Source organism: Chamaea fasciata, unplaced genomic scaffold (assembly GCF_029207755.1).
Source record: "Chamaea fasciata isolate MVZ Bird 193981 ecotype frontalis unplaced genomic scaffold, bChaFas1.0.hap1 SCAF_2, whole genome shotgun sequence".
Classification (NCBI taxonomy): Eukaryota; Metazoa; Chordata; class Aves; order Passeriformes; family Sylviidae; genus Chamaea; species Chamaea fasciata.
In genome coordinates, this window is record NW_027094087.1 from 2,516,810 (window position 1) to 2,805,167 (window position 288,358).

The window sequence follows — 288,358 nt, forward strand, 5'->3', positions numbered from 1 at the left end:
TCCGATTCTGCACTTTTCCTTTTGAAATACATTGTAGGAATTCGTTAGGAAATCTATAACAACCCCATTCAGGGATGAATGGCTTATTCTGCTTCTTATCTTGTTAATCAATATTGTTAACTAGCTGTGATGGACATAATTAATGGAATGACCCTAGCCCCTCCTAATTAGAGATAACTGCCTTGTTCAGTCACATTCACTCTCCAAAATATAAGTGTGTGAGCATAAATGTCATAATTTATTTTAGACTCTGCCATGATCACTGTGTATTCTATTTTCTTGTTAACAACCCATTTTAATTCTCGCTCACCCAACAAAGTTGAAAGCCATGAAAGGGCCCTCTTACCCCTCTGAGCTGGATGGCCAAATAACACATTATTACCTTGCACCCTTACAGTCAGGAGGGTAGAATGAGAACTCCACTACTTGGCTCTGCCTTCAATCCATTGCCCAACAGCTTCTCAGGATGAGAGATGTCTTAGCTTGAAGTTAAAAGGCGCTTGCATCAGAAAAAAACCTGGGGTTTGGTATGCATTTCATGTATCCTTTTATCAGCTTTATTATTTGTTGTGCTTTTGCTGAGCTTCCTTGAAGAAGAACAAAAGGGTACACTTATTATGCAGCTATTTCATGAGAGCTATTTAAAATAACATTTGAGGAGGAAAAAACAAATCAAAATGAATAAAAGCCTGGCAAACACATGATGAAACGGAATGAATATCAGCGCTATTAAATTAATAAGCTTGCAAAGCATTATTTATGGTATCTCAATGGAAGTTTTGAAATTGATAGTGACTTCTCCAAATTAATTGAGTACCTTTGTTGTGTTTCAGGAATACAGATCCAAACTCACCGTGCCTGCTTCGCGTGGGGAAAATTGCTCCACCTGCCAAAAACCTCAGGAGTTTCATCTGATTTTCATCTTCTCTAGGTAAACAGTGGAGGTATTGACTCAGGACGGCATTCATTCATCCAGCAAAGCTGTGCAGTCTGAGATTGCCTGCAGACACTTGTCCTTGCTGTCACAAGCTGCCCATTAAAAGAGTGCTTGAAGCAGGTTTGACCTCTCCACGGCCAAATCTGCAGAAGGGCGGATGCAGGATTTGGTGTTGAGGACTGACATGCTCAGGATGGGCTCAAACCTCCTGCCAGCTCCAAGGCCTGAGGTGTTACTCCTGTGAGGAGCATCTCACGTGCTTGGGGCTGGGGGACATCCCTCAGCTGTGTCCCCAGAGACCTGCAGAGAGGCACAGGATCAGCCACATCTGCACACCGGGTGATAGGACTGGAGGGGCAGAGGATGGAATGGAGCCTCCAAAACCAGATTTTTTGGATATTACCTTTGCTGCATTGACTAATACTCGCTGGTGCAAATCAGATGGAGATAGAGGTGTCCACTTCTCCAAAAATGGAGTGTCAACAGAACCAGAGCTGTCTCCTCAGAGCGAGCTGGCTGCTTCCTGATGGCTTTGAATTGTGGTGAGTGGCTGACATTCCAGTCCTTTTTGCTATGGCTGGGAAATCTCCCTGAGTGCCCACATTTCACCATTACAAGTACATCTGCTAATTCTTCCAGGATAAACTATTTCTGTACGACACTAGTTGGCTCCAGATGCACTAAATTTGGTTATTTCTGTTGTAGCTTCTCGTGCAGGAATGACAGCTGGAGAGACCCACTGAGAAGTGAACAAGGAAGATGGAAGAGCACTGACAGAAACAATCCCACCCCTGACATTGTTTCGCTTTGCTGTTCCATTTCTCTTCCCTCATTTGTGCTTCCCCTTTCCTCTGATCAAGTTTTTTCTGGAATTTATTTTTTTTAGTGAGAGCTCTTCTCTTTTTCTTTATAAGAACAATTCCCTTGTGTTAAAAAAATTGTCTAAGTGATGATTTCCAAGTCTCTAACTGCTCAAATTTTACAGTAAAAATGAAAATCTCGTGTATAATGTGGTGAAGGTTTTAACTTTGTAGTGTTTGGCTTATTATAAGGGTCCTTCTCTTGTAGCATTCAGCTTGCAATGGGTGTGATTTTGCAGAGAGCCAGGTTCCCCCAATGTGAGCTTTAAACAAGATATTGCACGAGAACTCATGATTTCCAGAAAACATTCAGTGATATGTACAAGAAGCAATAGATTGGATTGAATAACAGAACAGGAACAGCCAGTTCTGTGTTAAGTCTTTCTCGCATATCTACTTCTGCAAGCAGATTTTCAATTCTGCCACTTACTGCAAATGTTGTTTGTCAGTACCACGCACCAGTTCATGGTAAGCAGTAAAAGTCTTGTTTATCAAGCTGGTTCTTTTTCCCCTCATTGTTCCACTTAGAATGCTGGTATCCTTAAAAAAATAGGAAAATTTCCAACCAGAATTTCCAAGTTTTGCTCCTTCGACTGGCAGTCATCACCTGGAAGGTGTTACACACCACACAGTGAGCCAGGCCATCTCCCCATGTCCTCCCTGCAGAACCTTGTGGGAGCCCGCTATAGATAACTATCAAAGCTTTGTGCCTCATTCCTTTCTTCTGAGGTGTTATCAAAGCAGCATTTCCCCTTTTCATATTGTCTATCTTGACATTTTTGCTTCCATTGAAATGTTCCTAACTTGAGCTTCTGAGATGAGCAAGTGTTTCATCTGCTGAGGGTTGTTCTCAGTAAGGGTGAAAGACCCAGGGATTTTTTGGACTGAAAGAGGCAGAGAAAGAACTTTTCCCGATCCAGTTTCTATCTGGTACATTAGGTTTTGTTTCTCTTTAATTCCTTGCATATTTTATTGGGTTAATACAATGACTTGGTGGCTCAGGACTGTATTCTCATAGAGCTTTAAATGACATTGTTCTTGGCTGGTATTTCCAGACACTGCTATAATGCAAAAATAAAAACAAAAAAAAAAGAAAAGCAAAGAAGAAAAGATAAGATTATACGTGCTGTTTATTTTCATGTTTGTACCTGTAGGGATGTGTTGGTGGGGAGGGTGTGGTGAGATGATAAAAAGGTTATGAAAGGCAGTTATTCCTTCCTGTGAAATCAGGAACTCCTAACGGCACCTAATTCGATTCTGAGACTGCAGTGAAAAGGACCAGGACGACGTAAAGGTAGCACAATAAAAAACAAAACAAAACAAAACAAAACAAAACAAAAAAAATAATTGAAAAATTATAATGGAAAAATCTATATTTCAAGCACTGGCAGGAATATATTTATGCATGGACAGTATTCTGTGATTGATCTGCAATAAAACTGAGTGAGACACAGAACCAACACAGAGGTGTTTGTGTCACTCTGCAACATCCACTGGAGATAAATATGAAATACACTCATATTTCTTGGGAGATCTGTTTTAAGCCTTCGTCCTTACAACGTGCCCTTAACTCTTGTAGTGGATTTGTAACAAATTCCTTGCTTCTGATGGAGTCTTGTTCATCTTTTTCACCCATGAAATGGCTTCGGAATTCTGTCCTCAATATTTAAATGGTTGCCTTAAACCAAAGAGCCTACAGTTCCCAAAACACGTGATGAGAGACAAGAGCCCTGATTTCTCTCAGTCAAATCTCTTTATCCCCCATTTTCTGTTACACAAAGAAAACCATCTGTCACGTTGTCATTAAACTTATTTTTCTATTAACCACAAAGTAGAAAAATGTCTGGTAAGTTGAAGTTGCCTCAGTCTTTCACTGGGTTTATTATTATTTTTTTTTTTTTTTAATAATTGGACTCGGTGATGTTAAAGGTACTTTCCAACCTTAATGATTCTTTGAGTGCTGGGCAGGAGGGGGTGAAGAGGATTTATAATTTCTCATTATTAATATACTTTGATTTGAATGCACAAAGAATCGACTGGAAAGAACTACAGGAAAATGCACTAAGCAAAACCACAAGGTTTTCTGAAGTGCAGAAACCAACAGCCAAAACCACCATCGTGTCTCCTGAGTTTGAAACACCGAAGTCACACTGCTGGCATCAAATTTTACATCACCTACCTTGAACTTGACATCCTATGTTTCTTTAGGGAACTCTTTAAATATTACATTTCTTGATATGGGCTTGAACTCAATATAGTTACAGTTGTTCTGATTTGTTGCCAAAAAAAAGAAAAAAAAAAGTTTGAAGATATTATTTTCCTAAATTGGATTGTCTGCTCAGGCTAAGGTGGATAAGGTCCAGAAAAGAGACAAAAGTCAAAGATAGCTTTGCATGTCTTAATTTTCAGGGCCTTACAGAATTCTTTAATGGGAAGAAATTAGGATAATTTTCAAACATGGAAGGGAGAAGAGACTAAAAATGAGGAAAAAAATCTTTTCCTCCCATTTTGTGGATATCTGATATCAATTCAGTAATACCAGAATTTTTGTTTTCATTTCAGAGCCTATAAAAAATTAATTAAAAAAAAAAGAAAAACAACCGACAGAAGTGGCCAGGGGAGTTCAAGTGAGACTTGATATTTACACTCAAGATTGAAAGTCCAAGATGAAGAGCTGTGTAAGGCAGTAAATTGTGTCCTTGATTCTTTGCCCAAAATAACACCTTGAAAAGGAGATGATGTCTGAGATCCCCCAGAGATAAAAGGAAAATCTTTTGTGATACGACTGGCCTCTGCCTCCAGAAAACAGTGTGATTTATAAAGTATTTTTTGCATTAAGGCAAGTGATAGAAGAATCAGGTGAAACAGTGGCGAGGCTTTATGATAGAAATCTTATTTTCTGTCCCGGCTTTCAAGATTAAGCCTCAAATTTTGTACCACTTGTGTCACAGCACCACATAACTTTCAGAGGAGACTGAGTATTTGGCAATGCAGAAGGCAAACTGAATTCCCTTCTGAGAATACGCAGAAGTCACTGGGGTGTCTGCAGGCTGATAGACACAGTGAGGAGACTCTCCAGAATGAAGTATTAGTTGAAAACCTTACATTTATTGCATCATATTCTCTAATATTTATGGATTTGTTCGGCGTTTGAAGGGGAAAAAAAATCGCAAATGAGACAATTGTCCTGCAATTATTGACAGAATGGGATGCTCAGCAGTAAGAAAACTAATCTGGAATTCAAGCCAGGGTAAGGGAAAGTCATTAGCTATGCTGTGTAAAGCAGACATATACAATCAATGTGTGAATGTCACGTTTGTCAGGCCAAAGTGATGGGAAAAGACTTCTACTAAAAGAGAGAAAATTGAACACATCTATAACAGTGCAGGATAGTTCATATCCTGTTGTAATTGCAGTGCACTTTGAGCAGAATGAGAATAGCAAAGGGGGGGAAAAACCCTCTCCTGAGCTTTACAGCAGCACTGGAATGTGTGACAAAGGTAAAGGCTTGGAAGGTGATGTTGGGAAGAGACCTGAGGCCAAGCAAAGAAGATCAGGAAGACGGTGTGGGGGGAAAAAAGCCAAAAAAAGAAGCAAAAAACCAAAGCTGAATTGAGCTTTAGGCAGCCAGGGAGAAAGTATCTGTAAAAGAACCCCAGATGGTGCCAGAAAGAACTGATGGTTCTGTTCCTTCTGTCTGTTAAAATGTGTCAAGTGTGCAAGATCAAAGTGCACATGGTGATTTGATGGCAAACAGAGACATGTTAAAAAATGAAACTACTGTGGGGGTTTGGATATGCATTATTGATAGGTGTGTATTGGGTAAGACACTGAAATGTTGCTTATTAAGCATTGCTGCTCGGTCTGGTGGTGTGAGGTGACTGATGTGCCACCAAGGGCAATCCTTCGTGGAGGAAAAAGCTGAAAAAAACCCCAAACTGAAAATGGAAATAATATTACCTCATCACCAAGCCACGAATCCCAGATTTATTTCTGGCTGTGTCAGGTAAAAAGTCCAAAAGCTTCTGAGTGTGCACAGAAGAAAGGAAGTTTGAAAGTATGAAATAGTTCTTGCTTGAATTCCTGAGGTATTCTAGGTGCTATAGTCAAAGATCCCATTATTCAGTAATAATAATGATGATAAATAAAAATGGTGAATTAAAACTCCAAAGCACCAGATTACTTCATATAAAGCAAGGGAAATAACAGGTACAAACCTGTCAGTTCTGTCCAGTACTTTGTGAGGGGACAGAGGAGGGGACAGTTTGCTCCAGGGCTACATTTGAGGCTCCTGTTCCACGTCTCTGCTGCTGCTGTGGGTTAATCTAAACGCTAAAGGAGCTGAGAAGTGGTGCAAGGGAGAAGAGAATTCTGTGTTCCCGCGGTCAGTTTGGGGAAAACCTCTCCCTTCCATCTCGCAGGGTACTCCAGAAACACAGAAGCAGCTTCAGTGTGTGTTAAGGGATTGAAACAGTAAATTTTACAGCACAATTCATCAGTGGCGTCAGTCAGATTTAAGAGAGAGAGAGCAGGTTTTAGCAAAGCTGCACAGATTGCTGTAGCCGAGGTCAACAGCAAGCTCCTGGTGCTTTTAAAAATTGATTTTACTGAAATCTTACTCAATTTTCTTAGTAATAAAGGCCTCCAAGGATTTAAACTGCTGTAAGTAAGAGCAATGTTTGGCCCTGTTCTCTAAGTAGGTGTGGCTTAGCTCCATTACAACTCCAACTCAAGTAATAACATCCTTTAAAAACGGAGTGCCCTTCCTAACATTTTAGTGAGCTATTTTTTTGTTTTCCCTTGTAAAAGCTGGGAGGTCAAAACCTTAAACTCCTAAAGTCTCCAAGAAACCTGTTTACCTCCTTTGCAAAAAGGCTAACATGAAATCAGACAACATATGTGGAAGGAATATAAATATATTTGCTTATCTGACAAACCCAGTGCAGATTGCTTAATAAGAACAAAAACCAAAACAATAACAACAAAAAAAAAAACTTGGTAAAATCAGCATGGCTTAGTTTTTTGATTATAGACAAAACATTTGAGACTGTATAAAAATAATAGAAAATGCTCTCTTTATTATTCTAGAGCTCACGAGAATCTTTTGCAGTCTTCTTAAGGAAAACTAAAGGGCAGGTGGCCCAGCATGTGTAGGTCTGAAGTTGATATAACAGCAAATTCTTTAGAAGTAGGTGATGTCATAACTTGGATTTTAATTTTAAAAAAATAAAAACTAACCCCCCACCCCTCAAAAAACCAACAACCAAAAAAAAAAAAAAACAAAAAAAAAACACCCCACCAAAATCAAAACCCAAAAAATCAAATCAAAACAAAACCACAGAACTCCCAAGCAAACAACCAACCAACCCAACAATCAGGACCCAGAGTATAAAAGATCTGACCCCTGCGCGTGTCCCCTCTGGGTCAGGCTTTTGCACTTTGCTGGAGGTGTTCGCAAGGTTCTCCATGCTGAAGCAGAGATGGAGGTTCCATCCCTCCTTCCACTCTCTGTGATTTTTCTCTGGGGTTCTCACTTCTGTAAATGCTGCAGTTTTTGCTCTCTCCTGGGGAACGGTAATAATTCACTCAGCTGCCATCTTAAAGCAAAGTAGTTAAAACCAAGTCCCATTAAAGGGAGCGCATCCGTAAACCCAGCAGAGTACACTGGCTTTGCACAGACTGGGCTTCAGCAAAACCTTTCCTTCCACACATCTGACAAGTCCCTGAATTTTTTTCACAGATCCACTGCAAGGCATCTTTTTTTACCTTTTTTTTTTTCTTTTTTTTTTTTTTTTTTAATTTTATGTAAGGCTCTCATTTTATGTCACTTTTGATGAGTGTCCTCTTTTCTCAAGAAATGCTCTTTGGTTCTAGTGGGTTTTGGATTTTTAGTTTTGCAGCTTGGCATGCCATTAGCGTAGATTCAGATTAGGAACTGAATGGGGACTATTTTCTGCTAATTGTCTCCAGCTTTTCCAACGGTTTGGTTTTTGTTTTGTTTTGGTTTTGTTTTTTTTTTTTTTTCCCCTATGCATTTTCTACAGCTGCCTTTTGAGCTAGATCATTGCATTCATTTAGGAAAACCCTGCAACTCTATGTACTAAATTTCCTCCACCATACTGTACAAATTATTTGTTACTTCTTTCTTTTAATCTTGCTGCTACTTCCCAGTTACAAAGCTGATGCATCCAAAGGAAATGATTGAGTACTCACTGGCTTATTTCTCTCATTAAAATCTCTAGAGAGATGACTAATTTCAGTGCTGGTAAACCTTTTCCAGTAACTTTAGTTTGGTAACACAAATGACAGAGGCTTTCTCCATTTCTAGTACTGAAAAAGTAACTCACACATTCTTCCAGGTCTTGGTGACAGCTCAAAGAAATGAGGGAATCTCTTTAATCAAATGTTAAAGCCAACATTTAAGTCATGGGCTGTCTGCCTCATGAAAAATAACCCTGATGAATAAAGGGGTTTTAAAGATTGAAAATCTAGTTCAGATAAACCAAATCTGATATTGTGGTGGGAAAAGATTTTTTTTTTTCACGTTCAAGAAGACAAGAAATCTTTGTAATACATTGTCCTGACATAGACAGCACATCTCCAGCTCAGAATAAGAAATGTTTGCATTTCCAACCCTCTTTGGTGAGTTAGAAAGATTAAGGAGCCCCCATCCTTCACTACAGAACTGCAACTGGCTGCAGGACTGGGGAGGAAAGCCTAAAATATCATAAAATATCCCATTTAATGGATAAGGGCTGCTTGTCTCAAGGTTGACAGACTGTCCTGCTATGGGTCATTTGGGCTGGGAGAATACTAATGAGGTATAATTATTTATTGCATGTGTTGTCTAATAATTATGAAGAATAATATTTAGATAATATTAGCTTAGCCTTCTGCAGAAACTGCAATTCTTCATTGCCCAAGTGGCCGAGGAGATTAATAAAAAGCTACCTCGTGCTTTCTGGCAAAGTAATTAACTCATTATAATCAAGAAGAAAACACTGGAAGACTTGAGAACTTCTCAGCACGCACGGGGTGAGCCGGGGTGATGGGTCAGGAGGATGGGGATGTCTCAGAGAAGCTGAAGTCATCCAGCAGCACAGGTGTGACTGCTGAGAACGTGTTCTGCACCCAGCTGAGGGCTGAGTGCACCCAGCAGCGGGGGGAAGGATGGTTTGGGGGGCTGTGCTCAGGGGCTATCTCAGCTTTTCCCGTTTATTTTTGCTGTATTATGGTTGGAGGCTGAGAAATGTTGGTACAAGGTACAAGCCAGGCAGGTGAGGAACTTGCCCATGGAGGAACTTCTGAAGGGCCTGTGTACCCTGACAAATTCTGAGCTTATATAGCTCCTAATCATTACATATGATGCTGTTCTCACTTTCCAAGTCGATTAATCTCTCCCCAAAGTCCTGAACGAAGCAGCTTTTGAAGCAAACAGGAACTCTCTGTCTCCATGCAGGCATTAGAATTGGGAACAAGCCTTTGGAAAATGGCAGTCCCCTTTTGGTTTCTGATTTTCCTCTTGGGTGGTAGCATTTAGCTGGGAATTAATAACCGTATGTACAGCGTGCAATCAAATACCCACCCTGCCACTGAGCAAAGGTATGACATGATTTCACGCTTTGATGCTGGATGTGAAGTCGAGGGTTCTAAGATAATTCCACTTTATGGTCTTTTCCCCATCTTATTCCATCCCCTGATGCTTCCTTGGATGTGGACAGAAGTCCACGAGTGCCAGTTCCATGAAATAGAAAAGGAGGAAACTTTGACTACCAGGAGGAAAGGAAGGAGGTGAGGTGATCTGAGAAAAAAAGCCAGCAAATGACCAGAAAATGTAGAAGTACCTTAATCATCTGCAGAATCTCAGGTATTCTTTACTGAGGGAAAAACAACAACAACAACAAACTAAGCAAATCAATTGTTAAATGCAAAAAGTTCCCCGTGGAAATGAAAACTGTTAGGGGTTTCTCACATGTTGTGAATACAGACTCTTCAGAGTATTTGCATTCTGCTGTGTAAAATTGCAGTTGGCCATGGGTGTTTCTCTCTGCTTTTTAGCTGGCAAAAATAGACGACCTATTTTGCTGTCAGTGTGCAAGCCTGGCTCTGCAAAAACAAGGGAATTCTTCCAATCCAGCTCAGCCAGATTACGGAATTTTGCCTTTGCACTCTCCAAGTGCATTCCCCAGATTGGATGTTGATCCCTAGTATTAGAAGTACTGTCATATTTATTTTAAAATAAATGTCTGCCTATTTTTTGTCCAACACTGCCTTGTACTTTCTTCTGGAAAAAAAAAAAAAAGTCAGTGAGGTGAAATACATGAGAATAAATAATTTCATTTCTTGGTTGTCTTTTTTTTTTTTTTTTTTTTGGCCTTAGAGCAGAAATTTCTGAACATTCTTTGTGACCTGCAAGAAAGAAAAACAAACTGATCAAACTTATCATTAGGCACCTTATTGGAGGTCTGCCAGTGTCTCCATAATACAGTCTGGTTTTACAGGATTCATGGATTTCTGCTGTAAGTGCTCCATCCTAGAGCCAAAATTTGGCAAGCTCTTTCATGGTAGCAATACTCTCCCCTGCACATAAATGTTGCTTTTCTCTGAAAACTGGCAGTAACGCTGGTGGTGCTTTTCTTTTATGGCTTCTATAGATTTTTGTTTACAGATAGGTAAATTCAGTCTAAGTGCTTGGACTGTCACCTTTTTATTGCATATTTAACAAACGATTCAGACTTTATGGGGGAAACTTGCAGCTAAACTGCATTTGCATTTTGCTTTTCTACCCTTTTCCATCTCCATACTCTTTTTCATTATGGGATTGGTGTGCAGTTGTTTTGTAATTACAAGTTCAGCTTTGTTGCTGCTCAAAGCTGAGTTTTTTATGCTGCCTTGTTAATCCATTTGTCTGGATTTTCACATAATTATGATGTAAGTATTGATTGGAAAGGGCTATAGCTTAGCTTTACATGACTTATTTAAAGTAACTTTTCACACTTCATTATCATTTGTTTTTATTGCATCCTGCCTTTTACTCTTCCACATCCTGCATTTCCTCATCTGCTTGCATTTTCAGGGCGACACTGTGCATTAGGAGACCTTTGAGTTATGCTGTAAAACCTCTCCCAAAGAATATTTAAGCCAAGTTAAGCTACTTGGTGGCTCGTGGGAGGGTATTTCCTCCTTGGTCACCATCTCCAAGACTAGCTTCTGTCAAACTTGGGGTGATCTCAAGGAGCAGTGCTTCCATTTATAATATTTCCTACCTGAACACTAAATAGTTAATATTAAAACAGATGCATACAGACACACACACACACACACACACACACACACACACACATATATATATATATATATATATATATATATATATATATATATATATATATATATATATATATAAAATAAATACTGAGGTGGTTATTTGGGGGCCTAACTGAGAACTGAATAATTCAAAAAAGCTGTCCCTGTTATGATTTACATGGAAAAGTTCTGCAGGTCTGTGTGAAGGGAGGTGTATCCACATGACAAACAAGAACCTGCATAAATAAATCCCAGAAATTGAGGGGGAAATGTTCTCACGCCTCCCAACAATCCCATGGAGGCACAGGCGAGGCATCACTTGGGGACCATTGTTCTGCCTCCTCCTTGAATAAATGGGGGATTGTCCAGCCACCTTTCTTGATGAGTAGTGAACCTGTCATTAATTCTTTTTGTTTGTTTTTAAGGAAAATACTTTAAATCTCTAAGATTAGAAGTTTCGTGTCATTCAATTAATTAAACGACGCCACTCAAGAGCCATAAACATTAAAAAGCTTCTTGGAAGCAGGCTGTGGCCCAGTCCATTGGATAAATTGATTGATTACTTCTGTGGCTATTCCTAATAATCTGTAGCATTTTTTCATTAGGCAGAAAGTTGTTTTCCTGTTTAGTATGCAAACGTGGGATCCGGAGCATTCTGCCCATGTGTTCTGATTTCTTTTTTCCATTATACAATCACAGAATGTGTCACCTCCCTGTTTACAAAAGAAAAATGTAAGAGATAAAATTTGTGTTTAGTAAGGATTTTGATCTCCAATATATTAGAGAAATTAAAGCCCAGGCTTGGCAGAAAATCATAAATCATAGTTATGCGTTTCTCCAGAAGGATTTTATGGATGCTAGGGCAAAGATATTACCATGTGCACTCTGGTTATGTAGAAATGCCACTAGAGGCTATTTTCTTTCTTCAAAGGTGCCCTTTAAGCTCACAGAAAATTACTCTTAATAGAGTAAACATGCAATTTGCACAAAACTAACACAACGTGCGTCACAGAGAAAAAAGCCTAGTGAGAAATTTGAAATGAATTTAATCTTCCTTTCCTGCTGAGAATTTTCCCAGGTTTTTGGTTGGTTTTTGTGGTTTTTTTTTTTTTTTAAGTTTTTAAAAAAATGCATTCTTTATTTCAAATTTTTCCAAGTATTTCTGCTATTCATTTTTTTTTTTATTTGAGAGGTTTTCTTTCTTAAAAGTTTGATACTAAAAATTTGCATTATATGGATTGTGTTGTTCAATATCCTCTTTTTCCTGCATAAGACGACTCCGCTGGTGCTGAGATATTTACAAATTGAGAATGTGATTGCTCTGGGTAACCTCAAAAACCCTCTTCTCTGGAAATTTTTTTTCCCTAATGGAAACCATAATTTTGTTGGGTCTTGAGTTGACCGTCGTCTTTGTTCTTCCCCACTCCCAACCCCTCAGATTTATTATCTTTCTTCACCCTTTTTCTTTCATCTTTCTCACACCTTAAAAAAAAAAAAAAAAAAAGTATTTACCTGAAATCATGAAAGGAAGATGCGGCTTCAGTGAGACCAGAACTAGTAGAGCTGAGAACTTTATTAGGGTTTTAAAGATGTATCTCTGTTGTATGACAGAACTCAATGAAAACTGTTGTGTATTCCAAAAAAGCTGAGGAAAATGGCAAAACCCCCCTTCAAACTAAAGCAAAATAGTTTTTATTGCTAGGGAAAATTTTGAGGAATGTGAATTTCTGGCCTTTTTGCTGTGGAAAAGCATCTTTGACCAATGAATGGAAAGGTGTGGTGAAATGAGACTTGAGAAGGACAAAGGAGGACAGATGTTTTTCTCTGGGCCATCCATAGTCAATTTCATGACCAGACCACCCTGCTCCTCCCTCTGCCCTTGGAGGTTTCCTGCTCAAGAGCTCTGGGCATTTTTTCCATCTTTTGGAAGTTTGACCGCAGAGGAAATGGGGTAGATGGTAAATATGAGTGAAAGGAAGGGTTGGAAATATGAAACAAATGGAATTAAATTTGACGATTCTTTAATTTGGTTGATTGAATAATCAAGCCTGGAAAAAGAAAAGGAGATTAATATGTTAATTTTTAGTGCTTATGTCCTCCCCTGTGCTCTCCCGAAACAGGAACCTGTCTGAGATGACTTCTCACAGCCTTGTCTCTCCTTTTCTTTGGCTTCCATACCTTTCCAACCCCTTCAGTGCAGTGTACCCCTGGCAGAGTTAAACCAGATGTTTGGGGGGTGCCAACACTGTGCAGGAGAGACCCTGGCACAGGTCTTGGCTTGCAACCAGTCCAGCACCTCATTTTCTGCTGCTGGGGGCAGGGAGATGGCGATTCTGTGTTGTTTGATAAAGCTGGAGCTCAGGTGCTGCCGGCAGCAGTTCCCAGCTGTCCTGCTGGCCCTGGTGACCCTGAGGACACAAGGACACACAGAGCAAGGGAGAAGGAGGTTGTTCAGACGTTTACCACACTGGTTTGAGAAACACTGGGGATCGGTTTCTCTGCTGTCAAAGGCTTTTGATGTTAATTCTGCCGCGTAGTTCCACATCTGTTGCCAAAGGCTCCTCTCCTCCCATCCTGTTGCTTGCTGCGTGTGCAGACGGCACATGCATTCGGAGCTAGACTCTGCGCTACGAGGATGCATAACTTTGGTTTGGAGTGAAGTATTTATTCGACCTCAGTATTATTCAGATATTTCCCCATTTTCCACAGAACCACGCTGGGTGGCTCTGGAGACCTGAGACGAGTCACTTGGGAAGGAAGTTGTCTATATTCTGAAAAAAAAAAAAAAAGATCTGCAGAAGGGGAAGCTTGGGAAGCGCTGCTCTGCAGTGATTCCCCCTGAGAGCAGTGGAATAGCAGCATCGCACGCCTGCTTCTCTGCTCTGTGCTCTGACAGGTACTCTGGGGCCTCTGATGGGCTGCAAGGACTGAAGGAAAGGTGCAAGCACGAAGAGAACGCTTCTAAAAAAATACTCATTTCACATGGCAGCTTCTAGAGTAGAGCTACACACTCCCACAGAGAGCAGCTCTTGGGGGGAGGCCCCTGCCCCAGTTTGCTTTAGTGACGGCCAACTCAGTCTGTTCTCGGGGCCGGAGTTGCGGCGCAGGCTGCACCGGAGTCCCCGCGGGCATCCGAGGGACGAGCGATGTAACTGGCGTTTCTCCGGCATCCAGCTACGGCTGCAGCCTGAAACTCCCGAGGTTTTACCGCTACTTTGCCGCCGCATTCCGCCCGGGAGAGCCCGGTAATTGGACACGACCGGATCGTAGCTGGCTGCAACACCCACCCGAGGCTCCCGAGTTACGTGACTCGTGTCAGCCCCTATTGCAGAGCGCCCGCTCCGTGTGACGGGGCATCTCCTGGGGCCGGGCTCGGGATACCTCCCGGGGCTAGAACCGGGCTCCGCGGTATCTCCCGGGGCTGGGGGCATCTCCGCGGGTTGGGGCGGGCTCCGGGGCATCTCCCGGGGCTGGGCTCGGGGCATCTCCCGGGGCTTGCGCTGGGCTCGGGGTATCTCCCGGGGCCGGGACCGTCTCCAGGGCATCTCCCGGGTCCGGTCTCGGGGCATCTCCCGGGGCTGGGGGCGGTCTCCGGGACACCTCCCGCGGCCGGGGGCAGGCTCGGCGCCCGGCGGCGAGCGGGGCGGGGCGGTGGGCGGGGCGCGGAGCGGGGCGGGGGCTGCGCGGCGGCGGCGGCGGCGGGGCCGGGCGGGGGCGGCCCCTCCCGGGCGCATCGCGGAGGCGGGCGCGGGGCATGGTCCCGGCGCCGGGGCCGGTGGCGGCGGCGCGGAGCGGGCGCGGAGCGGTGGCATGCGGCGCGGAGACATGCGGCTGTGCCTGCGCTCTGCCCCGCCGACATGGACCGCCGCTGCCGCCTGCCGCCACCGCCGCCGCCGCTGCCGCTGCTGCTGCTGCTGCTGCTGCTGCTGCTCCGCGCCGCGCTCGGCGCTGCCGGCCGTCTGAGCGCCCGCCCCGGCAACGAAGGTGAGCCGCGGCACGGCCGGGTGACCCGTTTCTTCCCCGTTCTTCCTTTCCGCTATTCCCCTTTTTCTATTTATTTTTTCTTCTGCTTCTATTTTTTTTTTTTCTTCCACTCTCGTTATTCCTCCCCCACCCCGCTCCCCCTTAAGGTGGTCCCGTGCGGCAGCGGCTCCTTGCCCAGGGAGCGCGGGGCTCGCTCTGGCGCTCATCGCCGTGCGGGGGATGGAGGGATGGAGGGATGGAAGGATGGATGGATGGATGGATGGATGGATGGACGGATGGATGGACGGACGGATGGATGGGGCGGGCAGCCGCCCTACCCTCCCCCGAGCAAAGTTGGCGGGGGCAGCGCAGCCTGTGCCCCCCGGCCCTCCGGCAGTGCTGGGCAGCCGGGAGCCGCAGCGCCGGGGCGGGGACGGGCAGGGGCAGCGCCGGGACCCGCAGCCCCAGCCCCGGCAGGTGCCCGGGGCCAGCAGCCTCTGCCCCCGATGCCACCGCCGCCCTCAGCCCGGGGATAACTCCGATCCCGTTCTCGTCTGCACGGGTGATGGTCGCGTTAGTCGTCCTGTCTTTCAAAACTTTTAATTAATACGCAGAAGAGGCTTGTTCCCCTGTAAAACCTCCTCCTGGTTTCCCTAGCGGATTTGTATCGGATCGTGTTGTTTGTGTCGGATGTATGTATCAATGTGTTAAAGTTGTGTGTTTGTGTATGTGAATGTGTGTGATTTTCCGGAAATAAAGAGCGAGCGGTTTATTTTCTTTTGCTGCGTTAATTTTTAAGATGACATTTGCTGAAAACCCGTGCTAGGTTTCAGGGGAAAAAAAAAAAAATAGCGACAACCGGACGCTGAGAAAGTGATTGAAATACTTGGGAAAAAAAAGAAAAAAGAAAAAAAGAAAACCACCTAGAAGAGCCCTGTTCTTTCCCTATTAAGAAAAAAAAAAAAAAAAAAAAAAGAAATGGAGCTTCTGCTTGCTTGCACATTGAAGGCACTCGGTATGACCAGGATGTCCAGTGTAATTATCTTTAGGGATAAAATCTAGAGGGCAAAGGTTGTGAAGAACTTCTAGCACCCAACAACCGTGTAAAACTCTCACCTGCTTGAGTTGGATGGTTTTGCAGAGAAGCTCTGAAACCTGTCAGAGCAATTATTTCTCCCTTACAAATAATGCTGATGTACTTATTGATATTCTGGATGCTTGTGCGATAAGGCAGCGAGGTAACAACTTTAAATGATTTCTACAAGGAAAAAGAAATATAGTGAAAAATAAATAAGGAAAGATGCAAACTTTACATGTCCTGGGTCATCTTTGATCAGCTGGTTTCATTGCTAGGAAAGAATTACAGTACCATTATACAAGAAGAGCAGTACGTCATCTGTTTGTATGTTTTATGTAAATTTGTTTTGTATGCAGTGTTTTATTGATTTTTTTTAAAATGAGTGTGCATTCAACAATCCCTTTTAAACCTCCAGACAGAAGCTATTTTGTAGATATTGTCCTCTCTCAGAAATGATTTTCAGAAATGAAAGCGAGAGTGTGAGTAGGGGTTACTTGTTGTCTTATTAAGAGCTCTCAGGGAATGGTTGTGGTTCTGTCAGTCAGCGGAGGCGGCTCTGCCTCCATGGCAGTGGCAGGCAGGCACATCCTGCAAACCGAGACTGACTCTGCCAGAGAGATACTGGAGCATTCCAGTTTGCAAAAAAAAAAAAAACAAACACCAAAAAAAAACCAAACACCAAAAAAAAACAAACAAAAAAAAAGCAAACCAAAAAAACCCAACCCACTTTTTGTGTCTTTGTTTCGAGTCGCTGGCGCTGAGGATTGAGAGAGGAGGGAAAATATGGGTATCATACGGAACGCATGCTAAGTACACTTGTCCAAGTCAGCTTCAGCAAATGCTGCCTCCCTTCTCTCTCCTCTCAGCTTCAAGAGCTTGTACAGGATGAGCAATGTTTACAAAACTGGTAGTGAAAACAACACTGAAAATGCAGTTACTGGAGAGTGACCTGCTTTTGAGTGGTTTGTTTTTTTTATTTTTTTTAAGTGTACGTTTCGCTGTGCTTTTCAAAAGCAGGAATACTGACAGTTTCTTTTAAAAAAAGAGATCAGCTCTAAAGGGCTTTTAAAATTTTTTTAAACCCCCGTTTAGGAAAGCTCAGTAATTTTTTTTTTTTTTCAACTTACACTATATAGATTGTGTGAGTTTAGAAATCTTAATTCTTATAATTTGCTGATCCACTAATTTGATGAATGAGTGTTAGCATGCAGCTTTAAATCATGTCAGAAGATGATGTTTTTCTCTCTCAAATAATCTTTTTCTAACCACTTCATTTGCGTTGCTGCTGTTGTTTCCATGAATTTCTTCCCAAAACTAGAGATAGATGGCTCTACATTTCTCCAGAGTATTTAGAAAAGTTTCTTTTTCCACCACTGAGAATAAAAAAAGATACTTTTTGGACAGCATTTGTTGATGTAGGCATGTAGATAAAAAATGTCTACCTTTTCCCTTGCATTTTATATCAAAGCTACTGTTGAAATTCTCCCCATAAATCGTTTTAACAATGAATGGAACTAATTTTTGGTGTGTTTGTACAGCTTAGTCTAACTTCTAGGGGATGTAAATGTTGCAGTGGGCACGTAACAAGAGTGTGGGCAGAGCTACCAGAGAAATAGCTCCTAAATTTATTTGACATGAAATAATTATTTTTCTTGTTTTAAATCCAACTTCACTTAACATTTGCAATTAATAATAAAACTGATGACTGTTGGTGGTAGTACTGGTGGAAGTCGATGGGATGAAGGGAGAAAAGGGTGAAAGAGGGGCTGAAGACAAGCTGCTGGCTTACTGCACTTTGTGGTGCTCAATACATTCCTTTTTGGTCTTTTTCTTGGAGAGCTTGAGATTTTCTGAATTTGCTTCATCCCAGAGAAGTTTTTTTTAGGGTTTTTTCTGGATAGGAAGTAAAACTTGCCTCAAAGTTTGTTTTCAAACTCTCGGCCGTGAGAAATCTACCTGCATTTTCCCTACAGAATCACGGGAGCTCAAGGAGGTTCTCTGAAGCTCAGATTTATCTGTGTTCACTGGTAAAAGGTGTGTGCTGTTTTCTGCGGGGCAGAAAAGTGTCAGGGAGATTTAACATCCAACTTTTCCAGCCTGGAGTTTGCAGACTGAGCCCCGTAGGTGCGCAGAAACCCCAGGTTCTCCTGTTCCACTCTGTCGGATATTCCCTGCTTGGTGAGAATTGTGTTTCTTTTTTCTTAGAAGGATGCAATTCTCTTTCGGGATAATTCCTGTGGTGTCACGAAATTGAATGAGTTCTGTCATTTTCTAATTTAATAATTTCTCCTCAGTCTCTTCTGTAACTATATTGCCTGCCTGAGGGTACCAGCCACCTTAATTTCACTGTTTTATAACCCACAACAGTTAACACTTGACCTAGGTCATTAACAGGATTATCAGCAAATTTGTTTAAGCTTTTACTGACAACCTGAATTGCTTCAATAATATTTTGACTGTGCAGACAGGAAACTTCTTGTAACCTCTCAATCTAGCATAAAATTAATTTCTTGTGAACACAGCTACCAAAAGATCAATATGGGAAATGTGCTTACAGTACTTGGCTTCAAACAAGTGCCTGTTTTTGGGTTTACAGTAAGAAGGCTCCAACCAGCCTCTCTTTTCAGTCTGTATTGGATTTAGGGCTGCAGTTTCATCTTTCGAGCATTGATCACCCTCTCAGAACTTTGCAGAACCGCTCAATTAAATGCACCATTTTATTCTGAGCTGGTCTCTGTTAACACTTAAAATTGCGAAAGACAATTTACTGTGCCTTTGTAGGAGTGACAGCTCTTGGTGTGGTTTTGAAAAATGTGCTGCTTGCACGTGGAACAGAATTCTTGCCCAAGTCTTGCATGTGATTTTGGGAAAGGCGGACAATACTGGGAACTTCTCAGTAGAATCAGAAGAGGGAAATGCTTTTTACAAATCTTAATTTGCTCTATGCCATGTATCGTTAGGTCAGGGTAAGTCTTCATTTCTCATGACACTGTTCCTGCTGCTGCTCCTGGGTTGCAACTGAGTGTTCATCTGCAGAAGAAGTTAAAAATAGGTTTAGAAGTCTGAATGTGATTCAGACTTCTAAATGTGAACCTTTTAAAATTTAGTTTCCAAAAGCTCAGAGTCATGGGGGGGCTAGAGGACTGTTTTTCATACAGCTGTTATTCAAAGCTTCTGTGTTTAATCCTGAGCTGTATGATTGGACAAATAATAAACTTGTTCTAAAATTCACACCGTGATGGTTTTAAAACCAGGAGAGGTTGGGTAAATGCGTCATTTTCTGACAACATTTTTGAAAGCAAACTGTCGCAATGTGGAACAACTTATTTTCTTTACTTGTTGTCACTGGGCTTTTTCTTGACTTACTACTGTTTCAGCATAGTGTACTGAAAAGAAAAAAACCCTCTCCATTGGCCACAGCAAACTTTAAGCAGGCGTTTGAAACACAGAGATGTGCAAATTGGACACAGCAATTAATTCCTGTTGCAGTTAATTTGGACACAACGTATTTGCTGCCCAGTGAAGCACTCAGGGCAGAGAAATGGGTCAGAACTCTTCTGTACCCTCAGCACCACCAGATGGGCAGGCATGAAACAGATAATAGGCACACCAAGTTTACAGTTGTTTGCACAAAAGCTTTGCAAATCGGGAGTGCATTCTGACTGAACTGAAATTTTTCATTCCCAGCTGGGAGGATGTACAAATTAGTTAGAATTTTTTTTTTTTTTTAAATTTAAATTATTCTCTGCTGGAGTTAGGTAAATTGCTATTAGTATACTTTCTTTTTGATTCTGCTGGAGAACTTGCAAGTTTTCCTTTAGGAGAATGTCTATAATTGCTCTTGTTCTTGTAATCCCCACTTGATGAAAGTTTAGAAATACAGATGCAGGTGTTCATTTTCTCGTTTTCAGAGCTCTGGATTTTATCACCAGTGAGGGTCACTGCAGAGCTGTTACCAAATACCACAGTCCTGTTTGTGGAGTTTTACACAGAGCCTGAGTTAGTGCCATAAGATACCTGTAACTCGTGTAGCTTTGTAGCTGCTCTTTGATTTTTTTTTTTTCCGTGAAAGAAAATAAAAATAAATAAGTAAGCGGAGCAATAATCATGCCTTTACTTATGGTGAAGTTCAAAGCTCTGCTCAGTGGAGCTGCTGTTGAAACCCAGGAGGTAATTTTGATACTCTAAGGTGCAAAATTGGATGTTTCCAGAGTTGTTAGATAAATCTCCAGAGGTGGGGCAGAGGGCTCTCCCTAACCCCCTGCCTTTCTAAAACATAATTCCAGCATCCAGAGTGCTTTTTCTGAAATGAAATATTTCCTTTCTGTTGCATTGTTAGATTTGTTGAAGCATTGCTGAAAATATATTTGTGAGGAGGAAAAAGCTGCCCTTAAGAAATGATAGAGTGAAGTAGAAGAGTTTTTTTGTTTTCTACTGTAAAAGGGATTTTGACTTCTGTTAAATGATCTTTTTTCCTAAAAATTCACCACAGTGGGGTAACCCTTATTTCTGTAAACACTTTAGAGCAGTAGCTTTTTTTTAAAAAAAGATACCCCATATTTAAACTGTTCTAAACAAGAACTAAAACTTTTAAACAAAAATAGGTTAATTCAGAAGATTAGATATGAACTCCCAGGGGTGTCATTTTGGAAACAGAGTGTGGTAGCAATTTGTGGGCTTAGGATTGTATTCCCCAGCAGCAGTCTTGTGTTTTTTTAGTTTCTTAGGCGCTCGCTAAATCCAATCTGCAGTTCTCATTTTGCAGTGTGAAACAGATGCAAGATTAAAATTCAGTCCCTCAAACTGAAAAGTTCCTTTCGAATTTCTGCGGTGAATGAACGAAAGAAATAAAGATGTAGAAATAAAGATAATCCTGCCTTGAAAGAAACCTTGGGATGGTGACAGAAAAGTTCCAGTCTGCCAGAGTGACGGGGAGCCAGAGCGAAACACCAGCACTTAAAGCCTGAAATTTGCAGAGATGTTATTAAATCAGACACGTTGTAAGCAGAAACGTTTGTACCGCTCTCCTTTTTTCTTCTCCTTTTTTTTTTTTGTTCATTTAACTACCACGTCCTGCTGTTTCAGGCAAAATATGGAGGAAAATCCCATTAGTCTACTGGAAAAATATTGATGAAAGAAGAATAGCAGACCAAACGAACAGTGGTTGAAACTTGCTAGCAATTAAGAGAACAATAGGTTGAATGTTGAGGTTCAGTCAGTGCAGTTTAGTGTAATATGGTGTAGGAATGTGTTTTTTTTGTTTTTTTTTTTTTTTTTAATTTCCAGCTGGTTTCTCATAATGTTTTTATATCTATATTTGGATAGGAAGATTTGCATGACTTTTTTTTTTTCAAACAATAATTAAACCTGCTAAAGTACAGCTGCCTCACATAAGGGGACAGTAATTAAAAACTGAAACTTTTAAACTGGTGCCTAGGTATGGAAAGGTTTGTAGGAAATCTAGAGCGACAAGTTACTCTTTAAATAAATCACAATTAAAATACTAAAATATATTTTGCTCTGTGGTAGTCTTCCCACAAACTTTGTGAAGTAACAAATAACAACAATTGACACGGGATTGCTTAATTTAGTTGCTGAGAAGTTAGAAGGCAGCTAGAGGGGGTTTGTTCTTGATTTTTTTTTTAAGTGGCAAGGCTTTTTCAGAGATCCATTTTGGAGGGGGAGAGAAGGATTAAAGGAAGAGAATAAGAAGGCAGAGATGAAGCAAATTGGATCTGAATATTGAAAAAAACCCCCAAACTTCCTCTGATTACTGACGTTCGGAACCCAGAGCTCAGCCCTGACAGAGATCCTAACAGTGAGCAAAGCACAAATTAAGGAATTCCGTGCCTCCCTGGAAGTCTGAGCTTTGTTTACATTCGTAAGCTTCGTGACTCTGATTTACCAGTGGTGAATTTCCACAGAGGCTGCAGTTAAGAAAGGGTAGAGGCATTTTTACCATTCCATTTAATCTTGCTCTGACGGCGCTTTCCTAAAAAAAGAAAAAGGAAGAAAAAAAGAAAAGCAAGGCAAGTTATGTCTGCCCAGCCTTAATGTTCATGGAGAAAACTGCCTTGAGGCCTTTATCATGGGACAGGTTCTGAGGTGGTGAAGGCCTTACCCGGCAAAAACTTTTTTCCCCCATGATTTACCTCAGAGAACAAATGTCCCAGCAATGCTGGAGTGTTCAGCGTTCCTGGAGTACGTGGTTGCGGCTGTGGGAAACGTTCTGTGCTCGCCCAAACTCTCCAAAGAAAACCCAGCTGTGGGGAAAGCTCGTCAGGTTCTTTATTCCCAGCCCACCTTGCCACCCTTCCTCTCATGGCCTGTGCCATTTCTTCTGTCCCTTCCCTTCCAGAGATCAACATTCAGCCAGAAAGAACAGAAGGCAAAGATCATCTTTTTCTGATTTTAAGGGCTGTGCGCCCAGTCTTCTTTTTACGAAAAGCTGTTTACCAGAGGGGGAGATGCTTTGACCCTGGAGATGCCCAGAAGAAAAGACAACAGCGAACTGAATGTTTGATGGCGTTGCTTTTCCTGAAAGATGGGCCAGAGCTAGACAGAGGGTGTTCATGAAATTAAAACAGAAGTTTTCCATGCAAACCGAGGAAAGGAACGCTGGAGGAGAGGCGTGAGGAACACGCTTAGTTTGTGGAATAGAATGGAAACCCGAGCCCTTTGTGGTGAGGTGGTGGAAGCAGGAGAATAAGCGGAAGACTTGAATATGAAAGTGTCTGGTGGGTAGATGGGAATAGAGCAGTCATTTAGTCATTTACCTTTGTTATAAATATTTGTGCTTCTCACATATGGAAATAGTGAAAAAAGATGTTAGTGGGGTTTTGGTCGCAAAGGCAGCAAATGAAGTCGGGGCAATTCCATTTTTCATACGGATAGCTCAGCACACATGTTCTGCATTAATTACCTCCATAAATTCTGTTAACCTGGCAAACAATGAAAATATCATGTTGGTGACATCACTGTATTGGAAAATAAAAATGGGTTCTGCATCTTGGTTTTCTCAGCGTGACATTTGAGGAGATTTCTTCTACTATTGGCATTTTACTCCTGCAATTTGCACCGTGGCGTGGAGTCATTTGCTCTGTGGGTTTATTTTATCTCTGGGGCGGCCAAGTAAGGACCCAAGCCTTCCATGCAAGCTGGAGATCTTTATTCACGGAGGCAGAGATGAAAAGCTCAACAAAATTATCAGGGCACTCTTGAGTATGGGGCTTTCCAAATGCAGTGCTTCAGGATTCTCAGAATTGTTGTACGATTCTTGACTTCTGTGCTTTAAACTTAGGAAAAAGAAAACTCAACGAAGCCCAACCCAACTCTCTTTATTTTTGTTTTTCTGTGCCCCATGCAAGGAGTTCCTTAAGAGCAAACTTTTTTTCTGAGTTGTGGCCTGCTGCCAGTTGATTCACTTGGGGGATATCACAGCCTTTTTAACAAATGAACAGTCATTTCCTGGACTTATGCTCTGGTCCCTGTCTCAAAAATTTCTGTCCTCCAAAGGGATATTGATCATTTGCTGTGGATTTTGTTGGTTCCAGGACCTTGAATACATTTGAACAGCAGTAAAATTTGTGGGAACCTTGGAACTTTTAGCTGTGGGTGTGTTGCGTGCCCAGGAGTTTTTTCTGTGACACTTTTTGGTGTCTAAAATTCTAGAAACTGAGCGTGTCACAGTAGGTTTGGACTTCTCAGCTTACCTTAAGTGAACTTGGACACTGACTCAACATTTATTTTCCCCTTTAAGCTGCTAAAAGTCTTCCCAAGAGGGATCTTTGTCACGCTCCAAATCTACCAGACCTTCAGAGAACTCAGTTCTGTAAAACTAGTGAATACTGGAAATTACTTTTTTTTTTTTTTCTTTCCCCCAAGGGAGTGTAGAAGTAAAAAGAGGTGTGCAGTGTGGTTAAACCTTTCTGAGAAGTGCTTTGGAAGTTACTAAAATGATTTCAGCAATGTTTGCTGTTCAGTTTTGGCTAGACATAGCATGTGGTGCCATTTTATGTGCCTCAGGGTTTGGGCACCCGGTGGGACTGACAAATATGACACATCCTACAAGAGAGCCACTTCTATTCTGGGCTGATAAAAGGCAGGGATTGGCAGGGTTTAGGTAACTCAGTCTCATCCACAGTTTCTGGGATTATTTTTTTTTTTTTCCCCTCTGAGAGGGGGAAGAAACCTTGGGTTTTAAAGGGAATTTAAACTCCCTTTCAACACAGTAGCCCCCATTTTGCATTTGCATATTTAACGTGGTGCCTCAGTGATATCAGATTTAATGCCAGAGTGGTGGAATGGAATGAGATCTGTAGGATTTGTGTTTGAATGCGAGTTCAGCTAAGCTCTAATTCAGGTATCCTGAAGCTTTCTGCCTCTTGCTTTTTGTAGGAGGTAATGGGAAAGGACCAGTTGGAACTGTTTAAAAAAAGAAAATGCAAAGAAGCGAAGGCGACACAGTAATTTGGAACCCATTACGTTAATCCATTTTTAATTTTTATATCCTTGTCTTAATGAAAAGGACTGGCACATATCAACTTACAGGAAATAACCTAATAAAACTGAAACCTTATTAGGCCCCTTTGATAAACAGTGCATTCCAGCCCACCACCAGTCATATGTTTTTGCATACTTGGAAATTGAGCTTTGTGCCACTTTAACAATATCAAGAGAACGCTCATGTTTCAAAGCAATAAAAAAGAAATCAGAATCCGTTTTGCCTGTGTTCATCACTGAGAATGGGTGGATGGTTGTCCCTTTTCCACAGGCAGGCTCCATACTTAGCAAAAGGAGGAAGTTTAGCATGGAGTGCAGGTGATGTTTTAATTTATAGGCATTCCTGCACTGCTGATTGCTGTCCTGCATTTCCTCCTCCATGGCAGCCTTTGGAGAGAAACCTGCAGTGAGGGGTCGCTGCTTTGGCTGCTTCTTATTTTTCAGCTGTAGGAAAAGCTGAGGTATCTAAATCTGGCCTCAGACGCTTTTGGGGACTGTGTGTGATCAGAAAAGTAAAATCTGGGAGGAGGAAAATTAAATTCTTCCTCTTCAAAAACTGCGGGAAGCTGCCATAATATTAGAATTTGCCAAATCATCTGAATTGGTGGTGGAAGCTCTTATGTTCTGCAGAAGCAATAGTCTCTAGGGTAATTTGACATATTTTGCTAGTTTTTTGTCTTTTCATCAGATATTTGTAACAAAATCTCTCAGTGTTGGAGAGTTTTTACTGAATATTTAAATGAAAATAATGGAGGCTTGGTCTTTCCAGTCTTTTCTGAAGAATCCTGCGGTCAGTATTGCAGCAACTGTTTTTTTAGTTCACGTTGGTTTCTGTTTGCTTGTTCATCCCTTGCCCCCACCCCGGTGGAGTCCTTCAGTCAGCAGTTTGACCACAGATTGAACATGACAGTTGCCAAATTTGGAGCGTTCTGCACAAAGTCATATTTGTGTGTTGTGCAGTGTCACAGCGCAGGCAGGGAGGGTTGAAAGGGCAGACCTCACAGGGCTGTGCCTCTCCCAGGACTGCAGCCCAAAGCCAGGCTGCAGAACCAGAAATCTCAGGCTTGGGAAACAGCTTTTGAGTAAATGGGCCAAATTGTTTTCTTCTGAGCAGTTGCTAACATCTTCACTAAAATACTCAAGGGGAAATGCAGGACCGTAAAATCACAGAAGGCTTGACTTTTATTATTGAGCAAGCAGCAAATCAGGCTATTTAAAACCAGGCTTCACTGTTGAACACCCTTTTTTTATTTGTTGTCCCTTCCCAAAGGTTTCTTGCTCTGCCTTAGCTGGTTTCAGCATGGTTTTGGCAACGTCAGTGCGATAGGTGATCCTAGCTGGAAGTTCAAATTGCATCAAGGTGCGACTTTGGCCTTGCCTGAGTTCTGCTTGTCTGTCTGTAAATGTTGGTTCTAGCTCCAGAATAATCCAAGACACGAAGGTGATCTGCTGCCACTGCTGGGCCAGTGGAGAGTTGGGAAGACTCAGATCTGTGTTGATAGGTGGATGAAAATACAGGTGCGAGCCCCCTTTGCCGGGAAGGGTTCACCATTCCAAAACTGTACCTCAGGCTTTGCGCTGACTCCGCTCTGTCCCACCCCAAAACCAAGCTCTGGCTGACTTTCTACCGCAGAGTATTTTCTTTGCTGCTTGGGGTTATATGACGCATTTCAATTAGACATTCACCATTTTTAAATTTCTTTTTTTTTTTTTTTTTGGTGGCATAGCGAATTTAATTTTTCCCATTTGTTGGCACTTTTAAAATAAGTAACCAGGGTATTTCTGAAGCTCAAAGTTTGTTGCCAAACAAGAGAAGGCAACATAGTGGTGCGAGGTTTCTTTATGCATTTTTTTAATGTTAATGGAAAAGGTTAATTAGCTCAAGAAAAAATATTTTACATCTTTTGACATTGGCTGTTGCTCTGTATTTTCTTTGTAAAGAAGACAATTTGGAAATGCTTTCCACCGGTGAAGTTGTTGGTAGGTGGTTCTCTAAAAATTGCAAGTTGCAGGATCGTGTCTCCTAGCTGGCTTCCCTCATTTCTTCAGCAGTGAGGGGAGTCTCAGAGTGATTCTACCTGGTACAAGATTTGTTTGTTTATTTTCATTCTTGTGGGAGGCATTTATACTGTATTCAGTTCACAGTAGCAGTTATTGCTCCATGTGTTTCTGGAAATGCTGCAGCTTTCAGACTGTGTTCAGGATTCACTTTAGTTTTAGGGTTCTTTTCTTGCCCTGACATCACTCCTGATGAAACGTGCTGTTAGTGTGCCCTGGATCATCAGTCCCAAATCTGGAAGCAGTTTCTGGTAGCACAAGTGTCATATTCCACCCAAGCCCCCATGCATCTTCTGCTTGATGCCGTGCGAGGGAGCTTTGGGTTTCACATCCACATCCCTACTCCATGTCTGGAAAGAGATTCGTTTTACCCCCTGGGAATCCACATAGAGGGAGCTGATAATGCTTTCTCTTGTGCCTGTACTTGGGGAAGGTCAAGAGAATCAGGCAGGAGAGAGACTCTAGAAAGAGAACATGTTCTGATTTGGCATTTTAGGGGTGTGCAGCATTGGCAGAAATACTGCATTGTAGTGTGGTGAGCAGGGCTGTTGTACAGGAGGACCAGATCACTGATTGTCAGAGTCAGAAGTCATGGCCGCTCATCTTAATACCAGTAAATTCTCCTTTAGAGTTGCCACTAGCTTTAAATCAAGTTAATTACTTGATGGGAACAATGCAGGACACTGAGACAGTTAGACAGCACTTTCTTTATTTACTTAAAGTTGCTTTATGAGAGAGCTCCTCTGTGTCTCCTCAGCACAACCAGGAATCCTTTCCAAGGCATTCTGTTGGAAAGAATCACCAATAGCAATGAAACTGTTCAGCTTTTTAAGAGTTACCCCTGGTAACTGGCTGGTCAACCTCAGAGATTTTTGTAGGAATCAGCTGAGTGATGGTCACACAGTTCTGCAGGAGGAGTTGGTACAAGGAGAGCAAATGAGTTGTGTGAGAAACTCATAAACTTCTTTCATCTAGTAAATACGTGGCTGTAGGCATTTGTGGGATATTTAAGTATTGGCTTTCATTTAACTTTAATAGTATGTGGGAAAACAAATGAGGATGGCACTGAAAACTGCCTGCCAGTGAGGATCTGACTGAGTACATCTTCATGAAACACTTCATGAATTGGTTCCCAAAATGGACCTGAGCAAGTGGTGTATTTTGTTACACTAAAGGATCTATCAGTATTAAAAGAAGTTGCAATGAGTTAACGTAGGACTCAAGTGCTTGAGTGAAGTTTTGCATTTTTACTTTTTACCTAACCATCCAAATCCATGGAAAAAAAAAATCGGACAATGAATTTCTAACCCATTCTTTATGTATTTCTTATGTCTTAGTGTAAGGAAATGCTATTTTCTCCTCCAGTTTCCAGATTAATGTGTAGTGTTAGGACATACAATGACAAAATGTGCTCTTGCTTCTCCCAGTCATTTTTGTCTAGAGACCAGGATTGCATCTTCTAAGTTCTGAATTATTGCTTCCTCTCTGTCGAGGTGTGCAGCTCCTTAAAGTCACAGGGAAAATGAGTGCCCTGGAAACTTTTTATCAGGAAGAGGAAGGTGTTTTTTTTCAGGTTACTGCTTCAAAGGAAATAAGTTTTTTACATTTTAGATACTATTAAAGAACAGCACAACACACATCTGAACTAGAAGCCTCCTGTAGCCAGTGTGAAAAGCTCCCTTGTAAGGACTTCTAAAACGTAGTGGGACAGGTTTGAGCATGGAAAAGTAGTGGTTCTAGTCTGAAGGAGATGAGGAAAGTGGAATGAAGGAGAGGAGCTGAAAAATTATTCTTAACTTCATGGATTTGATCCTGATGATGTCGAGTTGCCCCATGGTGGAGGCACCTGCCTGTGATGTGGACCCTGAATATTTAATTGCCACCCATGCCCTGTTGTGATGCTTGTGAGGACAAGCTGGACCTGCTGGGCAGATCTAGAGAGGGGAAACTACCACCCGGCTGTGGGTGGGTCCATTGCCTGGTGATGTTTTGCAGACGAAACTGAAGAGTTTGGATTGAGTTCAATAATTTCAGAGTGGCTGCAATCATGTTTTCAAGAAGCTCGTTCTGAAAGAATAAATATATCACTTAAGTTTGCTCCTGAGTGGTTTGCCTCAGCCACTTCTTGCCAAGTGATTTTCCTCAGGAGTCGCTCTTCCCTCAGCACCGTGCAGTGCAGATGCACAGATCTGTCCCATCCTGGGAGATGCAGAATCTGTGGGAATTTCCACTAACAAAAAACGAGAAGTGTGCTTTTTTCCTTCTGAATTTTGATTGCTGTTTCCTTTTTACGGATGCAAACCTTGCCTGCCTCGGGCCCTGTGCGCTCAATAAAGGACTGACTGGTTTTTCTTTGTGCTCGTGATTGAGGACTCGATTCAGAGCTAAGAAATATGTAGCACTGGATTAGGTTCTTTCTGTAAGATTAGTGAAGATATTTTGTTCATTGATGTAGATAAAACAATGCTGTTGTTTTCTTTTAAAGGGGAGCATAACTGCAGGAGGAAACAGTTCTCCCACATGGATGGCAGAGCAGCTCAGTCATGGCAGCGTAGCAGTGCACATATATCCATACAGAACACAAATATGTCCGCACACAAATGTAGGAAATATCTTTATCTATGGTTCTTTATAGCACAGTCTTATTTCTAATACTGTACACCTGGGTCTCCTTCTGTACATCCTAATTAGCAGTAAAAATAATGTCTTCAGAGCTCTGGTTTTTTGTTGTTTTTTTTTTTTTTTTAAAGTGGTGTCCAAAATTAAACAGCAGTTAAAAGGAGAATGATGAAACAATACAAGTAGCTTAACTCAGCTGATTTGTAGATATTCTCCCTGATTATTTTTTTTTCTTCTTCCTATTCTTCTGTTTACTTGGAGCGCCAATGCTCAGGCCATCTGGTTCTGGGGACAGTGACAACCCTTCAGGTTGACAAACAGAAGATGAAGTTTCTCCAGTGGCCACCTCTAATAAATCTGTCACTGTCAGGTGTTAAAATGTCCGAGCATATGCTGGGATTTATTTCGTTTCTCATTATCATTAATTTCCATGCTGAAGGGGAAAAAAAAATGAAGAGGATGTGGGGGGTGGTGAACACATCCAACAAAAGTAAGCCCAGATTGCAGGTAATAAATGTTACAGTGTTGCCATGCTGAGTGTTAATACTTCATTAGTTTATATAGAGGCTTATATTAGTTTATATATTGTTTTGTACAATATTTTGTATAAGTTCACCCATTCTGCCTCATGTTGATAAACAAGTGATTACTTAGGGAAGTGTGTGATCAAGCACTTGGAGACTGTATGGCCAAGATGAGGAAAAGAATTTATTTCTGTACTCTTAGGAAACAAATAATTAAATGCCAAAGAAGAATATCCTTTAATTTGGGTGTATGTATTTATTTTAAATGCCCATTGTGTCTAAAAATAGGTGTAAACCCACTGAGATTTGATTGACTGGAAAATGCCTGTCAGACTGTTTACAAATAAAATCTTCCTTCTCGTGCTGAAAATTATTGCGTGGCTCAAAAAAAAAAAAAGGTAACAGCAAGATTAGCAATCAATTGATGGCCCTCTTTAAAAGCAGGTTTGTCTGAACTTGTAACGTTGTAAATAATTACTTTTGTAGCTAATGTGTTACACATGACATTTAGAAAACACTACTGCAAGACAATTTGAGAACAAATTAGATCAGAAGCAAGAAAGAACTGCGGGAAAGACTTTAATCAGCTTTCATTATTTATCCCCGTATTCTGAGAAAATTATAGATGCCAAATGCACGCCTTTAATCGAATAATGATTTAAATATTCAGATCTCACCGTTTCAGTTAGATGCAGTGACCCAAATTTGAGGCATCCGAGGGGAAAACGCTGTGGTTTGTGCAGCTGATTGAAGAGTTCTGTTCCCACCCCCTGCTGCAATTAATTTAGCCAGCGATCCATTGTTTGTTTTTTGTCACTTTCCTGGTTTTCAGAAGTTGCCCTGTCTGCTGTGCATAGTGTTTTAAGCTAAACAAGACGATCCTTCTCATTTGTCTGTCTTTTTCTTCTGTGCGGCTCCACTGCCAGGCCACCTGAACAAATCAACTGCTCACGGGGTCCCCGAATAAACACAGCTCTGGGCGTGGGTAGCTGAGGTTAACTGGGCAGAGGCAAACGAAACTCATTCCTCTTCCTTGTGTCTTCTTTTGTAGTTAATCTGCTGGATTCAAAAACAATTCAAGGGGAGCTGGGCTGGATCTCCTACCCGTCACATGGGGTGAGTTCACTAGAGTGTGAAATGCAAAAGTGCTGCTGCAGACCAATGTGCTATTTAACCATTGTTTCCTCTTCAGAGGACACCGTGCGATAAGGCTTTGGAGCTTCAAAAATAATCCGCTCTCAACTTGCAAAATGTGGCTTTACACAGCTGTGGGGCCTTCTCTTTAGAACACGCATCCCACTGCAGGTAAACCCCGGGAAGAGCTCATTCCGAGGGGAGAAACATGAAAGCAAGAGGTGCACTGAACAACAGCAGCAACAAGTTCTCTTTAGGTGCTGCTCCTTCTCTGTGGTAAAGTGTATTTCTAAAAGAGATCCTGGCTCTGCTTCATGGTGTCGCTTGCTAATTTGTTCAGATGGAAGTAGTGGAAGGTGAAAAATGTGGCTGATGTAAGTACTTGTTTGGAACTTTTGTGCTGAATTGTGGCTGAACCGTTCCAGTTAGGAGTTAAAGTATTACTACAGAAACGTCTAAATAATGTTCTGGAGGTGGTTGGTGGTTGTTCTGTTTACCTTGTACCCAGATCTGATGAAACTAGAGGTTCTATTGGGAGATTCAGAAGTGCAGTCTCAAAGCACCTGTGCTTTGCTATCTCCATCATTTGTAGTTTTTGCCGGCAGACTCTTTAAAAAAAAATTCTTGGTAACATAATATTGATGACTAAATAGTGCGTATCTGTCTGGTGCTGCTGATCTGTGCTCACTCCCCACCTCCATGTCTCTGTGGAATGTGTGTTTGTGTGTGGGAACATCCCATTGCTCTTTCTGCATTACATCGTGCAGATATGCAGGGTGACTCTTGCATTCCCGCATTCTGTTTCCCCAAACACAAAAAAAAACCCACTTGGCAAGTCGAACCCCCATGTCCAGAGCTACCCTTGCTCTCAGAGAAGGCTGAGCCATCAAGTTTTTGCTGAAAGAAAGCACCTGTGAGAACTTTCTTCTGCTGTTCTTTCATTTGTTTTTGTAGCTTTGGGCAAGCTGTTGATTCACCTTGATCACTTTTACAGAATCGGTGTTAACAGTGCCTTTGCATCTCTGCCTCATGGGATTGCTTTGCTAATGTTTAAGTTGTGCCTTCTTGATATTAAGCATTATGCAGGTGTTTAGCAGTATTTAAGGATGAAGGCTTGGTTCCATTTTCTGAGTTTATGCATGGATCTCTCTCTGTGTCTCTGGATAAAATTGTTCCATTCTCATGGGAAAGATGTGGGAAGAGGGGTCACGTTTCTTCCTAGAGGCTTTTTCTGCTGTCTTTTCCCAACAAGAAATGTCTCTAAACAGGATGTCCAAGAGGGAACTCTCCAGCAATCATCAGGGTGGGGTTTTGTTTTTTTTTTTTTCTGTTTTCACTTGCTTTTTTTTTTTTTTGTGAAGCCTTTCTCTCCCAGCTCCCGCTGCTCCTCTGCTTTGCTCTCCTGCTCTGTTCAGCTCCTTGCAGCTGTGCAGATCTGCTGCTCTGCTCCCTGCAGCTGTGTCTCCCCTGCCTTGGATGCCTAAAACAGTTGGTAGGGAATGATGCAGGGTATCATGGGGGCTATAAGGAAAACAGATGTGCTGCATTACCCCACCAAAAAGGGCCCCCGGATCTGTCAAGGCCAATTTTATTGGCTTCTGCAAATTTTTGTCAGGTAAATCCAGCTCAACTTGTTGTTTGCGTGTGTTTGTACATGCTGTTCCTATTTACTGCCATATCCACGGATCTCGAAGCCAAAGTAAATCATGGGATTTCACTGATGTTCTTACAAGTTAATGAAATTCTTAGTTAAAAATCGCATGGCAGCAAATTAATGTAGATCATATGCTGTGACTGTTTTTGGAAGAGAACTGAGGCTCTAGACTGAAGTCTTCAAAATACCTTGAAATTTTAAGCTTGCACATTGAAATATAAATGTAAAGCACAGAAATAACAATGTTTATCCTATCCCAATTGGCATTTTGCTGTAAAATGGTGACAACTTGAACAGCGTGTGAGAGAGGCGCCGCCTTCTTACAGCCCTTTATTTATAGTCAATTAATTAAACCTGGTAAATATGGCTGTGTCTGTCTCCGAGCTAACTAAAATATGAACTTAAACTTCAGTGGAAAAACATTATAATAAAGATGTCACATCGTATTGAAAGATTGCTAATAGCAGAGCAGTGATTTACAAGGCAAAGCTGATAGAGCTGCACTGGAGGCTGTGACTCACAAATGAGAATATTGGTGCTGTGCCAATTCCTCTCGAGCGTGCAGCAGCGTTCACCTAAATGTCAGTGCACCAAAAGCTGGTGACTTACAGAGTTTTTAGAAATAGTTTAACTGAAGTGTTTAACGAACCTCTTACTAGGTTAAGAATTTTATCCTGTTGATGCATGATATTGATTGATTGATTGACTTCTGGCAAAATGACCCAAACTGATCGGCTCTTGTTTCCAGCATTCAAGGGTTCTTCTTTATTCCTTTAAATAGGACTTGGGCATATGTAATAATAGCTTTCCAGAAATTCCTGAATATTCATGTTAAGGTTTGTAGCTCATTTGTATTCAGGGGTTTGTGTGTCCCACATGAGCACACTGTAATGGCAGTGGTTTAGACTCTGGTGAGTAATATCACCCTGGAAGAATGTGATCTCTCCTTGAACCATCCCACACAGCCACAGCCTTGGCTCCAGGAACACTGGTCTGGTCAAGCTCATTAAAACCCCCTCAGCACAAAGCGTTGGCCCCTCCAGATAGCAAGGCACAAGAATTAAAAAATATAATAGCAGGTTTTGCTGATGCTTGAGCATGATTGGCAGCAGGCACAAGGCCTCTGTCCTGTGCCACCATCCCCAGCACCTGCCCAGGCAACCTTTTTGTGATGCCAATCAGTCAAACCCCAGCTCCATTTCTATAGGTTTCATTAAAAGGGAAAGAAAGAAGAGCTACTCACTCTGTGCAGAGTATATTATTGATATGCTGATTAAGCATAATGCAAATGATCATTAACCGTAATTCACATAAATTACCGCAGCACAGATGTGGGGGTTGGGAGGATAAAGCAAGTCACTTTAATAACATACAAGAGAAATGTGATGGATAATTCATACAGGACAAAAGGAGTACAGTCTAAAACCCTGCTCTGCATATTCATGGGAGGAATTGTATTGGTTTCAGCATAATTTTTTTTAGGGAGAAAGATGTATCTGACTCCTGCTCCATGGTTGTTTTGGTGAAGTTTGAAAAAATAAATACATTAGTGACATAATCTCAATCCATCGTTCTGCAGTCACGCAGCTTGTGACTCAGTTTTTATGTGTTTATTAGTCAAGTTTATGGACTTGAAATTTTTTTGGTCGTGTTTTATTTCATTTAGTCAGTAGAAAAGTAACAGAGAAATTGCTCTCATCTTGTTTTGTTTGTAGCTAGAGAAGGGAATGCTGTGGCATTTTTTTACTGTCACGTAAAAGATAATTGTTAAAAAAGAAACCAAACCAAGTCAGGAAAAACAAACCACAACAGAAACAGCTCTAACCAAAAAACCCCGGAACCTCAATGAGTTCTATACATGGCTAAAGTTAGTAAAACGCAGGAAAAAATTAAAAGGCTGATTGGAAAAATGATGATTCTGTCTTTAATCATGACATCTTTCTAAATCCCTGAGTTTCTTCAGGAACATTACATTTCTTTTGAGAGCTGGCCATACTCTATATCTTAAACTTCTGGGCACGTAGTTGGAAATCTGGGGTGGATAACTTGGCTTTTTCTTAGTGGTCACTCTGATGGTCATTTGAACAACTCAAACTGTTCATTTCAGTAATGGAAACTGCTTCATCAGTATTTGAGGAGAGAAGGGTAACGTTCCCTGCTCCCCTAATAGCTGGTGGTGTGCTGGGCAAGCTAGAGCCTGTGTGACTGAGATTAATGAGAGTTTTTCCATCAACCAAAAATTGGGTTAGAATCAAAAAAAAATCCAAGTGAAAGTGAGGAAAATGCCTCCTTTTCTTATATTTCAAAAGCCTGAAAGTAGTTTGTCACAGTAGCCTGCACTGCTGCCTACCCAGGCTGCTGGCAGCCTCCTTGGTTTCGTTTGTTCTGCTTTCAGTTGTTGGCTAATGTGTGGCACTATAAAAACTTTCGGGTCTTTTCTCTTTGTGGGGGATCATGGACAGAGTGACTGCAGAAGAGCCTGACTTACAGAAGCATTTGGATGTCCCTTGTGGCTAGGTGAAGGTAGAGGAGAATCCGTGCAGGGAACATCCTGGCTCTGGTGAAGGTGCACTCAAAGAAATGTCATTCAAGAATCAGTTTCTCAGGCCACTGTGGCTGGAAAGTTTCTCTGTTGATGCAGAAGACGTTTTGAAGATTAATAAGTATTTCCATGAGGTTTGTCTTCCTGCAGCTTTGTGTCTTGCTGTTAATTGCATCCTGCTCTGTGGATGGTTTGGGTTTGTTTTGTTTTTTTTTTTAGTAGGTCCTTCATGCCAGTGGGTTTCCTTGTGTCATGCTTCAGCCTTCCTCTCAGCTGGGCAGAGTTTTTCTTCTTTGCACAAATCTCGTATTTTCACACCACTGCAGAACCTCAGGGCAGCTCAGCTGCCAAAACCCCTCGAAACTGGCAAAAGTACAAAAATTTATCAAACGCCTCATTTTAGGGGTTTTTTTTGATGCTGATTGACATCTTAGCCTGTGTTCATTTTGTGTCTGACACTGAACTTGACAACTTCTAAGCAGTACTGTGTATGAAGTGGGCAGTGTTGCTGAAATCACTAAGTGGTTGTGAAAATGAGTTTCAAAGTGGACCCAGTGATATCAAACAATTGGGACGAGACAGAAGACTGAAACTTAAAGATATCTTTGTAAAATGAAAAGCTAAGTCCTTGTTTTAAAAATGAAAACAATCATGTTATGCTATATACTTTCCTTTTCCTATCCATTAGCAGTGGAATTTCCTCAGTACTTCTTAAAACAATGTGTTCTGTTAAAATCAAGATTTATCTGTTTTGCCTGAGCTCTGGTCTCCTTTCAACCTCATACTGTTACCCTGCCTTCCAAAATTTGTGTATCATGTCTGAAACGCAGGCAGACTGTTGTGACGATTGCAAGTCAAATGAACCACTTGGGACTGGGATTCTGGTTTTGTGATTCATAGACTTTGCTTCATCTTACAGTGAGTGGCTGACCGGAAAAATATATTTTTGTTGTTAATATGCTCAATTTTTTTCCATTTCAGTATGTGCTTTTGGGGTGCACTGAAAGTGTTATTTGTTTCACTTGATTCTCCTTGTTTCAAAATAGTGAAAATTAATGCAGTGGTGGTTTCTTCAGTTTGTGGGTGCTGCTTTTACACAAAATCTGAATTAGGAGAAAGAAAATGATTTGTATTGTAATTTTTCCCCTTTCTGATAGATCTTTCTTGTAGCAATATAAAGCTATGAGATAGGCCAGATAAATATGTTAATTCTGTGAACACTGAAGTTGATCTAAAGTAGAAACTCTGCTAGTTTCAATGATTATTAAGGGAGGGAGGCTTTTCTTTTTTTTCTGCTTTTGTTACTATGTTACTTCAAATGATGGGATTTCTATTAACAAATAATTATAACAACAAGAAGAAAAAGTACAAAAAGGGCATTGTCCTTTTGTAATAGTTTATAATTAAAAATATGGACACACTCCCTGTATTTCATTAGCCTCATCAGTCCCTTTATTTACTGGTAATAAGGTTGCTGAAGGTCGGATATCAGTTTTCTGTGGTTTCAAATAAAAAGGAAAAAAAAGGAAAGAGCAAGTTTCGGCTTTTGTTCCGAGAGTTAAATAAAGACCTTATTTAAAATTGGAAATGCAGATACTTCAGCTTCTAATTTTCCCTTTTAACTTACAAAGCTTAGAAGCAACATCATTCTCCTCGTGGGCAGAATTTTATTTCTGTCAGAACAGATCCAGGCCATTTGTGAAAACTTCTCTCAAATGGTCTCATCGCCATGAGGTATTTTTCATTTTGTAAAGAAACGCTTACTTCGTAATTTTATTTTTTTGTGCTGGATTTATTTGCATAAACCAGAACAGAACAAAGTAAACACAGGAACTGTCATGAAATGCAGTATTATTTATCACAGGGGCACACTGCAGTCGGTTTTAAGGCTGTTTTTATAACATCAGGTCCACCAAGACAAGCAACTCCCGTCTCCAGTTAAAAATGCCAATAAAGGTTTTCTCCTGATAGCTTTGCTGTGGTTGTACTTATGGTCTCAATAGTTTGGGTAGGTAGTTTGTTCTGGATTTTCTTTCTTTCTTTTCCCCCCAAACATCTGTAGGCATTGAGTGTGAGCTGACTGCAGTCCTAGAGGAGTATTTTCTGCGCTATGAAGAAGCGCTTTTAAAAGGAAACCGGGGAGTGGGCACCAAGGGCGCTGGTGGCTGTGCAGGGTGAAGGGGAGAGACTCGCAGGGTGTTTCAAGGCAGGAGACACGCCTTGCTTCATTTCCCTCTTCCCCCAGTCTTTTAGAGCTGTCAGTGAAAACAGCCTGAGGGTTGTGTGTTAATTAATTTCCTAATTTCGGCCGGGTTCCCTTGCCCGGAGTGGCTGGCCAGGCGGGGCAGGAGCGGCGGTGCCGGAGGGACAAAGGGACGTGTCCTGTCCTTTCCTCCCTGCTCCGGACACCCTCAGCCCAGCCTGGGGCATCGCCAGCCCTGGGGACACTGCGGCGCACACCGGGACGGGCTGCAGCTCGGGCGGAGCAGCGTGCGGTGATGATGATGATGATGAGGAGGAGGAGGAGTGTGGTGGCAGCATGAACCGCCTCGCTGTTCTCCTCCCAGCCCCCCGGCGTCCCCCTGCGGGAGGGTGACAGGCGTGGCGGGGAGCTGGGACAGCGTCCCGATGGCGGGGATGCTGGTGTCCCGCACCAGCGGGGAGCGGCGGGGCTCAGTCCGCGCAGCGCAGCCCGGCTGGCTCCGAGCGCAGCATCCCCGCTTCCCGAGCCCCATCCCGCCTCCCGAGCCCCATCCCGCCTCCCGAGCCCCATCCCGCCTCCCATCCCCGCTCTGTGTCCCGGCAGGTGGCGATGTCCCTGCGGCGGGGACCGGGATGCTATCCCGCACCTCCCACCTCCGATTTAGGCAGCTACTTTGGGTCCCTTGGGATAAAAACCATCTGGGTCCCTTGGGATAAAAACCATCTGGGTCCCTTGGGATGAGCCATCTGGGTCCCTCGGGATGAGCCATCTGGGTCCCTCGGGATGAGCCATCCAGCTGCAGCCCTCAGCCAGCAGCCGGTGTTGCGGTTCTCGGTGCCCTCGGTTTGGTGTTTGGAGCAGGAGGAGTCACAAAACTCGCGTGTTGTGCTCATATTCTGGTTTTAATCAGCGGCGGAGCTCAGTGAGGGCTGTGTGGGGCTGAGGGCTCTCTGCGCCGTGCGCAGGCACCACCTTATCTCATAATAAGGTGATGAAATCTCAGTTTTTGCTCGGTGACATCTGGCCGCTTCATCCGTGGGCTGGTTTCTTCTGCCTAACTGCGATTACTGGAACTTTATTTCCAGCTGTTGGGTTTCCAGAGGCCCCGGAGGGCAGCTGGGACACACAGAGTGATTTGGAGGACGTGTGGATGAGTGCTGTGGTTTGTGTGCTCTTGCAGTCGACAAGGAGGAGCAGTCAACACCATCCTTCCTCAAGAGCCTGACAATTGATTTTAGTTGGACTCCGGGGGGAAGAAAAAAAAATTGAATTGCTCCGTGTTGGTGTTTTTAAACAAAATAAAAGCCCAACCCCAAAGTGAATCTCTTAAATCTAGAGGAAAGTTTCTGTTTGCAGTAGCCGAAACTTGGTTCCTAAATTGGATGTCTAGGTTTCTATGCTGCACTTTCTGAGTAGGAAGGTAGGAATTAGTATCCCGTATCAATTGTTTATCTTGGAATGTTGAAGGTAGATTTTGACCACTAATCCTTTAATTAGGGCCTGTTCAGACTTCACTGATATCAACAAAAGCATTACAGTGAATTAAGTTGGTGTAAGTTGATTCACCCACAAGTTAGGACTGATGGGAGAGGGTGATAGTGTTGGTTATGAGTCAGGCTGCAGAGTGGCGTAAGTCAGAACCTACTTTTCACTTGGAATCTTCATCAAAATGTTGTACTGAAATGGGTCTTATTTTCAGAGATGTAGATTACCAGAGGCAAATTAAAGTGTTGTTTAGGAGAGTTGCCAGGAGGCCATTTACTCCATCCAGTCTCCTGCTCCGTGCAGGAATACTGCAAAGGTTCTATCAGGGCAGCAGCTTTGGTTTTGGACGGTGGAGTCTGAGGTTGGAGATATACCAGCCCCTCCAGGCAGCCTGTTTCAGTGCTGCTAGTGGGTAGAATTCTGCCAGATACCTAACCTGAATTTCTCAAGATGCATTCTCAAGGCTGTTTTCTCTTCTGACACCATCTGCTGTTACTGAGGAGAGTTTAACTCCCTTTCAAGTTGTTGCAGTCTGTAATGAGATCATTCCTTAGCTCTTTTCTTTTTACAAGACTGAACAATCCCTGTGTCTTTGCAACTTCTCTGTCTTCTAACTTGGTATTGAACAATCCTATTAGGTGTGATGCCATACTCACTGCTATCCTGGCTTCCTTAATGGGGAGGTTTATATGGAAAACCTCTAGTAGGATGGTGGAAAAATATCCAAGAGTGGGATGAAGTAAGGACGTAGGTGCTTTATCTGTGTAACTGATCGAGTGTTTCAGTCTAGAAACACCTCACAGCAACACTGCAGTTTAGTTTACATTCCTTTGACAACCCGGGGATTTAACAAGTATAAGCTAAATGGGTTCTGGAGGGATTTCTTGAAAAGAAAGATAACAGCGCAGTGTGGCTTATTTCTTCACAGCTCCTAAAAATGAGAAGTCTGGCCTTAAACTCACTTGTGATCGAAAAGCTCTTATAATAGGAGACATGTTTCTCTAAAATCTGAATGTTTTCAAGACCTTTTCCAGTCTTAATAGCTCTTTCCATGATAGTAAAAAAAGATTGCATTTTCTGCTCAGAGGGCAGATTTTGTCTGTTTAGGATTCAGGAACAGAAGTGCTTTTTGGAAATTGAGTGTTTTGGGGTTTCTTTGTTTGGGTTGGGGTGGGTTTGTTTGTTTGGATTTTTGTTTGTAGGGGTTTTCTTGGTTAAAAAAACCCAAATGTTTTCTGTGGGTAAACAGGATACAGAAATAAAAAGGAGCTGAGGAAATAATGGCAGCTGAACTGAAGGTGAGAGCTCTGGGTATAGTGGCATTAAACATTCAGGTCTGCCTGGAGAGATGTCAGGTGTGAGGGTGAGTGAAGAATCAAAGAGCAGAGTGAAATCTCCAGAAAGCAACCTGGATTTAAATTGCTTATGGAGCTGTTTCTGCTGCCTTCCATCTGGAAGGCAAGGAGCTTCTTTCCCATGTGACAGTGGGGAATAAAGATGCCACAGCAACCTTCATGTTCCAGAGAAAAGACAGGACTCTGGCTTTTTTGAGAGGGAGAGAGCTTGGGTTAACTCCTGGTTTCCCTGAGACTCTGACTTCATATTTCAGAGATTGATTCAGTGACATTTGTGCCTGTCACCTGTTCAAAACTCTGCCTTTGTGCACCTCTGTAAACACTCACTCGGAGCCCAAACAACCAGGATTCTCACTTTTCTGCTTCTCACCGGAATTAAAATCCCAACCAGACCTTCGTAAGTTAATTTTCTTCCTGACTGTGTAGTTTGATACATGGTGTGCAGTGCATTCCATCAGACTTATGGGATGTGTAACCTGGCAAAGCCAGCCCTGCTACTGGAACTTGGGCGTTTATGTTCCCTGATATCCTTGTGTTGTTACCTGTTTGACTTTCACTAATATTTCTGTGACACTTTATTAATAAACATAATGTATCCGTGATGGTAATTTAATTTTACTTTGAAACCTGGTAATAAATGTTTGAACTGCAGAGCATTTTCTGTGGAAGTGTTTTAGCCTGAAGAAATGTTTAGAGGAGAAGCTGAGCTGCTGCTTCTGCTGATGGCACCGTAATTCAGCGGTGTGTATTCAGAAGTAAATGGTTTTCAGATTAGAACATCCTCTTACAATGAAAACATCCAGAGGGTGAATGTTAATCAGATCTTGTAGGAAAGTGCTGTGTGGATGAAGGACAGGCTGAGCTGGTGAGGTAATGCACCAAGTAAATGTGCAGCCCAGGTGGAAACTTTCCCTTGACCACGGGGTTGATTTGCCAGAACCGCAGCAGCCCTGAATTGTTACCACTGTAGACTGGGAACTAACTGGAGTATCTAAAGAATACTAAAAGCAGGTGTTGGTTTTGAAGCGCAGAGAGTGGGGTGGGATGGACAGATCTGGGAACGAACCCCTTACTGAACATCAGCACTGTCGCATTTTTAATTTAAATAGTGTTTTAACAGAAAGTTGCGCGGTGTCTGTCTTGTGCTGCAGCAAAGAGGGTGCATTGTGAGCTACGCCTCTGACTTCCTGAGGAGTTTGGGATTTTTTGTATTAAAGTATTGATAAAGAAAATGGAGGCAGAAACTCAGAGAATGGAAAACATTTTGAAGATACTAAATGCTGAATGTTGGTGTTCTTAAGGTTTTAGGAAAACTGACGTATCTTGCAGGCTACATTTTGCAAATTCAGTTGTTGCATGTGACTGCACTATTGCAATGTCTTGATTTAGAAGGTGGAGGGCAGCATTAAACCCATAGAGCTAATTTGCTGGGGTACACCACTGTTAATAGAGACACAAAGTGAAAGGTCTGCGATCTGCGTTGTATAGACTGAAATGTGATGACTTTGAAGTCAGACCAAAGAAAACACAAAGAAGTTTTACTTGACTCAGAGTTGTGTTTTAATCTGAAGAATGGCAGCTTTCTCTATAGAAGTGTAAAAGTGCAATATAATCTGTTATTAAGTGCATAATTTGCATTAAATATGTAATTGTTTGTGTTTATGTCCTTTGAAAAATACAGAGGATTCAACAGTGGAGCAAAGAAGTGTCTGAACTGAAGGTTCATGGATTCTTGTAGTGCAGAAATCTTGCAGGGTTGTATCTGCCACCCTGTTTTGTATTTAACATAACATGTATATTTAATTGCCTCTGACATGTTTGGAAGTGGACTTTTTTTAAACCATATGCCTTGTAACTGGTGCATGGTAGAGGTATTTACAAACACTGGCCAAATATGATGTAGGTTTGTTTAACCTGCTTCCCTCTCTGAGTTCAAGGCAGTGCTGTGACCAAATGTAAACAGGTTTCCTCATGGCCACTCGCAGTGTGTTGTATTTAGGAATCAAGTCCATTTAGTAACTTATGGCAGGGTTTTGTTTTGCTTTGTCTATGCCTTGTTCATATTCAAACTGGAATTGTGCTGAATTTCCATTGTAACTAAGGGTAAAATACGACTTCATGTAGGTAATGCTCCTGCACTGAACATATCAGAGACAAGCTAATGGAAAGGTTTTGTGTTTTGGGTTTGTTTTTTTTTCCTTCCTCTGGCATCCTAAATGTGAGTAATATTTTGTAAATACATGAACCAGAATGAGTATAAATTATATTTTGGCATCACGTTCTGTGCCAGACATTGTGGAACAAAGTCACGTCTGGAAAGGACAGAGGTGGAGTGAGTGTCTGAAGAGGAATCATTGGTTCAGTGTGACTGCAAATGCCTTTGTTGTGAAGAGAAAATGAATGCAGAATTGTAATAAGTAACCACTGATGGCTGGTGTGAGCAATGGATATGGGATTCTGGGCAACTGGAAAGGTTAGGGAATGGCTAATGGCATTATTAAAATGAAAATAAAGTATGCATGCCAAAAGGTCAAAATAAATAATGAAGACCTATTGTATTATCTGAGAAAGAATGGGCAAATAAAAAGAAGAAAAAGTGAAGAATCTTAGAAGTAACCCAGAATAATTTGATTAATGTGGAGTTTGCATAAAACCAAAATTAGGTTAAAAACATTGTTTCAGTGTCCACAAATCTCTAAAAATTTGTAAACAAAGAATAATGTAAGAAAGATGGCGTTGGGATAACTGACAGAGAATAGTTTAGAATTACATTTTTTGGTGCCACTTGACATTTTGTTCACTGAAATGAACAGGGATATAGGGGAAAACAGGGGATCACCATATAATAGTTATTAAAATGGAGCAAAGAAGATGGAACTGAGGAAGAGACCAAGAGGAAATTCAGGAAGAAGGGGAAGAAAAGAAAAATGAAAGATTCAATCTTTAAAATACAAAGTCATGCATGAACAAGCTGCAAACTGAGAAAGAAACAGGCATGGTTTCTAGGTTAATTTTTTCCCTCTTGTTTATTAAAACAAGAAGTGAATCCATTTTTGCTTCATGCTCTGGGGTCTGTAGGGTAGCATGGTCCGTTCTCTCCTGAGGGCTGTGTGTTTCTGAAGCAGTGACTCCTTCCATTGCAGCATTTCCCCCTATTTTCTTTTCTTTTCAGGTCTTTTTTTCCATGGTTCAGCAGATACCTTAATGGGTAAAATAAACACAGAGTCCTGGTCAAAGATATTACAGTATAAAGCAAAATTCTAATAATTCTTTGCCTACAATTTTAGGGACAGAGTGGAAGTTCTCTCTGGCCTTTTTTTTTTTTATATGAGGGTCACACAAATGCAAGTATCTTTATAGCCATACACACACTCACTCTTGCCCGATAAAGAAGTTGAAAAACAAAAAGCTCTACAAATTTATATACATTTAATACTGTATGCAGCCTTTGCTGTGCATAAATCATATTTCATAGCCTTACAGTAGATACTTATTATCTGTGAGTTGCATTAGGTCCTGACAGTTCAAGGTTTTTTATCAGTCCTGCTGTACAAATCTTGTCTTCTCTTCATGCAAACAAGTTGGGTTTTTTTTTAGTGTTTGCATGACAATTTCAAAAGGCTCATCCAAAAGAAATTTATATTTATTAAACTAGAGCTTCTGCTGCTGGTGGATCAGAGCAGCCAAATGCAGTGTATGTAAACTGAGAGAAACACTTGGGGAAATCAGATTTTTATTTTTTTGGAAGTTAAAGAAACCCCAACCACCCACAAATCAAAGAAGCCTTCCCAGTCCCAAAGAAAGCAGCCAGTATGAAAAGAATTCAGTTTGATTCAAATGAAGGCTGTAGACCAGATCATTGTATTGATATCAAGTTCTTTTGTGATTGATGGTACTAGAGTGAATAAGAAATGAATTTGATAGTCATTGATTTTGTACTGCAGTGTATTGACAACGTGCAATGTGATATCTGCCTTACAGAACTTGAGTACTTTCTTATTGCTCTTAAAGGTTATTCTGTATTTCTCTACTTCCTACCTTTTTAATAATATGAAGAAATGAACATTCCAACCTTTCTGTTTTGAGCAACTCGTTTGATTTCACTGGCATGGAGTGGTTTGGCCTGGAGCACTTCCCTCCTTTTGAGAAGTTAAGTCTTCATTAAGTCTCTTGCTTCTGAAGTTTTCATAATAAAATAAGATTTAATGGATGGCTACGTGTGCAAAGGTTTTAATGGGGATGCAGAGTTAAAGTCTAGGGGATAATTTCTTCTACCTTCAACCACTTTATTTTTTCCTATGTCTTCTTTAAACTCTATTGCCTTTATTCCACAACTCTGAATAGTTTCAGATGGTTTGAGAAGTCATCAAACCACATGAATACAATTTATTGTTTAAACTTTGGAACTTGGAAAGCATTTGGACATTATAACTGAGGGCAATCTCAGTTTTTGATGATATTAGCTCTGGCTTTTTGTACTTGTAGGCATAGGAGATTTAAGAGGGTATTGGACCTACAGTTGCAGAAGACTTTTGTGTAGGGTATGTCATTAGACCTCTCCAAAGGTCTGTCAGAAGGGTAACTTCCAGTAAAAAAAATCCACATGTTTAAGGTTTTGTGGCAAATTGGGATCATTAGCCTGCTTTGCATAAGAGTGTGCCATAGAATTTGTGTAGAGTGGAGTACTGGGACTGGTGGAAGCTGTGAAACATGAAAAATAAAAAGTCAAAAGGCACCACACTACCTGAGCGGCTGGAATTGACCCAAGCCAGAGTTTCAGTTTAGCAAATGCAATTGTTTGAGTTTGGTGGAATAATCTGAGGAAAGAGCTGGAAAAAGGAGCAAAAATCAAACATTTCAGTCAGTGAGCTGGATTATTTTAGAAAGAGCTGCATTTTATCATGGAGGATTACTGTGCTTTTAAAAATGTTATTCTGTAACACCTCAACAAAACCCAATTTAAGTTTCATTCTTATTTGTGGCATAGGATCTATGGGCCATGTGCATGATGTGTTTATGGCTGATATATTTATCAGCTGTAACAATGTCACATCACATTTTTGAGTTTTAGCATTTTAATTAAACATATTTGACTCGAATTGCTTATGCACCTCCTTTAATGATCAAGTAATGTATATCATAAATCAGAGGAAATCAGACAAAGAATCATCTTTGGTGTTAGGTCTTTTATGACTTAGAGGTTGAGAGTAAAATAATTTTATTCTGTTTTTAAATTTGCATGACCCAGATGTTACTTCTGTGTCAAGAACAAGAGTGAGCCTCCCTAGAATATTTTTGTCAGAACAAAATAGTTAACGTCGTATTTCAATCATTTCCAGAGCTGGGAAAGTTCGTATCATTTGAAAAATTTATGGGCAATATATTACAGGGGAGGACTGCAGCCTGATAAGAGAGCACAGGATATTAAAAGAGATTATACATCCCAAAAAAAAAAAAAACAACCCAGGAGAGATTTACTGTACTCAGGAACTGCAGTGTGGATGGGGGAAAATGAGAATGGAAAATTAGCTCGCAGATTTAAAAAAAAACAAAAAAACAACCCAAACAGCTGAAGGTCAAACAGTGACAAATTTTGCATTTGAGTGGGGCTTTGTCCTTTGCCCGGATTCTCCTGCCCTGTGCTTCCTGCTCAGGATAAACTCCCTCTGGAGCTGCCTTGGTCTGGGCCATGGCTGGTGGAGGCGGCAGAGCCATGCAGAACTGGAATGCGATTTCCACCCTTTCCTAGAGAAGAGGATCACAGTCTGCTGTCCTGCTATGAAATAAAACACCCGGGTGCTTGTTTCTTTCTTTTCACCCCGAGTTGTGAGTGTTTGGCCGTGTGTAATCCACACCGAAGCTCACAGCCTCTCTGAATTTGTTCCACTTTGTCGCGAATACCTGATACTTCATTGTCCTGTGGTTCTTAGCCTCCTCCTGCAACTGCAGGGAATAGGATTTTATCTTTTTTTTTTTCCTCTAGATGCTGTTTTGCTCAAAGCAGATGTTTTATGGCAAGTAGTTTGAGGGTGTAACATGGAAGAGACGTGAAATAAGGCTGCTTGAGTCTGGAAAAAAAAAATATAGAGGCCTGTGGAAGAAAAATAATGCAAGAGCATCACTGCAGGTGTAGTTGGAAAAATTTATTTTGATGAAATTTGCTGAGAGAAATTTATCCAAGATGACTGATGTTATAGTGCAGTTTGTGGTATAATTCATTATATTAATTTGTTTTGTGGTAAGATTTCATTAGTTTCTAAGCAATACCTGGATGTTGTTTACCTCTCAGTTTAAGTTGTTGTGAAAACTTCGCTCATAACAAAGCTTTTGAGTTGTTGATAATAAAAATACTTCTGCTTTGAGGAGCATTGAGCAGTACATACCTCACGTAGGAGGCGGGTGTGATGGGCAGAAAAGAGCTGAAAGATGAGTCTGTGCTTTGTTTTCTCCTTGTGGAAGACAGAAGTGGAAGAAGTCACTTGAATTCCAGAACTTATTTTGCCGTGGTTGTATTAATTCAGTCCTGAAGGATCTGGAGATACCTATTCCACAAATTGCAAAGCACTTTCTTACTCTTTATGACAAACACAAGCAGATGGGTAAATAACAAACCTCAGTGGTAGAAGGTCCGTAACAGTGAAGTGACCACAAAGAAGTTGGACACAGGATTGGGATGAGGCTTTGCTGTCATTTTTCCTTCTCCTGTTTAGGAAACATAGTGAACACCAATTTAGGACGTGTTAGCTTCCTTTGTCTTCTGCCAGAAGTCTGGTGCTGATGCAGAACTGTGTGTGTCAGTTTTAGAGTGTGTAATTCATTAATATTTTAAGAACACCTGATTTTAATAGCAGAGCTATTTTGCGACTAAGGTTTTACCAAGCTATCAAGTCAAGATAGCTTGACTTCATCTTCTCCTGTGTGTGTTTTCTTTTTAATAACATCTTACAGTTTAACTTCACTTTTTTTTAAAAAATCTCTGCTCTGATATTTTTTGTTGTCTGGATTAAGGAAAGTCACAAAAGATCACATAAACATATCCCAAAGGGTTCAGAACTTGTCTGGTCTGGTTCCTTCATGTCTTGCCCTGTTTGCTGAACCGTGGAATATTTTTGTCCCTGAGAGGGCTGATGTTTGGGTGCCTGAATGGAGGAATTTGTAGATGGTTTTTCATGAGTAAGCAGGACTTGTAATTTTTCATTAATGTCTCTGGCTACTGTTACACATTTTCTGTTGTCTCAAAATGCAGTGTGTGCTGTTCCCAAACTGGAGAGTGCTTAGGAATTATCAGTGGTACATACCCTTTTTTTTTTTTTTTTTTTTTTTCCTATGAGATACATGTATCTTCCACTGGAAATATTCAGGGTGGGTTTTCCCTTTTTTTTTTTTTTTTTTTTTTTTTCTCCCAGCTTTTTCTATTTTAAACCTGTAATTTGAATAGTTAAAGCAGCACAAGAACATAGGAGGTACATTCATTACAGTGAATGGAATAAGGCTCTGGTCCTGCAAAAGCATTTACATTGTGGATCCCATTGGAATTAATGAGTTTGCTATCTGTAAAATTACACAGACGCTTCTGAATTTGGGGGAGCAAGTGTTTTTTATCAATTTCTTCTGGTTGTTAGAAGAAGAAATCTTTTTCTTTTTTGTCTTTTCTGTCAGAAAAGTCGGTGCTGTGAAAGTTCTCTTCTTGCCTTAAGAAGGAGTCAGAACTGTAATAGGGAAAGTTTTAGGGACTGAAACAGCTTTAGTTTTAGAGCATCAGGATTTACTTTGAGGTTGAGGAATTGTGCTTTTCTAAGAACCTTTTCCAGCAGTGTCTTAAAGTGAGGTTGCTGACCTTGTCTCTGAAGTTTTTCCTGTTAGCAAACTTCTTGTCAGGCTGTGAAATACAAAGGCATTGTTAAAAAAGAGGGAACCTTGTTGACATTTTATTGGGAATTTTTAAAGCATCAGAAAACTTTTAATAGGTAGGTTAAATGTGGGCATTGTATTAGGGAAAAAAAAAAGAGTAATCTTGAACTAATTTGAAGTCCACAATTAGTTGGGATCACAGGTGGCAAGAAGAAGTTTTAATGATAGCCTGGCCCAGGCCTTGAGGTAAATTATGCATAATTATTCATAACTGCTATTTTTGGCTTGCTTGCATTTGTCCTAGACCTCTGCCTGAGGAAACAATTTGAAATAATTAGTGTGCTAGTGCACTGACAATGATGAATGAATCAAATGCATCTGGTGCCAAACACAGATCTTGATAAGAAGCAGATAACTCTGGCAACTGTGGATTTTTTGTTTTTAGATTTCTGAGACTGGGAGCAGTTTGTTCTTGTTGGTTTTTTCTAATTTTGAAGACTGACATGTTCAACACAGTAAAATTACCACTCGCCGGGCCGTGATCAAAGCGCCGCCGGGAATTCCAGCACTGCGAACACGAAACAGGTCTGCACGCTGTGTGTGCAGCCATTCAGGGCTCACAAAATGAAAGGGGGTATTAAGGTGGGACGTTTTGAAAACTCAGGTCAGCAGAGCCAAAAGTTAATGTTAAACCAGCCCAGATGCATTGCTTATCTTACACAGGTTGCAAGGCACGTTTTACGTCGATATTCAGCAGCGTAAATACAGCTGTGGGTCATTTTTGGAGCAAAGCTAAAGCAGAAACAGAAGGATTGTGTTCAGATTCCTGCATTGCAGCTTAGTCAATGCTTCTGAAGTCCTCAGAGGTGTTTTCTTTCTCTGGCTTGAATGCTCATTTCTATCTGTGTAATTCACTTTATATGGGTTTGGGTTTAGGTGTAGGTGGACGTGAGGCTCTATTGAAATTAGATGTGCTCAGTGAAGAGGGGACAAGTTAATTTTAATTAATGTGCCCTTATCTTCTGGGCTTCTACACACTTTTATCTTGTGGGACCTAGCGAACCAATGTTGAGTAGTTTTGAATTTGTTCCTAATAACGTGATTAAAACAGGGCACAAAGCAGTGCTCAGGTCAGCGACTCTGAGCTGTGAGCAGCAGTCTCTCAATCCAGACATTATTCGGCTTCTACTCACAACCTTGAAATTAGAACATCGCGAGTAAAGTTCTGCAACAAATGTGGCTCTAAAGAAAGGTTTTTCAGACTGTAATGCAAGGTATAAATTTAGTGGGAGAGCTGACAGCCTGAGAGTTGATCTGTTTATTCACTTTTGCATGTGCTTCAGGTAAAATTGTTACGACGAGGATTTAAATTTCTGAGCTTGTCGACTGCTGCTGCACGTGTTGTGTTTTAAAGGAGTTGCTCGGTGACAGGCATTTTATGGCTTTGATTTGACCTTAAACTCTGTGCAAACTTCAGTAGAATGCATATAATAAGTTTTCCAACTTCTAGCTAGTCTTTAACCTTCTGCTTCTATATGTAATTAATGTTTTTCTAGTCATTTTTCCAATGCCAATCCTAATATTGCACCAGAAACTTACACCTCTTTGGGCAGCGAACTCTGATATGTTGAGGATGCCTTGGCAGAATATGGATCTAGAGGAGTTTTTAGCCTATCCAAGCAAAATCTCTGTTCCTAAGACAAGTTCTGGTGTGATCAGATATTTTTTCTTGTAAGCATCTCTCAGGGCTGTGTCCAAATTGCCTAAAAAGTTTTTTGTTTGTTTGTTGTTTCATCTCAGTGGTCTCTGGATTTTCTGCTTGGTATTCTTGTGGGAGGAGGCTGGGGAAAGAAAACATGGGGAATAACTGTATGTTCAGAGCCTTTAGTCCAGAAACTTTAAAAAAAAAAAGTAAATTCAAGTATTAAATGCTGACTCACTGCCTATGCACCTTGCAGGTTGCTCACTCAGGCAAAATATTTAACTAGCATGGGTTATTTTCATCTTAAGTGCCAAAGATGCCAGAAGTAAAATGCAAAATGAATGAACAAATGCCTGAGCAAGTCACAGTCTCTTGAACTGCTGTCACAGTCAGACTGCTCAGAGCTTCTCTTGTTGTCTTCTTCATTCTGGATTCTGCCTTTTCCCAGGACTGCTGAGCTCCTGCAGCTGCCCCAGGTGTTCTCTCTGCAGAACAGGTGTCCCAAGAGAGATCTAAGAGGATGCTGCATTCCACTCTACAGAATCATGGGGACCTTTGACCTGTGGCCAGAATCTGGAGTACAATTTTAAAACTCTCTCTCTCTCTCTCCAGAAGTACCAGAATCCAGACCAGATCTTGCCATTCATCAGGATTTCCCACTCTTCTTGCACTTGAAGCTCCTGTAGGAAAGAAGATGTAAAATCACTGATTTAGGTGGTAGCACCCATGTGTGTGCACCCTGGAGCAGAGCTGGATTTCCACACCTCAGAGGCCATGCAGTTGTTTGACATCTCAGTAGCTTTGTGGCAAATTATGTTATTTTTCTTCATTCCCATCTATTTTTTTGAGGATCTGGGGCGGGAGGGGGGGGGGGTGGTTCCTTACTGTAGGTGCTCCAAACTTTTCAGTGAAGAGTTTGCGGCTCTGGAATCATCCTAACATTTGTTTTCCACCATGTCAAGAGCTTTTGACCTGTAGGGTAAACCCGGCCCCTTGACTTGTCCCTGCTTCCCATTTCTGCCGGATGTTCCATGGGAGATGGGGCAAGGGCAGTGTTTGCTGGGAGCTGGAGGTGTTAGCTGATAGTGCAGTAATTTCTGAATGATGATGATTATTGGAGCACTGGAGGAATGCCCCTCTTTCAAACTGAAAGGAGTAAAATAATTTAAAAAATAAGTTGTGAGCTCTTCTAAGTTGTTCAGGCTTGCAGAGAATCACAAAGCCTGTTCCACAAGTGGCAGAAATAAGTGATTTTTATTTTCTCTAGACTGACATACCAACTACAGGTTGCCCCCAAATGTCCTGTGGCTTCTTGCCCTCAAAGCAGTGCCATCCAAAAATATGCTAAAATATGGTTTGTTCTATTAGCTTTGGGTTTGTAGCGGTTCAGTTCTGCTGTTCTTTACCCCAGCCCATGAAAAAGGAATTTTTAAGAGATTTTTGATCATAGTCAGGTTGCTCTGTGCATGGTGTCCATAGCAGGCTCACTTGCCACCCAAAGAGGTGAGTCTTGGTGAATATGGAACTTCCATAGCTGAGGGTTCGTTCTTGAGTATTCTTTCTTTGGTTTTTGGGGTTTTTTCTCCCTCCCAGAAGCAGTGATGCTGCAATGATTTGAGAGCTTGGAGCTCTGTAGGTCTAACTTGCTTTCTGGAGAAAAGAACTGAATCCTGAGCTCAGGGGAGAGAACTGTTTCTGTTTTGAAGCCATTTTGGAAAAATGTAGAATTTCCAATGTAATGAAATGGGAAGCTTACCTGACTTAAATAAGTAAATAATTTACCCTGGAAAGACTCTTCAATGGTCCCGAAACTGACTGGATTTTTAGGTGGCCATAGGAACGAGAGTAATTTACTCTTTACATATAAAATTCTTCTTCACACATCCCTTCAATATATTTGATGTGGGGTTGCTTGGTTGGTTTTTTTTTTTATATATAAACTAATCAGGATGAAAGATGTTTTCTGAGGTAAAGAAGTGAGTGCTCTTACGATGAGTAAGAAGAGGAAGAATGTTTGTTTGGTTGTTTTTGTATGTTTTTGAACAGTATTTCATGTGGGTTTTGTTTTACGATGGGAAAATACTTTGTGGTAGATTTTCATGTAATTTGGAGTTACTGCTTTTTAAATTTTTCTTTTGTTGTTGTTTTGCAGTGTACTCCTTTCCCATAAAAAGCAAACTGAAAATGATAATTTCTCTGAGGCAGCAGGATTGAACAATGTACTGGTTTTTCCCAGATGGACGCAGGGTGCAAATAAGCAGCTTTTTTGAGGAGAAGAACATGTTCTTTGTAGTGGATAAACTTATTTATTGTTAGTATCTGAAGCTGTCACAGTCAGTCTATGGACTGAGCATGATAATAGCTGCCTCAAAGGTTATCTCCTTGTGCATTCCAACATTTGCACAGAGGGTGGGGTGTGTGTGGGGGGATTAGATTTCGTTTTGGTTTGGCTTTTTTGTTTTCTGCATTGTTTGTTTGGTTTTTTGGTTTGGTGGTTTGTGGGGTTTTTTTGGTTGTTTTTGTGGGGGGGCTTTTGCAGTGAGGTTTTTGGGTGTTTTTTAATGTTTTCATATGACTTTAAGCAGAAAAAACAGGTCGTTCATCCGGTCTCCCTCCTGTTCAGTGCTGTGCCAGGAGCTCCTTCTGGGGTTGCCCATCCTCAGCTCTTTTGAGTTTCCATGGCCAAATTTCCTGCTGGGCAGGAGGGGACACTGGCAGAGCCATTCAGGTGCTGTTGGCACCCAGGTAAATAAAATGGAAATTATTTAATCCAACTCAGTGCTGATCCTCAAGCCTGGACAACAAAAATCACTCCTGTGTCCTTCCTAAAGTTTCCTTAACAGAACAGAGAATACAACTTTGACACGTTAATTAGTTGCCATGCTTTCTTTTTCTCCGAGTTAACCTTGCCTTTGGTGACTTGATTGAAATTGCTGATAATTGCAGGGCTGTTAGGGGTCTGTTTGTGCAGAGTGGACTCGAAGGGGCTTTGCTATCCAAGAATGGAGCAGGAAAATGGTTCCCATCACCTGGGAGCTGCTGGGTGGTTGTGCTTGTCCAACACTGCTCCCCTTAAAAAAAAAAAAAGGGGGCAACCAAGCAGAAAAAAAAGCAAAGACAAACCCAACAGAATACCACAAGAAGTTACTTTTGAGGAAACCAGTTCTTCCACATTGGAAAAGAAATGGGACAGTGAGAGTGGGCTGAGACGAAATTAGCATAGGGAATGTTTCTTTGCTTATTTCCTGCATTATGTTACAATGTGCTGTGCTCAGTTACCGACTTTCAGGAGGATCAACACATTTTTAAATTTTTTTAAAATGACTGCTGAATAATGTACTGTACTCCTGCAGGAAAAGAGTAAGAGTTGGGATTGTTTGAAACTTTCTGGCTAAGTAAAACCAAAAAATTGCACAGGTTAACTTAAAACTGGTACAGCTTCCTGCATCTCAGGGGTTTTTGTGTAGGTGTTTAACATTGTGCTGTATTTAATATTTTCCTTTTTGGGGGTAAGACACAGAACCTCCCCAAATTTATTTTTTTCCCTGAAGCCAACAATGCTTTCCTCTAAATGTTATCATGACACTTCGTTTCAACTTTTCTCCACTACTTCAGGCAAAGGCCGGAATTTCTGTGTAGTTTTGGTTGCCCTTTTCTCAGCCAAGGTCTCTATTTTCAGAAAATAATGTCATTAAAGGATGACTCAGTCCTTTTGTGTGCTCAGACATTTGTATTCGAGTGTTACAGAAAAGCCCACTTGAATGCTCTGATTTGTAGTTATTTTAAACCAGGACATTACAGATACTGTTTAGTCTGATCAAACATGAACTTCTGTTTTGAGAAATGTTGTGTTCTTTCTGCTGTGATAATTCACTGTGGGGAGGCATGGGGGCCTCTCTCTCAAATCTGTGTTACAAAATAGCATCTACCATTCAAACAAAACTTTTTATGGGCAGAGATGAGTCATTCTCACAGATTCCTATTATGCCTTTCACAATGGAAATGGTCCTTCTCAGTACTACCACTTTTCAGCTAATAAAGGGAGCAGTAAAAATACTTTCCTGAACTTGTCTGTTACAAAAAAAAAAAGTGCCATTACCTCACTTTGAGGAACATTAAACTTCTTTTTTTTTTTTTTTTTCCCCCTCTTCAGGTGACCTACTTTGTGGGGTAGATATTTCTGAGAGCTCTTCCTTTTTCCACAGCTAATCTGCCTTTATTTTGTAACTCTCAGTTTATTTGTCATTTAATGCATCCTAAATAATTTGAATGCTACCTAAATCTTCAATTTTAAGTTAGTGCTGTATTTTGTGATCGTAAACCAGAAACACTTGCGTGGATTTTAGGCGGTTTCTGTGACATGGGTTTGTTTGATCCCTCCTTGGATCACACAATGTGCACACACACCCCAGAATTGCTGTCATGATTGAATTAACATTATTTCAGTAAGTGGCTGCTAAGTGTAGCCTGGAAATAAGTAACAGAAATGGTGTTCCTGCAGTGGAGTGAGGATGCCTTCCCTGCTGATGGAGGAGACAGGTTAACTTAAAACTGGTACAGCTTCCTGCATCTCAGGGGTTTTTGTATAGGTGTTTAACATTGTGCTGTATTTAATATTTTCCTTTCTGGGTGTAAGACACAGAACCTCCCCGAATTTATTTTTTTCCCTAATTTTTTTTCCCTATTTTTTTTCCCTTTCCTTTGATTTTTTGTTTCTTAGCCAGTGAAAGCCAGTGGAAAAGCTTTCCGCTGAATGTTCTTTGTTTCAACTTTTCTCCGCTGCTGATGCTGATGGAGCAGACAGGGCCCTTAGGGTACAGGCTCGAGGAGCAGAACGTCTTGGTCGGGGCCGAGGAATCACAGAAGGTGTCTGGGAAAGTGCTTTTATGTCGGAACAAAAGGCCTTGCACAGGTATTCGGGGCACCCTCTGCTTTCTCATGCTTGGCTGGAAAGGGAGTTCTCTCATCATAATTTAAAGGAGCCACTCCGTGACCTGCGTGCAGGCACCGACGCTGCCGAGTGCAGCTACCGGGCTTCCTGATTTAACCTTAAATCACCTGCGGGGCAGCATTGGCTCTGCTGCGCTTGCTGCTGAGATGGACAATTTCACCGGCATGGTCGAATGGTTGGTGCCAGACACGGGGTGCTCTCCTGAGAATCACAGCGCGGTGCCTGTAAATTATGCAGCAAAGCAGCAGCGCTGGATGTGCTGCCGCTCCTTGCTGCGGTGTATTGAGTGATCCCCCTCTGCTCTGGGAGGGGAAGCAGGCTGGAAAGACAGCAGTTATGCGTCCTTAGATGTCTCTTCACCGAAGTGATCATCTTTTGTTTGGTGAGTTGATGATGTGGCACAGGAATCCAGTTTTGCCAAGGAAAAGTTCTGAGTGTTTCTGTGTTGTTCTGAGTGTGCTGTTCCTCCCACACTTCAGGACTTTGCCTTGCTGAACCTCTTGCAGTTCCTCTGAGCCCCTTTCTCCAGCCTGTCCAGGTCCCCCTGAGCAGCGGCACGACCCTCTGGCATATTGGCCACCCCTCCCAGCTTTGTGTCGCCAGCAGACTGCTCAGGGTGTCTCAGCCCCATCACCCGGACCATGGGTGAGGATGTTGAACAGGACTGGGCTCTTGGGGTGCCTCCAGGAGCCAGATTTTGTGATCACAACCTTCTGAACTTGGCTGTGGAGTTTCAGTTCATCTCCCTGTCTGCTCAGCTTGTCTGTGTTTTAGCAGATTCTCTGTCAGCATGTTATGGGAGAAAGTGGTGAAACTGTGCTGACTCTTCTTCCTAATGGTTTTGTCATCCTTTGTGTGCTTGGAAGTAAATTCCCAGGATTCCTTTTTCAGGTATCTTCACAGGGATGGAGGCAGAGCAGACTCTGGTTCCTCAGGATTTCCCTGCTCCCCATCCCTCTCTTCCTGTCCCAGCCTTGGAGCTGGCATTAACACTTCATGATTGTTGATCACAGCAGCCACTGCTGTTTCTGTACCTGAGGCTGTTTGTTTGGGTGGCTTGTTTCCCTTTGCTCTGTTTTTAGTGTGTTTTTGCCACCCAAAATTTTTTGGTATTTTTGGTATTTTTAGTTCGTTTTTGACATGCAGATGGATTTTTTTTTCCTGGTATCAGCTCCCAGTACGGGCACTTTAAAGCTGCTGCAGGGAGCAGAAGAGAAGGAGTAGGACAGAGCAGAATCAGCAATTAAGCTATTGTCGGGCCACGACTTCCCTTTCTGTGCAAGTTCGGTCTTCTGTGTGGTGCTTAGAGGTCAGATGCACATTTCTGTACTCTTCGCAAGAAAAAGACATCAGAGAGGGTATTTCAGCCAAGTATTTTGTTTGTGCTGTTTTAATTTGCCCTACCCAGACAGTAGTTGTTTCTTAAGGGCGGTGGATTTTAATTTGTGCTTTAGAACATCGTATTGGACCATCTTGAGAAAGACAAGCTCGTATCCAAAATGTCCCATCTTGAATGTTGCAAATTGTCACTCTTACTTAAATTGTCGTGCTCTGCCTGTGGAGGAATCCAGTGTGCTGTCGTCAGGCTGCAGCTTGGCTCCGGCATGATGATGTTGCCTCTATATCCTGTCACCTTCACAGCCTTCTGATTTAATTAGGAGTTGCCTTCCTAGCTTCTGGAAAGCTGCAGGAATTTTCCCCTCTTTCTCTCTCTCTCTCTGTCTTTCTCTTTGTTTGGCCTCTGCTATATCTACTTGCTGATCCAGACCTCGATATTTCTGGTTCTTCCCCACATTTCCAAGGAAATAGTTCTGGTACACACCTTAATGTTTACAGTGCCGGCTTTTTCCATTCTTTCTTTGTATCTACGTCTCTCACTTGATTGAATTTCTTTCTTTCCTTGACTCAGTTGTCCACAATAGTTTCTGAATCATAACCACTTTTATATTGGATTCTGGGTAATTTTTTATTCCTTTTTCTGATTGCAGGAGCAGTTTTATTCAGTTCTTGCTTGTCTCACTATCCTCTTATTTCCTGGTCTTGGAAGTCTCACGTCATTTTGTCCCTACTTTTCCTCTCCCTCTGATGTATCTGATACTTTAAACTTTTTTTTTTCCTGCTTTATATTTCCCTAAAAGCTGTATTTTTGTTTTCTTTCTACTTGGAAAAATATCCTTGCCTTTTGAGAACGAGAAATATTTTTTATAGAGGTCAAAACTGCTTAAATTAAAGACAGAAATTATAATACAAAATAAGTATATGTTGTATATAGAGTATTGCCTTTATAACAAAAAGTTGTGTCTTATTATTAAAAAAAATTAGTTCTTATATTTTTAACTTCTTGGACTCTGCCCACATAATTGTATTTAGCAGAAGTTCTAAGTCTAAGCAATTTCTTCTAAAGCTGTGGTATCAGTAGGCATTTAAATAGTATTTTATTATTTTCTTTCCCAAATCCCTGTATATAGTGAATGAAATGTTGAATGTGTTTAAATTATATCTAGGCATGTGAAATGTGATTTTTCAGGTTTTTCACTGACTTTTTGTATTCAATTTAAGTAAATAATTGCTGTCTTATCAATAATGGCAAAAAATGATTTTTTTTATTGGAAACGTTCTTATTTATGGAGTGCAGTGTAATTACAGTAGACACAATTTCTCATTTAGCAGCAAATAATATTGCATCTAAAATTAGCAGACTGGAATATTCCAGAACGTTTAATGCATAAATTATAAAACTCCTGGGCATAGAGTGTGTATTTAGCATCACCTGCATGAAATACTCGAGTGAGTTCAAAGGTATGTTATGGGTTTTTTAGTTTGTTTGGGTTTTGGTGTGTTTGTTTTCCCTGACAATTGAAACGGAAACAAATTTGCAATTTCGGTATGTTTGGGGGACAAATTGCTGCTTTCATGACAGAAATGTTAGTCTTTGCACTTGGAATTCTGGTATATGGAATATGAGGCTTGGTGGTGTCAAAGATAACGTTCATTTAATGGTTTATTTGTTTGCCTCACTCCTTTGCTTTTGGATGCAGCACCACTGAGGTTTATCAGCAATAGTTTTGTTCAGCATCTTTTCAAAAATGGAACTTCCCTTGTTAGGGTTGTCAGCTTCCCATGTTCTCCATCTCTTTTTCTGCTGCTCTAAGTGGCCTGTGGGTTCAGTTCAAGCTGGAGTTCTCATCTCCCAAAACATTCTCAGTTGGGATGTTGGCTCTGGGACATGAGAGTATGAAACAACTCTGCAATGCACTTCTGCACTTCATTGCCTATCAGTGAATCTGTGTTACTGGCTGTGTTTCATGGGCTATAAATCAGCAGTGACACTCGATTTTCCCCGTTTCCTGTGGCTTGAAGCACATTCCAAGTGTTTTTTCATGTCCTGGGTTTCTCACTAGGTCCCATCCATCTTCTAGGGGGGAATCCTGATTGCAGCAATGGGGAGGATTCCTGACAGCTCAGGTTCTTTGTGGGCTTTGAACTTCACTGTCACAACGTGGGCCCTGAAGCTGAAGATCTGGAAGTGTGTTGCATACACATGGGTGGCTTTTCTAACCAAGTATATTAAAATGGAAATTTTATCTCTGGTTTGTGGGACTTCAGAGACTTAATTCACCCAGAAAGGCTGTGACAGCCTTGTCTCAGAGTCTTGAAATTGAGTCTTTATCAGAGACATAAATAATTTGACACAGTCCCTGACCTTGGGGCAGGAACAGACCAGAGATAGGGTGAAGGTTGGTTTGTCTGTGCTCCTTTGGGTTGTGATTCACCCATTCCTGTGGAGATCATTGTCAGGACATCCTGGAAGAAGGACCGTGTGGTTACTTCTGCAAGGCTACCTGGATGGCAAATACAGGGGCTCGTTGTTTTCTGGTTCTGTGTAAACTTCCACCTCTGGAGCCACAATTCAGCAAAATAAACAGAACACTGGAATCCTTGTCTGATTTTATTTTTTTTTTCTCTCTCTCTGCAGTCCCAAAAGCAGAGAACCGAGTCAAACACACATTTATTGATGCACATTCCCAGCGGGCTTCCATTTATATTTAGTGTGTTTTGTGTTAAAAAATAACAAACCTCTCTCCTGTGCAGTTGTTTTGATTTTGAGCTTTTCACGTGCATGTAATCAGTGTCTCACTGAGAGCAGAGCAAGCTTAACTTTCTGTTTTTAAACCACAGGACCCTTAGAAGCGAGGCAATTTTGAGTGTTTAAATACAAAACTTGCAGTGCAGTACTATTGAGTGTGTTTATATCCAACACTATGACTAAGAAATGAAGTTGAGTAAATAAAAGAAATATATGGAAGTGTTTTTGGCATGAACTCTTTAGGGTAATTCTCTGAACCATGTTTAATCTCTGCATTAAGCTACTGATACCACTGATAATAATTAGTGTGGTGGATTTCTGGAAGCACTTTGTGCTCCACTGTACCATAGTAAGCTAGAAAATGAAATTTCAGCCTGATATTTACGTGCAAGGCCTGATGGAGGAATTAGGTGAGTAGGATTGTAGGTCAGGACTTTCTGTTCCTGTTGATGTCTCTCACCTCCCACGGAGCAAGTGCACAGAGACACCTATTTAATGAGATGTGAATTTGAGGTTCTTTGTGAGCCTTCTCTAAAATATGACAATGCCTTTTAATATTGGATGTATCTTATTCCAAGAGACATTTGGCTCTTCCTCGGGCTTTCCATGACCTGTGACTGTTTTTTTTTATTTTTTTCAGGTGTTTGTTTGTGTGTTTGTCAGCTTGTTTTATCTAATGAGCATCTGTTTACGCAAGATTGCAATTGAATGAACCTGAAAGCTGTAAAAGTATGATTAACTCTTTGGGGTTTTTTATGGTTGGTTGATTTTTTGTTCGTTTATTTCTAAAGGTAAAACTACAGTTTTGTGGCATACTCTTTCGTAGTTCCCAGTGTGTACAATTTATCAAGTAACAAACAGAATTTTTAGAAAACAATGTATCTCCAATTCACTGCTACACGATAGAATTGAAAATCAGCTCATTGCTCCTCAAGAATCTGGTTCAAATCCTGGTTGAGTTACTTCTGTTTATTTATCTCATATTAAATTAGAGTTCTTCTTTCATCCCTAGCCTGACACAGGAAAAGGAATTGTTTAATAATGTTTTAGAGCCTCGAGAAATCAAGAGGGTATCAGCCAGAGGTTGAGAAGATATCTGGACTACCTCCAGAATTCCCAGTCTAATTACTTTCTTCTTGTTCAACTGAAACAAATTTATCTTTAGAAAATATGAAATGCCAATGAAATATGAGTTCCTGTATTAAACATATTTTTCAATTAGAACAACTGGAAATACGTGTACGGAACTAACTTTTCCTAATTGTAGGGCGAGGCAATTAATTTCCATAGAGTTACAGTAAAAAATATAATAATTACCATTTCTCTTTTGACTCAGCAGCTGACAAAAGAATAATCACCTTTTCGGAGGTATTTTTAACTTACCCTTTTAAGCACAATGCCTCTTGTCTGATTTTAGCATGTGCTTAATTTTCAAGACCCTATACGATAGCTATATTTAAAAAGTAGTACGTGTGCTATTTTTATTTATTGCCTTTTTTTGGCAGCGTTTCCCAAGCAAGGGATTGGAGGAAACAATATGAATATTATGCTTTTCAGGTATATTCATGATTATTTTTGACTTGTCCTCATTAAAGGGGAGGTACGATGGCTGAGACGGGATTTCAGATGCTGTTTTCCTTAAGGTGTGTTGCCTTCTACAGGAATAAAAAGGCAGTCTCAGGAGGAAAAATGTGTTTTATTGACAACTTAGAAGACTATCATAGTGTAATTTAAATACCTCTAGTGAAGAATGCAGTTTTCAATGAAAGCATGAAGTAATGAATGAAAAGGAAGCCTCTACAAGTTATTATTAAGGAATGATTTTAAAGATGGAAATATGGGGATATGTGAGTGTGTAACTGCCCAGCTAAAGGATATAAAAAGAGAACATTGCCACATGAACAAAGTTAAAGCCAAAACAACCCAAATACCTTTAAATTATGGTAATTACTCTGAGCAGCCTTTTATGGGACTGCTTGTGGGCTCCAGCTGTCATGGAAGTTGTTTGAGTTTTCAAATTAAATGGTTGCCTCACCTGAAGTTACCAAGCGTTAGCCATGTGCCACTCACCCAAATTAAAGGTTTCCATTTCCAGATTAGCTCCCCATCTGGCTTCTGCCAGGGATGAGAAGATTTCCGTGGAATCGAGGCCTTTCAGAAGGGGCAGAGTCACAGTTCTTGCCTCTATGTGCAGGATTTACATCCGGTGTTGAAATCTTAAAGGTTTTGCTGTGTTGGAAGCCAGGGATGCTGGAGTTTTTCCTTAGAATTGGTGACCCTCTGGAGCTGGAGGGATACTGCTGCATTCAGGGTCACTTTGGTAACGCTGTGGTGGCTTTGCCATCAATCATCAAATCTGCTGCAAAGCTGGAAGTGGGGGCACAAACTTTACAGCATGTCCACAGGGCAGCTCTTACATTTCCATTGCTCTTTAACTAAAAACCAAACTGTGTTAACCCATAACAGTTGTGCTCAGTTTGGGGTTAATCTGCTCCTGAGGGGTAAAGTTGTCCCACACAAAATTGGGATTAAGTCTCACCTCTGGACTGGCTGGTGTGGTGGGACTCTTTTCTGGATCCAGCATTGCTGTTTCTTATCTTTCTACCTTGCCAATTTATCTTTATTCATGACCCGTGCAAGGCAATGGTTGAAGGACACATTGCTCCAGGAGCAGCTGGGGTAAGGATGCCTGGTTTCCTTTTCTTTTTTTTTTTTTTTCCTGTTCAGTTTTGCACTCTAGAAAACAAGCAAATATTGTTTGGATTAAAGAAGAAGAAGAAAAAAAAAAAGTCTGCTGTGTAAAATTTGCTCCGAACTCTGTATCCCTTTTTGGTTTAATCATCTAAGAACAAATGAGATTTTCTGTAGGGAAGTAGTTTTATATGTATTTGTGTTCCTTGCCCTTGTGCAGTAGTACTGCCAATTATATTTATTAGCCCTAAATATTAAACAGCTGGAAGGATTCCATTGTATATAAATAAGACATTTGAGACCTGGAAGGATGCCATTTCTAATACAGCCAGCTGGTGCTTTTTACAGTTACTCTCAGCACAACACTACTGAATATCACTGTACATTGAGCGTTGTGTTAATGACAATAGGAGAACGTGGAGCGGCTTGGGATTTCTCTAGGAAATGCCATTGTGTAAAAACACATTGTTCTGAAAGACGGGCTAGCAGGGAAATGCTATATTATGCACCTGTTTTGTGCATTTTGATGTAAATACTTTTTTTTTGTTTATGTGTTTTGCTGGCAAACGCAAAACAACAAACTGCAGGGGCCTTTCAAATGTGAATTTTTAAGTGTTCTTGTGCCACGGATGTTTTTCACTTTCTCTGTTGTGGTGCTGTTTTCCCATTTAAGTAATGCTTTCATTTTTTAAAAATCCTGCTTGCTGATGCTTCTGAAAGCATTTGCTCATTTTTTTTTCTTTTTTTTTTTAATGAAGGCATCATTGTTATGGTGCAAGAAATAAATAAAATAGGGACAGAAACCATTGCCCCACTATTAATTTGTTCCGAATCTATTTGTTAGAAAACTGAGGCATAAAGTTAGGTAGCCAGCAAACAGTTTGGAGAAGTGGATTCTTGCCACTTTCGATTGACTGTGTCCTGATTATTTCTTTGTAAAAGTTTGCCATCACCTCCAGTTTTAGGTGCTAGGTAGAGCTTGAGGTGAAGCAGAGGATGGTGCTGGGCAACCTGATACTTTTTATTTGTGTTATTATTGAAAATATTTACAGGAGCTGATTTTTATGAGCTAAGTGTCATGTTTAACATTGTGTGAAATAACTTCTGATTATAATTATTTGAAGACACTTTTTTTTTTTTTTTCACCAGATTGCCACATCCACAGCCTTGTGTGAGAAGTTTATCTTGGGTAAAGTTTTATCTCTGAAACAGCAACACTTAAAGGCTGAATCTTACCTAGTTTATTCAATGCTTGTGGAGAAAGGTGCTTTTATAAAAATTAGTGTTCAGCACAGATTTCAACCATGGGGGCTGTGGCGTTGAGAACTTCCCAGAGAATCTGCTTAACCCGTGAGATAAATAAGATTGAAACCTGCTTCTCCAGGAGATAGATAGCCTAGGAAAAAAAAAAAGAAAGAAAAAAAAAGAAGATGAATCTGTAAATGCTTTGCTTGTCCAAGCTCTGGAGGAGTGTTTGAATGCTGAATTCAGATGTCTGTTAGGAAGTCAGATGTTTTCCTCTTTGTGGTGACCTTTTTACCTCACTGTGATTAAGAGGCTTTTGCCTGCTGAAGGGTGAGAATCAGCTGTCCTTACAGATCTGATGATGAAATACTCAATTGTCTGCCAGTTAGAGATGGGAGGAAAAAAGATGCCTTTGCTTGTCTTTCTGCATTTTGGTTTAATTATTAGTTTAGTATTCCCATGATCAGGTGTGTGCTCTTGCTTTCTCAATATTGTTTATGTGTGCTTTGCTTCTGTAAGAGTTATTTATTACAATATTTATTTTATTTTACTTCACAGTTCTTTAAAAGCTCAGAAGCATAACTGCACGGAGCACAGATCTGACTGGTTTGGATAATTTGGGATAGATCTGGGGCTAGTTGTATGGTAAAATGCAAGACCTCAGGTTTTTCTGGGAAAGTTTAGTATCTGGATACTCTTAATGTGTTTCTCATCTCACCCGAGCACTCAGCAGACAAGATATTAATATTTTGTCTTGGTTGTAATTCTGAAACTGTTTTGCTTAGCTGAGAAGAACCCCAAGTTTTAGGTTGAAGCTATGAGTGTACCCAAGTTTGTGTCTTATGAAGGCTTTTGTGATGGAAATGATAACTTCACTGTGTGTATAACTTAATCAGAAAACTCCTTCAATGCGACTTATTCTTTCCTTTACAACTTAGAACAAACTAAAAAAACTCTGGCTTGAGCCAGTGGCATGAGGTAATTTCATTGATTTTTGGATTTCAAATGTAGAAAAAAAAAATGGTACTTCTAAACTTTCTTAAAATCCCAAATCCGATCATTTTCTGTCCTCTGATCTCAGCTGGTTGGTATTTATGGGCCTTGAATCATCATCTTTGGTGATGTTATGAGGAAAGTTTTCATGACGAGCTGCCCTGGAATGCCTTCCCCTGTAATATGGTCATTACAGGGTTTTTGCTAATAGCAACCTTTCAGGGCTCTTGTGTCCTGTGCTACTTTTTAGTTAAGCTTTTAAACAGTATGTGGGGAGGTTAGGTTTTTATTTGTTTGTTTGTTTTTTATTTAGACTTGAATTATTTTAATGCTCATCTGAAGTTGGAATTTTATGCTTGGTACTTTAAGAGCTTTACAGCAATGTGCTGCTGACAGAAAAAATGGGGTTTTTTCTTGCAATCACACAGTTGCATATGTGTTGTATTGTAAATCACAAAATATCCCTCTGTTTCTTACTGTAATTCAGAGTTGGTTTTTTCTTATTATGATGGATAAAAACACACAAAAAGTGATGTCACAGGCAGGATGAAAGAATTGAGATCATTCATGTCCTAGATTCCCACATTGAGAGGGAGCTTGTCCTTGAGACTGCTCATGACATCCTAGAAACATCCCACATTCACTTCTGTACATTTCCTTTTGTGAAGGAATTGCAAGAAATAAACCAAAGCCATGAGTCCAGCCCAGTGCCAGATCTTGGATAAGAAAATCCTTTTTGGCCCAATTTTGTCACTCAGAGACATGAGTTAGACCCTCTCACTGGGGTTCTGGAGATTTTTCTACACCACTGAAAGCAATCTCTTGTTTCCTGCCATTAACAGCATGCAAAAATAGATTTTAAAAAGTGAAAAGCAAACAAAAGAACATTTTCCAAAAGCCAAATTACACGCTGGGAAGGGAGTGGTGCTGTGGCACTTCTGGACATGCTTCAAAAGTACTGAAAGTGCCTGGAGGCATCAGGGGAATACGATATAAATACTGTGTAATAATATGAATTCAGAAATTGTGCCCCACATCCTTCTGTCATAGAGTCCCTGACACTTTTTTATGGACATCTTCCTAAAAAAAATTTGAATTCATCATTCCTATTGGACTTGGAGGAGGGATAGTCCTGTCATTTCATCATTCCAGAATTTAGGACTTGCCTATTAATTTCCTCTCTAACAATAGCCAAGACTGATAAATATCCACTAGTTTTGTGCAGTATTGAGAGAAAGAAATTCCAGCTGGGACACCTCTGCAGTGTAATGCTCAATGGACCAGAGCTACCCAAGATTTAGTTTTCATTTGTCACTACCTTGATCTCATTTGATTAGTAATAAATTAGACCAGTGTCCCCAGGTTGGGTCTGTTTTGTCCATGGTGAGTGATCTCTCCCTCCTTATCACCACCCACAAGGCTTTTGTTGTATTTTCTCTCTCCTGTCCATCTGTTTTATTATTTTCCCTGCCTGATTTCCTCCCTGGGATAAGAAATTCTCTCTATTTATTATTTTAAAAGAAATTTTGTGACGATTGTAACTTTACAGAACAAGATGAACACGTGAATTGCAAGTAGCAAAACAAAAATTAAAACAAGTACGAATACAGGTGTTTGAGAAACCTTACTTAATAGAAAAAACTCAATGTTCTCTATTATCTGTGTGTCATTAAGATCCCTTTAAATGGCAATACAAAGGCTTGCTGGGAAGACTCGTAATGTATGAGCAATGCAAACGTACTGCTTGCTTTCAACTTTAATCGTAATAATAATAATTGAATTCTCAAATGTAGTTGAATCTGGTACATGTTGTGATTTGAATGCTCTTCCTGTAGTTTTGGTGACTTCTTTCATCTTTTTCTAATGAAATAGCTGTAATCTCCACAGTTTTGTAACTGTTAAAGTGTTTTAGTCAAATTAGCACCCAGTGTGTGTGAGTGGCGTTTCCCTTCAGCAATGCTTCAGCATTAAGTGGTGGATTTAAAATTTTGTTGTTCATGCAAGTGGACTAACACGGACTTCCAGGCAGTTCGATCTTCACTGAAAATGACTGAAATTATAATTGCATGAAGTTATTAATTGAAACTTCTGGCTGAAGAACATAGTAGTGATGCTGCCTTTGTTATGCAAGTCCTGTATCTACCTTCAAAAGTCTGTGTAAACATGTTGGATAAGAAACTTATGTCAAAAAAAAAAATATACCATGAGATTTGTTCAGAGAACTAACATCTTGCTGTGGAGATGTTTTAAACTCTGCCAGTTCCTGGTTTTGTCTCTGTCTTCCACTGGACATTTAGAATAGAACTGATTAGAAATTACATGGAGATGATAATCACTAGATGACTTCTGAATGAGTGTGAGCTGCTTAAAATGTCTGTAAAATTTGGTTTCATTAAATAATCCAGACTAGTTCCGTCCAGGTGTTGTCACTCAGTGTTTATTTGTCCAGGTAAGAGCTGCAGATAAATCAGTGCCTCCCGTTTCACTGGAGGCAATTCCAGCTCTTGGGGGCAGGGTTGGATTATTGGCTCAGGGCCTGTGCTTGTGCAAGGACATCTGTCAGAGGAGAGCCCTTCACTCAGTTTTGGGAGGCTGGCAGAGGCTGGGAGCCAGGGTCCAGCTGCCTCTTCATCCTCGGATGGCTGGTGCCAAACTCTCAAGTGGCCGTGAGCTCCAGTGTGGTAATATTGTCTCAAAAAGTCTCTGCGCTGCTGGCTCTTTTTGGAAATAGACTCTGTTATGGCATGCTGCAGCGTATCAGCCGCTGTAGACACATCCAAGATTGGGTTTTAAACTCTGTTGAGCTAGTCAGGAAGAGATAAAACTTGTGTATAGTCAGGTCTGTAAAGTGAACTGCAGTAAACTTGGTTTCAATTAGTGGAAAGAGTATTTACACTGTTTTTATCTGCTGGTTTAATAACGTGGTTTAAAATCACATCTTCAGTGGTGTGTGGACGCTTTCATTGTGCAGACCAGCTCTTAGTCAGATCAAAACTCCCTTAAATTAGTATGTTGGGACTGAGAACTCTCAGATGCTGCTCTGATATGTCAATGTTGGTTTTTTTTCCCTTTCTTTGTATATGTCTGCGATATTCATGCATTGTAAACCCAAGAAACTGTATGAACTTCTGCACCACGATTGTTGTCTTTATAGTGGGAATAGTTCTTTTTTCTCCTCTCCTACTGTCTGCACTACACTAAAGTCCTGTAACAAAAGGTGCTTATGTAAAACAAGTAATTGTTAGACCGAGATCTTAAATAGGAAATTGATGCGACTTGAGTTTTGAGGGAAGATGTTCTTCTGGTAGAAATTCTTCTTTGTCTTCCTTCCTCAGGAGTGGCAGTGACTTCTGATAACATACTTGATTCTCCAGTTTTTGTTGTGGTGTTTGTTTGTTTGTTTTTTGTTTTCCTGTGATTAGTAAATAATATTCCTCTTTGGTAAGCGTGACTTTGGAAACCAGGTAGGACAGGTATGTGAGTAATTCTCAAGTAGGAAGCCCCTTCCTTCATGTTTTGGGTCAGGAGAGTCTATCAGCTGATGACTGCTGTAAAAACAAATCATGAGCCTGTGTTTTTCAAAAACCATTCCAGTGTCACAGCCTACGCAGTCCACAGAAGAACCAACTAATCAAGGTATGGTAAATTGGTAGTAATTCTTAGTCCAGCTCAACCCAGTTTCCGGAGTTATTGTTTGTCAGGAGTACATATATCCCAAGGAAAATCAATTGTCATGCTTTGAATAAATGTAACATTTTATTGTGACTGTGTGGAATTTCAGTTGGAGCCGTGGGCTTTTTGTTTAATCTTAGAAATAAAACTGGTTCTAACAGTGCAAATGTGTGTTGTCTTGGAGGATGTCTTCCATTTGAGGTGAGTGTAGTTGTTGTAAGGACATGGAATCGTGAGTGAGAGGACAGCACTGCTTATTGTTTAGGAAATCACAGGTACTTATTTCTTTCATCCACCTTGAAGTAACCTGGTAAAATCTGACTTATTAGGGGTGAATTCTGTGTTCATTTAAGATGTTTCTGTTCTTTAATAAGAAAAAAGTAAGAGGAGGTTCAACCAGGCTTCACTGTTTATTGTATCGTGATGTCCAAGCAAAGTTATTTTTGCTTTTTCGCAGCTTTTGGTCTAAACATCATCTTTCTTGGTATAATAATTAATCTTAAAACATTTTCTCCCTTTTCATTTTTTTAATCCAGTGGGAAGAGATTAGTGGTGTTGACGAGCATTACACTCCAATCAGAACCTACCAAGTGTGCAATGTCATGGATCACAGCCAGAACAACTGGCTGCGGACAAACTGGATCCCGCGCAACTCGGCCCAGAAGATCTACGTGGAGCTCAAGTTCACCCTGAGGGACTGCAACAGCATCCCCCTGGTGCTGGGCACCTGCAAGGAGACCTTCAACCTCTACTACATGGAGTCCGACGACGACCACTCGGTCAAGTTCAAGGAGCACCAGTTCACCAAGATCGACACCATCGCGGCCGACGAGAGCTTCACCCAGATGGACCTGGGCGACCGGATCCTCAAGCTGAACACGGAGGTCCGTGAGGTGGGGCCCATCAGCAGGAAAGGCTTCTACCTGGCCTTCCAGGATGTGGGCGCCTGCGTGGCCTTGGTGTCCGTGCGGGTCTACTTCAAGAAGTGCCCTTTCACCGTCAAGAACCTGGCCATGTTCCCGGACACGGTGCCCATGGACTCCCAGTCGCTGGTGGAGGTGCGGGGCTCCTGTGTCAACCACTCCAAGGAGGAGGAGCCCCCCAAGATGTACTGCAGCACGGAGGGGGAGTGGCTGGTGCCCATTGGGAAGTGCTTGTGCAACGCCGGCTACGAGGAGAGAGGCTTTGCGTGCCAAGGTAACGGTGCCCTCCGTGCCCGTGGTTCTGTGTCCCTGCTCCCTGTGTTGGGCATTTTCTCCAGGCTCTGGAGGGAAATCAGTTAGGTGCTAAAATTGCCGTGGAAATGGGGGTTTGTTTAAGCTGCGTGAATAATGTGATTTGCTAAAAATATTTGGTAAGAGCCAAAAAACTGATTTTTCGTACCACGTTGTGTAGCAAATCTAGCCTCTCTTACCACTCCTGGACCTTCTTCCAATTCACAGTGGTTTTCTTAAATGTTTGTGTCAAAAAAAGTGATTTTTTTGGAAGTGCTTGTGCAACTCCAGCTACGAGGAGAGAGGCTTTGTGTGCCAAGGTAACGGTGCCCTCTGTGCCCATGGTTCTGTGCCCCTGCTCCCTGGGTTGGGCATTTTCTCCAGGCTCTGGAGGGAAATCAATTAGGTGGTAAAATTGCCGTGGAAATGGGGGTTTGTTTAAGCTGTGTCAATAACGTGATTTGCTCTTTGATAAGAGTCAATTGATTTTTCGTACCACGTTGTGTAGCAAATCTAGCCCCTCTTACCACTCTTGGACTTCTTCCAGTTTACAATGGTTTTCTTAAATGTTTGTGTCAAAAAAGTGATTTTTTTTAAATTTTTTTTCGGTGTCTTTTTTTTGTCTTTTAAACTTTGTGTCTCGATACACGACTTTTGCCACTGAGCTGTGTTGATTAATTGGGATTGGTTGGTAAAAAACATGTGGTATTGCCCCTGTAGCATAATTACTGAATGCAGATACATTTGGAAGATTAATAGTTGAAGTTTATTCAGAAATACTCATGTGTTTTAACTCAGTTTTCTCCAAACTTTTGATTTCTGCAAACTGTGGCTACGTGAATGCTCCCAAGAACAGGAGTGCTCTGGGGATTTGGATTTTTTACAGAAACGGTCTTTTAAATCTTAGAGAAATGCATATTGTATTTACTAGTTTTCATATCAACCAAGATGATAGCAGGGAACATTTTTATGCTTTTTATAAAACTGCATTTTGGAGTTTTGTGCTGATTCAATCTTTTCACAGAGTGCCCTGAAGGGTGCTGGCTGTGGCAAAGGGTCTTTCATTAAATATCTAAGTAAAAATTAAAATCTGGAAATCTCACGGTTGGAAGCAGCATAGCTGAGATGTTTACTGAGGGGTGTGTGTATGTGTAGAACAGAAATTTAAAGTATTCTGAACCTGGTTGGGACAGTGCCTACTCCTTTTTAATCATCCCTACAGCAAAACTTAAGTCAAACAAGTAACTCCTGGGGAGCTACTGAGGACCCAACAAACCATAGCCATGACTTTTTCTCAAAAAATGACAGGGAAACGTCTGGGGGAAGGTGTAAGAGCGTTCTTGCTCTGATTTTTCTTTTAAGTAGATTTTAAACAATTTTTTGCCCCTGAATAAATTGAGTAGCCAGATCTGAGGATGCTTTTCTGAGGGCAGATACTGTTATTTATAAAAAAAAAAAAACAATGTAAACTCTTCTGTTAAGGGCTGAATTCAAGGGAGGATGTTTTATTGTTCAGAAATGCTTTATCCAGGGCCTCCTATAGCTGCACTTGGAAATGCTAAGACATGAGTGAATCTTTTATCCACTGTGTATATCCTTGCTTGCTGCAGAGCCTGTGTTCCTGTAAATGGTTGAAAGCTGTTGGTTTAGAGTTTCAGTTACACGTGAGCACAGAGAGACAAGCACTCCAGAAAGTGACAGACTACTACTGAGCAAAAGTAAAGCTAAGTAAATCAGACTAAACTTTTATTAAAAACAAGTTCTCAAATGCTTGGGGCAGGCAAGGCAGCTCCTACTGAGTTCTGCAGAGAAAATCAGACCATAGAATGAAAATGTTTTTATATTTTGCTTTTTTTTTTTTCCTATCATGCCTTTTATTTTATTTTTTTTCTTCCTCACTCACTGTTGATCAAGGGGCTTATATATGATGAAGCCGTTAACGATAGCAAAAGGTCCTTCTGGTTTATTCTGATTTAATGTAGAATGTTCTGCTGTCTTTTATTGGAAGTCACATTGATCAGATTCTTTCAGTGTGCTGTGATTGAAGTGGCTCTTTAAAAGCAGGAACTCAGAACCTCACATTTGCCAGCACTGGTGGCGCAGCAGGAGTTGGAAAACCAGTTGGAGAACCAGTTCGGTTTTGACCTCAGTCTCAAGGCTGCTCCTGCATCTTTCCTCTTCTTTTTCTTCTCTCCTTCTCTCACTCCATCTTTTAGGGTGTTTATGGATTTTTATGTGGTTTTTAAAATTTTTTTCTGTGGTCACCAGAAGAGCAGTGGAATCAGGATTGTACCAATGTAACCCCCAAAATGGTGTTACAGGCATGGGCTGGAATCAAGGCATAGCTTAGGAACAGTAAGTTTCAGTTGCAGTCTGAAGGAGTAATTAGAAGCAGAGGTTCTTGTCTCCCCAGTAGTTGAAAACATTTAAGAGCTTAGTGTCCATCACTGCTTGATTCTGCGTTCAGACTGTTTCTGATTTTGTTTGTTTCCATAATGCTGTTTTCATAAACAATGTCATTTTGCATTAGCGCGAGATTGTTACTGAGGATTAAAATGAAGGACCTTAGTGGTATAAGATCAGCCTGTTTAAACTTCATTCAGAACAGCTTTTCTTTGTACTGGGAGAATTAGGCACAGTCATGGCCTCCCAAATAACACAAATTTCACCAGTTTCCTTGACTGTTTTTTTTTTCTCTGCATAGCCAGGAAAAGTCAACATCATCTCAGACCGTTTTTTGTTATTGGTGCATGTTTTTTCAACGCATTGGTATGTAAGCTGTGAAAAGCCAGCTCAGCTCGGCTGATGGGTTCTTGCTGGGTGGAATATTGTTCTGATTTTTACACGTACAGCAGCGACATCCCTACCTGTCAGTCAGTGAAAGAATTTCACTGTGACCATCCTTGTGCTCTTTATTGCGTGTGTGTGGAGCAGAGGTTTCCCAAAAATGGTACACTGGAGGTTAACAGCTTAAGATTTAATTCATCCTCTAGCAAAGGCTTGTGCACCTGCTCAGTGTTTTGGAGGGATTAGGGTTTGTCTCAAGTAAAAAGTAAGATGTGTAGGGGAGCAAGTTGGAAAAACCACCCTTTTAATTAATTTTTCACCTTAATTAATACATGTGTTAGTTAATTAAAATGGTATATACCATACACTATAGGCTGTTTGTCACTGCAGCTTTTTTAGCATCACATTGATCCTGTCTATTTAATCTTACTTTAATATTCGTGGTTGAACAGGACTTCTTCCTCACAATGTCTTTTATAAATTGTATTTTCCTGCCACTCTGACCAAACCACATCTCTGTGGCATCTTCTCTCTTAGTGTGTTTTAATTAGGGGGAAATCCCCCGGCTGGCTGGAACTACACCCTAAGCTTAATGCTTTCTAATAATCTCCATCCTGCTCCTCAGTCAACAAGTTAAAAATCATCTTTTCAATTTGTTCCATATCAAAAAGACAGAGTAGATCAGGTCAGATCTGTCTTAATATTCTTTCTCTGACAGCGACTAATGGAATCCTTCTAAGGAAACTAAGGGAAAATATAAGAAACTATATAAAAGGGCTGGTTTCCTGGGTAAAGCTTCTGGCAATCTACTGACTTTTAAAGACATATTTTGTAAGAAAGACTTACAATAGGAATCAGTGACCAGTCTCTTGGTAACTTGTCTATATTTTGACTCATTTATATTTTTAGTCTCTTAATTTTTATGGTAATGAAGCCATATCTTGCCTTCTGTGGAGAACATAACTTCTTGCTGTGTTTAACCCCTCTCTTTTAGTCACTGGGGTAAGGTTTTCCATGTCCCTGCGTAGTGAGGAAATAACTGCCCCTTTTCAGCTTCCATATTAAAAAAACCCCAAGATCTCTTTCATGTCTAATATCTCACCTCTAATACCTCTTTTCTGGACTTTTCCTTCTTTTTTAAAGGACAGACTAATTGCTCCATACCTCATCCTTTTTGACTGCCTCTGTGCATATTCAAAGTGAACAATGTGATTTTTATGGAAAAGGCAATGCGTCTTGGGTGCACTGTTTAAGTTTCAAGTGCAGGAAGGGATTGGACAGCGGCTCAGAGTTTGGAACAGCCCAGAGACTGAGTTTAGAAAAGGAGCATTCACCTGCCCGGTGAGAGGGGTCTGTACATGGAAAAGCTTGACTCAGTTTTACTTTGATCACGATAGAAGAAATAGATCTCACTATCTGAAGGTTGGTTAGTTGGGGTATTGATACCAAAATAAATGGGGAAATGTAGGTTAAATGGCAGAAAATCTGTCTGTCGTTCTGTAATGATCTAGAAGGCTCCTCAGGGGAAAAAAACTCCTCATTTCAGGAGTTTTTTTAAAAAATTGCAGTGACCAGATGATAAAGGAAATCCCTCACTGGCTGGTTTGGACTTAGAAATCTTTTCCATCCTGAATGTTTCTATTCTGTTGTTGGTTATTTTGTGCACATTTCAGAAAGACCAGTTGGACACGGAGAAGGTTGTTTTTCATTACAATAAACTTAATTACCAGTGTGCAGTGGGCAATTGTTTATACATGAGGGACTATGGGTGAGCTTGAATGCTCTTTTGAAGGTTTCCAACAGGTGACCCTCTAGACCAAAACCAAATTTTCTGCCTCTGGTTATCAAATGAAAAATTTAAATTGGTGGGCCTGAACAGAATGACCCAAAAAGCACAGAGTAACATTTTCTGCATGGTGTTGTTTCAGGGTACAGTTCTGAATTCTAGTTGCTGGAATTGAGTAAGTCTGAACTGTAAATTTCCTATGTAATGCTATGTAATAAAGTTGTAAGTTTTAACCATGAGTGACTGATACGTTTTTTATAACAAAACCAGAAGGAAAAAGAATGTAACCCACCAGTTCTTCCTTATGTGTTTAATTTTAGCTATTAATCAGGTGGATTGAATGGGAGAAAAGGGAGTGAGGGGTAAAGGAGGGAGAGGCTAAGTTCACCCGCTGGGCCTGGTTATTGCAAAAATGACTTCACAAAATTTCCCCCAGCACTAAATTTTTCAGTGCTTCAAGTTGTGCAGTGAGCATCTCCTTAATCATATTTCTCTCTCTGAGTTTCTGGAGATATGAAAGGAATGCCATCTGTGGCTGCTAAATCTGAGCCATCACATACATTGCTTAATTCTTTGAGTGGAATGGCTGCTGCACTTGAGGTAAAAATATGTAAAACATCATTAATACCAAGGAAGCAAGGCATTTCTCCAGACTTCTTTTTTTTCCCCCCTCTATGCTTTGAATAACCATTTTGTCTCTGCATAAGTAAATCTAATTTTTACTTTTCTAGATCAATAGGAAAAAAATATGACTTTACATGTAAAGGGAAAAAGATACTGTGAGGAACTACTCAACTTTTGTGCAAATGAAAACAGAAAAGGCACAAATGCTTTTTGCAACTGCAGAGTTTTCCTTGGAATTAATTGAGTGGCTTGGACATGTTAAACTGCAAAAAATGTGTGGCCTTAACTCTCAGACTCTGCACAAGAGCAATTATATTTAATAAAATGTAGGCACTGATCAAATGGAGATCATGCAATATAATAATGGAGCTATCAAGAGAGTTTCCTTTTACATGAAATCTGCAAAAGCTGGGGATTCACATTTTTTAAAGCAGAGGTCTGAGGTGTGTTTTTCATTCCTTTGGTTTGTACTGTTTTGATTTTAAAAAGCAGGAGAGATGCTTTTTAAAGGGACTCCTAATCTTTCAAGCTGGTAAACTAAAATGACAGCAGCCATAAATTATGAATCACTTTATTTGTAAAATATTCATTGTTTTTATCCACTTTATATTCTGTAAGCACATAAACAGAGCACAATAGTGAAGGATTTACCTTCCTGCTTAGAATTTATATAACTCTTACGAAAGTTATGTTGAAGATGTCCAGATGATTTTAATGGGAGAAGAATTATGTTGCGTTCAATACTTCCTAAAGATCCCCAGCCAACTTTTTATGTAACATTTTCTGACTGTTACAAATTTGGAAAATGTTCTCCAATTTGTTCATCATAAGCACTAGATATAAAAATGCAAGTTTTGAAGGCAAAATTTATTGGGCACAATGTCGTGGGGTTTTGACCACTTTTGTCACACATCCTGGAGAAAAAAAAAAAATTCCAAAATTATTAAGTGTTCTTAGAAAACTTAGCAATACATCTCTCTGAGTTGTTCAGTACTACAGTGTCAATACATGGCAGGAGTAGATAATTTAAAACGGAATTTTTGTATTTAAAACCAGGTGGGAAATGGAAAGGTTCACTCAGAAATAATGGAAATATTTGCAAAAATGTTAATGACTCACAAAATGCAACTTAATACAGGTGTATGTTTGTTTAATCCGCTTTCTAAGTGTGTTTGTTCTGTCACTTTGGGGGTGCGTTGACAATTTTTTTCCTTGCCTCCCTTATCTGCTTTTCAAGCAACAAAATGACCACCCCACTCCAAACCCTGACAAAAAACCTCCTCAAACACACCACATCCCACTGCCTGGAACCCAGACTCTCTCCAGTTTAACAAGTTTGTGGAACATTTACTGGCTCTTCTCAACACAGAAATATTTGCCTTAATTCTCTGACACTCACATGTTCGAGAGCACGACCACTGAATTTGTGTGCAGGATTTTCCTGCAGGAATCCTCTGGATTTCTGTCACTGGGAATCCTGAGGGATCTTTCTGGCATTTCCTTAACCTTTTCACTGTAGTGGGTTCCCTTCTTTGGAGGCTTTCGAAAGATTAAAGCCTAAATAATGAGTATCATCCCCAGCAGGTTTCTCTCACCATGCCTTGGGTGGTTTTTCGGTCTTGGAGCTGCACAAAGATTGCATTGTCAGTGGGAATTCAGGGAACTTTTCCCATTGGTTTCTCTGCCACTGGGCAGGGTTTATAGAGCCATTTGACAATCCCTTATTAGTTCCAGAGTGGGACTTGTAAAGGCTAACAGGGGTTTGCCTTACCACTAGCAGCTGGCAGCGGGCTTTATTTAAAGAGAGAGCAATTGCGGCAAGAGCTGTGAGTTGCGATAACACACAGCTCTGAAAACGCTCTCCGACTAAGGACCATCTTGAACGATGAGTACGAGACGAGGAGAATCTTCTCTTCAGTCTGCTGCTCCTCAGTGTGAAGCACAAGATGTTGTCAAAACACGCTGTTGGCAGACATCTAAATAACCAGCAATTGATAGCAGACTCTACTGAGGCACTCAGGCTGCGGGAGAAGGATCAGCATTTGCTGTTCCTTGGATGACAAACTGAATAACGTTCACTTCATTCGCGTGTCTCCTTGCGTTTGAAATCGCAGCGTTATTCTTTGTGGCACGCCAAGAAAATAATAACTTGGACTTCACACAGCCTGTTTAGGGAGAGAAAATGCAAAGTTCACCGCCCTGAATTTGTTTGTAGCTTCAGCTTTTAAGTACCTGCATCAGATAACCCTGGCAGTTAGTGTAGGTGGTGTTCTGAGGCAGAGGGAGACCCAAACAATGACAAATCCTTCCCAGGTCAAGGAGGTGAAATATTTCGCCCTCATGGCTCTGTGGGTTCAGTGGTTGTCTACTGGAAGGTTCAAATTTGATGTGATAATTTAGAACAGCTGCTCTTTGACAGGAAGATTCACTTTCAGCAAGGGAAGAAAAAGCCATATGGTAAAAGCTGATGCTGTGCCAGGTCTGAATAGCTGCAGAAGTGATACAGGACAGTCCTCTTCAACAATATGCTTGAAGTAATGCATTTTACTTGCCATTGGTGTTTTCCATCTGTGTGCCTTTTTGAATCATGATTTCACTGATGTACAAGTACTTTTTACTGGCTACTTTTATATAATACTTTTTTTAAACAATGATCATCAATTGACAGAAAAGGATGGGGGGGGGGGGGGCTTTAACAATACACACTTTTATTCATGGCCAAATCCAGACCACTCTTTGTGCTCTAAAAACATATCAAAGTTTTATAGAATGACTGCTTCACAATTTTCAGGTAAATTGAGGTTTGTTTGTAGAGGGTGTGTCCCACACTTGATTTCAGATGCTTTTAGCAGAATAATTCACTTAAGTGACACTGCCTTTATTCAAATACTTAAATTTTTTTTTAGTGAATTGAACAAATGAAATACTGTGAAACCTCATGAAATTAGTAATTTCCAGTGCTCATCCTGAACAGCAGCGGTCAATAGGAGTAAGGTGGTCATCAGGAGTTCAAAATCTTATGGAGATTCAAAATCTGTCCTCCAGTTTGGAGGAGGGGAATAATTTCTCACAAAAAGTAGTTCTATATTAAAAAAACCCCACTGATTCTTTTTGATGTGGCAGAGATTTTTAAGAATAAATTTTTAAGAATAAATTGCTTAGAGTGCCCAGCTCTTACCTTTAAAAACTGCCACTAAACAAGTGACCAAAAACCTTCCACCAGCAGTGCACTCCCATCTAGAAATACATATTTTTGGTGTGTCCCATTCCCCTGTCTCCCCCCGTGATGAGGATGGGACAAAAAAAGGTGTTGTTTAAAGAAGAAAAAAATTGTCTTTCCTTCTCCTAGGAAAGAAAGAAAAGAGAAAAATCTCTGAAGTGGTTATGGTAAAGCAGTAAAATATGTTGAAATGGTCATCTGTTACCCAGCTGAGCTAAGAAAAGACCTAAAGTGTGGCAAACGTATTAAAGTCAAATATTAAACATGTTCTTTGATGTTTTGCAACCCTATACTGAGGTCACTTATGCAGAATTTGACCTGACCTGACCAGCCCCTTTATCTCTGTAAGAGGCAATTCTGAGATCTAGGTACGCACTTGTTTATTTATAGATATCTTCTGTAGCAACTATTTGGTGCCACATTAATATTAGGTGGTGTAGAAACCAGTAAGTAAAAATTCCCTCCTTTGTTTTCCTAATGAATGGCATAATGTAGTCATTATTATTATTATTATTAAAAGAAATACAAGCAAATCATTTAATATTGTATAATTCAGATCTAACACGAGCATCTCCAGTTGCTGTAATGTGCCTCTTTAGATGCCAGAACAACTTGAACTTTCTGATGGTCTAAAAGGATTTTTTTTCTTCCTGATTTTGGTAATGTGATCCTGAGATGACAGCTCTGGGCAGTTTATTTTAAGAAGCTACTCTTCAAATCTGTTCTAGGAATTTTCAGGTTTTGCTCCCAAAAGGATCAAATGGAAAACTGAAACAGAGCTGAGGGACTGTGACTTGAAGTGGAGTCAAGGTGTATTAGCCACGAGCATGAGATCACTGTTGCAGCTGCAAAACTGGAGTTATCCTGGGGAGGAGGAGGAGGAGGAGGAGGCTGGGTGGGAACCAGGACATTTTGGCTGAAGAAGTAGCTGGTTAGAAATCTCAGCTAACCACAGCTAATGAACCTTCATCTTCATTAATTAATAAACCATTCCTTTGATGCAGTGTATAACGTCCCTGACTTTTTTGACTTTGAGTGTCCAGAGCTTTCACCTCGAGCTCATACGAATATTTGTGAATGCAGAGGGTGGAATTAGGAAAACATGAAATTTTTTAGATGTGTGTGGCATTTAATAAGCAATGCCAGTCTTGTTTCTCACGCTGTGTTGGGGATGAACTGGCAGAGAAATTAACAGTAAAAGGGGAATCAGCTTCTGTGTCTTTTCTCTGCCCACACCAACCACAGCAGATGGTGGAAGAAAGCTAAAAGCCTTTTTATAAGAGGGTCAGAATAAGAAAGAGAACGAGAAGAAAGAGACTAGAGGGAAAAAAAATATCACCATAAGAAATAAAATATACTTATTTCACTGAAAGCTAAATGCTGCAGTTAGTATTCTCAAAAAAAAAAGTTCTGTGATTCCGTTAACTTGAAAGCCAAAAGACTGCATCTTGTTCTAAACCTAGTGGGCTGGAGGTGTTTTTTGGGGTTTGAAAAGCCTTCTGTCCAGTGGATTTAGCCCTGCTCTGCAGCATCCTTAGTAGAGGGACATGAAATAAAGCTCTGGTCAGTGATGTGACATAGAACCCGTGGTCACATCCATGGTTTCCCTTTGTAGGGATGACTCAGAGGTGCAGTTCATCACCCTCACCCTTTGGGAACAGCTGCTCCGTGCCATATTCATGGGCAAGCAGCTGCTGTGGCCAGGGAGGAGGTGTGTGTGCAGCAGAACTGAGTGTCCTCCTCTCCCCGCTTTCTTCAGCCACTTACAGAAGGTGAGAGGAGGGTGTCAGGGGATGGATCCCTCAGAGGCTTGGAGGGAGAAGGTAGCAGAGCTTTTTGGGCTGGGGAAAAGTTAATCCTTGTTTGCCCTCACACTGCAGCCGTGCTGCTGATCCGTTCTAATCCACAGCGAATCTGAAATGTGATGACAATAATACAGCTGGCAGGAGCTTTCGCTCAATTGGATTTCGAGTTTTGCCTCTGATCCACATCTGCAGTGTGATAACAACCTAACCTTTTAATTTTTAATCTCTTCCCTGAGCAAGTAGGCCCTGCTTCCCCCCAAAAGTTAAATACTAGTCTTTAATTGAAAAATACACAAAGCACTGCCAAATCCTGTGGTAAAAGCAGGTGTTCAGGCACAAGCCTGTTTAGTAAAGAGCTTATTTAAACATGGATTAGAGGCTTCTTTGGAATTGAACGCGTTGGGTTTTTTTCTGTGCAATAATTACTTTCCAGAGCCTGTGCGTTTAAATGACTGCCTTAAAACCGAGCATGCCCTCTATCCCAAATTCTCTCATAATTAGGGATTCTCTTATAGCTTGTCAGTTATCCATCAGCTGGGAAGCTTCCTTGTCTGACTTGCCCTTGGCATCAGATCCCCAGATGTACGTCCACAGATTGCACATCCGCGAGGCTGAAGCAGTCATTCAACCTACAGGTGTTTCCTTGGTTTTGTGTGGTTCGGAGTGAGGAATGCTCAGGGGAGACCTTTACCTGAAAGGAGGCTGTGGCCAGGTGTGGAGCAGCCTTTTCTCCCAGGGGTCTGCACCAGGACAAGAGGACGCAGCCCCAGGCTGTGCCAGGGTAGACTTTTTTCCCTGGAAGGGTGAGCGGGCATTGGACTGGGCTGCCCTGGATGGTGGTGGAGTCCCCATCCCTGGCAGTGTTCCAGAAACACCTGGACATCTGTGCCGTGGTTTGGTTGGACTGGATGATGTTGGAGTTCTTCTCCAGCCTTAGTGATTCTGTGCTCCCCTAAGTTATTTTTTTTCTTAGGCCCGCTGGATTCTGTGTTGTGGTCCTGCCTTCTGCATTCATCGTTTTGCTAGATTTGAGGTTTGAAGGCAGGAAGGGGATTTTATCCTGGATCACTTTGGTCAAGTCTGTCAGATTCCCAAACCCCCTGCCCAAACTCATGTGAACACAAGGTCATGCATTCATAACCCTGCTGTGGGATTCCACTGATTTTGTGGGATTTTGTGGGACAAAAAGTTTCTGGGAGTTGGGACTTAAAGAAATTCTCTTGACATCTTAGAGGTGACGTGTTTTGATGCAGTTAAGACTTTTGGTCTTTCCTTGCAGGTTGTAAATCTGCTTTGGGGCATTTCACTTTGTTTTGTGGTGTTTGATGATGTGTTTGTTGACTTTCTATAGACTGTTTCCATTACTTGAAAATCTGTCTGTGTCCAAAGGTTGACTTAAAAACAACTGAAGGAATAAACAGTGTTATATAGTCTCTCTGCAAACAATTTAGAAACACTTACTGGTTTTGGATAACAGTCACGTCCTGCAGTAATTTGAGAAGGTTTCTAGCTGAGGGAAAAAAGAAAATGTATCATTTTTCCTTCCTTTCCTTACTTCCCCTCTAGTAATTGTGAAGATTTTTGGAGTGAGATGTACTGTTATGTACTGGAGATTCTGGGATGTGAGCAGAATCATCCTCAACACCTCCCATTAGGAGTTCCCTTTATGTCAAGTTGAACACACGAAGAGATGGGACACCTGTGATTTTGTGTAAAGACTGGGGGGAAAAAAGTATTTATGAAGACTACTATTGATGGAGGAATTCAACATTCCTATCGGAGAGTTATCAAAAGCATGTTTGCAAGGCTTTTGTAACTTCCAGCAGAAATCTTCCCAACAAATAAAGGCTTGTTCACTCTTGGGGAGTTCAGTGGAAGAGAAATGAGTAAAACTGACCAGTGGCTCTGGGAGTCCTTTTCCCTGAGGAGCCAGGAGCACCTTCTGCACCAGCAGCCATCCGTGAGGTCAGAGCATTCAATTCCTCCCTTTGTGGATGTTAACATAACTTTCCACTCCGCCTCCTCCCGCTGTGGTGGACCTGCAGAGCTCTGCACGGGCTGCTTTTCCTGCCCCTGTGCTGGCTCCCTGTTTTGGTTAGAGGCAGTGGGTAGGCAGGAGAAGGCGGCTTCCCCACCTCAGAGCTGGCAAGCCCTGGCTCAGGATTGATGCTGGTGGCTGGCTCGCAGTGGGAGCCACTGGAACCAGTGACAGAGACAGATGATGGCACCGGAGCCTGAAAATGGCAGGGGCCAGAGTGAGGAGGAATGCTTTCCTCATCAGCAAAGCTCGATTTTTGCCTCCTGTGAAGGTGGGGCACTGGGGGATGGCTGCCTGCTGGAGGATGTATTTTCTTTTTGTCTTTGCATTTTAGATGCCAAGTCTCTAACCACGTGTCAGGGTTGTTGCTTGTGCTGTCACTGAAATCAGTTATGAAGTTATTGATCTAATGGGAAGAAGTCAAGAATTTCAATCAATTAGCTCTTGGACGGATGGGAATGTGTGGCTTTTTGATAAAATGCTGATCTTCTTAAACAACAACATATCTCTCTACAGTCAGGAAAGCAGTGCAATTCATTAGTGAACAAAGTTTTGTGCGTGTGAAATACAAAATCAAAATACGAATCAGATCACGGAATTTGCAAAACTACGAATTATTCGTTTAACTGATTCACCAAGAGAAGATCTTTAGCTTCGTCAGCCACTCAAAATCACTTCTTTGCATTATGATTTAAAGTACATGACAGTTGGTGTGCTAATAATATTGATCAAGTGGCATTCTTTTAGATTCCAGCCTCTGTAACTGACATCAACATAAACTTTGAATTATTTCAATGAAATGTGTACCATTTGTGTGCTGTTAATTCTGGTGCATGTTACCCAATTAGAAAACAAAAGCATTTGGCTGTGTGACTTTACTAATAGATGGAGTCCAGCTTTCAAATGATCAGTTTAAGAAACAAATACGTCATTAAAGAGATTCTTTAGCTCATATTTAATCTAAAAATATCCCAAAACAATAAAAAGGCAGCAGCTGAGCTTCACCAGCACAAGTATTTGCAATAATTTCGTGTGTTTAAATGTAATTTTGTCCAGCTGAAACTTAGGTTAGACTGTAGAAAGCTACATACACCCTGGTGTTTTTACAGCTCTCATTATTCAGGATCCAGCCCTGCCACTGAGAAACTTAATGCCATGCTTGTACATCAAGGCTTTATAAAATAAATAAATAAATAAATGGTTTTTTATCAGTTACAAAAAACATCACCAGTGGCCCACACGTGTTTTGTTACAGGAGAATTATGATAACCCGAAGGCTTTGTTTTTATTGCTTTTGGGTTTGCATTTTACAGAGTCCTCGTGGTCCCAGTTTCATTACAGCTGAACGCATGAAAAATGCTCCAATTAGCAATATATGGAAATGGTTTGCAAATGGTTTGCTCGTTCCCTGTAATTTAGGAGTTTGCATAAATTACTCCATTCACAGGACTGAACTTCCAGCATGCCTGAGGGCTTTGGGTCTGGGCTTCTGGTTCAAATCAGTCGATGCAATACCTTCAGAGAAAACCTGTCTTTTTCTGCCCTTTTATTTTGGATTTTTTTTTTTTTTTTGTTTGTTTGTTTTTGGGTTTTTTTGGTCTCGATATATATTTTCTTTCTGTCATACCTGTATCTCTATACATACATATATATATATATATATACATATATATATATATAAAGGGATAGATACACCCCACAAAGAGAAGAACTGAGAGTCTGTTCTCTTTGCACGCCTTGAGAGAGCAATTTGCAGAACGCAGAACAGGGAGATTTATTTGGGAACATATGGAAACCATGGGGGTGAAGCCTGAAGAGGCCACTTGGCCCAGCATGGGATGCTCCACCTTAACCTGAACAGAAGCTGCTGGATCAGGCTGGGTGACCCCATGCTGGGGCTGGCAGCCTGCGGGAGCTCAGCTTAGTGACCAGGGAAATCTGCCTCTCAGTCCACTGTCCATAAAGCCAAAACTTGCCAGGACATAGAAGAATTTTGCCTAATGCAAGTTACGTAATCGCTAAAAAATGAAAACAAAAAGCATTGCATGTTTCAACTGAAAAAAATAGTATTAAAGGAAAAAAGAATAAACGGCGTGTACGTGAATTTGATTGAATTGATTTGTTGGCGTAAATAACAATTGATGCTTTTAAATGTAGGAGGTCTGTTTTAAAACTCTGTTTTAAAGAACAGGCTACCAAGGCGTCTGCAGTGAAAAGAAAGCTTGGTGCAGAAATAAAGTATTGGAATGATGTAAAGGCCCTAGAGGCTCTTGTGTCTGTAGCCAAAAAAATGTTTATTTGCTGGGCTCGAGCTGAAATGTGATTGGAATACTTAAGTTTTAGCTTTTTTGGGCTGGTTTTCCATGAGTAAAGCTCATAATTCATTTAGGGCTTAAAAGTAATTACTCAAATAATGCGGTAAATTATTATGATCTGAATGGGTGTTTTTTCTGAGTACTTTATAGTTTGTGTCGTCTCAGCTTTGTTCACAAGTGTTATGTATTTTTTATGAGAGCTGAAATGTTGTCTCTTCAAGTGGCAGTCTCTTGCTCACTCTCTTTAATTCTGAGTTATGGGTTGTTTTAATCAGATGCCATTTCCTGGCGGATTTGTTGAGCTGAGGTGGTGTCAGTTGTGTTTGGAGCTGTCTCCCTCCACTCCCCATCCCTGTTTTCTTTTCTCAGTGTCCAGTGGTTGCACAGCTCGCCCACACTCCTGCTTTTTCTTCACCCTTGATAGAATCTTTTCTTATCCCCTGGATTCAGCCGAGCTCAGGACCTGTCTGGGTGTAGCTCATGCTCCTCACTCAGGACAATCCCAACTTCTAGAATTTCTGATAAATACCCCTCAGGGGCTTTTCTAGGGGAAGGTGACTCTCTGAGAATGGTATTGATTGTTACTTCTTGACCTTCTTCACCATGACCTGTTCTTGCTTTAAGTGTGCTGAAAGGATCACTGCTACAGGATCTGCTGTTTCACACCTGATGGCTGCAGACTGGAGAAGTCACTTCCCAGTTTTGGGAGCTCTCTTTTTGATGTGTTGCCCTCCTGGCCTCTCTGAGTTGAGCGTGCCTTAGTCCCAGGCCTGCTGGGGACAGGGCTGGGGACTGTGGTGACACCAGTGTGACCACAGGACAAGGAGAGGCAGCAGTGGCACTGCACAGGTGCTGCCAAAGCAAAGCCATCTGTGACCTCAAAGGATTTGGGGTAGCTGGCTACTCAAGGGGTGGGCACAGTGCCCCCCAAAAGGGTTGTGAGAGGTTAAATTCCTGTGAGGGCTCAAGTTATTTCTGCGTCTTCTCTTTTGTTTCTCTGTTTTGTAAAATTTGCCTGCCATATAAGGTCCACAAAATCTGGTGGTTGTAGGGAAATGTATTTTTAGTGAAGATGGACCAAGCCGCAGCTTTGTGTTATGGAAATACTTTAGCTTTGTTAAATGAGAGGTTTCCTGCTTCCCCTGCCTCTCAGCGGATAGCGTCTCATTCATATTTCATCCTGCTGATGATTATGTTTGCAAAGAAGCCTCTTTGTTTAATGATCAATCAGGGAATTTAATTCATTAATCTGAAAGCACTCTGCAGCACAATAAAACATCACCTACATTTTACAAATAGAGTGCTAAAATAGGAAAAGATGCAGTTGCTCGGTCACATAAATCTGTCAACCCAGCGAGCAGCAGAACCCAGATTTCTTGAGTCTCATCTCTCTGCTTGCTTCATGAACCGTGGCCACCTCATCACTGTTTGGGAATGATAAATGCCTCCCATTTATAGGCACATATGCATGTTCTGGTCATGCAGTAAACAAAGGGGCCTTTCAGTATTAATGAAAGTATTCACAAGGGGCCAAGCCTGTGGTCCTCATGCAGACAAAACTCTTGTGGGCTTGTGTCAGAATTCTGCTTTGAATGATTGCTGGACCAAGCTCATAATGTGTGCTTAAAGCTTCTCAGGGGAGGAAAAGAGCTAGCATGAAACAAATCAGAAGTGAGGGCTTGGTTGGGTTTTTTTTCTTTTAGAATGAAAAGGAATAAATGTAGTATCACTATGGATGAGATCATATGAGAAAGGCCCTTGCAAGAGAAGCGAGGTGACTTTTGCTGTTCCTAAAATGTCTTTCCTTTAGGTCACTTAATAAGTTTTCACTTCCATAACTCATTTAGGGCTCTCACATTCTGTGTTTCTGCAGACGCATTAACTGTGCTTCGGTTTTGAAATCTAGGCGTCAAATCAGGTTTCTCAAAGATCTTTTCCAACCTAAATGATTCTCTGTTGCTGTGATTAATTCAGCTGCTGTGTTCTCCAGGATGAAATAAAGGGCTGTGGACAGTTTTGAAAAACAACCACACGAAACTCTCAGACTTTACCAGGAAATCATTCTGGAGGTGAAGGTACCTCAGAGTGCTTTGATAATACAGAATTTAAGAATAATTATGTTCATCTCAAGTGGACATTGCATTCTAAGGTGAAATAATCTCTTCCTAAAGGTAGGTTCATAGCTTCTTGAAAGAAACCAGGGTGTGTTCACCTATCTGTGTTTTCTTTTGGCAGTATCAGCTGTCTTTCATTTCTATAATCTTGTCTTTAACCATTCTGGGTTTATCTTTAGACACTTTGCACAACGTAAAATGAGCTAGTCAAGAGGAAATGGAATAAAATAAAATAAATTTGAAAATAAAATAATTAGGCCATGTATCATACAGTACGTTCAAAGAGGATACAGGAAAAGTTTATTCCTGACCTCTAAATTTTGGGTTTAGTTTGATTTGTTGGTTCGTTGGGGTAATTTAAACACACTCCAAAAAATTAGTGTTTTTGAAATACCAGGTGGTAAGGTTCCAGTAACCTGATTTTTTAGGATGACATTTTTGGATTTGTATGCTCCAGCATAGGTAGTTCATTGACTTTCTCAGTCACCCAAATATTTATGCACATGCACACATCCTGTCAATTTTGAGGAGGGATTTCAGACTTGATGGACCACTATTTTTGAGCAGAAAATTGTTTGGTGAAGGATTTTCCAATCAGCTCTAATCTGAGTAGCTTTGAAGTCATTCTGGAAAAGAAATACCTGTCCTGCTTCAAATACTGAATGTTCCTAATGAAACCAGCTCTGTCCAAAAAGGAATGGAAGCCAAATTCAACCAGGGAAGACTTCCCTGTTCCTAAAGGGATCATAGCTTTAAATTGGCATCACCGGTACCATTAGTAAAGGTGTCAACTTTTAAATTAACTACTGGTGCCAACAAAGTTTGATTTAAGAGTTTTATCTCCTGGGAAAGAGAAAATTCCCACCTTTCCATTCCCATTTCTATTTCTATCCTAAGAGCACCAGGATTAAGGATGCACTCCCTCAACTTCCTACAGTTCCAACTAATGTAAATTATCCACAATATGTTGGGGTGTGAGGTAATGGTTTTATCCTCACATTTCTAGAGGACACCTGTTGTTATTTCCTTACTCAAACCTGTTTAATTGTTGTCTAACTGCACTTTCAGCTGTAGTGCTGGTAGCCTTGAGACGCTGAGGATGCTGAAAATGCTGTCAAAAGTTATTAAATACAAAGGCACCTTCTCTGGCTCAGGAGGTCCCTTTACCACAAATACCTGGAGTGTAGGAGAATATTCTGAGCAGGCATCAAAACCCATTTGTCTTCTTGCTGTACCCTTTGCAGGCAGAGGCAGTTACAAAAATAGTCTCAGGTAACCAACAGAATCTCTGTGGATGTCTGGTCTTATTTTATGAAATACTTTTCGCAGTAGTTCTTACACTTGTAAAAGTATTGGCTATGAAATATTATCCTTAAAGAAGAAAAATAGCTTTGCTGCAAAGTGGCAGTGAGAGTAAGCAGATGTAAATGCAAAATGGGTGTTGAGTAGGGAAAGAAAAGTAGCTCCAGAGGTGTCAAGTCCCAGTTTGTCTCTTAAAATTAACTGGTGTTTTACGTGTTCAGTGCCATGTTTCTTATGCTTTCCACCGGTGGTGCCCAATATATGGATATTAATAGAGTAATACTGAACCGATATATATGGTGTGAGTTACTCTTCCATTTACACCAGTGGGGAACAACCCAGGTGTGAATTCATACTTCCAACAAAATAAATCTGAACTTCAAAACCTGGAGGGAGACCAAGGGGTCTCCTCCTATCCCCATCTTTTTGGATGACAGAAAGTTGTGGATCTCGCATGAGGCATAATTTTGGTGGAGCTGAAACCTGCTCCTGTTGTATAAATGTATTTGATGAACGACTCTCATGCTAATAAAGCACCAGGAGGCAGGAAGGAGGATGTCAAGTGAGTCTTTATCAAACCTGCCAGTACCTCAAAGTAAGATTATTTGCTTTTCCCTGGAGCTATAGCAGAGGAGTCTGAGGACAGTGAGAGAAACATCTGTGAGGAGCCCAGATATTGCTTTCATAGATACAGATACGGTAATATTTTATATAATTTTTCATTGTTTTTATTGTGTAAAATGAGTTTTATTCCTTCATTTGTGAGCAAAAACCCCGAAATGGTTAAATAAAATAAGAAATGGATTTTCCAGACGACTGGACCATTCAACTAGGTGGAATACCAGACCCAGACTTACGGAGCTCAGTCCTGGTGTAACATCTTTTTCTTTTTGTGCCCTTTCTGAAACAGCAAAATTAATCAAGGCACTATTTTCTAATAATTCCTCTGCAAAGCAATTTGCTTTGTTCTTGTCTCTCAAGTGACAGATTGCTGAAGTTGAACCTCTGCTCAGGCGCCTCTTCCACAGACAGTTTCATATTTCAGTGAACATTTCCCTGGCCTGGTTGACTTGATTTATAATAGCTGAGGTTAGTGGGAAATTAAAAATTAATTAATTTCAATGAATGTGTAATCAAGCAGAGTGGCCTGAGCTGTGGAGGTGCTAATAGGTCTCTCCTGGGTGTCCCTCTCCAAACCAGCTCAGCCTTTAGGGTGTGGAACTTCCCAACGTAGCAGAGGGTCAGGGTTTTGGGGTTGGCTCTCCTCCTGGTGCTGCAGGGTAAGGAAAGAAGTTGGACAGCTTTTTAAACACTTTGGTGGGACAGGGACATCTCAGTGAGTCATTGGGGTTAATTTTTGGTACCTGCTTTTGGTCTCTGGGATGCTGTGGAGTGCTCACTTTTATCCCCTGCAAGTTATGACCTCTTGCATGGGAGAGAAGTTAAGAGCAGCTCATTCAAGAGTTCAAAGGATCCCTAAATGCTCAGGGATCTGAAGTATTTGCAGAGGAATACATGATAAATTTGAATCCATTATCTAAAAAAAAATAAATAAAAGTCCCCTTCATATCAGTTTTTGTGTGGTAGGGAGATCATTTTCTGTTAACTGCTCCTTTCAAATGGGAACATGGGAGAAATTAAACACTGGTTCTTCTCCCTGTTTTTCCTGAGAGGGAAGAAGAAATTGATAGAAACAATAACCTCGATGCATTACTACTAATATGAGACTAATTTTAACCCTTTCCCAACCTTAATAATGCAATGACTGAGTGATTCTAGCAGCACAGAGTTCCAGACTGTATTTGTGATCCAAATTGAAGTGGGGAGAGTAGCTCTCACTCACAGTGATGCTGAGCTTTCACTATTGGAGCTGTGGCTGGTGGGAATTCAAGCACAGCCCCACCTGATCAGCTTTGAAGGTCACTGAGCCTTTGAAGGCTCAGAACAAATGGATGCATTATTAAATATCTCTCCTGTCCTCACACTACACTGCATTTGTTTATTTATTTAACAATCTGGCCAGAGTGAGAAAAGCAGGGGAACAGTCTCATGTAGCATCCCTTCAGAGTTCTCTTAGTTGCCAAAATAGGATTTCTGTGTGCATGTGTGTGTGACTGCACATATGTGAATATTTATATGTAAGCGCACAAAACATTTCTCTAAAACAGTTGAGGGGCTTCCTTTCTGCTGAAGGAAGGTAGGTTAGTTGGAGCAAAGCTGTGAACAAAGATGTTTTACCTTTGCCAGAGCTGTTGCATAAAAGCCATAAATAGCACTTTCTAAAATATCAGTGTGAAGTGCTTTCTAGCATGTTGTACCCTAAACTCTATTTCAGCTATAATAAAACACGACAGATATAAATGTGTGCATTTGAAATTTTACGGGAACTAAATACCCAGTATGTAAATTTCACAGAGCACCTTAGAAGTGGTCCAAGAACTATAGTTTGAAAACAAAATGCATAAAATATATAATGGTTTGGGGGGGTTTTTTTGACCCTTCTTTCCAAAGGTTGGTGGCTGACACTTAGATTGTGACACCCTTCAATTTTGACTGGATGTTTGTCATATATTCCTGAAAACAGAAAGTGTATTATGTTTTAAATAAAATGTGCTACGGAGTGAGAGGGATTTAAATAACCAGGATTTTTGCAATGATTTCTCCATATATGGTGACAAGTGAAATATTCAGTCTATATTAATTACAATACCATGGTTGTTAACTGCAGGGCAGGGACACAACTTTATCTCTTATTCCACTTCAAGAATGCTCTGAACATAAAATGAGTATATTTAACATGAACCTGGCCGTAATAGTTTGGATAAACCTCTCAGATTCATCTGTTTTGAGGAAATGTGGGAGTCTTTAGGGTGTTTTTTCATCTCCAGTGCTGTTCCCAGGTGTCATTCAGTTATTCCCAGCGATAATGAAAGATTTATGCATCGACAAGTGTGGAGGTGAAACTGTGGTTAAAGCAGTGCTGCAAGTGATACTCCTGATCCCAGCAGGAGCTGCTGCCATGCTTGCATTTTTTGGAAGGTTTTGCAAAGTTTCCCCTCGTGAATAACCATAAATTATTGCAGTGAGACTTTTCTTGTGGAAGCTGAAGTCACCTCTTCTGGCCTGGAGATTCCTGAGCTGCATAATAGAAGTTAATCCAGTACATTTTTGCTCAGAGGATCGAGAGGCTTTTATTGTATAGAAAGAAAGAGGATTTGCAGGCTTATGAAATAAGAACAATTATCACCAATTAATAGTTTGAGTGCTTCTTAGTCCTTTCTCCTGCAACTTTGTTAACAAAGAAAGGAATGAAAAAAAAACCCTGCCCAAACAAAGAAAGAGAGGCAAAAAAAAAAACCCCAAAACTTTTTCGGGAGTCAAAGTAAGCCCTAGTTGCTGTGATTGTGCTGTAACAGCAGTTAATCTCTTGAGAGCTGTAACATGGATTGAATTCATGAAAAAGAGAATGTGTGTCAGAAATGACCCCGTGGATAATGGGCAGAGATCAGGTCCTGGTTTCATGGTGTATTAAAACCTAAAGTCCCACAGTTTCAGGTCCCACTTATAAAGAAAAGAGGGGAGATTACTGAGTCAAGCAGGGATGTTATAAATAAGCACTCGCCTTGATTAGCCCAGCACAGGCTGCACTTCCAAATATTTGGGGCTTCAAAAGCCTTTGCTGATAGCAGGGAGATTCTCAGAAGGAAAAAAAAAAAAAAAGCCCCAAAACATAAAGTGCAACTCATAAAAGTTTGGTCTGTCTTTGCAGGGAATGAGGATATAGTGGTGGCTTTAGGAAATAGTTGAATTTCAGCTGGCTTTTTCAGTAGCACTTAAAACCCAATTGCTATCGTCCTACACTGCATCCCGGTTGTTTCCAAGGTAAGACTGTCCTCAAAGAGTGTCTGCACGCTGTGCATGTATCTTTGGTTTTAACAGGTGGGGGAATTGGATTTATGATCGTCTGAACCGCATGGGGACTTTGATCCGCAGATTACGCTGACACAAACAAACAAACAAACAAAAAATCCTCCCCCAAAACGGGAATTTTTTTGATTGTGTGCAAGGGTGGTTAAGATGCATTCAGGATGTCTCTGAGGTATCAAAGTAGTTTGTAAATGTGATTGTAAATGAGATTTTTATTTTTTCTTAACCTGTCACTGGCCTGTATACAAAGCTGTACACACAGCACTTTTCTTGCTACAAAACAGAAATAAGACCAAAGTCAGTCAATATTTGATCCTCTGTGAGTCTTTTTGGGGAAATTTTGAGTCCAACCCTGATTTACTCTTGGCTCTTTCTCCTTTGGGGACGTGAAGGGCACAGCAGAGGACGCACTTTGTAAAAAGCAGACAAGTTAACAATGGAGGTGCTCCTTTTGGGAATCATCCTAAGAGGAATGTTGGGGGTGAGGCCTTTTCCCAACATTACAGGAGCTGGTCCCTGAACCTACAGTCAGCCACCCTACTGTTGTTTTCCCCCTTGATTTTGTTTTACACTAATTTTATCTCGTGGGGATTGAAGAGTTCATAGATGGAAGAGATTGGTGTTTGGTGTTGAACAGAGAATGAAAGATGCCTTCTCCAGAGCATTCTGCTTACTTGTGGAGTCCCTCAGGGTGCTGGACCATGAGGAGCTTCCCTGGCATCTTCATCCTCATTTCCTCAGAAGATGACCCGCAGGCTGAAATGATGAGGTTAATTAAATCTTTATACTCTTTCACATCCTTCACTTTACCTACTTGCTTTTCCTGCCGCCTGAGAGTTGGGTTTGGGATACTGGTGTGGAGGCAAAGACTGTCAGAGGAAATTGTGGAAGAGAGACAAGGAGTGGAATGATAACTGTGGGTTCCCCGTTAACTGCTGCGATTAACAGCTCAAGGTCAGCCCTAATGAATGTTTCCCCAAGGCTGGAATGAAAATCGCCCAAACCACTAAAAAGCTGCTCTATGGCCACAAGCAGGGCCTGGGCACCTGTGGTTGGGCATGGAAGAATTCTTCAGTGCAGCTTGAGTCTTCTGGGGTCACCAGATAGTGCCTTCAGTGAGCACAGCCTGCCGAAATCGCAGGGCACAGGTAGGGGTTTGCTGGTTTGCCTCCTTTTCCGGTTGTTCTGTCGTACCTTTGAGAGGAAAAGTTGCCTCTTTCGAGAAAGTTGGGGGGATACCTTTGGCAGACAAAAATACACTGTGGCTTTGGCGTTCCTGTTGCGTGGGGCGGGGGGAGACTGCACGTGGAGCAGCAGCACAGACATGAGAAAAGTTGTGTGCTTTTTGTGATCTGGAGTGTAAATAGCAAGTGCAAAAAAGAAGGAGGTGGAGGACAATGATTACTGAGCTTGTAATTTGTCAAACTCCCCCATCCATAACATTTTTGCACTGCTTTATGGATATTATATTTTGTCCGGATACGGAGATCTTCCTGCTCAACCTTTAAAGCCCTTCAAGAGTAGCTGACCTTTAAAAAAATAATATTTAAAACAAAATGCCAGATGAGAATTTTCTTAAGTGAAACTCTTGCCTGCATCCTTTTCCTCCGATATTATTCATTGCTTAGATGTATTTTATGCTCTCTTGCTATTGCAACACAGCCCGGTTTGTTGGTAGAAGCTGAAGAGAAGAAGGGAAAAAAAATACAGTCCAGACCCCAAGACTACTCTTTTTCTGTGGTAACTAAATTACAAATGGAACTGAGTAAAACATGTAGCAGAAAATTAGTAGAAATCAGGCTGGATCAGTGGGAAAAAGTAACCTTATCCTCAGAATGCCAAACTCTGAGTTACAGAAAATGTTTCAAGGCCTCCAGAAGTAATTTAAGGAGCTGGTGAGCAGCATTATTGTTTGCTTTGTAAATGAATTCAGTCGGCTGGTTGCTGGTGTGGGAGCTGGGGTTCTGGGTAGGCAGTGTGCTGTGCGCTCGCTGAAAACATGAAATTAATTCTCTGCGCTGATTTCATGCTGTGGATAAATCAGACATTACCGGGCCAGCAAGCAGGGAAGAAATACGTTGAAGGAAACAATCACATACTGGACAAATGGGGAGGAGAAAGAGGGAGGGGAAGCAATGGCGTGGATGACCTAGGTCTTTTGCACCTCCCATCTAGGAAACAGGGTTGCTGGGGCCTTGGGATTTTCACATAAAAAAAGAAAAAGAGGAGTCAGCAAGTCCTCCTTGAGCAACCACACTGAAGTTCCCAGTGGAAATCATGGAGGAGGAATGATGGAGGAGGAAATAAGTGTTCTACGAAATATTTCCTAAGAAATAAGGAGATAAGGGGGCTGCTGGGCTCCGGCCTTGGTGTGCCAGCTACAAGGAGGGGATCAGCAGGATAACACTGCTTGACCTGAGCTGGTTAAATTCAGGCCACTTCCAAAGGTTTCTGTGGCAAATAATGGGAAAATACACTGCACTAGTGATGTGGTGCCACAGCCTGAAGATCTGTTTTGGGACTGACATCTGTGTCCAGCAGGAATATCCTGGTCTGTTTGCCTCTGCCTGTTTTCCTGGGCTCTGGTTCATCTCCTAGCAGCTTTGGTGAAACTCTCCTTGCTGTTACCTCAGGCCTTACATGGGTACCTTACGTTTTTAGTCGCTGTTTTAGCTTCTTAGATCTGACCTGTGACGTGGGTTTCGTACCCGTTCCTGACCAGGGAATGCTCTAAAACAGGGGAAAGCAAAGCAGGTACCACGCTGTGCTGGGGTGCTTGTAGTCCTTTCTGTCCCTTTTGCCTCAGCCTTGGCTGCCTTCGGTCTGCCTCCCTTTTCTGGGACACGGAGTCATCCTGAGCCCTCTTTCTATCCCTCTGGGGGCCTCCTGGCTGCAGGGAGAAGGAGGCATCCTGCCTTTCCACAGGCAGCCTCCGGGCTACCTGTTGGACTGTGGCGCCTGTGGATAAGGAAGGAGGGACTTAAGTGCAAAACCCCGGGGGTTTTCTGGCTGCCAGCTGGTTTCTTTTTACAGATAAACTGGATTGCCCAAAGCCCCGTCAGCCAGGAATGGGAAAAATCAAAGCGTTCAGGTTTCACTGCTCGTGCACATCGATTCTGCACCTCTTCTTGGTCTTTCAGTGGTTCGCGGGAGCGTCGGTGAGAATGTAAGGGCATAATTCTGGTATGAAGTCATTGGTTACACCAGTTTCAAGATATTTTATGAGACCGGTCCAAATCTTTGAATAAAACCAGAAATGAGGTTGGAGAAAATCCCTGATGGCTTGAGAGTTATGTGGTCTGCATTTTGACAGAATTTCACCCCCCACCACCACCCCCTTATCTCTCACAGCTACTCGGGGCCGAATCCAGACCCTCCTGTCTTTGTTAAAATAGGTGAGGAACGTTCTTCAACCGGATTTATTTATTTTACTCTGCAAAGAATTTTCCTAAAGAACCACTCCCAATATTTTATTTTGGTCGTGTGCATCTGTAGAGGCTGTTTAGACATTTTCCTGATTTCCTGCATGGAATGAAGCTATGGAGTCCATTCAAAAGCAGAACAGTGTGGCATTAAGTGTTTCACTTTCAATTGCTTCATAATCATTCTAATAATAAAATTTAAAAAAAAAAAGAAGAAAGGAAATCCATAGCACAAAATTTCTAATGACAAATTTAGAAATGTCTAAGCTAGGGATGAAATAAGACCTATTTTGTCTTTCTCAGTGTTGATTGCCCTGACTTCCATTATGTGTAATTCATCCACCTGAGGCTGGAATGGGGCGGCTTTAAGGCAGGAAATTGTCTTCCTCTGCCTTTCTCTGCGTCTGGAGCTTGGCAAAAATGCCAACATTTCTGCCAGCAGGATCACTGGAAGGAAAACACTTGAATCCCTTCCCACTGCTGGTATTAACTAGGCTGAGTCAGAAAAAGCTGTGCCAAGCCCTGCTCTCTTTCACTCCCAGAATGGCACGGAATTACGCCGTTTTTGCTTGTGCTGAAATGCTAATGGCCAAGCTGCTGTTGTTTCAGAAGAAAAGTGCTTTATTGTCAAGGGTTTGAGCAACTCCACCAAATCCCCTTCCCATATTCCACAGATGGTTTTGGTGACTGTTTTTTGGCCCTCAGTATTCCATCCCCACAAAGGAGCTAATGTTCCCTATTGTGGTGAGAGCACTGCAGTTGCAATTTAGCTCCTCTTTGTGATGCCCAGAAACACGATGGGCTCACATATTGGTAGAAAGAGGAAGGAGCTCTATCAGGCCTCTCAGTGAGGATGCTGTGCCTTGCATCATAACTTTTGCTGGTCCCTTTTGCAGCTGTTCTCTCCCTGGTTCATGGAATCTCTGTCTGCTGATCCTTTTCCCTTTTCTTTTCCCTGTACAAATATTTAGATGTTAAGCGTATCCGTAGGTTAATAATGACTGAGATAACAGAGGAAAGCTGTGTAATGTTCCTGGGCTTTGAATTCAAGAGGGGAAACCTATTTTTAATATTTTTGCAGGTGATCCCTTTAATTTTTACCAGTAAACCTTCCCCTGGAAAGAGTTATCTTGCTGAAAATGATGTTTTTCAAAAGGATCAACAAAGCTCATGAATAGGCTTTGGCTGTGGCTATCTGTGGGTAGTAACTCACTGATATTTTCTTTGTTCACACAGCCACATTTCCTATTCCTAAAAACACTGTAATCTGTCCTGGGGGGGCGTGTGAGCTGGGGGAAAGTGTGGAATAAATAATCAGGATCCTTCTTTGGGAGCACGATGTTCTAAAGTAAAAGTTGTGCAGTCATGGGTACTGAACAATGAAAGCTTTGGCTCTGTCCAGGGTTTTCAGGAAACCTTTTAAGGAGTGAGAAGAAAAATAAATAAACAAATGTTTAACATAAACAAATGAATTGAATTTGCTTTGCTGGTTTTCTCCACAGTTTTCATAGAACAATCTTTCCTGAGTTAGAACAATATTACTGAGTTAATGCTGAGTGAAATGGGAATATGAAAATCGTGGAATATGACAATTCTTCCAGGTAGCTTTAGCCTTTGCGCAGTGATGCTTGCATGGAACTCCAAAATCTGCTGTGTGAAGTCCCAACGGGACTTCCCGAGGGCTAACAGGATACTTTGACTATTGTAAATGGGATGTAGTCTTACATGTAGTCACATGGAAATTCCCTTGAGAACCATTGGGCGTGGGGAGGAAATGTCTCTTTCTTTCTTTTCACCCCCCTCTCTTTGTTCTGTGTATTGTTCATAATGAGTTCTAGATTACCTTTTTATTGAAGGGACTTGGGAAGCGCAGCAAGCCCACAAACTCTGCTTCATGCCTAATTTAGAGAGGATTAAACCTGGCGCTGGAAATTTGTTCTTGTGCATCTCTTGCAGCGCTGAGCCGTGTTCAGGGGGCTGCCATCATGGGCCCTGTCATTGTTTTAAGGAAAATCAAGGTGAACCCTTTGGCAGGAAAACAGTTCTCTGACGCTCTCTCACGATTTCTCTGCTCGCACTGCGGTGTGCTTTTCAATTGTTGAACAGCGCTCTGAGCTGCCTGCCATGAATTTCTCTCCTAATCCAGCCTCACTCCTGCAAATTCACTTGTTACAAGTGAGGAACAATGGGGTTTTGTCATGGTGATGCTGACCCCAGCCGACCTGCAGCCATGAGCATCCTGTGCTGCTGGAAGGGCTCTTGGACGAGGCTCAGCTGAGCTCCCGGTGCCAGCAGAGCCACGTGCTGCCCATCCTTCCTGGATTATCGATCCATTATTGATCATCCTACCTGCCCCAGGGTGGTGCTCGCATCTTGCATCACTAGAGGGGAATGAATGGAAGAGTTCTTTTGGTTTGTTTTTGTTTTTTTGATGGTCGCCTGCCACTGCTGTTGCATTTCTTTTACACCATGCGATGGAAGCCTGAGTCACGCGAAGGTAACTTGTGCTCTTCTGTTTTTGACACAGTGGTTTCACATGTAAATTTTTTGAAAAAAGCAAGAGCTGAAAGCAGCAGTGAAGGGTAGACACCCAGCTGAGCTGCTTGGACGTTGTTTTAAAAAAGCCTTGTTTCGTGAGTTTGATTAAGTAAGAGTGAATTTTCCTGCGCTTTCTGCGTTTGGTAGGAAGATTTATGAGAATAAGCTAAATGGTGCTCTCAGGAAGCCAAAGTTCCCACAGAATTCAGGAAATCGTGTATTTTTTTTTTTTTCTGCAACACTAAAGAGAGCATTCTGCATTAAAAGGCATATCTGTAAGTCACTGATGTTCTGAGGGAGTGCAGCTGTGGTACTAATCCAGACCACTGTAATTTTACTCCCTGTTCGAGAAATAAAATGATCAAAGATGGATTTACATATATCTGGAAAACACTTTGCAATAAATAATTTTATTTATTTGAAACTGAAGAGTCAATCAAGACAGTTAATTTCAATCTGTAATCTTTAAATACTCCCCCTGTTGCTTCCCCACATATTGTTTCCCAAATAAGGGTTACAGTTCACATCCACTATGGATACTTCAAAAGCCTTGTTCTTCTCTCCTGTCATCTGCAGGTTTTTGGGGTTTTTTTGGGGTTTTTTTTTTGGTTTTTTGTTTTTTTTTGTTTTTTTTTTTTTTTTTTTCCTAAAGCAAAGTTTTGGGTCTGAAATTTATTTCTTTCCTCAAGCAGTTAGGGCTGAGTTTTTACTGGGTGCACTTGTGATGTTGCTGCAGTTAATGGCCACGCTCTGTCCCCCACGTTTAACAAAGTGCCAGCACTTCAGTGAAATGGAAACTCTGATTTAAGATATGTTATTTCAAGCTTGTTTTCATAGTTACTGTTTAATTTGCAAAATGTGAACGCGGGTTGTTGCAGGGATTCCAGGAGATCATGTTTTAGCTAAAGCTGTAACAGCAGCTTTTTTTCCACTATGTGCGCTCTCCCTGCTTATATTTAGTGAGCATTGCATTGAAGGATTAAACTTGCAGCTTTCAAGGCAGTAACATTTTTTAACTGATTGTCCTATGAACTGACCTTTCTTCCTCTGGAATTTTACGGACTGGAATTGGTTGTACATCAGGATATCAGCAGGCTTGGCAGCTGAGGGTCACCTCTTCCTGGGAAAAGCAGCCCCTTGTGTTAAAGGGAAGGTCCCACTGTGGATTTTCTAGCCGAGGTATTTTTGTCATTGAATGGAAGGCTAAAAATTGAAATAATCTCCTTAGAAAGTGGATAGGAAAAAAATCAGAGGTGACTTTGTGAGCCACAAACCTGGGCTGCATTTTATTCCAGACAGCTATGAAAGTAATGTTTGTACACAAAAAAAACCCCAAGCCAAACCAAAACAAAAACAACCCCCACACACAAACCTTTTCAAAGTTTCAGGTCGCTTATTTTTGAGCAAATAAGCAACACTTATTTAATTAAGAAAGACACAGAAATCAACATCTTAAAAACATGCAGACTCATTTGTGAATGAGTATCCCTGAGTTCAGCAGGAGTAAGCTGTTTAAAGTGGAACTGTTTAAAGTGGCATTGAACTCACATTAGAGGACCAAAGCACTTGTCTGGGAGTTTGGATTTTCCTTAGCAGTGAGGTAATGATTAGATGATGAAATAAGAGTATAAGCCAACAATTTCTCAAAGCAAGTGTTTGCATTAATGTGCCTGTCAGGATAACGGCCCCCAGACTGTGCTTACATCTCAGAAAGTGATAATATTGCTAGTAAATAGTTGCATTTAAAATTATCGCCTTAAATTATGGAAACGTTTCCACGTACCTTGTAGCTTTTCACACTGAGCTTTTTACTGTTTTGCAGTAATGAGCTGTCAGCTTTTTACAATTTCTTACCACTTCACATTTCAAACGTGGATCTTTATTTCTCCAGATTCTAAGGGCCTAATATCAAAAGGGGCTTCCTTTTTAATTTTACTCCTTTAACAGAAGCAGTTCAGTGCTGTTTGCCTTTTTTTTTTTTTTCCCAACTGTGTAAGACCAGAAATTAAATACCTGTTTCGTTCATCTACGTTTAGTACTAATTTGCAGTAACAACATGATAAAAGACAGAAGTTTTTAAGCAGCAGGGGGTTTAGAATTGTCTTGATCCTGTCTGAATAAACCCTAAATTAGTGGGATTAACACAATTGGATCTGTGTTTTACCTGGTAAAGACACTCTAGGGGATAAAAATGGCAGAGAGGAGGGGAAAAAGGCATTCATCTAGAATAGCACTTAAATATATGCCTTGCCCCTTAGGATGTAGGTACGTGCTTAAAATAAAGTATATTTTAAACACACTTCCTGAATCAGAGCTGTAGAGAGCAAGAGCTCCTGGAGTACATAAAATAAAGGTTGAAAAATAGGGAGTCAATGAAGTCAGGCAAGAAAGAGAGGAGAATTTAGCATTTTTTGAAGCTATGAATAGTATCTGTTATGGAAAGAACAACCAGTCATGCCAGTTCATATTTTCAGAGCTTTGATCTAATTTCAGGGCATGACGCTTCTGTCTGTCCTTTTCTAATGGGGAAGAAAGTGACTTGTCAGTGAAAAATGGTTTGGCTTTGAGGAGAAGGTTGCAAACCTGAACTGGTGATGAATCTAAACATGAACTGGAGAAAGAAATTCTCAGCGTCATTATTTTTTTTTTTTTTGCTAGCCAAATACAATTGATGTTCAAACACTGATATTCTGGAAGTTTCAGCTCAGTTCGCAAAGTTTTTAATCTTTATGTGAAGAGTAGCACAGTAGCAATCTTTATGTGAAAGTAGTTTATGCTTCACTGTACAAACAACAACAAGAAAGATATTCACAAAGGGTACTAGCTTTTGCTTTTAGAAGCTCCATGCTGGGTTTATACTTTTTATGGCGTGTCTCTGTAGCAGCACCCTTTAATTTCCCTGAAGCCTTTTAAACTGGGCTTTGTCAGCTTTGCTGCCGAATGAAGATCACCCTGAGGACAGATTTGTGGTAACTTTTCTTGACCACCTTTCCCCTTTTTTCAAGGTGTGTTTCTAATCCCGAGCACACTGGAGCACGATTCAAGACATATTGCCTGATTTTCTTCCAGCGCTCTGCTGGTTCCCCAGCAGTATCCAGGCATGCCATATCTCTGGAATAAAGGCAGCAGTGAGCCTGTGCTTGGCTCTGTAGGTGGTTTCAGGTTGGAGAAGCTGCCTTCTTTCAGGTGGGGAGTCAGCCTGTCAGGCTGAGTTATGGGAACATGATTAGTGTACCCAGTTCATTAAATGAAAACCTTTGCAGCTCTGGGTTCCCATTGCTGCCTGCGTTTGTTCCAGTGAAACAATCCAGTTTTTCATTCACTGAGTGGATTGCCATGTGTAGGCCCAGCAGGAGGACATTCCAGATTCCCCATCGATTCCCCCATGCCAGAAAGTTGTTTTGTGATTGTGGCTGGTGTCACGTTCAGTATCTGTATTGTCTGTTGTCTTTTGCCATGGTGGGTATGAGCAAACTTGTGTTTGGATAGAATGTGGAAGAACAACAGCACGTAGTGACATGGGTATCTCATGTAATGACATGAATATCTCATGTAATGACATGGATATCTCGACCAAAACTATTACAGTTGCCCGTAAAATATTCTGCTCAGTACATTTAAATATGGTACATTTGCAACCCAAAAGGTTTGAGCCCCATCAGGTAATCTTTTAGCACAGAACATGGTGCAGGATTTGATAAAGAAGGGATGCCCTAACTACAGATGTTGCTGTCATTTGCTCTTTTGAGCTGCTAAGGAGCTTCCCAGGTGAGACACAGAGGTAAATTTCACTCTACTGCCAGCAAGGAACTGAAACGTGGTACCTGTTCACTTTATCATTGCTATTTGCTGCCTTCATTCACAAATGATTTTTTCCTCAGCGATTGCAGCCACTGAGGGATAGGAAGGGCTGCAGGATTTGGCATCAGCCTTTGTGGGGCTCTGAGATCCAGAGAACGTGGTCTGAGAGGTCATTCCTCCCACAAGTGCAGTCTTGTGTAGTTTTCAGTTTTCCTTTTATTTTTTTTTAATAAGCAGTTTTATTAGAACTAAAACCAAACTAAGTGAAACTATTTATGCAGGCTTTCAAGGGCACTTTGAAGATGTTTATCTGGCATCAATATTCATTAGGAGTGAGTTGCCTTCAGTCCATTTTGCCTTTCTTAAAAGTCAAAGCCTAAAAGGTTTTTGACGAGGGGCAAGATGCTTTCTGTTGTTATTTATTTACATGTTTGTAACTGGGAAGAGTGACCTTCTTCCTAATGAAATGTATCCTTTTCTGTTCAGATAAAAGTGGCCATTTCTGACTAAAAAGCAAACTGTTATCAGTCAGGTATAGATTCTTCTCCAAGCAGTGAGCAATATCCTTAAAAGGTTGTTCAGACCTCTCTGCTAACAGCAGCTACACTCTGCTGGTCTTTCAGGGACAAGATGGAAAAGGTCAATGAGGTACAATTGCTGTACTGTAATATTTACAGATAAAGTACCAGATATGCCTAATTTAGAAAAGAAACTTCGTGAGCTTTCCATCATTAATTCATTTTATACTCTCCTTTTAAGCAGATCTCCACAGATGATTGGTGGAGGGCTTAGAGATTAGTTTAATAAATGCCTAGGCTAAATGGAGCTGAAAATTCAGAGGAATGGCTCAATTTGCTCAGTGTTCAGTGGAATAAGCTGGTGTGTCAGGCAGCTGTACACACAGGATTTTTGTTAATTGATCACAAGTCACATCCCACTGTTTCTCAAATGAGCGTATTCATCTTCACGGGTGTCCTGCAGAAGTGCAGAGCTTTATGTGCAAAAGGAACCTCCTCTACAGCATACCTGAGGGGTGTGCTTTGCCTTTTAGGTGTCCTCATTCATTTTTAGCTTGAGGTAAAGTTAAAGCCTTTTAAAACCAGATAAGATGCCCACGCACAAGTACTGAGTACAAACAGAGAAATCTAAAAGGTCCCCGTGATCTGTAAGTGCATGAAGTGGCATTAAATGCATCAGTAAATAGCATTAATCATGCTATTTATTATTCAATCTCTGAAAAATGCTTCTGGAATTCTTTCAGTACGACATTTTATTTCACAAAAATTTCTATGTAGAAAGTTGAGACCTTTGTAGAATGTTGCATTAGACAGCAGGTCTGCATCCTCACAACAGCAGTGCAGGGAGGGCTGCTCGGATTTGATTCCAGATCAATGTGAAGGCTGCCGGGGTCTGGTGAAGCAGACCAGGGACACATTGTCATCTTGTCTGTGCTGCCTGTTGTACAGCTCGCACAAATCAAAGCGCTTCAGCAGAGACAAGCCATGTTTCCATCCCGATCGATGCCGGCTGAGGAGCTGTCCTGGAGGCAGTGGCTGTTTTCCAGAGTGTCAGGTGTCTGTGGTTTGGTTTGCAGATGGATTCCCATCAGAGCAGCTCTTAGGAATGGCTGGAGATCAGGTCAATACCTCCCTGCCTTGCAGGAGTGAGAGTGGTGGAATGCTCGCTGCGTGGTTTTGATCCTTTTGATCAACAATCTGAAAGGGGAACCGTGTAAAATTATGTGGGAATTAATGGAAACCACAGATGTCTTTGCAGTGTCGGTGAACCTGACCCATTGGTTCTTCTTCGTGCCATGGGCATCCAGCAGAACAAAATTTTTTGAGTTTAGCCTCAAAAGCAGCACATGCAAGCTGAGGGCAAGAATTAGAGGTGGGGAACAGTGAAGCTGTGTTGGTTTTGGAAGTAAGCGTGCTGGCTGGTCGTTCCAGCACATGCTGCTGTTTCAGCAGAGGTTTTCTGACTTACCATGGTCTTCCACACCAGTTAAAAGACCCTTTGAGATCTTAAATAAGTGAGTACACCTCCTCCAGAACTTCTCCTAGAAGGAGGATGCCTGGCAGGAGATCAGCCCTCAGGGCTAAGCTGTTTCAGGAATTCAGGCATAATTCTTTTTTTTTTCCCCCCAACTATGAAATAGCAAACCTAACCAAAAATCACTTCAGATAATTTTTCTCTCAATATAAGTTGAATTAAAGCAGCTTGAGTAAAGTGGAGGTTAAATAACTAAGGCAATCTTCAACGCACAATAAGGGCAGCTAGGCCTTCACCTTGAGTTCCATCAGTGAGTTTCTAACTCAGAGAATAAAAGAAGTCTGTAACTGAACATTTGCCTGCTGTCTTAATATTTTTCGTGTTCGAATTACGACCTGCTATATTGATGTTCAGTTTCTGGTGTTTCGACTAAGAAAAGTATTGACTGTTGTGATGTGCTGGTAAGGGAAAAAAATATTATGAACTATAGAGATCTAGGTGGGACTGTGATGTTCACATGCTATGCATTTCATGTCACTGTAAACCCCAGGAAGGAGAGAGAGGAGTGTGACACTGGTAATATTTTATAAACTGCTTTGCATTCATTTTGCACTGTTTTCAATAGCTGCATGTCAAAGAGCACAAGGAATCCAGCTGAGACCCCAGCAGCACGAGGCAGGAACGGTCCTGCAGCCTGGAGTTTGGGAACTGATCTCTGGGAAGCTGATATTCATATGCTGGACAAGTTTTACAATAGCTGGAACGCAGGGTTTGATTGACACTGTTTCTTCTTCACTCCTGATCGTTGGAATTGCATGTAGGAACTGTTGGATTTTGAAGTGTGCGAGGACATCTGTCATGGCAAATCTATTTTTGAACAAAGCCTCTGTGCCAAAACTGTGCGAAAATCTGTCAAAAGTATATACTTCTCATAAGTTATGTGGGCTCTACCATTAATAAGGAGTATTTGGATGGGCAAATGTTGCCTACAGACACTAAAGCCTTCATTGTTTGGGGGTGTTTATTTGGGATTTTTTTGGATTTGTTTGTCTGGGGTTTTTGTACTGCCTGCCAAGGTCAGTGTGTTACAATTCCAGCCAGAATGAGGAGACATTCCTTTTCTCATTTACTCATTTGCTGATTTTCTGCTAGCAGTTACATTTTTCTGGAGTCTGGTATTAAATATTCCTTGGGCATTTCCTATTTGCAGCCAGCTGATTCCTGTGAGCTTTTCAAACATCTGAAGCTGGGCTGCTGGCAGTGGTTAGTGCAGCCAGCTTTGAGTGCCTCCAGGAACTCAGTTTTAGCTCCAAGAAGTGATAAGAAGTAGGAGGTGGTGAAAGGAGAAGTTGCAGCTGGCAAGTGGAAATAGAGGCTTCTTGGATCCTTTGCTCCATCTTTGAATGCATAACCTTAAAAGCGTTTTTCGTCCATGTGGTGCCTCGGCTGCCACAGGTACACAACAAAGCGAGTGGCCTCTTGCACAGATGTCTCTAAAAGAGTGACGGAAAATGCAAAGTGGCCTTGCTGCAGGTTTTAAAGCCTCACCCCAGCAGCAGAGCTCTCAGCATCCGAGCAGTCTTGCTGCTGCCTTGGTGAGCAGGTTGTCTTTGGCGCTGAAGTGTTCATGTTCATGCTCTTCTCTACCCACAGGGTATGAAAAATATCCCTTCTCCCCTGTAATCACAACTCAAGTAATTCTATCTCAGCCCCTCAGGTACACTTGTTTGCCTTCGGATGTCTGTGGAGACAGTGGAACTGTTGGTTTTTCAAATGCTGAAGATAAAAATGGCTCTGTTGACACAGATTTGAGAGGACCAGGCTTTTACAGCATGTCCTGCATGGCGCAGACTCAGAGTGCTTTAGAAGGAGCAGGGAGGATTCCAGGGAGCTGGAGATGCCCAGGGCTGCTGCTGGCAGTGTTCAAACCTTGTCTCCTGGGTGTTGCCACAGTCCCATACGTCTGAACATCACTCTCTTGCAGGTGGTCGTAACCATGTGTTACAGATGCTGAGAAGGTGACATTTAGGCATTGAAATGCACTGGTTTATCTTTCTGAAGTAAAGAAAAGAGCATGAAAAACTTCTTTACAGTGTAAGTGACACTGGAACAGGTTGCCCAGAGAGGCCGTGGAGAGTCCCTCACTGGGGATATTCCAGAAGCCTCTGGATGCAATCCTGTGCCCTGTGCTCTGGGATGGCTGGAACCAATGACCCACTGTGGTCCCCTCCAACCTGACCCACTCTGGGATTAATTGAGTAGGAAATGGAGCTCCTAAAATTATGACACCTTTTTAAAATTTTTATTTTAACAGAAAATATCTACTCCAAAATTATACATTAAACCCAGTACTCCTATAAGTTATTTATTTGAAGTTCTTTCCAGATTTATTTCTTACGCAATAAGATGCATTAGGATTTCAATATCCTAATAAATTTTTTCACTGATGTCTTGTGAAGAGCTAATTAGACTGACAAGTAATTGATGCTTCATTTTAAAATTAGAAGCTTTAAAAGCTTAATTTGAGGACAATTTCCATTTTTGTGTCCAGCATATTGTTTTGGGAGAGATGTTTCTAGATGGAGTGTCAGTCTGACTTTGGTAGGTTTTTTTTTGCCTTTTATAGAGAGGGTGGTTGCATTGGCTTGTGTTGTCTTGCATCAGAGTTGTTCTGCCTTAGAGGAGGTTTGATGACTGCGAAAACTCAGGAGAAAGAGAGAGAGAGGAAACAGAATTGTTGCTTTTTATGGGTGGCTTGTAACTTGGTGTGCCAAGTTTAGCGTTATTTTTGTGTTCTATTTTCCAGATTACCAATAAAAGGGAAGTTTCTTGTTCCTAAATCTCTAATTAGGCTTGATTTTACAAATTATGTTCTTTTGATTAAAGCTGTGAGATGACTCACATGGACATGAGAAGAATTGTTATGGACATGAGATAATCCACAGTCTACTCCTCAGGAATTTCTGATTACCCAGTGTATCTCCTTTAGAGATAGTCCTTCCAGGACCTTCTCCTGTGATGTTAAGCAGGCTGTGATGGTTTGAAATGCTATAAAAATGTTTTTTAAAGTCACAACTGTATTTGTAAACGAGAACATCTGAAACTAGTTGGGAAATTTAATCTCTGGTTCTTGAGAAACTTTCCTGTTATCAGTGAGTCATAACAGTGACAAAATACTCCAGAAGAGTGAAGAATGGTGTTTATTTTCTGATCAAGTCCTGGTTTTAGTTTTAGTCCTGGCTAAACCACTGCAATTGCAAATAACTTGAGTTGAACAATAATAATTTTTGATTGTATGGAAGGCCTCAATATAGTTTATTTTCCACATGCATCCATCCCAGAGTCTTCTCAATTTAGTTCCCATGTTATCCTGCAGGAGAGCAAAAGGGAAGGCTTAGCAGAAAGCAGTTTTTTGCTGTTGGCTAATTGTAAAATTCTTAATGCATTTCTTGGTATGTGGGAAAGTTTTTTAACATCTCCCTAGGCATTTTTATGATCGATTTAAATATTTGGTTCTGGCATCTTGCTTGATGAGCATCCTTTGTAATTTAATATGGTTGAGATGAGGACCTTCCACTCACCAAGGAGTAAAATCTTTTGTGTTTTGTTTCTCTGAAGTGGGGAGTGCAAGTTTCTAATGTGAAGTGTGTCATAAGGGATTTTTTTTGGGGAAAAAAAATATTTCTTTTTATTATGAATATCTATAATGACTTCAGAATATTTTTCTTTTCTTTATTTTAGTTTTCCTTTAAAAGGTGAGGAGTAGTAGTCTCATGGATAAATCTTTTGTGTGGTTGAGTTTCTGGCTCCCTGGGATCCTTTGGAGAGCTGAGTCCCTCTGGCTCTTTCCCAGTTCCCCGACTGTGGTACCAAGCTCATATGTGGGTGGATAGCAATGGCTTGGACATTAATAGTGGTGTGACTGAATGCCGTTTAATGTGATCTGTACTGATGAGTTGTTTCTTTTCTCTATTTCTGGTGTGGTTTTTTATTTTTTAGATGCATGAGCATATTCTTAGCACAAGTAATTTGTATGAAAATGCAAATGTGCCAGTTGTCCTGGCACTGGTTACCTTACATAACTCCACCAAATGGCCATGATTCAAGAAAAAGCTCTGTTTGTGCAGGTGCTAAGTGCATTTTCAGAAGCCAAAATGTGAAAGTGTTTGTTGTACTGTCAAGAAATCATTCTTTTCCCTCGCAACTGAGATGAATTATAGATTTCCAAACTCTTCTTGTGCTATTTGTGATGCACCGCCTGTATTCTTTAGAGCCAGTGTACCAGGACTCTGGTCCTGGTTAATAGAGGTTAAAAGGCTCTACCTGTGATAGCTGGGCTTCAAACAGGGATGATTTTTGTGGGCCTTACAAGATTTCAGCATCTTGAATTGACAGCGTCCATGCTTTGGCTCTGACAGGAGTAGCTGAGCAGGTTTTCTTTTTTTTTCCTAGACCTGATGAGTAGAAGATGTCAGATTACAGGTGAAGGACGGACACCTCAGATGAAATAATTTGGTTTTAGTTTTAACACGACGGGAATTGTGTGGAGCAGGGTTGATGGCTTGCTGGGGATGATGTGCTGGAGTTCATGCCCAAACCAGAGCTCTGTGACACCAGGAGAGCATCTTTCTCAAGCCTTGGTCAGAAACCAGAGTGGGGCACGCCAGGATCCTTCCCTTTGCTCCCTGAGCTGAGAAACAACAGAGACAGAGAAACAACAGAGAATCTCTGGGCCTCAAGGGGAAAACCCCCAATATTGATGTGGTTTTGTAGGTTGCCATCCTCACGAAGGAGATAATACTCAAGAGCTGGCCAAAGAGCCCAGACATTCCCTGTGTAATTTCCAGTGCTCAAACACCTTTCTAAGCCACCTCTAACCATAAATATGATGATAACCTCTGCAGCACGCCCGTATGCTTGCAGGAATGCAAAGGGGCTTACAAAAGCAGTATTTAGCGGCCAACCGTGGGGACATGATTTCAGACCTGTGACACTGGAGCTTTGTTCCAGTCTTTGCCACTGCAACTGCACCAATGCAAGGTTTTGTCTCTCAGCTCCCTGCAGAATAAATGTTGCTGGTGCAGGCATTCAGGAATATAATTGTGAAAAAATGAGGCTCATCACACAAAGATCACAGTGTGTTTGCCTGCTCTGTATATTACATTTCATCTTTTCTCTGCAGCTTTTTTTAAGGTGGCCCATGGAAAGGGCTGTAAATGCCAACAGGGCACAGCACCACCGTGCCTCATTTCTGTCACAGGAGGCATTTTATCAGTTAAGTACTGAACATACCCAGAATTGTGTTTGGCATGCGTTTAGGCAGATGTTCGGAATGAAAAGCATGTTATGAATGAGATGCCTCTCACTCCATGGCTGGCTATGAAAAACCTGTTAGTCATTAATGGAGAAAAAAAAAAAAAGAGCTATTTTTTTAAATAAATCAGACAAACTTGGGATGTTGTTTAGGTATTAGGGGATGTGCATGTCACTCTGTGTGTGTGCATGGTATAATTTTAAGACCTGTGGTAATAGAGACCCGAGGGGGAAAAAAAGAAAAAAAAATCCAGAAACTTTTTGGGTGATCTTATTTTTTTTTTCCAATATACATTTTGTCATTCCTTTCAGCATTAAAGCCTTTTTTCCTTTTCCCTCAGTGTCAGAGGCTGAAACCTCACTCCAGTGTTTGATTTATTGAACTGGCAGCTCTTGCTGCTGTCACAGGTACAGGAGTGGCAGTGACTGTACTACATCAATATAGAATGCTTGTCTTCAGGTTTTCAGTTTAGTATGATTCCCTCAGAGTGGTCTGACTGGGTGAAAACTCTGTTTTAATAGCTGAGAATTAGTTGGAACATTCAAGCGTTTTCCATGAGGTTGTCACCTTCTCCCGGGAAGATGATCTTTATGAAGAAAATTAGTTCCCAAAAAAAAGGCAGCATGCCATGCAATAGGTGGTTTTTAAAGCAATGTTTCTGCAGCCTCCATCAGGGGAAGAGAGAGTTGTTGATCTCTCCGTGGACACTCAGAACACCCCACAACCACGCACAGGAGTGGTATCACACCCCAAGGCAGAGCTGTGAATGTTTCTTCACTCAAAAATGTGACGTTCCAGAAGCCTTTCAATGTGTGTTTTACGTGGCTTTGCTCAGGCTGACCCTTCAGAGAACCACAGGATCTTTCTGGTGTAAATACTTGGTGGAAAATTAAGACCTCAGCTTCAGCATCAGAAAACTTGTCATTATGTCAGATGTAAAATATGTGGTGTCAGGGGGTCTGTGGGCGTTTCTGCCATTGGCTATGAACTGGGGAAAAGCTTTTAACCTCCTCTTTTATTTTCAGCCTTTTACAAAAATGTGGTGACAGCTCGCAGCCATCATCTTGGGAAGGTCCTTAGAAAGAATTTTTAAGGGTTTTGATCAGTTCTTTTTGTAAAGACATAACAAAATATAAAAAGCTGTGCCTGTGCTGAAGTGTGAGTCTTGCTGAGTTTGCTGGTAGAGGTTTGTGTTTTAATATGGAAAAGCTCTGCCTTATCCCCAAAGCAAAGCTGAATTCTGGAGTTGGATGAACTGGTCCTGTCACTTTTGAAGTTAGTTCTTGGGGGAAAAGGTGGTAGGTTTTCTTTTTTTGTACTTGAGTCTCATTTACAACATTTTATCTGTAATTTTTAAAAAATACTTTTTTGGAGTATGTGTATGATGGAGTGCTTTTCGATAGAATTATTTTTATAAGAGGATAAATGACTTCTCCTGGCCACATGAAGTTTATAATGCTTTTATAATGCTTTTTTGGTGCAGTTTGGAGCAAACCAACCCCTCGGGTCCTGCGTTTTGAGGAGATACCTTTAGCATTTATCTCCAGTGTTTAATTATTTGGCACTTGTCACTTCTGGGGACTCCAATCCTCACCTTTCCCCAAGGACAGAGCATTTGCAAACATCCCAGTTCCACGACAAACTCTTTCCTTTAGCATTCCCGAGGCGCTCGAGGGATGCCCGGCATGGAGAAAAACCATGATTCTCTAAACCCACTTCTCCTGATGAATTTCTCGTTGTTTCACAAGGGCTTTGATGTGTTTTGAGCAGGTTTACAGCCTGCCCTGTGGCAGCTTCAGTGCCCAGTCAGTGGAGATAAACTGGGGGAGGACTGGCAGTGAAATCTTAAAAAATGTGCTGACATCCCAGGTGAATCACAGACATAGGATTTGACTGATTTTGTTTTGGGGTGGTGGGGTTTTTCCTTTTTTTTTTTTTCTTTTTTTTCCCCCCTCCTTTTTCTTCCTTCTTTCCCCCTTTTTTCCTTTTTTTCCCTTTTTTTTTTCTTTTCCCCCCTTTTCCCCCCTTTTCCCCCCTTTTCCCCCCTTTTCCCCCCTTTTCCCCCCTTTTCCCCCCTTTTCCCCCCTTTTCCCCCCTTTTCCCCCCTTTTCCCCTTTTTTCCTTTTTTTCTCTTCCCTTTTTTCCCCTTTTTTCCCTTTCTTCTTTTTTCTTTTTTCTTTCTTATTTTTTTTTACTTTTTCCCCTTTTTTTTCCTTTTTTTTTTTTTTTTTTTTTTTTCTTTTTTGGTTCCTGATTGGGATGTAGAGAGTTGCTGTCACTTGCGGTCCCTCTGCTCCATTTGCCTCAGGAGATGGGGGGGTTTGAATTGCAGCATGCAGAGATAAATCAGAGCCCCCTTTTCACTCAGCACTGATGCTTCTGTTACAAAGTTTGCTGTCTTTCTCTCGCTGGGCAGCTCTTTTGGGGTGGTGTGATCTCAGATGCTGGAATATGCAGTCAGCACTTTCTCATCTGTCTCTCTCTGGTGTTAATTACAAAGCCTTTGCAGCCTGCACCATTGCTTCTTTTCAACTGTGTTTAGTCAGGCTTATTTCTGAAACTAAATAAAGGAGAAGGAGCTGAAGAATTAATACTGGCACCTGCCAGTGCTTGAGTTAATGAGCTATATGAAGGAAAGCCTTGAGAAATTTCCCCCTTTTTTTTTTTTTTTTTTTTTTTTCTGTTTTAATTACTCTGGTTGTCCTGTAGCACCAGTCAGCACTCCAAGTAGCGTTAATTTCTTTGCCACAAGAAATCCCATTAAAAAGAGCTACTTCCCTGTGTAGTTTTAACCCTTATATTTATCGTAACCTCTGATACAAAGAAGGAGAAAACCTCAGCATTTCTGCCTCTTAAAAATGCAAGGTTTCACTGTGAAATGTTCTTCCACTGCATGCTGAGCTGGGATCCGTGAAGGCACGAACTTACCTTTCACTTTTTAACTGAGTTTTGCAATTCAGAGTTGTGTTTTTTTTTTTTTTTTTTTGGTTTTGGTCATTTTTAACCGATATATTTGAAATATAAAAATGGTTAAATGACACACGGCAAGTTGAGCTGCGTTCCTGTCTTGCTGGTCACTCACACTGAGTTTTTGTGCGGGCTGGGCAGGAATAGACAGCAACTCATTGCTGCTTCCTGCAAGTGAGGGTCTCCCTTCAAAATATCTCCCTTCAAAATATCACGGAAGCAGCTTTTCGAAAGCCAGAGCCCAGCACTGTGTGTGTGAAGCCTCTGATCTTAGATTAAAATAATGCTCAGCGTGGGAGGGTGAAACTCAGAGTGGTGGTCAGAGTTTGGGAAAGGTGACACGGGAAACAGGAAATAGCCAACGAGTATTTGGGCCGGATATTCACCAAACAGTGGTTTCATCAACCCAAAGGCCATAAAGGCTGTGAAGCAGCAGTCACAAGAGGATGCTGCTTAGGAGAAAACCCCCTAATTAATGAAAGGTATCAGTATATCGGAGTGCCAAAATGGCTGTTTATCTGAATTGCCAGCAGCTCCCTGCCAACTCTTCATAAACGTAAAAAAAAAAAATTTCCCTTGCCATTGTAGAATTTTTTCCCAATATTCCCTTTATAGAGGCAGAAAGTACAACTTCCAGACTCTGTTTCTAAAGGTTTAGTATAACCAGGGTATGAGTAGAGTAAGGTGTTCCTTTCCCCATGCCTAAAAAGTAAAATGCCTCCAATTTATGGAACATTCATTTATTTTTTAGTGCCACAAAAAACTGCATAATTTCACAGGAAAAAAGATTTTTTTAACGCTGTGTTTTTAAAACGGGAATTGCATCTTCTGCTTTCTTATAATTGGTTTTTATTTAATTACTGAAGGTTGCCCTTCTCTCCTTTGGGAATATTTGAGGTTTTATCTTCTTGTTTTGTTTTGTTTTGTTTTGTTTTGTTTTGTTTTGTTTTGTTTTGTTTTGTTTTGTTTTGTTTTGTTTTGTTTTGCTTGACACTGTTTCTTCTCCTATTTATGAGAATTTGACACAACATTCTTCTACATTAATAGTTCAAAAGTAAACCTAATTTAGTAGTGTCATCATGGCAGCCTCTTTCTGAAGTACGGTGGCAATGTAATAAGGAGTCACTGAATCAAAAGGGAAATTAATTTTCTGTGTCCTTACTGAGAGTGGCTAATTGAAAGGAAGGTATTTAACTGATGAAGGTTGGATTGTTTGTGGTATAGCTCTAAATCAAGGGTTTGGGGTTGCCTGTGCTGCTACCTTGACAGCTTTCTTTAGGATAGCCAAACACACACAAAATAAATAATCAGAGGAAGGAAGAGAATTTCTCCTAACTGTCCACAGCCAGGTAAAGTATTTCTGCTATAATTCACCTGACTCTATCACAGCATTTCTTTGTTTCATTCTTGTTACTTTTTTTTTCCCCCTCTTGTTTTTCTCTAATTTAATATTGGTAGTTTAGAGTGAAGCATGTCACTGTCCTCTCTGAATATAAGAATAGTGGATTAGGGATAGAAATCGGATAGGATGTAGATCTGAAATCTACTTTTAACATCTTCCTCTTTTTTTCTACGCTTTAATTTTTTCTTTTTTTACAAGGATCCAAAGTATCTTATTTATGACAATATTAGGATTAAAGGACATAATTAAAGGCTATTAGCTGTCAGTGGAGTTGCATCACTTGGGCAAAAGCAGGGCCCCTTATCTCCGTGTGGATGCATGAATGGCACCAGTTCAGCATCTGCCACGTCTGTTTAAAATAATAATGAATTTAGTCCTTAGGAAAGCAAAAGATTAACAACAACAGCAGCTCCTGCCAGGATTAGAGTAGGGAAGTGCTGCAGCAGCGTTTCTCAGCCACTCTGCCAAGACACTTGAGTTGTAGCTGGTAAGAACAAGGCTGTTTGAGCCATTTAAATCCCACTTTTCCAGAGGAGCCCCCCAGGTCCCAGCACACGTGTGCTCAAGATGTGGGTCCTCACCCACCGTGGCTCGGTGCTCACGCCCGCGGCTGACAGGCAGCAAAGTCTTCGTGCTTCTTTGTTTGTAATAAATTCGTGTCGTGGCAAGGGTTGAAAGTAAGGTTCGGAGATATTAAAGGCTTAAAAAGAGCTTCTGGAGTAATTTTGCACTTCGGTTTGTGTTACTGCATGACAGTGCTGCTGGTTTGCCACAGTGGTTCTTTGTCACATGCAGCCCTGAGCCCTCTGCTTGCAATGATCTCAGAACCTCCTTTGCCAACTCATTACACTATTTGTTTTTAGTAGCCGCCTTTTCATCTTTTAAGATGTTAGCTTTAATTTCTTGACTACAGGCATTTTTCTCTTGCACTTGCCTCACTTTTTTATGAACACTAAATTTCAGCAGTGTGTTTCATCCGGGTAGCTGTTGGGACCACTTTTAAAAGTGGAGACTTTCTACACAGATACAGCATTTGGCTTAGTGGCACTTTCTGGAGGCTGTTCTGGACAGAGTTGGTGGCATTTTTAATATAAACACAAGCACTTCACCACCAGGTGCTGGGTAGGGGGACCAGATTCTCCCACCAGATGAAAGATTGGACATGTCTGACAACAGTAGTCTTCAACTCAAAACCAGAAATGTCACCATCTTATCCCTAAGACAGTGGTGTTCTTTAAAGTTTGGAAAGGAATGTAAGATGTTCTGGTTGTATGAAGCAATTTGTAATTTTATTATAACTGATCATCTTTCTCTCTCTTGTTCCTTGCTTTTTTTTATTATTTTTTTTTTTAATATTCTCATCCATTATGAAGCCCAAAGTTCAACAGCAAAATAAACCAGAGAATGTTGTTAGTGTCTTTCTTTCGTGCTGGATTTTTAATTTTGGAGGCAGAAAATTAGCAATAAAGATAATGAAGAGATTTCACTGCTTCTTTAGCTTAATTAAACAGCAGATAGCTGAAGGAAATCAACAGACTAATGCTGACAAAGATTGTGTTAACTTTCTCACAGTTAATGTTTAGGATTATAAAACAGTAAATAATGGAATATGTGCATTTGGTTTTCTCCCTAATAAATTCCCACAACTGATGTTAGTGCATTAATTTATTAGTTTTTATACATTTCTCCCTACATATATATATATATATATATGTATATATGTGTGTGTGTGTGTGTGGTTAATAAGTCTTTAAGAAATCACAGAAAGTTGTTCTGGAAATGTAATTGCAGAGGGAAAGTGAAAAGAGGAGCACAATGAGAACACAAATGTGATTTTTTTGGTGTGGGTTATTCTGCACTCTAAGGTGTCCGGCTAGGAGAGACCAAATGTGGGAAAGCTGTCACAGGAGAAGAACACTCAGCGCTCAGCTAAGAAAGCAAAGTGAAAAGATAAAGAAGTCCTGGGGCTCTACCGTGGAAAGACAATGAGAATGGAAAAACAGGACAAGATGGGACTCAACAGTGCTGTCCTAAAATTTAGAAACTAAATAATCAACCTACTTCTGTAGAGTTTGTGTGGTTTTGGCCTCTTTCCAGGGTGTGTTGGGCTTTCCCCCCCCCCCCCCCGAAATGTTCGAAATGCCAGAATCAGTCATTTTGCTGCACATGTTTCAGCACAGATTTTTTATCTGTGTTTATCAGGAAATCACGTTGGCTCGTGTCAGTTTTTCTCCCGGACATGCTGAGGTCCCTGTTAGTGAGAACAGCTTCATTAGATAATTGCAAACACACAGGGGGACATTATTCTGATTTAAGATACTCTTGTTTGGATTCAGTGCTTATATCCTTGTTTAGCACATCAGCAAGCTGTCCAGCTTCAGATGAGGTTGTTGTTTGATATTGATTTATTTAAGTCAGTGCTACTCTCGTATAGATCCTGGCTTAATTTCAGACTAATTTGGTTTTAACTGAAATGGATGAAGCAGCTATTTAACAAAAGCTGATAGAAATGACTGCTAAGCTAAAGATGTGCAAAACCCCAAATAAAACCTCCAAGAAACAAAGGAAAAGCTCAGAAATCTTCCTATTATGTGTGCCTTAGAAGTAATCTTTTGAGCTGCTGCAAAGGGGGGGGTGATTTGACCTTATTGCCAGCTGTAAAAATACAGAGCTTCAGATTAAATTGTGAAGTATAGCTAGGAAAATATCAATACACAGAAGATGTTTTGCTGAAAGATAAAAATAGACTTTATCTAGTTGTTTTGGTGTAATTCTGGGAAATGTAGGGACTCCTACAGATGGGGGATCCTACCAGGGGTAGGATGGGGACAGAGTGGTTTTTCTAGTCCTGTGTTCTCTTTCTGACAGTGAAGAATCCCAGGTGCTTGTTGGCTGTGGTCTGCTTTTCTATTTGTGAATATTTAATAATTCAAAAGAATATTTTATGGGTTTTAAAGGTCCATCCAAGAAGCTCCTGGCCCTTGAGGTGGCCCTTCAGGAAGGACCTCACTGCAGAGCTACTGCAGGTCAAGGATCTGGAGGGCTCTCCCCAGAGCCAAGTTCAACTTTAACTACTTTTCTCTTGCTGCCTGGTTATTTTTTTTATCATTTATAATCTGCTCATGCTCCCTTTGGTTGGTGTCACCCCTGGAGACAACCCTTTAAATGTTCCAGAGGAGTAAGTTTTTATTTCCGTCACTTCTTCTTTTATAGTTTCTGTTCTCTTTACCCCTGAACTTAATCGCTGCTTCAGTAGCTGAGGATCTCTTGGAGTTGAATCCTGTTCTCCATATGTGGGCAACAAAAATGGCCTGTACAGCAACTTTTTAATAACTTTTTCCATTATTCCGTGTACTCATTTTACCAGTCTCAAATATATAATTAGAGAGATAAAGTCTACAGATAAAGCCAAGCCCCTGCTAATCTCTTTTCGCCGCTCAAAATTCCTGCAGTCAAAAGCAGGCTGCGTGGAAGCAAACGCAATTCCAATTTATTTTAATGGGAATTCAGGATTTTCAGATCGGGGCTGATTAAAACTGCTCCTGATACCAATTCGTTGTAAATTGTTCTTGTTTTGCATAACCCCCCAAACATATTAATTTGCTGCTTAAAACTGCTGCTGCCTGCTGCTAACAATTAGATAACCAGGCTGTCACTCCAGGTTTGTTTTTTTTTTTTCCCCACTGAACTTGGCAGGGTTTAAGTGGCCCTTTTCTGCCTCACCTCTGGGAGTCCATCCCCAAAGAGCCAATATTAAATTTAGCCCTAAATGAAGACTGAATAATCACGTGGATTCTGAACTGCTCGTCCAGGCCAACTCTTCTCCTGCCTAAGCTGGAACTGTTTCAGCAGCACTTATGAAACTGAGTTATTTTAGTAAGCTGGAGTTCACGGAATATTTGGCTGTGAAAACAACACAGTAATTTTTTCCTCTATATTGAGAAGGACATTACTTAAGCTATTGCACACAGCTTCTACTTTTTACTTAGAAAGGGGTATCTTAGTGCAAATGAATGTTGAAGTAGGAGACTTATTTGAAAATAAAAGGAATTCGATGACAAAATGCTGATTAAAATTTTTTAGACTCTCCTCCTGTTGCTGTTTCATGATTTTCTACTCTTTTCTTTATATCCTTAAATATTTTCTTGATGGTCCTGTAGTTAAATCAACTTGGCACTTGTTTGCAGGCTTAATTTACAAATTGTTTTGGTTGTACAAAGCTTTTCTGGGACAGACATTACCTAATCAAAAGTAGCCCTTGAAAGGGCCATAAGTTCCTTTTTTAGACCTTTTTCAGAGAAAGTTCTCTGTAAAAAAACCTCAAGAAGTCAAAGGGTAGGGAAAAAATGGAGAAAGGAACTCCACTGTATCCTTTCCCGTATTTCAGATGCAAGGGGAAAATGGGTTGGGTTTATTTGGTGATTGCTGCCATTGCAGCTTCCTTAAAATGCTTGATTATTAGCTATACACAAGGAATCCACCAGGGATAAGCATTCCTAATTTCTGAGAGATTTATTTTCCTTCCTCTGCTACTTTGGAGGTTTTGGGATGCAGTTGCAGAACTTGGGATCGTGTTGCCTTAACCTTGTGAGGCGATCCCTTTGTAAACCAGAAGTTTTAAAAGAAAGGAGGTTTTCTGAATAGAAAGAAGTTTGTTTGTTTTTTTTTTAATAGAACACTGTCCTTTGCTACTACATAAGCTCTAACTCCTATTCTGATTTTGTTGTGCATTCTGTTATAAGAATGAGGTAAAAAAATATCCATATCTTACTGGGACTTTGGAGAGTGCAGGGCGAGCTTTTCGGTATTAAATGCCAATCTAGGATTTTATAATGTGATATAAAAACCTGATATTTTCAAGAGGGCTGAAAGAAATGCTGACAGCAGTTTCAGTTCTTCAAGAAGTCATGTCTGTAAAACCAACTTTCTTTTCAGAGCTGACAAAGACTGATAGGTATAAATCATCCTAAAAGCCACAAGTCTGGAATTTCTGCCCCTGGCTGCTAAGCAGCTTAATATGAAAGGTGAATTTCTGTAATCATTTTGGCCCCTGCAGATTCAGAGTGAGAGATTTGTAGGGCGCACAGGAAGTGCTCCACGGGTCCCTCTGGGAATCACTCTGGGAATCATCCACTGAGTTTAGAACTGACCTGTGCACTTTGGAAGTGGACACCTGTGAAACTGGGTGTGAGTCTCACACTGAACCCATCACAGTTGTGTCACTTCTGGAATAGCTTCTGAGGGAGTTCCCACTCCCACAGGTGAAGCACAAGGAGGGTGCCACCAAGCAGGCAGGGCAGTAACACCTCCCCGCTTGCAGGGGAACAGGGAGGACTGATCTGATTCAAGCCAAATTTACAAGCATTGCCTCACTCTTTTCTAAACTGGGGCTGTTGGCAGCTGTTAAATCAATTGTAAGCATTACAGCTCTTAAGTTACATTATTCATCAAGAATAACAAGCCTGCTTGCTGCTTGCCTCTTTCAAACGCACACATATTTAACCCAGTCCTCACTGCAGCCAAGAGAAGAAGTGGAAAAAGACCAAAAATGTTCTTTAAGAGGGAATCCTAATGCAGAAGGAAAGCTTTCCCTGTTAGGGGACAGTTAAAAAGTGCAAATAAGTGTCGCAGTTCTCAGCTGGACCTGAACACAGCGGCTCAGGATTCCTGTCCCAGGCGGCGCAGAGCAGCAGACAAACTGGTGATGGGACTTGGAGGAAGGTCCCTGTCCCCAGCCCTGCCCTTGCGCTGCCCAGACAGAGGTATTTAGGATTTATTTAGCAGTGCTGAAAGCAGCCCATAGGAGGTTCAGTGTGCAGTTAATTTATAAGGAGGGAGCAAGATGAAGGGAAGGGCTGTGCGTGCCTTTTCCTTGGCACCAGGTGGGGACGTGAGGCATTAATCGGCTGTTGTGGTGCAGGATCTGCAGTGCCAGGTTTGTGACTCACTTCAGGATGTCAGGGCAGCGGACCACAGCACTGATGACATTCATGTTAACGGGAGATCATTTCAGATTACTTGGGCTCTAATTTTGCTAATGCATTTTGACAGTCCCTTCAAAATACAGCTACACTTGCCCATCGTAATCACTTGTTGCGTATTTCTAATCTGACACACAGCAAGGCAGCAAGGAGAGGAGGAAGGAAAAAAAAAGTGCAAAAGCTTTAGTGACTTACATGGACATTATTACTACTACACTTTAACTGGATGCCTGTCTGAAGCACAGAGCCTTTTATAGAAGAAAAACTGCACAGGGGTTGCTCAGAGCTGACACACACCCTTACTCTGTGGGTTTGGTGGGGAAATGAGGACTCATGGTCATGGCTTTGCAGAAAGACACAGTTTAAGGAGCTTTGTTTAGGGTTATTTCTAGTCCAGGGTTATCCCCGGCCGAATCCTTGTCCACCTGTGGTACACGTTCCCTCCCAGCACAGGGCTGGGAGCTCCAGCTGTGGCTGGAAAGCTCATACGGGATGTCACCAATCTGCAGAGCTTTTGTGCCAGGTGGAGAGATTGATCCATCAGCCCTGGGCTCTCAGAAATACACCGGGTTAGTAGAGAATGTGAGATGTGTAACCACTTAGTCAAGGACAAACCTTTTTCCTATTCTCCTCTCTGTATTGGCTTTTAAAATTTAATATATAGTGAAAAAAAAAAAAAGTCTGGATGACATGTGTGCTGGAAGCCAGTTGTCCCAGTAAAAGTTATATCAATAAGCAGGAAATTATTTCTGTTATAACTTTGGTTTTCAAGAACAGATTTTCTTGACTTGATTGCTTAAAATTGTTTGGGTTTATGTGCTGTTTTGTGTCATTTGCACCAGTCTAATGTGCGCAGCATTCTTTTTTTCTGGATTCTTGTTCTTGAAACAGCCTACAAAGAGGAAAGTCTTTTTTTATTGTCTTGAGATTTGTTCAGAAAAAGTAAAATTGATCTTTTAGAAACAGACCTGTGATCAGAGTTTTGCTAAGCAAAGTGACCAGATGGAATTTGACTTCCCCATTTCCAGGATAAAGCACAAAATTTATTTCAGCTCAACTGCAGAAATAACTGGCTTAAACCTCTTAGTAAACTTCAAAGAATTCTAGTGGGAGTAGTTTGGAATATTCCTAGTAGGGAAAAAAAATCCCACCTTATCCTGCATCAGTTGGTCCTGATAGACACAGACTGTCAAACCTCTTCGTGGATTCCCTAAATGCTTTTTGAGGGTTTTGAGGGATGTCCTTTCAGCCTCTTTGGTTTCTGCTTTTGACTGTTAAAATAAGAAGTGGGAAAAAATTAATATAAAACCAATGTGGTAGTTAAATCCATGGTGCTTGCAATATTGTTCCTTCACTCAGAAAATGGCGTGATGCCTATGTAGTAAAACCTTTCAAATAACACGATGCAGAGTCATGAAAGGCATTGTAATGCTGCTTTCTGGTTCTTTTCCCCATGAAGTCCAGTGGAATTGCAAACTGTTAATTGAACGTGTGGCAATATTATCTGTTAGGGAAAGCACTGAGCAGAACAAGGCAAACTTAGTTCCCTGTGCCTTCTGATGAATTTTCTGCATTGAGAATGAATGCCGTTGGTATCGAGTTCTTGTTTCTGTTACTGATTGTAAGGATTTCATTCTGTAGCAAATACCCTGTAAAATGCAACACATCACATTCTTTGTTTTCTAAACAGCTGAGATTCTGCCCCCCCCTTGGATTCACACAGGTACCGAGCAAGTGAATAAAAATGCTGAACTGTGGGATTTTTTTACAAATTTACATTTAATTGGGTTTTTGTTCAGCAGATAATTGCTTGCCCTGCAAACCCAGACATTTTTAATACACACATACAAAATCCATGTTAGGTAATTAAGAAATTTCTTTTTAAAAAGGGAAAAAAAAACCCCAAGGAAGAAGAGGAAAAAGCTAAAGCACGCAATGTAGAAATGCACTTGAGTGTTCAGATAGTTTTGTGAAAGCCTTTCTTTTCAGCTGTGAGGAGACTGTCAGCTCACAGATGTCCCCAGGGGCTGGAACTGTTTAATTTTCAGGCTTTCTGCTGGAAGGATGAAAATACAGTCGGTGAAAAAGGAACATGAAGAGAGGAGGAGGTTGTGACAATGATGAAGCCGTAATGTTTTGGGTCTTCTGTTTAAAGCTTTTCTTTAGCAATCACTGAACCTCTCTGCACATGACAATATCTGTTCATCTGTTTAATGGCTTTAGATAAAGTCATCTTCCTTTTGGTGGTAGGGGCAAAAGGAGGATGATTTTATCTAAAGATGGTCTTTTTCCATCTTCGTTCTTACGGAAGCATCCACCAAATTTAATAATTCTGACATCATTTGAGATATTTGAAGGCTGGTGCTCATGGCTTAAAGTCTGCATGAGCAAGGAGTGTGGCCAAAGAGGAGCAGATCACTGCATTCAGCAGCTGGAATTAAGAACTCTGTGGAGCACCATGACAATTTAAGCATTTTAAGTTCAGAAAACCTCTATCAGGTCCTATAGACTTCCTGTAGCAGGAAAAACATCTTCCAGTATACCTGGAATATATACATTTGTGCTGTCTGGACACACTTTATGCTGTGAATCATATGACAAGAAAGAGGGGGAGAAATGGGATTTTGCTTTAAAAGTGTGGCTAAAATACTTGTATAGATGCAGCCATTAAGTGACATTAACAGCATCACTAGCAAAGCAATGGCTGTTTCCTGTACACTGCTCACAAATTACAGCCATTTTTGATACCCTAAATTATATCCCAGATTTAATGGCAGCGGTTTAAACCTTAGGGATTTTTTCCTACAGGTTTAAGTGCCTGCCACTGCAGCACCATTTCTCTTCTTAAGAGCTTCCCTTTCCCAGCACCAGGCTCTCAGTGAATTCAAGAAGTAATAAGTCAGTGGCTGGCGGTGAAAGTAGCACCGAATTGTGTGCATAAGCACACAATTTTAGCTTCAATTTTAGCTTTTCAGCTCCTGTTCACATCAGTGGCTCAAAATGTGAACTTTGGTTTTGCTTTGGGGGTTTTTGTTTGTTGGTTGGTTGCGTTTTGGAAGGGAGGACAGTAAAATATCTCCAGTGTTTGCTTCCTAAACTTCATGTGCCTCTGGCCATGTCTTGCCTCCAGTGGTTGAATTCAAAAGTATGTTAAAATTGGAAAAAAGAAGCAACTTTGAGGTATGAGAAAGTGAGAATTTGTGTTCAGCCATCCCCAGGAAAGGTGGGATGGAAAGTCTCTTTGGCCAAACTAGGCCAGCTGTCCCAGATGTGTCCCCTCCCAAATCCTTGTGCACCCCCAGCCCGCTCAGAAAAGACCTTGACACTGTGGGAGCTCTGCTTAACAGAAAAAAAATAAAAGCTTTGGTGAGTTATCAACACTGCTTTCAGCACAAATCCAAAACGCAGCCCCAAAGCAGCTACTATGAAGAAAATTAATCCTCCCCTAGCCAAAAGCAGCATTAGAAATAGATTGTGTTTTTTATGTCAGTGGGCTGCTAGTGACAGGTACCGAATTAACAACACACAAAACCAAAGTCCTCTCTTTTTTACCAACAAAATAAATAAGTTCAGCAAAGGGTGTGAGGAACACAAGCTTCCCCCACACTGCTCGAGCAATGTGCCTCAACCCTGACCCGAGAGCAAATCTCCGAGGGAGAAGGCGTTTGTTAAATTTCTTTTCCAATTAATTTGACAGCTCTGCTGAGACTCCTAACAAAAGTACTAATTCATGCAAATTGCAGTAGTGGACCTGTGTCACTGGGGAGCTGGGCTGAGCTCCCTGCAACATCACACAAGCCACCAGGCAGCATTTTGATTAGAAGGTGACACTGGCTTTGGAGCCTATTCTGCATTAATTTTCTCACAGGGACAGCAGCAGACTCCTGGATGTGCTAACAGAGGTGGAAAGTTGCAAAAGAATATTCAGCCTCAGTAAATGATCTTCCCTCCATCCCTGGGAGAAAATTTATACCTTTTATATGTCTGAATTAACTGGTTTGACTTGGGATCTGTGCATTGACACGGACGACGGGGGGAGATGTTCCATGGATTGCTCAAAATAAAAAACCAAGGCCCAAATGTGTTCGAGAGCAAGATATAGTCTGTAGTCCGATCTGTGAATCAATTGGTTTCATCAGACATGTTATGGAAAAAATAAGGATATTTTCCACTGGATAAATGACAGTGTAGGAACACAGATGGGTATGATCAAAGGATCAGAAGATATTCCTGTAAGAGCTGATTGCAAAGTTTGTGTTTGTTCATCACAGAGAAGATAAGCTCGTGATAGATCCTTGTAAGATGAGGAATGGCTTCGAGAGGACACGTCAGGAGCAGCTGGTCTTCCTGTCATGTAATAAAAACCAATGGTACATTGATTTGGTGAAGAAAAGTAACAAATTTGAAGGTGAATTGAAGGAAAGATGAAATTTTGCCCTTCACATCGACTACCTAGGCTGGAGCAGAATGCATTGAGACCAATAATTTGCAGAAAACCCCACACATTGGATAGTCTACTTGAAGGACAGTACAATGCTGATTAACGTAATTATCTTTGTTAATAAAAGTAAATTGACAGGTATCTCTAACGCTGTATTTGCAGGTTTTTGAAATGCCATTTGGGTTGTAGGTGTGAGGCTGAAATTATTAGGGATGGCAAATGGCCAGTCCCTCTTGGTCTTCGTCTTCACTTCTATGTGATGTGACCATTAGGTGTGAGATGGGTAGTGAGTAAGGCTCTGCATGGAAATTAGCTTCTTCTTTATTTATAGTACCTTTCCTGCTCTGAACCTGCTCATCTGGCCTGCTTTGGGCACAGGGAAATTACATAAACATCCCCAAGCTAGGACAGTTGTTTTTTTACTCTTTAGCTAAATCTAGCCCACGGGATTACCAGGCACTATCTTGATTTTTCTGCTGGGCTGGAGGGGAAACACCTTATCACAAGCTGGTGGCCTCTGGGACAGGGGCTGCCAGGTCTGTTTGCTTTACTCTGGTGGGGAGATTGGTTGTTGTTGGTTTGTTTAGAGTTCTAACACGGAGGAGGTTGAGAAAAGACTAAACCTGAGCATTGCCACAAGTTATCCCTTTGTGGCACTCTCGGCCGGAATTAATTTTTATTTAAAATTTACTGTTTGAAACCATCACAATACTAAGTCTGTTTTGCCTTTGAGGAGTTCAGTGTTAAGTTCAGCTCAGGGAAGAAGCATTTCTTGGCCTTTTATCCTTGCCAACTGATCATTTAAAATTCTTCATGTGTGTATTTGTACAACCTTCTCCTTTTTACCGTTCGGGTTGGTTCTGGTGGGTTTTTCTCTGGAATTTCTTTAATTTAGATTTGACATTACAGTGCTGCTTGAATTAGCAAGTTATTTTTCATCAGTCAATTCAACAAATCAACTCCTTGCTTTGTTTTCCTTGTGCATGGTCTTTGTTTTCCCTGTTAAACTGTCTTTCTCTCAACTCACTAAAGGTCTTTCTCTCCACTATGCTAAAAGCAAAGTTTTCTCACTTTGCTCCTTTGGTTCCCTCCCACAGCCCATGAGGAGAGAGGGAGTGAGTGGCTTAGTTGTCAGCTAGGCTTAACTATGGCAATTTCACAACACTAAATAGACCAGATGCTGATAAAATAAAAATAAAATGGCTCGAGTTAATGGCCAGTGACTAGAATGTCCATTTTCCACAAATTCTCACTTTCTTATATGTCAAAGTTGGTTCTTTTTCCCAGTTTGGAAATTCTTTTTCCCAATTTCAACGTGGTTTTGAATCCAATGGCACTTTAAACAACGCTGCTGGCAGCAATCCTGGCTGTAATGCACTGCGCAGAGAGAGACACAGAAGCCCTGCAAGGCACGAGGTGCAGCTAGTACAGGCTGTGGTGGAAAGGTGCAGTGTTGTTCCCTCAGGACAAGGCTATCTCTTATGTACATATAATTAATATGTCTGCCAGTAACAGTTATTAAACAAAGAACAGGAATTGTTTCTGTTCAGTGGCTTGACCTGGGAGTAAAGCCAATTTAAGAAGCAGCTGATTAAAATATGTCAGGGTCACAGATCACTATAAAATATGAAGCAGGGAGGAAAAAAGCAGAAGTTTACTCATGAGGAACATTAAATACTACTGCTTTTTTTTTTCTTTTTTTTTTTTTTGGTGCTAGCAGCAGCTTTCAGGTGTAAATAATGAGAAGTTCTCATTCTGAAGAGTGTTTTCTCAGAGACATTTCAGTGTCACCTTGCACTGAGTCCTTGCCCCATGTGTATCTCGTGGATGATGTAAGAATACAAACACTAAGAACATTTGTTAGTTTTTACTTCTTCAACAGACAGAATGGAATCCTGCAGGCAAGGAGAGAAAGTCAACATCTTTACCTCTTTCTGGGGATATTCTTACAGCAGTGGTAGTGGGGTCCAATCACAACAAGAGCTTTTATCCCCCATTAGAGCCTTTCTTCATCTTATTTCCCTCTTCCCTCAGCACCACAGCCCGTCACAGAGAAAGCCTGCTCTGCATGTGCAGCAACAGCCTTTAGTTTTGAGAGCTGCTCACTTAAGTGGTGTCTTTTTATTCAGGTCTGATGACAAAAAGTGGGTCTGAAGTCCAATGGGAACAGGAATCAAAAATACAGTCTAATTTTTAGAAGCCTTTTTGGGCTGAGTTGGTATTCAAGGAGTTACACAGAGGCTCGGGAGAAAGAGAGGATGATACAGACATATAGAATGCTATAGTATTTACGGCTTTCCAAATACTAATAAACCATGAGAGGTGCTGAAGGTGGTTTCATTGCTCTGAGGGATTTCGAACGAAACCTACATTACAAATTTTGCTGGTGAATGGGGTGCCAGAGTGAAAAAAAGTGGAGGGAAAAGCTGTGTAAACCCTTTTAAAAGGAACTGGAGAACAGTTCAAAGATGCAAAGCTGTGCATGGGCATTGAGATGAGCCAGTCAGCAGCATTTTAAAGAAAGACTGGCCATGGTCTCATTGACATGGTGGTGGTAGGTGATAAGTTGGACTTGATGGTCTCAGGTCTTTTCCGACCTAATTGATTCTGTGGTTCCCCTCCCAACACACCTGCCCAGCCAAAGGTCATCCTGTGGCCTCAGGTGCAGCTTGAGGACCTCTGCTGCTGCTCAGGTGGCAGTGGGAATAGTTTGCAAAGCCCCTCTAAGAGTGGCCGCTTCCACGAGGAATGCTTCCCTGTCCTCTCTGCAGGGCACAGGAGGTTTGTCCCAGAGTTGCTCCCATCCGTCTGGTTATCTGTGTGTTATCTGTGAGCTGTATGGGTTTGTGATTGAATTCCCTTCTTTGTAAATGCTGTGCCTCAGTTCCTCAGTGCCATCTCACCCCTGGGCTGTTTCAATGAGGAGCAGAGGAACAAAGAGAGGAAACGATCACTTGGCGTGTGCTGGTCAGCCATGGATGTGTGATCCACTTCCAGCCTGTTGTGATGCTCCAGCCTTGCCTAAAAAGCACAAAGAGCAGAGCTCCTGCAGGGCTGGGGAGTGCCAGGCAGTCTGCATGTGGAGTTTCCCTGACCTTGTGCAGGAGATGGGCCCTGCCAAGCCTGGAGTGCTGAGGCTGGGACATCACCAGCTCTGACTCCACTTGCTCCTTGGTGTTTACAGCTGGGAATTGGTGTAAACAATTCCCTCGCTCTGTGTGCAGTGGGGCTGCAGGACCTGAATGCTAAAGTGCTCCTATTTACTAACGGATTTATGTTTTAATTTAAAATTAATTCCGCTTTAAATTAATAATTTAACCCTTAATTTGGAGCGTGTTTTCATCCCAGGCAGATTAGTCAAGCTGAGGCAAAATTCACTTTGCTGTAGAAAAGACAATCGCATTCCTTTAATCAGCAGCTGCCACAGACTGTTGCATGCATTTGTTTTTCACTCACTGAATTAACTTTCCCTGCTCTCCGTCTCTGAGACAGACTCATCAGTTAGAGCTTAAGGAAATAAATTTTCGCACAGCATCAAGGACAACCAGAGTCCTGAAATTCTTACTGACAGGTGACTCAATAAAGTCATCCTGGCATCACACTCAAATAAAAGAGACTGAAATCAGACTAAATACAGTTTTTAAATGCTGCGTTCGGGAGTTACCACAGGAGTCACCAGAGCCAACAGGCGTGAGATCTTCCTAAAAAAGCAAAACCAGCCAGCTTTGCTGTGCAGTTTATATCACATACGTACAAACTTCCAAAGTTTCCTTTTTTCACTTTTAGTGTGCTAACAGTATTTTTTCTTCCTCGCTTATTTGCATCTACTTCCTCCTGCATTGTTCCCCATCGTGAGGGAAAGAAAAAAAATTCTCAGTTTTTGCAAGAAATTGTTGAGAAAAAGCAACTGCTGTTCACAGCTGGTTTCCATGCTAAAATTAGAGATTCTGTGATGACTTCCTGTGCTAATTCTGATGATTTTTTTCAACCTAACTGAAACCAAAGCCGTGGTACTTGCCTCAAAAAGCCAAACCTTCTTCTATTGGTACATCAGTAGTCCAATTTGTCTGACAGAGAAATTAAAGCAATGCATTTTGAAGTAGCAGCTTTATTTTTTCTCTCTTATATACTCAGTATTTCCGTCAGAATTTTAAAAAAAAATGATTAGGAGAGGAATAATTATAGTAAGTACATCGACAATATTTTTCATTGACACCTCCAGTTCTGAGCTTAAGTTTCAAGTGTGAATGTTTTGGGTTTTTTTCCTCTTTGGGCTCCTGTTGTGAGTAATCTTAAATTGGTCTGACAGACAAAGACAGAAAGTGCAAGACAGCCTGAGGGGAAGACATGAGATTGGGATGCCCTTGCTAGGGCATATTGGGACAGCAGGAATCTGACTGGCTCCCCCCCTCACTCTGACCATCACCACCTTTTCTTAAATGAGGTCCATGAGTTTTCCCCTGAGGGATGAAAGGGACACTGATTAATGGAGCAATTTCTCTTCTTCACCCCTCTGAATCTGTCAACTTCTAACGCGAGCTTTCTTACTTATATTAAATTCATTGCTTTATTAAAATCCTGGTGGTAAGGTCTTTCTTTTTGGTCGTTACATTAAACTAGCATACGTATTTATTAAAAAATACTACTGTGTAGAATCATAAATGTATCATTGTCTCATGTGTGACTGCCCATAAGTGTAAAAGTGTCCCTTCAAGCTGGTTAAGCAAAACCACCGGAATTTAATATCTGGTAGCAAGTTTCCACGAGAAGTTTGGATAGAAGTTCTGTATGAATTAAGCAGATGAAGTGTGATATTTATTCCTTACTGTGTTTGCTTAGTTATTGTTGCTGGCAAGAACAGGGCTGGCTTCCTTTCTCCTCTGCCTGGCGTGTTGTCTCAGGGCTGGGAACAGAGGCAGTGGAATCACTGGAGGTTCCTCTGTCAGCCAGAGGGGCCTCATGGGGCAGCGCATGGGAATGGCATTGGAGTTGTAAAAGGCTGCAAAAATAACAGCTAAACAAAACCCCAAAAGACAAAAAAAACCACCCCAAAACAAAACAAAAACGCCCAAAAAAACAACAACAAAACACCCCCCCCAAAAAAATCCCAAAACAAAAGCCCAAAAAAACCCCATAAAAAAAAAAAATCCCCAGTTGTTTCCTGCTGCACTTCCTCCCAGTGGAGGGCTGTAAGAAGGACTTGGGTTTCCTTTGTTTCCTCAAGTTCAGTGGGAATCCCCCAACCCCCCTGGCAGCCTCTGAGGAGAGGGAACACCAGAAATGGCAGCTGGACGGGCTGTGCCAGGCCCGTGCTGCTCACACCAGGGCATTTTTAGCGATTCTGCTGTAACAGATTGTCCGCTGCGCCCGTGACTCAGAGGCTCAGACTCCGGAGTGTTTCCTCAGGGCTTGCAGGAGAGGACTTGGAGCAGGAGCTGTCTTTCCCAGCCGCTTTGCTGAAGCCTGGGAGTCGGAGGGAGCAGCCGCAGCCAAGCGCTGCCTTTTTCCAGGCTGGGAAGTGCTGAAGGGTGGCTGAGATTGGCACTTCCCTGGGAAACCCTTGGTGCTCTTCCTGCTGAGTGCAGCGCAGGGGCAGGGGGCTGTCCCTTATTAAGATGTTTCGGAGAAGAGCAGAGTAGTTCTCTCACTGTTTCCCCGAGCGTTTCACTCAGGTGTTTGGCACCGGGAGCTAACCAAGAATTCTGCCTTGCCCAGATGTTTCTTGAGGTTTTGGTGGTAGACAGTAACAATCCCTCCCTCCTCCATCGCTTGCAGAGATGCTGGGATATTTGTTCAGACCGTTCCCCCACCTCAGGCTGCCCGTCTAACGACTTTGCTAACCCAAAAATAGTCTTTCTTATAAAGGTCATGCAAGTTCCAGAAACAAGTTTCTGTATCAGAAACAGCTCATTGATACGATCACCCAAAAATGGAAGAGATCTTTCTCTGTTCAGGTTATTTTCTTGGTTTTGGCTTGCTTAATCCTGACGTGCTGAATCGAAAAGAAGTAGTTTACAATCGGTGTACCCTTGAAAGAAAATGTTAGGAGCAGAGAGAGGATAAAGTTAGTTTCTTATGCAGGATAGGGCTAATGTTTTGGCAAATGAAGCAGAAGAGAAGAAAAAGGAGTGAAGTTTGCAAAATGAGGCATAGAAAATGTTTCTTCTTAGTGGTGCAATGCACTGTTTTGTTTTTCTGGCAAAATTAAATGCAAATCCAAGCTGATGCATGAACTCCGTTCTACCAAGAGGTTTTATTTCTGTCAGCACTCATTATGAGAGAAATCTGTAATTTTAGACCATAAATGTCTGCAGACTGCGATCCACATATGGGTAGGTTCCAGGGCAGCAGTCACATGTTAGAATCAAGATGTCCCTGGAATTTAAAACTCTATTCCTGTTACTTTGCAGCCTGTCGAGCTGGGTTCTACAAAGCCTCTGCTGGCAACGTGAAGTGTGCCAAATGCCCCCCTCACAGCTCCACCTACGAAGATGCATCTCTGAACTGCAGGTGTGAAAAGAATTACTTTCGCTCTGAGAAAGACCCTCCATCCATGGCTTGCACCAGTGAGTAGCGTCATTCTGCTCGGGGCTGTCATCCTCGCTGCTCCATCTGTACCTCCACAACAGCTCGCTCGCTTGCTTCCTCTCATGTCCCACTGCAGCCAGCCATCCACTCCCTCTCCTGTCTTCCTGAGTGTCGGACAGGCTGCTGGAAATTGGTGGGCTGGGTTTCTGCCTCTTCTGTTTTCGTTTTTCTCCTTCTTTGTACCCTGTCGGACTCGAGAAGGAGAAATGGGATTTTTATATTGCTGCCACTACTCTCAGCCCTCAATCCTGCAGTGCACCCTGAGGGGATTCTCTGTTTTATAAGACAACATGGTTCTTGTTAGGCTAGGTCTGCAATCTAGTGAAATACTTCAGGAGTCTCCACAGAAGTGTTTGGTTATTAATGCTTTTTTACTTTGATATTTCTGCGCCCTTGCAAGGAGCACCTTTGGGGAGAAAACCTCATTCCCTGATTTCCCTTTCGCAGGACCGCCATCCGCCCCGAGGAACGTGATCTCCAACATCAACGAGACCTCTGTCATCCTGGACTGGAGCTGGCCTCTGGACACGGGGGGCAGGAAGGACGTCACCTTCAACATCGTCTGCAAGAAGTGCGGCGGGGGCAGCGCCCGGCAGTGCGAGCCGTGCAGCGGCGCCGTGCGGTTCCTGCCGCGGCAGAGCGGGCTCACCAACACCACCGTCACCGTGGTGGACCTGCTGGCACACACCAACTACACCTTCGAGATCGACGCCGTCAACGGCGTGTCCGACCTCAGCGCCCTGGCCAGGCAGTTCGCTGCCGTCAGCATCACCACCAACCAAGCTGGTGAGTCTCTGCCTGCTCGCCTTTCCTTCGTGCGCAGCTGCTGGGCGGTTCTGTGCGCGCCTTTGCGGCCCTGATCTACAGAATTTACTCTGTGCTAGTCATGCCTTGAGCTTTAGCTTGCCTATTTTCACATTCTGTGCTGCCCAGGGGTGTAGTGCTGAGCCTCACATTCAGTGTCACTCAGCTCTTCACAGAGCAGGGAGACAAAACAAATCCTTTTCCTGCTGAACACCAAGGACAACTTTCAGGCCCAACAGCACAAACAGGGGTGGGCTGAAGGGAGGAACAAGAAGGATGGGACCTGACAACCTGAAGCTGGAATTGGACAATTAAACCCCGATATGCAAATAGAACAAAACTTATAAAAATGTAAGATCTCGTGACCACTCAGCCATTTTGTGACCGTTTTGGGTCCACCTTGAGTGTAGCCCTGGTCAGGCTCTTGTCCTGCCCAAGGTGGATCCTGGAGGCCTTTCAATAAATACCTGCCTTATTCTCTAGCTCTGTCCACTCTCAGGTCAGCCTTCCCAAGGCATCACTAGGGTAACTAATTGACTTGGATATTCCTGTAAAAGTAAAAGCAGGAACAAACCCAGTGTGTGTTTCTGTCAAAGAACCTGGCAGCATGACTGTTATGATTAACTCCCAGTTCCCAGTTAATAGTCTCTAATAGCAGGCTCACATGATTCCTTAGCCAGAATGTGTTTTATTAATAAAGCCAGATTTTAATAAAACACTCATTTCAATAACCTCCAACGTAAATTACTGTAGTAATCTTAGTGATTAATTTTGATTAAATAGAAGTGAAAAAAGGCTTTGATGTTAGACGCATAAAAAGCTAACATTAAATTAGAGAGGTTTAAAACATAGCTTTTTTTTTTTTTTCTTTTTTTTGTCTCTCCTTTACAAGTTGTCTCACCAGCTCTGAATTATTGCCAGCGTGATGGGGGTGTGGAGCTGAATACTGAATTAGATCGTGGTGTCACAGCTGATGGGGTACAAAAGGGCTGCCCTCCTTCTGTGGAGACTTATTAAAGCCTTTGAGGCCCTCTGTGAGCACAGCAGTGTGCCCTGGCTGTTGGATCAGAGCCTTTGTCATCGCTGCACCATTCTGCCATTTGCTTCTCTTTTGACTTGGCTTAATTTTTCTGAAGGTTGTGAAGAATTCTAGACTCCTCCCTGGCATTTGGTTCGGTGTCAGATTTTTAGGAGCAATGTTTGCCAGTGAAGAGAGAGACTAGATGCCGAAATTTCTGTAGTTGTGCACCATGCAGCTTCCATCAGGAGGCTTTGGACAGAAAACATGCCTGTCTTCAGTAAGGCTCCTCCCATGTCCTCCCATTCCACACCACGTCTCCAAATTGCTTCCAGTTCTGTCTTCCTGAAAGCACAGACAAGTTAACATTGTTCTAAGCAGGCATCCTCCTGGTGGGCTGTGTTATTGCAATGTTTTTCACTCTAGAGGGTGTATGTTTTCTCCTTAAATCACAGATCAGCTGTAGTGGGAGGCATAAAAATGTGAGAACAGGCTGTTTATTTCCTGACCCCAGTCACTACATTTCCCAATGCTCTGAGGGGCTGTCTAACTGTGCAGTAGGCAGAGGTGAGTCTACCCAATTCAGCTCTGGAACCTGCACTTTACGTCCATTCAATCTTTTACTCTTGTAGTTCATTGTTTTGGATTTTTGGATCAGTGACTTGGAGCATCCTTGTTGGGTTACCCTCTCTTCTTCTGTTTCTTCTCTCAAAGGTGTTGCCTTTCTGGCTGTTCCTCACCACAGCACTTAGAAATCACCTGAGCAAAGTGTCCAAAACAATAAACTCTCCGGGATCAGGGAAGTTCTTTCTCTGCAGAGGCTTCCTGCTTTGCGGCGTGCTTCCCCAGGGCCCAGAGCTGCTGCCTTTGCACTACAAGGTGGATTTTGATTTCGGTGTGGAACACACAGTGCCTGGGATGTGGCAAAGTCAGAGCATTTCAGGCAACAGCAGCTCTGTTCACTGTAACCCACAGGCTGCTTAAGCAGTTTATTTTCTAATTTTATGCGTAGCCCGTTTTTTCTTTAAGTACATTTAGGTGATGTGGTTTAGTACAGGCTTAACTGTGCTATCTCTTGATCATGCCAGTTGGTTTACTGTATTAGAATTCCCTTAGAAACTCTGCAAGTCGTTAAAATTAGACTTCAGGTTAAAGTATAATTACAAAAATATAATTTATCTTGCATTCCCTCACTGGTCAGATCACAAAAGGGATATATCAGCAGCACATTTTTAGCTCTGTAAGGTCTAGAATTCTGTCCCAAGAGAGCTTTCCTACAGCTTTATCCTTAATTTCCATGTACCTTATCCAAATGGGTCTGGGTTGCCGGGAGGGGTCACAAATCCAGGTTAGACCAGAGGGGCACAGCAAGCAGAAGGAGCAAAGTGAAAACCCTGTAGAGGGTAGATGAGAACAAGAAGGTCAAGTCTGTGACCCTCCTTTTGCAACAACATTTTCCTGGCAGCTGCTCCACATCAATCTGAATATTCTGTCTCAACACACCAACTTTGCGTGTGCATCTTCCTGAATGCTTACCCCTTTCATTATTTCTGGTGGTTCAGTGTTCGTGCTTCCAGCAAAATTATTATTGATATCAAAGTTTAATTAAAAATAATTTAATTTTCTGTACTTTCCAAATCTACTCATGCCAATCCCCAAATATTTTCCTTATTTTCCCCCCTAATACCTCAGTCCTTTATTGCATTGATAATAAAAGAGATTGTTTTCTTTCGATCACTAAAAGCACACTGTAAGAGCTTTAAATGGAGCTTAGTTCTTAAGGACTTAATGCCAAGGTCTCAACAGTGCAGCTGCAGAGGGTGGTAGCAGCTAAATTCAGCTAAAATAAGGTAATATCAGCACTAAACCAGTTCCGAAGGGTTTTGTGCTGTGAGGGATCCTGGAATCAGCAGAGGAACAAAGGGGACGTGTTGTAACAAGAGGCTTCTTCCAGTTCTGTCCTCAGCTCACCACAGCTCTTCCACACAACGCAGGTAGGATGCAGAGAGGTGCCCAGAGGAAATAAATTGGATAATAAAGAGGAATCCCTGCAGAGGAAACATAGAAGGCTTTTTGTGGGCTAAATTTCGACTAGAAATGTCAATTTTCCTAATAACTGTAGAAAGTGGTTGTGCTCCTCAATCGAGAGCCCAAAAGTGCCTAACCCTGGGTTTTGGCCTCTCCACAGGTCACTTGTGCACCTGCAAAATTTCGATTCCTCTCTCTGCCAGGGACTTTTCCTAGAGGGAGCTTAGAGAGTAACCACCCCCACGTCCAAACTGAGGCATCTTCTGCAAAGCTATTATTATATTATAAATAATAACAAAACCCCAGATCTGCCTTATATCACCTCAAGCTTCCCTAGACAAGCAGTAGTTTGATCATCTGGAGTCTCCTCCTTTTACCTTTTATTCTCCTAAAAGGCAGAAAGCAGAACAAGCCATGTAACTTGTTTAACCATCTTGCTTAATGGTTGAACCCAGGCATGAAAAGCCCTAGGAAAAATCAGTTTGTTTAAGGAGAAGATAACCAATAAGGCACTCTACAGAGTTTTTACAAGAGACCAGGATGAAAATTATTTTAAAAATAACCCTGAGAACAAAATTAACCACTAGACAGAGAAATTGGGATCATACGGAGTGTTGAGGGGAAGACATGGCTGGTTTTGCCACTGAAAATTCCAAGCCATATGTTAATTTCAGCTGGGGGGGATAAGCATTTACAATGGAGAAAGAACCAGTCAATTTTTCAGTCCTTTTTCAAGTAGAGACTTCTGTGGCTCCTTGGAAAGCTTGTTAATACCTCCTCAGAACCCGAATTTTATTCGTCTGAAATCTCTGGCTTCAAGGGAATAAGTTCAGCCCCAAGCTTTGTTTCAGTGTATGTATTTGATTATTTGCAGGTACTTTGATGCTATTTATGTGCTCAGCCTGCGCTGCACTGTCTTCAGCAGCTCACAAATGATGTGTGATGCTCCCTGTTTAAATAAAATCCATATTTAGAGAGGGTTGTGTGCACTTTACAACCTATATCCCAAGGCAAGTCCCTTAAGTAGATCTGTCTTCTAAGAGAGACAATTTGAGAGAGGCACAGATGTTTGGGGGATGATATATTTCTTTCTTTCCCTATGGCCCTTATAAAAAGGACGAGAAGATAGACTTATTAAAAGTGAGCTAATGACATGATGTAGGGAGTCTCTGGTTCACTGACTGTTATTACAGCTGTGCCCCATTACGTACTGAATACCTAGGACATGCTTGTTTTTCTGAATGACATTTATCTTTTGAGTTTCAAACATTCCTGGCATAAATAAAGATTTTACGCTCTTCAAATGTGTTTTACAGTTCAGCCCAGAGGCTATTCAAGGATCATTTTAACTCAATAAAACTCCTTTAGGGATATAAAAAGGGAAGTGTTTTAACAATGTCGCTCCATGCATAGCCCATTATTAGCTAGAGACGTTCTGCCTGCAAAGTCTTTGAAGCCTTGGCAGAGCTTCCTTGACGTTCAGGGGAAAAGGGATCAAAGTCTGTGACACACACTGGGCTCCTCAGTGCCTGCTCAGTCCTCGTGTGAACGCCCCTGACCTGACAGAAAGTTCGCAGGTGAAGTTTGTGGCTCGGGGAGTTTTTCTCTTTCGGAGCTTTTTGTCCACAGATCACGGTGATATTTCGTTCAGCAGCCAGTGGGTAGTGGTTTTCTTTGCTTGCTTCTGTTGGTCTTTCTCATCTTAGTTTGGTGCAAGAGTAAAAATGAAGGAGTGTAGGTAAGCAGGGTGCTTACTCCTCCGTTAATAAACCTTAGACATCTGTCTCTCTCTGTTCTCTGTGCTGACATTCTCAGTGATCACTGAGGGAAATTGTGTTCCTCCTGACTGTAAACAGAGCTATCAATTTGCTTTTTGAAGCAATTCCCTCCAGGCAATTTGCAAGCTGGGGACAGATGGGAAAAATTGTTTCTTTGGGTTTGGGGACTATTCCTGCAGTGGGAATTATGAATGTAATAAGTGTCAGCTTCTACAGCAAAAAGGGTCTCCTTTTTAGCATTCCTTTTAGTAAACTGTATCTCCACGTATACAAAAAACATGTTTTAAAATTATTAAATCATCTCCAAATCCAAAAGCATGTGAAAGATGTCAGCACCGTTCAAGTCTTTTTTGTTAGAGGTTCTTCTTTCCTGATGAACCTCCACACAAGCAATTGCTCCAAATGACAGGGCAAGAAGTTTGAGAAATGTTGTTTCTTTCCATAGTGTGTTCTGGGCAGGTGGAAAAGACTTACTGGCAGACCAGCTCAGGAGCTCTTGGTGATGACTTAAAAGGAGAGAAAATATTTTGTATCATAAATTGCTTATTTAAAGGCAGTTGTCTTCTCCAGTTTTGGATAATGGCTTTTTCAGAGATAGTCTCGAAGTATATTCTTAGATAGTGCATGGGATTTCTCTGGCTGAGGACATAATCAAATTAGCACAGAAAGGCAAAGCCTGCTCAGCACCTGAATGTTGATGTTGTGAGCGTGGTGAATAAATTATTCTCTCTGATCACTTCAGGAAACGTGAGGCACTAAAATCCTCTAAGGTAACGTAACAAAGGGGTAGGGAAGGCAAAGAAAAACAGTTTATTTAAACTGATAGGGTCTTAACACATTCAGTGAAAAATATGAACTATTGCAAAGCTCCCACCATCACCACCTCAACAGAGAGCAGAAAGAATAACATTTGTGTTGTGAGTACCTTTGGGATGACTCCTTATGAAAGCCCATCCAGCATTTGTCTCCTCTCTGAAATAACAGCTGGGAATGCCACAGCACCATAATTTTCCGTTTCTGAAGCGAGTGCCTTGTGCAGCCTGATCCTCCCCAAATGGACATGGCATTTCCATGACTTATTATACATGTGTTCAACACATGAGCAAATCAAACGTTTTGTTTGCTCCGGGGAAGGCATTTGCTATCTCTTGTAATAAAAAGAGGGAGAAGCAAAGAACATGATTGCGCTGCACTTAACGACGTTTTCTTTTAATTTAGAATTTATTTGGAAAAGTGAGAAATGATCTCTGATAATCACTTGTCCAGTGACAGCTGCTGCCCAGAAGGTTGCCTTTCTCTGCACTTGAGAGGGAAATCAAGCAGCTGCCTTTTGGTGTAATTCCTGCTGAAGCTGCTTGTTTCCCCCTTTCCAGTTCCCTGCAGTCTTTCTTCCCCAGCACCTGTGAAATGCCTGCAGCCACTCTGGAGTCTGTAACCACAGGCTGGAGCCTTTCCCAGATGCATGTGGGCACTTCTGCCATAATGCAGGCAGTCATCCATTAGAACAGCCATGAAGAAACCACTTTTTAATTTTTTTTTTTCCTGTTCCTGGGAGAGATGTGCCCAGCTTTGTTTCGTCCAGTGGCAGCCTGCCTGTGTTTGCCTTTTGAAGTTTTGTCCTGTTTCTTTCCTTCCACGTTTTGGCGTGCGTAAAAGCGATCTTGATAGCCCTTCTCCCAGAAACCGTGAGCCTTTTCACCCCCTTCCTTAGGATGGAATCCTACCAGGGTCCAGCCTGGGGCTGGAGTGAGGGGCTTTTTGCTGATGGCAGATGAGTGGGCTCCCTGATGCCTCGTGGAAGGCACGTCACCTTCAGGCTGACGGTCACCCAGTGCTGCTACAGAATCAGGTGACATTTCACAGCCCAGGTCATAAAAATAGATTGAGCTTGCTCCAGCTCAAGGAAAAGGTGCTGGAGGACAAACACAGGCACTGTGCTGGTTTAACTACGTGTCCTGGAGATTAGAGGGCAAAGGGCTGAGCCTGCACGTGCCTTGAAGTGGTGGGGAGTTGTATCTGGAGGAGCAGCGTGTAGGGTTTGAGCAGGTTTCCAAAGAGTTGTTAAAGTGGGACTGTTTCCTCCTCCTCCTGCCCCCTGGGAGGCACCTGGGGGCCTTCTTGGAACGTGCCTGTGGGATGGGGCTTGCTTGCCTCAGCACAATCCTGTAAATTGTGCTCAACAGAGAAAGTGAATAGGAGTGCAGCCGGAGAAGGTTGGAAACAGGGCAGGTCCTGCTTTCTGTGAGCAGGCTTCGGTCATAAACCCCCTCTACACTAATCCACAGAATAAATGCTGGAGATGTTACAGATTCCAAGTACAAGCACAGCTGTTCACAGACTTCATGTCAATGTGATCGTGTCATGGAGGTGTGACATCATTCGACTGATTTGAGAGTTGGTGCTTGGGACTCTTGGGAACTGAAGAGTTGGAATTGATGGATAAACCCAAAGGCAGAAGGTTGGTTGTCAAAAAACCCAGATGCTGGGTGGTTTAGCACGAATCAAAATGTGTGTGTGGAGCATTATGAGCAGTGCCAGACCCAGCACCATGGTAAGTTCTCTCATGTCCTGACTGTGGAGGTGGCTCCAGTGTCCCAGAGAAACTGCCTCCAAGTGAGAGATCAGTTTGTTCATTCGAACACTGGTGTTTCTGCTTGGGATTGCATGATAGTTTTGTGGTTTGGATGCTGGTCCTCTTAAGACTGGCAGATTTAGGTTGGAGTCCCAGTGGATCCTACTGTCAGAGAATGCAGATTTAATTTTCAAGTTATGATCTTTATTTACTGCTCTTGTTCTACATTACCTCCTGGGGGCATCATAGACATTAAAGAAAATTTATAGGTTATATCAGATTGCAGTATTATGATTAGATAATAAAAGCATCAGTTTTCCAAAGGAAGAAAAAGGAACAAGCCTTCCATTTGTTCAGCAGGGCAGAAGTTGAAAATTGAGCAATACAGTCAATTCTGCTTGGTCACCATCTTTCAGCATAGTTTGGAATATCCTAGGCAAAGCGTATTTTACTCTTGTTTGCAAGCAAAAGCTGGAAGTGAGCTGTGAGTCATTTTAGAATTAAATCCTTTCCTAAAATTTAATTTGCGACCTAGAAACCTAAGCCAGAAACAATAGGACTCTAAATGTTTCAGCAGTTGTACACATGTGCCTTCCCAGAGTTAATACTGAGTTCTCCCTGTCACAGGACAGGGAATTTTCTTTCAGTGCATTTATACATCTGTAAGCCAGTCGCATATGAAAACAATAACCAAGGAGTAGGGAAAAAGTCAATAAGGAAATTTATATATAGCTGCTATTAAACTGGAGGAAAACAAATCATCTGTTGGGGTCAGTTTCAGTGGGAAATCAATTTGAGCAGAGTTTTATTGTCGTCTCTGCAGATCCTTCATGTTATTTGCTTGCACCTTTAATAGTCCTGACTGAGGAGGTTTTTACACTCGAGCCTAAGCTCCCTGAATCATTGTGTTTGTTACCTTTTCAACATGCGCATTCCCAGTTGTCACAAATGCTACCTAACAACACCAAGCGCTCAAAGTACATTTCCCCTCCCAACTCCAGGGAGTTCTCAAGGTTCCTGTTAAGCGCTTAAAGCGGTTAGGCTGCAGCGCCAGACAAATTCTAACCATGTGATGTGTAAAAGTGCCTCTCTGTGCATTGCATGGGACTGCTGAGCCTAAAACGCTTCAGATATGTCCACGCAAGCCTAAAGTCAGTCATAAAAACCCAGCTCTTACTCAAGTGAAGGAGTTGAATACTAATAAATTAATCAAAATATCGATAAAAATGTAAATACCTGGCGGCACACTAGACATGGGATTGCTTAAAAAATCACTGCAACATCTTCTTAGTCTGAAAAAGTACTCTCCTTAAGTTTTACCTTTAATTGCCTTAAGTTTTCTAAATGGTGAACTAATTTAACCTTTGGGTTCCTGTTGATACTTCCATATATTTTTAAAAATTTCAATTAATCCTAAAAAGCTTCGTAATGTCTCATGATTTGCTAACCCGGAGTGCAAACGTTTTTTTTGTCAGTGGGAGCTGCAGATTTAAGATAGGAATTTCATTTTTAATTTTCAATTTAAGATAGGAAAATAGTGGAAATTCGATGAAAAGAGGCTGTTCTAAATATCATGTATTTCTCTTCCTTTTTGTAGGCTGATTCTGAATTCGATCTCGTCCTATTGTGGTTATTTAATTCTCTTCAAGAAACTGTTGATTCTCTCTTCCTCCTATGGAAGGGTAAAGTCCAAGCAGTGTTGCACATGGTGATGCCTTCACTGTTTAATGGTTTATCATTTTTCTCTTTGCTGGATTTTCAGACACTTCTAATTAAATAATCAAATGCAGTAACTGAGCTGCTCCAATGTTACAAAATGGAAATTAAGGCTGACCTCTGTTCAGACAGTATTTAGACTAGAGCTCAGTAAGTTTTACATTGTATTCTGGGGATGTGTGCAAAAAGAAATTAATTAAATGGTCCGAATGTCAAGTTATTTCTCCGAAGGACACCCCAGCCCTGGCTTGGGGCCATATTCAGGTTACCTTAACTCTTACTGTATCTTAAATTCATTGCTTGCAGAAGATTGAAGCATAAACTTGGAAGTTATCTGAACAAGGTATTTTCTTTAATTGGGTTCAAGACTTCTGACCCTTTTCAAACCCACCTATCCAACAGGTACAGCAAAAAAATCCAAAAGTATGCATTAAAATTTGAAACTGTGACTGACCAGCAAAGAAAGGTTTTGTGCCGGGAATTTTTTCCATTTTATCTCACCTTGGTGAGGGATTAAAAGTGGCTGAAATATTATGTTCCCCTGATTATTTATCTCCCCTCCCTGAGCCCGTGCAGTGGGATGCTGGCTCCTCCAGACACTCTGGATGTCTCATTTCTGAGCAGCTTTGGGAACCCCAGGGATTAGGGAAGGTATATGAATGTTTTATAATGTTATTGATAACTGCAGAGCAGATGTTTTCTAATAAACTGCTGTGAGATAAGTTACTGGTAGCATCTGCAGAGATGTGTGCAAATGAGCTCAAAATAATTAATACTGTGTTAGAAGAAAGCTTTTCTTTTTTTTTTTTTTTAAGTTTATCTGTGTTGGAGCATGCAAGATTGTTTCAGCCTGCCCTGAGAATCTGTTAGAGCAAAATTACCATAATTTATTAGGAGAAAAGCCATTTCTGTTAATCATATATTAATTATTCATAAAATCAGTATTAATTTTACCTTAATGGGAAGTGTTACCAGCTGGATGCTGGGCTTGACAATCTATTCACATACAAAAAAAAAAACAAACAAAAAAAAAAATTTTTTTTTTTTAAAAAAAGAAAGAGAGATAAATAGCTTGACTTAAAAAGAAGACATAAAAATGACTTAGGAGAGCATAAAAGCAGCAAGTATGGATATATGAGTTCCCATGGAGCTGCCTACAGCAGGGAAGTTCAGCCTGCTAAGCACTTTGTGTTTTGGCTCTGGCACTGGTTTGTGGAATTCAAGTGGAATTGCTGAAGGTTGTTTGCTGCACACAAATCCTGTCTGCTTCTCCCAAACTCATTTTAGGAATTTAAATTCAGGATAAATTCCTCCAAAGAAAAAAAAAAATAAGTGCCACTTTTTAATCATTTGTGAACCATGTGAAATGTGAAAATGCTGTTCAGAGGATGTGTTCAGCCTGAAATGAACATGAAAAAGTGGATCCTCCACTCTGTTAAAGGAGGATTTCAATACTTAGACGATGACTCGGGACTAAAAAGTCTATTTTGCTGGAAGTTTAGCAAAATCAAAAGCAGAATGAATTTTCAAAAATTTATTTTAATTAAAACATTTCTTTTTCTTTCATTTTCTTCTCTTTTTTTTCCATTTTTTTCCCCCTGACTATCGAAAGTTTTTTGCACAAATGAAATCCCAAACAGAAAGGGCATTGGCTGAAGCATGCAAATATGAAATGCCTGTAAAGTGCAGCTAGTTTTATATGAACAATAAAAGCTTCAGAGGATTCAACTGATACTAAATTGTTGAGATCAGCTCTACAGCCTTTTTATTAGGATAGCAAATGTTGAACTTATAAACAGATTTTTATTTACATGTTAAGATAAAAGGCTGTTTATTAGTAAAAGATTTTTTTTTGACATGACAGTTACAAGCCTCGGTGTGTGTGATCTGTAAAACAGAATCTGATGAATTTTGGCCAAAGCCATGGAAGAGAAGCATTTGGAGTGGGAAGCCAACCCAAAAAAAACAAAACAAACCAAAATAATTTTAAAAAATTGCACGGCTTTCAGTGAGTCCAGGAAACCCAGACCTGGTCTTGGAACAACTTATGGATCTGGGTGGTCTAAAACTGAACCAATGTTCAAGAATCTTAAGTAATTATGGTCTTTTTATGCGTGTGTTGAACACTGATGATATTTCCAAGTTGTGGGTGGTGGGTGAACCTGTGGTATGCAGTTGTCATGCCTAACCCTGATCGATGCACATTAAAAAATTACGTTATTTTTGCAGTTCAGATTTTTCCTTTTTTATTCACTTTCATTTTCAGAGAAATGTGGTGAGAGAGAAGTGTGTATGGGAGCAATTTTCATCTGGACAACTTACCAAATAATGATGCCAAAGAGGCTGAGTTGTGCTGATGGTTGTTCCCAGCCACGACTACCAGGAGCTCCTTGTACTTTACTCATTTTAGACTTTCCTATGAAAATGTTATCACAGTTCTGCAGAGTCTGGTAATGATAATACCTCAGCAATATAACAAATAGGTGGTGCTGCCATTTCGCTCTGTTATTTTCACGCACTGAATGTATTTCATTGCTTACACTGTAGTAGCAGATCAAAACCATCTGCTGCCTTGCCACCAGTCCTCCAGTGGAGGAGAAAAATCTCAGCTTGTTTTCCACGAGGCCAGGGTGCTCCAAGGCATGAGCAGCACGGCTGGGATCCAGCTGCTCGCTGTTGGTGTGGGGCCAGACCTTCGCTCGGGGGTCCATTAAATGGAATGTGGGGTTTTTTTATCTTCTTTTCTGTTGTTGGAGCCGGGATTAAATGCTCGAAAGATGCAGTTTTCATGTTCGGACTCAGATGGTTATTAATTCATATCTGGAGCACAGTTTCAAAAGCTGTGAGTTCTAGCTGGCAAAGTAGAAAATGGCTCTGTCTCTAACTCTTTCCAAGGTCTTTTAAGTGCAAATTGTCCAATTATGAAATGACACCTGAATTATTTTTACTTTTAACCCAACCACCCATGGTCAGCAGTGTGGATTTCTCTCCCCAATTACAGCATATCACCCAAACCCATAAAGAAGAAGGTGAAAGAAGAACTTAACCGATGCCCCAAATCCTCCATCTTGCTTTTTATATATTGCTATATACTAACGCCTTAAACTCTAAGTTTTCCACCATGTGATATCACACACTTCTATTCAAACTCCACACCCACAATCCCAGTGCTGTCACTCAATTTTGGAAGCCTGTTCCACGGCCTCAGGTCAAATGCAGAGTTTGCTTGAGGGTCAGTGCCTGTCAGCACAGAAAACTTAAAATTCTCAGTGCCCAGGGCTCCAACAAACCACGCTCTTTGCAGAAAACTGGAGCAGGAATAAACTCAGTTTGCTTCTCTCCCTCCCCTCCTTCCCCCACCCCCTCTGCAGCTCCATCCCCCATCACGGTGATAAGGAAGGACAGGACGTCCAGGAACAGCGTGTCCCTCTCTTGGCAGGAGCCTGAGCATCCCAACGGGATCATCCTGGACTACGAGGTCAAATACTACGAAAAGGTGGGAAGATCAAAGGGGAGGGGGTTTTCCTCAGCAGTTGCGTCTTGCCTGTGTGAGGGGTTCAGAAACGCTCAGGTTCGTTCAGTCTGCCTCAATAATTGTTCCTAAGTGTTGGAACTGCTGGAATTTTGGTAATGAGAACATCAGGAAATACAAAGTGAAGCCGTTGTGTTGTCTACCGAGCTCATCCCCAAGCCCACCAGGACAAACACAAAGTAATGCGGTCAATGTGTAACCCCTTTCTTTTCTTGTTTTCTTGACTAAAACTGTTGGCGGTGCATTTCCACGCCCAAGCGAATGTTTCCAAATTTCAGTTACACGCCGGCCTTTTAAGGAAGAAGCACCGGAACTTTCTGTTCTTGGCTCAGTGCCGGCACAGAGGCACCTGTTGGCCTCTGTAGCTGTTCCTTAGAAATGCAGCTAGTTTCCATTGGGCAGCAAGCCAAAAGCCCTCCTAAAACTTTAAGAAGGAGCACAGAGGTGCTCAGGCCTTGTGGGCTGTCTTAGCTGGTTCTAGAGGTTTCTCTGCACCGTGCCCGGCTTTTGTTGTGTTTTTGTATCATTTGTTGTTTTCTCATTTATTGAAACCTTTTGATTTTCAAAGCAGAGCTGCTCAGCCGTCTGGCAAATATTATTCTCAGCCATTCTGAGAAGTGCTGGACACCCTCAGAACTCGATACACCTTGGTGAGGCTCATTGCAGGCTGGCCTCGTGTAAGATTGTATCATAAAACTCTCTTATTATGCTGTTCTATGGTGCTGTCAGTGTCCACACATTCACCCACCTCCTGGTGGCACGAGCATCTTATACATGAAAATTATTTGGAAAATGCTGGCTGGACTGTTGGGCATTGAAAGTTCTTTCTGTTGATAACTGAACTCTTCATAAATTCTAAGCAAATGACTGCAAATGAAAGAAAATCTGCCCTCTGCTTTTTATTGACGTTTTCTTTTATTTACAACTGTTTATTTAGACATCCTATAAGGATCTATATTTAGAAGAAAAAAAAAAGTCTTTGTAATAGAATGTTTTTAGGAGATCTTACTGGTAGAATTGAAAAGACCATAAATTGCCATGGAGATTAAGAAGTGTGGCATTAGCCATTTTTTGATGGATCTATAGATAATTTCATTTGATGGAATTATCCCGGAATTAACAAACTTTGAAAAAAAGCCAGAATTCTGATTTAATTGGGCATTTGCTAACAGTCTTCATATCTAATAATCAGGCTTATATTTCATGTATACCAGCGAAGATGTAGTGATAGTATCCTCTAAGAAATGCTGTTAAATATACTCCATGAGTATTCAGTTAATACTGAATTCAATTCAGTAATTTGGAAATTTTTTTCATGGAGCTTTAGAGTGGGGCAATGTGGTGTTGGTAGTTCATGCCTGCTCTTCAGATGAGGAAAAGAGGATCAGAAGGCTGGGTGCTGGAAAGATGTCTCCCAAATTTATGCAATCTGATTTTGGGAAGAGTTTTTTTTTTTTGGTGAGCCAAAAAAACTGTGTCACCTCCCAAATCCTTGTTCACCCCCAGCCTTGTCTTTGGAAAGGTGTAAGAGGCCTTGACACTGTAACCACTGCTCAGCAATAACAAAAATATCTCTCTGTTATCAAACCTGTCTGTTTCCAGTGCAATTCCCAAAGCCACAGCTAGGTACTGTGAAGAAAATTAATTCTACCCCAGCCAAAAACAGCACAGGTGGTCTCTTGGGTTTTACTTGCCCCAGAGGGAGAGATTTTTTTCCCCTGCTGAGGCCATTCAGTTAATTTTAATTAAATCACCAATAAGTTTTATTTGTGTTTGGGATGTTTTGATCATCTTTCTACACCGAAATTGGGGTTTTCTGTTCGAGAAAATTGCCGTCCAGTGCTGTTTTATGCACAGACGGAGCAGGCAGCTCCTATTCCCACCGGGTGTATCCACTCTCAGGGAGCAATTGGTTGTCAGAAGACAGCTTTATAAGACAGCCCACCAGTCTTAGGAGGCTGATCTTGCACATGTGTTTCTCCCCTTTGAAGTCTGTGATCAAGAGTTCACATGCACCAGACAGTTTTCTTAAACCAGGGAGCCAAGTGCTTGACAATGGGAGCCAGGCCGTTTAGAGCAAAAGGCTTTTAAAAAGCCAACCTTCTGGCACCAGCCTTTTTAATGTGTGCTCTGCAGGCCCTTGGGGAGTCAGAAGCCTATTCCTCAGGGTTTATGAGGAGGAAAAAAAAATTTAAAAGGCAAATCTCTTGTCAGGAGATTTGAATCTATGTGGTTTTGAATCTGTGTGTTTTTGAATCTATGCATTTTTAAGCTTTGCAAATGATGGTAGGTTCAAAACTAGCTCTCTGATAAACTTACCCGGGCCAGAGCAGCTCATGCGGAGTTGTTGCTTTTCATTCCTCCACCAAACACCTTTGGAAGATGCTGCTTTTCAGTCTGGGATCTCTAAGCATGCTTCCTTCCCTCCTCTTTTAAAAGGAGGGGTTTCTTTTCAAACTGGTCCAGTCCGTTTGATTTTCTGCTTCAGAAATCATCTTGGTTGTGCTCATCAGAAAATCCACGGCTGTTAAGTGGAAATAAACCCTTCAGAGTTAGCAAATCTGGGTATTTCTCCTGGCAAGTCATACCTGATTGCTGGTAGATGATTTATGCTGAGCCATCCTTTTTCATCCTGCTTGTTTTCAGTTGATACGTCTTTTGTCATCTCTTAGAAATTAAAAAACAGAGCATTAATAGAGCAACGCAGGTCAGCCCAGTTCTGTCATACATCTTGTTCATGACATTATTTTGCTAAGCTGGTCTTAAGGTATTTAGGATATTGCAAGGGATTTGGAATAAAAAACACAATGCCATGTATCTAAATTATAATATCTTGTAGGTTTTTTTTGTCATGGATTATTGTCATAAAATATTTGAAATATATTCGGTTTCTCCAGGGTACTTAATTAACCTTCTCATTTGTGTTTTTTTTCACCAGTTATTGCCTTTGTGTAGCCAAAAGAGCAGAGCTTTATATGTGTCTAAAGAAATTAGTAGCCGCAGCTTTAGGAAACTGTTTTAACTCTTCGGAGTTAATCAGAATGGCCTGGGTTGAAAGGGACTTTAAGTTCATCCAGTTAAAACCCCCTGCTATAGGCAGGGATAATTTCCTCTATGCCAGGTTGTCCAAAGTCCCACCCAGCCAGCCTTTGAGCACTTCATAGCATGATGAACTGAGTGGCAGTTTTTCAGGAGCAGTGTTTGGAATAGAACTGCATTTTTTGTAAAAAACCCTGAGAGTTATATTATGAAGCCCCAGGCAATATTTATTCAAAACATTTTAAAGAAACAAAATCTTCTTTCAGAGGGAGACCATATGGAATTTTTAAGCATTTATTTTATGGCAGGGCATAACATTTTCTGTTCAGTTAATGGTACGAAATGACACCTCAGTTTAGTTCATCCATGTAGTGCTGTGCTGAATTTTAAGTGTCTCAGCCATCAAAGTGCATAAACAACAAAGCCATGTTTTTTACTTGCTCAAGCCCCATTCTTTGTTTCCTCCTTCTCCTTGTTCACATAATCATGTTCTCTTGAAGGAGTATCTTGTCTTGTGAAGGTACAGAAAAAAGCCGTCTCTTAAATACCACTCATAAACTATTAATTGCTCCAACTAAATATGTGGCTTACAATTAAATCACGTACACTATATTAACATGGATTCTTCTGCAAACAATGAATGAAATTCAGCTGCAGGCTCACGTTGCTAAAATAGATTAGCTTTTGCCATCGTAGGAGTTGTGTGATCAGTGGTTACAGCCAACACAGAACTCTGCACTTTGAGGCTGAAAAGGTGCATTATATTCAAATGCACTTTGTTGCTTTTAAACTCTTATTATTCTGGCTTTAAATGCAGGTAGGCCAGGAATACTCCACAGGACTTGTGGGAAATGTCATGTCCGTGAAGAGTTCACTTCTGGCAACAAGGGAAGCAGTATCAGGACTGTGGCCTCCTCCCAGAAGTGCGTAGTCAGGTTTTGGCCTCTCAAGTGCACGTGAAGCTGATGGGAAAAATATTTTTCCTTCTATAATATAAGCACTTTCTGTGCTTATCTGGAAAAGGGCAAACCATTCACCCGTGCTGGTGCCGCCACTATCAATTTAAAATGTCTCCAAAATACGGTTTTTGCAAAACAAAGTATGAAATTATAAAATGTCACTTGCAAATGAGACACTAACAGTAGTAGGATTTGCTTCCCAGCAAAGATTGTGTCTGGTAAAGTATGCAGAAATATTCAGGAAGAAATTGCTTTGTGCATCCAAGTTCAAATTTATCCTCAGAGTGTTTGGTTAGAGATCTGCTTGGCAAAGACTGACTCTCCTTTTTGTGTATTCCTTCTGCTTATGGCAGCTATAGTGCTGTATCTCTGAAGTTTTGCTTTATCCCCAAGAAAGATAAACTTGGGCTTTTATGTGGTGTTGCACTGATTTGATTACCAGCAACATAAAAAATGACTTACAAAATATGTGTGTAAAAAGCTTCCCATAAACTGAGATACCATGACATCCTCCGTGCCATTGTTTTAAAGGTTTATTTTCCAAGTTCCAGCGTGGATTGTTAACAGACAGGGCCATGACTGTATTTTCCCTTGCACGTATGTGTCTGCACCAGAAGGAAATGTTTGCATTTCATAAAAGCAGCCTGAAGCGAGATCAAAATGAATGTCCAGTCACAGCATACACAAAAGATGTTGTGTTTTAAAGACAAGATTATTATGTCTTTGAAATTAAAATAGTTGCCTACGTCCAGCTGAATGACGAGATAAGGAAAGGCTGCAAATTATAATACTAGGCCTTTGTTAGTTCAAAAATAAATCATTTTACACAAGCCTGTTAGCTCTTTAGAGTGTCTTCCTGTAAATTTGCTCCCCTGAATTTAGAACAGAGAACGTTATAGAGAAGTATTGGAAAACTCTGAGGAGGTCCAGCGCTGATCTCCTTTTTATTTTTAATGTGCAAAGAAAATGGGCCATGGGCAACATTTTTATATTCCTTCTTTGAAGACTGGGTCCAGCTCACCCTGTCTGAGGTTTGGATTCTGGATGGTAACTTCTAGGCACAGGCTCAGCTGCTTTTTCTGTTTTCTTTTTTTTCTCTTTCTTTCTTCCTTTTTTCCTTTCACTGTGATTTCTCATGGGCACACTGTTGAGTATTACGTGGAGCTTCTGGCAGTTCCCCTAACTATGGTATAAATGTTTCTGTTTCTCTGTAGCAAAGACTGCCAAGAACACGGTACTTAGGCTTTCTTCAGCACCAAAGTGAACAGTTTCTGATGTTCACCTCCTAACCTGGAATATCCTGACTCTGTTCCTGCAGACAGCACGGCAGAGCAAACACCCTAAAACAACTCCAGCCACTTGAACTTTACACGTGGAGGTGAAATGCCCTTGGCAATGAGCGTGCTGGGTATTTTCCAACCCCTGTGCTCGTGCACTGGCCCTCCAGTGTTGTCAGAGCTGCAATGTCAGCCCCTCACCAGCTAATGCAAGGCCATAAAACATGATGAGAATTAGGTGAGATTCTCTGAGTCCGACGTGCGCTCGCTGGGTTCTCGCTTTCAGCCCGGCAGGATTCAATGGCCGCAGTGTTCAGCACAGCGTTCAAAGCAAAAGGACATCACATGAAATCCCCACCACCTCCAGAATAAAAAAAAAAAAAAAAAAGTTCATGGTGGGGAACCTAAACAATTGAGATTCTCACAGTTTCCCACATGTGTGGCTGCTGGCCAAGAGGGTGGGTTTTTTTTTTTTATCCCCGAGACAGTTCCAGCTGCCATATTTTGGACGCCAAAAATGCTCTTTTGGTACAAGATGGCTTTAGTAAAATAAGCAGTACCTCAGGCTCCAAAATGCATGCCTAAATGTTAAGATTATGTGCTTACAGTGGGACTGAGACATACTTTTATCAGGATTAGCTTTTTACACAGTGTGAAGTGTATCCAAACTTACCAAATTACAAACCAGTCCTCCTCTCATTTTATATAAAAAACGTTATGTCAGACATAGGTGGCTGTTAAGCAGAGAGGGGTTATGAGCATAGTCCAGGACTGAGTTCAGTGGGGTTTTGTCCAAATGAGGATGGACACAACTATCTCATAGTTTTTATGGCATAATAGAAAACCAGCTAAATCTGCCTTTTTGCTGAGCTGAGGAACCCAAGTGGGGTTTCCCTTCTGACTCTTATAAAGGTAACCACTGTCTTGTAAAATGTGAGGCAGTAAAAACTGCATCCTGCAACAGCTCTGCAGGGCCCTAAAATGTCTTAAAGTTGGCCTGTTACAACTTCCAGTTCAGTGCAGTAGGCAAATCTGATTTATGTTTTTTTAAATAATCTTTTAATAATTTTCTCGTTGTATTACAGACCACGGGCAAAATGATGCGAAACAACGTAATAAAATGTCTTAAACTCAGCATGTCTAGTACTCGATTTACAGCTCAATACCATAGCAGATCTGATGATTTGGGATACCTTGTTAAAAGATGATTGAAAATTAATGCTTGTACAAGCATTTGTCGGGCTGTAAATACTCCAAAATATGCCAGTCCTCTCCAGGACGTTTGTAGTAGTTTAGCGCCAACCCCCTCTTTTGTTTTTAGGGTGTGGTTTTAATCTGATAACGTCTATTTTCAAAAGCAGGAACAAGAGACAAGCTATACTATCCTGAGAGCCAGAGGCACCAACGTGACCATCAGTGGCCTCAAGCCTGACACCACCTACGTCTTCCAAATCCGAGCCCGGACTGCAGCCGGATACGGGACAAGCAGCCGCAAGTTTGAGTTTGAGACCAGCCCAGACTGTATGTATTTGTTCAAAGGGTCTGTGCTGACACCCTGCCCAGTTCCTGACTCATCTCAATGGCTGCTTTCACTCCTTTTCTAGCCGAGGAAATGTGTCTCATAACTATTTATGATGTGTCTTTCTTGGTAGCGTTGCTGTATAACTTTATGTTTTATCATTAAACTTGGAACAGGCTGTAAAGAGTATCCCAGAACTATCACAGGTGGTGTTTTCTTCCATTCCCCACCCCACTTCCACCTCAGGCCAGAACTGATGCCTTGCTAGGCCATGGCTCTTGCTGAGGGAGGAAGTGTGATAGAAAAACAAAGAGTAGTGTCTGGCCAAATCTTTCACCTTTATTCTGTGTGTATTTGAGATACGTTATGTATTTCATCCCCGCTTCTTCCTTCTCCGCCCCGGCTGTTACTCTGAAAGGCAAACAAACTCCATGTTTAAAAAAGAGTTACAAATTGCTGTTATGGTGGCTTGCAGCTTTGGTGTTCCAGTTGAAACTAGAACTCAACTTAGGAGAATTACAGCAAGAAGGAAAAAAAATCAGTTGCAGAGAAAAAAAAAATATTAACAGTTTGGAGGTTAAGGAGTTTTCTCTGCCAAGTAATGTTACCGAAAGAAGGGGAAATTGAAAAAGTAGAAGTGTGGCAGGAGGCAGTGGTGCCCATCTCAATAATAAGCGTACAAATTACACAGGTGACCGGGAAATGACGTAAGTTTGCTCCTGTGTTTCCAAGTTACCATAACTGGGTGCAGTTGAGGGTGTGTAACAGGCAGAGATGGGAGTGATGTGACCCTGGACGCAGGCTCTTTAACCCGTGGGGCCAGCAGTGGCAGCTCCCAGCTCAGTTTGGGCGGCTGACTTGAGGTGTTAAGCTGAGGAGTTTTAATTCTGCTGTGCTCAGGGAGGCTCAGGAAGTCTCTGCTGGAGACTGGTCCTCGCTCCAAAGGCCTAAAGTCACCCTGTCATCGTGTAACAGTCTGAAGTTCCATGCTTAGGGACCACAGGGAAACAGCCAGAATAAGGCAGAAAATAGCCCTTTTCCTGTAGACACCGGTGCCTGCGTGCCCCGGCTTTCCACAAGCTTCGTGTGGATATTGTCAGGCTTAGCTGGGAAACTGAGCTCCTAAAAGCACTTTCCATCATACAGAAGGGGAAGTGATGGTGATGATTATGGGATTCCTTGCCAAGGAAACGTTCCTTACTGAGCATGACATAAAGTATGGATGGCACACGTGACATGTATGTTTGCATTTATGTGTGTGTTTATACATTAGCATCAGTTTGCCAGCAGTTGCCACAATTAGCAAGAGTAAAAATTGAGAGTAGCAGCAACTTTGGTGAATTGGCAAAGATGGCTGGAGTCTTGTGTTTTCTTCCCTTGTATTCATTCGTTTGATGAAAAATTATGTCCTGGATTAAATATCTGCCAGGAGACCAAAAGTTGTATCATGATGTCTGTCCCCTGTAAGCATGTAAATTCTGATGTGATCAATGAGATGTGCGTGTGAGGTTATTCATGTGATATTTTTGTTGACTCCGCAGCGTTCTCCATCTCCAGTGAGAACAGCCAGGTGGTGATGATTGCCATTTCAGCAGCAGTGGCCATCATCCTCCTCACAGTGGTGGTGTATGTCCTGATTGGGAGGTGAGCCTGGTGTCTGATTTGCACATTTTGTCCTGTTGCCCTGTCCCTGAGGGGCCCTGATGACCGTGGCATGTCGTGGGTCGTGGTGTGGCTGGTTTTTAATCCTTTGTCTGCTGCCCAGGAGCTCCAGGCTCTGCCTCACGGTCAGTAATGAGCCCGCTAACGTTAGCAGCCCAAATCATGCAGCAGTTGTTAAAAAATGCTATAAACACATTCTCAGGCAATTGTAAAATTAAACTGTAGGGGTCAAAAAACAACAAATCCTCTCATTAGCCAATTTCCTCAAATTCCCTGAGAACATCACATGCCTCTATAGGGCACAGAGAATGTAAATATCATTAAACTTTCAAACAGGCATTTAATTGTGCAGGGAAAGCATTCTATTCTGTTTCCACCTGCAGTTAACACATCAAATTCTCTGTATTAATTTTTTTTTTTCTCTGTTGCTTGTAGATTCTGTGGATACAAGAAGGCTAAACATGGCACTGATGAGAAAAGGCTGCATTTTGGGAATGGCCACTGTAAGTTACTGAAGCCTTTTAATGCTTCCAGATCTGTTGAATTCATCCCTTAGGTAACTGATATTTTTCAATTAAAAAATAAAAAAAAGAGCCATACCTCACTTAAACCAAGGTGAAATTGGGAAGAGAGTTATCCCTTCTCTTGTGGGTAAGGAGATTTTCCCCAAACAATTATTCTTTGTTTCAGCTCCTTTCCTGTGTGTTCAGGTTAGTAATGAGCAAAACATCGCTGTCTATGTTCAAACAATGCGTGTGGTTGGAATTGTGATTTTGGATTCCTGAAATCCAGAGTACAGCTGCAACTTCCTCGTTATATAAAGTCCAAGAAATATATTTTTCTTTCCCAAAGCAAGATGTGAATCGATTAAGCCTGTCTTGATGAATGCTAAACCTACTGTGAAAATTGTTTGCTTGACAAAGTTCACCTAAAAAAATAGTAATAATCTGATCCTGAGTCCTCTTTGCAATGTGCATAACTTTGTTACACTTTCCCACAGCAGAGCTGTGGATCCTGAAGATTGGCTCACAGGCAAAGTTCTGTCCATACACCCTTTAAATCAGGAAAAAAATAGTTTTGGAGCAGGGGCAGCTGAGGGGGAAAGAAGGTGATAGCCTAATTCCTGATCAGGAATGGAGGATTACTTGGTTTTCTTTTCTTTTTAATCACTGTACTTTGGATTTTTATATCCTTACAGGCGAGGATAATGCCCCTCATAGACACCAAGGCCAGACAATCCTTTTTTTTTACCCCCATAATTCTTGGTGTCTGATGAGGCTTTGCTTAATAAGAAGCAGCAGTTCATCTTTGAAACTGTTTCAGCTCCAGATGAGTGTCTGCTCCACCGTGTAAACCATGGTTGAACCATCCATTTCTGTTGCTCAGCGTGTTGTTACATTAGTCTACGTGCGGTTTTTCTACACACGACATTGGCATTCGACTATTTGCAAGAAAAGAGCTGCTGGTACCATAATCAGGTGCCCCTTCCCTAAATATAAGTAAATTAACATTTTGATGAGGGATTTACCTGCAGTAGCTGGAAATTAGAACTGCTTCCCAATCCTCGTGACAATGGAATAACTGTTCTCTGGCTGTTCAAATTATTATTCTTTTAAGTTTCCTGCCCCTCCTTATCTCAAGAGAGCCAAGAGCATGAATATCCACGATTTCTTGTCTCCTTCCCCAGCGCTGTCAGGGGATACACAAGCTGCAGCCCAACAACTGCAAACCAACTATTCTCAAAAAAAAAAAATCTCTACGGTTACATGTGGCCCATAGAGTTAATGCTTCATCATCCAAATTTAATGAGGTTATAAAATAAAAGCAGCCAGTAAAATAAGTGTCACAGACAAATAACAGGTCAGAATTTGCTCTCCTTACTCCCACACAATGGAAAGTTGCAATCACTATTCCTAAACATGTCAGTGCTGTTAAATTCCTGTGGATTAAATTGCTTTTAATTTGGCTTTAGATATTTATGTACTGTTTTCTGAGTAGTGCCATGCTGATTCACTGTGCAGTAAGACCAGAGCCAATCATGGGCCTGGGATGTCTGTTGGAAGTTCTTGAAAATTATTTGTCATAGATTTTGCAGATATTTATCTGTTAGAATCTGTAAGTGTGTTCGTGTGTGGCTGTTGAAACTTTTAATCTACCAAACTGCAGTCTTTCCCAAAGAGAAGGAAAATTGCTCCTATGAACTAGAAAAGGGACAAAGTAACTTCCATGGCTGTCGTAAACTTTCAGCATCTTAAATACAGCAGCTGGTTTATTTCAGTCAGTTTACTCTGAATTACTTTTAAAAAGGCTCCAGCCATGAACTATTCCCTGCAGCCTTATTACAAATCCTATAATATTACTTCAAAGGAACAAAAATGTTTCACCTCCTCAGATCCTCTCCCTTTGCCTTCTCTGGCTGGGCCTTTTTATTCTTTTGCTACCTTTAGGGCAATTTGTGCTGTTAAAATGAAAATGTAAATTATTATGTTTGCACAGAATGAGCTGTAAAGTAGTGCAGCTTAACACATGTGCACGTGTTTATTATCTGTATTTCATGACAGAGCCCAGTTACTGCACAGGCTGCCCTTAATTATTGGTGTGAAGGGATTATTCTCCTTGCAGCCACCATCACCTGATCTTGGGAACCTCTGGGGTCAGCATTAAAAATCCCAAGCCAAAAACCCCACGGAGCAGAAGCTTTTAATTGTTATTTTTATTGGGGATGTGAGGGGGCCTGTAATGTACATTCAGCATGGACGGGAAGGAGCATTTACAAGATTTTTTTAACCAACAGCAATATACAGCCAATTACTTTTTGTTTTACTTGCAGGTAATTCTGTAATCATCAGGCCCTTGAAGGAAACACAGTTGGCTTTTAATGCCGTGCACACGCAGCCCTTGTGTCGAGAGCATGGCTCTTACTTGGCATTGTTTTCAAGGCAATTAGCTTGGGAACCCAGTTTTATCTTTTTTTTTTTTTTTTTGTCAATTCTGAGGCAAATAAATCCCCATAAAATTGATTTTTTTTTCTTTTTTTTACATACCTTTTGCATTGTTAGATAAAACAATTTCGTGCTCTCATGGTCCGAAGGTCTTTTTTTCCCATCTGTGCAACCCCAGCGAAAAAAAAAAAGGTTTAACTGTTTTAGCAGTGAAAAAATTGCCGCAGTATAATAATGCTAAGATGGAAAGGATATTCCTGAGTGGGTTAAAGCAGTGTTTGTTGAAGGAGTTAATATCTTTTACAAGACCAACTGGTACAGTTAGGGAAAGCTGGAAATACATGTCTGGGAATGTAGGGTTTGTGTCAGAAGCAGAAAACTTCAAGCTGGGCATTTCAGTTTTTTGTTAATAAAATATATTCCTGTTGTAAAATGAGTACAACAGAAGGTACTGGGTGCAAACACAAGCAAGGCTTTGAGCTGGGGAGGGGAGGGGGAATGAGGCTCTGCTTTGCTTGCAGCATTTTTGTTGGAGGCAAAGGTTGGGAATGATCTCTTCCAGCAATCCCTAGCCAGGAAACTCTAGAGGGGGCCAGGATAATAACATGGATGTATGGGAAAAAAACTCTAGAACCAGCCTTTATTCAGAACAATTCTCTGCCATCCTTGTGTGTTCTGGCAGAGGGGTTGAGGCAGGGGTGCATTTTTTCATGTTTAAGTTTCTTATTATGCATCTTGTCGATGGACTTAGGGAAAAATAAAAGAAAGCTGGAGTTGATCTGATTTCTTAATATATTCCTAAGAACTTTTCAGGTTGACTGTAGCAACACATTTTGTTCCTTGCCCCTTTGTTGTTACTTTGGAAGGGTCAATACAAGGCAGCATCTAAATGGAGCAGCCTGGGAAGGGTGAGTGGTATTTTAATATTGGATAAAGGGTTAAATACTATATGTGCAGATATTTGAAATGAGTTGCCGCACAAACTTTGGTTTCACTCTGTACAAACATCCTGAAGACCCAAAAAAACCAGTTTGATTTGAAGAATTACTTTTTCCTTCTATCGATTTGGTTTCTGTTGTCTCATGAGCTTTCTTTAGAAGGATTACTCAAGTCTAAGTAACATTTTCTCTCTGAATTTGTTTTTTACACAGTGAAGCTGCCAGGTCTGAGAACTTACGTAGATCCACACACGTATGAGGATCCCAACCAAGCTGTGCATGAATTTGCCAAGGAACTGGATGCTTCCAATATATCCATTGATAAAGTAGTTGGAGCAGGTAATGAACACCAGATTTATTGAACTAAAGATAGCTTTTTGCTGTGTATGTACTGTTTTATATCTTTAGGTTCATAGTTGTGACCAGAAAGAGAATGTTCTAGAAAGCCCTCAGATTAGTAGGTCACATTTACAGCCGACTTCAGTGCAAAGTTAAGGGCACACAATTTTATATTTCTTTTTTTTTTTTCTCAAAGAAAGGAGACAGCTTTTCAAAAGACACCAAGCCCTCACTTGAGTGCACCACTGTTGGAAGGGAAAAGATCATTCAGCCTCACTTCTGTGTTTCTCTTTAAAATCTGTCAGCACAGAAAATGTTATCAACTGTGAAGATGTTTTCTTTTCTTTTTTTTTTTTCCCCATAAAAGGACTTTTGGCTATTGTGCCTTGAGTGAAACCACAGGCTCATTTCATAGCAGTCACCACGCATCCATCAGGCTGCAGTGACCTTTGGTCCTTGGATTGATTTTGGTCACTGCTTTGGATTTGAATTATTGATTTAGGAGGAAAGGGTTGTCTGTCCAATAACTGATTGTCTGAGCCGTAAAGATGCCACAGATTGTTGGATTTACAGGAAAGAAGCTGGTGACATGATCAGATTTTTGTAACAGAGGAGCCAGATTACAGAAATTCTCATTACACTGAGCGTTGCAATGGAGCATGTAGCTCCTGATAGGATGTGTGATTCCTCCTTGAAGTGGAGTGGCAGATTGTCTCATTGAGCCAGAAGATCATGGAGTGTTACCTTTCCTCCTATATTAAGGCATTTATGAGGAGTACTATTGATTTTTAATCCATTGAAAAGTACTTGTGCCTTTATTATCGATTTTCTGGGGCTTCTCTCCAAGTATACGGTTTGAATTAAAACCATGGGATGGGAGAGATGGACTCCGAGCGCACGGCAAAAGATTTTCAGCTGGAAAAAGTGTAGAGGCCAAGGTACTGTACTCAGTGCAGTAAAAAAAGGAACGGTGTTTGAGCCTCTCCTGCTGAAGCTACTCAACTGTTCTTAGTTGGAAGTTACTTTATGGAAAGGTGGAATCCCTGTTCCTTGTTGGTTTAAATTTTGCCCCACAAGAGTGCACTGTTCTCCATCATCTTCAGTCAAGGCAGCAAAGCTCTGCTTCTTGCACGTAACAGGGAATTTGTGTGGGGATGGAGAAGGAGGAATACTCTTAATTTAAGTCCAGGAGCAGTGTGTTTCCTTGTAAGACTTTCGGGAGCCTCACAAATGCAAGCTTTCTAAATTTGGGCTGTCTGCAGCATACGAATCTAGAAAAGGACTTCCTAAGGATCATGCTATATCTTACGGCTTGGTTGTTCTGACCTCTTTGTAGTCAAGATACACAGCAGAATAAGAAGTAAACCAAAATTTGTCAAATGTGGCCTCTGAAAACAGAGGAAAAAATTTTGAATGGCTCCAAAAAAGGACTATGTCCTAAAGGAGTCAGGTGTTTTAGGTCTCTCTGCTCCTCTGCAGTGAGAATCAGAGGTTAACCTGGGTTGGAAGGAGCCCCCAAGGATTGTGGAGTCCAACTCGTGAGTGAATTGGCCCCCACAGGGATTGAACCTGGACCTTGGCATTAGCAGCACCCTGCTCAAACCAACTGAGCCGAGTGGCAGAGGGTTCCTGCAAGCTTTTTACATTAAAACTTGCACTCGAGCTATCCTAACACCTTTTTTTTGGGCATCATAGCTCAATTCACGTAGTCTGGAGGACATAAGGCATTATGTGAACATTTCCTCTTAGCATTTGCCTGAGGTGCCAACAGGAAGAGCCAGGAAGGGAAGAACAGATGAGAATCAGGCCGCAGAGAGGTGGGAGCTTCCAAAAGGAGTTTGTGGCATCACTTTACACTGCCATCACCCTCAGCACGTGGTAGCTTTTACATTCAGAGGGCCTCTTAGGCAACTTCTTCAGGGAACACTTCTCCCCAAAACCAGAAAGGCATTTCCTGCCTCTTACTGAGTCAGTGACTTGTCTGAGTGAATGGCTTGGTCTCTTCCTGCCCTTGTCCTTTGCAAGGCAAGTGTGAAGGAAATTATAAAAAAAAAAAAAAAAAGACAGGGATTTGAGAAGAAGGGATTCATTTAACTGCCCTGAAGTGTGACGTAAGTAACGAGACCTTCAAGTCGGGCAAGCGATCTCCACGTTCTGAAGTGCTCCAAGCGGTTTTTCACAGCTTCAGCCAGAAGTCTCTGAGAAGAGAGGGCTTTCAGAGCTTGCATAGCTTTGAAAACACACACAAATGCAATAAGGAAATATCCTTATCCAAAAGAACCTCAAGAAAAACACAAGGGATTTTTAGCGGGAGGCTAAGCATAAGAAAACTGAGGTCAGAAGCCACTTTTTCAGATTTTTCTTTGCAGTAATCTTTTCTTTTAAAATAACTCACTTATTTTTATGGATTCAGTTCAACAAACCACTTAAGAAGTTTAAATCCAACCGGGCAGTAGGAGAATACTACAGAAAGTACTTTCTTGATTTGGGGTAGGTTTAACTATGTGCTTTGCTGAACAAAAAAAACATTTGCTTTTCTTCCGAAGTTGAAATATATTTGTGGCACAACATCTTGCAGATCAAATTATTCACACAATTCAGGGGTTACCTGTCTGTGAGCTTACTGTGAAGGTTTGCAGCATCCCAGTGGAGGCTAGGACGTTGCTGATGTTCCCAAGGTTTATGAAACGTTGAGATTTGGTGCCTCTCCAAATCTGAGGCAGTCCTGTGCACTGAATTAAAATGCAGCGAAGTGAAGGGAGTAGCTGATTTCACAGAATCTTCATTTACTGTTCCCGAGTCTAAATGCACAGCGAACACCATCCCCTGATGCACTAAATAGGCTGTTCAAAAAGAAATTAGGATATCCTGAAGAGAGATCTTTGTGCCATGAACAGCCCTCCTAAATAATCCCTATCAGCTTTCCACACGTCAATAGACACACCAGTCTGCAGGGCAGGTTATACAGTCTTTATGTGTGTGGCATAATTAAAAATAAACGCCTCAGGAAGGCTTTGCTTGAAAAGCCATCGTGCTCATATCTTACAGTCAGGTTTTTCTGGCACTCAAACACAAGCCCTTCCTCCTCCTAAACAGTGTCTGGTGAGGCCCAGTCCATTTCTTACTGGGATCATACCGTAATAATTTGCAGGAAAAATTGTAGCGTAACTGCATGGGTCACTCTGGGTGTTGACCAGCTAGATGTATTTAGAATCCATGCTGCCCTGGATGTAAAAAATCATAAGCTAGTGTGGTTGGGCTGCCTGGGGAGCTCTTTCCAATGAAATTCATTTTCCAAGGAAGTAAACCTGCTTTATATCCATAGACAGCAGCAAACTTCATTGCCAGAAAGAGCCCATCTTTTATTCTCTTGCAGCATCTGCTGGCCTTGAGGTACTTTTGGAATCTGATTAATCACTCAAGTTCTGGGTTGTTCAGCCATGGCTAAATGGGACTGTGTTGATGGACATTACCCGTAACCTTTTCCTTCCCAGAAGTTAAACAAATATCAGATCCACGATTCCAGCTTTAAAATGAAGGATTGATGGCTGGGCTGCTGGCTGAAATCATAACTAAAGTCTCCATTGACAGTAACTGTAAAATAGTTCTAAGATCTTAGCTTGTTATAGGTTTTTGGACCATTAAAACATCAAGAAAATGGGGTTGGAAGCTGGGTGCTACAAGATTTATTTCAAGCATTTTTCCCCCCCTTCCCTCTGTTTTCAAGATGTGCTTTGGTCTTCCTCTTTTGTGGTGCTCTGACAGCCTTGAGCTGGGGCTGGTGTTTGAACTCTTGGTAAAGTACAATGGTCATTTGGGCTTGCAGAGGTTGAATGCTTGTAATGAAGTCTGAAAAGAGCTCAACTCCCATTAGTTACTAGTAATAGCTTTTAAAATTTGTTTCCCGAGCTGCTGCCTGTCTTGGCAGCCTGAAATACAAACGGTGTTAGAATCAAAGGGTGTAATGTCAGCGCTTTTCAGCAATATTATGTGTATATATACACACAAAGATGTACCTTCCTTTTAGCGGTTATTACCTTGATAGTACAGTTCTATGCCTAGAGGATGAAGCGGCTGGTGATAAGATGTGATGATATTCATTCCTGTGTTGTTGACTCAAATCTAGCCTGGGTTAGCAACAGAGAAAGGTCATTGCCCTACCACACATTTAGTCAGGCCTTTTTTGATTAATTTGGCTGGCTTTAGAAAACAAACAAACAAAATCAGAAAAAAAAAGCTGAAAACGGGTTTTGAAATCAGTTGCTGCTCAAATGATAACATATCGAAACTTCCTTATGTGATTTGTGTAAAAATTAGTTCACCGAAAGAAAACTTTCACGTGAGGTGTCTTCTTCCAACAGTTTTCTACACATTTAATGCTTCCTCTTTTCAATGCTAAGATGATTTTCCTTGTGCTTTGCTCTTGCATATTTCAAAAGGGTAAACCGGCATACACCACATTCCAGGGGCTTTTTTTGAGTGCTGATTCTTCTTTCTTGAATCCCTACGAAATAACTGCATTTCAGTTTCTCTCACTTTTCCGCTCTCTCTTTTAGGAGAGTTTGGAGAAGTGTGCAGCGGACGCCTGAAGCTGCCTTCTAAGAAGGAAATTTCAGTGGCCATCAAAACCCTGAAAGTTGGCTACACAGAAAAGCAGAGGAGGGACTTCCTGGGAGAAGCCAGCATCATGGGCCAGTTCGACCACCCCAACATCATCCGGCTGGAGGGGGTCGTCACTAAAAGTAAGAGATGACATCTGTGCATGGGAATTGTCACGGAGGTGCCCTCCGGCCTAAATAATTCCCTGATTTGCTGATCAGTCAAAGGAGAGCAAAAGTGAATTGTAAATGGAGCCAGCCAGGTTTGTGCTCTGCAAAATGCTCAATAATAAATTGGCAGGTTTAATAAACTCCAGAGGTACAAATTGCTCCAAAAGGGCCAAGAGGCACTGGGTGGTGGTTTGGTGAGGAGTCCTGGAGTCTGATGTGCTGGAGCTTCCTAATTGCACTGAATTGCGCTGTGTTCTGCTTTCAACTGAATCACTAGATTTATCATGAGCACTAATTAACGAACATCCTACCTGGTACAACAAGTGATTCTAGTGAATTATTAAATAAAGCCAAACTTTTTTCCTACTTGGTTTTCATGCTGGGGAAACATTCCATGGGATGTTCAATATGTATCAGCATGAGGCATTTTAAAGCTCCAGAATTCAAACATCTTGGTAAAAATCTCAAAAAAGTCTCAAGGATTTAATCTGTCAGTAGTAAAATTAATTTTATCTCTGTTTATATATATATATATTTACCTAAACGCCTTTTCTAAATCAGCCTTTGGGTGCTTTTGTTATGGGTTTGGTTGGGTTAGGGGTGTTTTTTTTGTTTGTCGTTGTGGAATTTTTTTTTTTTGTTAAAGCATATTCTTTGTCTCTGTTTATGATAACAAGTCACCTTCTCTTTTTGAGACAAAAGCATTTAACTGAAACCTCCATGTACGTGCGGTACCTTCCTGCAAAATTTATATAAATCAACAACCCTCTTCAGCCACAGTTTCTATGTTTGCACTGCAGAATGAAGTGATACATTTAGTGATCAGATTTATCTACCTACATTAGTTATTAAGTGGGAGATTTTTAAGAAAATTTTGTTTTTCAGTTGTGTGATTCAAAGTTTCACAGGGATGGGTATAAAAAAATTCCATAGCATACTGCTGAAAAGTACAAGAAATGAAAACCCCACCAGAATATGTCTTAGAGTCACTAGTAAAACGCTGTATGTTATGAAGAGCCATAATTATAATAATAACAATGCCTTCTCTGTGTGTGATTCATGCAAGTCTATTTTGCTGATTTCAATAACAAAGAAATGATTGTTTATCTTAGGTCTCACAGTCCTGTTAGGAAAGGTCTGCCTGCATAAATTGAGGCTTATCTCCTGCTTTGTAGTCACACGCATTTTGTGCAGCCAGAGTAAGATTTGCAGTTGCAAAGTCACTTGAATCTCCAGCATCAGTCTGCACACAGCTGAGCTAAAACCTATTTTGTTGCATTTTGTATTCCTGGAGCACTTGAGACAATAATTTAATTGCTGTACATGCAGGAACTTGTGCGTTGCTCTTTGATGCGCATTGCTAATTCTCTCTGTATTCTGTGTAAGTGACTTTTAGGGAGTTTGCTACTCAGGTGTTTTCACAGCAGTGCTGTTGGCTTTGGGAGGCTGGGAGAGGATGTCAGGAGTGCCAGCTGCCCATCACATCCATGTGTGAGAGAGAAAACTCCGAATATTCCCAGCTGAAGCCTATAAAAGCCTCAGGGGTACAACACCCTCTCCAGATAGCTCCAGTACAGGAGTTGAGAAATCTGCTCTGGAGCTATTTGTCTCCATTTTACTGGGCAGAAGTGTATGGCACAAAGGGAATATACTAATAAATACAACTATTTGTTTTATTAAACATTCTGCAGGGTGATAGGAGGACAAGAAGCTTGTGAGTTTGGAGGATTTTTTGGTTTTTTTTTAACAAATCAATCACCACATCGGGCTTCCTGCCTCGCCTCCAGTGCAGAATTGTTCCTCTGCTCCTTGTGGACTTCGGTCCTGCATTTCCCAGCTGCTGCCCTGCACTCCTGGGCACGCTGCAGGCAGCAGTCTTAAAAACCAGCACGCATGTTCTGCTTAGTTTACTAATAATTTACAGCAATTTGTAGCCTGCTATTGTAATAAACCTGGGCAACGCTGTTGACACAACTTGTTATCATTTATAAAGGGCCGTGCTTTGATAAATGGATGCAGAGGGTTCTTTTAAAACTTCAGAGCATGTGCTTCTTATTATGGGCACATTTCCAACTGAATGAGATTGAAACCCTGCCCTTAAAGCTTTTTGGAGTGTGGGTGAGCAAGGCAGGAAGATGCTCCTGTAATAATTTGGAGCACGTATTTCTTACTCTAATTTAAGTTCTCCTGATAAAGTCTGGTAAAATTGCCTGAGTTTGTACAGAAACCAGGCACCTGTCTCCTGGCTTCAAAGTGCAGGGCAAAGTAAATTGATTTATCACAGAAAGTTTTGGGTAGCCCTGTACTTGAAAGGTCCAGCAGCATCTTTTCTGTGTTACCAGAAATCCCTTTGAATTCCTGTTACACACAGAGTGCAAGTTTAGTACTTTAACTGTGTGTTTCTGGCTAGCAAGACTTAAGTATAAATAGAGTTTTTGCTTGAGCTTTTATATTGTTAGATCTTGTATCTGTATCGTCTCTTATATCATTCAAGATTAATATTTTGCATGCAGTATTTCCTACTTGTGAATGGATGATGGTCAGCTACTCATTTGTGTGACTCCCACAGTATAACGCATCATTTGTACCACAGAAAGAAGATATTTGATATATGAATATATTAATTCTTAATATTCTTCTCCTGTTAAACTCATTCTTTGAAATTACTACTTCTCTTTTAAGATTTCTATTTGGTAGAAGCTGTGTTTTTTTGAAAAGCAAACAGAAAAAGGTGGTTGTTACCATTCACTTGGGGTTTTAATGGCTTTCTTGTTCTTAATTAAGCTGGGTACCTTTTCCAAACCTCATGCTGTTCAATTTTAAAAGCTAAAATTTCACCATGCCCACTATACAACATGCAGGCCTTTGTCCTACTTTTATGGTCAGATGCCTTCCTGTATTTTATGTGCAATAATAATTCATCTCCTTAAATAACTTCATGCTCTTACCCACCTTTCTCTCTACCACAAAGAGAAAATAAGCAAAGCATTAGTAAATATTATGAGATAATAAAATCCATATGATGGTAAAATATTAGCAGGGCAATGACCTTGGTCTGAAAACTTCCCCGTCATCACATTAATTTTTTGCATTAGTTTCTCTCCAGCATGTCAGAGCTGCGTATAAAATCTTGGTTGTGTGGCAAAATTCCTTCCTAGGATGGAAGGAATGGTTTCAAAAACCGGACTGAATATGCCTGGATGAGTTTTGGAAATTGCTCAAGGCTTTTCAAGGGCTGTTTCCTTAGAGTTTGCCGTTGCCCCGTGGGTGCAGCGTGTAAAGGTCCAACTTTGTGCGGTCAGGGATCCCACCACAGAGAGAAGGGGTTCCTGGAAGGAGGGAATGCCCATCTTACAGCTCTGCTTCTCTTTCCAGTGCTCTGTGTTTTACTGTGCACTTTCCATCTTTATCTGCACCCATGCATCTTTTGCTTCCTTTCTAAATGTAAAAATTATCCTTGGGGGTCAGGAAGTTTTGGACACATTCCTGAAATGCTGGGGTTTGCTGATTGTGTTCCAGTGCGTTCCTCTGAAAAGCCTGACCCCTGCGCTCTATTTTCAGGTAAACCAGTTATGATTGTTACTGAATATATGGAGAATGGTTCCTTGGACAGCTTCCTACGAGTAAGTGCAACAGGAAACTAAACGGGGCAGAAGTGGCTCTTGTTCTGGACTTGCTATGGGTTTGCTGCCACTCTGCACTGATTCATCATCAGCTCTTGTTCCTTGATATTTCCTTATTTTCATTTGGGTTTGTGAGTATCATGATGCGCTCAGAAAGCCACGTAGGGATCTGCCAGTCCATTTGCAGTAAGCATTATTCCAAAATGAAGACAGTCTTGGTTGCATTAGTATGTCACATCTATTAAAAAGATCTGTTAAAAACAAAACAGCATTCTGGTACACAGAAATGGGAACTGTTTTTCTGGAGGCTGAATTATGGCAGTAATGCAGTTATGCTTATTGGTTGGCAGCCTCTATGTCTAAGCAAGAGATTTTCAAAATGAATGGATTTGTGGAAATTTTATCAATAATGAAAAAGTTGAGAGGACAGCCCCATACCTGAGGATGTTAGAAATGTTTAGCTAGCAAAGTTTACTGGCTTGTTTTCTTTTTCCAACCTTAGACATACTAATGCTGTGGCTGATTTATCTTTGTTTTCTGTCAAAGTTGGTAGCGAGCCTAAAAAAATTCAAATGCTCCCTGTGTCACCAAGATTTACTTGTGGCAAAACAAGGAGTGTAGGAGAAATGAAATCCCATCTGAGGGGAAACACTGGTTTAATTTTAATTTGTTAGGGCAAACTCAGCTTTGGCTGGGAGACTGCTTTGGTTCTGCCACGGCTGAATGACATTATCCCCCAAATTCATAACATTGAACTAGACATTTAACCCCAAAAGGGGATAGATTGTCAACCTGAGTTTCACTATGTACTATATATGTTATGGTGTCCACTGGAGCATGTAAAATACATATAAATAATGTGTCAGTATAGCTGAATGAAATATCTCTGTACTGAACTATACATATTTTGTTTAGGCTTGAAATCCTTGAAGAAAGAGCCCTGAGGAAAGGAGAATAATTTCTGACTGCACAGAACAGTTGTTCAGCTTGTTCTTTCGTTTTAGTGTGGTTTTTTTGGGGGTTTTTACTACTCTTGTGTGGAAACATAGATAAGAACCTCGTGACTCATTAATATCACGGGCCACTCAGGCCATATAACCCTTTTTATAAATGCCTTTTGAAACTACTTAGTTTGCTTTCCCCATTGCCATTGAAATGCTCTCTGAGCATCTGATTCTGTTCATGATTAGAAACCTTCTGGTCTTTAGCTAAATCTTTTCCAGAGTCTACATAAAATTCTCTTGTGTTGGCTCTGATAAAAAAGGGACAGACAACAGCTAAGAATCTTTTAAAATAATTCATTTCTTCATGAAGGGGAATTCTGAGAGAGACTCTTCAAGCATCCACTGTGTCGTAGATTTGTCTAATGTTTACAGTGCTAATATCACCCCCAAGCACAGTAATCAAAAATGAAATGTGGATGCAGTCTGGCAGACTGATTCATGTCAGATCACCTCAAGTGGCAGAGCCAGCTCCTCTGCATTTAATAAAATTCCAGAAGCAGCAGCACGAGGAGTTGGAGAGCTGCCCATGAGGGGATACGTTTACAGCACTGGGGAATTCATCTGAGAGCTGCACAACAACAAATGCTGTCCTATTGTCCATATTTCCATATATCAATAGCAAAAGTAGGTGTTAACAGACAGGATTAGTAGGAGTTGGGAGATTTTAATTATGCCCAGAAGTAGATGATTAGAAATATATCCAACTAATGGTTTCTAGGCTAAGCCATAATGTGTTTCAGTAATTTTTTCTGTTCCTGAAGTTGAGGAAAATTTTAAGGGATGAGTTTAAAAGTAACGGGATTTGAAAGCTGCTGAATCAGATCAGCGTTTGCCTTTTGCTAAATCAATTTCTTGTGTAATAGAAAACTTTCATTAGGCCATTGGGGAAGGCTTGGATTTTCACTGAAAAAATCCTGTGGCCTTGCAGGGAAGTTGGACATCTGTTTCTCTAATGTTCTGACACTCCAGTCTCAGGAGCACACACAACTTAGATTTATGTGCTGCTTTCACACGTGTCCCATCTAGGAAATTAAAATTCTGATGACAGCAAGAAGGGGAAAAATGAATTTCGATCTGAATTGCAAATCTGTCCCCTTCCCTCAGCTGATTGGGACATCAGCGTGGTTCCACACGTGGCGTTTAAATCACAACGCCTGACTCGCGAGCTCCTCATTTGAGGAGCTTCCAAGGTATTTGTGAAAAAAAATCCGTGCGGGAAGGAACGTGAGCAATCCCCGAGGTGACATTTCCAATGTTTTCCAGAAGCATGATGCCCAGTTCACAGTCATCCAGCTGGTGGGCATGCTTCGAGGGATCGCATCTGGCATGAAGTACCTGTCGGATATGGGTTACGTCCATCGGGACTTGGCTGCTCGTAACATCCTCATCAACAGCAACCTGGTGTGCAAAGTCTCAGATTTCGGGCTGTCTCGTGTACTGGAGGACGACCCAGAAGCTGCTTACACCACCAGGGTGAGTTCCTGTGCTCCTTTGCCCCGTCAAAGTTGTTGTTGGTTGTGACAATGGCTGAAATCTGATGGACATCTGACATCCGGGGCTGTGTTGCAGAGGGCAGTCAGTCCTGTACGCCCAGAGTTGTTCGGTAAACCAGAAGGTCATCACAGCTATTTTTAAATTCATGTCTTGGAGAAAATAGAAAATGTACATACAAAAAAAGTGTGGTTTGTGTTGGTGGATTACTTTGCTTAGACTATGCAAAATTCTTGGCTCCCTTTCTTTCTCCTGGATCTGTAAAGGAGTGAATTTCACAATTAAGGCCTGAGTTCTTTTGGCACGCAATAATTTTAAGAACTCACGCGTGCTCTGAGAAGTTTTAGTTGCACTGCTGATTTAGCTCCCACACAGTAAAAAAAAAAAATCCCACCCATCAAATTTTTTGTGTGTTTTCCAGCATGATAGGACATATGTCTGACTGGAGCACACTGATGTCACTGTTCTTCAAGGGTGTATCATTCATACCTGCTCCTTTACCTCTAACTGAGTGAAAACTTGAGTAAAACGAAAAAATGCCCATCTGATTATCACCCTGAATAACACCTCCATTTTTTTTGTGGAAGCCTTTAACTTTATGTATATGTGTGTATTGCACTTGGATATCTGGTTGCTCATTCTAAAGCTATTTAAAGTGGATTTTGTTAACTATACAAAAAGTGACATTAACATCCAGTATCTTAGTCAGTGTAATTTGCATTGCTCACAGTAATCGCCTCATCTTCACCGTACAAACCAGATTACAATGCATCAGCATAACCATAATGTGGGTTTTCTAAGGTTTCCCTCATTCCTGAACACTGACAGGAGCAATCAGTCATTTTAGTAGCTTGCATGCTGCCTTCTTCATGATTGAAATAAAATAACATGTGAGAAATGAGTAAAGAAATGACAGTTTCCTTGCACATTATATACACACACATTAGCAGAAATGTATTTATCAATCATACCTTCGTAACTTACCAGGTATAAAGACTCTATTCTTTACTTGACCTTTCAATGTTTTCTTTGCCCTCTGATAAACTTTGTCACGGAGTTAGAAATATGCAATATATGCCACTTTGGGAAACTGTGCAGAGATCTGTCACGGTTAATACAAAGAGACATTAGTAGGAGAAAGCAGTTTTAATTCTCAGTAGTGTTACAGCATTAATAAATAAATGTTCCTGGAACGCAGGAGTTCCTCCAGAGAAAATGGTCTGGTGGTCCAGCCAGGGGTGTGTTGCTGTGTCAGAAACCTTTTTGCTCTCTTCTTAAAACCAAGCTGAAAATGAAGCGTTGGATGAAGCTGTCACGTCAGTGACGTGTCTGTGGGTGGCTTGGACAAATCAGGGGGCACAGGGTGTCAGTGTTTTCAGCCAGTGTTCCGTGGGAATTTCCTCTTCCTCTCCTCCTGCCACCTACTCCCTGAGTTTACCTGCCTGTTTGCAATTAGATCGTGAAATCAGATGGAAAGAAACTATTTTGTAGAGTGTAATCATCTGTGATCAGTAAACTCCATCTGGCGTTTATGGTGTGTGTGCAAACTGCTGCAGAAGATGCCCAGACAATTAAAACCTTCAAACACAACTTAGGACAAATCTGATTCTTTTTCAAGGGTTGTTGCTGTGAAAATACCTGTGCCACATGTCGGCTCTGAGAGAAGAGCAAGGCTATTTGATATTCACCTTTTTTGCTCACGTTTCCTTTGAAGTGAGTGTAATGTAGATGTCAAGGGAGTGTTTCCAGGTGGGATGTTTGATCCCCAGCTGAAAAAAAACGGAGACCACAGATGTGAAAACAGAGCTTCACTCCGCTGGCAGAGAGATGAACAGTTCGTGTTCCTGCTGCTTGGATATTTCACAAAACACAGGACCATTTCCTAGGCTTAGCACATTTTGCAACCACTAATTATAGGACAAAGCCAAGACAAAAATGGTGCCACTTTTTAAAAACAATGGCATCATCTCAAACTGTTTCATGCCTAATAATGGCATTGTCCCAAACTATTTCATGTCTTTAAAACTAAAGGATGACAAGATATTAAAAAAAAAAATCTAAATTATAGCTCAAATTTCAAACATTACAGAGTGTGTATTATATTGTTGTCCTCCTGTCCTCCATCTCTTCCTACTCCCAGTTGTCCATTTAGTACCAGAGGTACTAGAGTTAGCTGCCAAGATGGATGCTTTATCTATTTAGGCTCCTTCTCTACCCCTATTTTCCACCTGTAAATGTCAAAGCCCGAGAATGATTCGACTGCTTTAATTCATAATTGCAAGTCAGGATTGATCTACCTCCCAGAAACCCAGCCAGGCTTTCAGTCCTCACCACTGCCTGGGTGAAATTTTATGTTGTGCTGTTCTCAGAAGCGGCGTCTGAAGCTTTGCATAAAGGCTATGAACGTGTATCCTTTAATACATCAATAATTTATGTATTCCTTTATATATCAATGCATAATCTGTGATGTTCGTGCCATTGTACCAGAAGCCTGAAGGACAATGCAAAGATCACAAGTGCACATGTGAAATACAGGGAATCAGGAGTTGTAAGGAACTTTCCTACCTGACAGGGTCATTTTTTTTTTTACCTCCTGAATTATTGTCACTGCCTTGATACCACAAAAGGCCTGTGGCAGCCTGGGGTCTGCCTGCTTACAGAAGCAGAAGCCAGCATGTGAATCAGGCTTCAGGCTGACTGGCTGTTTGGATTTTTTTTTTATTTTTTCCACAGGTTCTTTGTGCCCGAGGGGATGTGCTGTAATTATCTACATTCTCCATATCTATTCACTTTTAATTGAAACACCCGAGATTGTATTAAAATTGTCATTGTCAGTTCATCCTTGTTATTTTTCAGATGTCTGTTTGACAGGTGGGTGGGCTAATGCCACAGTATGAAGTGGAAGTGAATTTAAGCCATCACTGTTTTAGAGGGACTGTAATTATGTCTCTCAAAGACAGTATTTGGGTAATGAGTAGATGAACTTTGACTATTTAAGGACACAGATACATCACCAGGATTCATGGCATTTCTATGTAGGTGCAGCCCATGCTGGACAGGAATCAGTTGCATTTTCCCTGTATGTGCAAAATCACAGTGATACACTCTGAATGTATTGAAGGGCGTGGTAAAAAAGGAAGCAAAACCCCAGAAATTCCCTTGCCCCGAAGCACAGAGGAAAGGAACAGTGTTCTGTCATCACTGACTACTCAAGGAGGAGGTGATTTCAATATGAAACGTTAACTAGTAAGGGACTGACAAGCTGCCTCAGATAATTCCAGGTGCGCAAGAAGGTAAAACAGGCTCATCTCACTCACAGGAATCTGTCTTGTTCTGTACCATTAAAATATCTCCTGAACTCTCCCAGGTCCTGGGATAATGAATGAATGTCAGCCTTATATTTTCAACTTTTTCTGCAAAGTCCTTCTAGTGGTTCAGCGAGAATCCATTTTTCTTGATTCTCTCCTCCCCAGGCCTGTGGCTTAGGTGCCTGTGGCTGTCACCTTGTAACAGATTATAAATCAGAATATTGGAATGGGTTCTGAAGTCCTGGAAACAGCTGCCTTGTGCTGGAGTGCCAGACGTGCTAGAAATAAATTGAGGACTTCATTGACTTCAGATGAATTATGTTTGGAGAGGCAGATACTGCAGGAATAGCAGCTCCATCTACAGAAGATAAAACTTTTGGTTACTGCTGCCTCACTGATTTCCAGCCCTGAGAGAGGTTCTCTGACCTAGACTGCCTGGGATTTTGAGCTGCAGTAACCAGCTCCTACAATCTCTAACACCAGAGCTGTTCGTGTTCTTAAACTATTCCAAAAAGAAAAGAGTCAGCAAAATCCCTTTTTAGAAGTAATTATGACATTTTTATGACAAATTGGGCAGCAGAAGGGCAAAATTACACTTTTAGACTCTGTTCAGTGGCAGTTGATTTATTTTTTTAAAATACATTTTAATTAATATTTCTGTCTTATTTATGGTAATGCTATGTGTGCCTGCAGGTTTTTATAGGATTATAGCTGAGGCTTAGCAAAGAAAATTTGAAAGCCACTGACTCACACTCATTATAATAAGAATCTGGGGTTGATGTACCTTCCTTTTTCTCCCTTTTCAGTAAAGCAAAGCCAGAAATTGTTTCATTGAGTTTCTAATCTTTCTGAAATAAAGCAGTCCCAATATGTGAGAAGACTTAATTAATGGGTTTTTTGGGGGTTTTTTTGAAATATGTTTCACTAGTTGCATAAATGACTTTTTACATAAGATTGTAAAGACCTTCTATCCAATATAAAATTCCTGCCGTTGTCTAGTGGGAGATGTGTGATTCTCTTCGTGGTGGTGAGGTCTTTGTTGATGTAAATTTAGGATATGGCTTTCCCCCAGGCTTGCCGTTCTTTATTGAAAACCAAGGCTCACTTCTAGCGCAGAAAACAGAGAGATTGATTTCTTTATCAGCCTCACATCTAACACTGTAAGTGGATTTGTTGGGAAAACACGAGGCTGGGGGAGAGCTTTCCTTGTTTCTTGGCTGGGCCTTGGACTCGCTGAGGGCCCCTGGACACTTGTAAAGGGAGCTTATTAATTGAGTATGAGCAAAACAAAGTCATTTTTATGTTCTTGGTCCTGTTCTGGAGCAGCACCGGGAATTGTGAATAAAGTTATAATGCATGGAAAATACAATGTACTTTTTGTGACTAAAGAACATCACCTAATAGATTAAATTTCTGAGAGAGAGAGAGAGAGAGAGATCAGGCTCTTCATCTGGCTTCAGTGATAAAACAGGGGTTTCCAGTTTATTTCCTGTGTCCTATTTGCTGGTCTGCAAGTGATGTGGAAATTTGGTGTTTACCTGATTTTGGGGACTGTGTGTGAAATGATGGTTTGTCTTTTGGTAGGGAGCTCTGCTAAACAGAATGGGATCCATGAAAACCATATGCCAAGACGATCCCTTCCCTGACCTTTGCCAAGCCTCTAAGACTCATCTAGTCACATTTTGGAGGCCTAAATTGTAGTCTGAGTCAGGGCTGCCTGTGTTGTTTCTATTTAATTTAATTCATGCAATATTAGCCATGAAAATGAAGATGCTTCAGTGTAGTTAAGACTGTATTTAGGTTTCTAATGAACACTAATGTTTGCATTTCTATTGTTAACCAAGCTAGTGAGTCTAAAGCTGGTGATTTCGTAGCTACCCTCAGTGCAACTACAGTTTATGGGAGTGTAGGCGAAGCAGTAAAACATTTAAATCTTTTTTTTCTTGCTGGTTACTCAGTGGAAATAAGAGCACTCTCTCCCCACAGAGGTGGTTGTGAGGAGAGGTGTGTGACTGGAGTATGATGGGGGTGTCAGAGGCACTGCAAAGAGCTGGTCTGGTGTGAAATCTTCAGAATATATTCTGTGCATGTTGTGCAGAACTGGAAATAACTTTAAACTCTCACAGTTTTCTGTACTAAAACACATTCACTCCAGAATTGCCTTCAGGAACAAGCTTTGCACTGCTATCTTTTAGAACTTTATTTTCTCACGTGTGACTCTCAGAAAACTCTGCCAAAGCTGGCATCACCAGGAATTGTCTCTTTGCTCTAGTTCTCACATTTTAAAAACTCAGCCTGAGGTTCCTTGAGTGCATTTTATCAACCTGACCTACAGCACCAAGTGGTGGCCATGACCAGAGGGATGTTCCCCTACCTACCACGTTAATTGTACTGGTAGCTTCAGTTCTCTTCAGGTTTGGCATTTAATGACGGCTTGCTTCTCTTATGAGCGTAAAAATGTCCAAGGCCACTCTCCAGGCTGACTTTTCTGCGCTCTTCCCTCTGCACAGATGACCCCGTCTGAACCTTTGCGTGTCAGCTGGAGGCTTGGCTTTAGTGAAATGAAACAACATCATGGCCCCTTACTTTCCTTGAATGTCCTAGAAAACCTGGTGTAGCCATGCAGGTTCCACACCAACAGGGAATTCACTTCGGCGCCTTAGAATCAGCCACATCCAGCCCTCCTGTGCTGTGCAGAAGGACCTGGGTCACAAGCAAGGACCTTGGGCTGGGTTTTTCACCTTTAATGCTGTATGACTGTCGTGGCAGTTTCCAAACATTTCATAACTGAAAATCAACCAGACTTGATTTACCATTTACTCTTATCTGTGTAAATTATGCTACACACACACACACACATACATATAAAATATATATGTGTGTGTCTATAAAGTATGTATGCTGTGCTGTACTATATATCTCTATATTGTAGATAGATAAATCTGTGGTAAATCTATTGGATATCAGTAGATTTTGCACTGAAATGTATTTTACTCTCTCTTTTGCTCTTATGGCAAACGGCAGCGGCGTTTTGCAGCTCACGCTGAGTTTTTTTACACCAGTATCACTGAGAATAACTGATAACTGAGAATCTCAGGGATGAAATAATCAACCACACAACATCATATTTGTTGCAGGACAGTCAAATGGGCTCTCTGGTTTTGTTTTGCTCCCAGGGGGGCAAGATCCCCATCCGATGGACGTCCCCAGAAGCGATTGCCTATCGGAAGTTCACGTCGGCCAGCGACGCCTGGAGCTATGGGATTGTCCTCTGGGAGGTGATGTCCTATGGGGAGAGGCCCTACTGGGAGATGTCCAACCAGGATGTGAGTAAATCGTTGTCCGAGTTATGTTCTCAGATAGGGAATCAAGCTGTGGAGGGAGGCCAGGACCAGGTGGCTCTGAGTTTTTGATGAATGAGGTGTGGGGATTAATATGGCCGGATCACCCTGGTCGAGTAAAAGTTCATTAGAACTTTAAAAACCCTCCATCTTTATAGCAGAGTGTTTCGGACCTCTGAAGGAGCAGAGCAGAGAATTTTATCCCATTGGTGGTTTTCTGTAAGATGATGCAAACAATTCCACTGCAGTGAGGTCACTGCCTTTTACATTCCTTAGCTCGTGGTTAGAAAACCCTCCCAAATTTCTGTTGATCCCCTTTGGTTCCACTTGTCTAATACTCTGTAGAAGTTCTCTGTAAATGTCAAATGCACAGAATAAATCGCTCCTGGCACTTGTGAAAAAAGAGAAGCAAAGCATTTCTGCTAAGAGTTTAATGAAACCAAAATGCTTCTGGAAGTAATCAATGGATAAAATAGAGAAGGAGAGTGATCTGATTAGACTTCCAATACAGGTTTCTTTGTAACATTAGTAAACTGTCCAAGCCAGCAATCCAAATGATTAATGGAGCTCTCCCAGTATTTTTTAAAGAAGCATAACATTTCCCCAAAGAAGATTTTTATTATATCTATTTTGGCTTCTTTTCCTCTTGTTTTATTAATTTTAGATTTATTCCACAGGGGTTCCTTATGGACCAAATTTTATGGAGTGCAGTCACTCACACAAATAGATTTTCCAAGGAGCTGATATATATTGTTACTTGTCCTAAATCAAAATAAATAAGTCAGTACCTTAGCTGTATTCAAACATTTTTCTGTACTACTTTATGTTAAATAAGGAAAGAGAGAAGAAAACTTCCTTTTAAATGGGTACCTCTGCAACCCAAGTCGCTGCAGAAAACGATGCGTTTCTTTTAATTGGTAATGAATGTTTTCGTGGAGATTAATGTATCCTGCAGACTGATATATTAGTGGAATGCCTTTAATAATATCCCATTAAAATCAGAAACTGAAGGATTAACCTATTTACGTGCCTCTCCTTCATGGCTGCTTAAACCATTAACTGTTCCCTTGTCCTTGTTCTAATTCAGAATAGTTTGTTCTGCTTTTCAATTAATTGACCCAGATGAAAAGGAAAGATTAACAGAATATGGCTTTATCATGTTCTATGTTGAATACACTGAGTTTTTCTTTTCATGGGGCAATAGATACTGCAGGCCTGATCAAGAGGTGTTAGATTCTAGTGAAAAGGCTGGATTAAAAAGCTTCTGGACAGCATGAATTCTAAAATAATCTTGGTTTTGTGTGTGTCAATCTGGAAAAATTATGGAAAATGTAGACAAATTTTATCAGTCTAGGTAAATTATGAGGAATTGGGCTTGCAGTGCCTAGTAGAAAGTGTACAGTTATCCACGAGGTAAGTTTTGAAAGCGTTTTGTGGCCCTGTGACATCATCCACAAGACCTTTTGTCTGTGGGTTCAGGATGCCCAGTGAGGGGGCAGGTTGATTTTTCGGCAGGGTAGGTTGTTTTTTTCTCTTGGTGTTTTGCGTTCAGTGCCCACAGGAGGATGTGGAAAGGTTGTTTTTCCTGTTGGTTTTTTGGAGGTCAGTGTCCACTAGAGGATGTGGAAAACATGTGTTGCTAAGGGTGATGAGAGGAGAGATATTCAAGACCTTTTTGAAGTTTGGCATACTTTAGCAAGCGCCTGCTAACTGCGGCTTTTGTTTACGGATTTAGTTCAACCGAGTGTGAGCTTCTGAGATCCTTTCCACACACTCACCTTCTTCAAAGTCACACGCTGTATCTTAACTCCCCTCTCTGCATGCCTAATCTACTGCCTGGTTTACTTTGCAGATAAACGAGAGACAATTAGCGAATAAACACGTTTGTTTAAACACGGAATGTCCAAACGTTAACAGCTGATAAAAAAACCGAGTTGCTGTAAAGTGCCTTTAAGTCCCCGCAAACTTTTCTCCTTGCGCAGGTGATCAAGGCTGTGGATGAAGGGTACCGCTTGCCACCTCCCATGGACTGCCCAGCTGCCTTGTATCAGCTGATGCTGGACTGCTGGCAGAAAGACAGGAACAACAGACCCAAATTTGAGCAGATTGTCAGCATCCTGGATAAGCTGATCCGTAATCCCAGCAGCCTGAAAATCATCACCAACGCGGCGGCAAGGTGACATAGCAGATCTTTTCTTGCTCGTGAACCTCTTTGATTCCTTCATCTCCTGTAGTTAGAATTTTTTTGCTCTCTTTACTGCCCCTTCACCTTTCAACTGTAGGTGTTTGTCGAGAGAAGGATTTAATATTATTATTTTTATTTACCGCCGTGTTGTTTTTATTAGTTATTTGCTATTATTTATCCAGCTTGTGAAAGATTTTTTTATGCTAAGGGTATGAAACCCGCTGTAAGACTGAGCAGAGTTTTGTGAGAAAAGCACAGCTGGCAGATTTGGCCATCATGTGATTTTCCTTTTCCTTCTGCCCTTTGGTGGTGTTTTAAGGGCTCGGTGTTTCTTAGGTTACAGCCAGCCGTGTTCCTAAGTATCTTTCTGAATTGGGTCCAAGTACACTTTCGCTCTTCTCTGACAAGTCATGTTAACTTTAATCATATGAATAATCTTTTTTTTTTTTTCCAGTAGTGCTCGCAGACCTAAAATGCACTTACACTCCCTCTTAGATCAATGTGTTAACTAGGAATTAATTTTCAACCTGTGCAATGTTCCTAATTGCATTTAAAACATTCGTTTTTAATCCTGGGTTTTCAGCACACTCTGGAACATCATCACTACGATAAGAGTTATCTCACTGAGAGAGAGCAGCTGAAGAGTGTGTTGACACCTAAGGGCATAATGAAGATGTGGTGAAAGAAGAGCTTTAGTTAAGTAGGGTTAAAGAGAATTGGTTTGTACAACGCACAAAATGTCATACTCTTACTGAAGGAGTGTAAAAGATGTAAAACTACTTTTAGCATGAATGGTAGTGCCAAATCCTCTGTCAGCAAAGCAGGCAGAGTCAGGGAGGAAAGAAAAGCACTCTGCTCCTCTGCTGCTTCAGACCCAGCCCTGGAGGGTGTTGTGCGTTTCACTGGGCAAGAGACCAGAGCCTGACACGAGGCAAGTTTCAAAAGCGAGCACAGAAAACCTTCCTGTCAGACCTCTCCTTGTGATGCAGCACGCTTCCCAGCACGGCAATTGAATGGGAAGGCTGAGGGAAACGGAGCAAAGGCAGTGGAAAGAGCTGCATTGATGCTGCAGCCTGCTGTGTGACTGCCATGGACCTTGCTCCTTCTGCCTGGCCCCGGCTTTGTGCTGCGTCCTCAGCTAAAGACTGACCACTCTAATTACCTCCTGCTGCCATGCCAGAGCGGGGGAAAAGAAAGAGGAGATGGGAGGAGAAAGGCACTCATACTAATGGGCTCTGCTTTTAGATTTATACATTGAGAGAAGATGGCTCGCACAAAATTACGTTTCAATAATTTTGTTTGGTGAGTCTTTACCACATAGGAGACCAACGTGCTTACAGAAGCAATTATTTGTAGGAGGTGACAGAAAAAACCAAGCAAGCAAGCTAAAAAACCACAACACATTTTTGGGAAAAACACCAAACTGTTTGAACACCATTTTCTCAGTCGAGTACATTTCTTCCAAACACCTTGCACTGCTATGTGGCAAACAATTGGTGCAAAGAATTATTTCCTAGGGATGTGCTGCAGCCATCTGATGACTGGGGGAGTTGGAAATCATAACCATCTTGTTTGGGTTTGTAGACTTGATTGCAGAAACCAGGGCTGCATGTTTTTCATTCCAAACAGAAGCAAAATGCTCCCTGCTTGTGGTCCTTCCAATTACAGATCGGAACTTCAACAGAGGTGAAAACAATGTGGGACCATAATTTCCAGGTACCTGTTCATAGCCAATAGAAGCTGATGCCCTCAAATGGAGACCAAATCCAGTCTGAGCACCTTTTCAACCTGCTGGGCTCTGTGCAGGGGCTCCACAGGAGGGTATTGCTCCCTTCTGTCTCTCTGGTGCTCTCTTTGCTCCTCTTCCATTCTGTGCTTTAGTGGCACAGAGGGTGGCAGAGGCTGCACACCCCTACCACAGTGCCATGCTCTCTCCTCATGGGGAGGAAAGCAGGGAAAGAAGGAGGCTGCCTGCGTGGTAGGGAGCTTCTCACAGCTGCTTCAGGTGAGTTCTCAGTGAAATGCTCCTCCTGCTGCTGCTTTGGCTTTGATACGGAGCGCATTTCTCAGGAGGGAAGTGTCAAATGTGATTTTATTCCTTCCTTCCCAGTTACCCTTCCACTGCCACGTCCCTGCATGTTCCCAGGCAGTGCAGCGTCTCCCTTTCTGCAGCTCCTCACTGACTCCCTGGTGTCAGGCAGGGCACTGTGGGATCCCAATCCCTTCCCTCTACGAAGGAGCATCTTGCAAGTTCAGGGAATGTGTGATCCCTGATCTCTCCATCTCGCACCCTGTCAGTGTCTGCAGGCCAGACCAGGCTGTCCTTCAACACAACCACATGAAAACACAAGTGAGGGGTGCTGGGCAGTCCTGTGCCATGTAACCATTGTCAAAGCAGGCTAATCTCAAACCTTAGACTGATCTCAGACCTTAGACACGGCTGAAAATCTGCAGCCAGCTCCACAGCCCCAGGTGTCCTGCAGAGAGGCACTGGTGGCAGGTAACAGCCCCTGGCGGTGCTGAGCCTGGAGGTTCAGCGCCGCTTTTTGACAGACTGGCAGAGAAAAGGGAGACAGAAAAACGAGAAGTGAGACTGAAAACGGGGTGGGTACTGCCCTGGCCTTGTGTGCGGGGGTATGTAGCTGGTACTGAGGGGCTGAGAGTCAGGGCAGCTCCTGGAGGAGGGGACACAGTGGCATCCCTGCCAGTGCCCCTCTGCTGTCAGCAGCCAGAGAGGGACAGACATCACTGCAGGGGGAAAGCACTCAGGGGCTCCTTTGGGAATTTCCTCAAGTGCCTGCTCTCAGTTGTTACTTGAGGCTGCAGCACTCTCACACCGCCTCTCCTCCTTCCCATAATAAGAAATTAATCTAGGTTATAGAGGTCCCAGCTCTCTTTTAGCTGTGTCTGTGCTGCTACTGGAGGGATGCTGAAGCTTGATGCCCACCATATGCTTGTAGGTGTTCAGAATATACTCGGTCAGGGAAAAATGTTTAACCTGACGATGTCGGCTGCAGATGAAAAACCTGTCTCCTCTTACAGATTTTAGGGCTGATGTTTGTTTAAAATAGTCACAGCACTGTTGCATCCTATTCAAAAAACATGTTTCTGGAGGTGCATGGGATATCCCTGTCCTCTGGGTGCTGGTTGCTGTTAACTGACCTCCACTGAAGGATGTGCTTGGCTGAACATCTGATTCCAGGCCACAGCCCAGGCACGTTTTGCACTAATACCTCACAGAAGAGGAGTCAAAGCCTTCAATTCTCTCTTTCCTTTAAAGTTTTCTATCCCTTCAGGCCACTCCATGGTATCTAATAATTTCCTGATACCCGAGGGGATGTTTTTATCCTTATTGATCATCGCTTTGCAGATCGTTCTGCGTGCCTTTGAACCTTACACGGACAAAAGGTTTTTGTAGCCTCAGCACAGCAAACGTTTCATAATACCTTTCCTGGTGTTGTGTTTCATCTCCGATTCACGTGAAAAAATCCATTTCTATTCCTTGTAAAGTACAGAGTAGGGCTGATTTCTTTCTTACCTGTCAAAATTCACTTTTTAATCGGGTGGCCACCTTGAGCTCTTGCTAATAAGACCTGCACTGGTTCTGGACACGTGGGGTTTTTGTGTCCCCTAGGCTGCCTGGAGTTTACCAGCTCTGTAAAGGGCTGTAGGGACAGAACTTAGTACAAGCCATGCGGTTTTCTAAAGCACAGTCTCATGATATTTTTATTTGATTTATGTCTTGCTGTTCTTTCCTGTTTTCTGAACACGATGTTCATTTTTCTAACAGAGTCTTTAGATTGTTTGGATATCTTTAGGGTGGAAGTGAGTTCATCGTTCTTCCAGTTTTGATCAATTCCATTATTTTTCCTCTTGAGCTTTTTTTTTTTTTTTTTTTTTCCCAGTCCACTGTGTATTGCTTCACATTTGTGAACATTTCATACGGATACAAAGCAGATGGAAACTTTTCTCAGCTTGGGCTGGGGAATCAGAATCACTTCACCCACCTGCGAGCAAGTTGGTGAGCCTGAAATGGCTCTTTAGCTGTTGTTTCATCTGTGTGGGGAAAAAAATGTAACTTGAGTCGTGCAACTGGAAGTACCTTGTGTACCCTACAAATCTGAAATGGACTTGTGATGGGTTTTTTTAATCCACTTCACTTTTTTCACTGATTTATATTTATGATTTTTTTTTATTCTTACTTAAATTTCTGATTCTGAATTTTTATATATTATTTATATTTATATTTATATATTTACAGCATATATTGCCATTTTATGTATATGAATCTTACTCTTACGTGGCCATTTGAGAAAACATATTCAAAACATAGTGTGTTATTTAATGCATTTAAAGCATTTATGTGTCCCAAAGCTGTCATGCTATAGTGTGATCTTGAGGTATAAGGGTTGTAATACAGGATTCAGGCAGCTCAAACCTTGTGGCAGCTTTCCCAAATTTTATGTGTGTGTTCACCTCCATGATGTAGGAGGAGTTTAGTCTTCATGAGCCTATGAAACAGGAATAGCTGAGTTAATACACAGCCCCCACTTGAAAGAAAATTGAAATTTGTTTCTAATTCCAACATACAACTTCTAGAAATTCTGATTTTCTGACAGGCCTCTCTGGTTGATTATAAAACTGACCTGGAATCTGCAACAAAAAATCCCAGCCTGCTTCTGTGTTTGCTTTTGGTTGCGTGAAAGGCAGTGTCAGGTATTGCTGTTGTTTTTCTATACTGCAAGCACATATTTAGGAGAAGAGGAATTAATTGTATTGCAAGAAAGGGGAGGAGAACACCTGAGAGTTCAGGATATTTCAGAAAAATCACAGCTGAAACTCTTTTCAAATAGCCCAGAAAATTTAGGGGGTGTGTTATTCTTCCTGATGAAAAAGACGAGTATGAAGAATTAATTCCTCATACGTTCTTTTTACGTGATAGCAAATTGTTTGCAACCCTACCTTGATTTGCTTATGTTTGATGTGATGTTTGAATTACCCTGGCTTGGGTAATTTCCTTGAGCAGTCTTTGGAAGAGCTGTTGTTTGTGAGTGACTGTTTGCAAGGGTTCGCTGCTAAACACGTTTAGCTTTGTTGTCTCTCGTTGTGCCGCTCTCGCTGGTGACATCCAGGGGCAGCGCTTGCAATTTAAAATTTGACGCTTGCTCCTCACAAAGTTTGTTTCCATTTAAAATCCGACAATTCGGTGGAAACACTCTACATTCTGGCTTGGTGGGGTTTTTATGAAAATCAAACTCAAAAGGAGCAGTGAGCTGGTCAAATAAAAAATTCCGACTTGCTCCTTTTTTTGCAGCATAATTCAAACCCTGTTTTTACAAAAATATTTGCAACGAAATGACTGTTTAGATTGGCTGAACACTTTGTTGAGAAGTCCCTTTTGGTTTTTTTTTTTGCCAGTCAGGTCAGAAGGCTTCAGACGCTTGACATATATTGCTGACCTGCTGTAATATTGTTTGTTTGCTTGTCCCTGTTAGGAACATCCTGGATGGAAGAGAGGAGGAGATTTCAGTTTTCCTTGGATGTTGTCAGGGTCTTAAGGACGGGGTTTGAGTTTGGCCAGATGCTGTGTAGAGCAAGATTCTGCGTGGATTTTTAAGCTTCAAAGTTTAAAATCCAGCAACAACATAATCTGCGTCCTAAACCCAGACTGTTGTCTCTGAAAGAATTCAAGTAGGGCGTTGTCCCTCCAAAGTGAGTGGTTGGAAGCGAGCTGGAGCTGGCTGTTACACAGGGGCAGTAAAGCATCTATTTGCGCTTCCACACCTCTAATTCGCCTCCACTCGGGGAAATTCGGGCAGGAATTTACAGCGGGACAGGGTTGGCCCGGCCAAATTAAATATGAAATTAATTATTTAATTATTCGATTAAAAATAAATTAAATATTGATTTATTAATATAAATTAAATAGAAATGCAGCGGGTGGCCTGATGGATGGGGGGGAAGGTTTTGCTGTTTATTGAGATTTTCGGGGGGTTTTTGTTCTGCTGCATCTCAGCTCCTGGAGTCCTTGTCAGTGGTGGTGGCAATTCCACGCTGGGAATGCTGGAAAGAGGTGACAAAAGTAGAAATTCACAGTGATGCCCAAGCTTTTTTTATGTATTTCTCATATATTTGTAACTTGCTAGATTGTTAAAGCACTGCTGTAGCTCCAGTACTTTTCGTGCCCTTTCCTCCTGGATTTTGGAGCAATAAGCTGGCCTTCTAAACACATCCCTGAGCTATTGTTTGGATTAATAAATGATCTTTATTCCAAGTAGGGGACCTCCAATAAGAAGTGGGCAGAGAACCCCTTGGACCAGCTCCAATGGGCTGACTCAGAGGTGGTGGGTTTTTGGATGTACCTGTTAAATAACCTAATTAATTAACCCTCTACAATCACAGAAATTTGGTTTTCTAGGTGTGCCCATCACCACTGGGACACGTGGAAGCTTCCAGACAAAGGTCTGCTTTTTACTTTACTGTTCTAACACTGATGCCAGGGGTTTTTCTCTTCTGATTATAGGCAACAAGAGTGCAGCCAAAAGTGAGATCTAAAGGGAAGCTCTCCACAGCAAATGGTAGATTTTAAGCTTTTTAAGAGCTTTATGAAGCATTTTTTCTCTGCCTGCTCTGAGGAGCTTACAGGCTGTCCTAACAATGATGAGTGGTTGGCACTGAGGGTCTGTCAGCCAGCCACACATCCCAGGAAATGGCCGTGTGCCTGTATTTCCTTAAAAGCACAGCTTAAGCTGTGTTATGAGGGAAAAAAAAAATATCATTCAACAACGTGCTGGAGGGTTTTTTTCTTTTTTTGCCTTTAGGGGGTTTGGTGTTGGGAAAAAGTAAATGAAGGAGCATTGATACACCCAGGCATGTGATTCATTATCCCACCAAGATGCTGAAAAATAGAAGAACATTGAAAATCATGTTCTGAGGGGCAGCTAAAGGAGTAGGGAAGACTGAAGGATTCACCTCTGGGGCAGTTGAAATTTTATTTGTTTATTATCCTAGTGGAAGCTGTGGTAAGTTGGGTTGTTTTTTGGGTTTTGTTTTGGTTTTTTGTTGGGTTTTTTTTTTTTTTTTGGCCAACAGTGGAGCTAGAGAACAAGAAGCATTGACTTTTAGAGAGGTGTACCATTTTTGCAGCCTCAACTGCGTTGTTTTTCCCTTTGGTTATTTGTGCTGCCCTTCTTCTTTTCTCCAGCTCTCCTTGCACTCCAAGGAGCAGCCCACAAGATGCTTATTTGGAGAGTATGAAAACAACACATGAAGGCCCTTGGGAAAAGCAAATGTGCCCCCTTTAAGAGGTGAATTGTACTTCAGGGACTAAATCACCAAGGCTGCTAAGAGCATGTCAAAAATGGGCACGAAGAGTCGGAACTCCAAAGATTTTTATCTTTAAGTTCCAGGGATAATCAAGTAAACAGAATTACTCTACTTCTCCTTGGCATGTCATTTATTTACTAGTTTCCTGTTGATACACGTGTATGCACATGACTCTGATTGCTGGAGAAGATAAAACTGAAATTGGCTTTCTGTGCCACCTTGTTGGTTTTGGGGTTGTTTTTCTCTTGAAATAAAATTCTTGTTAGACCTGAGCTCTGTGCTTCAGCTCACCATAATCATAAAGCCCATAGGATTTGTGTTCCAACCAGGCTCATAGGGAGCAATTTCACTTTACAAAATCAGCTTTTAATTACCTAAAATTTGCCACAGGAAATTACTTTATGTTTTTGTGGGATTTTTTTTTAAATGCTTTCCTCTTTAAAAGAAATGGACTGTGGAAAGGAAAGTCTAGATTTGAAAAACTGAAGGCTGGTTGTGGTATTTGGAGGAATGGATGGAAAGAGAGAGGCTCCTACAGTACAAAGTCTGGGATCGTGTGTGCACAGCTCCTCTGCGTATTTGCAGAAGAAGAGGCAGGACATTTTCATTTTCTTAGTCTCAATTCCTGGATTTTACAAGTTAGTTTGTCTTTTTTCCTCCCCAGACAGCAGCCGACCAGAGATGAGATTTTCATGCTGTACTGGGAAGGGTTCTAATGCTGTTTCCTGTGTGCTTTTTTGTTAGTGCAGCAAATTTTTCCCTGTGTCGTGACAAAAAGCTGTGCTAATGACAATACACCGTAGTTCTCCTCTCTGCAGATGGCTCAAAGGTTAATTCCAACTGTTAAAGTAATGGACACATCCAGAGAAAGCTTCCAGCCGCTGGATGTTTTGTAACTGGCATCTCACTGTTCAATTTGTCTCTCCAAACTGAGTCTTGCTGTTATTTTGGGTTTGTTTTTTTTTTTTTTTTTTCAGGGCACCACATGTCAGTAAATAGAACTTTGTAGGTGTAATAAACACAACAACAGTGAGGGTGAACAGGAGAGAAAATCTTGCTATGACTGTCAGAAGATGATATGGGAGGGTGTATCCTAGTTAGTCAAAGCAACAAAGTGAAAAGAGTTAAAAAAAGAAAGAAAAAAGAGAAGAAAAGATGGAGAGAAATGTTCTCTTTCACTTCCCCTGAGCAAACATGTAATTTCCATGATTTCTTTTTAATGACTCTCTTCTGAAAGTGGTAGGTACTGATTTATGAAAAGCTGTAAAAGATCAGGTGGAGCCCTGCAGGACGTCGTTTACAGCTGCACGGACTGCAGCCCGTCTAATTTGTCTGCTAAAGTGTGAGCTCACGGCGCTCATCACCCACACCATAAATTCCGCGTTCAGCCCTTCTGTCTGGGGGCTGGGTCGGGGGGGGCAAACAAACCTGCCAGGGTGTGCAGATGCTCTGCAAGCCCAGCTTTCCCCTGGTGCGCGCCAGGAGACATCGCAGGCTCTTCGCGGCGAGGCGAATTCCTGCCCGTTGATAAACAGTCCAGATGTCCTCTCTGAGGAGGAAAGCAACTAATTTTTGGTTTGGAATCCTGTGAGAAGAAAAACGATCCTTTACAGGGCTGGTTACTCTGAGGTCACTCGCATTGAAATTAGGTCATATTTTTTTGTCATGATGATACTTTGATCCAAGTAATAAACATAAAGGCTCTTTTGGGCCATTCTAATTCCTAATCCTAGAGACCTGTTCTATTTCAACTTGTTTATACTTTTTTTTTTTCATTAGTGGTTCTTGAGTCAGACCTTGTTTTATTGGGCTTAAGTTAAAAAGGCATACTAGGCTGGGAAAAAAAAAAATCTATGCTTTATCACTAAGAACAGTTCATAAATACTCTTAATTAATATCTTGGGATTCCAGACACTATACCCAGAAAACTATAAATAAAAACCATTGGCTCTTCACAGGACAAACGGTAGTCAGTGAAATTCAGGGCTTACAGCTACTGATTAAAACTGTCCTGGGCCTGATTGTCAAACTGAGCCTTTAAAGCTGGGTGTCATGTAGGTATCTAAGATTTGGTTTGACCATGACAACAGCACATGAAGTGAGCTGCTGTTCTGAGGACAGAGCAGGTTTCTGGTGGACTCTTGCTTTTCTTTCCGTGGGTGGCTGTTCCCAGCGTGTGAAGTCCAGAGTTGGTATCAGTGATCTCAGTCCTGGCCAGGCTCTGGAGGGAAGGTAGCCAGGCAAAAGCTGTCAGGGACATCACACCTCTGGGACCTGGTGAAAACTGATTGTGTGTGTTTGGAGTTAAGATTTGCAAGCATCGAAGTAGCTCTTTAATTATGCCCTGCATTCCCGGAAGGGAAAAAAATACTGTATTAACTTTCTGAGCCTGAAAGAAATCGGCTGATCGATAACAATCGGGAAAACGTCAGAAGTTAAAGGAGCTGTTTAAGATGTGGCCAATACCAAAAATCACTGTTCTTTTATTCAAAAGTGAAAGGTGAAAGTCTTGATGTAACTTAGGTAACTGATGTGGATCTCCTGATTCCAGGGCAGGTCAGGTGTACTGCAAGGATGTGCTGTTGTAGTGCTGCTGATTTCGATGAAATTTGAGACATACTGGAATTGGAAAGGATTTGGATTTTCCAGGCTTCTTATGAGGTTAAAATCACTGTGTTTAAACATGTGGTTCTCTCGGTGCCTTTAAAATCTCCTCCTATTTATGTTTGTTCCAGTGATGAACAGAGATGACTTGGGTTTGGAGTGAAGAGAGTGTTTTACAACCCAGATCAGTTCTCCAGTTCCAGTAGCTGTCACTTACCTGTTACGCTGTGTAATCACTGCCATTAAATTACGCTGTCAGTCCAGCCACCTCTCATTTTCACTGCTTTCAGTGACAAAAGTCACTTCAAATGGGTTCAGCAGCAGTAGTCAGACTCCTGTGCAGGTTACTAGAGGGAAAAAGAATTATGGGGCAGAAAATAGACTGTGAAGTTGCAGAGATAACTGCTTTGAACATTCTCTAGTTCAGTCTCAGGCGCAGCACAGCTGAGCACATGCTTGGTTTTAAGCCTGCAATAAGACAATAAAAATAAGGGACTTTGCTTGTTGTTGAAGCTTCTGACTCAGTAACAACATTTAGGATTTGTCAGTGGGCCCACAATATTCTGAACATTTGATATGACCAAATTCTACCAACACACTCAGCTTGGAGCCTGGAGTGTGCATCGTCTGTGTGATGTTTGAGACTGGGTGAATCACATAAATGTAACCTAATTTAGTCTTTGCACATTAAATTGTGAGGTAACAACCCGCTTTGTGAATGCCGCAGTGATTTAAACACGGGCGTGGGAAGCTGGTGCTCTTCAGCAGGATGATTCCACAGCATCCGTCAGAGCTGCCAGCACCAGTCCCTTGGTGACCTCAGCAGCTGAGAACTCCCACAGACGAACAGCAAAGCCACATCCAGCCTGGATGCTCCTGCCACTGCTAGGTTCAGATACAAAATAAATCTGTATTTCTCCCCGTTCCCTAAACTTCATCGCACTGTTCTTTTATTTCAGGCCATCCAATCTCCTCCTGGACCAAAGCAACATTGACGTTTCAGCCTTCCGCACCACGGGTGATTGGCTCAATGGTTTTCGGACAGGGCAGTGCAAGGACATCTTCACAGGGGTGGAGTACAGCTCCTGTGACACCATAGCCAAGATTTCCACGGAGTAAGTTGCAGTCTGCTCTGGCTTTTCATCACAGCTGCAAGTTCAAACAAAAGCAGGAAGGTGGCACGTTTATACGGCGTTTCCAGTTCTTAGCCAAAATTTTCTTACGTTTGAAGAGGCAAATGGGAATTATTTCTTGTAGTTGAAGTAGCCGTGAAGGAAGTCTGTGTCTGGTGACTGTGTGAAAGCCATGGTCCTACAGCTTTTTCTCACTAAATACAAGGAAATTCCCAGTTTCTTCCAATACAGTTGCCCCATGCATCATCTGGTATACTAGCCTCCTTTCCTTTTGCTGAAGTTTCTCTGTTGATTCCTTTAATTCTGTGTTTTGGATGGGAGTTTCTCCACAGCTGGCACATTGCCAATCTTTCCCTTTATTACCCATCCTATATTCCACCAAACCAGTTGAGGGTGCAAATTCTTTGTAGCTGCTTTCCTCCTCCATGCCAATAATTACTCAGGGGCTGAACTCCCTCCTGCTATGCTTGGAAGTGAGCAAATGGCAAGTTTATGGCATTCTAAATGCAATCCGTCTTTGTTCCAGTGACAGGTAAGAGTAGGGCAATGTTCTTTCTGCACCTGAAAAGGCATCGAGTACAGTACAAAATTTAATGCCAAAGGAAACCTTAACTCCCACTTGGGCTGGCTGGATACACAAGTTATGGAGAAGTATGCAGCAGCTGTGCTACCAACAATTAAACACATCAATGCCATTAATTAGCGTATTATTGCCTCTATTAAAAGGGTGCTAATGGCTTTTTGTAACAATTACCCTTTGGGGACAGTGCAGAGATCCTCTAGGAATGCCCAATTTCCTGTGAGCCCCTGGTTAATTAGCCCTTCACAGGTGTTAAACCACCTCTGTGTTGCACAAGGAACAATGAGACTGGGGATCCTGGACAAACGAGAGGTGACAGCGGAAGCTTGGCCATGGGCTGCTTCAGCTCAGTGCTGATAGCAGAGTTCAGAGGAAAATGGAAAAGCCATCAGGTTGGTAGGGGGATACAGGTGTTAGAGAGGCTCAGAAGATCCTGCAGTGACCCCCTTGCCCCGAAACCCCAGAGCTTGCATCACTGGAGAACAGTTTTGTTGCCTTTTCTTCCAGGTAAGCAAGCACCAGGAGGCTAAATGAGCTTTCACTCTGATTTTTTGCAGCCCCTTTGTGTTTTCAGAGAGTTTTTCTCGGTGGTTTTTGCACCAGGGCTTGTGTTTCAGCAGTTTCCCTGTACCTGGAGGCTGCTGCAGTGCGGCAATGAGAGAGGGGCAGGTTCGCTGCTGTTTGCTGAGATCAGTGCTGTGAAGCTCAGTGTCCTCACAAACCTTCTCTGTTTTTTTCCCAGTGACATGAAGAAAGTTGGCGTTACAGTGGTGGGCCCTCAGAAGAAGATTGTCAGCAGTATCAAAGCTCTAGAAACTCACACGAAGAACAGCCCTGTTCCTGTGTAAGGTACCAAAATGATGTTGCTCAGGAGAGGAGAAAAGAAAAAGGAGAAAAGTTGCATCGCAGGTCTAAAGTGGTGGCTGATGAATGGCAGAATTTAAAGGAGTTCTTTGCAACAGCTTTGGAAACGCAATGGTTGAGATTTCAAACCCACAAGACACTCAAATACTGAGTATAAATGCCTTAAAAATAGGAACAAACTTGTTTTCTATCTGTTATCCTAAAGGGTGGGTGCTCTTGACTGACTGTTATTGCAGATAGTAGATATCAAAAGAAAAAAAATATGTGAAAAATCCTTCCAAGTAAAAACCAGTGTTACTAAAACCTAGAGCCATTTGAATATTAAGTGACTGAATAACAGAAAAAAAAAAGCAAACCATGGACATAAAAGCTGTGTATTTGATCTATACAGCAAACAAGAAGAAAGAAAGACTTGCAGTATTTTTATACAGAAGAGATCTGTAACAGGTATTTTATTTCTTTAAAAGCAAGGAAAATAGAGGACTATACCTCACAACCTGTCTGGCCATATATACTATAATGTCATTGTAACATGCTATTTCAACTTCAGGAAGGAACAGAAATAAAGTTTGTAGTGACTTTGAGTTAGTTGACAAAAGATTTTCACCATTATGTTAGCTTCCCTAACTGTGTTCATTTAAACAGTAACAAGTCTTAATTTTTACAAGGCTTATTTATTTTCTTGGTTGGGTTTTTTTTTTGGTTTTGGTTTTTGGTTTTTTTCCATTATTGTTTATATTTATGCTTAAATACCTTAACCTGGCTGTATTATTGCCAAGTGCCAAATGCTATCCAAACTTCATTGGTTCAGCCTGAGAAATGGTCTGAGGGTCAGCTACTAGCTGATTTTACACTCATAGCATCGTGCATGAAATACAGAAGGAAAGAAAGGTGGTCGTTTTTCCAGCACTGACACTATGAAAAGCATCTGGGCTTTTTTTTTTCTTTTTTTTTTTTTTTTTTGAAATGAGATTTCTTCCGTTTGCTGTGAGTGGTATTTTCAACCAGGCTGGGGTTCTGACAGTGGTGTGTGCATCGATCTTTAAGATCAGTATCTGCCCCAGACAGCACATCCCATTTCCTTCCCCAAAGCTGCTTTCCCGGCACAATGAGGAGCCCTATTCTTGGGTGGTGTTCAGGCGAGAGATCTGCCAAGGAAACATAAAAGGGAGCCAGGGTTGTTGCATCCTGCTTTAACTGATGATGCTTTTTGAGCTCCCTGGGAAGTGACCCTTGTTTAAAAGGATGACTTAAGCTGTGAGGTGAGGCTTTGGTGTGGAAGTTTATACATGCCTGAGGTAGAAACGCCCCTGCAGAGGCACTGCCATCCTGTAGGGGACCTGAATTTTTGGCACAGCTTCTGTGGGTACCCGTTCCTTGAAAGAAAGCAGAAGGGAGCCCAAGTCTAGGGGAGCGTTCAGATCTCCCAGTGGAAAAAGGAGACTGGAAGGTGGATTTTGAGGATCCTCCACCGTTTTCAGCATCTTCCAACTCCTAAGTTGTTGCTGTGGAGCACATCAGGCCCAGTTCTGAGCAGACACAAGTCTTAGCTCTGAAAATGAGTGGTTTAAAACACAGTGTGAGCCACTTCTTGGGCTCCTTCACACTCTGACGTGATGCCAGGCACACAGACAGCAGACCATTCTGCTTCCCAACCTGACATTCTGGAATCTGGACCTGATTCTGATGAATCCCTGGAAGTCCAAGGCTGTGTGAGAGGCAGATGAAAAAATGGCACACTGTGTTTTCTCGGTGCCTGCAAAAGCAGGTAGCCAGTTGCGCTTTCTTCTATTGGCTTGGGTTTTGATGCTCCTTGGTAAAGAATCAGTTTCTTGGGTTTGTGGGGCTGAAATTGTTCTGCATGAATGCAGGACTTACAAAAATGTCCAGGCACAACATTTATCACACATTGCTGAAGAGAAACAGAGTTAGAGGCTTTTCCAGGAGTGCTGGTAGTGAGCGTGCTGTAAAGGACTGGTTTTGAAACACACTCGCAGCATAATAATTAGTAATTCTTTCTGAAAGAGAAGTGAATGGGATTTAAAATTGAATTTTTTTTTAAAGGAAGAAAGGTAAAATAAAGCACTTAAGCTGTAAAGAACACTTCCCCTTATCTGCCTCAATCTCTCATGAAATGCAGCACGCTGGATAGAAAAGCTGCGTTTTGTGTTGCTCAGTTCATTGAAAATCTTTCTTTTCTTCAGGCTGAGATTGCTCTAAATCAGACACTGTTAGTGAATTTAAGCCACCAAAATCCCGTGGCAAGCACTGTCTGTGTGGGGACAGCTTTTTGTAACATTCTTCCTCAGCTCCATTCTGCTGCTGGAGTGTGCGGGGCGAGGGGCTGGGGTGGGGGCTGACCTCGGGGAAATGCTGCTGGAGACACAGACCCAGTTCTCAGAGCTTCAGACACTTGAAAACTTTGCACCAACCACCCTCAATCTCCTCCTGCCACGTGTCCTGTCGTGTTCCTTGCCCTCTTTTCAGGCATGCTCAGCCTAAAAGATTCAGTCACACCGAGGGGAAAAAAATGAAGCAGCTCGGTTTTGCTTTTCTTTGCTGTTAGGAGTTGAGAGTTTTCAAAACCCGTTTGGTTTTCCCTCCCTGTCAGAAGTTGATTTGTACTGTAAGTGGCCTCTGTTGCAAGCATCCTGTACTCCCTGTCCCCCTGTACATATGTAAACATAGCAGTGTACAATTCTTCAGTGTGGAGTAGAGAAATAGAGGTCGTGTGGCCATCTGCCTGTACAGGTTATGGACATCAAGCAAAATGCAAAAACTGCTCATAAGAAGACATGCCATATTATTGGGTTTGTACCTTTCAGTATAGTTTCCATTTTATTTATTTCTGTTAACATAATCTAGTTTTTTGTGCTGTAACTTAGCATCCGATAAGCAATGTATAGATGTGATTTGATTGGCAATATGTATTTACTTTAACTTGTATTTCAAAAGCATTACTTACTCATTTAGATTATATATTGTGCAATTGTAGATGGCCTCTTACTAATGTAAAATGATTTGTAGTGGAAACATTTATATTTTTATAATAAACATAATGAAAGTATTTTTTACATACTGAAATACTGAGGTGATTGCTTGGAGGACAAAGTAAATTTATTTGATTAGTGTGATAAAATTGTAATTAAATATGGATAAATTCTGAGTGTTAAAGCATGGGTCTGGAGTGAAAGCTAGATATTACCTATATTATCTATTAAAAGAAACAAGCAGTGCAGGTTTTAACTAAGCAGACCAGCATTTGTGCAAAACTGACTTACATCGGTCGAAGACTTCACTTTCTCCATGGATACTGGAAAACATCTTCTACAGCCTGCCTACGGGATATTGAAAAAAGCTGTCATTTATTTTATTTGTGTCAAGTATTTCCAAACTTTTGCTTTTTTTTCCTCCCTCACCAGTGGACCTCTTTTCATCTTATTACTATGTTGAATCCAGTCAAAGATGTACTTTTCAACAAAATAAAGTAGCCCACCACGTACTGTAATTTCACCCCATGATCATTTCTTGCCTCTGAGTTATCTGTGTTAGATAATATTTTGCCCCTGTTTTGTTATGTCCCTGCCATGTTTTTTTCTGTGTGCTTCACCCAAGTACAGGGTCTTTGAAAATGCCAACACACACAACTCAGGAATCCTCTTCCTAGAAAAAATAGGAACGGTTTTGATGCTTGCCAGTTTCTTGAATTTTACAGGTTCTTTCTGTACCATAACTGATTTTGCATGCTTTTGTATACTACTCTGCTTACTGGTGCAAAACAATGAATGATATACCTGTTCTGGAGTCTGTAAGCTGATAAACTTTATGAATGTGGATGTAGCATCCTTTTTTTTTTTTTTTTGGGAAGTGGGGGGTGCATTTTGTCTCGGTGTGTTCAACTGAAAGGGAATCACAGAAAAGAGTCACCCAGAGCTGGACTTGTCCTTCAATGACCACAGCTGGACTGGAAGCCATTTGTTCTTCCTGGCCCCAGAACGTTTCATTCTGTAGTGGATAAATGGTGTCATTTTAGTTTCCAAACAGGGGGGGTTGATGCTCTTGAGCACCAGGGAGGTGGCTCTGATGGGATCTAATCCATCCAGTGTGCAAACCGTTTGCTCTGTGAACAGATTTCCCCTCAGCAGCTGTGTTACCCGGGCTTGTGTGGATCCCTTGGACATTGCTGGTACATTATATTTGCTCTAGATCCTAGAAGGCACCATGGCTATTGGTGTTTTTATTGTTTTTACTATAAAACAGCATTAATTTGATTAATTAATGTAGCCAGCTCTGGAAGGGCAGCGAGATGCGCTCACTTAACAGCAGAACAAGGAACTGCCTGGCAGCTCCCTCCACCACAGCATCCCAGAATAGGCTGGTTTGGAAGGGGTCCATCAGGATCATCGAGTCTGGAGAGGTAAATTGCTGATAATCAGTTCCATAAATTCAATATGCCTGTCAGGGCTTGCTAATGCTGCCCGAGTGGTGTTTTTCCACTTTGCATTTCTTCCCAAGGATGTTGCCCAGGCCCTGATATCTGCACCATTAAAAGCCCAAGCGGTGCCAAGTGAAATCAGAGCATTACATCTGCTGTCTCACACGTGCCACTCCTGTTAATTCATATGGATATCCATGCTATTGACTTCCTTTCGTTTTCTGGGCTGCTCTGAATCCTCAGATCCTTTCCAAGCTATCACCGCCTGGTCAGTCATTCCCCGTTTAATGGGCGTGCGCTCAATTCCTTTTCAGTCCTTGCTCCAACCCTTTGGGATTTCTAAATGAATTTTACTTTCCCAATTTAAAAAAAAAAAATATTTATTTTAGAGATATTTCTGTCAACTTCGATTCTTTCCCACATACAAACAGGCACGTGGTCTCCGTGAAGGTTGCTCATGCGAAGGTGAACTGCACAAAACACAAAATAGGGCTTTCTCTTGGCTTCCTCACGATCCTTTTCAGATGGCCTCTGGTAAATGAAGAGTACTCAGTACACGGGATTTTCCAGCTCACTCTGCTTTCACATTAAAATGATTTCATAATAGCCCGTATTTCCCCAGTTAGCTCAGGAGAATGTCATGGGGGACAGCACCAGAAGTCTTAGTAAAGACAAGATAAATCACATCCACCACTTTTTAGATTATCCTGCCACAGAAATGAATGAGATGAGTTTGACAGGATTTGTTTATTCTTGACAAATCTGAGTTGGTTTCTTAAGACCTTGTAATCCTCCAGCTGCTTAGAAATGTATTGTGTGAGATATTTAAAAATATCTCTTTCTGGGTATTTGAGGTTAGCATACCTGCTCTGGGATTGCCTGGCTCTGCTTTTCTCCTCTCTGTAAAGCTCAGGATGATCTTTGCTCCTCTCCAGTTGCCTGGGTTCCAGGACTTCTCCAAGAGGATAACCAGCACTTGGAGCAGTCCCTTGTTGCTATAATAAACCCCACAGACTCAGAAATCCTGAATGCATCAATCACTTTTGACTGTTAAGGCTCCTAATTATGAAACAGAAATAAAATGGACACAGACAAACATTTCGGTGCACAACCAGGTTCTGCTTTGAATTTTTTGCCGTCAAGCAACGACTTAGAGTCATCATTAAGGGAGCATTTGCTTAGCAAATTTCGTTATTTATTTTTAATTAGATTCAGCAACTGAGGTTCATCACTGATATATCACTTTGAAGGTAGCTGAGGTGTGGGTGCATTAGAAATCTTTTAATTCACTCTCTTGGTCTCCATGTGAGGGGAGAAATACCTTTTATCTCCACTCCACTTTTATCCAGTAATCCTAGAAAGCTCAGATTTAAAGTTTCTTCGGTAAAGTGAGTGTGTACTCACCACGGATTTGTAATTAATACTGAGTTTAGCTTCCAGCCCTTTAAAGAAGGGTATGTTTGCAGGAGAGGGTGAAATAACCAGAGCTTTTTTTTCTTAATTTTGAGGGATTTAGGGAAGCGGGCTTTTGGCTTCTTCTCCTGCCCCAAGGCTGCAAGGACAAAAAAAAAAAAAGTTAACTGTGTTCATGGGAGCGTAGAGTAAAACATTTTATTTTACGGCACTGAGGTGAAATGAAGCCAGAAAAAAACATATAAATGCTAAACCCTATTTGTTTAAACGTGGGGGGAAAAAAATTAAAAGTGGAGGTCTGGTTGTTTTGCACCATAGTCTGACCAGGGATTCAAATAAGCATCTCTGATGTCAATTCTCCTGCTCCCGTCCCCACCCAGCAGGAAATTGTCCTTGGGTATATAGTTTACATTTTATTTGAGGCATTTTATTTTCACGGGGTGGTTCGCTCATTTCACTTTCATTACTCTCAGGGCTCCTGCAGCTCCACGGAGGCTAAAACTGGGCTCAAACCAGGGGAGTTTTGTGTCGCAGTGCCCCTTCCTCCGGCAGGCTTTCCCTGGTACCTGCTGTCCCCTGCTGTCCCCACCAAGCATCGTCCTGACCCTCCTCCCTCTGCTGCCAACAAGGGGCTGCCCATCTGCGGTGTCTTACAGCGAAAATCCCAAAAAACGAGGGTGGGAGATGACTCGAGGAGATGTTCCAGGGTCAAAGCAGTATTGTTTGCCTCGCTGCGCTTTTCCCTGTCTGTGCCATCCAAGTTTAACTCTGTGAATCCCACCGGACATTTGGGTTTGCCTGGGGTTCTTTCCCCCATAAATCACGTTCAGTGCAGACATTTTATCCCCGTCTTTTCTGGGTGGCTTTTTGCAGATCCAGCTGGATATTTGCTGCCAGGTTTTTGACCACTGCTAAACCGTGCAGCTTCCCCTCAGGCTGGTTGTCAGCTAATCGCCAACAATCATTCCCATTTTTAGTGTGCCCCTTTAAAGTTGCATCACCTTTTATTATTTAGCTGGTTTTAATCTCTTTCTTTCACTCTCATAAAGCTTTTTGGGAGGCTTTAGTCGAGGACTAAGTCACAATTCCCACTTGTATATACTTTTAAAAAAAATAGTGCCTCATTTAACTGAGTTAATACTTGCCTAATTGTAATAGCAAAGCAATAAAATTCAATCCTTACAACAATGTGATGCTGTAACTTCCTCTCCTCTCACTGATGGAGCACTGGGCTACCTGCCAAGGAAGTCAAATGAAAATAGGAAACAATATGAACAAATAAAATCTATTTCTGAGATTTGGATATAGATATTTTTCTTGAGTTTTTTGCTCAGTTTTGCTTGGTTGGGTTTTTTTTATATATATTCAGTTATTACTTGGTTCAATTTTTTGCTTTCTGTTCCAAATTTCTCTCGTTGTGTATGTGGCTTTTTGGAGACAGAGGAGTTGGCCCACAGAGAAATTTTTTTCCTGCCCCTTTTTACCTCTTCCTCACATATAAGCTGTCCTCTTCATGCAAGGTCCCACAGGGTTTTTGTGGGAAACCAAGTATATCACATACCACCAAAAATCTGTAAGGGAACACCTCGGCAACATGGACTATATAAATGACTAATTAAGCCAAAGAAACTATCACATTCCTTCAAACAAATATAAAATAAAGATTAAGTTGAAGTAAACCCCTGCGCCTGGCACCAGCCAGCCTTCAGAATTGTGACACAGCTTTATCAATTTCCTGCTGCAAGGTAAGAGATCCCATCAGAAGAAGGACAGAAGGCAGGAGGAGGACAACGACGCACAGGGCTGAAGAGGTCAGAGACCTTTACTACTCTTAACACCCAAAACTAAGTGCATTCTTTCATTCTTTCTCCCTTCTTTTAGAATTTCTATTCAATATATCCTCTGCTGAACAAGTGCCATAACCAGCTAAACTAGGCATTTAGACCATTAAAAAATATATATATATATATATATTTAATAGCACCTACACACCAAGCAGCTCCTCCATTCTTAAGATAATGTTGGGTGATTGTGATCCAGCTCTGCGGGGTGCAGACCAGGCATGTATATAAACACTATGAACCCAAGCAGCTCTTTGGCCTTTCCTCTCTGGCTGCCACAGCACCTACTGCCGTTTGGGTTTTAAGCGCTCTGCCTGAAGTGCATTTTTTGTGTATCTAGTCTGCTTTTAACCATGACAAGCACAGCACCAGAAGAGCCCTTTCCCCCCAGCCTGCCTGCTTTGATGTTTCTACTGGGATCTTTTCAGAGGAACCTCTTTCACAGGATTTCTTCCCAAGCCCAAGCCTTTATATATATAAAGGAAAATATATACCTTTAGTATAGGCAATCACTGGCTGTTAAATGGCCTCCTAATGAGTCCTTGCAATGATTTTGGCTATGGCCTTTTGGGAAGTGCCTGCTAGAAGAGTGCTAAAATTATGGATTAAATAATTTGCTGCTCTCGACAGGAAGATCCTGTGGATCACGGTAGGTAGTGCTCCTTGAGAAGAGAGAACAAAAGTTTTCCGTCTTGTGGGAAACCAGTGGAACAACCAACTTGGATATTTTGCCCCTAATCCTTTGGAATTTACGATCTGAAATTTAGATCACACCCTGTTTTCATCCGTGTCCTCGGTGTCTGTGCAGTATCTGACTCAAAAGGCACTCAGAGCCAAGTCAACCAATGGTCAAAAATGTCTCAGTGGCTTCCCAAAAGGGGAACTTTCAAACTTCTATCATTTTATCAGCAGGAATTGTTTCTCCAAGTAGCTATTCTTGTCACGCTATAAAACATTGAGTTTGCTTCGACAGGTCTGGCTGTGCGTAGTTACTGTGATGCTGAGGCCATAAAACTTTTGAAATATTCTTGAAACATTTTTAAAATATTTAACAATTAAAAGTTTTATGGGCTTGGATCACCAGGTATGTGAAATCTACTTGATGTTTTAGGCTGTTAGTCCTGTATCTTGAGGGAGAGAGAGATTGCCACTGCTATGCAGAGAAAAACTTCATCTTCCAGTACAAAGGAATCTGAAAAAGCTCAGAAGGGTTGTCAGAAATTTCACCTACAGTTTGTGAAAAGCTGATTAATTTTCCAGTGGGAGAGTGAGAGGGGGAAAAAAAAAAAAAAAAAGAGAGATCTGGTTTAGTCCCTGAAATACCAAGCTCAGTAATATTGGAGGCAGGAGTAGAGGACTCGAGGGAAGCATTCCTGTTTCCTTCATTTAGCCTTAGCAGGGTTTGGACACAGGGCTAAAGTTACCCCTCTCTCCAGGGATGCTGTGCAGGGGCTTGGATGTGGAATGGGAACAGTGCATTATAAATCTCTTTGCAGAACTTAAGAGGGTAAGATTCCTGGAAGAAAAATGCGTCGGCTCTTGTGTCATTTGAGGGTTGTGGCACTTCCAACCTCTCCATAATTGCCTTGCTCTTTGCATTTGTGAGAAAGCAGAATGAGATGCCTTAAAAGGGGGTTCTGCGTATTGTAAAAGTCCGACTGCAACTCCGAGAAACACCCCTGAGACTTATTGCTACCATTAGAAGCTTAGAGTAATGTGCACATATTTTTCTTTTTAGGCCATGCACACTTTATCCAACCCTCGGAGGTAAAAGGAAAAAAAAAAAAACGGGGGGGGGGGGGGGGGAAGGAAAGAAAAATGAAAAAAATGTTCTGTTAAGTATGAGGTGTTTTTTTTCCTTTGCTTTGATCTTGCCAGCACCACATCCCTGGCATCACACCCCGTGGTGCCACAGTCCCCGGGGATGTGCTGAAGGCCACAATTTCTCTGTGGTGCTGATTTCCAGCACGGCTGCTCAGCTGCAGAAGGGTGTGAAGCAGCAGCTCTGGGGGCAGGCAGGAAGGGAGGGGATTTCATTCCCCAAAACTCAGCTCCAGGCTTCGGATACCAGCACCTGGCACAGGCACTGCCCAGCTGGGGCACAGCCAGGTTGGGCAAGGCTAAATGGTCAATGGCGGTGGAATCCTCCCTTAAGGAAAATGCTCCTCATTGGAAACTCTTATCATTCTCTGTATCTGCTGTGCCTCAGCAGCAGGGGAGGGCCAAGATAGAAGCCTGACTTTGTTAAGCGTCTCGTTGGCTTTGGTTCCTGTTGGGTTTGTCTTTGCGTTTTAGATCTCAGGTCTACTTTTTATAACCTAACAACTGGAAATGTTCTCCTTTCTGCTGAAACTTCTTGATGTGCCCTATACAAAACAGTGGGAATGATTAAATCAGGGCAAAGAGGAGAACAAATACAATGAGGAGTGTGGCTGTGGAATAATTCAGAAGTTTTCACTTCGACACTAGCTGTGCTCCAAAATCAGCAGCAAAAGCAGGTTTGAAACCTTTGTCAACAAAGGCTTTCAGGAAAATGATAGTCTGGCGTCTCACAGAAATCCTTTGGAGTGGCCTGAGGCAGAGAAACCCCTCAGTCTTTTGGGCTTCAGAGTTCATGATCCACACAGAGTCACGCAGCTCTTCCCATCCCTACACCTGAAAACCTTTGGCCTAAAAGACAAAATCCATTTTCCTCGTGTCCCAGGCGTGCCGGGCACAGAGAGATGACAACCCTTGCAGTCTGTGTCTGAGACAGGCATTAATATTGTATAAATACAATAAATAAATACAATAAATAAGGAATTAATACTGCTGCTGCCCGAACCAGGGCTGATCCCCACCCAGCCTGGCCCCTCTGTCCCCGGGCTGCTCAGCCCTGCCTGGATATTGTCACAAAATCCTGACACGCTGTGAGAGCCACAAGAGTTAGGGGGGCTCTCACTGAGACAGCTGAAAGATGGCAACAGCTTGCATCTGCCAGCAGCAGCCCAAGATTTCTTTTTACAGGATATTTTAAAAATTTTTCCAGCCAATAACATATTGCTAAAGCTTACAGACAATTGTTCTAGCCAGTCACTAAAAGCACACCTACACCTGCTCCAAACAATGCTGGCTTGGATGCTTTCGATTAACAACACACAATATTACATTATTAAGCGTAAAACCTTCTACTGTCTTGCTAATTGTATTTTTCTGCAGTCTTAAGATCTATCCTAGCCGAGCCTAAGAACTCAAACTATTGTTTCTTGTCCTTGCTTGCTGTATCATTGTATCTTCTCCTGCTTTCGAGCTTCTCAGTTGCAGCTAATTCCAAGTTCTTCTGCTCTTTCTGCTTCTGCTTTCACAGCTTTCTGAAAGGCTTCTTATCTTTAATATTTCCCCCACACCTTCAGTACCTCAGAAACAAGAGAAGAACCGGTGCAATGTGTTTGCTTGGACAACAGCTCGTACAGGGACAATCTCTGTGGGATTTTTCTCTTCTTTTCTTCTGTTGGAGCTGGGATTAAATGCTCGGGAGATGCAGTTTCATGTTTGGACTCAGAGGTTTATTAATTGTTATCTCTAGTACAGTCTCACAAGTTGTGAGTTCTTGCTAACAAGGTAGAAAATGGCTGTCTCTAACTCTTTCCAGGCACAAATTGTCCAATAACCAAATGACACCTAGATTATTTTTTGCTTTTAGCCCAATGACCAAATACCCGGGGTCCACAATGCAGATTTTCTTACCCAATTAAAAAATACCACCCAAACCCAGAAAGAAGAAGGTGAAAGAAGAAGAACTTAGCCTGCACCCTAAATCCTCCCTCTTGCCCCACATACATTACTATATACTAGAACTTTAAATCCTAAGTTTTGCACCCTGTGACATCACACACTTCTATCCAAACTCCACACCCCCAATCCCAGTGCTGTCACTCAATTTTGGAAGCCTCTCCCACGGCCTCAGGTCAGATGCAGTGTTTGCTTGAGGGTCAGTGCCTGTTAACACAGAAAGCCAAAAACCCTCAGCGTTCAGGGTTCCAACAGATTTCCTCCCCTCTGTTGTTGGACATGACTTCCCCTGGGTAGGTGTGGGTTTTGGCAGTCTGTGCAAAGGCTCTCAGAGGCTGGAGCAGAAGCTGTAATAGAGCTGTTATGGCTTGACAGCCCTGTTTTGTAATGCACCGGTGGGATTTGGTTACAAGTCAATTGTAGCTTCAAGAAATTTAAGAGTATGGCATCAGCTTGTATGATTTTTTTTTTTTTTTTTTTTTTAAGGTTTAATAAATGAAATTGCAGTAGGTTTTAACGTGGAGACTATGGCTGTGGCGGGATGACTTAATAAAAACTAAAATCGATCAAACAACTTGATTTTGCTGGCGAGTTTTTTGCTCTGTAAGTGGAAATAAATGTTTTTGCAACCCTGATAATTTCACTCTCATTTCTTCAGGCAGTGCCAAAACACTGGGTTTCTATTGTTTGCTGAGTGCAGTTTTGTTGCTTTATTTTCTGCTGAATTTGTGTTTCAAGAACACTCTGTTAAAGATCATGTAGTCACTACAGTGCCTATCAATGATGACCAAAAGCGTGAAGGAATCCTGTGGCTCGAGAAAAGACTTTTCACCTCCCCACTCTCTGTAACCTTTATTTTTCTTGAATTACCTAACTAAGGGACATGATGAAGGCAATTAAAGCTTCAGATCACTGACTCCATGTGGTCACAATAGAGCGTATTTTTATTGTAAGATAATGACTCACAGTGAGGGAAGGAAAAGGGATAAGGTTTTGAACAAAAAGATGCAAGGAAGGGATTTTAATTTGATTTTAGTGGGAGCATGGTGAATAAAATTACATAAATCGTGTAAAGCTACATGGTGTTTACTCCTTGGTAGACCAATGGGAGGTAATCAATGGCCTGTAATTGGAAGAATATTTGCTTCGTCTCTACTCTAAACCCTTCCCTGGGCTGAAAGATCCCATCCTTCAAAACCAGGTAGTTGCAGCACCCATTATAATCTCATTTTGGTGCTGCATGTTGAGCTCTGTACCTTGCTGTGCTCCCACAGAATCGAGCTCAGTCCCCAAGCCTGGCTGAGTACCGATGCGCTCAGAGAACTTCTGACATTTGCATTCCAAAAAATCACGAAAGAAAGAAAAGAAAGAAAAGAAAGAAAAGAAAGAAAGAAAGAAAGAAAGAAAGAAAGAAAGAAAGAAAAATAATTTCATTTTAATAATCCTATTTTTTTAAAAAAAAGCTTTTGTGTGCATTTGTGTGCTCAGAGTAGATTCTAATGATAATTCAGAGATAGAAACAGTGACGCAAAGGTTAAAAATAAACCATGTGGGATTTTTTCTGGGGTTTTTTTTTGGTGGTTTTTTTTTTCACAGTTAGAAAGAAGACCCCTTTAGTGGATACAATTTTATAAAATATTTTATACTCTTGCTGGCAGTAGTCATTTCCTTTTCTTAGGCTATGATTTTTAACCACCGTTTTGGAGAACCTGTTGAAGCAGCTGTTCAAAGCACGTGAAAATCAGAGGCGGTGGCATCTCCAAAGCCTGAAAATTGCCACCCAGATAAATTAAACTGGAAGAAGGCCACGGGTCCTGTGGCTGGGGGTGGAAGACAGATGCCAAGCAGGACCCAGAGCCCTGCAGGATGCACAGCTGGAAGGCACAGCCACCCCACCAAGGGTGCTGCTGAAGCCAAGGGGAGGTGAAATCCCAGCCTCTCCTATCTTTTTTCCATTCTTCAATGAATGATTACATCTAGCTGTGGATTCCACAGCATTTACCCCTGGAGGATTTTTTTTTTTTTTTGGACAATCCTGGTTCTCAGGGCTTTGGGGGTTTTCTGGTCCACGGAGCATAAAATCCTGAGGAAGCCGGAAAAAACCCAGGATTTACAACCCGGCTGAAGATTTGGAAAGACCTTCTGGGATTCCTGCCCCCACACACGACTCCCGGGAGCCCAAAAGAGGAGAGTCTGGATATCCATGCCCACCTGCCAAGAAACGGGAAATTTCTAGCCTCCAGCCAGATGTGTAGCTGGAGTTTATATGACTTCCTGTTCTCTCTCGAATCCGTGGCTTTCTGCTCTGGGACAGTCCTCACAGCAGAAAAACTGAGCCCAGCACATCGGTAAACTCATTAGCTGCTTATTGGGTTGCTTTGGGGATAAATATTTTTAGATTTTTCACAGAATAATAGGAATTTCCACAAATGAGCATTTTTCTGCTTAGAAAGTGTTCTCTCAATGCCAGCAGTCCTGAGCAGTGCAGGTGCAGCCAGTGGGGAACTGATAATTTCAAAAAACTTTAATGGGTCAGCTAACAAGCCCAACAAAACCAATCTGTTTTCCAGTGAGGGCATCTTAGGGAGGATGTTGTTCTCTCCTGCAGGAAAAGATTGCTCTTGTTAAAGCCTCTTGCTGGACAGAAGGGCATGAAGGTTTTGGCGTCACCTGTGCAAGCTTTGATGTCACGCCCTGACCCTTTTCTTTTTGTTCAAAGAAGGAATTTCATGAGCTACAAAAAAAAAAAAAAAGATAAAACCTATCCAGGGGCAAAACATTTCTCATACAGCCTTGAACTCTGTTCCCCCCTGTGAATTTTCTGATGAGGAGGCCACAAAATCTTTACAGCGTGGTAGCTTTTGGATGGGCTCAGAGGTTGGCAGAAGCCCACCAGGAACACCATCTGTGGTGTGCTCAGGTTGCAGGTGTTTCTCTGAAGGTTTTGGGAAATCCTGGTTTTGCATTTCCGTGGTCTGGATTGCTCCAGACCTCCAGCTCTACCTCAGCTGGGGTTTCTCTGGGAAAAATCAGCGTCCTGTTTGTTACCTGTGAGGGGCTGGTGCAGTGCACAGCCACAGGGATGGTGAGAGCATGAGCTTCCATTTATTAACTGAGTGATACCACATGTGGAGTCACTGCATGTTTACAAAAGTGCCTGGGTGGGTTGATCAAACGAGCAGGGCCTTTCCTTTGGTTTAATTCCTCTTAACTGATGAGAGGAAAAAAACAAAAAAAAAAAAAAAAACAAAAAAAAAAACCCCCCGACAAATCTGATCAAAACTAACTGAGCCACGGCCAAACAAGCAAACAAAAACCTCAAAAATGAAAGATGATCAAGCTTTATTGTGCTTTATCTTGCTTTTCTGAGGCTTGACTAGAGAGATGCCTGTCCCCTTTCTTGCTGTTCCAAGCCTGGCACAGCTGGAGCCCCGTGGCCCCTGGAGATACCGAATGACTTGAGGATTTACTCCAAGGCAGTTAAGGGATTTAGCTCCTTTCAGAAACTGCTGAGGAAATGATCATCTGATGCAGAAGAAGTGGTTTAATGTAATGACATGCAAGAGAGAAATATGCCACATCCTCAGGGGCCCAAAATGCATCTCCCAGTCATCCAGATGGATATTCCCTGGTGCAGGATGTGCTCTTGTCCTGGACCCTGTGGTCATCACCGAGCAACACTGGAGACCCAAGCAACCAGAAACTTGTCCTACTGTCACAGGAACCTCTCTTTTTGTTGTAGGAGCTTAACATTTGACCTGAGCAGCTTCAACTTTTTCCTTTTAGCATCCACATACCTTTAGGGGAAACTGTGTAGCTGAGTTTTCAAATGGGATCAGTAGCAACTACCTGCACCTGCATCCATCTGCGGCGAGTTAATAAAGACAGCTTGCATTTAGATGTAAAAGTGTGTATTTTCCCATGCTGGAACTTGATTGTCTTCCACAGAGTTACACAAGGGACAGATCTGGATAAAAGTAAATCCAGTCCAGCCTTTTACTCAGGGCAAAACTTATATTGGGATTAATAAGCTACTCTGGCGTCCTGTCCTGCGGAATCAATTAAAAACATTTCTAAAGGGAAAAAAACCCAAACCACCCCTGGGATTTGTGTTCCTATTTTTTTATGACCTTTTGTCGTGCACGGTCCTCAGCACCTGTTTAAAATGCTGTGTAATCTGAAGAGTGCTTCCATGCTTGGGTGTAAATGGAGGCTCCCCTGTCACAGCTGTGTGTACTTAAAGCGGTGCTTAAAGCAACTGTGGGCAGGACGAGCGTGTGTGGCTCTTTCTGATGACCAAACGTGCCAGGACTTCCTGAGGGTTGCTGTCTGCTGGCTGGCAAAAGGTAAAATAACCCCTGATATTGTCTTTTTTTTTGGTGCTCTCGGATTTGAGGTAGACCTAGAGCAGTCTTGTGTTGGTTTGTAGGCCATCACAGGTTAAAATCTGTCTTGGGAGAGTTTTGTGTGGCTGATGAGAGGGGGTTCCTGGCGTGGCTGCTCTGCTACAGGTGACCTGCAAGGCCCTGAGAGAGGCCAGGAACCTCTTTCCGTGGAAAGCCCCCTGGTGTGGGTGCCTGGCCTTGTGACCTGGGGGTGCTGCATGGGTTGGGATCTCTGCTGGGCCTTGGGGTGATGCAGAGATTTTTTTTTTTGTGTGGCTTGAGAAGTGGAAGTTGGTGAACTATAACCAGGAATGGTGGTAGCCTTGGTTTGTACCCCTGCTCTTGTGTGTCCTGCCTGGCTGGGCAAATGTGCCCTAAGATAGATGCTTGGCTCTTCTCAAGTGTTATCTAGACCCAAGAGTTCCTGCTTTTATGAAGTGTGTTATAAACTGTAAGGTTTTCAGGTGTGATGGCATGAGTACCTTTAAAAAGTGATTAAAACTCCCTGTGACATTTATTATCTGCATGGTGGGAATAGAGCTGCCTTCTTTCCTTCAACTCCAGGCTTCCTCTTCCCACGCTTTCCTGGGCAGATGGGTGCTGGGCTAATTTACCATGAGGATATTTACTAAATTAAAGATTTATGTGATAGGAAGGAGAGAAATAATTTTGTGCTTAGGGACAGGTTAGGTTTTAGAGGCCTCCAAGAGACTAAACTCAGTTTGGAGTGTGACAGTCTCAGCCTCTTTTGCACCCTTTGAGCTGCAAATCTTTTGCTGAATTAGACGTTTTCCTTTACAAGTTGATACTGAACGATTTACTTTTATTTTATTTTGGTCTTTATTTTTAACTCGGGGTTGGGCAAGGGGGGCGTTTGTGGTGGAAAAGAAGCAAGGTGCTTTGCTCCCCTAAATTAACACTTCACTCAAGGTGAGCAGGGAGCGTTGCCTGGTTTGTGCTGCGTGCCCCGTGTGTGTCAGAGCTGTGGATGCCAGACACAGCCACGAGCAGAGAGCTCACCCAGCTACTGGTGCTGGCAGGCGGGAGGAGCAGCCCTGAGGTGCCCACACACAGGAGGCATTCCCTGTGCAGGCTGTGTGGGATAACCAGGCTGCAGACAGGCCCGGGATCGCTTTCCCTGCCTGCGCAGGGCACCGGCGCTGCCTCTTGTCAGGACACTGAAATATGAATCGCATTCCAGGCCTGAAACTCAACCTCCCACCTTGACAAATCGGCTGCGAGCTGAGCATGATCTGAGCCGCTCCAGAGCAGCCTGCCTCGGTGTCACCCCTTGGTGCCCTGAGAATGGGACGTGTGAGCATCAGACAGCTTGGGCAAAGGGGGAAATACTGCAGAGCACACGGCCAGATTGTCTCCGTGGTGGTAAATAGATGGTGAATAATTGAATAATGCTGTAATAGGGGAGGGAGATCTGCCTAACATAAGGCACAAATTATGCTTCTCTCTCTCTGCCCCAGCTCAAATGTTTCAGAATCCTTTTTCTTTGCCATAATTGGACATAATCAGTAACACAGTCAGTGACTAAAGGCTGCCTGGTATCAATTCCCGCATTCAGCAACCACAACATCTAGATTGTGAGAGAGTTAACGTGCTCTATTAGTTGATTAGTTCGGTTAATTTGTTGTGTCCCAGGGTGATTGTAAAGTAAATACAAAAGGGAACTCTGTTTCAAATGTCTTCCTGCAGCTCGGTGTGTGTTATGTACGTGTGATACATGCGTGTGTGTGTATATCTGCTTGAAGGTGTTGGGACACTGCAGTTTTCCCTGGCTTCAGAGGAAGCTTCTGGCTCAGCATCTCCTAAAGAAAAGTTGTCCAAGAATATTTCCTCTGGTTCAAAGGGAAAGACTTGTTTTATGGAGCAACTCGGAAAGAGAAATGTGTGCGACTTAGAAGAATTTATCTCAATTTTACTTCTAGATGTAGCCTGTATGTCTTGCCTTGTTTTCTAATGGAAATTCTTTGGGCAGGACTCCTTTTCTTCAGGAATGTGACCTTGTGATTAATTAATCAGCTTAATATACGTCATCCTTCCCCTTCTCCCCAGATAAAGCTCATTTCTGCTGCTGCAGATGCAAATGTGACTTCTTTAAAGTATAAACCCCGGACAGACAATTAGTTGTGTATTTTCCTAGTGGAAAAATAGGTATTTTTCCACTAGTAAAAATAACACTAGGGAAAAAATTTCCGCTAGGAAAAGTAATCTTAGTGGATCAGTTATGGATTTCTGAAGTAGTTCTTTATGTCCACCCATGTAAGACGGTGCACGTCACTGCACGAATACTTTTGTTACCTTTGGCAAACTGGAGATGCTGAAAAAAAAAGGAGAGAGTTTATTGCAGTGGCAAACTCTATGGATGTGGCAGGTAGGGAAGGTATCCTGGTGACAAATAGCTTCCTAGGGGAAAACGTTATTTTTCTGAGGATTCAGACTGAATTGGAGTGAGAACCTGTTGGCTTTGTACCATGGAGATCCTCGTGCCAGCAGTTCTGTATCTTCAGAGCAAGCTGAAACCCTCATGTGGGGGAGTTGCTTGGATACCTGTGCTCCAGCACCATTTGCTTCCTCCTGGTAGGCACCAGCAACTTCCCTTGGTTTCTGGATTAATCTTCATTCCTGAAAACAGGCAGAGATGGCATTTCCCACCCTGTGACAGCTGTGAAGAGGCTCGTGATGATGGGCCCAAGTGCAGAAGGAGCTTTCAGCTTGGTGGGGAACAGCAGCTTGTAACAGTGCCATGATTAAAGTGTCAGGTTGCTGCTCTTTTGTATTATAGGCAGACTGCAAAAGATTAATGTAGGGTGATTTATCTTCTGATGGATTTGCTTGACAGTGAATGAGACTGTAACCAATTTGCCTGGAGCAAGGGAGCTCAGAGTAAACCCTGAAGGGTTTAGTGGGATGGGCTGGGCAGCCCTCCGTGCCCTTCCTTGTCCTGGGGAAGTCACTTGTGGAAACCTGGAGCATCATGCGGTCACTTTAACTCTTGAGCCCTTAGTGTTTGCAGCTTCAAATCACCTTTTCCGCAAAAGTGGAATCTCCCAGACCAGACTTCAGTTTGCTCACACTCCTGCAACTCCCCCATTGCCTGCACTTTTTTATCACTGGAAGTTTTCTGAATGAAAACCTCTTGTTTTGCTTTCTGGTGGGGGGGGGGGGCTTTTTTTCTTTTTGGTCCTTGGTCTAAATTTTGCCTTTAATCCTATGAGTTGTGGAATGCCATGGAATTTTGTTCCTTCTGGGCAGTCTCTAGCAGCGGTGGGGGGAAACATCCCAAACCCGGCCGGTGGAGCGGACTGTGAGCACTACCGCCTGCCTGCTGCCCGTCTTTTGCGCTCCTAGCTGTTCAATAGGGACGTACAAACACACCTGCTGACTGGCAGCCAGCATTAGCCCAAAGGTCAGTGCTAATTACCCCGCCTCGTTTGCATGAGAAGCTTTGAAAGGTGGAGGAGAAAAGCGTCTGTGGCATTTCCTGCCAACAAATTACTCGGCTGACAGGAGGGTGTCAGTGCTCATCAGCGCTGATGGACTGCGAGTTGGTTCTCGTGCAATTAAGCAGGGTGGAAATATCGCCTCGGAGAGTTAACTTTCTGGGAGTAATTAACTGCGGGTGTCAACACGTGCCCATGAAAAGGAAGAGGATGTATTTGCTAAATAGGTGAATGCAGATTATGAATGATTAGTCCGTGGTTTAAGATGATCACCTCTGCCTCCAGCCCTTTCTTCCTCTTGTTTTTCTTGCATGTTTTACTTCCAATTACACCAGGGAAGGATAGAGGGCCTCATCTACGCTGATTAGGCTCCGCTGACCAGAGTTTCGGCTGTTTCTCATCTGATTGAACCTTGTGAGCTTTAGTGTGAAAGATTAAGGCGTTTTTTAAGCCTTGCTGTACAGACATACCCTGCAGTTCTGGTAAAGTGCTGAGGCTGAAGCAACTGAAACAGTAAGACAAGGGAGGTCTGGAGGAGCTAAAGGAAAATCTGACTTTTGGAAGAAATCTGAAGGCAGGAGGCCCTTAATTAACAAGATCATTGGCTTTGAATGACTTGGGTTCTGCATGTCAAATTTCCATTACCAGAATGCCAGTGGGGGCAAGGAAACTGGGCAGTGGAAACAAAAAATCCCTTAGGGGTGCCTGTTGATTACCCAGAGGTGAAGTCGATCAGGACCAATTTCAGGATGTAAAAACATTGCTTCAGATGAAAGCTTTTATTCAATAGCATTGGTAGCATGGTGGGGCTTGGCTCCAGCAATTAAAAATTTTGCCTGAGATAGGTCCTAGAACATGCCAGGTCTGGTCTATGTCTGTGTCACCTCTGTGTATCTGTGACTCTGGGAAACACCGCTGAGCCTTTGCTGTTGGAGAGACAGCTTTTCCTTTGGTGAGAATCGGGCAAATGCAGTTATTCAAATCTATATGCTCTTTTTACTTTCCCTGAATAAATCAAGGTAGAAAACAGCAGTAGCTCCTTGAATTTGTCAGCTGAGCTGACATGTTTTATTTCCAGCTCTGTCCCTTGCTCTTCTCTGCTATTGTTACACATTTAAACTGGCTTCAAACAGCCTGCCTACCTAGTTATTAAGTCACAGAGACTTCGGGTTGTGCAGAAGCCGAGTGCCCAAACCCTGCTGTCACTGAGTGACAGTCCTTTATGCTGCTCTGAACTTCAGCACCTTCCTCCTCCTCCCATGCACAGGACGCGGACACCGAGTCTAAAACACACAACAAAAACCCTCTCACAGGGTGAAGCAGTGGCTGTAGCCTCACATAAATCAGGGCTTTGACTTACCCTTTGGAGACAAAGGGCTGCGTGTAGTCCTCGGAGACAGAACAATTTGTCACGCATCGGGATCCTGTGTGTGGCCAAAGGCAATGCTCAAGGAGCAGGGGGGATAAAAAGCGCTCCTGCTGTCCTCCTGTGGCACCTGGATGCCCACGGATTGGGATTGCTTTGTGGATTTTTATCTTCTCCCTCTGGGCGTGGCGGGGCAGGTGTAGCATCTCCTCTCGGGGATGTTTCTGGTTCCTGCCCTGGCAGCCCATGAGAAGGGTTTGCTGCACCTGAGACCCTGCGCCTTTTCTCTGGCACGGCAGCAGCACCGTCCCATCTCACCAAAGCAAACAGAACCAAAGGTACACCGCTTGCTTCCTTGCAGGAAGTTTCACGGCTGATTAAAATCCCACTTCAATGTCTGAATAAGGCACCTTCTGTGAGGAGCGAGGCGAAAGTTGCTGTCCCCTGCAAACCATCCTTTGCTTGGTTGCATAAACTTCATTGTTTTGTTTCATACTTGGGGCTATCAGACACTGCTTGTGCTTAGGAATTGAATTCATACGAGGTTTGAATTGTAGGGCAATGAGGTGGTCTGAATGGTTAAGTCAAAGCAAAAAAATGTCCTCAGATGGTAGAGGGTAAATGATGGGAGTCTTGAGATTAAAGTTTGGAGCTGGGTCAGAAGCAGGAGGACACAATTGTTGTCCCCAGACTGGGATGGTAAACTGTGAGTAAATAAAATGGCTGTGAGTAAAGAAACAGGCTGAGGACAAGTCTTGAAATAAGCACTAGGGTAAGAGAGGAGTACCTTGATAGAGTTAAGGAATTTTACACCCATAGTTTACATAGCATTTTTGACTTTGACTATGCTAGGCCTTGCTAAAGACTTCCAAAAATCCCCTGTTTAGGCTTTTATGTTTGGCTTTCTGATAAACATAAAGGTGAAAGGGAGAAATTTTTACAGCAAGAGATAATTTCCAGATGGAAAACCTTCCTAGCTCAACTGCCTGAGAGGTCTGTGAGGTTTTAGTTCAAGTCCCTTCATAAACTAAAAGGTGCTGCTTACAGCGTGCTTATTTTCATATTTGATTAGTAAGCACACTAAAAATGTGGTAAAGAGCAGGACTCTGCAGGGAGGCCGTTTCTCTCCACGCCGTGCTATCATTTGTCACTCAGTGCTGTTAAATTAAAAGCAGCATGGCTGCACCTCAGCTATTACCTACTGCCACTTAAAGGCCAGCAGTTTCAATTTTAAAATGTTTTACATTTCTGGGAGTCTCAGTAACACATCTTCATCCATGACTGCTCAGCTTTTTATTGACTCGGAATGAAAGAGAAACGTGAAACCATTTTTGCTGTGTGCCTTGAAGTGTTCCCAGGAAAAGGGAGTGTGCCAGCGTGTCAGGTTTAGGTCTGGGTTTTGGGGGATTTCAGTTTTTTCTTCCTTCTTTTGGAGTAGAAGTGGGGATGTAGCAGTACCTTGAATACAGAGGAAACTGTTCCCTGGTGGAAATGTGGTGCTGGAAGCTGCCTGAAGTGTCTGCTACAGCTGCTTGTGTTATCATGAAACCACTTTGATTCCTTTGCCTCTGTAAATGTAGTGAAACCTTATTAATAAAATTAAGGTGCTGGTAGCGGCAAAAAAAAAAAAAAAAGCTTCATTAAAGGGAGGTCTAGAGAATGTTGATACCACTCTTTATCTTACCTTTTTCTATTTTTCAGGTTATGTAACAGTTCTCAGTTAATTCTAAAAAGTAATAGCTGGTGGGGTCTGTGGGTGGGAGGTTGTCTGGCCAAAAGCTTGCTTGCCGGTATTTAATGAGGGCTAGAGGGGGTTGGAAAAAAAAAGATGAAAATCCTGCTGGGTTACCTTTTCCTATTCTTCCATATGTCTTTAGTCTCTCATGGCTCCCACTGAACAACCAACAAAATAATTCTTTATTGAGCAGAAACGATCGCATTTGCAATATCTCATGGTACGGACTATTTTAATGTTGCCACAATGAAACTTGCAAGGAGTCCATTACACTGGCAACCGAGAGGATACGATGAGGAAATATTTGATATTTATGTGTTTGAGGACAGAGCAGTTTGCAGACACATGCCTTAAAAGAGCTGGCATTCCTGGACAAAGGAGATCTCCCTGAGTTTTATACTTCCAGCGGCTGGGAGACCTCGCAAGGTAAACAGTTTTCATAAATTATCAAGTCCCAATATGTTGTAATACCGACAGACATTAAACTCAGCTGAGGGAAGAATAATCCATCTGGCCTTCGGATGATTGTGCACTGATGCATAACTTTTCTATTAAGAGCAAATAAGCCTTCAAGGTAAGGGATACTGGCAATGCTTTGGCTGGTGGAATTGGGAAAGTAGAAAGGGGATAAAATCTCAGACACGGTTTGGTAGAAACAGTTGTTCAGCCAAATATCCTGAAATAAGGCTTTAATTTTTTCCCCTGAGGTGTATTCTATGAGAACAAGGAAGATGATCTTACAAAAAAACCCCCCAAAACTCATATTGAAATCATCCAGGGATGGATGTGAATTACTTTGTTTATCTAAACAGGAAAGGAGTGCCTGAGAGCTGCTACTGCATTCAACTTAAAGACCTTCCAGGTTTGCTTTCTCGTGTATTTTGCTCAGTCTGAAAGATGATCCAGCTGATCTTTGAATCTGACCACTGGCTGGTTGCAATGAGAACTGATCCTGGGAGAGGAGAAATACCTGAGGACAGTGAAGGTCTTTAGGAATTTAGACAGAAGTCTAAACATTAATGTTTATGTCTCCCCCTGCCAGGAATATGTCTCTGAAGGAGGCTGTTGCCATCCTGTACCACTGATTTTATCCTTACTAAAATATTAGGAGAACAGTATCCCTCCTGACAGGGAAAGGGGAGCTTGAGGGTAACTTCATAACCCAGCAGATGCGAACTGATCGGAGACAAAAATTAATGTTATGTATTAAATTATTAATTAACCACGCATTGGAGAAAAGGCCTGTCTAGATACCGGAGCTGTATTGGCTGGCAGCTGAACTGCTGGAAGACACATTTCCAGACTCCTCTGATTCATTTGTGCTGTGTTGGTATCCTCTCATCAGCTGCAGAGCTCCCAGCCTGCTGAGAGGTTTTCTGCAGGATTGGGACAACTTCTGGAGTTAATATTGGCTTTTCTGGTGCAGCCTGGAGCCACTCCTTCCCACAGAAAGCTAGAAATATGAATTGTGAAAGTGTCAGTTTGTGTTTGAAGGTGGAAGAAAGCTTAGTTTAATTGAGAAACTGTTTCAGCATAACCTTAAATATCTTATAGCTACACTGCTCTCAGTTAAAAGGAGCTTGTGCATTGCAAAATAGTGAAAATGAACATCAGTCAAAGGCTACTTTTATTTGGTTTTGATTTTTTTTTTCCTTGATCGGTTGTTTGTGCTGTTTTTTTAATTTGTGGTTGTTGCTTTTGTTGGGGATTTTTGGTTTTTTAAACTGAAATGTGGAAACAAGTTAGTGAAACAAAGCTGGGGAAACTAAAAGGGCTTCATGACCCTCCTTGCCATGAAAGGGCTCTCCCCACTCAGGAGCTCTAACCTGAGAGCAGAGCCTCTCAAAGGTGATACAGGGCACTGAATTTCCTTTAAAATAAGCATTGCATGGTCCAAAGTGTGTGTGTGTGTGTGTTTGAGGAAGGGGGAGCAGTGAGCACCCCTGCTTTGAGAGAGAATTCGTGTTGTTTTCATAAACCACTGGGCTGACAAATCTGAAACGGTTGCAGAGATTCCTGAATTGCCTTTAAATTGGAACTTAATGTCGCTATGTTCAAAACAAACAGCTTCCTTTTTTTTTTTTTCATCCCCAACTTCAGAGTCTGAGTTCCTGAATGTTTTTTGTATCAGCTCGAGCTGTTGTGCTTTTGGCTTCACTGCCTCTGAGGCTGCAGAAATCTCTCTCACTGTGGGGAACACGAAGCCCTGAGTACTGTGATGGGTTAGAGTTGCCTCTGCTGCCTCAGACTTTGTGATGAAACAGGAAAAGCCATTGAAAACAACCCTAAACCCACACACAAAAAATCCCAATGCAAAAATATCTTCTTTTGTGAGTAGTGGTGTACACTGGCTTTCTGTAAATCAATATCTAAGTGGCTCAGAAGCCAAAGTGAGTTGAGGGTTGATGATAACTGTGGAAGGAGCCTCTGTAAGGCACACTCTGCTTTCTCACATCACCTTCCCCCAAGGAAACCACCTGAAAGTCTTTCTCAGAGCTTCTTCCTTGTGTGAGATTTATTTTTGCTGACCTCGGTTCTACTGGATCGTTCAGGCTAAAGCTACAGCACTCACTAATGTTTCAAAGTGTATCCAAGCCTCTAATTAGCTGGGAAAAAAAAGGAGGATATTTAGCTCGTTATCCTGTTTCAAAATTCTAATGGAATGGCACTGCTGCTACTGTGATACATTCCATATTAAGAGAATAAGTGAATTTCTGAGACGTGAGAAATGTAACATCCTGCCACCCTTTGCAGGGCAAGAACCTGATTTTAACACATCTTTGGAGAAACCAAAGGGGGAAAAAATTCTTTTGGCTGTTCTGCATTGATAAAAATGATTTTACTTCCTTTCAGCCTGAGACTGTTGAACCCTACAATATTCAGGGGTAAAAAAAAAAAAAGAGCAAACCCCAATAAACCCCTCTGAAAACATAGAAATCCCAGTCCTAAAGTGCATCAGTAAAAATTATTATTGGTGAAGTTCCATATATATACACACATATATATGTGTGTATATATATGCTCTGAGAACATGGACAAGGAACCTTAATTTAATTTCCTACTGAGAACTTGTGTGCTTGTAATTACTTCAGATACCTGTACTCCAATTCTAAAACTTCTTGCAAGGCCTATTAGGGCAATGCCTTTAAAACAGGCACACTGCGACTTAAAACTGTTTTTTTATGTACTGAGGAGGGGCAAAAGAGACAGAGAGAGTAATAATCCTGCTGTTACAAAAGCAGGTAGGGTGGGAATGCATGTGTTTAATCTTAGAGGAGCGCAGGTCTTTTGTGGTGCTTTGACTTTTGGACAAACTGAGCTAAAAGCCAAATGGCAACATTTGGCATCATTTTTTGACGAAAAACACAAAGTAGAGATTAAGAGTAGGGAGTATTTACAACACTGATACCCTCAGTATAGCTCCAGGCAGTTATTAAATAGCAGATCTTCTTTCTCAAAGTTAAAAAAAAAAAAAGGGTTGTTTTCATCTGTGTGATGATACTGTGAGCAATGGATTTTAGCCTACACAACCTTGGTGTTTAATGAAACATTTTCACTGAGTTTAATAAAATGTGTTTGTGTCCTGTGTGTGACTGACAGCATTTAGTGAGATAAACAAAGAAATCTCACGTTGTCACATGCCCACATCGCATCCCAGGTAGGGGGATGCTGGAAGAGCCTGACTAATTAAATCCAACACCCAGAGGCCCCAACGCACCTTGAAAGGATATTGGAGCAACCTCTGAATTTTGTGTCCTGTCGATCCTGTGAAATCACATTTTGGTTCTTTGGGAACAGGGTGGGAAGGGTTTCAATTCTCTGCAAAGCCAAAACCCACAGAACAGATCATGAGATCATGTGATCCATCTACAGTGACTTCCTCCAGGCACCATTTTGGTGTCACTCATCTGGAAAAGGTTATGCCAGCCTTCAGTCTTTCCCAAGCACGAGGTCTTGATCCAAATGCTGGGAAGCAGGAGTTCCATTGAAGCAGGAGTCTCAGTGACCAGAGCAGTCAGCTATCAGCAATCTCTTCCTGATGAGTTCACAACCGCTTTGATTGTGCATTTTTGGAGACATGTGTTCGATAAATATAGAACTTTATAAAATAAATGAGCTTTTTGATCAGGTTGCACATCAGCATAATGCAAATACAAACCCTGAAAGAGGAGCATTTAAACATTTCAGTTTTGAAGGATGAGAGTACGTAAGTACCCTCCCCGAAGATTTTTTTTTTTTTTTTGCCCCATGATTAACTCTTTCATTTTCTTTAATCTGTTGCCATGTGCAGCAGAAAGACAAATTGTGTTTACGTTACCTTGGTCCTTCCCTTCATTTCCAAAACAACCGCTTTTATGCACTTCATGCGGCTCGAATCAGGCCTAATTACCAAGCCCTACATCTGCTTTCAATCTGTGGGCTAGCACACAAGGTTGCTCTTGTTTTGGGCCTTGCACGGTGGTTCCACTTGTTTATGTTTTGCCTCAGAAATGTGTATCTACAAACATCCACAAGGACAGCAGCATCCCAATATTTGACATCCCTCATGCAACAGCCAGGGAGGATTTCTCCTTGGGTGCTTTGCTGTCTCCTCAGGACAGGCACAATGCTCTAGGCTAACCAAGCTCACTGAATCCATATTGGGCATCACCATTATCCTCTTTTTGTTCCTTTTCCATCAGCTGCCTTTGGTTGACAAGCTTCTTAAAGAGTTTAATGAGAATTTCCATCTCCACCGTTTGGGTTGTTTCCCTCCACGATGGAAAAAGTTTTGCTGAAATAACAGATACCTTCTAAAGGCCACAGGGAGGAAAGAGATCTATTCTGCTTTGTGTTGAGTTCATCTCGGTTTTCCTTGAAATGGTTGTTCATGAAACAGTAGAAAGCTGGTTCTGAGAATTTCTGTATTAAATTTTAGATTAGCTGGATGGCAGAATTAGCTTGACAAGGAAACAATCACTTAGAAGGTCATTCTTGCTGCAAGCGACGACGTGTGGGTCCATGATAAGATCACTTTGTGTGTGAGAGCAAATAGGAAACTTATTTAATGGAAAGCCAGGATTATGTGATATATGTTGTATAGCAGGCAGTGGTGGGAAAGCCCAGGAAAATACCGAAAATAAGAACCAATGAAATCTCAAATTTCACACGTGATCCAGACCATGATGTGGAACTACAGTTGATTTTTTTTGATCAACTGTTTTCTTTGCTGGGGCACCAAAAGTGATGTGGGATGAATTTGGGTTGAAGTACTTTATCTGATCTCCTAACACACAGAGGAGGAAGGGGCAAGCAGTAAGGCCAAGGTGAGATTTCTGCCACAAAATGCTGTCAGAATTTTGTGTTTTATTCTGCCAGTATCCAAACCAGTTGTTTGCCTAATGAAATTTGTATACATTTCATGCAGGTGCGCTCTCAATCTCTAAATGAGCTACCACTTATGTGTCAAATGTTCTAATATTTTTTTTCCCTCTTCATCCCTGAAGGTGTAAAGCTTTTTTAGGGCATTTGAATGTTTGGTTTGATCTCCTTTGGTTCTTTGGTGTATTTGTGAACAACAGTGCCAGTATTCTTTCACCTTAGAGAGCCATTCATGGTTGTTATTATTTTTAAAGTGTATATAATTATTGATGATACTATTACAGAGTGCATCTGCCGTAGAATAGCTCTCCTAGATCTGTTTTATGTTGTGGAGTATCTTTCACAATGGAATAAGACTGAAAAAAATTGAGAAGGCTCCTTTGCTCCATTGAAATTACTCTCTGCCTTGACATCCCATTCTTCATTTCCTTCATTTCCTCAATGACTTAATAAGTACTTAAATTAAACAAGAAAGGCGTTCTAACACAGAGGTGAGGAAATGCAGAGTTAAAGCTGCTACCCTGCTCTTAATTCACCCGGTGGTGCATAGGCACTCTATTAAGAAAGCCACAGAACAGCAGGTGAGCTTTTATCTCCTGTTTCTGCAATGTATATTCCATATGTGCTGCACAGGTCACTGCCTGTGCTGTGTGTGATCGCCCACTGCTCCGGACCCCTGCTGCACCAGGCTGCAGCCAGGTGATGTAAGAGGATGAGGAATGACTGCCTGATTAATATATTCCTGTTTTGCCTGATGATCTTTCTGCACACAGCACATTCTTTCAGTGGAATGGGACCCCAAACCATCTTTCCCCCACCTCTCCCTCCGTAGCCTCCTGTTCTTTCACTGCTTAACTCGTGTAATGTGTGGAACCTCTTGTTGTGGTCTTCAGCTTATTAGAAACAGAGTCCCCCTTCCTCGAGTAATAAAAGCTCAGGAGCCTTTTTCGGTTTCCCGAATTACCCTTATGAGTCAAGAAATGACTCCTGGCATGTGCCGACTTTTATGCTGCAGAACCTTCCTGCAATGACATGGACGGAGAACGTCCAGAGCTGCTTCGCTTCTTCTTTTACCGAGTGCCACAGCATTTTACACTCTGGGTGAAGCTGATGCTTCCCGTGCAATACCTTCTGTAAGCTATTACACACCTAGTACTTAGGAGTTGTTTAATGTAATCCGTTCTGAGGGAGCTTGACAGGACGTAGGGTGTTAATCTTCAGCAGTGCTGCCTTAACACTCTTATTTAGGCCACAGTTCTTGTTATGGGGGACTGTTTTAGTCTGGTCCTCCAGCCCTGACTCGCCGTGAGCCTGGACCAGCGAGGGGCAGCTGACCAGGTGTGTTCTCCCTCCTGCTGCTCCATCCCCGGGCTGTCAAATGCCACCAGGCACACGAGGGAACGCTGTCTGACTCCCTGCTGCAGGCGGGGCACCGGCAAAGCCGTCAGGCATCTGTGGTGCTCCATGCTGCTCGTTCCTGTCTTCTGAGGCAGCAGAAGGAAAGGGGGAGAGGAGGGTGAGGTCAGCGCGGTTCCCGTTCCTGCACACCTCGGGAGCTGGCTGTGAGATGTGTGTAGGCGCACTGCAAGCTGCAGCTCCCCTCGTCCTGGAAATGCGCTGATCAAAGGCTCTCTGTCAGTATCTGATTAAGAGCCATGTAAGAGTGCTGAAGACATTTCCTTCTGGCTAACAGCTCTGATTACAGGCGGCTCCTGGAGCGAATTTCCCCGCTAGCAGACAGCCTTGTCTCCAGGCTCCACCTGACGCTCTAGGGTTTCTCAATGCCATGGCTTCCTGTTGTTGAAGGCTACTATTCATTCACAGCTTGTAAATCAGGAGCTTGTAAATCAATGGATGAAAAAAAACCAAAAAAAAACCCCAAAACCAACCTACTGTTGGAGGAATGTTCCTCAGCAAATTCCTCTCCCTCTCCCAGATATTTGTTTTCCCAGGGTGTACAGCCCACGATCATGGAAAAAATGTTTTAAAATTCAACATCTGTAACTAATGATAGAGGTGGAAATGAAGGGCCATACCTTCTTCATTACCTAGGAAATTTGCTGTAACTCCTTTAATGTGATTTTTATTTTTATTCTTTTTTTATTATTTCGGATTGGGTTTATTTTACAGCAGGGCCAAATTAACATTTTTATCGCTAACAAGCAATAGACTCTCATCTTTACAGCAACCTGCAGAATGGCTGAAAGCTTCATGTAAGCAAGAAGCAGAGGGGAGATTTGGGGTTGCTTAGCACTGATTTTCCTGCAAAGATGATTGAAACAGTGTTAAGGAGCTCTGCCCTGATGGATGCATCCAGGTGAACACACGCAGCTGCTACTACTGCAAAGAGCACAATGCATCCAGTGAGGATCTCTCTCAGGGGCTGCAGAACTCCAGGAAGCAATGATAATTAGAGGACAACATTTGGTAGCCAAACCTCAAGAAACACACACCCCTCGAAACAGAACAGGCTCAAGCTGAATTACTGCCAGACGTGCTGCTTATCTGGTGTAACACTGAGAAATGTGCTGTGCATGTAATTTTGAGCTTTAACTCCTTTCTCTGTCAGCAGGCAGAGCTGCCTGCTGGCCCGTGTGGCTCGTGGTGTGCCTGCAGAAATTGTGCTGGGGCAGATTTCAGGAGATCTCAGGACTTAATCCCAAGGGGCACCTGCAAAGCTGAATTTAGGACCTCTCTGCCCCTCAGCCCAGTGTGCTCCTATCCTTACCCCAACCAAAGCTTCTCAGGAGAGGAGCCTGGAGCTCTGTGCTGTGCTCACCTCAGGCATGGTGCAGATGCAACCCACTGCAGGTCCTGAATAAACTCTGCAGCTGCTGTTCCCAGCTTCCCTTTGCTTTTTTAGCCAGAGTGGCCTATTCCAGCCACAAAAAAAAAAAAAAAAAAAAAAAAAAAAAAAAAAAAAAAAAAAAAAAAAAAAAAAAAAATTGTAATTTTCAATCAAAGCTCATTTAACATGTACCAGATGGGGTTTTTTTGGTACTGAGCCCTAGAACAAGGCAGTGACTGGAGGAGGGCCATGAAAGAGAGAGAGAAAGAGAGAAAACTGCTGCAGCCAAAGCTCTGAAAGAATCCATGGGATTTTGTAGGGGGAACCTGGGATAAAGGCGGCATAGAGATCTAGTGAAGGGGCTGAGGCAAGAATTGAGAGTACATAGGAAAAGTAGTAAGAACTGGTGTAAGAAAAGAGAAAATTTGAAAAGAAACTTAATTTCTCATTCACTGAAAAGCTGAAACTATGTGACAACTTCTTAAAGGGCAGGGGAGCAAACTCCTTTTTCTATCAAACTAAATGATACAGCAGCTAAAGAAACATCTGAAAATGTGTAGGGCAGGAGTAAAAAAGTTATGGGCAGGAGATAAAAAGAAAAAAAAGGGGGGATTAATTCTGCTTTATTTTGACTCTAATAATCACACCATTAATTCTGAACTTAAAAAATACTTGCTGTGTTATTACTCTTGATGATGTGGTTAGTTGGTTATGCACTTTGTTACTTGCTGCTGTGAGAAAAAAAAAAAATCTGTGAGTGTGCTTCGAAGTAGGAGCTGAGATGCAAGAAAATGTGTTTCCTAAAATGTACTGACAGCTTGCAGAAGAGACTGGGCTAGCAAGGAACCCTCAGCTATGGAAAGAATAATGTGCTTAATTTCACAGCTCCTGGAAGTGTTGTCTCTGAAAGAACTTTGTCTTTGCACGAGGATAACCTATATAGGGACTGTGTGAATCTCTTTGGATTCATGTTCCTAATAAAAGCAGGTCAAAATTATTTTCTTAAATGAAATCAGAATTGAACTTGACGTACGAAATATTTGCATGAGGTTTTTCTGTTCCCTATAACTCCTAATTTTTATGCTCATTTCCATTCCTTGGTTTTAATGGAGAATAGATACGAAAATGCGGAGATGTCTTAAATTAAGGGTTGCATTTGCAGTATTTCCATTAGAAAAACCTAGAAATCTGGTGGCCTATCCAATTCTGTGTAACCAAGAGGGTACCTCAGCTTCTGGGTCTCCACACATCCAAAAATCCCAGACTCTGAGGTTTTCCAACAACCACAAATCGATGGAGATGACTTGTTTTCTAGTTTTCTCCCCTGAGCTTCTCAGAACTTCTGAAAACAGTTCTTTTTATAGCTTTTACTCTTAGGAGTAAAATTTCCTGAAGTTAGGTATTTAGACATGCAGCTGTAGATGAGTTAACCATCAGTTCTGTGCAAGGCTCTTCAGATGAGCTCAGACTGCAAGCCCTGGACCACCTGACCCTTCAAAATCTGCTTATTCACCTGAAAATGCTGACTTGGAACCAAAAAACCCTTCTTTTTTTTTTTTTTTCCCCTGTGTTTTTCTGTCTCAGTGAAATGCTCTGCTCTTCTCAGGAACGCTGCAACTTCTACCTGAAGCTTCTCTTACTTTTCAAAATTGAACCTCCGGCCATAAATTCATGTAGAAGTAATTTATTTTGAAGCCATTTTAATAGGCTTAGGTACTAATTAGTTTCGATTTCTTGATTATTGTCTTTAATCATTTTGTGGCTGGTCACTTGACCCTAATGACTCAATTTTTCTAATTTGATTAGGAAGCTATGGGCACTGCTAGGACGAGCTGCCTGGATATAAACTCTTTCTGGAAGACCCTTTAGCAGAGATGCCAAAGGAATAGCTGCTCAGATCCATCATTTCCCACTTATTCGTGCCTGATGCTTTCCCAATTTTTGACCAAGGGCTTGTAGGAGACCTGATGGATGCTCCTTCCTTTTTGATGTTGTCTGGGCATGGCTGGAACTTCATCACCGAGAAGGAGACCTGCCTGTAATTACTGGGCCTGCTCTTGTGATGAAACTTGTCCCTAGAAAGGGACCTTAAAGCAATAAGACAAGCTTAATATCAGTGGGCAACTCTGGTATGTCCATTCCATTCTGAGAGTCCTGCAAACCTCATTCTGCTCTGCTGTGTGACTGGGGAAGAATTCAGCATTTAATTTTCCCCTGCTTCCTGCTGCATCTCTTATTTGTGTAAATAGAAGGCATAAAAAAGCCCAGCACGTAACATTTTTTTTTTGTATCAAGTGAATTGATTTTTCATTTTCCTGTGTTTCCTTCAAATTTTCTCAATTTCCTCTTGTTATGTGAGCCTTTTGCTTTTTCATGCCTCTGCTTTGGACTTCTTTTTTTTTTTTCCCCATCTGTCAAACACCAGTTTTTTGATTTGTGTCACATTTCCTTCTCCCTCCTTTCCTGCCCTCTGAAGTCTTTGCTGCTTTTAACCAGGGTCTTGTTTAATCATTGCATCAGTCTCTGCTAAAACTTGCATAAGTGGGGATGATCTGTAACATTAATGGCAAACAAATCCTGTGATGTATCCCACTTTCCTTTTCTTTTGCTATTGGAGCTTGGATGTGCAAGGGTTAGAAGGCATTTGCCCCAGAACATCTTGTGCTGACCTTGCAGAAGTTTGATGAACTTAAATGTGTTAGGAAGTGTTTAAATCCAGGCAAAGCTGTGGAATCTAAGCACTTGTTATAGACACAAAGAGTGTTAAAGCTTTAAAGCCTCTCAGAAATTGCTTTTTTTAAAAAAAAAAATCTCTGGAATGCGATTGATTAGAGTCTCAATAATCATTTAATAAGTAATTTCAAAGCCTTAAGTGGCAGAATATTTTTTTCAGGGGTACCAATTGCCATAATTTTTGCCCAAATCTCTATTTAAAATGTTAGTGAAGAACCTGAAAGCTGCAGATGGAGACATTTGATTTCTTTGCTTCTAGCTGGTGTGGAGGCAGTAATCTCTGAAAGCAGGGTCGAGGAATTATTCCACACTATAACTAAGCTCAACATCTCCCCAGTTCTGTAAGGAGAGAAGGAGATGCAACCATTAATTGGGTAGTGGTCTTTGTGGTGTGAGAGCCGAGATGAAAAACTGATTATAACTGCAAATTGGTGTTGGGAGCCACTGGGAGGTACAAAACACATCAAATGTTTTCCAAGGTGCACAAGGATGTTCAGGCAAGGGTTGTGTGGTATATCTATTTATTCATAGGTTTTTCTCTCTGTCTTTTATCTGTCTGAAGCTGGATCAGAAATGGTGATGAGAATGTGGAGAAGAAAATTGATCAGTGTTCATGGAACAGAGTTCAGGCCATTGGGACTCTGGGCGCTGGGTTTTAGTTTTGGTTGAATGCAGCACCAGGTGGAACAGACTTGTGTGTCCTGTAGGAAGCTTTGGGAAAATCTTTTATAGGGAAATATTTGCTAAGGAATTGGTCTGTGATAATGGATGTCTTCAAAAATCTCTGCTGTGCACTAGAGAGAAAACCTCAGAGGGGAGGAGGGACACTTTCAGTCACCTTGAATGTGTGAAATATTAAAGCCTGATATATAAATGTTGATAAGAATTCATGAAGGCAATAAGTTTTCCTTTTCTATCGCAGTCTATCTAGAGAAAGGAAAAAATATTGTTTTGACTGACAGCAGTGTTTCCTCTATAGGTTCTCCATTCTCTTTCCAGTGCACAATGCTTATCTCTGCAGTTGCTTGAGCAACAATCTCTTGGATGCATCACGCAGGGTTCTCCCCTCTGTGGAGCCCTCAAGTCCCTGCACAGCAATATTTGTTCTTCAGGTGCGCTCCTTTCACACCACTTCTTCCTGTCCCCAAAGCCTCATTGGCCTTTTTTCCTTCACCTGCTCCCCTGCATCCCCTCATGGGCTGTGTATTATGCCTTCCAATGGTTGATTATTTTTCTTTATGTGGGAACAAAACTCTTACACAACATATTTCTAAATTAGATCCTCAGGGGAGGAGGAGCAGGAATTTCCAGCTACCTATTCCCAACTGAAGTGCCTTTTTTTTTAATTATTTTGGCATGTGTGTAAATTTAAATGTCATATATCTGTAGGGAATTACGAGAAATTTATTATGAGAGGGCAGCTCCACCTCTAGGGATTAAAGCAAAGATTTAAAGTATTTTCTATTTTTTTTTTTAATAACTTATATTTGTTCTACATTTTATTGATCAGTTGAAGACCTCATAAAGAGACAGTGAAGAAGGCAGTAGAGTTAGCTCTTGGGTATGTGAAGTTTCCTGGCTTGGCTATAACCTGTTGTGTGGCTTCTCAAAATTTATTTTGGTTCCTTGTGCATATTAGAATCATCTTTTCACGGTCTTTTAAGGTTTCCCCTCTGAAAGTAGTAAAGAACACTTGCATGTTGTTATAAGAGAAAGAGAGGGGGTGACAAAGCTGAAGACCTTCAGTGCTGGGAGCAATGTTGGTCAGCATCCTCTTTTCACAGAAGGATGGGGCAGCCATTATTACGATTTTTTTTTTTTCAAATTTGTGTATGCATGTTGTCCATTCAATGGTCCCAAATTTAAGATTTACCATCAGCCTTGTTTCTGAATGCACTGATAGCAGTGCTTTCAGTTGTGGTTTGTTTGTTTGACTTGTGGGTGAAACAACAGGGAGCCCACAGATGGCATCTAATATTTAGGCAGGAAGAAGTCAGCTCCAATGTCACAGAGGGAAAGTGTTATAAATAGAAAATGTGTCTGCAGAAGAGCTAATTAATTTACAGTGAAGACACTAAGCAAGATAACTGGTGCCAAATCCACGCAGGAATATTTTAAACTGACATTTTTCTCAGTCTTCAGAATAACTTCCACTCTGCTCCAGCACGAGGGAGTGTAAAGAAGCTGTGGGAAGCCTGGTGGTGTGTTTCCAGCTTTTCTGAACGTGGGCTCTGCCAAGTGAAACTCTCAGTCGTACAGCATGTGCTGGCAGGGGAGAGAATATGTTGAACTATCTCAGAGCCTTCAGTGGCAGAAAGCATTCCCCCCTCGCTCCTGGGGAAGTGCAGGGATGCAGTCCTGGTGGGAAGTTGTGCAGCACACTGAAACTCCTTCAGTGCTGAGGTGGGGCTGTAATCGAGTTAACCAACAACAACAGATGGATTTGTTCACTTGTTGGTTGGGTTGGTTTTTTTTTTTCCCTTGGCACACTTTAAGACCTGGATTTAGCATCTCTGGTTAAATGATACTTCACCTTCCCTCCCACATCTGGCCCTTTCCTTTTGTGCCCCGGGTGCAAATGAATGGCTTGTCTGTTCCCTGTGCCTCTCCTTAAGCCTGAGATCTGTGGCATAATTTGGCTCCAGTTTGATAAGACGCAGACACGAATTCAATCTGCTGTAACTAAACCTCGCCATTTATAAATCTCTTGATGATACTGAGGCTTTAAGCAATTTTTCCTCTCTCTCTGGTAGATGGGGCAGAGGCAGGTCTGGTGTGAATGCCAGCTAAACTGTGAGAATGCAGCACAACACTTGGGGCAGGAGCTTGGTCAGTTATTTTCGTGCTTTTAGGTTGAATCAACACAAATTTCTTTCACTTTTCCAGTGTTCTTCATTTTTATGCAGTTAAATATTTCTTTTTCGTGTTGGCTTCAAGTATCCAGCTTTAGTATCTAGAATTTTTTAATTCCCTGTATGGTAGTGGGAGGCTCTCAACACTTATTCCAGGTATGGGTTACATGATTTTTGGAATATCTGGGGAAACTTTCCAGGGCAATAAATCTCTTTCTGCTTGGAATAAATTCACTTACTGTGTATTGTCCTGGGTCTTGCAACGATGCAATCTGGTAGCTCTTGAAAAATAGCTGTGGGAAATACACAGACAAAAAGACTAAAAGGCTTTGAAAATGGATCTTCCCTATTTTGACTTTAGGGATTTTTTTCTATTGTTTAGTTTTCATGGTCACCTGACTTCTTCAGCCACTCGAGCGAGCAGGGTAAATGCAGTAGCAGTCCTACTCCCTCTCTTTTAGCACTTGACAAAGTTGCTGTCTGTTGGACTTATCTCTGGAAATATCATTCAGGCCTCCTTATGCAATACTCTTGTTCAAATATACGTTTTCTCTCATGGTTTTTGGCCTCACTGAAAATTTCCCCCTTCTTCCCCCTCCTTTGCCTCTTCCCCACCTCCAGCTCCAGTCTAGAGCCATATGGACTCCTTCACTCTGAGCACCAACCTTTGATAAATATGCCCTTTATTGCTGCTCACTCCCAGAGTCTGCAAGGAGCAAGACCGATTTTGCAACTGGTTTATTTCATATCCTAAAATCATCCTGGCTGAGGAAGGATCACAGAAGTTCTGCATCTGAAAGTTGTTTTTCACCCGACGAACAAGTTCAGCAGAGTTAATCTCTTCACAAAGCCCCAACCATTCCTTGCTAATGAGAACCACGTGCACATCAAATAGCCACAGGTCCAGCAGAGAATACTTTGATGCTCCAAATACAGAACATCTTCAGGTTAAATGTTACAGGAGACCCAGGGTGGTGGGAGAAAGCGGAGGTGCAGAATGGAAATGGGGTTTGTACAGGGAGACAGGGGCAGGGGACAGCTCAGGTCATCGTGCAGGGGCTTCGTGCTGAATACAGCTCCGAGCTATCACCAGAGCAAAGATCTCCAAAACTCGTGTGAAATGTATCTTTTCTTGGCTAACACCTTGCAACCGGAGGCCAGGAAAAATACCAGGGGTTTGGGGAATTGTTGAAGAAATGTTTCATAAATAACCTAAGTTTTGAGGCGCTATTAAAGCTGATGTCATCACTTGTGGTGTCACCCAGCTCTGTTTTCCATTCTGAGCGTAAACCAGAAATGAATTTACCTTCAAACTGGAGTGATTGTTTGGAAGAGCTCAGCCACCTCTCTGTGTTTTTGGGAGACTGACCAGGGACGGGAGGAAGGAAGGAAGGAACAAAATCCATTGTGACCATTGTCACCACTGCTAGCAGACCACGTGCTGTGGCTGGCAGGTAAATGTGCGGGCTCTCTGTGCATTTCTAACCAAGATTAATTACGACTGCTCTATTACTCTCTGTGGCCTTGCAATGAGCACACAGCTTCACAAGTTCACCATTCGTGCATCTGTGTGTTTACATGAAATGTTTCAGCTTTATTTCTGGCAATAATTATTCTTTCACTCCTAAGGACAGCTCTGACATTTATGTCTGTGTTAAAGGATGCACTCCCATTTTCTTCCACTTCTAATAGTTAGGCCAGTAGCTAATCCGCGTCAAGTAGTTCCCTGCAAATGGATCACTTTTCTGCTGGTGTCCTTAGCATGGGGCGACTCCTGAAGTCCCTGTCCTCACATATCAAAAATAACTGTGTGGGTAAAAATGAAGTACCAGGGCTGAATCCTCAGGTATGTCCGAATAGAAGAAGTACGCAGGATTTTAAAGGTGTCTTCCCACTCTTGCAGGTGTTGGGAATCCATTAGAAGCCTGTACAGATGTTGCTGGTGGTTTTGTTCCGGTGCACTGTGGCTCTGAGGGCTCTGCCCAGCAGACGTGGGTTACCAGCACACAGCCTGTGTGGCTCAGCTGTGCCTCGCTCTGCCGAGGGGGGTGAGGGTGTGGATGCAGGGAATGTGTGCAGTGCTGGTTTGTTTTTGACTGCATTCATCTTGGAGTCAATTTTTTTTTTGCTGAAATGTTGCAATGTGTGGTTAGCCCAGGTCAGGGCATGGTTGATGCTGTTCCGGCAAGTCCCTTCCACCTTCCTCTGTCTCCCTGCCTCCTGCCACTATCAGTCCGCCTGAGAGAAAGAATTCCGTTAGCTACAGGATCCTAATCAGAGCCTCCCCTTCTGCCGTGTCACAGCTCCTATTTGTAATTGTGCTGTGTGCATCTGCAGCTTCTTTTTTGTTTTAATCCGTAATCGAGGGGTATTGCTCCCTTCTGATCCCTTGCTGTGTCCCCTCCTGAGCTGGAGACGGTTCAGGTTGCAGAAGCTCCACCTGGAAGCCATCCCGCTGCTGCTGCTCCCCCTGCCTGCCCCGCAGGGAGCGAGAACCTAATAGTTTACACGTGTATTCCAATTATCTCTTCCCTGCTTCCCAGCCCCGTTACCTCCCCTGCATCCATCACTGTGCAGCAGCAGCTCTGGGTGCAGCACCCAGGCTGCATTAAAGCCCTGCCTGATTGATTCCTTATAAAGATTAAAGTTGCTGACATTTTTGTGCCCCGGCTCAGATAGTGCACGCTGGCTTTGATTATTCTCTGTTCCACCCCAGTATAAATCTGAGCCAGTGGAGTTGTGCAGATGCAAGGGGGAAATCAGATGTGCTGCCCAGGCCTTTTGATGTCACCAGCTGCCTGCTCTGATTTGCATCCATTGCTGCAGAAGGAAAACAGGAGCTCACCTTGTAAGCAATCACCCCAATTCAATAATTAATCTGAGAGTGCACAGTCTGTGTCACAGCTGGAATTATTGTGCCAGGTTTCATCACTCTGCCTTCGTTTGTGTCTCTCTGGTAACTGGCTGGGACAGGGGAAACAATTGGTTGGTTTCCTTAACCAAAACGTTAAAATGGAAAACACATTAAGATTTAGGTGCTAAAAGGGTTTCTGGGATGAGATGAGATGAGGAGGAGAATGAAAGCCTTGAACCAGCGATGCTCACTTTGACAGCATTGTTTTTATCCAAGCAAAGCCCTCCCAAGCTCATTTAATTTTTTTGTCTTCCTGCCACTACAAACGATAAATTTCTTTTCCTGTCACTGCCCTGTGCTATGTGGAAGGGCTTGTAGTGCAGCTGCAAGAAAGCAAAGCATGTTTTATTGAGCACCCCAGTTCAAACCCCTGCAGTGCTGCCCCAAATGCCACACTGGCTGTGGATCCCAGGCAGAATACTTCTATTGGTGTCTTTCCCTCAAAAGATAAAGGAGATCACCTTGCTTTCCTTGTGTGGCCCATGGAAGATCTTAAGGAGCCAAAGAAGCTGAGGGATGGGGAAGCTTGGGCACTGTACCCCTGACTGCCCTGCTGGAAGCTCTGGCGTGGCTGTGGTGTCTCCCAGGGACTTGCAGAGAGGTCTGAAATGACCCTGTGGTCTAAAGAGGAACAACACTGTTGAAAGTTTGGAGAGAAGAGGTGAAGAGAGGTTTGGAGAGGAGAGGTCTGGTCTAGGACCCAGTGTTTTTGGTCCACTCCTGTTGATACAAATGTTTCACTTCTAAATGAAAAAAAAAAAAAATTAAATCCAATATCTGTATCATGTTGTTTTGTTTGGTAGTTTTTGGTCAGTTCTTTAGTTTTGTTTTTTAATAAAGAAGCATCAAGGAAACAACTTCTGTCAAGACTGGGACATCTCTGTGTGTGCCCAAAGGTATAAACATAAGCCCTTATAGGATTTTTCACTCTAAAGATAAATCCAGAAGAGGCTGGAGAACTGAAACTCTTGTAGCTTGAGCCATAGATAACTATGACATTTTAGATCCCCAAGGTAAGTTTGGTTCGTAGGTATTCAGAATGTGACTTAATTTGAAACCTGGGTCCTGAGGGGCAGCAGGAGCTTGTGGTGCTGTGACTGGTAAGGGCGCAGAGGAAAGTCTGCCTGTTTGCTCAGCTCTCCCTCATCATGGACCTTTCTCCTCTGTCTCTTCTGATTCGTGTTTCAAACCGCAAATCGTGCAGAAAGATGCCCTCTGTAGGTCACTTTATAGAGCGGTGATTTACTTGCAGAGGCTGCCCCAGGTACTTTTCTGTCAGTGTGTCTTAAATTCCATCCCTGTAGGAGCTGCGGGCTTGCGGCTCACCAGTTCCCTGCCATGGGCACACGTCTGTGGCTTCTGATTATAAACCTGCATTACCATATTCTGTCTGATAGTTGCTTTTCATTATCTCTTTGCAATTTTCCAGCCCTCTACCCACCAAGGAAAAAAAGAAAAAAATCAGGTCTTCATAAATTGTGAATAAGCTCCTGTCACTTGTGATCCATTGGTTTGTAGAAAACCATTAATTGTGATTCCTCCTCATTAATTCTGGCCATGAAGATCATGCAGGGCCCAGTGTTGCATTAAGCTTTTTATTGTTGAGAGACAGCAGTAAGCCATGACCTTATAAAGCCTAGCAGTCAGTATTTTTATTAGTATATAAGATATGATGCATTATACCTGCCATTTCTGTGATTTTCATGGATGGTTCATAGCTCTTAGGAACTCGGTGCTTGACATTTAAGATGGATACGGCACCAATTAATTTAAAAACACAAACTTCCTGGCTGTTCTCATTATTGAATTAGCACGGTATTGTGAACCACTTGCCTCCTGTGTGTGAGAAACAATCCACGAGCAGGACATCAATGCTAATGCTGTTTTAACCTTTGCCGGTTTGTTTAGGGATGGAACACTGGATGAGATGCTTGACATCTTCTGGCAAAAGTGCTCATTTCAGCCAGTTGAATTGACCTGCTTATTGGTGTAGAAAATGTGCTTTGGGCACAGGTTATAACCTGGACATTCTGGGATTGAGACTCACTTGGAAAAAATGCAGGAACGTGGTAGCAAGAATGGGGTCAGGCAAAAATCTACCTCTAGCCCCGGCAGCTGGAGGTTAGTGTCAATGAAAAGGATTCTTCTGTTGCTTAGAAAACATGCTTGGAAGTGTAATGAAAACTCTCAGCTGAGCTGGCATAGCCCAGCCATTTTTAAAAAAAATCACTTTTCTTCCAGTTTTGCCCTAAACTCTGTAGAAATCTCTTACTGTTCCCACACATGTCTGGATATGAAAAGTTCTCAGTACTGAATTACGTCCCCTCAGAGAGGACAAGCAGCTGCATAAGAGACCCAACAGCCAAGAAGTTTTACCCCTGTGTGCTGTGCAAGAGACAAAACAGCTCTGACATACAATAGATAAGAGAGAGGTTGGTTATTTTAGTGCCTGTGTTTGTCTTTGAAGCGGGATCAGCAGCCCAAGAAAAGTTGACTCTGCTCTCTCAGTGAGCCCTGCAGCTGCAGGCTTCATCCTTGGGAACCATTATGGGCTTTACCTTCTCTGTAGTTGCTTGTTTCGACTTCCCAGAAATGTTTGAAGGTACTGGAGGGGGATCTGGTGCAGTTTCACAAACTGACCTCAGTATCTGGAAAGCTGTCTGGAACTGGAGGAGGAGCAGCTTAGTTTTCAGACATGTATTTAATTGTGTTTGCTTTGTGATATCTTTATCAAGAATGAGACCCATTTTAAGGAATAAAGTTCCCTTATCAATCATTTGGATGGAGTTTTCGGGGTCAGTGATCTGAATGCTGAAATAAAGTAGTTCAGATCTGGAAAACAAGAGCACAAACTGCCGTGGAAATTGTCAGGTTTAAACCGATCAGGATACAAACACTGTTAGTCTGAAAACTGAATAAAGGTTAAAAAAGTGCATGCTAAGCCACCAAGCAGGAATAACAATCATAAAGTGGTATTTAAATAGTTCTGCTGGGGGAAACTGCTAATTGTTCCTCTCGGGTAAGTAGGTACAAGGAAACAGTAGCCTCAGGCTAAAAAATTACAGCCTTAAGCCAGACAGAGAGAGACCTTCTGGGTGTCTCAGCAGCTGCTGCGGGATTGGATTCAGCAGTGCCAGGAGCGCCTTTCCTGGGCATTCTCCTCCCCAGGAGTCCAGGCCGATCCACCCTGGGTGTTGTCAGCCCCGGACAGGGCTGCCCTGAGGCAGTGAGCAAGGAAAAGGGAGAAGGGACAGAGATTTTGCTGTTTTTCCTCCTCTCCTTCCTCCCTGCTGTTCCAAGCCCAGGCTCAGACACCGAGCTGGGCAGAGGCTGCCAGGACAGGAGAGTGAGGGTGGGTGCCTGGAGGAGAAGCTCTCTGGGCAAGAGAAAATTCTGATGTCCGACTATAAATAACTTGAGAGATCCTGCTCCTTTAAATGGGCAATTCAATTAACTTTATCAGGCTAAAACGTAAGCTTTCTGTCATCCTTGGTGTCTCAAACCCCTTTTCGCTTTCATTTTAAAAGGAAGACAAGGGAAGAAGTAACTTTTAAGAGAGTTAGCACTGTCTGCGCTGAGCAATGTAAAAGTGTAAGGTCTATTATATCAACACTGTAAGTTTGGCCTGTTAAGTCTCTGCCTTAAAATTCAGACTAATCTGGTGTGATGTATTCCCTGGGTGCCATATGAAAAATGAAGAATTTGCCTCTTTGGAAACTGTTTCAGTCCTCAGCCAAAATATCCATAAAGCGGCAGCTACTGTTTATCCGCTTGCACAGAAACGTCCGCGAGGTTTTACACTTTTTGGATCCGGTTACAACAAATGTCACAAGCTGAATAACAAAACCTTATTCCCAGAGATCTGCCTCCATTATTGATGGTGCCTTTAACAAACAGGAAAACAAGTGAAGAGGGTGGGAGTCCGACCTCCACTTTGATCTCAAAGTGGGGAAAAAGCATCGGCCAAGCAGAGGGATGGAGGAGGACATTGGCAGGACAGCTTCTGACCTTGTGTCCAAAGACTGCCAAAACCCCACAGTTTTGTTTTTTCTTCCTTTGGTTGATAAATGAAATAGCTCTTAAATACGTTTCTATTTCCATTTGTTCCCCTTGCTGTTTCCTCACACCAGAGTCGTGGCAGCTTCCAGGTGATTTCTCTCAAGCCCTGGAGGGGAACTCTCCGCTGACAGGGAAATCTCTGCCCTGATACATTCACTGTAATATTCATACCCTTCTGATCCTCAGGACTTAAATGAACCTTTGCTGGCTCTTCATCCACAGTATATGGTGTTAATTTATCAATCTAATTAGTCCTTTGTATGTCTACTGGATATCCTGTTTGGGAAGGAGGAGTGGAGCTGGGAGGTGATGTGGGAGTTGGACGCAGAGCTCTTTCTGACAGCAGAAACCAAGCTTTGTCTGTTCAGGGAATATCCTCAAACACCCCAAGATGTATACATTGGCCTTGGTTTGTGTCAAACAACCAAACTGTTCTGGCTTGGAGAGCAGCAGGTGCAGGGATTGCTATTCCTGGGAAACTTGATGAAAGTGTAGGTTAATCTGATTTCATCTGAGAAGCTGATGCCTGACCCTGTGAGGGTTGGCCTGGAGATCCATTTCTTTCCTCTAGAAAGAGACCTTTCTACTGTAAAGGTGTGGGGTTGGCTTAGCTCTGTGTGCTTTTACCCTTCTGGGCCACCTCTATGTAATACTTGAACCTTTTGGGTTGGGAAATGTTGCAAAAATGATAAAGATATTTATGGCCGACAGTGAACTGCTGATTTGCCTCTTCTGTCTCAGCCAGTGCTGTCTCTGTTGTGCTTACCCAGAATATTTGAACATAAAAGAGTTGTGTCTTCCATTTGTTGCAGCAACAGGCAATTGAAAGACTAAAATAAATGTAATATTCTCAAAATAAATCTGGGGAAAACCAACAGCCTATCTTCAGCATTCTGGCAGCCAGCGTTGTATTTATTTTTCTTTGCTCTGAGTCAAACTGTGACTTCTCTCAGCAGAAGGAAGCCAAAAGCCTGTATTGGGGTGGTTCTGTGAATAGCTGAAGCACTGAAGGCATTCAGATAAGAATGTTTTGCCCAGCTGTTTAGGAGAATATGCTGCATAATTGGTGTACCATAAACAAAGTGACTATTGGCGAGCACAGCTGTCATTTCTATAGTCAGACTTGATGGAGAATCTGGGAGTCACTTGTCATGAAAATCTGGTGGGTCTGTTTTGTCATTCTTAATTTGTGGGCTTCCAGAAGAATCTAGATTTCTCAAACAAACACAGCGTGCTTGTCTTTTGTGCAGGAAAAGCTGTAATCACTCTCCTCATTGAGACACAGCTCTGTTTCTTGGTGGGTGCAAAGGGAAGCAATTAAAGCAAAGTTAATCAGAGTTTTTGAATGTGGGATAGGGGATTTTTTGGGGGGGGGATTTTTTTTTTGGAGGTTGTTGTTTTGTTTGTTTTTTTAATGAAGATAGAAAGTAATTTTTAAAACAAGCAAGCACATTTTGTTTTAAAAAAATCATACTCAGTAATCAAATTTTTAAAAATTAATGTGCTGAAAGGACCAGAAGTAACTTCTTGGGTCATATCATTGCCAGATATGAGCAACTTTGCTGAGGCTGTGAAATAATAAGAAACTGGTTCAGGGTAGGAACCTGTCCAATTGCAGGAGCTCCCTAAACAAGATATGCTGCAGAAATCAAAATGGACTACTTCTGCCAGCCAGAAAAAAGGGAGAGAATTTTTTGACACAGACCTCTTCCATCCTAAGGGACGGTTGGAGGAGAGCTGATTGTTCAGTTATTGATATGAGGGGTCTTCTGTCTTCATAAAGCCATGTACCGCTAACATCTGGCCTCCTCAAGAGTCTCCCAATTAGACAGGTTTAATTTTTTGGTAAGTGTTGTGGGGCTTGAGCTCTGTTAGCTGGATGTACCCGAGTGCTCTCCTGGCTTCCAAAAGTGAAGAGGGAAAGATAAAGCTTAACACTTTGTAACTCCTTACCACGGTCCTTTGTGTCCAGCTGAGACCTCTGCTGGCCCCAAAACTACAAATAAGTGACCCGGGAAAATGGGGAAAAGGACTCTTCTCCCTATGTTCCTGCCTAGGGAGGGACTGTATCTCTATCATAAGGCACATGTAACAGAAATAGGAGCAGAACAACACCAAACACTGTCCAGCAGAGCAAGAAATCCCAAATAAGGATTGTCTTCAGCTTGGGAAGATGGCTTGGGGTTTTTTTTTTTGTTGGTTTATTGTTTGTTTTTTAATCAAAGGCTAGAAGAACTTGTAATATGAAGCTAAGCTGTAAGTTTTTGTTAAAAGAAACCCAAAACAAAAGGAAAAAAAACCACACACACACCCTCAAATCCACTGAAAATTGGGAATGGGACTGTGAAGATTTTTAATGTATTAGCCTTCCCTTGAAAGCCCACGGGCAGCATCCTAGGTAGCTGTGGAGGAGACCCGATGAGAAACACGTGAGGTGAACCTCTTTGAATAATGATGCCATCTGCAGGAGTTTCCCAGCCATCAGCCCTGGTCCCAGAAGACCATTTGTACTTCACGGCATTAATATTCATTAGGTGTAACGCCATATGTTGCACAGCAGGATGCACTGCCAGCAGACTGTTTGTCATAAAGCCAGATTTAATAAAGCATTGTAAAACAAACATTATGATGATAAATACAAAATGACAGGCTAATTAAGAGAATCTTAATTGCCATTTTTCCGTAATAACATTTGTTTAGTGTGTATCTGTCTCGTGCTAGTACCTTCCTTGTACAGCTTTTCACTTTGTATTAGTTCCGTAAGGGAATCCGTGCCCTGGATGTTTTAAGGCACTTAATGTTCTTTTGCAAGAAATAAATTCAAGATTCACGAATTGTTGCTAGACTGTAGATGTGCGTAACCATCGACCTCCAATCCTGAGGAGCGCAAAGAAATCCAGCCCTGAAATGTAGATCTCAGAGGGGTGTGAGTTTGTTGGGGACAACTTCATGCCCCCTCTTGAGGGAATAATTTGACAATGCAGCAGTTGCATTTCTTTAGGCAGGCGCTGTGCGATCCTTTTGCAGGAGGAGTGCTTTTCAGGGAACAGCCGAGATATCCACGGCAATTTTCCACATTTCATTGTGCAGGCTGAAAGGCATCTTTTTTGCCTCCTTCACCAGAGGAGGATTTCATTATTGCTCCAGTGCCCTACACCGGCGACTTCACGGGAGAGGAAGGGATTTAAAGAATGTGAAACGATATTGTGAATTAATGCAGGGAAGCGACACCTATTTTTCTTCTTGCTATTACCTTTTTATCATAGCGCTTGCTGCCAGAGTGTCAGGAAATTAATATATCCATCTTCAAACCTGTCAAGGTGGCGAGTCACAAAACTTTCAGAAACCCTTGTAAAAGGAAGCTGGAGAAATAAAATGCTATACCATAGGATGTATATATTCATACCTGACTCTTTAATATGGGGAAGATAAAAAATCGTGACTCAAGAAAGCCACAGCAAAACTCATATGGGAGGTTTGCCCCTCATAGTTGGGGTTATAATTGGATTTTAGTGTTCCTCCTAATGAGGTTTCCTCTTCCACAGGTGTAATTTTCTTCTGTAATGTAGATTTGGGGTTCTGCCTCTGTGTGTTATTTTTTTGTGACCATAACCAAAGCCAGGTACAAAACTGAAAGTCAGGGGGAAGGAAAACCCCAACTCTGAGTCCAGTGACATATTTTGAATTTTACCACCACGTCTTTATGCCTGGATCCCTTAAACCTGTCACACGTTTCACAAAACAAACTATCCTTAGGGACGAAAAAGACTAAAAAGGATCCAAAAGCTTATAATTCATTAATTCATTTTAGAAATATTTCTTCTGCTATTGTACCTCAGATGGAATTTTTAATGTACCTTGACTTGTAGATTTTGAAATAGTCGTGTTTCAGAAACTGGATCGTACTTTTTTGTTTGAGGTTTGGGGTGATTTGGGGTTTTTTCCCTGTGCTGTTGGCCTCTTTTTACTTTTTAAATTTTTTTTTTTACCTTTCCCTAATTTGTGTTAAAACTGTAACAGAGACAAAACAGAGAATAAGCTTGATAAGTCTTAAGCTTGTAAGAGTTTTTCTTTTGTGTGGTGGTGTGGGTTGGTTTGTCTGCTGTGGATTTTTTGTGTTGTTGTTGAGGTTTTGGTTGGCCTGGAGGTTTTTTCAATCTGAAGAGGTGAAAAAGATTTCTTTCCTTCTGTGAACACTTCCTGGACTGTAATTTACAGCCCTTCCCAGTCTCCCACCTGGATCATGTCCCAGCAGTCCCTTATGTAGAGCTTTACTCTTGGTTTTCTCACTGAGTACTCCTTCTCTCTGTACCCTTGGGTTTTGACTGCACTGCTCATGTTTCAATGTTCTCTCCTTAGCACACACAAATTATCAGTGGAGGTTTTTTTTCTAGCTTTATTCTGGTTTTTGATGGGGGGTTTAACTACTTTCGCTCTAGGTTTTAACCTTATTAAAACTATTACTCCTTCGCTTTGCTTCCTGCGCTGTCTTCAGGTGGCTGTTGGGTGTTTGACACCGCCTGTGACGATCAATTCACTTTACATCTTCCAGAGCATGAGGTGAGCAAAATGTCCACCTCCACCTCGTGTAGTCTCAATAGGTCTCATCACAAAGGAAGAAAAAGGCTCCACGAAATTATAAAAACCCAAAATTAAATAATAAAAAAAATCCCACTGGATGTCAAACTTGTACTACTAGAAAAAAAAAATGCACGTGGGCTTTACTTGAAACTCTTCTGCAAGAGACGCTGAATGGCAAAGAACCAAATCATGGTATTTAAATCATCCTGGGATTGTGGAGAGAAGTGGGATGTCCAGGACAAATTAATAACTGACGAGTGCTTTCCCTTCCTCCAAAGGATTGCCAGGACACTCATACTCTGGAGCAGGGAAGATGGGGTGCTGAAGTGGAGCAATTTTTGGGAAACTGGAGATGGAATCTCAAGGCACATAATGAGCCATCTGATCCTGCTCAGAAATGTTGGATGCTGTGTTAAAAACCCACATCTTCACCCGACAGCTGTAAAGACTTTAAAATATTGGTGTTGCAATGCTTTTAAAAACATCTTTTATCCTTTATGACATCGAGATTGTCATGGCCAAGGGGCAAAAATGATCGATTCAGAGGCTCTGGTTTAGGAAAGTGGTTCAGCACCTTGGGAGTTGAGTGGTGAATAAATATAGCGAGTTCCTCACGTGTTTTATGCAACTCTAATTTATTCCAAGTAGCAACCGTACTTTTTTCTGTCCTCACACTTTCCTCTAGTGATGTGATCAAAAATGGAGTGGCAGATGTTGGATTTAAGGTGCTCTTCTGACATCAGTAGGATATTTTATTTGGAGAAGGGAATCTCTACTCATCTATTGTGGGCTGGAAACTTGTTTGTGGTTGTGGCCCATTTGTGTTTTGTGTGTGTGTTTTAGTAGTTTCATACTGAGAAATCCCAGTGTGAGTTTCATCTATACAAAAGATTATCTGTCTGTGAGTGGTGACTTAGAAAATCTTCTCAATTCTGTTCAGTAATACCACGTTAAGAAGAGGTGTGTGGTATATGCTGAGAACGGATTCCTGAGAGCTTTTAGACAAAATATTTTCAGTGGATCAGTGTTTCTTGTTTGACACCTTTGTCATCTTAATCTCTTGAATAAGTAACAGCAAGTACAGCTGATTTTTCCATACTTTAACACACCAAAGCTTTCAAAACAGTGATGACAAAAGAAAAAAAAAAAAAAGATTTTTGCCTTTCCGTAGTAGACAAGTAAAGTTGTGCTCCATTGCTGAATGTGTCTTTGGCAAGAAGATTTATGACAGGATTTTCAGTGAGTGACTGAGGATAATTAAAAGACTAACAGCTGGGTACATGCAAGCATATAGGATTAAAGCATATAGGATAAATAGCATTAAAGAAATCAGGGAGGACCACTGCAGTACTGATCCTGTCCTTTGATCTGTGGCCTCAAAATTCAATAGGTGTGATTAAAAAACCAAAACAACGACAAAACCCCAAACAAATAAAAGCCTAGACAAAGATCAGAGCTGAACACTATTGAGGTGCTGTGCATGTCTTTCAAAAAGAGTTAACCTTATTTCCCTCACAGTACTGATGTGTGTTGCCATCTGGGTAGCTCTGGAGATCACAGAAGTGTCACCTCTCTTCCTCCTTACTGCTGCAGTGGCTGTGACATCCAGGCTTCACACCAGCACAGGCCTCGCTTCCAGAGGACGTGGAAGTTTTCATTTGCTAAAAGACATCCAGGAAAATTGATATAAAATGCAATTTATTAAGTGGGGCTCATGAAGTCTGAGTTGCGAACAGATGGGCGCTACAGGAATTATTTGCGAGACAGGAGTGGTGCTGGACCCTTATTTTGATTTGGTGCTGCTGCTCTGACACTGATTAATGGTCTTGGAGAGCTCTTAGATGGCCATGGCTGGCTGAGCTGGTGGTTCAAAAGCTCCTTTGCCTCCTAACTGGACTTTTGGAGTGGAGGATGAGTGGTCCTTACTGACCAACCCCTCAGGGTTCACCAAGGAGCGATGCCCTGACCACTGGACAGGTCTTGTTGGTCAGAGGGGAGTCCCTTCCACCTCTCACTGCCAGCTTTTGGCTCAGCACAGCCTCTCAAACACCTGGCAGCTCAAGCAGGCAGTGAGCAGTACTCCAGCTTGCTATTTTCCGAGGGCTCAAAATATAAATCACCTTTGCCAAATGAGATCGAAGTGAAATATGATGAAATGGAGCAGGTATCTGAAAAGATTTTATAAAGATCTTTGGGTTATTTATTTTCAAGCCAGCTGAGGAGACTGAGAATAAAGCATCCAGCTGGGAAGCCTGGGAGAATAAAGCATCCAGAAGTCAGACTTAGGGTTCATAAACATCTTCTGCTGTTATGAGTTTAATCTAAAAAAAAAGATCTTGAACATTATCGAGGGATCTGCACCCCGAGAAGAGAAGTAGTGCTGTAAGAAAGCTTTTCTGAGCTACACTAAACACTTCTTACTACCAGGAAGAAATGCCATCAGTGTGTGACTAGCTTTTTGAATTATTCAGGAGCAGCCACGGGGATTTGGATTAAGGTTTATACACAATGACATTCTGTGCTTAGTTTCAGTCTTGGAGTGACTTGTTAAAAACAAGCAATGTGTCGTGTGATTACAGGACATGAAGACGTGTGGTGGAAAAGGAATGAGAGGCAGAAAGATAAAAATCATGATTAGCTTTAGGAAATAACTGTGAGCTTCAGTGTCTACGTGCAAGAAATGAGGTTAGAAAGGAACTCGGAGGAGAGGCTTGAAATTGTTAGACGCAATTATAAATTAATGTTACATGAAAAGATTTAGGACCTCAAATGGTACCAGTGAGATCCAGACTATCCTGTTTCTTCACTCTAAAATTACTTAGATTTTTTACGCATAGTGGACATTCATCTGCTCTGGTGACTTTCTGCGGCAAGTTTGTATTCTAAGCAGATCAATAAACAATAAATTCATTACAAAGAAAAAAACTCAGCTCTAGAATAAAATAGCCTAAATCCTAAATGGGCATTATTCTTAAATTTATCTGTGATTACTTATGCTCTCAGCATCCTCTTGTGCATTTGTTGGAGAATGTCTGGCTAGGTGTTTTCACATCTGTCAGCAGAGCCAGCCCCCTAAATGTGGAGTGCAGCACTTGGGAACACTTTGCAATGATCCCCAGAGGACCTTTGGCCTGTAAAAAGCAAAGGAAGGATTAGATGGACCCACAAAATGCATTACTTTATTTTCATCTGCAAGAGGAGCAGCATCCCTCCAGCTTGGTCCCACATGTTCCATCACTTTGGACAATGATCTTGCCAGACTGTAACTACTGCTGTGTTTGAGAGGTAAAAGTGTTATATTTAGAAATCCTCAAGGCAAAGTCAGAGCTTGAAGGATATATTCTGAATTACTTTAGTAAATATTTTTCTTCTGTTGTAATAAATGAAAAAAAAAATAAAAACAAATCAAAACCCAACCAAACAATAACAAAAATCCTTTAATAAGTGGCTTAGAAGAGAAAAATAAAAAAAAAATGCACTGCAGAAAGGAGAGGAACATTAGCGTGGGTGGTGCTCCAAGGGATAGAGAGAGATTTTGCAAAACTGGCCAGGCAAGGAGACCTCTGGAATCCAAGTCCCCAAAATAATCATTGTATGATTTCGTTTGTGGGAGCTTTTAGGAGTTGTTTCTAATAATTTTGTCATTACCTATATCTGATGTGGTGCTATATGAGAGAAGAGCTCCTTACAGTGGGACACTTTTCGCTGTGGGAAAATAAGAAGTGGACTAGATCAAGGTCAGATCCTCAGCAGGTAATTAAATCTTTCTGAATTGAAATACGGTAATGAAAGGGAACAAGTCTCTGCTCTTTTAGTCGGAGATTGGTTCTCCTTTTTGTTTCCCCACTCTGGATGTCTTCAGAAGCTGCCAGATAAGAGTTCAGCGTCCTGCCTAGACAACTGTTGCTTAAACAAGTTATTGATGATGCTTTGTTTGGAAAACTGCTGGAACTGTGATGCACATGTGTGATTTTAAACAGGGAGATGGGAAAAGTTAGCAAACATGAGCTCAGTGTGATGGCAGTAACTGGGGGAAGCTTTTGACTTGCTGACCTACAATCCTTGTTCTTTATTTATTCTTTCATATAAATATTTTGTTTAGTGTCTACTCTGTAAACACGGAGTCAGTCTGAAATAAAGTTGAAATATTTTTAAGGCCCCTGTGCTTCTCCACAGTCAAAAGAAGAAGTTTTGGGTTTGATTTTTAGTGGGTGGAATGGGGAATCTTCAGAAACTCCCCCACATTTACATGCTGAGTCTGAGTTCCTGCTGGAGACCTGAGCTTTAAGGGCATTTGGTCAATGGATAGGGGAGACACTCAGTGTCCGACTGCTTTTCTGTAAACTCTGGCCTAATTGCTCTCATTTGCTATTTAGTTGTGAATTCTTCATCTATTCCTTGCCACTAAAGCCAGTTGTGTCTTTTTATGATGGCATGAGAGTACCTTTTTTAACTGAAAAGAGAAAATTCTGGACTTGCCTTTCTTTAATTTTTTTTTTTTTTTGGTCGGGGTTTTTCATTGGGTGTTTTGTGTGAGTATAAGGTTTGTTTGGTTGTTGGGGTTTTTTCCTCTTCTTCTCTGTGTATTACTGAAAAACTACACCACTTAAAAGCCCCCCTGGTAATTATAAATTTCAGCCTTTCCCTTCCCGTGGCAGGCAAGAATGAAATACAAGTCCACAGGTAACAGAGCATGCCAGTGACTTGTCGGTGCACAGCACTTAAAGAGCTTTCATTGCATATCCATCTTCAAAGTGCCTTGTAAACAGTGACAGTCAGAGTGGAGGAATGGATTCATCACTTCTGGCTTGATTACATAATTATCCAGTTTCTTTTATGCTATGGGGCATTTCACCTTTAGTCTTCGGCTGTTGGCTTCTGGAGGGAAGTATAAATTACTGGACTGTGATTTTTCCCACATATATTCATTGTGGTCCCCGGTAAAATTTCTGAACCTCCTTTAATTCCCTATCTGGCCTCAGGTATGCTTCTTTTCCGTGAAAATCTTCAAAGATATCTTTTTTCTTTATGAAAAAGAATGGGAGAAGCAGAATAAGCAGCAGTGCTGCAGCATCACCTCCCCTGTCAGGTGTGTCCTGGGGGCCCCAGCTGGCAGAGGCACCAACGCAGCCTGGGCACAGCGTTTGTCCCTTGTCCCCAAGGTGCCCCTGCACCACTTAAAGCTGAGATTTATTGCTGGGAGGGTGGACTCTGCTCCAGGGACTCAGCTTGGAGAGTTACTTATCCAGGAACACTGGTCAGTGTCTGGGGAGCAGTAGAGGGAGCTGGGTTGTTTTCCCAAGCTTGCCCCTTTTGACCCCAAAGCCAGGCCCAAGGGGGATTTGTTGCTCTCACATCTTGTGCTAAGACTCTGGAAAAGTTTGCCAGAAAAAAAAAGAGGTAATAATTTTATTTTTTTTTTTCTTTCTGTGAGAGCTGCCTGGAAACATTGCTCTTTATTCCTGCTCTGCACCCCTCTAGGCAAAGCAAATCAGTGTAGTATTGTGGGAGGAAGAGACTTCTGCTGTTCAAAGCCTTCCTACTCCTGGCCTTAAACCCTTGGCTGATTTTCCCAGGAAAAGAGCCAGGGAGTGTAATCCCACACCTGCAGTGGGAACAGTGACTTGAAACCCCCTTATAAGTGATGCTGCTGCCACAGAGGGTAGAGGCCTAGATGAAGAGTGGTTTCCAGACGATGTTGGGCTTTGAGGGGTGGGATGGCAGAAGCTGGATGGAATGGGAACCTCTCAGGGCAAGGATCTGTTATCTGGAGCCCTTTAGGGGTGTTTGGGTGATGACTACTGGGGATGTGGGCTGTAGGCTTTTGGGGGAAAGTGCAGCTCTGTCCCTGGCTTCCTGGAGGCTGCCATATCATCTCTTGGCATCCCTTCTGGGCTGTACTCTTTCCCAGCAGTAGAAATTATAATTCCTCTAAGTTTGCTCTTTGCGATTGCTTTGCCATCAAAAGGTTTCCTCTAAAACTCTCCCAGTTGCAGACTGAGACTTATCTATCTGTCCTCCTGTCTGCAGTGAGTTTGGCAACTGAACTGTGTGCCTTCAGTTTCCAGTAAAACCTGATGTGGCAATAAATAATGATCTGTCCCTGAAGCCAGTTAAAATAAATACATCTTAAAATGTCTAATTAAAAATCAATCAAACAGCTCATACCTGCATTTCTTTCTTTCCAAGAGATCCAGATTTAGTCTCTAGGGCATAAATAATCTTTCCTCTGATGATATTTAGAGTAGGGCATTAGGTATCTTTTTTATGAACTATGTTTCAAATGTCAATGCCCACCCCCCGCATCCAAATATTGTGTGTGGTTGTATCATCAGCAAAGGTAGCAGCGAGCAAAGTTTAGATATTTAAGGAAGTAAGTTTAGGGTTTTTCTTTTTCTCTAACTGTAATTCACATTGTCCAATATAACTTAAACAAACGGGCTGTAACTCCTCACGGAGGGGCATGTTTTTAGCGTTTGGCTCTCAGGGAGGTTCCCAAGCGCTTTCACACGAAGTCAGCATCTCACCCTCGGCTTTTACAGATGGAAAAGCTGGCATCCAGAATGGGAAGCGGCTGGTCTAAAGCTTCTCCAAAACCATTGGAAAGTCCCTCAGTTCCCCTCCAGCCCATTAATTTCGGGCAGCAGCCAAGCACTGGATCCTTATTTGTGTTGCAGCAGCACTTAGCAACCTCGCTGGGGTCAGGGCTGCTGTGCTGCCCCAGCCAGCAGTGACCATCCCATCCCTGCCTCTGGGCCCTGCAACACAAACAGCTGCAGCCAGCAGCCGAAAGAGGATGGAGAAGTGTTGAAGTGACACGTCTAAAACCAGACCTCAGGGAAGCAAGAAACATCAGCAGGAAGTTCTTGAATTTCAGCCACTGGACGATGATTTCTGCTTTGGTGTGAGGAGAATATCCCTCAGCTCCCCGGGGGGAGCCTGCAGCTCTCAGGGGGCTGGGGGAGGCAGAACAAACCATCAGCCAACTCAGTGCATGCTGCTGGCAAGGAGGTGTTGGTTCTGGTCATAAATTGCCTCAGGAATTGGATGTCATGTTCGCCTTTATCACAGCACATTGGGGTGTTTTGCTTTCTCTCAATGCTCCGTATGTACTGTAGGCACTAAGCTGAAAATTTTCCCTTGGAAGAAATGCAGCAGTGGTTCAGCAACAGAACAGGCACCAAATGTTGTCTGTAAAAGAGAAACTCCCTGATTTGTTTCCATCTCACCATTTCTAGCAGCTGTTTTCTCTTCTTTCTACTGTCACAAGACAGTAACTTATGTACCCTGGAAATATATTTCAGCTCGGTGGTTACAATCCTTTCCTTGTAATTTTTGAACAGTAACCGATCCAGTTTGATAAAATTTCTCCATGTTCTAATCAGTCAAAAATAGTCCTCTCATCAGACATGTATTTTTGGATAGCTCTAATCATGACTGAATTGGTCAGATGCCTAACTGCTAATTTAAATAGAACCACGTCCTTTCAACATCCAAAGTGCCGTAAGTCACTAAAAGGAAAAAAAAAAAAGAATCTGTCTTGAGTGCTTTGCAGTAAAAATAAAAAAATCGAAAAATTTAAGAGCCTCCCATTCCCTCATGGAGTCAGACAGCAAAATCCTCTGCCCCAGCATTCAATAAATTTTTCTTCATTATTTGTATAATTTTTTAAAAAAATCAGCTGTAGTTGTGTTCCCTCCTTAAACTGGTGACCCCCACTTGAAAGTTTACAAGAAGGCAGACGTGATGGACAGGTTTCATGCGTCTGTGATGTGGATATTTGCAGTGGAAATGAAATGATGAAAACTCTGCTCAGGCAGGATTCCACCATTTGCTGAGAGTCGTTGCTTTACTGCTTTGTCACACCGGTTTCCTATTTGTACCGACAAGAAGTGCAGGTCAGGCAATAGGAGCTGTTAGGAGGAGGAAAAAGGTTCTTTTTCCAGCTCTGTGGCTGAGGACAGCCTGTCCTTTACAGACCTCACCCTCCCCACCTGCGTTCCCCCCCAGCACTCAATTACCCATTAAGGTTTTTAAGAGAAACAGGATGGCAATTAGGGCCAGTACAGCAGTGAGAAAGTGGTGAAAGCCGTGGGCTTGCTGAGAAATCTATCCATAAATGAATTAACTGCACAAATAATTCCAACTAATTAGAGGTGTGCATTCCCCAAATAACTTGATTCTCTCATTTACTTAATTGAGTTGATGGTTGCTCTGGGATGGAACAGCAAACTGTGCAGTGGCTGTTACAGTAAATATCACTTTGACTAAATCAGTTCAAACAGTATAGACTTTTTCTGTTAACTTACAATTTGCCACAGAATCAAGAAAACTCTTGCTTTGGTTGTTTTCTTTTCTTTTTTTTTTCTTTTTAATTTTGTCTTTGTGTTCAATATTTCAGAAGATGAAGCTAAGGTAAATTCCATTTCCAATCCCCAAGTTTAGCTGAAAAGTAGGGATTATAAATAAGGATTGTTGATCAGAGAAGTAAGGTCTTTGTTTGACACGTTGGAGGAATGCTGATGGGACTGACAACTTTCCAGATGATGATACAGGTAAAACTGCCATGATTGGATAACAAATCCATGTATTGCCCACGGTCTAAGCAAGCTTCTTTTGGATTTACATAATTTTGGATCTTTCTCTAGATGGAAAAATAGAAGAGAACCAGCAAGCTTTGCTGGTGAGATGCTTTCTCCCTAAATGATGAGAGGCTTCAAACAGCCTCAGAATTTTCAGCCTGTTTGACCTTATCCCCCCTCTTCTTCAAATGACGACTCCATCTCAGTGTCCAACTTTTTGTTCCATGTTCTAACAACTTGAAGAGGGCCACGCCAACCCCTGGCCATCAGTAAAACATCTTTCTTTTCTGTTTGTTTCTTTTCTTTGTTTTCTTAATTATATTAAAGAATAAGCACAAAAGTACTGCTGGTACTGAAAGCATCCCTTTTCAAGAAGAATAAATTTCAATTCCTGCTTTTTGTTGGGACCAAGTGAGAGGACACTTGGTCAAGATTTTTGTTCTCTGGTGTAATGCTCGCTGGTCAAGGATTTCTATTCTGGCACTCAAGGATTAGGGATGTTAATGAAGGAGAGAAAAAAAAAAAGGAGAGAAGTTAAAATATGAGCGGCAAATCTGAAAGAAACAGACAGTAGACACCTTTTCCTTTAGGAGAACTAAAGTTGGAAACATATTCCTGTTCTCTGTTTTCTTGGAATCATTAAATGTGCTGGGTTTTTTGCTAAGGAAATAATTTAAGTACAAGGTAATAGCCACAGTGCTGTTTGTCATTAGCTTGTACCTGCTAATAAACAGGGAAATCCATCTGTTATGGAGTCACTTTCCTAATGGACCTTCAAAGACGTGTTCCACATGGCAGTGTTCACGGGGAAAACAAGGAAGGAGATTGCCAGGCCACCCAAGTCCTTTGCAAATAGAAGATTTGTTCAAGGAAACCTTGAAAAAGTCCAACACAATTTCTCTCTATTGTGTAATTACTTTACCGGCAAAACCTTTCCACTGTTATTTTGATCCTCACCCTCTCCCAGCATTACACCCTCGTGGAAATTCCATTTCTGCTCAGTCCTGCACTTATTTTCCTTCCCCTTGTTGTTCTTCTGCAGTTTATTTTTCTTTTCACTGTTGTATTTCCTACTGGCACCAGTGATGTAAACCAGTGGGTGGGTTTGAGACCAGGGCCATTTTGTTTTCTCATGGACATGGGAACATTTCTCTCCAAGCAAAAAAGCAGGGTTGCTAATTTGGTACACTGCTGAGACTTTAGTTAGTTTCTAGATTTTTTTTTTTTAATTGCATTTGAGCTTCAGCAGATTCAGCAGATGTTGGAAAGCAAATAAACCATATGCAATGGTTGTTAGACATTACTCATGGTGTAATCCCTTTATCCAAATACAAAAGTTAAACATGTGAAACCATATCCTTTGATAACTGCAGAAGTTCAGCTCATACCCAGAAAGCCACCACCAAGTAGTTCCCTTCATCATTTGGTGCAGCACATCCTCTCTGAAGGAAGGTGGGCAGACAGGGGGAAGATGGATTCACGACTGTGCTTTAAAATAAATGTCAGCTAACCACAAAGGGTCAAATTCATTGCTGATGTAACACTGCTGACTTGAGTGGATTTACACTGGGGATTAATGTAGTCCTTTCTCTAATATATATATATGTTCAGGGGGGAGAAAGATGGTTTTTATATGGATTCAGCGCAAGATCTGCTGGCATATAAACAACCCAAACAGAATTGTTCCCTTCTCAAACATCTGTTAGCATGACTGTCCAAATCCTGTGCATCTGCCACAGGTTGTTATAATCGAGCTGCATTACATTAACAAAAATACAATAACCATTTGGTCTCTACTTTAAACAAGAGCTTATAAAAATGGCTTTCAGGTGGAGGGAGTGGTGATTTGGCAGCCTTCTCTTGGCAGGCCTGTGGATTGCACATGAGGGAAAGTTGTTTGGTGGTAGAGCAGACAAATTGCTTGACAATTAATAAAAATAATGCCTTGTGTTTCTGCATGACAAGGTGCAGTGTAGGAATTCTCCTCTCCCCAGCTGCTCTCCACTAGTAAAACACAGTCAGCTCTGTAGATTTTTAAATTGCACAAAACGAAGTGGAACAGTGCTTTAAAATGGGGTGACATTATGCTGGTTTGCACAAGTGAAACTGGAGGTCCATGGATTACTAATCTAATTTCTCCAGACTGCCCTGCTTTTAAAAGTCTTTGCAGCCCCACAACAGTCAGCACTGTTTCTTTTGGGTTTCTTCTGCTTTATTTAAGTTTCTAAGAGCTTTCTCCTAAGTAATTAGCCAATATAATAGTGTAGAAAATTATTACAAAAATCAGCTGTATCCTTTTAGGAAATGTATGGGTATGTTTTCATTGGAATCAGAGTAGATTTAGTATCTTAAACTTTATTTTACAAGGCAACTGAGATTTCACAAGCCAAAGCGTGATGTAAAGGGATAAAAGGCTCGAGAATATCTTCTTAAAATCAGAGGTATAATTGAAAATGTTCTTTTTGTTTTGAACATATGATGGGGTCTTAACTTGTCAAACTTTGTCAGCCAGGCTGCAAATCAGACGGGGAAAATTTTGCCTTGTTTTCTGGCAAAAAAATATTCAACAGAATAAACCCAAAGCAGCGCTTGGGTTTATTCTGTTGAAAGTTCCATGGCCACTTTATATGTTTCTCTGAGTTCTGAAAATTTTCCTTCCTGTTTTTTTTTTGTTTGTTTTGTTTTTTTTTTTACTCCATTTTGAAAGTAGAGATTGTTTTCCTTGGGAGAAAATAGAAATTTCTTGGAATTGCTGCGCTGTTGGCAGATGTCAACTTTTTAGAAAAGAAATCCAACCCCCTGGGATGTAATTTTCCTTCTTAGTATAGTGTGTGTGATTCTCATAGCACTGATGGTGTTTCATCAGTGGTAACTAGAAGCAAGATACTGTGTGAGGATTTCCTCTTTTGAGGAGATACAATTGAACATTTGTACAACACACTCAGCAGTTTCCCGGAATTAATCCCCAGTGTTTCACTTTTCAGATTATCTTGTTCAAACAGAGACTTTAAACACATTGGTTTGGGGCAATATCTGTTATTTTGCTCAGAGTGCAAAACCAGTTCAGACTAAAGCTCTAGAAATGTGCTGGAAATCTGAGACTGGACTCAGCATGGAACAGGAGCTGATGGGACATTTGGTTTGGGCAAGGATTTTGTCTTTTGTAGCACTTGAGATCAATAGGACTGGGATAAATTCTCCTATTGCTGCATAAAGATAAAATAATTCCTTTGGGTTCTACTTTTCTCATATACTCACTGGTTGTCTTGATTAAAATTATTGCCTTGGGTTTGGTAAATTAAATAATTTGATTATTACTTTGAAAGGTGCCTTATTTGTACCTATATCAGCGAAGACTGAATACTTCAATTTGTAGGATATAAAACCTCCTAACTGAAGCGGTTTTCTTCTAGTTGTAGAGAAAACATGGTCAGGTAGACCTTGGATGATGAACTAGTAAAGCTCACACAAATTATTGCTGAAAAACTTTGAAGGAAAATATACAATAACTTTTAGCATGTGGATTAAGGTAGGAATTAATATGTCTCCAGTTAGTTAACAAATTTCTATCCAGAAAGGATGAATTACATATTGTTAAAGTGATTTTTAGTATATATCTATATCTGTGTTGATTTTGGAGAAGTTTTTACGTTTTAAAGCAACACTAATAAGCACAAGTGTTTGCTGGTAAGGATACAATAGTCAAAAGTTTTCAATACGGTGTTGATTTCCTGCTGCTGGGTTCAACAGGGTGTGCTCAGGTGATGTGTTAAAGAAATCTGTGTGCTTGATTTGTTGGGGTTTTTTTAAATGAAATTAAAGTTTTATTCTCCTCAAATGCTTCCTTATTAAGATTCTTGTAAATGAAAATATATAGGTGTCCACTAATCACCAGTGGCAGCCAATATACCTCTCAATCACGTAAAGCCTGTTAAATGCAGTTTAAGGACCATTTTATGGGGATTCTCAGTGACACCTCAGCAAATGTATTTAAATAAAATTTATTTCAGACCTTGCCTGGGCTCTTGGGCAAATAAAGCTTTACTCCTCCAACTAATAAGTGATTGCATTGAGGGCTGGGCAGCATTCAGAAGCAGTGAACGTGTAAACCTATTAAATTTACTGTGTTCTTCAGCATAGAATATCCATGCCTTCAGTGGTCTCCAAACTGATCATAGGGAAATGCAAAGTGATCGAGCAGAGGGGCACTACTACAAATCCCCATTCCAAAATACCTGCAGAGATTCTCAGATTCAAAGGAGGATGCAATTTATTTTAGCTAATTTTTCTTTAATGCAGTCCTTAACCAAAATAATTACGTTGCTGAGCATAGCAGAGATTTAAAGAAGGGCCATCTTTGGCAAGGATGAAATTTCCCAGTTCTGTGGCCCAGAGGTAATCCCATCAGATGCTCTCTGTGCAGTCAGTGTGTATTCTTTTTTGGGGGGCTATAAATCCTCAGAGCTATTTTTAATGGTGTATTAGCTGTGCCTCATGGAGGGGACCTGGGTTTCATTTGCCTAGCAGCTTTCATTACAGGTGCCTTTGGAAGGCTGATGGCTGAAGATAGAATCAAAAATAGAGGTGAAAAGGAGTTATTACTTGTCAGAGACCCTTATCTTCCCTGCTGCTCTACAGGGCTCTGTGAATTGGCCCAGATTACAGATCGATAAGGGAGTGCTTGCACTCAGCTAAAACCAAACCCACATAAACTTTGAAACACAGAATCAGTGCTCGGCTGGGAGCTTGCTGAGAGCTGAGCTTTGCTGCCTGCCTCATCCAGCTGAGATCTGGGGAATATTTATCTTCCCAGTGGCATCAGTGGAGGCTGAGCTGGCTGCTCTGGGCAGCCTTGCCATTCTTCTGCAGTGACATCAGTTAAAATGCTCCAAAGGACTCTGCGGATGCACTGCCTTCCTACCTATCCTGCTGAAGGATTGAACAATGTCTTCCAAGGGAATAATAGCAGCTGAGGAAATGTGCTTCTCTATAATGCCTGCCTTGCCTTTTTGAACTTGGTAGAGGACACAATTTCTTGTTGGTGAGATTAGCACCGTGTCTGGGCCACAGTGCACATCTGTTTTTTTAAAATTCTGCTTTTACTCGAGTGGCCAAAGGCATGGCAGACATTTCAGGTTCTGATACACAGCTCTAGGGGTGGGTTCTGAGTTCGTGTGTGGCAGTTCTTCGAGATATGCTGTGTTTTTCTCCTTGTTGTTCTCCCTTTGAGCTCTGTAGGAAATCTGAGACGTCACAAACCAGAAACTGGAGCGCCCCAGGACAGTCTGTGCCCTTCCCCAGCTTGGATGAGTGCTGGATGGACAGAGTGGGGTGATGGGGATGGGCTCCACCAAGAGCTCCTGGTGCAGTAAATTAAGGCTTGCAGGTGTCCCTGAGGCCCAAAATGCTACACCACACATAAATCTTGTCTTGCACGCCCCTTTCTGCAATATTTATACTTCTTTTATCATAGCGTCACATGCTACTGTGGCTGCTGTACTTTCTCTGTATTTATTAGGCTTGGCTGAATATTATTATATAAATAATACCTTTTCTTAGCCCTTTTTTAAGTGCTCCCTTTTTCCTGTCTTTGATTGTCCCTGCAGGTGTATTAACACAGAATTTGTACCTTGATACTTTCTCGCTGCAAGGTGTGTGTAAAAACCTCACAAGATAGCTGAAGGTCTCTTTTGCATTGCTAAGTGGTGGCAGCAGGACTTCAGGATCACAGGGGAACAGGCCCACTGTAATATTTCTAATGCTCTCTTAAAAAGCTCTGTGAAGCTTGGAAAAGTCGTGAGAGAAACACCTGTGGGGCAAACATGAATTTTCATGGGATCAGAGGGCAGCTGGGTTGGCAAGGGAGCTCGAGGAGCCTCTAATCCAGCTTCCTGCTCTCAGAGCAGGGTCAGCCCAGGTTGTTCAGGGCTTGATCCAGCCAGGTCTTGAAATACATCAAGGCTGGAGAGTGCACTGGGCAGGAACTGCTCCACTGCCTCACTGATCTCATGGGGGAAAAGTTTTTCTGCATTTCCAGTATGAAATACTTGTTTCAGCTTCTGCCATCATCGTGCTGTGCGCTCCTGGGAAGGGTCTTGGGATGACCTCCCTGTGGGCAGTGAGGGCAGCTGCTGGGTCACCTCAAAGCCACCCATTCCCCAGGCTGAACGAGCCCTAGCCCCTCAGCCTTTCCTCCTAGAACGCATCCTGCAGCCCCTGCTCATCCTGGTTACCTGTGTTACGACCTTTGTCAAAGCCTTCTTTTGTCTTGGGGACTGAGGAGGAGGTGGGGATGGGATGCAGTGCTCCAGATTCACTCTCACAGGTGCTGAGTGTGTGAGATCCCTTGACTGGCTTCCTCTGCTTTTGTTCCTGCTGCTCTTGGCCCTTTCCTGTTCCACACCTTTCCTTCTGAATTTCACTACAACTAGACTAGAAGAGAGTCTCTTGCCCTCATTCTTTGAAAGATTTTCGCCTCTTCTGAGGTTCATTTCCACTCGCAACAGATTACAAACTGCCTGGGAGTTGTTGTTCACTTCCACCAGATACTCCCAAAATCACAGAGTGTTTTAGAGCACCACAGAGCACATCTCCAGACAGGAGCTGGATAAAGCTAAAGAAAGAAGGAAAAATTAAGATTGAAAGTCAAAGCTCAATAAAATTCTGAACATAAGATTCAGGAAAAGTCTTTACTGGTAGAAAGGATTTACTCTGTCAAAAGAAGAAGAACTGTCACATAAAGCTCTATTTTATTTTTAAAAACACAGGTATTAGTTCTGCTCTGAAAAAGATTGCTAGAGAGAAGTCCTACCAGAGAGTAACTGCTTCCAGCTTTGGTGTTTTTAAAAGTTGAAAGTTTATTTTTGGGCAGAGGAATGGGCCACCAAACATCATACCCACTGTTAGACTGAAAATTAGGCAGCTGTGGACCCATGAAGATAGATGAGTCTTCATCAGTCCTCTGAGCTATTTTGGTTCATTTTGCTGTAGATTGAAGCTTTAAGAGGATCTTTGCAGCGTGAACACAAAGTTGGTGAGGTTTGTTTATGAAGGGATGAGGTGCTGATCCTTCTGCCCTGATAACAGCCGTGTATTTAGGGCCGTGGAATACCTTGGCATTACATTTTATGTACAGAGGATTTCTGAAAATGGAAGGAACTGGAAATAGCTTTCATATTTCAGGTCTCCCAAGCGAGAGTTAAAGCTGCAGGTGATGTTGCGAGAGCTATGAGTTAGAGAGTTCCATTTAATTCATTCAAGGTCGCGATGAACTCGTAGCCTTTGGTAAGAAGACTAGAGCCAGCCAGAAAAAGATTGAATTACTCATCTCAGGGGAGGCTTTTCTCTTTTGCTGGAGACTTCAGGCACTTGGGGGGTCAATGTGGAACAGCTTGGACAATGTCCTTTTGGCTGAGCCCCAAACCATCAAACCCTTCTCACTGGTTTTCTTTGCCAGCACTTGCTTCACCTTCACCAATCCCAAGATATGCAAAGCCAAATAAAAGAGAGAAAAAAGGAGTCCAGATGGGAAAAGATGACCAGATGTTTTGGTGAGGTTGGGATGATCCATTGCAAAAGAATTCTGTTTCGTTGCCACAAACATTAAGACTGTTCTCGTGCATTGAAATGCAGAGCTTTCATTATCCCAGGCCTTTGTTCCTCCCTTTCAGACTGATATTCCTGCATCTGCACTCTACTTGCTTTTGCACCGTGGGTATAATGGAAAAGAAATGGCTTTTTCACCTGTCTGCTGCAATCGTTTCTAGAAAATACTTTCCTAAGGAGCAGCAAGCCTTGCAAAGTTCCTGACAGTGTTCCTTGGAAAGGGTTTAGCCACCGCAGGGCTGCTCCCAAATGAAATGAACTGCAATTCTTACACAACTCTTGACCTCAACAAGCATGTTCACACATTCTCAGCAAATATTAGTTATGGCTTCTTTCTAAGCACATAAAACCTGTAAATAAGCTGGAGAATCCATAACCCTTGGACATTAGTGGTTTTAACTCAGTTAATACGAGGTATGGCTGCGGTGTTTAGTGAGAGTCTCGGACTGTGAAAATACGTGGACATAAAGAAGCTCCTGGGGAAAAAAAAGTTTCCTTAGGTGTCATAACCTTCAATATCACTTTTCTTGATACATGATAATTTGGTCTGACATGAAAAGAAAGGCTTGTAATTAGTAAAGTCTTTTATTCTGAACGGTCAAGCCCTCAAAATACAAAGTTAAAAATGTACCAAATAATTCAAGGACAACAGGCAGGCTATGCTTGCACCTAGAGTACCCAAATTTGCTTGAAGAGCAAACTTGACACAAACAAGGCTTCAGTTAATTCATAATTAATGAATAAATAATTAAAGGTGAAGAGACTGATTTGTAAAATAAAATATATCAGCTTCCCTGGGACTCTTTTCGGATTCCACTGATCGGTTGAGGAACCTTTCCTGAACTGTAGCGGTTGTAGACATTTAAGAGCAATGTGAGAAAAAATGGGTTCTTGCAATAGATGACTGAATGAAATTGTGGCTTGACACTCTCAGCTTCACTGTGTTCTTCCACACAGGTTAAAGAACTTGTGTGTGGTTTGTGTATCTTATTTTTTTTTCTGAAAGCTTGTGTAAATTCACCAAAATGGGATTTTGGTTATATTTTCAATCTCACCTATTACATTAAGCCTTTAATTCTTGCTTTAACAAAAGTTTTGCCTATCTGTCATCAGAACCTTATTATTTCCACGAGGTTTTGACTACTTCCATAAATAATTGCATGTCCTAATACCTGCCCTGTTGCCAGAGCGATGTGAAGGGCTCCAAGCTCACCAGGACTTCACAGAGCACTGAGTATGTTCCGACCCTCAGAGATTTACAGGACTGGGAGTTTTAAAAGGTTTGTGCTCTCAGGAAAAATCCTGTTCTCATGACTGAAACTTGCTGTGAAGCTCCAGAAAAAGTGTGAGTTGAGTGTGTTTCATTGACTTGCCTAAACATCGAGTGAGTGCAATTTCAGCTTTTTTAACCATCCCACACCGAAAGGAAGTGGAATGACTGATAACCACCCTGTGCATATTTAAGATTGGTTCGAGCAGGAGCCCAGAGGCTTCTTAATGCACTCATCCATCTATAGGGCCAGAAAACCAAGTCCATCCTGTAGATCAAGGGTGTAGCAGATGTGCTCAGTCTTTTGCCTTCAAGGATTGCTCTCGGAACTCTAGTAGTGGTTTCATCTCAAATTGGACAGCTCAGTTTCTCAGTGAAATAATTAATTACTCGGATGAAATGCTCTATTTAGTTTGCTGTAGAGAGGTCTACGAGCGGGGTGTCTGCAGAAATGTAAATGTTCAAGCTGTTCATAATCCTTATGAGTGATATTCAATAATTGGCATTATTTCCACAAAAAGACATCTTTGTGCATCACCAAGGCAGGAAAAATTACAAACAGAAAATCCAAATGCAAACAGATAAAGTATATTTCCCTTCTTTTGGGCTGTTTTATTTATTTACTTTAAAGTCACTAGAATTTTAAAAACTAAGTGAAAGCTTGGCACAGTTCATTTTAAAATCTAATTTAAATGAAGAATTGGCTGATTAGGCTGCCTGTGTTTTGAAGGCAACTAAAACATCATTATCCCAGTGTGATAAGAAAAAGCAGCAGATTTGTGTAGGAAAATGTTCCTTGTTCTGTTCTGGAATTACCTTTAAAAAAATACATTGCTATTTCATGCTTGTCTGAAGGAGTTTTAGAAAAATTATATATTATCTGTTGAAATGGAGAGAAGATTTCTCCCCCTTTATGCAGAGAGGGATGTTTGAGTTACACAGGTGCAACTCCCTTTTTTTATTTTTTCCAATGGCAGAGTTTGGCCACTCACCCCCTTCCAAACAATCCAACAGCAGCATTTCCCTCCTGGTTTGGAAGGCTGAATAAAGTTATATATTTCCCATTTCTTGACTGTTTTGGCATTCCTCCCTGAAAGGGAGGAAAAGCCTTACAAAGTTTCCTTTGGCCCAAACCCCAAAACATCTGCTGCAGCTGGGGGAAGGCGGGTCTGCCTGTGGTGGTGCCCACAGCGGGGGCTGTGGTGTCTCCAGCAGCCCCCAGGACCCTTCTGGGGAGGGAAGATGCTGAGGTCCTGACTGGGGGGGCACTTTTAGGGTGCTAAAATTAGGAAGGTTTAAGGCACAGAAGCAATAACATGGAATTATGGCACGGTTTGGGTTGGAAGGGACCCTAAAATTCATCTAGTTCTGACCTGGACACTGGGGGCTGAGTCTATACTCCCCTTATGCCTTAGAAGGTTTTCTCAATTTATTCTGACCTTAGTCTTATTCAAATCTTTTTTTCTGAAAAAGTAAATATTAAGTGGCCTGTTGAACAAGCTGAAAGGCCACAAAATATTTTTAAGGCTTATGGGAACCTGGTTTTTCCAAAACCAAATAATTGCATTGCCGTGTTCAGGTGGCGCTGAACAGCCAAACGTTTGTGTTTATTCTCTTTCGAAACTCTGGTGCCCAAGCTTCAGTGGTCCCACCAACGGTCCACGTGCATCTTGTGAAAAGCAATGAATTCTCTGTCAAACCCACAAGAAAGAGGATTATTTTAATCAGCCTTACCTGATAACTGCTGAGGGTGTGGGCACTGGGAGTTGATTTGTGGAAATTTGCTAAGCTACGAGTGAGTGAAGCTGAGAACCTCAGTCACACACACAGGGCAGCGTCTGCCAGCTGCTTTGGAGCTCATGGAATGAAATCCATGAAGAGAGGAAGGCAGTTTGCGAGTACAAGGCTCTCTCAGGGCTGACAGGGCTCCTTTGCTGAGGGGTTTATGCACTCTTGTTTTCCTTGCCTCTCTTCCATGTCCTGTAAAAGGTGAGGATGATAAATGACAGTTTTTATTCTGCTTGGGGTGTCTGGGGGATAAATGCTTTGAGGGCTGCGTGCCTAATATCTATAAAGAGTAAGAATAATCTACCAAAGCCTTAAAAAACTCTGTAAGCCTAACCAAGCCCCCTCCCTATCTCTTCCTGTGTATCTGGCTTCCTGTAAAACTCCTCTTCAGTTAAGACATTTCTGTTGTCTGGCAGCTTGGCAGGAGCAGCATTCAGGCTCATACCAGCAGGATGAGAATTTTAATTGAGAATGAAGCCACTCAAGCTCATTAAGCTGGTCTTAATTCGTAGCTTAGAGGTAGCTAGTTTCCATTAAAAGCCAGATACAAATATATGCACACAGTGTGACCTGCTGGGTGCCTTGGGTTTTGCTTTCCATCACAGAGCTTCCTGGGGGCTAATCACCCTCCCAAGGGAGCAAACAAGGGGGTGAGAAAAAAAAAGATGAAATGCCCACTGCAGAGCTTTCAGCAGAGCCCTTGGTCTGGGGAAAGATTTTTTTTTTTTCTTTCCTTCCAAAAGGAAAGACAAAGCTCTGATGTCCCAGGGCCCTTCAGCTTGGGCCAAGACACGTGAACAGCTTCAGTGAAAGGAAAATATTTTGGTGAGCTTCAGGTCTCCTCCTTGTTCTCCTTTTCTCCTTCTATTGTTATGGTGTTGTTTTCAAAATATCTTTACTTCTCTTCTACAGCCTCAGGAAACTAATAAGAAAAAGTATCTGTTACTACTCTGTGAGAAACTTGGGCCGTTCCTCTAAGTGTTTGTGGAGAAAACCTTTCTATCCAGCTGGCAGCTTCTCTAAATTAAAGCACAGGACACTGAGGTGAGCACTGTGACTGCCAGGTGACTCACTGAGAATACTCTGCTCTGTGGCCCAGGTTTTATTGGCAGCTCCTTTTTCCCTGTAACATCCTCACTTTCTTGCAAAGAGACAGGGTAGACATATTTTTCCAACTGGCGTTAAAAATTCCCCTTTTATGGAAGGCCAGTGGTGATGTTTCTTCTTCTTTTGCACCAAAAGCAGCTCTTCAGGGCTGTATTTAAATATAAAGCACATAGATGGGATCTTTGTTTGGATCATTTGTCGTGCCGTACACACGCAGAGCATGAAAAATGGTCCTCAAGTCTTCTGTTTACTTCATGTGTGGTACAGCTGCAAAATATGGTGGAATAAAGTTTTTTTAAATGTGTTTTTTGAGCATGCTGTGTTGCAGAACTAGTCTTTGGACATTCCCCTCATCCCCACCTCTCTCTCCCCTCACTATTCCCTGCCCCCAAGGATCATTTCTGAGCCAGAAAAATGTGTGATTGCAAAGCAGGTAAAGGACACTCTTGAAAGGTAAAATAAGGATGCAGCTGAAGGATGGGTTTGATGAGGTTGCTAAAGCAATTATAAATAGATTTTGTGGAAAATTTTAGAGGAAATAATTGTGTGTATAGTTACAGGTCAGAGTAAATTCAAGAAAGGCAGTTATAAATTTCATCTTTGGACGTTCAAACTGTCTGATATTTTTTATTCTTACTTCACCTGGTTATGATATAATCACACTTCAGATCTGAGAAATAAGGACAAAGCCTGTTCAGCTGTATACCTACATAACCTTCATACGTATATTTACTATTAGTAGTTGCTATTCTGGAGGAACTTGTTGCCAATACTGCTTTTAGAAAACTTAATATTTCCTCACTCTCCCTCTACAAAATAAAACCTGAGTGAAAGAAACACACTTTCATCACTGTTTTTTGTGGTGTTCGCACAGTTCTTTCCAACCCGGTCCATGCTAATAGTTTCAAGCATTTCTCAGCACACTGCATTTTCAACCTGTTAAAATTCTGGTTTGTGCAGTTAGGTGAACAAGTTTGTAATCTGATGCTCATCTCCACCCTTCCCCTCCAAAAAAATAACCCCACGTAACAAATGTTGAGTTATATTAAATAATAGTAAAAAAAAAAAGAGACCATTTAAGGAGACAGGATTTATAATTCCCAAGATTTTGGAGCTATGTAGGTGAAAGGCAGGAGGCAGAGAATTGAAAACAGGCATAGACCTACAGTCAGGGAAGCTACAGCCAAATGTTATGCTGACATCTCTGTCCTTCAGTCAGCATGTGTTAAATTAAGAACAACGGTTGATAACATCCTGCAGAAAGGACATCTCAGTGTTCCCTGAAGCTATAAGATATCTGACACCACCAGTGATGAATTCCTGGGGCCACAGGAGAACAGACTGCCCTTGAATCCCCTCTTCTCCAGTGTCCTTAGGAATGGGCTCCCCACCCGTGTCGTTGTCAAGGCGAGTCTGAGGACACCTCTTGGTTTGCTGTAAGAATTTAAATGGCAAAGGGAACATGCAGCAATTCCCCAGCTCCAGATGCGGATCTGTATTTGACAGAGCAGAATGCAGACGCGTAGGGCTGCGCCTAGAACGGCAAAGCTTCACCCGTTCATCGAGAAAAGCTATTTGATCAAATAAAAATCCCAAGGGATCCTGAAAGGTTTGCTTTTTACTGCTAAGCAGCGGAATTCCAGAATTCCTGCTACAGTCACAGCTGCGCTGGCACTGCCTGCTCTCCTGGTTATGGCATTCATGGACACCTTCCCTGCAAAGTAGGGATACATTCCCACAGTCTCAGTGCGGCTGGAGGAGTCTGGGAAGGCGTTTTGGTTTAGAGGAAGATGCAGGTTACCTTTTATCAAGTATTTGTGCCTCAGTGTAGGGCTAAGAGTCCTTTAAGGTCCTCATGTATCTGGGGTCCCACCCATGCCATCAGTAATAATTAAAGAATCCCACCAAATATTCAATGATTCTGTTTAAGTGACATTTTAGGAAATGCTGGGCCTCGCCCCAAAATTCTTTGCTGTAAGAAGTAAGTGAAAAAGTAGGTTATCTAAATTAATTGTTTGTGTATTTTAAATTAATTGTTTGAATATTTCTAATAATTAGCAAGCTGTGTTAAACAGTCAAATTTTAAGTCGAAATTTTAACTGCAGAAAGATCCGGTTCTGGTTCTTTGTTTGGCTTTGGTTCATTCTGTGCTTGGTTAGACTGTTTTATTAGAAATGGCTTATCTGCCTCAAAGTGGTTTCACTGCAGCTTGCTATTACAAATGCATTTTTCCTTCAAGTTTTTTTTCTGCGGCAGTTTTAACTCCCCTCAGCAGAGATGTGCAAAGCCTCTCTCCATTTAGTGTACGAAAAAAAAAAAAAGTCTATTTCATGTCTGAGTCTAATTCCAAATGTGATTTTATTTTGAAGTGAGCACTTATGACCTGCTTTATTTGACTGAATTCATGATTTTTCAGGAGTACGTTAGGAATATATATCAAAATCTATTATCTGAATACGTTCCTTCAAAGACTTAAAGCAGGAGCAAGCCCCATCTCTGTTTAGAAACATCAGATTTGACTACTGGAGAGGTTTAAAATGAAAATTCTTTTGGTTTTTAACTGGTTTCCCTTAATACATAATGAACCCAGAGTAAGTCATTGAGTGCTTGGAGAAGTCTGGGCTGAGGCCCAGGTATCCAAGTCCTTTCAGATAATCAACCTGTCTTCCCTCACTCTCCAACATCAGAGCTGCAGGGCCATGATGTAATATGGGAGATTTTTGGCATCTGGGGGAGAAGTCCTCTGGAAATAAAAGCAGCAGTTCCCTCTGCTGAGTCTGGAGTCTGGCACTGGGCTCTTTTCTCCCCTCTCTGCTGGAACCATTAGGCAGTTTGGACTCCTCTTTGTGTTCTCCCATCTTTTCGTGGGGAAAATGGGAAAGTGTCGTGTTTTATCGATCTTCTTTTTGCCAGGGTTGGGATCAAATGAATGAGATGGTATTTCTTGTTCAGACTCAGATGTTTATTAATTCTTATCTATATTACAGTCTCACAAACCCTGAATTCTACAGCATGTCTAGCTAATAAACAAAAAATGGAGCCTTATCTCTCTCTTTACGAGGCCTTTTAAGGATAAACTGACCAATTAAGAAAGGACACTTAAATTATTTTTACTTTTAACGCAATAACCAACCACCCGTGGCCCTCAATGTGGATTTTTCTACCCAATTACAAAATACCACCCAGACTCAGGAAGAAGAAGGTGAAAAAGAACTCAGCCGCCATCCTAAAAGCTCCATCTTGCTTTATATATATATTACTATATTCTAAACCCTTAAGCTCTAAGTTTTCCACCATGCGATGTGACACACTTCTATTCAAGCTACACACCCATAATCCCAGTTCTATCATTCAGTTTTGGAAGCCTGTTCCACGGGCTCAGGTCAAATGCAGTGTTTGCCTGAGGCTCAGTGCCTGTCAGCACAGAAAGCCTGGAATTCTCAGTGCCCAGGGTTCCAACAGGGGAGGGAAAGATGGAAGAGCAGAGAGAGAGCCCACCTCAGGGTGTGCCTTCCCTGGCTGCACACGTGCGTCTGACCCAATTTTATCTTGGGCTATGAGCCCTGCCAGCACTGAGGGCCTCTGGTGTCTGACCCAGCTCTGGCCAGCGCAGACCAGTTTGTTTTGAGGATTTCACATCTGACACTTCCGATGCTAAGAAAATGAAATATAGAATATTTCATGCGTTATGAAATAATGAAAGTGTCCTGAGCAATACAGGGAGCTAGACCACTGGTCCTGGCACAGGGAAGCTGCCACTGATTTAGTTCAGGTTTGCAGAAAAAGGTAACAATGGTGATGCTCATAGGGTTTTATTTGCCAGCATTGCTGCTGGGAACACTGGGCTGTTCTCTGTCACTCCTGCTGATTATGACATTTCAGAATAAGTTGGATAAAATTCCGGAAAATGCTCTGTCAGGAACCCTTTTGACCAGGAATGGGGAAAAACATTAAGCAGTAGGAATCTCAGCCAAATACTCCCATCTCATTTTATTTGATCATTTCAATGATTTACCATTTCCTTGACTGACTTCTGTGACAACTTTGTCTTGGGTGTTAAAGTGGTTTTACATTTATTTTTTTAAAAATTATTTTTACATGTGGCACCATTTCCCTTCCAGATGGGTTCTGAGTAGGGGTGGCTTTTCCTGATGCTCACTTTGTCAGATCATCAGAGACAATTGAACAGAGGAAGTTTCCTTTGATGATTTATGATCACAGGATAAATCTTCCTGAGCAAGCAAATGAAGGAAACCAAGATATGATTCGGTGCACCTCAGAGGTAGTGCTGAAAATCATGGAGGTGGCAAAGGGTGATCATATCTTAAAGTCCCAAAAATGGGAGCTGGGTTTTTTGGTCGGCCTTCTCATCATCCTCACCAGACTTCTCAAGGAGTCTTACTATTGCCTTACTTTTCAATTTGTTTTTAACATTAATATTTTGATAAGTAACAGATATTAGAAGCTCCCTGTATATTTTGGGAGACATTAGAATTTGTACTTCTTGCGAGCTCAGCTGACAAGACGCAGAGTCAAAATTTGAGGCCTCGTTCAGGATGTTGTGACTGTTCTTTTTGTCTGCTTGTCTGTAAAATGAGGATTTTTCTCTGATTCACAGTAGGCAAAAACTTATGGCTCTGGGTAAAAGACTTGAGGACGTGGTTAGAATATTTTTGTGTCCAACAAACGCGAAAGACTTATCTGTTCGCAGGGTTGCAGGCTGACAATGGAAGAAAATGTCTGAAACAGAGGTTTAGGAAATAATTTTATTAAATTTAAGATCAAAAGTGATTGGGAATTTTATCCAACTTTGCTCTTGGAAGTTACAGAGAGCAAAGGGTGTTTTTAAATTTTTTTCTTTTAATTTTTTTATGCTTTGAGTACCTCATTGAGGGGAAATCAAAGGGAACTATAAAAGGTCAGTACTTTCAAGAACTAAAAATTCTTCAAGATCGGCAATGCAGATTTCTTGTTTAAAAAGAGCACTTTGCAGTTTTGGTTTATAAATTTTGCCCACTAATTCAGGTAAGCAAAATAAATACACATATATTCAAAAATTGAGAATTGGGCTCTTTACTGATTGCAGGAGAGTAATACATGTCACTCTGAGGGGGAAATCAGTGAAGACCAGGAGATGTATCCAGTGGAGAGTCAGGAATGGATGAAGGAAGCGGAGTTTCAAAGCAGGGAATTTTGAGTATGAAGAACAAGCAGGCAGCAAAACAGGATCTCGCCACCCTTCCCCCTCCCAAAAAAACCAAAACCAAAACAAAACCAGAAAAGAAACAAACAAAATACACAAAAACCTAAACCAAAAATCAACAAACCAAAACAAACCCAAAACAAAATCAAGGATGGAAGAAAGACAAAAGACCTCGAACAGCAAGGAGAAAACTTTGAAATTTCTCCTGTTTCCACGAAAGCTGTGCCAGCAGCTCAGGAGCAGAGGCTGCAAGCAGCAGGTGCAGACCGGAATCTAACCAGCATGGGTGCTCTTTATCAGGAGGACTTTGTTCCGTTCCTCTTCTGTGGCCCTCCTGGCATGAAGAGTCATTCCAAGGTTGCCTTCCTAAAGCAGAATCTGTGCTGGGAGGAGCGTGGGCCACGAGTCTGGTTTGCATCACTGTTTATTCCATGTGTTGACAGGTTGCCATGTGCCCTGAGGCTTTTTTCTCCCATCTCTCCTTTTCTCCCTCAGTTGAAGGATTTTTTTTTTTTTTTCTTCCTACCTCTATGTGAGAAATCCCTGTGCTCACCAATACAAATACTGTGTCAGGGAAGTGAAGAAAATGGATGGCAAGTTTGTGAAGAGAAGATATTTCTAGTTCTTGTTGTTGCCTGAAGATCTTTTCTGTTTATCCTTATTTCTGCATCCCACCTGATCAGTTATTCACCTGATAAAATCTTTATGGTGTTTGTGTATTTGTTGTACAGCAATGACTTGCTCAGGACAGACCTCTTGGTGTGTGGTGCATAAAACACATTGTTGACTTTTAATTAGGTGACAGTAGATTTTAGACTTCTTAATTCCAAAGGGATGGATGAAAGTGGAGGAAAACAACGGGGATGGAGGCACGAGAGGTGAAATTGGTGAAAATGTAGAGAAAAAACTACCCATTTTGAACTTCATATGGTGACAGATTTTGTGCCAAGTGGCAAGGAGGCAAACACAGAAACCAGAGCAGCTGCTGAGACTGTAAACCAAAGAATTTCTGGAGAAGAAATTGATTATTCCACTCAGCAGGACTATCTGGATGTTTTGTCCAGGGGTGAATTTGACAACACAGCTGATAGCCATGAAGGGATATATTCTCTTTTCTCACAACACTTAGCTCATCCCTGGGAATTCATGTCTGAGCAAAGTCTCTTCCAACAGAAAATTGAAGCATCCCTTAAAGAGTCACTCACAGAAAGATAAAAGATGTATTAGAGCTGTAAGATTTTTCTAGCAACAAAAGTCTTTATTTATTGGTTGAGTTATAAATCTACAGTAATTTGGATGGCTTGACACGTGTGATTTCTTCTTTGCAGCTCTGTTAAAAACTGCAAACCCTGTGTGATACACGAAAATTTATTTCTTTGGCAAGCAAAGGACGCTTTCATTGCTGACTCTGTTCATTTTCAAAAATTAACACTTTGGAAAGAAGACAAGAAATTTTATTCTCTACTGAGAAAGATAAAGAATGACTTTGCTTATTACTCTGATCTCTGTATAATTCATACCCCGAAACATAGCTGATCCTAAATCATATAAACTACAGCACTGCTGTCGATAAGTGAGAAAAAAAACTACCCAGAAAAGTTTATTATTTTATAAACAAAATAATCTGCAGCACAATGTACAGGAGAACACTTGAATGCATGTGAATGCAGAACAAATTATTCTTCTTCCTCAAAACTCAGTCAGAAATAAGGAGATTAAATATAAAATTACTGCCAAAGCATGTGTTGTAGCTACTCATGGCTTGGACTCCGCCCCCACGTCACTGCCTGTGGGTCCTACGTGGCCTCAGCAAAGGTAATTGACACCAAACTATTTAATATAACATTTAGTTGACTTTTAGGATTTTTAGTAACTGTTCTTGGACACCTGGATTTCTTTTCCTGTTTCTTCTCTTTTTTTTTTTTTTTTCGGTTTCCATTTTGTCTCTGAAGCCTTGCGTTATTTTAGACTAGGCCAGAGTGAATGATGCTTGTTTACCATATAAAGTCACATCCTTTGCTTGCAAAATCAGTGATTTTCCAACCCAAGAGCAATTTACACAAAGTTTTGCCGTTTTATTGGTCTCCAATGGCAGGATATAATTTCAGAAACAGAGAAGCCCTCAAGAAAACATGGATTTTCATATGCCTCGCTCTCTAGGACTAAGTAGTCAGTTGGGGAAGGAGGAAGGAAAGGAGGAAGTAAGCAGTTGATATTAATCCAAGTAGATGATTTTGCCAAAACTACCCATGAGACAGCAGCGACTTTTTCTTGAGAGATCAATCAATCTCTCTTTGTGATATTTCAACAACTCTCTTTCTTTTTGCAAAGGAAATGCTTTTCAAATTCTACTGTACTTGATGGCCCTGACAATAATTCTTCCCAATTCCTAAAAAGTAGGCAACGGAGTACAGGGAAAAATCAGTGTGTCACTTCTTTTCAAGCAAAAGTTTCAGGGCTATTAATTAAAAAAAAAAAATTCACAGTAAACTCCAAATTTGAAGAAACTGAGTGTTGTATCCCCTGTTTTTGGAGTGTGTATTGGGACAACATGAGCATTGCAGAAAGGAAGGTAATTTGTTAAGGTGAGAAAATTAAAACAAGAATGAAAGATTTTGTTGTCTGCACTGAAAAGGGGATATTTGGCTCTTTTAAGGGTGGAGTGTTAATAACTGGGAATTGGATGAATCTGAGAGGAAAAAGCTCCAATACTCTGCGTTTTGTGACAGCAGCAGCGTAGTGGAAAAGCTTAGCCCTTTTCAAAGACGTTGGAAAGAGGGGAAAAATGGGGTGGAGAAGCCATGCTGAGAGTCATCACCAGGAGACAGCAAAAAAACCTGTGGGCAGAAAGATTCCATCACCTACAGCCATGTAAGCAGCAGGGGGGCTGTCAAAAAAATGTGGGAACTTTGACTGCTACAGGATGCAGAAGTGGGAAAACACCAGAACTCGTGATACAAGAGTGTACCAAGGGGAAAATAAACATGATTCAGGGATAAGGCTGCTTGAGAGTGTTTTGACAGGATCATTTTATAGCTCTTGCTCCTAATGGAAGTTTTCAGTATGGACAAACTATTATCAGGAAAGTATCCTTTTGGCCAAACTTAGAGCGACCCCAGAGAGCAATCCCAAAATATCTTGCGTGATTCCATAGGAAATGCTGACTGGAGATGTGTGAGGATAACAGAACAGGAAAACTGCACGATATTAACTTTTCCACACGTGTGAGCCTCAAGTTTATTGTGAAAACATGAACAAAAGTGTGCCCAGTGAGTAGTTCTGAAAGCACAAAAGTACTGAAGATAAGAGTACTTCTGTCTTGTTGCCTCCTTATTTGGTGCTCCAGAGTGAGATGAGCTTGTGAGTCTTTTGTGTTTTTTGTTCCATTTTTATAGGTTTCTTCACAGAGATTTGTGTAGTACTATTAGAGTTTTCAGGCTTTATGTTTCTTATTTACCCTACTAAACAAATCAATTTGAGGTGTCCTATTTTTAATCACAAACTAAATGTGCAACTGAACCTGAGATAAAGCTGCTGTCGTGGCAGATATGCTTGTTAGCACACTGGGAAAAAAAAAACAAACCAAAAACAACAACAAAAACAAAAAAACCCCAAAAACACAAAGAGATGTAAAACATTGATTATTTAATTTAGTATTTGAAATGAAAACTTAGTAAGTTTTAGGGTTTTCAAGCCATCTGTCTGACCCAGTTTATAAATTCAAATGTCCAGAGTGCTAAGAGTGACAGTTGAAACACATCGAATTTAAAAAGGGTTTTTTGCTTTTTTAACTTCATATTACGTTGTATTATCTCTTTATTAGTATGTCTGTTTTACCTGTGTGTAGATGCTGGGGGAAGTTCTTATTATTTCAAAAGAGGTGTATTTTTCCACCCAAAAAACCTCAAAGTGACTCCACTGACCACATTTAATGGAAGTAACTGGAAGGTGGAGGACAATTCTGCAAATGGTCTCACCTCCCTGTTCTCATGACCACAGCAGAGTTTATTCTTCCTGAGCTAAGCAGCAAAAGGAGGAAAGAGAGCAGCTGATATCAGTAAATAGATGTTGCTGAACTTCAGTTTTATGAACCCAAGATAAAGATTAGCTTTGTCCAAAAATAAATTGATAGGCCTTAAACGTTAGACGAATAATTTATTATTAACCTGGCTTCAGCAAGGTAGGTGTTAACCATCAGAAAGAAACCCCCCAAACATGTCAGGATTGAGAAAATTAAGCTCTTGCTGTACTTTTATCACGTCAAATATACAACTTTACAGCCTCTTCCAAAGATTAGATGGATGTTCCGCTCGAATTCATGGATTAGAAAGGAACATGGGCATTAATGGTGGAAAAAAAAGGGGTAGACAGCTGCAGTGCCTGCTCCCTTGAATGTAAAATTTATTCTATTGCTCCTATTCCAGCCAAACCCAATTTGCAGTAGATAATTGTTGATACAATGGCAGAGCTGAGGCAGAATGTAGCACAGCAATCCTCTGAGGCCACAGGTTTAATTCTTCCCCTCAATCCGCCCAAGCAGCACACGAACATCAAACCCTTGGTGTTGCACCAGGTACCTGAGCTCGTTTGTTTTCAGTTCTCTGGGGCCACAGCTACACTGCAGGCACTGCTGACATTTAAAGATCAGCCAGATGTGGTTGTGATCCCATTTCTGACTCCACCAGCCAAACTGTGTGAGCCAGCCCCTGCTCATGGGGTTCGTGCAACTTGCTGGGAGAACCTTTCAGGCAAAAATTGTCAGCCTGCTATGATCTTCTTCCTACTTCTCCCCAGTGATTCCATCTGAACGCATCCTGCTTTGCAAAGGAAATCAAAGTTGCTATCTCTAATTAATTCCAGCCAAAAATTCTGCAGTAAACTGCAATCAGCTTAGATATACTGAAGGAAGAATTCATTCTCCTGTCTTGCAAATAGTAAAGACTTTAAATGGAGCCTGCACCCACTTCTTTTGAGTTTCTTTCCACACAATATTCAGAATCTCCACTCTCAGGAGGTCTTGTCATAGCCTGTGCCATCACTGCCTTTTCTGTCTGTGTATAACTTGGCACAAGGTCAGCGCCTTGGAAATTCTCAACCAAAATATCAAAACAGAAAGACAAGGAGCTAGAGGCGAGGGTCCAGCAGACAGCCACCAAAATGATGAGGGAGCAGCACCTCTCTTTTGAGGAGAGACTGAGGGAGCTGGGCCCATTTAGGCCAGAGAAGGGAAGACTGAGAGGGGACCTCATTATTGCATTTAAATATCTCAAAGGCAGTGGCTAGAGGATGGTGATCAGTGACAGGATGAGGAGCCAGGGCCATAAATTAAAACACAACAAATTCCACCCCAAGGTGAGGGAAGAACTTCTTCACTCTGAGGGTGGCAGAGCACTGGTGCAGCTGCCCAGGGAGGTTGTGGAGCCTCCCTCTCTGGGGATGATGCCATGAGTTTGAGCTTTCCTGTTTTTCACATTCTGTGCTGCCCAGGGGTGTAGTGCTGAGCCTCACATTCAGCGCCAGTCAGCTCTTCACAGAGCAGGGAGACAAAATAAATCCTTTTCCTGCTGAACACCAAGGAAAACTTGCAGGCCCAAAAGCACAAACAGCAGTGGCTGAAGGGAGGAACAAGAAGGATGGGACCTGACAACCTGGAGCTGGAATTGGACAATTAAACCCCAATATGCAAATGGGACAAAACTTATAAAAATGTAAGACCTTGTGACCACTCAGCCATTGTGTGACCATTTTGGGTCCAACTTGGGTGTAGCCCTGGTCAGACCCTGTCCTGCCCAAGGTGGATCCTGGAGGTTTTTCAATAAATACCTCCTTTATTCTTTAGCTCTATCCACTCTCTGTTCCAGGCCAGCCTTCCCAAGGCATCAGAGATATTTAAACCCCACCTGAATGTGCTCCTGTGTCACCTGCTCCAGGTGACCCTGCCCTGGGTGGCCTCCAGGGATCCCTTCCAACCCCAAGGATTCTGTGATATTGCGTTCCCAGTTAGCAGGGACAGAAGAAACAAATCATTTTGCACTCACTGAAGGTAAAGTTTAAAACTTAAAATATAAATATAGCCACAACGCTGTATTTAAAAATGCAGAACTGTTCAAACAGATCACATAAATCTTATGTTTTTATTTTGTGCTGTATATACAATACTTTTTTAGCCTTAATGACATGATCACTCTGTGCTTTATTCTTTAACATTATTCATAATTCAGGTTACAGATGAAAAATAGATACTTTCAGTCCCTTTTCCAAGTTAGCTCCATGACTGACCCACCAAATGTTAGAAATCCATTTCTTTAAGGTAAAAGATGTGCTTTCTGGGGCTCTCCTCCAGTGATTCTTCTAGATCCACACCCTTGTCTCCTTCCCTTGCCACTGTAGGATGCACAAGGTGATCCTGGCATTTTGGGTTTTTTAAATTTTTTCCCTCTTTTTTCTTTCTCCATTATCCCAGCCAACCAAGAGCAGAGAGTTTGTGGATAATAGAGAGTTCTGAGCTTATTTGAAGCAAGTCCCATTCCCCTTTTTGAGGCTCCTTGCTCTGGTTGGAGCCCCCTAAAATGAGATGAACCCCAGCAGGCCATGCTGAGCTTTCCAGAGCTATCCCCTGGGCAGGGTGCTGTTGCTGTGCTGAACTCCAATTGAGTCAGTCACCCATTTTCCAGTTAGAAAATCTTTTTTTCCCCCCCTCCTTCCTCAGTATCTTCAGTTTTGATGCTTCAAAACAGCCCTTGAAGTGCTGAACAGCACACTGACCCCAGCAAGATTGATGCCAAATAACTGATGCGGGGCTGGGGTTTTACCCCTGCTTGGAAATGGATAGAATTTGGACATCGGGTAAATGAGAAAGGGAAATCTCATCATTTCCTCCAGCGCTCATTAGTGGATTCACACCACATGTGAATCATCACATCATTTGAACAAAATGGCTCTTCATCAATTTCCAGTTTGAAATAAACACACTGATGCAAGTGCTCAAAGGCTTTTATTTTTAGTGTGAGATAAACAGTCTTTTTCAAACTAGGATGCATCTCTTTAGCTAGAAAAAACCCCACAAATTTTACTGTGATTTTGATTTTATACAACTCTGTTTTCACTGTGCTGTGATTTAGACAAATTTCATTCTTAGACTGTATAGAGCTTAAAAATGTGATGGACAGGATGTCTTTCGGTCTTATAATAATGAACTTATTCTCCATGCTGAGCAAATGAAAATATAACTTGATAGGATGACCGGGAACTCCTGCCTGCACTGGGCAGGGTAAAACCTCTACCTCCACCTCACTGAGGTAACTGAGGTACTGTTAAATTCTTCCTCTCCTGCTGCAGACAAATGGGAATGAGAACACGGTCCTGAAAAATGAACATTTCCTCTATTTAATATCTGTTTTTTACTTTTTAATGAGTGATCAGTGAAAGAGAATTGAAAAGCTTCAATCTTAATGAATCATATATACATTTCTATATTGAGGAACTTCCTGAAGTGGGAGTATCCAGGCAGAGAGAAGAAAAAGCAGCACCTTGGAACAGCTTAATCATCAAGACCCAACAATAGCCCTCTTGGACCTTTCTGCTGTCTGAGGGAGAGGCAATCTCTGGCCAAATGAGTCCTCTCCTGTACCTACCACCATATGGAAGTGCTTTTCAAGAAACTGTTCCTTGAGGGTTTGGAAAGCAGAGGAAATGATTTTCATGATTGTTTTAGGACTTCATAAGGATGGAGATAAATTCTTTGCCTCACCCACAACTGACAGCTAGTGCAAGAGCCCATGCCGACAGGAAATTCAAATTTTCTGCTGGATATCAACGTCATCCCTACTTAACTCTGGAAAGTGGGGTTAAAGGACGAGCTGTGGTTACAGTCTATGGAAACTAAAAGCATTGTTGCCTGAGATGCTGTGAAGAGCTGAGGTTTTCTAGGCACAGAGCCAGCATTTCTTCCCCCTTATTTAACAAACTGGACTCCAGAGATGTTAATAATTTCAAGTGGCAGATTACAGTATGCAGCGGTGGTGAGGCCATTAGGTGGGTTTATTTTAAGTAGTTGGAGAGGGTGTTCTTTTCTTCCTAACATTTTTCAGGACCAGCTTTGAATTCCCAGGGTTTTAAGCCAAAAGGGACTGGTACATCAATTTGATGGAACTCCTGTTCTCCACAGGCTGTTACCCTTCACACAGTTAACAATGTGTTGAGTCTGGAAACTTGTGTTGGCGTAGCACTCAATTTCTTGGAGGGTATAAACTTAGGCTCTTGCACCATATCCCTCAGGGGTGTGTTCTACTTGTTTATGTGATGTACTTTTGAATAAGTTAATCAAGCTGTTATTTGTTTTAACTGAAATTGGTTTAATTCCCAGCTATTTTCTGTCTTGAGCCTCGGTTAATTGATTTAAATAATCCTTAAGTTTCTTTACCCAAGTCCTTTTAAGTTTTGAGAGAGATAAGCAAGCTGGCATCTATTAGTACCTTGCTGTATGACTTGGCCAACTGCTCTCAAATAATGTTGTAGATCTCAGTTTTCATCCTAAGATTTCAACATGTTTTAAACCCTTTGTTATCCTTCAAAGGACTTTATCAAGAATCCAGATCAACTACAACGATGTTATCAGCCGTGGCCACACTTAAATTGAAGTTGAATAGATAGTTGCCTAGAAATGATCCCCCAAAAATTCCTAACTAAACAAGTTTTCACAATTGACTGTGTGCTGACCTTCTATTTCATATTTGAGAAGCAGAGGAGTCTGAATCCAGGTAATATATGCTTTGTAGAACAAGGTTAAAAATCTCACAAAAGCCTAATTTTAACATATCAGTTACTCTTATTGTCTGAACTCGTTACCTTATTACAGATGACATTGTGGTTACTGGGCAGCACTTGTCTTTCACAGCATTAAATTCCTTAAAACATGGCTTTTGAGTCCCTACTAAATTTTTCATTCTTTTTTTCTTAGATTATTTCCCTCCCTTACCATTACACGTCTTTTCTTGTGAACTTTAACAAAAACATACCTGGTTTTGCAATTTTTTTAGAAGTAATAGTAAGCCAGAGATCTCTTCTAAACTTCTTGAGTCATGAGCAAAAGTTATCCTCACTCCTGGAGTTAAACTTTTTTTTAATGGCTAATTCTCTAATGGATGTTGTCTAATGACACTGTTCTGCCTTGCTAATGGACTGGAAAGTACCTCATTGCCTTCAAAGGATGTGATTATGTCATCCTAACTCAGTCTAAATAGAGAACTGTAATATCTGTTAAATGTCTCTGCCCTCGTGCTCGTTGGAACTAAAGAGATGTTGTGTGAGATGGAGCTGAGCTGCCAGTTTTGAGCTAATTCTGCACTTTACTAATTTTCAGGTGCCTCCTAGTCTAGGATTGCCATTAATGAGCCATTTTACAAGTGCTGTTTGACCTGCTCAGCATTTGCTCATTTTAAGGATGCATTTCTCCCATCACCTTCCCACATGTTGTAGCCAAACCCGCCGCAGCCCCCAGCACAAAATTACAGACACGTCCTTTTCAGACAGGTTCTTTGGCCAAAGAATTTTCAGTGCCTTGTGCAGGAGAGGCACATTCTTGGAAGTTTTCTTTGGAAGAGTGAGGTAACTTCTCTGGTGGGTTTTCTGCGTTCCCTCAGCACCACAGCCCTGCTCAAGCTGTGCTTTCTCAGCCATGTAGGCAGAGAAGCCATATCCAGGTGAGCACTGCTTCTGCCTGACAGAGATTATTTGTTAGCTTGTGACATGAGCCTGCTCTTTACACAAAGTACCACGTGGGGAAAAATCCTGGCAGGGCAAAGTCAAGGAATCCCATTTCCCTCTTATTTTTACAGCAGCGAGCTGAGATGGATCAACAATCATCTGAGGTGATCTATTATCCACTTGTTTCAAAAGGAAAACGACAGTTAAAAATTCAGGGTGTGGAGCTCTCCTGAGCGGAATCATTTTGAGGTCTGCCACCACTGGCTCTTTATTCATGCAGACCCCTGGCACAGTGGCACCTGCACAGCCAAATCCACACCCAGGGGCAGGATTGGAGTTACTTCTGGAAATGAACTGGGCACTCTGGCAATGAAACATCTGCTTGGAGTGATACCACTGCAGCTGTGATGATCTAAGAGCAAACAAAGCACTTCAGAATTCAATTGTACAAAAGGGTCTTTGAGGAGGATGATAAATGACCTAAATTAAGCTACAATTTTTAAGTACTTCATTTGAGCCTTGCTCATAGTGAACGCTTTCCTCAAGATTTTTTGCACCTGTTGCTGTTGGAAAACAACTGGCACTCACCTGTCTGTTGTTTAAGGTTTTGTTCTCAGCACATTCTTTCTCAAACAGCATCTGAAGTGTTGGCATGAGGAATTAGTACGTTGGACTTTTGGCTCCCTTTTGGCGTGCCCCTTCCTTGTACTCGCCTGGCAGGAGCTCAGAGAATAACTTGTGTCTCGGGGCAAAAAAATCTGTCTTGGTCCAGGGTTCCTTTGATAAAAAGTGTTTTCTATACTGATGTCTCTGAAGTTATTTGGGGGTTCTCCAAATCTCAAAATAGCAAGGAGTAATTAACCACTTGCCAAGATGTTGAAGTCAGTAGATTTTTCAATCAACTGTGTAGGTGTAATTTCCTTAACAGAAGTGCTTTTAACTGCTGGATTGTTCTGTCATGTTTTGTGCTCGAAACTAAAGCATGATGAAAATGTCATTTGCTCCCTCATCTTGTATTTCCCGCTCTGCTTCTTGGTCAACGTTATTGTCACATAATCTATTGCTGAAATCCCCTTCAGGAGTTAAATTGATCTGGTTTGCAGACATCAGATTTGAAGGCTGGCAGTCCTCTAGGCTTTGGAGCTGTGTTATTTAGTTGATAATCTGCTTTAGAGTGTTGCATTTTCTTTTTGGTTGAGTGGAGGCAGTTTAAGTGCTAGTCCATAGGTTGTGCTTAAATTGAGCTTGAAAATGTGGCTTCTAAAACCTTAAAGCCGAGCAAAGTGAGGAGCCAGAACTATGACTTTTGAAAATCAATTTTCCTAGAACCATTTTTAAGTAATTTCTTCCATTACCTCATTAATATCTGTGTCTTCCCCCTGCTCTTTTTTCCTGCATACCATTTCAGTGAAGTAAAAGATTATGGTTGTGGGCAATAAAAGAAAAATATGGGGTTATGAAACGAATTTAATTTTTCAGGCTCTTTTTACCAAGTGACATTGGGAGGGCCCAGTGGCTGCTCAGTGCTCCAAGCTCCCCAGGCGCTGGGGTTGCTTGCAGACATCCCACCTCTGGGATGGCTGCAATGCTGGGGCTATAAAAATGACTAAAAGGTGAAGATTAAAATGAAGCATGGGACTAGTTTCTGCTTTTTCCCGAGGCTCTAAATCTCACAGAGGTTTTCTCAAGTTCCGTCTCAAAATGGGAGGGGAAAAATTTTGTAAAGCAAAGTTTTGTCATTTTGATTCCAGGAGGTAAAATGTCAAACGTTGTGAGCTCGCTGCAGTGACTTTGATTCTTGCCAGAGGTCCAAAAAAATCGTGCCCTTTTGAAAATCAAAGTGACTTGGGAGCATGATGCATGTTTGTGCAAAGCAAATGCCAAACTTGTATGCTGGAGTATTCATGATCCGCAGTTTTGGATTCATAAACAAGAGTTTGAGCCAAGGGTCCTTAAGTATCAGCTTGATGGAGACCAGAAACTCTGCTATTTACTTATCCAGCTAATGTGCACTAATCAATACTCCTTCACGAGTGAATGTTTGAAGAAAATAATTCCCGCTTTGTTTGCAGTGTTGAAGGAATTAATTGAACAGTTTTTGGTATTGAAAACATTATGGGAAATTGCAGCCTGGTTACAGAGCACGTAAAGAAGCAAAATGCAGTGGTTACCTTTTCCTTCGTGAATTAGTTTCTCTGTTATAATAAATTGTTTTTCTAGGGATCAGGTACGGGTAGGTTACAACACAGAATTGTCATTAATCCTCACACACAACACCTTTATAATACCCTTAATTCTTGGGTGAGACTTAGAGGGTATGAATCAGTTGTCAATAGTTAAAATTCTTTAATTAATTAGTCACATGCTTTTCTTTTAACACTCTAAATGTACCCTTTTCCAAACTAAACTCTGATAGCTACAGATTTCTCAGGATCTGATTTTTTAATAGGAATAGTGCCATTGTCCTTCCTTCATCTCTTCCTGCCTTCACTTTTTAATCCCTTTTAACCTCTGTAAGCAGGGCCAAGCCCATGCAAATCATCATCACCGAGTTTTCTGGTGTTTGCTTGCACTGAACTTTGTTAAAGACAAATTGACACAACCCATTTGTTTTAGTTCACAGGAATAATTCACACTGCACTTTTTGCCTGGCAAGACCTTGCAGAAACATCTTCCTCTGGGAGACTCTCCTATTGATGTGATTGGATCATGTGGTGCAAAAAATCTCCTCTTTGGAGGCGCCACCATGAACTGTTCTCCTTCACAGACATCACAGGCATGTGGATTCCTACAGGGTTCTCTGTGATTTCCCTGGTTAGCGTTCAGGAACTTCCTCTCCCTTGTTGGGTGGAAGCTGTGGCAGGAGAAGTGACTGGGGAAGTATCCACAGGTTGCGTTATAAAAACACTGCTGATAATAAGCTCATGAATCAGTTTTAGCAGTCAATGGTTTCTAAATGTGAGTTTGATTCTATTTCTTGTCTGTGCTGAAACAGCTTACATCAATTTTTTTGGAGTTTTTCTCGAGCAACAACAGAGCTGGAGAGCCCCAGCAAGAGCTCAGGCCTGGGATGCTCCCTTGGGCTCCAGCCTGTGGGAGACTCTTCCATGGCCAGAAGAGCTGGAGGTCTGTGAGCTATCCTGGTTCTGCATTTCCAATCAGAGCACTGGAAACTTGATAAATTAACCAGAACATCTCTACAGAGGGAGGCATTTTCTGTCCTCAGCCTGTAACCCACACACACCTCCCAGTGATTTTGTTTTGGGCTTTATTTCCTCAGGACGTTTTAGATGCGATACTTAAAAGGAAAGGAAGTTGATGTCATGAATGGATCTACTTCTTCTTGCTTACAATGCAACAGAGAGTCCTTCCAGCTGAGGAATATATTCAGGTTCTCATAACATACGTAACTACAACACTTCTATAAGTTTATTTCATATATAAAGGACCAAAACAATCACATTACTGTTACAGTTCATTTTGGGTAGGCAGAAAACAGTGCAGGTTTGCCTTTTTTTAGATGAATTTTCAGACAGCAGGATTCAAATTCTACATGTCTTTTAAGGTTGTTAATATTGTCCTTACAGACAATAAATTACCCACACTTTAGGAAGAAATAGGATTCCTCCATAATTTTTACGTTGTGAAATGTCAATAGTTTGCATTATATAAATAATAGAATTGCAAGTGTCTGTTTTGTGTATTTTTATTTCATTCATCATTTAAAATGTATCATCTCTGTAAAAACTCCCCTTATTACACTAACTTTAATAATATTAATTCCCTTCAATGGTATTTTAAGAATGTTGGTTGTTTCACTGATAAAAATGACGAAAATTTAGCGAGGGGGGGGAGAAGTGCAAACACTAATTTTATGGCTTTTTAATTTGCAGTAATTTTTCAAAACCTGCCAGAAAATGAAATCTGGGAAAAGCCTGACCCAGGCCCACCACTAGAGAACTCACTGAAACTGTGCTCTTTATGAAAATAAAACATCCTGAGTGCTCTTATTTCAGCTGTAGCACATGGGTAGAAAATATACACAATAATTTTATAGGCAGAGAAGTGTCTGTAATGCCAGTTCAGGCTGTTTGTATACCCTGTAAGGGTATCTGCCCTGGCAGTTGGAATGATCTGTAAATTTAGGATACCTCTTTAATGCCTTTTAGCGTATTGTTGAAGCCAAATGGTTGCCAGATGAATGGTCTGCAACATAATAATTTTTATAAGCCTATAGAAAAAGTAGCTTCGTATAAGAAAGCATTTTTCTGCAACTCCTTCCCATAAGAATATTCTCAGCCCAGGCTAATTTGTTCATGCCAAGTATCTTAAATTGAAATGGTAACCATCAAATAAGGACTTTTACTCAGAGCACATCTGCATCCTACGACTCTGCAGACAAGGATGCTGGCCCATATGAAAAGGGATTTACTTTTGGGAGCTTTCCCATGCAGACTTGGAGTTCGAAATAGCAATTGAAAAAAGAAAAAAAGAAAGCAAGAAACCAAAAGGCCAGAGAGGCTTTACTTCAGTGTTTATTTCCAGTGAATTCATGTACAGGAAATTGAGGAAGACCATCCTGCAATGGGCTAATTGGGAAGTGTAGGAACATCAGAATGGTGTTCTAGGGCTGAGTAAAACACTTCCCTCCTCAGATGCTCACACAGAAATTCACTGGTATTCAGCAAAATTGCAAGCTAACCTCCAGGATTTGTGGTGATACATTTGGCCTGTGGACCAACTGGAGGTAAACATTTCAAATAAAATATTTTAATTTCTGTTCAGATTGCAGATAACTCCAGCCACCTCGTGTTCCTGCAGTGCTACCCCTCTGTGGGCAAAAATGCCATGGGAAATCATCCCATTTGTGCTCTCACAGGGCTGTGGAGGTGGATGACCATGAGTAGATGGCTGGGAGTGGAAATTACCCATTGCTCTGTCCTTTCTGCCCTGCCCGGGCAGGGTGAGATGTCTGGCCTGAGATGAGGAGCCAAGGGACCCAAAGCCCCAGAGCAGCTCTGGGAGGCAGCTCTGTCATTCATGCGGAGAAAAAAGGCGACCCAGGCGCCATAATTAAGGGAAAATGGCACCTCAAGCCCACAGTTAAGGGAAAGCCTTAATGACAGCAAAGACATGAGCTGAAACTTGACTTTTTAAAAAATATTTTAGCCTGACGATCCCAAATCGCAAACCTGTATGATCACAGCCTGCCTGTGTCAAGCCATCAAGAGGAGAATTTAGTGTAACATGCCCTCTGAAACTTGTCCATCTTCCTTTGCATAAATCTTGCCCTCTGCCAGATGAGTTTAGATATTCCCTAAAACAAAGTGAGGCTGTTCTTGATTCTTACTTACAAAAGATTCCAACAGAAGCTGCTCAGAGCATGGAATATTCATGAAAAGGGATATAAGATATCATCCACCTGATATTATTTTAGCAGTAAATTAAAGCTAGTGACCTCTAACAAAATTATAAAGATGGTTAGATTACCAGGGAAGGAGTTCAGCCCAATTCCAGCACGTGAGACAGCGAAATGGATCTCGCTGGCTCCATTAAGAGGTTCAAGAATTGTAACAAGGGTCTCCAGATTTCTATTAAAATATTATATACAGTGTGATTACAATGCATTATATCTCTATATAATATTTATTCATTTCCCTGCTCTTTTGAACTTCATGATCCTTTGATCAATTATTTTCAGAGAAGGAAATTGAAATTTCTTACATGGCCACTTTGACAAATGTGCAGCATATATATTGCATAGCATTCTCGTGGGGGAGCTTCAGAAATAAAATTAGTTCCATCAACATGCCAGGAGTTCATTGGTTTGGGCTTTCCTCAGCCCTTTGTCACGGTGAATGTGCGAAGGATCCTTTCACCTTTGTCCCTTTAAAGAAACGTCGTCTAAGATCATTCTTATTGCTCTTCCTAATTACCTTTCCCACAGCACTTTACCCTTCTTTTCTCAATAGGAGTTTGTTAAGAAGCTGTAATTTCCCCATGGAAAAATAAGTGCATAAACATATATATATATATGTATATATATATGTATATATATACACACACATATATGTGTGTGTGAGTGTATATAAGTGCATGCACACACATATATACATAATTTAGTGGAAAAATTACTGTCTCAGCAGGCAATATATGCCTCCCATTTAGGAGAAGGGCAAAGATGATGATAAAATCATTAATTCTGTCAATATAAATGCTAAATAGAAGTGGGAAATTGGTTCTCTGCCTTGTGTCACATTTTCTCCGGTAGGAAATTACAGCAGAGAAATTCAATCTGATGAACTTTCTGTGTTTGGAGCCCCCTCATCAAAGCTGCAGCACGTGATAGGCAATAAATAGTGTGACACCTCTTAATTAAACTGTGCTATTGTTTAGCCCAAAATAAATGCATTTTTTTTTTCTTGGCTAGTGAGCAAACTGCAAGCTCCCACAGGAGTCATAACATAAAGAGGCCGTAAAAGGTACCCAAAATCAAATTGACAGGCATGCACTAATTATCTTTGGCATTACAGCACGGCAAAGGTGGCTACAGGTTGGCAGATAATAGAAGCAAGCCCATTAGTAGTAAAGCACTGAGTGTTTCAACGTTTGTAAATAGAGAATTTTTTACCTTTATTCTGGGTGTTTTATACAATTTTTACAATTTTCTAAATTACCATCTTAGATACTTTTGCAAGTTGAGTTTATAAAAGGTTCTTTTTGGTGGAAAATGGCTAAGTCATAGCTAGGGAAGCCTGTTATAGATATAAACTTTGATTTTCACACTGGATGATAGCAAGGGCTCTTAGAAAGGTGGTGAAGAGAAAGGAAGGGAAAAATGTGCAAGAAATAAATTAATCTGATTTTACAGTGTGAGTTCAGACACAAGCAGATGATTCAAAATCTTCCACGTATATCTGTGATTTGCTTTTCCAAACACACAGAATACTTCTTGTTAGTTGTGGATGTGAATTCAGTTTCAATCAAAGGTTGTGAAAAATGGAGCGTCTTTTCAACCTCTTCTTCTGCCATCTCTTTAATTGTTTTAATCCATTTATCTTTCTGGGAAGAAGGAAAATATAAAATATTAAAAAATCATAGAAGGCCAGAGTATGAAGATGGATTTCTGAATGCAATCAATTGCTTTTTTAAACATAGAAATTTTCTGGAAAACTGAGATTTTGTTCATGCTTTACCTGAAATTTCCCTAAAAGCTCAGTCAAGAACTTCAAGAAAGAGAAGTGATGCTCTTCCATGTAAGACACTTGACCCATGAGGGACTTTGCTTGCTTTAGACCCGACCACTGCATTTTACAACGAACAAATCAGTAAATGGAATTATTCCTTCTGCTCTCGCCCGTGGAGTAAATAAAATCAAAACTCAGTACAGGGAGAAGAAACTTAGCTCACCTCGTTTTTGGGTTGTGGAAGTAAAAGCCAGGGTTGTCCTACAGCTGAAAAATGCAGAGAGCCCTCACCATAAGCTCAGGGAGCAGGGCTTTAAGATTCCATTGGAAAGAGAAGATCCAATCTTGGTCATTTACTTAACTTTGAAGAGACAAATTTCCCGTTACTATGTGCCCGAGTTGCCTTCATATGAAAAGATGGCTGGTGCTTGGCTTTACGGGCAAAAATCTGGATTAAAACTCATCCTAAAAGCACTTGCTTCCCGTAACTCCAAAGTAATACTAATAGGCATTGTTGAACTCCCAGATGCACGGAGGCGTTTTAAATGATGCATGTTTTCTTTTACCAGCTAACCTTTACTGATCTCTCAAGTCGTGTTATCTTTAGGAATCAATAGTCTACCAGCAAAAGGAATTATGAAAACATGGAAAGTGCTCAAAGATCCGTGACTTCGGGTGGAAATGATGGAAAACCCTCAGCTCAAATTACTGTTTGAAATATAGTCACTCGTAAGGGCAAACAAGCCTCTTGCTTTGCCCATTAACCTGAGCACGAAGAACATTAAAAAGCAGCAGAGCTGAACCCTGAGCCCCAGCGAGGATGGAGTGTTTGTTTGTGTGCCGTTCTCCTGAGTGCACTGGGGCTGTGTGGCTGGAATACAGAACCAGCCTGATCGCTATCAGCCAAACAGGTTCTGTAACCAGCCTGCTGCCGGAGATGGATTTTACTGCTCTTTCAAAACGGAGGGATTGCTGCGAACCCCAGCGCGCTGCACGGAATGCAAACGTGGTGCTGTTTTATTTGAATAAAGCTCTGAATTGTTTGTGCTCTTCGCTACGTGGAGCAGAGTAATACTCGGACAGAAAGGCAAAACAGTATGTGCATAGTAAATTTAAATTCAAAATTAGAGGCTGGAGGGGGGGGAGGGAAAGAAGTGACAATGAGAGGTAATTTTTTTCACGAAGGCTGTGGCAAATTCTCCCTCTCCAAATCTTTGATCCAGTTTGGGTGGGTTTGAAGGACGTGTAAAATCAAAACCAGCGTGAAGGATGGTTACCACAGGGTTTAGTCAGCACTGGGAAAACTTGTCAAGTTTTAAGTTTTACCTTTCCTTCAGAAGTTCTGGGCCAGAGTCAGGATTGTCCCAGCAGCCAGCCCAGCACCATTTTCTCAAGATTCGTCATGAGAGTAGTAGGCCCAGCCCACACCTTCATGGCAGCTGGACCTTCTCTGTCCACAGATTTATTGGTTCTAGATTTGTGTTCTTCTCGTATCAGCAACCCTTAAAACCCATAGTTCTCTTCATCTATTCAGCCAGTTCTCTGAGGTAACTCTGGAAACAGCTCCCGACCAATTCTACTTTTGAGGGTCATCTGCAGAAAACAAGTCTGAAAAATTCTGAAAATCAGGAAAATAAAATCGGGGTACCCCACCTCACCAGGTATGATATGCATTTCAATTTTTATTTTTCAGTTTAATCTGTTGATTATCTGCAGCATTTCTCTCTGTCTTTACAAGAGCTAAGAAAATATCTCTGAATTCCTTATGCCACGTCCCTGCACTTGGAAACCTTGGAATTTTTTTAAATCTTTCAGCGGAGAGGTAGAGCAAGAGCATATGAGCAAACCCTTTCAGCTCTGGAGGGCAGGGGAGAAGTAAAACTTTTGCACTTCTACTCAGACTTAACTGGGAATGTTCAGATACGATTTCCTTTTGGTTTGCCTACTAAATTTAGTACAGACTGACATTCTCGTCTTTCTCTGGTGTGATTCCACTGAGAGTAATGAAATTGAGCCGACTTTTGTAGTATCTTAAGCCATAATTTCTCTATTTATTTTCAGTGGTGGCTCATTTTAAAGCCAATCTGTAGAAATATAACATTTTGCTAACTGAGACCAAATACATAGGTTAATGTAGGCTGAAAAGGTAATGTGAAAGATTAATTACTGGGAATTGTTGTTGTGAAGGAATTATGCTTTTTTTTTCTTTGAAGCTATGTTTTATTTATGAAAATGAAAATTTTTACATTTCAGCTGAATAGAAGTATTTGTACACGCTGATAATGTTTTTCTTTTGTACTTCTATTCATAAACCTTTTCAATTCTTCTTCTGTGTTAATTTTTTTTTTTAGCTTCTTGATATTTAAGCTTCTGGGAATGTTTCTGTCCAGAATTTTCCCTGCAATCTGTAAGACAGAGAAATGAAACTCCATTTCCTTAAAGAAGTGGGACTCAAGGAAAACCCAGTTACCCCCAGTAACAATATAACTGTTTCCTTTGTCCGTTGTTTCTTATGAAGTATCCGAAATTATTTTGCGACTTGCAGAAATTTAAAATGCAGAACACTGCGAAATCATCTGTATTATGTAAATATAAATCAAGTCTGGAAATTCACTAGGAGAGACCCAGTGTGAGTGTCATCTTGTGTGGGAGGCGTTCTGCCCGAGCACCTTCTTGCTCTGCGTTAAAAATACCTCTGGATCCTTCACGCTCGTGCCAAAACAGAAAGTGCAAAGAAATTCTGGCCCACGAGGAGACCACCTCTAGACTGAGAGGAAACATATGCTCCAGAAGCAGTGCTCTTTTCCATTCAGCCAGCCTGGCATAATCCTCACATTCCCAGACTGACTCTTGTCAGGATTTAAAAAATGCATGTGGGGGCAGCTGGAGTAGTTTCCGTTCCACTTTATTTAAGCTGTGCCTCTTATCCTGCCACAGACTTGGCAGACAAATGCCAGCTTCCCTCAGCTCTTGCTGGAGATGACTAAACCAAAGCCCTGCTATTGATTTTAGGATGATTTAGTGCCCCCCTGTCAGGGAGATGTCCACGGATTCTTTTATTCTCGCTGTTACAGGAACGGTTTAAATTGGCAAGAATTCGCAGTTCAGACTTCATCTCTAATCCATATTAACGGAATAGCATTGCTTTTCATTAGCTGTTAATGAATGATTTGGTATGGGCTGTGTGCTCTCTGAGCGGTCTCAGACCATCACCATGTGTTAATGGCCCCACTTGTTTTCTCTCTGAGATTTTCCTGACTCGTTTGCTCTGAAGAAAGCTTAACATAGCCTTGTATTGAGTTTCTTTATGCACTATATATTTTTTAAAAAACCTTCAACCTACATTTATCATTTATTTATTTCAGCTTATTCCTCTCTAAGAACAAAATTCCACAGGCCTCTAGAAATAAAGTGGAAATGCCTGGAGAAGGAAAAGCCAAGTACCAGACAGTCAGGGCAGGGCAAAACATGAGATCAACATGTGAAAAAGGGACAACAGTTAAAATCAGACTTCACGCAGATAATCTGTGCATAATGTTTTGGGGGTTCTTTTTCACATTCTTTGGATGTTTATGTGTGCAAAGAAGTCAGGACAAGATACACTCAGTAAAATCTTAACACATGCGTGAAAACATTGTACTTTAACATAAGTGAATGTTAGAGGGAAAAAAACCAACATAAAACCTCATGTTTTATGAGGATTCAGAAATTATATTGCTACTTATGGCTGTGTTGGACACAACAAAGCAGAAACGTCTGTATGATGAAATGTAGCCTTGGGTTCATGCCAGGCTCGAATGCAAGGAACAAGACAAACATAAACCCAAATTTTATTTCTATTTCATCATATTCATGTTTGTGAACTCTAAATGCATCTCAGATCACACGTGTGGGGTTGAAAATCCATTGGTCAGTGAAGCCATAATTAAGTAATATTAAGCAGAGTAATTTCTTTTGTAACAACATTGCATGCAGAGATGATATTGGAGTTTAGGACAGAGAGAATGGGAATGTCTTCCAGTTTCTAAGGGGGAGTTGGGTGTTGAATTTCTGTATCACCCCTGATAACAACCAAAGCACATTCAGTTCAACTCAGTTTAAGCATGTGCAACAGCAGGAAAAACAAACACGCCAGCCAACCCCAAGAAAGGCTAGTCAAAACTTCATCTATTTTTATGCCAGGTCAAACATTCAAGAGGGAAAACAGATTTTCTGGCAATTCTGGACATTTTTCCCTCTTTCTATTCCTTGTGTTCTTTTCTCCATACATCAAATTGCTGCAATGAGAAAATGAATCTTTTAATTTTTACAGGTAATGATTAAAATAGTCAGACAGCACCAGGAAACTATCAGAATATCCTTGAAAAATAAAAGGAAGGCTTATACCTCCTTTCATCTTCCCTCAGGTAAGAGACTTGTTTGAGAATTACTGCCTTATTTATCCCGCATCCCTCTCTGGTGAAAAATGCCAAATTTATCTCTTCCACAGCAAGACTGCAGAGTTGGTATTTCATCCATCTCACCTTTTAGGAACCTTTAGATCTATTTGTGTGTTTGTTTCACTAGCTGGATTTTAGGGGTTCCAACTTGAGTGGAGAGCTTCATGTTCCCACTGAAAATTCTGACCACGGCAGGAGAATATATTCACATTTAGGCTGGAGAAGGTGTTTGCTGGTGCCAAGAATTACAGCCTTGTGCATAGGTGGGCTTTCCACATCCCCTCCCTCCAAGCCTCACTCCTTGGGCAAGGCGCTTGGATACCGAGTCTTTAAAACTGTTTTAATAACGGCAGAAAATGAATATGATCTATGGCCAGCAAAAATATATTAATCAATTTAAGAGTAATAAGAAGTCATTAAATTCACGGAGAGCACAGGTTTGGAAAGCTGAAGGGGTGCAGGTTTGCCAGCTCCACTTCCTTTCTGGATGCTGCTACTGAGGCACAAGGGTATTTGACTGATCCAGAGATGGGTGGGTGCAGTCCCCTTAAGCATGCAAAAAAAAGAACAACCCCAAAAAACACAAACTTAATGAGCACTCTTTGTGGTAAAACAAGCATAGCTGCAGAGGTTTGGGGGGCTTTTTGTTGTTGGTCAAAATGAAGAAATAAGGAAAAAAATTATTATGTCCTTAGAACCTAAACATACAATATCTTATTAAATAAAATCCATAATTTTACCTCGGTTTAGCCCAAAACTTTCCAATTAACTCCAAAGAAATTTCCTTTTTTTTTTCCCTGTCGTTCCTATGAACATCAGCTTCTAAATGATAAATGACGCTTCAAAATTATTTGAATACCATCCCTCTCTCTCAAAATTGAAAAGGAAATATTTTAACGTTTCCAAAATATTTCCCACCCATTTCTTTCAACCAACACTATATGCTGAATCTGCTTTCAGTTTCTCAACAGTTTTGGTTTTGGCACAATTCAGTTTTCCACTGAATTCTCCAATCTTTTCTAAAGAATCCCTGCCTTTGATCATGTGTCTCCTCATAAGAAATGGGTGTGTCTGTCTGGGAACAGCCAACACCAAAACCAAGAGACTGCAAGTGTTTAAATGAAATTTTTGAGGAATTTGGATGCTCAGGAGGGAAGGAAGATTTTAAGCTGAGGTTTAAATTTTATGTCCCTTTGATTTCTGAAATTATCTGGAGACCTTGACAGAGTATTTCACAGAAGTACCTTCTATGACACATAGGATGGAGAGGCTCCTGGCGTTTCGAATATTGTGATTTTTCCCTGTGTATCTTGGCTGCAGACAGGATGTAGAGTCTTGAAGTCTTTTTCCCTGTACTAGAGCTCTGGAGGGTTTAAAGGTCTTTAAAGTCAGATTTTCCAGAGGGAATTGCAAAGCTAAGTACAAACCCTGACACTTCCAGAGGTTTAGTATCTGCCCTCAGGAAATCCACATCTTCTCACTTTTTAATTCTTGGATTTGGACCTCAGCAGTGTTAATCACCAAAAAAAAAACCAAAACAAAACAAAAAAAAGTGAGTGAATATTTAATAGAATAAATGTTCTCAACATAATGGAAAGCCATGGAGAGGTGGGAGGAAAACTGAAAAGCTGTTTTCATAACGACCAGGATTAATATTGTGTTATTTTAGAGCATCATGTTATATTTCAAATGGTGACTTAGCACAAATGTACCATTACTGTGAGGTTTAAATCATGACTTATGAAGCTTTCTTCTGGTAGAGTGAGAATAAGGTTGGCCACGTTAATGCATAATGAAAAATGTTATTCCATTTAGGCCCACAGAGTGCTCTCCATAATCCGGCCCAGCACTGAGGACTGTAGTTATAGCACAAAAGCACCATGAAAGGTTAATCATACCTGAATATCCTGCTAGGAGATGGTGCTTTGATGAATGAATTCTTTATGTGCAAATGGGGGCAATTGACTCTCTCTGCACCTCTGAAGGGGTATTGATCTTCCACTTGTGCTGTGGATGCACTGTTCTCAATTGGGCTATTTGATTTTTTGTTGTGTCTAATTTCATCTGGTTTTTATTTTAGTAGGAAGGGCTTCCATTTATTGAAGTTTCTACAGCAGTAACGAGATTGTCATTTGAGCTAATCCTGTTTGTTTCACTGGTAGAAAGGCTGCAAAACTGCCTTATTGATTTTGCTTATAATAAAATGCTGCTTAAAACATCTGTGGCAGCTGCAAGAACAGGGGACTCTATTTCAGCCTAAGAAAAAAACATTTAGAAAGTTTTCCAGATCTGAAGGGGTAGAACGAAAGCATGTGAAGGAGGAGCTTCTTTACTTTAAGGGTGAATGACTGGAGGAAAAGGAGTGGGGTTGAAATGAGGGGAGAATAGGGGAATATGTTTGATAGTTGAGTGTTTCGTGACATTTCTTTCCTTACTGTTGAAGAAGCTCAGTGGGAGGACAGCAAACTCTGCGTCTGCAGACTCTGAGAGCTCGGCAGAGGTGAGAGCTGACTGACTATTCTTTGATGACAGCTGCCTCTACATCCTCCTTGGAAAGCTTCCACTGGAGGCTGGAAGCACTCTCTGCTGGACAGCCAGGGAGCTTTCATGTTTTGTGAACTGTGAAAGCTGAGCTTTCTGCAAGAACAGCCCCTGTGTCCCAGCAAGTTGTTTCCAATACTTCGTCCTTGATAGTCGTGAGATGCATTTTGATTAAACCCTGCCAGGTTTGTTTGCCCTGTGGAATAGCTTGGTCTCTGACAGAGAAGATAATGTTAATGAACATGGAATTGCTATTAAAATAACGTCCAGGACCAGTATCCTCTGTACAACCTAGTCAGGCTTAATATTGCCTGATGTTAGAGAAGAATGTGTCACAGATAAGGGATGTCACCTGAGTTGCTTATGAACTGGAAGGAAGTGAGACATTTCCAGGAAAATAAGTTACACTGACACCAGGAAGTTTGCTGCAGTGCCCTGTGCTCTGGGGGAGCTGCCTTGGACATGTTATCCAAGAAGGGAGTGTGCTTTCTTGGAGAGCCCCTGTCTTCCTGCAGGGCCTTGCTGCTTCCTCAAGCATTGACACGTGTTCCTCTGCAGCAGCCAGGGTGAAAACGGTGATACAGTCCAGGCAGGGCTTGAATTTCCAGGCAAAGGCCTTTCAGCTCGAATTACTCATCCAGGACACGCGAGGCGAGGCGGAACTCTGCTGGCTCTCTCTGCTCCCCTTGCAGCTGCTTGTCCCACACCAGCAAAGGCTGGTCTGCCTTTCTAAGTGCAAGAGCAGAAATGCTTCTCTTGTCAGGTCCAAGCAGATGTCTTCTGGAGACAGAGAAATAGGGAAAGGTCATTACGGATCCATTATGTGCCTGGAGTAAAGCTTGGGACAGAATTTTGTCCTTGGGTTATTAAAAACCCGACAGACCAACTAAGTAGTTCAGTAAAAGTGAACAGGACAAAAATAGTCCTCAGCTTCGCCTTTTCATACCTGCACTGGTGGGCCAAGACCAACTGAGCAGCACAACCTCCCAAACTCCTTTTCTTCTCTGAGGACATTAAAAACCATCTTTCTTTATTATCAGCAGTTAGGATTACTGGGCATCATTCTCCACTTTGGCATTCCAAGATCAATTCTCTGCACACTCTAAGCTGGTCTAAACTGAAATTGTGCTTAAAGTGTCAAAAGAGAGAGAGAGACAGAGAGAGAGTCATATTTTTCCTTTTGCCATCTTACCCTCCTTGCTTCTCTCTTTATCCATCCTCTCAGGTAAGGCAGAATTTAACCGGAATTTTCAGTTCCACGGTCAGTCTGGCTGTGTGGTTGCACAGTTGCCTGTGTCAGCACACGCAGGGAGTGGTGAGGCTGCAGGGTTGCCTTATGTTACAGCTCCTGTGAAAATCCTGCTGTAGCAAACAGGTTTCCTGCCTGGTGTGTCAGCTAAGCCCAGCTAAATGATTCCAGGGCTACAAACAAGCTCCTTGTGTCACCCATCTCCCTTCCCTCCCTTAAACGTATTTCGTTTAAGCTTTCCATGCCTCAGACATTTTTCCTGCCCTACGTTTAACCACAATATCCTGTTCCTGCAGGTGCACATCCTTCTCTGCAGCCAGGCTTGTGTCGATGCTGGGGAATATTTTCCAGGAGCTGGTGGATGCACTGGCTGGAAGTTGTCTCTCCCATGTGCACAGTAACTGCTCACAGCTCAGCACTGCTCTGTGCTTTTCTTTTCTATCTCTCTGTAGGTTCTCCCCAGGACATTAGGACTTAAATTTTCCTCCTGTTGTAATGACTGGGTGCCCACTTTCTTAAAATATTTCTTCCTGTGCAATTAATTCATCAGCCCAGTACTTTTAGCAGAACAACGCACCTTGTATATATGCTAAACAGAATCAAAAAACAGGTGAAATCAAGAGCAGTGGAGTATGAGACAACAGAGCAAATTGATGACACTTTGCAGTTTCAATTCCTTTCATATGTTAAAATTTTGATGTCTGAGAGGTTTCCAGCTCTTCCTGTTTTTACCATCTCTAGAAAGTTGAAAAGCTGAGTCATAAAGAAAGTCAAGCCCTTCTGCTTCAACGTGGTAAAAAGCGACGGGTTAATGAATGTTCCAAGCATGCATTCAGCCTTTTGCTATGCAGAAAGTCATAAATATTTTTAGGCTGAATCTTTCGTTTGAATGTATGATTGACTTGGGCTCTTAGTTTTGGTTTTTAAAAAAGTGTCTGAGGAATGTCTACTGTGCTGCTTGGTTTTCTGCCCCAGCCCTGCCAGAATAATGTTGTCAGAAGCAATTGTGCTTTCCGACTACTTTAAAAAAAATCCCTTTCTTTCGAAAGGGATAAACAAGTTTGGAATCAGACTTCATATACCCAACTTCCAGCTAAACCTGGCGTGGCAGGCACAAGGCCAGGAGAGACGTAGAAAAACTGACAGAACAGAGAGCTTTCATGTGAGGTAACAATGCAGGTCAAGAAAAGCCACAGAGCTAAAGGAAAAGGGATTAAAGATGTCAGATGACCAGTAGGGAAGGCAAAACCTTTCGGAAAGAAATAGTTTCTGCTGGAGGCTTTTTGCAGTGATTATGCCAAACTGGACTTAATACTGCTTTGAGGATCTATTGGAATGAATGAGAAGTGCTGTGGAAATGCAATTTTTAGTACCAGGATCCCTGTCTGAGAGTTACAGCCAGGAGCACGACTCAGCCGTGGTTTCTTTCCTGACTGTCCATTTGAATGTTACAAAGGTAGAACAAGTTTTTTAACTTTTGAAATTCATATTTTTAGAAAAAAAAGTTTTACCAAAAGCACCAACCAAGAGTATTATTTTAGTTTCTCAGATAGCAGTTTGTTATTTGCCTTATCTAGAATGAGATTAAATCATGCGTTCATCATTTAATCCACTCCATTCAAGTTAAATATTTTCATTTAGGCTGAGAGAAGTTTCGGTCTCAAAACTGTACACAACCTTGTAAAAGAGAAATAGGATTTTCCGTATTGAAAGTCTGTTCTCAGGCAATGGAAGTGCATTTTCTTTCACATGATAGTAGCTGTGCTGTGTCTCTGACTGGTGTTGAAGAGGAGAGGGGCAGGAATCGAAGGGCAGAGGCGCAGTAAGAAAGAAGAAAACCTCAGGATGCACTTTTAGCACACATTGTTAGACCACAGCCCCTTTCAGTATGTAGGTAATTCAGGTAATTCACCTCAGAGAGAAAATTCATGTTTAGAAACAAGTGCCTCCCTAGGTGGGGCTGGCAGATTGGTAAAGCAGTGGTAAAACTATTTCCTATAAACAGGTAAATTGGGGAAAAAAAAAAAAATAGTCAGAACAGGGTGATGTTTTCACACCCGGATGAGTTTAATGATTTCTAAAGAGCCATCTTCCCCGGGGCTTGTCTTGTTATTGGTCAAACCTAAAAACCAGAGCTCTTTTGGAGCTTTCTCATCTCTTGAGGAGCCCAGGGAACCTGGTGATTGCTCAGTGCCATTAGCCAGGTCTCTCAAAGCACAGACCAAGCCCTTCAGAAATCCCTGCCTGCAGCAGCATTACTCAATGTGAAACCGAGTTGTAAAAGATTTCCCTGAGGCTCAGAATAAGTATTCTACATCCAGACCGTATTCTTTCGAAGGAATGTAATGCTTTAAAAATATAGAGGCAGGCCATGATTTTTCACCTTATCTAAAAGCAGTTTGATACACTAAAAAAAAAAAATCCCACAAATGCAAACATCACGTTGATATATTTGCTCCTATCTGATAATACAGAGAACATATATTCCAAAGCAGCTCTCAAGTGACACAGACACTATAACAGACCCCACACTGTAGCATTTTAGAACCTGGGGGCTTTAAAAGGTGTGATAGGCCAGGAGTTTGCAGCAGCAAGGTCTGAGAGGAGGTCATAAAGGCTTTTTCATATGTTTTTCTCTCCTGCCCTTATCCC

At 41.6% G+C, this 288,358-nt stretch overlaps 1 protein-coding gene and 1 long non-coding RNA gene across 2 annotated transcripts; both read left to right on the top strand.

Annotated features, from left to right (window-relative positions):
• Positions 1-14,968: 14,968 nt before the first annotated feature.
• EPHA3 (EPH receptor A3) lies at positions 14,969-191,182 on the top strand. Its single transcript, XM_066207743.1, has 17 exons — positions 14,969-15,087; positions 30,899-30,963; positions 67,949-68,609; positions 128,813-128,968; positions 129,438-129,776; positions 142,278-142,402; positions 149,072-149,234; positions 150,774-150,876; positions 151,330-151,397; positions 154,988-155,113; positions 159,670-159,855; positions 163,444-163,505; positions 165,773-165,982; positions 172,485-172,634; positions 174,632-174,825; positions 185,724-185,879; positions 187,220-191,182. The coding sequence occupies exons 3-17, from the start codon at positions 68,015-68,017 to the stop codon at positions 187,323-187,325; spliced, it is 2,739 nt and encodes a 912-aa protein (XP_066063840.1). The 5' UTR covers positions 14,969-15,087; positions 30,899-30,963; positions 67,949-68,014; the 3' UTR covers positions 187,326-191,182.
• An 11,909-nt stretch (positions 191,183-203,091) lies between these two features.
• LOC136304082 (uncharacterized) lies at positions 203,092-236,540 on the top strand. The gene is made up of 3 exons (XR_010724377.1): positions 203,092-203,147; positions 234,945-235,009; positions 235,309-236,540. It is a non-coding gene; the product is annotated as an uncharacterized lncRNA (long non-coding RNA).
• Positions 236,541-288,358: the final 51,818 nt, after the last annotated feature.

Excerpts from the sequence above, each read along its gene's own strand:
- EPHA3 (XM_066207743.1), top strand. The coding sequence starts at position 68,015 with ATGGATCACAGCCAGAACAACTGGCTGCGGACAAACTGGATCCCGCGC. Across the intron at positions 129,777-142,277 it reads CATCACCACCAACCAAGCTG|CTCCATCCCCCATCACGGTG; the intron begins GTGAGTCTCTGC and ends CCCCCTCTGCAG. Across the intron at positions 155,114-159,669 it reads TGATAAAGTAGTTGGAGCAG|GAGAGTTTGGAGAAGTGTGC; the intron begins GTAATGAACACC and ends TCTCTCTTTTAG.